The sequence below is a fragment of the Canis lupus genome, chromosome 21 (genome assembly GCF_048164855.1).
Source record: "Canis lupus baileyi chromosome 21, mCanLup2.hap1, whole genome shotgun sequence".
Taxonomy (NCBI): domain Eukaryota; kingdom Metazoa; phylum Chordata; class Mammalia; order Carnivora; family Canidae; genus Canis; species Canis lupus.
In genome coordinates this window covers 5,508,506-5,791,105 of record NC_132858.1, presented here as the reverse complement: position 1 = coordinate 5,791,105, position 282,600 = coordinate 5,508,506, and the positions used below count along the sequence as shown (strand labels likewise).

Below are 282,600 nucleotides of genomic sequence, written 5' to 3'. Positions count from 1 at the left end.
GTCGGAGGAGTAAAGGACCGGGCGGCTCACTCCCCCGCTCCAGGACTCTGCCGACCGACCGATGCCCTCCCCGCCCCCTCCCCCAGGAGGCCCAGGGTGGTACCGCCGCAGCCTCGCCTCACCTCACCCCCCCTCGGTGTTGTGGGAGGGAGAGGAGCCCCAGAAGCCCTCCCTTCCCTCCTCCCCCCTCCTCCCCCCACCCCGGGGAGGGCCGCTACAATTTGTGGTTACAGCTTTACACGTCAGAAAAAAAAAAAAAAAAAAAAAAAAGTTTGCAGAATGTCCCACACCGAAAAAAAAAAAAAAATCCGAAACCGAGCGAAAAAAACCTGCGAGTGGGCCTGGCGGATGGGATTATTAAAGCTTCGCCGGAGCCGCGGCTCGCCCTCCCACTCCGCCAGCCTCCGGGAGAGCAGCCGCGCCCGGCCGGCCCGGCCCCCGGCCCCATGGACCTCCGAGCAGGTAGGAGCCCGGCGTCCGAGGCCCCGGCCCCCGCCTCCGCCCGGGAGCCGCGAGATCCGGTCCCCGTGCTCCCCCCACCCCCCGGGAGCCCCGAGCCGGGCCGGGCCGGGAGCCGGCAGCTACCCCGCCAGCGGGGCTCGGGCCGGGGGGGGCCCGGCGGGCGCCCTCGAGAGGGGCCGGGCGGGGACGCGGCGTTCCTCCAGCCGGCGCCGGGGGCCGGAGCGCGACCCGCCGACCCGGGGACCCGCGACCTGGAGCCCCCGCCAGGCGGGGTCCCGGGGATCCCGGCGGAAGCAGTCCCGCGCGAAAGTTGGGAAGAGCGAGTCCGCGGCGGGCGCGGGGCGCGGGGCGCGGGGCGCGGGGAGCCGGGCGCGGGGCGCGGGGCGCGGGAGGCGGCGGGAGGAGGGAGGAGGAGGGAGGAGGCGGGGAGCCCGAGGCCGCGCCGGCGGCAGGCGCGGGGAGGCCGACACCTCGGGCCGCCGCGCTCCCTCCGCGGCCCGCCGGGAGGGAGGGGAGGGCGGGAAGGAGGGCGGGCGGGCGGGGAGGAGGGCGGAGGGCAGAGCCGGGCCGGGCCGGGCCGGGCTGCGGGACTCGCGGCTTCCTCGGGGCGCGCCGCGGCCGGAGCCCACCATGCTGCCCGCGGCCGGCGAGCTGGCGGCAGGTAGGGGCCGGCGGCGGGGGCGGCGGGGGCGAGCCCGGGTCCGGCCCACCGCGGCCTGGGAGTGACTAGTGCGGGGGACGCGCGCAGCCCGGCCGGACCCGGCGGGAGAACGTCGGTCGCCGGCCCGGGAGCGGGGCAGCGGCCGCTCGGCCCCGGCGGCCCGCGGGAGGGCGGGAGGGCGGGCGGGGAATTGACGCGCGGGAAAGGGCAGCGGCGGAGCCCGGAGCCCGGAGCCCGGAGCCCGGCGCCCCGGACCCCGCCCCCGCCCCCGCCGCCGGGAAGGGAGCGACCGGGCGGGAGCGGGCCGGGGGCGGGGCCGGGGGCGCCGAGGCCACACAGGGGGAAGGCGCCGCCGCCGCGGGGAGGGGGCCGGGAGCGAGAGGTCACCGCCGTGGGGGAGGGCCAGCGAGAGCCGAGCCCCTCGAGGGAAACCCCCGGCGCCCGGGCCTCGCCGGAGTCCCCTGGTCTCTGCCCTCCCCACCGTCCTTCCCAGTGACTCCACACTGCGCCCCAGAAGTCCTCACCCCACACGCCCCGTCCCTGAGGACCCCGTCCCAGTTTCCTCCAGCGCCCGGCCCGGCCCTCCCGGCAGGGGCAGGAGGGGAGGGGCGCCGGGGGTCCCCAGCCTTGGAGAGAGGCTGTGGGTGACGCTGCTGGACACACATCTGTGTCAGGCACTCTCTGACCCTGACCCTGACCCAGAGGGGCTGACATCTCCGGGCTTTCACAACCCCCACAGACCCCGTTTCCGGCTCTGAGCACACACTGCCCCTCCCTCGGGACCCAGGGACACATTCCTCTGACAGACCAGACCCTGCCCCCACCCTTTCGCAGTTTGGCTCTGCCACCCTCACTGCCCTGGAGACACCCACTCAACCAGGGGAGAAAACAGGCACCAGGCAGATGGCAACAAGTGTCACCTAGCAGCCCTCCCTTCCCCAGTCTCTCTTGCAGACTGGTGTAATGGCTCCCTCTGCCCTCCACAGAGCCCTGCACTCCTGCCCTGTTCACACTTGTGCACACCACCCGGCCACACCAGCTACTCTATTACTGACACTTCACATTCCTCCCCGCAATCCAATCCCACCTGCCTATTCACACCCTGGCTCCTGCCCGCTCCCTCCCGGCCCCTCCCACACCTCTGAATACCAACACCCTTTCAAACTCACCCACACACTTGCCCAGACTATTTCCTTTTCTTGGTCCCCTTGTCTGGCTCTCAGCTGGCTGCTCAGCACCCCCACCCCCCATCCTGCACCCCTTGGGAACACCCAGGGTCCTCTTGCAGCACAATCCGGAACTCTCTCTCCCTGACAGCTCAACTATATCCATATTGACTCCACAAGGCAGGGCAGCCGGCCCACCTGTCTGCTTCCTTCCCTGGGCCTCAGTTTCTCCTATCATTTAGGCTGGAAGAGAAAGAGGGGGGGGAGCTGTTGCCGATGACAGCAGAGATGTGGCCCCACACGGTTCTGCTTTCACGGGTGCGCAGTGCAGTCCTCACACAAGCCCAGTCACCTGATGGGTTGGTGGCCAAGCTCAGGCTCCTGACTTCTGGGCCGCTGTGTACTCACTCACTAAGCACTTCTAGGAGACCTGGGACATAGGAAACCCAGGAGAGGATGGAACGGGGATGGGAGAGGAGACGGGAGAGGAGACGAGGGGAAGGCAGCCAGCCCAGTCTGGGACAAGGAAACATGGGCTGTTTCTGTGGGCTTTTCCCTGAGGAGGCAGGTCAGGAGGAGCCCCCAAGGGCCACTTCCTATAGTCTCAGTGCCTGGATCTCACACTACAGTGGACACACGGCCCCAGAATCCACTTCCTTACCCCAGTTCCCCTCAGTAGATCCCTCCAAGGTCACCGGGATGCTGGTCGGTATGCTGGTCGTGGGCAGGCTCCCACATTTTTCAGCACCTCTGGAGCTTTGTGATGCCTCCTTGGCTTCTATGTTTTTTGACTGATGGCTCCTATGCACCAATCCCAGGTGCAGTCTCCTGGCTGATTCGTCCTACCCATCCTGACTGCTCTGGCACAGCTGCCCCACTGAGCCCCCCACCCTCACTGAATGAGGTCAGCCTGGGCAGATCAGGGATCAAGGGGCAGCAGGCTGAAGACATGCAGATGAGGGTCTGCCCGCCTGTGCAGCCTGTGCAGTCGTGTCAGGGTGGCCATGCGCTTGCATGGGCTGAGTGTGTGTGTGTGTGTGTGTGTGTGTGTGTGTGTGTGTGTTCATGAGGGGAGCCTAGGTTCCCAGGGCCCAGGGATCTGGATGGAATTAGGGGCCGCCCGGGTGGGGGCCAGGATGGGGGGTGGGGGGCTCCAGCAGGAAACGTGAGCTGTGCTCATTAGCTCCTCACGTGCTCAGCCGGATTTATAAACACAAGGGAAGACGGGATGTAAACAATCAGTGGGCAGCAGCCAGAGGCAGAACTGGGGTGGGGGCTGGGCTAGGGGCCAGGACTGGGGGGAGGGGGCCCAGGACGCAGCCCCCAGGGGCCAGGTCCACCTGCACACACACAAGGATGGAAGAGGGCTCCAGGATGCCCACCCAATCCTCCCTCCTAGTGATGCAGGCAAGCTGCAGGCGGCTCAGAGTTGCACTACTTACAAGTAAGCCACAGGTGTTCTTTGCCCCAGATGGCTATCAGTTTGCTGTCTGAGATATGGGGACATCTTGCCCAGCGTGGAAGCTGTTGTAGTAGAGAGCAGAGCCCAGTCCCCTTTCTCCTGTTCTAGCCTCTTCTCCCTCTAGACACCTGAGACTCCTTCCTCTTTCCATGGGAGGGTCAGTCGGATCCTTCTGCTCCTTCCCCTGCCCCCCACCCCACCCCCTGCCTGCAGTGACACAGTTACCTCAGAACTGAAATATTCCTGGAAACACCGGCCTCGTCTGGTCTGGTTAATTTCATGAGCCGTTTTTCTGCCCAGATGACTTAGCTCTTGTTTATCCAAAGGCTTCTCCCCCTGTTGTCCCTGCGTAGGGAGCCAGTTCTCCCCAGGGATGTCCCACAGACCCAGAAGGGGAGACGAAACAAGACCAGAGTTGGGTTCCTGACCCTGTGCTCCCCCTCTCCCATGGCGAGGGCAAAACCCAGTCTCAGGAGTCTGGCCAATAGGGCTGCCCAAAGCAGGGTGGGGGAAAGAGGTGAGCCCAGCTCCCAATCTGAGTTTCAGCTGGGACCCTCAGCACTGCTGCTAACTCAAGGCTGGAAGGGCCACTGCCCACCTCGGCAGGTCTCCAACCTCCAAAACCAACCCCATGTTGTACCCTTAGGATCTTGGGAGTGACTCTACCAGATACGCAGACTGAGGGCAGCCCAAGGCTTGGTGCAGAGGAGCAAGGCCTGGAATCTTCTTGGGATGTGAGGAACAGTGGATGGAAGGGAAAGCAGTCAGCAGAAGCTAGGTGTGGAGAGGCAGAATGAGGAAAGGGGTGAAGCCCCGGGCTGCAGATGGAGATGAGGACAAGAGGGTCAGTCACGTGCCTGATCCTGATTTCTGACTTAACACGCAGCCACCTATGGTCTCAAACCAAGAGCCCCTCACCCCCAGGGGCAGGGTCTCTGAGCCTGGTGCACTCCCCCACCCTGCCCGAGCCCAGACACCATCAATAATGTAGCCAAGCCTCTGAAAGGGTCAAGACTGATGGATTGGGCCACTGCAGAAGTCCCCACCTGACTCCTCTGCCCTGTAATAGACATTCTATACAGTTCGAGTCTTCAACCCTCTCTAAAACCCTGACCCAGCATTACGACTAGCTCCAATCTTCCCCTCACTCTAAGTGCGGTCAATTTGTCAAACCCCGTGTCCAAGTCATTTCTAACTATCACGGCAACAAATGTCATTATAAAACTTTGAAAGTAGAAAATAGAAAGCAGAAGAAACTACTCGTGATCTCACACCTACTGGAGCTTAAAACCCAAATGAGCCCTACTCTTAGTGACGTACTGTGTGTTACCCCATCTGACATCTAAATCAACACATTCACAAACCTTGGCCCCAGCGAACCCTGTGCCTGTCCAAACCTAACCACATCCCCCAGCTGGACTCAAACCTCAACCACACTCAATCAGCCAAATCCCAATAAACTAACCTGAAACTTTAAAAGTAACCCAGTCCTTAAACCTAACCTAACCCAATGCCCATTATAGCCTCACCCCAACCTAACCCTGATTGCCTTTACCCAGCCCCGGTGCCCACTGAATCCTAGCCTTGTTCTCTTCACCTTGGACCTCACCTAAAAGCCGGGAAAATCATGTTTCCCAACAACTTATGTCTGTCGTCACGGCACTGACGCCTGGGCTCTGGTATCCCAAGATGTCCAAACTCTCCAGCACCGTTGGCTGACAAGCCAAACCCAACCCATACATCATATTCCCTCCCCTCTCTCACTTACCCCATCTCCACCCTCTGTCTCCACTGCAAGCTGATCAAAGGACCTTATTCAGGGGAGTGTTTAGGTGGCTCAGTTGGTTTCTCATTCGACTCTCGATTTCTGCTCAGGTCATGATCTCAGGGTCCCCCTCATGGTCCCCCAGTCCGGCTCCATGCTCAGCAGGGAGTCTGTTTCTGCCCCCGCCCCTCCCCCACTCATGCAATCTCTCTCTCTCTCTCTCTCTCTCTCTGAAATAAATAAATTTTTCAAAAAACCAAACCAACCAACCAAACAACACTCATTCAGGTCACTTTTCCCCATCCAACCTCCTAGATAAGAATGGGGCAAATCTCCACCCTACCAGTCCATGCCCAGGAATCCTATGCTAGAATGTACCCACCACTGACTATGGGAGCCAGCCCTGTGTCCTTCAGCCGGACCCTGGGGATCTAACCCTAGCCCTTGCCTCCTGTGGCTCGGCTTGGACTTGTCTTGGGGCAGCCTCTCCCGTGCCCTTCCCAGGGCTGCCTGCTCTCAGCTGGCAGCGGGGACATATGCTGTTTCCCACCCCTTGGCTCCAGTGGGACTGGGAGGCTGGGAGAGGAGGCTGATCCCAGGAATACTGATTCACAGACCCTAGGCCTGGCCCCATCCCTCCACGTACGCACACATACATGTTGGCATACATATGGTGACTCTTTATTAGCTGACACATTAATATACTCTCCAATATATACTGGTAGATGCACACACAGAGGCCAAGTCCTCATCCACACATACATGCCTCTATACTCACACACCCAGGCCAGACATGCTCCCCTCCTCCATCCCCCCTGCCTCCCATCTGGCGGCCCCCCACCCCCCTACCCGGCCCAAGGTGGGGACAGACACCCAAGGGGCGGCCAGCTGCATTGTTGTCCACTGGGCCTGGGCCTGCTCTCATGGCTTCTTGCCCGTCCTGTCCATAGGGGACTCGTGGGGGATGCTAGCTTGCCTGTGTGCTGTGCTTTGGCACCTCCCTGCAGTGCCAGCCCTCAATCGCACTGGGGACCCAGGGCCTGGCCCCTCCATCCAGAAAACCTACGACCTCACCCGCTACCTGGAGCACCAACTCCGCAGTTTGGCTGGGACCTACGTGAGTACCCGGGGCAGCGGCAAGGTCTGGGAGCTGGGCAAGGGAGAGAAGAAGTTGGTGGGAGAGAGACAGGATGGTGGAGGGGTCCTGGTGGGCAACAGTGGACCAGGGGGGCCCTTTGGTTCCAAACGGTCCCCATGTCTGGCCTATTGCCTGCCCTTCCCTCTTAGGTGCCCCCCTCCTCCCCATCCCTGGCCCCAGGACTAGGCATGTGGGCAGGCCTCGCACCCGCCTTGGCCCATTGCCCCACTGGCTGCCGGCCCAGCCGCCCGCCTCCCCCTGGGGGCTGGGGAAGTCTCTTCTGTTTACACCGTGTTGTGGTGTCTCTTGCACGGGCGGGGCTGGGTGGGGATGGAGGGGCCCCACCTCCCATGCCTGTGTTCCAGCTCGCCTCTGCCCCAGACCTGGGGCCCTGCTGCTCTGGACCCATGGGCCTCCCTTCTGTCTGCCTCTCCCATCCTAGCTGGGCCTCCTAGGGGGGACTTGGGGGGAAGGGGGCTGCAGGAAAGCCAGGCCAGCAGTGGCAGGAGGTTCAGGGTATGGATGGAAGTTGTGCCATAAGGATCTGGGGTCAATCCAGAGGTGTTCAGAGAGCCCAGGAGAGAAGAAAAGGGGGTCAGAGTTGCCGAGGACCATGGGGAACTGGCCCCCTCTTCCCGTGTTCCTCTTCCACATCCCAGACCCTACTCTGGAGCCAGGGAAAGAAAGGGGAGGAGGGTGGCGGGGGAGCTGGCTCCAGCCCCAGGATACACCGAGGAAATTAGTTTGTCTCTGTGCTTGTCAGCGTGTGAACCTCCCCCTGGGCCTTTGCCTATCCCAGGCCTCGCCCCACACTGCTCCCTTTCTCTCCAGCTGAAACGTCCCCCTCAGCCCTCTCCCTGGGCCCCAGGCCTCTCCCTTGAGGGTTGGCAAATCTCTGTCCACTTCCCCAGACTGCCTCCTATACCCTTCCTCCAGCCCAGTGCTAGAGACTGCCTCAGTTTCTTCCTTCTGCAGCCCCTGCTCCCATGAGCCCTGACTTGGGGTCTTAGTGTTTAGTGAGTACCGTCTATTCCCTGCCCTTCTGCGGGTGGGACCAGGCATGTCGGGAGGCCAATGGAGCTCTGATTCCCACGGGCCGCTCTGCCTTCCCACTCGCTTTTCCCTTCCCTGGCCAAAAACCTTTGCTTGACTCTGCTACCCCCTCTAGCTCCCGACCCTTTCTCTCTCCTGGCTTTCCCTGCCAAATTTCTCGAAGGAGTGGTCTACACCCTCTGCCTCCGCTTCCTCTCCACCCACTCACTCCTTAACCCCCTGCAATCTGGCCTCTAGGCCACTGAAACAGCTCTTTCCAAGGTTGTCAGGCACCTCCTCCCTGCCAAACCCAACAGAATTTTCTAAGGCTCATTCTCCTTGATCTCTGTTTTGCAGCCATACTGCTGAGCACTGCTGCCTTCTGAACTCCTCTTCTTGGCTCTGCACTCTTCTGGCCCACCTTCCACCTCTGCAGCCTGGCCTCCTGGGTCCTCCTGGCTTCTCTTCCTCTCTGCCCTGCCCCACAGTGGGCACATCCCTCGGCGGGCACGTCCCTCGGCTTATACACACAGCCAATCAGCACGTCCTCCCTGAGCATCTCCTGTGTGTTTTTCTCTTTCCACACCTCTCCATAGGAGAGTTCATCACCCCCACTGCCCCAGCTGTCACCTCCATACAAATGACATCCCTGGAGAAACTTAGGGGAGACCCTGGAACAGAGAGGGGCCCAGTGTCAGGGGACAGGGGACATAGAAGCTCTGGGGGCAGGTATCTCCTGGTGGCCGCTGGCTCTCGGCCCTCCCCCTTCCCCATCGCCCTCTCCTTTTCACAGCTGAACTACCTGGGCCCCCCTTTCAACGAGCCTGACTTCAACCCACCTCGGCTGGGGGCAGAGACTCTGCCCAGGGCCACGGTCAACTTGGATGTGTGGCGAAGCCTCAACGACAAACTGCGGCTGACCCAGAACTATGAGGCCTACAGCCACCTGCTGTGCTACTTGCGCGGCCTCAACCGCCAGGCCGCCACGGCTGAGCTGCGCCGCAGCCTGGCCCACTTCTGCACCAGCCTCCAGGGCCTGCTGGGCAGCATCGCGGGCGTCATGGCGGCTCTGGGCTACCCGCTGCCCCAGCCCCTGCCAGGAACTGAGCCCACCTGGGCCCCCGGCCCTGCCCACAGCGACTTCCTCCAGAAGATGGATGACTTCTGGCTGCTGAAGGAGCTGCAGACCTGGCTGTGGCGCTCAGCCAAGGACTTCAACCGGCTCAAGAAGAAGATGCAGCCCCCTGCGGCTGCAGTGACCCTGCATCTGGAGGCCCACGGCTTCTGATCTCTGACCTTTACCACCTCCACCCTCCCTTCCTCCTTCAAACCCTGCTCCCACTCTGGTGGGGGGGAGGGTGGGGAGAAAGCTGTGTGCCAACACCTGTTGAGCCAGGAGACAGAAGCCATGAGCCTCTGGCTCTCTCTAGTCTTGGAAGAGGGTGTGATGCAATAAGGCCTGTCCCTTCCCTGCTTCCCAGAGTCCTGCAGGTCTGGGGAAGAGGTGCAATAGGCCTGGTCCCATTTCCACAGGAAGGAGTGCTTCAGGGAGCTCTAAGTGGTTCAGGTTGGTGCAAAGACTCTCTTGGCTTCCTGCTTCCTGCCCAGCACTCACCAGTGCCACACAGCCCCTCCTGTAGCACTTCCAGGAAGCATGCTTGGGCAGGGAGGGGGGCCACTACAGCACATGCCTTTCTGGGGTGAAACCCTTTGGCTGCCCCACTCTTCCTAGATGGGGGTTGCTCCCCTACCCCCCAAATAACTCAGTACACCCAATTCAGGAAACAGACACAATGGCAAGTCCAAACAGGAAGAGATGGGCTTTGAAAGTAGGAGAGGTAGGGTCTGCATTGGAGGTCATACCAAAAACATAGGGGCAGGGACAGATGGGACCCAGGGCCGTCGGTGGCACAGGATGACAGCCAAAAGGACCTTGCCTTGCATCTTGTCATTGGCATCACGGTGCCTCCTCCCCATCCCCTTTCCAGGCTGTCTGAGGGTTGCCCAGGCTGGGGAGGGCAACCAGAGCCACAGCCACAGGGTTCCCTGAAAGTTTACATTGCAGTAGCATTGCGGGGTGCGGGGGGCAGCTCCCCCAGGCCCTGCCCCCCAGCCTCACCCACTCATGACTCTAAGTTTGTTGTATTAATATTTATTTATTTGGAGATGTTATTTATTAGATTATATTTATTGCAGAATTTCTATTCTTGTATTAACAAATAAAATGCTTGCCCCAGGACTCCACTGTGGCCTTGCCCCTCCTCCTGGCCCTTCCCCTCCTGGGCTCCTGCGCGCCCAACTGGCTTGGAACCTGACAGTCCGGGGGATAGCTCAAGAGGCAAAGAGCTGGGGGAAGAGGCTCTGCTCTGTCCACAGGGAGGGTGTGCACAGCACACTCTGCTCCTCCACCCACGGCCTGTTCTTTTAGTCCTTCCAACATCTTGTCTTCCCCCTCGCAGCCTTTGCTCAGTGCGCCTCACCTCTCAAGATTACTTTAAGGGTCTCGTAGGTCTGTCCCCGTGCAGAGCTGTTCACCTGCCCTTTGGGTGGGCTATGCGCATGTCAGCCCTCAGCCTTACCAGGACCCCTACCTGTGGCCGCCCACTGGGGCCCCCAGCAGTGACCCTCACCTCAATCCCCTTGGTCTGCTGGGGAACATGATGACGGTGGCCAAGTCACAAGTCTCAGCTGTGACTGCTTCCTTTCCAGTGTAAGACAGCAGGTTAGGAGGCAAAAGAAAACCTCAGATTGGTCTGCAAGCCAGTGGGGTACATGCTATTCAAAGGATGACCTTAGCTCCAGGCCCAGCCTTGTAGCCTCCTGGAGTGACTTTGGAAAAATTACTTAAAGCTCTCTATTCTCCAGCTTCCTCATCTATAAAATGGGCATAATTAGATAGACTTCTAAGACTTTTTGAAGGATGAGAGAAACGATAAAGGTGAGGTGCCTGGCCGCAGCAGCAGTGATTGGTAATCATAGGTTACTTGGGACAGATCAGCCTGCCATGACCCTCTAGTGAAGAGCCACTGGGTTAGTTAAGGGGCTGACTGCTCCCAGGTAACAGAAGTATTTTCCCAGGGCCTCCAGGAGATGTGCCCTAAGCAAAGCAAGTAACAAATGAAGCAAGTAACAAATGATGCCAAGCAATTGATAAATACTTTAAAGACCTGCCCACCATTATGCTAATGAGTAGGAAATCCAGGAGAAGTCTGAGACCTAACTTAGCTTCTGCCCTTGCGGAGCCTGCAATCCATCTGGGGAGAGAAGACCTGCTCACCTGAAATCACCGACAAGTGCATGAGTGCAGGTGCAGGAACTACTGGACTTGCTTGTGGGTGAGCTGGGTTCTGCTGGATGTCCCAGAGTGGGAGGGAATATGCCCCGTAGAGGGGTGCAGGCTATTCCAGCAGGGATATCTGCCCAGGCTCTGTCTAGATATCCTGCCGGCCTGCTTCCTGCCTAACGAGATAGGAAGGAGGTGGCATCTGGGCTGTCTCCACACTGGGGCAAAATGAGTAGCAGCCTGTAATGTGTAAGGCACCAAGCAAGCTATACAGAGTACAGGGAGGAGGAAGGCATATCCCGCGCTCCTGTACTGCAAGCTTCTTGCAGGGCACACTCTGAGTTTTCCCCATTTCTCCATCCCAGTTTAGGCGCAAGCTTAAAGAAGGTGTTGAATTAGTTCGTTGAACAAAACAGCCTAGAAAAGGGATCCCTCATTCTAAATGCTAAAATCTAAGGCAGGATTTGATTAACTACAGAAAGACCCAGGCGAAAACCCTGGGAGTCAGGGAAGGGGTGATGGTGTCCCTCTGGGGAGGGTGCTGGTCTGTAAGCCCTCTAGGGGAGGCAGTGGTGTCTTCGGTCACCAGTGCCCTTCCAGTGCCTAACACGGTCGGTCAGTCAGTGCTTCTGCATGGCCTCTCCAGGTAGGATTTGGACAAGGGCAGGACAAGGGTCAGTTCAGTATGTCTGTCTCCCTTTTAAGCTGACAGTGTCTCCAGGGCGGGTTCCATGATTTACTCATTTTAGTGTCCCTATGGCATTTTAGCACAATGCCTGCACCCCACTAAAGTATTTGATCATTTAATGTAAGCTGATTTAGAGAGTGTCAAGACAATGGTGTATGAGAAGTTAAGAGAAGAGAGGTGCCTCAGAAGCGCTGAGGGAAGAACTCTGGGGAAACCCACTGGGAGATCAGGAAGTCACAGGTGACCTTTGCAAGAGCAGTTGGGCGGCAGACACCAAATTCTGAGCTTAAACGAGGTGGTAAGAAAGAGGAAGGGGTTTGGTGGCAAAGGGAATACCGAGGCAGGTAGCAGGGTCAGGGAAGGTTTTTTTTTTGTTGTTGTTGTTGTTGTTGTTTTTAAATTTTATTTATTCATGAGAGAGAGAGAGAGGCAGAGACACAGGCAGAGGGAGAAGCAGGCTCCATGCAGGGAGCCTGACGTGGGACTCGATCCCGGGTCTCCAGGATCACACCCTGGGCTGAAAGCGACGCTAAACTGCTGAGCCACTCGGGCTGCCCTGGGGAAGGTTTTTTGTGTGTGGTTGGCTGGTTTGCTGTTGTTTTTAAACAGGAGATCTAAACATGAAATTGCTGCAGGAGCTCTGGCAGCTGGAGAAGCATGTAGAGCCTTAGAGAATGGAACCAGGGATGAGCAGAGAAGGGGAATCAAAAGCATTGCTGGGCTGCCATGTGGAGCCAGGTGACATCAGCACACACACCTCTGTCATGGACTGTGACATTCCCTAGCAAGCCAGAGATGACCAGAGGCAAGGACAGAGAGAAGACAGGGTGCTTTCCAAGGCTGAGGACTGACAAAACAGGAATGGCAGAGAATCAAGGTTCGAGACTCCAGAGGGCTGGAAATGGTGCTTTTGAGTGTCTGAGAGTCATAGGGCACACAGGACTGGCAGCAGAGGGGAACAAGGGAGGAGAGTGGCCGGAAAGGATGGGCCAGCACTCGAACTCAGTCCTGAGGAAGATGCAAAGGAGATGCCCTAGGCAGCAAGCTGGGGGAGGTGGACATGGGAGGGCCAAGTCAGAAACCGAAGCATTACAGAGCTTGAGTTCATGAACTCTCCCCCAAATAGCTCCCTACTGATGGTGGTGTGGGGGTGTGAGTCCTTTCTTTGGGTTTTGGAGCCGTGGACTATGAGGCAGGTAGCTCTTGGTCAACAACAAGCCAGGTGCCACGTTTTACATACAGCCTTAGAGTCAGGGGCCCACCCATGCAGAGGTCAGCCTAAGAACCTGGAATGCCTGGGGCCCTGCAGTGCCACGGGGAGGAGGACACCTCTAGAAGTCCTTCAGCTCCAAGAAAGCTGGGAAGGGTGTGAGAGAGCGAGGGAGGGAGGGAAGCCTCTCTTCCCCATCACCTCCATCCAGATAGCACAGAGTGGATTAGAAATCCCAGCATCACCTTGGGTATCTGGAAACTGGGTATGACAAGATGTGCAGAAGATAGAGAACTGTCACTTGGGGGAAGCAACTTTGGAGGCAGGGGTAGGAATGGGTATAGAGAGGTGGAGGGTGGCAAAAGGGTAGTTAATGCCTTGCCAGCTTCTTGCTTTTGCAAAGACTGGCCCAACACCCAAGGACTTAGGGCCCTCTCAGGACATGAACAGACTCATTCAAGCACTCAACTTATGGACCCTGTGCATGCATTCACCCACTGGCCACAGCCAACCCCAGATGGGGAAGGGCCAAGGGAAGCCCTTGTTCCCCTTAACCTACGGGGTAAGGGCCAGTGATCCAGGCCCCTGGCCGAGTGCTCTGATGGATGGCTGCCTCTCAGCTCCCCCTTCTTCTCTGGAGCCACAACTGTCCCTGCCTTTGTCCCTTCTATTCTTGAGCTCCCTGACTCAGCCTGGTTCCCCAATTCCCAGCAGTGGACAAAGCCCTTGTCAGTGAGGTGGGGGTGGGGACAATGAGGGAGTAGCTTAGAACTGTAGGACCAGACTTCCAGCCCTTTCTTTCCCTCAACCTTCAAGGTCTTTCAGCCTCCTGAGTTCAGAGATCTCCTCTAGGCCCCTTCCCAGCTTGCCCAATCTCTAGGGCCCGGTGGATAGGGTGGAAACTAACTAGATCTCCCACCCAGCTAGGCAAAGTCTGACACCTGGTGGCCAAGGTGAGAAATGGCCAGAAGGATCACTGCAAATCTCCCCAGTTTCTAAGGAGCCAGGCTGGCCAAGGTGAAAGGGGAGGTAATGGGAGCTTTGGAGGGGATGGTTAGCTGAAAAGACAGGCAGTGGCAGAAAACCCCAGGTGCACGGGAACCTGTGTCTTCTACCGGGTTCCTGCCCCTTAAGCCCACTAGGCTAGAGATCCTGGAACAGGGAGAGGTGAGGTGTCTGGGAGGGTCAGGATGGACTAGGAGGAGCTGCCTGAAGGAATTTTGGCCCACAGGGTGGGGAATGGGGCCCAGGGAGTGTGAATATGTGGGGGCTGGGGATATGAGTCTGGCTGCCCAGAATCTCCAGCTCAGGGTGGGTGGCAGGGCCTGAAGGCCTGAAGAAAGGGGGGTGCTGGGAAGAAGGAGGACAGCAGGCTACGCCCCATAGCCTGTTGGGCCCCAGGCAGCTGCTTCCTTCCCTCTACCTGCCCCCACCTTCCTAGCTGGAGCTGGCTCTCTCCACAAGCCCTATTCTGAGCAGGGGGAGGGGGAAGGGGCTCCCAGGGCGCCTGCGCCTGCGCAATGCTGAGGCCCCCCCACCCTGCCACATTGAGCTAAGCCAGGCCTAATCCCCCTTCCCCTTGGAGCAGTAGGCAGTGGGCCTCAGCCTTCAGGAAGGTGCTGGGCTCCTGTTCCAATTCTTTGCTCTGTTTTTCTCCTGGGTTCTCCGGAGATGTTGGCAGGCAAGCCCTTTGAGTGTTCCCAGGCCCAGGTGCAAAGGTCACTCCTGCCAGTCCCATCACCAGCCTCTGGGGGTCAGAGCTGACACAGAAACAGGCTCCTGGGTCTCAGGAAACTCCCTGACCCAGGGAGAAGGTAGCTCCCAACTCAGACCTCTGGCCTGGCCCTCCAGCCTGAAGCCTGACTTGTGATAGTCCCCATGTGACAGCAGTTTTGGGGACAGGCCAGGAGGCTGCCTGAGTAGGGAAAGGGGTTCCAGGAAGAAAGGTGAGAGGAGGCAGACGGGGTTGGACGAGTGGAGAAGGAAAAGACCTGAGGATGGGCAGGCCCAGGTTCTAGTGGCCGGCACACCCCAGGGATCAACTTGGTGAGATACGGAGTTGGGGAAGGATGTCTATTTGACAGGGGTGGCTCCAAAGCTCCCAGGGGGCACTCAGTCTCACTATTGTCTGACTAGGACAGGAGGGCAATGCTGCCTGTGGAGAGTTCTCTGGACTCCAGGGGAGAAACCCAGCCTTCGGGCGCCTGCACTTGAGTTGACAACCCTGATTCTTCCCCGGGACTGGGGGGACATCTTCCAGGCCAGGTGGGAGAGGCTAGCCTGGCCCGGACCAGGCAGAGCTGGGGGCAGCTGGCAGGATGCCCAGGCAGTGCCCACAGAGCAGGTCAGGGTGCCAGAGGAGAGAGGGAATGAGCTCGGGCGGCAGTAGGAGCCACTGTGGCCGCCCAGCGGCACACCCCATTTCACGCTCCCTGGGCGGTGGCAGGGCCCCACGGCTATCAGCTTTCAGGGGTGGGAAGGATCAGGAATGAGGAGGGGTCTGCCCCACCCATGGCTTCCTACTCCCTCAGGGCTCTGTGGACTCGGGAGTGAGGTGCCACACACCTCTGGGAACACCCTCTGGGGAGAGGAGCCTGGGCACCGTCCCTCTGTAGAGTGTTCAGTGCCTGACTGGACACTGCACCTCAGCCCTTCCTGGGCCTGGTAGAGAGGCCTCCTGTGTTCCTCCCCAGTGCACCAGGCCCCTGTCTCCCTCCATATGGGCCCCACTTAGTCCATGAGGCAGATGGGGGATTAGGCCAGGCCCAGCCCAGAAAATAAAGCAGGGAAGGGCCCTCCAGCTCTGTGCAGTACATTCATGAGCTCTGACTCCCACTCAGCCCTCCTCAAGGAAGTGGATAGGGAGAGCCAGGCAGGAGGAGGCCGTTGAAGACATGGCTGCTCTTGCTCCTTCCCTTTGGTGGTCTCCTCTCCAGAGCTTTTCCTCTCTTACGCCCACCTTACTTGTATCTTAGAGCACCCAGAGCCCAGAGCAGTTGGACGAGGTTGTAGACAGAAACTTCTGAGTGGACCCTTGTACTCCTGGAAGAACCAGATAGGATCTCTAAAGGGCAGTTAGAGCTGGGCTGGTCCCTGTGCTGATTCCCAGACTCCCACTGACCAGCACTTTTGCCTGCTGCCAGGAAGTTGGTGAGGGGGAGGCGGGTGCAGGGGTGACTCAGCGATGACAGGAGCCCAAGGGACAAAGGTCATGGGTGGAGAATTGAGAGACACTGTTTACAGCAGCCCGCCTCCTCCAGGAGGTCTTCCAGTGTTAAGCTAACGCTGTGGTCCAAGTCCTCTCTGACCCACCCTTCTCCCCTTTCCTGTTTCTTAGTAATTTTGTCCTTGCATTGACAACTTGTGTGTCCCATCTGCCTACCCTGTTAGCCTCTGAGCTCCTCTGTGGAGAGGGCACAGAGGGCCCGTGATTTAACTGGGGCCCCACAATGCCTGTGATGATCAGCACTTCCTACTTTCAAAAACCATTTTATGGGGCCCCTGGCTGTCTCGTCTGTGGAGCACCCAACTCTTGATCTCGGGTCATGAGCTCAAGCCCCACGTTGAGGGGTAAAGATTACTTAAAAAAAAAAAAAAGAACTTTTTTTTTTTTTTTTTTTTTAAGGAACCATTCATTTTACATCTATTTTAGTTGAGTGAGTATGTGGGAAAGTGCTGAGAACAGTACTTGGCACACCGTAAGTGCCATGTAAGTGTTTAGTTTATGGTTGGTATTTTCTGCTCTTACTGTCACATTGGTGAGACAGGGCAGATTTTACTGATAAAAAAAAAAAAAAAAAAGTGGGGCTACAAACACGCTGGCCTCCTGCTCAGTGTGGAATCTTCCTGACTAGCAGGGTGGGCATGGGCGCGTACTGACCCCAGGAGAGTCGACGAGGCCAACGCTTGCCTGGACTGAGAGTGGGCAGGGTCTTTGGGCACAGACTGTGAGAAAGGAGCTTTGGAACCCAAGGGCTTCTCCAGCCGGGTCTCCTGGGGCCGGTGGGGGTGGGGTGGGAGCTGGGAAGGAAGGGGCTGGATCAGCCCAACGCTCCGCGGACCTCCAGACCTGCCCCCACAAGGCTCTGCGGGACGGGGGGTGGGAGTGGAGGCTCCAGCTGGACTCTAGGGAGTTAGCGAGCGGCCACGGGGATTACTGAGGCTGAAAAGAACATTTGCCTAGGAAGGGAAAACGGGAAGTGAGAGGCCGAGGATAACGCTCTATTAGTCCCCCGAGGCCCGCTGCGGCCCGACGGGGGGGCAGCAGGAGGAGGCGCAGTCTGGGGCGTCCCGACAGGTCCCCCACCCAGCCTCACCCCTTCTCCCGGAGCACAGCTGCGGCCGGCGCCCCGCCCCCTCGGCCTCCGCCGCCTGCCATTGGCTGGCGTCGGGCCCCGCCCCGCAGAGGCGGCCAACCATTGGCTTGGGTCTCTGCTGTTTGTGCGCCTGCGGGGGTGGGGGCCGCGCGTCATTCCCTGGAACCGGCGAACTTCCTCTCGGCTTGTCTGGGTCGCCCTGTCTGCCGGCCGCTGGCCCCGGGCTCGCCCGCTGGCCCCAGCCCTCTCCTCTCCTCTCTCCCTCTCTCTCTCAGCAGCTGTCTCTCTCGTGCCCGCTGGCCTCTCCTTCCCGCAGCCGCCTCCTTCTCCGCCTGCTTGGGTGGCCGCCATGGGCCGGAAGCGGCTCATCACTGACTCCTACCCCGTAGTGAAGAGGGGGGAGGGCCCCGCTGGGCACAGCAAGGGGGAGCTGGCACCGGAGCTAGGTCTCTTCCGCGTGCGGGGGGCGGGAGCACTGGACACCAGCGAGGGGCTTGCGAGGACGCGGGCGGACGGGGGTGCTGCGAGGGGAAGTGAAACATGTCCTCTACTTCCTACTGCAGGCCTGGCAGTGGCCGGCAGAGGCAAAGGGCTGGTGAGGGCCGGGGAGCAGTGGGGCAGCTGCGAGGCCGGGGGCAGGCCTGAGGAGCCGCGTGTCATTGCAGGGGAAGAGCCCCAGCCCCTGAGCGTGGATGAAGCAGAGCTGGAGCTGCTGAGGCAGTTTGATCTCGCCTGGCAGTATGGGCCCTGCACAGGTGAGAACCCTCTCAGGCCCCAGGAACACATCCTGGAGACAGTCCTGTCACCTGCAGGTCCCTGAAGCAACCCACGCCCCTGCCTGACCCTCTCGGGCACTGTCTCCCGAGACTAGGGGGTGTGGAGGCCCTGACACACCCCTCCATACACATTCTCCAGCCTGAACTCCTCCCCACCCCCCATGAGGTGCCAGTGTCGTCTTCTCACCCCGGCAGGGATCACACGGTTGCAGCGCTGGCATCGGGCGGAGCAGATGGGCTTGGAGCCTCCCCCAGAAGTGCGTCAGGTGCTACAGACCCACCCTGGAGATCCCCGCTTCCAGTGCAGGTCAGAGACAGGCCAGGAGGGCTTTCAGGGGAGCCAGGGGTTTCATCAGGCACCACCAGCCTGCTGGCCCGCAGGGTGGGGACTGCCCTGACCTGAGGAAGAAATGAATGTGGGCTTTGGGGCTTTGCTGAACAGGCAAGAAGGTGATCTCCAAGGTGCTTGGCTCAGAAAAGCAGAACATTGCTTTAATAATCCTTATCTCTGAGCTAATGGTGGGGTAAGAGTGCACCCAGGACCCAAGGGACTATCTATTTAGTACAGAGGGGTTGGCCAGGGACAATAAGCCATGGCCAAGAATTGGGGCTGGTGAAATCAGATCAAGGACTTAATTGTCTCTCTCTGGTTTCTCTGCCCCCACCCCTTCCTTTGCACAGCCTCTGGCATCTCTATCCCCTGTGAGGTACCACTTAAGACTTCCTGCCCACTATCCCAGGACCTCAAGACACAAGTGAGAGCCAGTTGCTGCCCCCTTGGCTCAGTTCTGCCGTGAAGAACCTTTAGCAGGAAAAGAATCTTATAGAGAAAAGAGGCTGAATCTGGAGGTCTCTGAGGCTCAGCCCTCCATCTAACCAGCAGGCTCCTGGAGCTCCCTCTGAGAGCCAACACAGCTGAAGCTTATACTTCCTACATGGAAAGTTGTCTCTGAGGATAAAGACTTGGCCATGACCCTCGGATGCCTGCTACACACCTCTTCAACCATAAAAACTGTGGTCCTGGGAACAGTGTGGCAAATAGGCACAGCCTTGGACACAGCTAGACTCAGGCAGATGTCTAAGAGGCAAAGATGCACTCCCTACTCAAAGCTGGGAATCTAAGGGCAGAACTGGCAAGGGGTTCCTAATGCTTATCAATAAAGAACACTGAGTCTGGAAGCCTAACCTCCAGTCCCTTAATGTGGCCCTGAGTGGGCTGCCAGCAACCAGCAAGCCGAAGCTGACAGGTGGGAGAGAACCAGAACTATGCTTTCCCTTTGCTGCCCAGGCCTAGACCTTGGCCAGAAGAAAGACACCTTAAAAGACCATGGGACAAGTCCACATTAGAGCTGATCAGCCTCTGGCGCCCCCTGGTGGTGGACAGGGAAACAACTCTAGTCACCTTCGAAGACCAGCCAGAGAAAACGGACCTGACCGGCTACCTAGCCTGCCCAGTGTGGCCCACCTCACAAAAATGGGTCCTTTGTCAGAGGAGAATCCATAGGGTTCACACCTCATAAGGTCCAAACCTACACATTCCCGCCAAGCACCTCTGCTTCCCACACTGGGGCCACCTGGATCCAAAGCAGGGTTGAGGAGGTTCTCAACCTGCAGGTCCTGCTCAGAGATGGCCATCATCTGGTGGGCTTTGGTGGGGGAACTGGGTAGAGCAGAAACAATGTTTAGGGGCCCCTGGGATGGTATCATATGGAGAATGGAGTCCGTGTTCCTCACTCTGTGTTTATCTTTACTGGCTGTCCAGCTCTGCATCCTGGGCAGAGACAGCACTGCTATTAACTCCTTGGGGACAGGCCTATAGAGCAGCCAAGTGGCCTCTCTAGCCCCCACTGTACTCGCCACTACCTGTGCCTCAAGGATCTTAAATGAATCATCTCTAACGTTCCTAAAGGGCTGTTAAGGTAGATTTTATAGAGAAGGAGCCTGAAGCTCAGAAAAGCTGTGTGGGGTTGCTCGGCAGCACTGGCAGGCTGGTGGTGGTGCAGAGATGAGAGGCCATGTGCACCAGGCTCTTCATGTCTACAGCCATGCCCCTGCCCATCTGCTGGGTACTTGCTGTATGCCGGGCTCTAGAGGTCCTCCTGGGTGTTGTTAGTGGTGAGGAGACAAAAGAAGACATACAGGTAAATATTACCTGTATGTGGTAATCAGCCATGTGGTGGTCAGTGGTAGGCAAAATTAGGGATAGAGATCAAAGAATGCCGGGGCTGCTTGGAGAGGTTGATCAGGGAAGCTCTCTGACAGGGTGGGATCTCAGCAGAGATCTGAATGAAATATAGGAATGGGACTGGCACCTATGGGAGAGCTCTGGACAGAGGAATACCAAGCATACTTCCCAAGATAGGAGTGTTTACACCCTGGTCCAGGAACAGCGTGCAGGCCAGTGCACCCACGGCAGAGGGAGCAAGAGGAGTATGCTGGGAAATGAGGCCAGAGAGGTAACAGGTCGATCCCACAGGCCTTTCAGGCTGAGATAAGGAATCTGGATTTTAATCGGAGTGAGACAGAAGACATTGGTGAGTTGTAAGCCAATGAATGACATAATCAAGCTTCTGTGTTGAAAACATCACTCTGGCTGTTGGTGGAGAACAGTTCCTGGGGTGAGGGAAAGAAGAGGCAGCAAAACCACTCAGGAGGCTTTTGGGGTTGGCCTCGAGAGAGGCGATGGTGATTTGGACCAGGGTTGGGAGATCAGTCGGCTGTGGGTCTGAGAGGTGCCAAGGAGAGAACTCCAAAGGTTTTGGCCTGAGCAGCTGGAAAGCCAAAGCTCCCATGACTAAGGTGGGAAAGACCATGTGAGGGGCAGGGGATGCTGGGGAATCAGGAGTTCACACTTGACACCCAAGCAGAGCTGGGGAGTAGGTGGTGGATACTCAAGCCTAGAATTCTCGCGAGCTCGGAATTTGAGAATGTAAACATCGGCATTTTTTGATGATGTTTAGAGCCCAGAATGTGACTGAGGTTACCTGAGGGGTCCAAGGATGAGCCTACACTTTCTATGCTTAGAGGAGAGGGAGAAGGCGACGGAGAAGGAAGGTGGTGGGGCTGGAGGAAAATCTGGAGGCATGGGCCTGGGAGGCCTGGGCAGGAGGTACTCCAGGGTCTCAGATGCTTTGGAGAGGCTTGTAAAATGAAGCCTGAGGGCAGAATGCTGGACTTGGCAATGCAGAGGTCACTGGGGACAAGAAGTTTCCATGAGTGCCAGTATAAGAGTGTGCCAGAGGGGGTAGCCCCAGTGGCGCAGCGGTTTGGTGCCGCCTGCAGCCCAGGGTGTGATCCTGGAGACCCAGGATCGAGTCCCATGTCGGGCTCCCTGCATGCAGCCTGCTTCTCCCTCTACCTGTGTCTGTGTCTCCGCCTCTGTGTGTGTGTGTGAGTGTCTCATGAATAAATAAATAAAATCTTTTAAAAAAAAGAGTTTGTCCCTTAACTGACTGGGTCACCCAGGCGCCCCTCAAGGGAGGGGTTTTGATGTGTCATTTTGTCTTTTGTTTTGGATAGAGTGACACTACAGCATGATCACACAGTGAGAGAGTGAGCCAACAGGGAGGGGACCGTTGCCACAGGAGACAAAGGTGGGTGTTATGAGTGAGGCCTTTGTGAGAGAGACAAGGGCTGGGCCCAGGGCCCAGGGAGAGGGTGGCCTCAGGTAGGAGCATCCAGCGTGACAGGAAGGGAGGCCAAGGATGTGGGAGTAGATGCGGGTGGGAAGGTATGGTATCAGTGGGAACATTTGAGAATCTGTTTGCTGAGAGCCTCGTGCAGCTGGGAGGGGTCTGATGTTTACTAAGGGCCCTCCATGCCATCTGCTGGGCTGCTGTTTGACCAGAGTGACTCAGAGCACTGTCATTAGGTAAGTATTCAGCCATGGTTCACAGATAAGGAAACTGAGGCTGAGACTTGCTCAGTCAGGAAACCCTAGGGCAGGACTCTCAGCCAGGGTTGCCTTCCCTACTGCATCGCCCTGCACCTGCACCACCATCCCCAGCCCCAGGTGGCTCAGGGTGCTGCTAAACAGAGATCTAACTGCAGGGAAAGTTAAAAACAAACCAATGTAATACACAGGCTATGTTGGGGCAACTAGGTGTGGTATGGATACTGAGTCCTCAGGAAGGAGAGGGCAGCACGTGTTAGAGAGACCCTGACTGTGGGGACCCTGAGCACAGGACAACTGCCTCCCACTGCCATGGTTCTCCCTGATTTCAGGACCTCACCCCTTCCACTCACCACACCCTTCCTCCTCAGACCCTCCCGCTGCAGAATGAGTGCAGACCCCCCCCCCCCCCAGGGCAGCTGGAGGCTGACCCAAGACACCTCTACCCTAAATACTCTTACTACTTGTATCTTTTATCTTCAGCATCTCTGGCCAGTTTTGTATTCTGCTCTGTGATATGTCTGAGTAGTTGCCACAACATTAAAAATGGATGAACTTACTTACCAAGTAAAATGACCCCTCCAGAGTTGATCTACCCCCATGCACCCACCACCACCCAGCCAGCTGGAGTAGCACTGCAGGAAGTGGCAAACAAGTGTTTATCAGAAGCAAAATGGGAGGTCAGTGGCCCATGAAGGGCGAGTACGATCAGGTGGGCAGAGAAGAGTGTTCTAGATTGAGGGACTGGGCTGAGCAAAGATAATGAGGAGAGACAGATGTGTGCGCCCAGGGGAGAGGTGTGCAGCTGCAGCACTTGCTTTATGAAAATCAGGGCAATGAAAAGCTAGCGTTGCAGTGCTCACTACATATCCAGCAGTGTTCTAATTGCCTTCTCTCCTCACAGCAGTCCTAGAAATGATGATACACTTTGTATAAAGAGATTTTAAAGAGGAGATTCAGGCATAGCGAGGTTGAATACCTGCCCAGGGTCACACAGCACGTAAGTGCCAGAATAGAATCTGATGCCTGTGGGCATGTCATGTGAGATAAAGCCGGTAAGAGGGGCTGGGACTAAACATAGGGCCCAGAGTTTGAGGCCAAGGAGTCTGGACTCATCCATGGTGATGACAGTGCCAGAAGGCTGTTGAGCCGGAGGCAAATAGGATAAAAAGAATCATTCTCGAGAATCTGGCTGGCCAGATAGAAAGAAGGCTACACGAGAATGAACTGCAGGCAGGGAGACCACGGGGGAAGCTATTAAATATTCAGGACATGTGGCATCTGGATGGCTCAGTCAGTTAAGCATCTGACTTTGGCTCAGGTTGTGATCTCCAGCTCCTGGAATGGAGCCCCACATCGGTGGGAGTCTGCTTGTCCCTCTGCCCCTCCCTCCACTCCTACTTGCTCTCTCTCATAAATGAATAAATAAAATCTTAAAAAAAAAATATCCAGGACATGGGCACTGAGGCCTGGATTAGCAGACAGAATGCAAAGGATATTGAGCTACAAGAGATGTTGCAAAGACAAGTGGCAAGGCTTGCATTTGGGACGGGAGGACTGGGGAGGAGGTGTCAAAGATGACTCAAGATGTGAGCTTGGGTGGGTGAGAGAAGGCTGATGCCATGGGCAGAAAAATGGAAACTGGGAGGAAAGGCAAGCTCGATCTCACACGTGTGCAGTTTGAGATGATGACAGGACTCCCAATAGGAAACATCCAGGAAGCAGTGGCAGCCTAGAGGGAGAGACCAGCAGCGAGGTCAGGGAGAGGTGGCATCCAGGGCACAGGGGGATCACCTGCATAGAACCGACACTTGAGCCCATGAGCATGGATGAGTTCTCAGGGGGTGAAGAGAAACAGGGAAAGGGCGTGAAGACAGGACCAAAGATGGCACTCGTGAAATCCTCTCTAGAAGGTGGAAGACCAGCAAAGGAGAAGGGAGAGTGGCCGCATGGCAGGAGAGCCAAGGTAGCGCAGAGTCTAGGAGGTTCCTGGGAACTTGGAGAGTGGCTGGTGGCATGCGGCCAGGTATCAAGGGAGAGATCACAAGGAGATGGAAAGGAAGATGGCCTGCCCCAACTGTTCTCACATTTCCTGCGTCCCTCTGTCCCCATTCTGTAGTTCTCTCTGGTATCCCCAGCGGCCACAGTGACTACCAGTGCCACATCCACCAACAAAGGTCACACAATTCCTTCTCTATTTTTTTTTTTAAGATTTTATTTATTTGACAGAGAGAGAGAACATGAGCAGGCAGGAGAGGGAGAAGCAGTCTCTCTGTTGAGCAGGAAGCCCGACATGGGACTTGATCCCAGGACCCCAGGATCATGACCTGAGCCAAAGGTTGACACTTAACCAACTCAGCCACCCAGGGACCCCCAATTCCTTCTCTACTGATTCAGGTGTGGCAGCATTTATCTGCCCTCAAACTCAGACAAATGCACTAGTAACGAGAAGGCTTCAGGAGCTAATTTGCCAAGAAACTCAAGTAAACAAGGGAAAGGAACATGTTTCTGAGCTGCTTTAGAAGTAGAGCGAAGCCACAGCAGTGGCAGCTTGAGGTGGATTTGGGTTAACACGACCTCTAGGACTTATGTGATCCTCAACATGACTGCTAGTTTTCTCCGTAGGTAGATCTCCAGTGCATTCACCCGAGTCCTAAACTAGAAAACAACTGTACCAGTTGTGGCATGTGTGATGGTCAGAACCCGGTGCCAAAGCTCTGAGAGCTTCCCAGGGATGGGGGTGGGGGTAGGGGGCGGGAAAGGACCTGCAAGCAAACTTTAAACATGGCCATGAGATAGGTGTGAACGTGACACTGTGGGGACTCAAGCTTCCCGAAGACAGCACTGTAGCTAAGGATTTTATACGAGTGGGGTGGGCACAAGGTGGGTGAGGGTACCCTTGACTACATGCTGTTTCTCTCTGTGCAGCCTCCCTAGGAAGAGTGAAGGATTTCTCCTCTGCTTTCTGCAGTAATGTTTCTATTTTTATGAGAGCACATTGCTTTGCTACATTTCATTGTCTCCTCTGCTAGACTGTTCCATCCTGGAGGTGTGTGCCTAGCACAGGGTTGGCTACATAGCAGGCACCCAAAGCTGTTAGAACCTTCCCACTTCACTCATACCTCCTGTTTGGTCCTGTCCAGCTTGTGAGAATCACTTATGCGTCAGCTGCGTGAAATCTCCTCCACTTCTGGGGGTTGAGTGGCCTTGATGGCAGGAGCCATCTGTTCCGAGAGCCTTCTCAGCAAGGGACGCATCAGAGCTGTCAACTTCACAAGTGGGCTCCTTTTCACTCCCTTGTTTGAAGCCTCTGGCTTCACTGGGCCAGGCCACAGAGAGCTCATCTAAGGTCCTCTCAGGCACAGAGTAGAGAAGATCATCACATCCAGAGTACACAGGGCCATCCAGCCCTACTCCTCTACACACTCTTGGGAGGATGGCTGCCCAGGACCCTCCCATACAGTCAGTCCCCACAGTGCAGGGGTGTGAACTGGTACAACTCTGAGGATGTCTATTTGGCATTATTTGTCAAAATTACAAACGCACATATCCTTTTCAGTCCATAGCTAGAAATTTCTCTTACAGACACACTTGTATGTGTATTGTATGTTATTTTATAACAGATAGAAGGTTATTTATTATCTTACCATTTGTAATAGCAAAGACTACAAACAGCCTACATGTCTATCAGTAAGATACCGGTAAAGGAAGTCACAGCACGCAATGGATACAACACTGAAAAAGTTCAAGCAAGCTCTGCATGTACTGGTATGGAATAGAATGAACTCTAAAATATATGGGAAAAAGGTGAGGTGGGGGAAAAAGGATTTATAGAACAGTGTGTATAATATGCTACTATTTGGGTAAAAATGTGTGCATTTACTTATAGTGGGAATAAATATCTCTGAAAGGACACTCAAGAAATTGACACCATGGGATCCCTGGGTGGCGCAGCGGTTTGGCGCCTGCCTTTGGCCCAGGGCGCGATCCTGGAGACCCGGGATCAAATCCCATGTCGGGCTCCAGGTGCATGGAGCCTGCTTCTCCCTCTGCCTGTGTCTCTGCCTCTCTCTCTCTCTCTGTGTGACTATCATAAATAAATAAAAATTAAAAAAAAAAAGAAATTGACACCATTAGTTGCCTTTGGGAGGAAGTAACTTGGGTTGGAAACAGGGAATGAGGGCATATTTTCTAACAGGGCTTTTGAATTTCCAACTACATGACTATATTACCTATTTAATCAATCAAGAAAAACGGTCTGACCATGTTCATGTTGATGTATTTAACAAGTATTAACAGTACTAGGGACAATTCAAATAGGGTAAAACAGCACTCTGCTGTGTATTGCAATGGCTTTGTGGATGTCTCTGGACTCACAATGCTGCACTCTTTATACTACATTCCACTGGGAGAGACGGTCTTCTACCTGTCTTTGGGGGTGGGGGCGCCGGCAGGAGGAAGGCCCATCTCCTCTTGCCCTAGACCTGTGCTGGGCACTTGGCACTGCCCACACTGGGACAAGAGCCAGCTGTCTTGGCGATGGGTTTCACGATAGTCCAAACACGATGAGTCTAGCAGAAGTCCAACCAGTTTGTTTCTTTACTCATTCGACAAATACGAGGCACCTATTAGTATGAGCAGTATGTGGAATAGGCAGCTTGGGTCTCCAGCCTCAAAGAGTTTCCAGTTCACCCTTAAGCATAGGACAAGATGCCCACCTCTAAATAAGATTAGCAAAAGCTAAAAACCTTAGGCAGTATACTCTGTTGGCAAGGCTGGGGGGAAACATGTAGGAGCATAACATTGGCACAGCCTCCCAGGGAGAGGAATTTGGTAGTGCTAATAAGACGACATAACATTTACCCTCTGACGCAGCAATGCTATTTCTAGGAATTTATCCCGAAGATTCACTTCCACAGACATATAGCAACATATGCACAAGCTTACTCACTGTGGTATTTGTAATAGAACGTTGGAAACTACCTAAATTCCCGTCCATGGAAGCTAATTAAATAAACCCACCAGTGCAATACTGAGTAGCTATTAAAAAGAGAGAGAGATTTCCATTATCTGATACAAAGTGATTTCCAGGATAAATTGCTAAATATGTAGTGTGCTACCTTTGTAGAAGAAAAAAGGGAAAAGAAGATACAAATCTGAAAGAAACATAGAAAGAGTAAAAACTAGAATAAAATGGCTACTTTTGGGAATAGGTAAAAATGTGATGGAAGAGAAGATGGGAGTGAGATTTGTCTAAGTTTTTTTATTTATTTATTCATAAGAGACACAGAGAGAGAGAAATAGAGACATAGGCAGAGAGAGAAACAGGCTCCATGCAGGGAGCCCGACGTGGGACTCGATCCGGAACTCCAGGATCACGCCCTGAGCCAAAGGCAGATGCTCAACTGCTGAGCCACCCAGGTGTCCCTAAGTTTTTTTTATACAGTCTCAGCTCCTGAATCATCTGAATATTTTACAAATTAAAAAATACATCAGGAGGGTTTTTTTTTGAATCCTAAAATTGAATACAAATAGTAACAACTGAACCTAACTGTATACCAAATTGATATAATCATACAGAAAAAAAAATACAAAAATACAAATAAATTTTCAATATGGTTCATGGACTTCCTAAGGACTACCAAAAAAAAAAAAAAAAAAGCTTGAATTTTACTTAAAAGGTTTGTTGTTGATAATGGTATTGGTGTAAGAATTCTGTTGCTGTTTTTGTATTAGGGGTAAAAAAATGAATAAATATATAGATGTTGGAAGTCAGAGATTACACTGTGGAAAAAGGAAGATAAAACATGGAAGAAAAGTGAGGAAAAATCCTCAAATGTCATATTTGAATTGGAGATAACAGTACAGAGATTTTTTTTTCTTTTTTTTTATAAGGAAGCTCTATGACCAACATGGGGCTTGAACTCATGACCAGAGGATCAAGAGTTGCATGCTCTACCAACTGAGCCAGTCAGGTGCCACTAGAATTTTTAAATTTTTTCATTTTATTGAAATATAATTTATTGGGATGCCTGGGTCGCTCAATGGTTAGTGTCTATATTTAACAAAAATAAAAATAAAAATGACAAAATAACAAAAGATACCACAGAAAAAGAAAACTACAGATCAATATCACTTAAAAAAATTTTTTTTAAAGAAATATAGGGACGCCTGGGTGGCTCAGTGGTTAAGTGTCTGCCTTCAGACCAAGTCATGATCCTGGAGTCCCAGGATCGAGTCCCACGTTGGGCTTCCGGCATGGAGCCTGCTTCTCCCTCTGCCTCTGTCTCTGCCCCTCTCTGTCTCTCATGAATAAGTGAAATCTTAAAAAAAAAAAAAAAAAAGAAGTATAATTTATCCATAACAAACTTACAGATTTTTAAAAAAGATTTATTTATTTATTCATGATATAGAGAGAGAGGGGCAGAGAGGGGCAGAGACACAGGCAGAGGGAGAAGCAGGTTCCATGCCGGGAGCCCGATGTGGGACTCGATCCCGGGACTCGATCCCGGGACTCCAGGATCGCGCCCTGGGCCAAAGGCAGGCGTGAAACAGCTGCGCCACCCAGGGATCCCCCAAAATTACAGATTTTAAGCATATATAGTTTTGGTAAATATATACATTGGTGTAACCATCAACCCAATTAAGATCTAGAACATCCAATCAGTCCAAAAGTTTCCTTGCTCTCCTTTGCCCCTTTTCGCCTTTTTGTTCTCAATAATTGGTAATTTGCATTTTCCCTCCTTTTTTTTCTTAGTCTTGGTAGGGGTTTGTCAATTTTATTGATTTCTTTCCCAAAGAACCAACTTTTTGTTTTGCTTTCTCTGTCCTTTGTGTATTTCCATTTCACTAATTTCTCCTCTCATTATTTCACTTCTTGGGGTTTAACTTGTTCTTTTTTTTTTTTTTTTAGCTTGTTTTATTTTAATCTTTGAGATATAGCATAATACATAAAATTCAGGGGATCTCTGGGTGGCTCAGCGGTTTAGCACCCGCCTTCGGCCCAGGATGTGATCCTGGAGTCCGGGGATCAAGTCCCACATCAGGCTCCCTGCATGGAGCCTGCTTCTCCCTCTGCCTGTGTCTCTGCCTCTCTCTCTCTCATGAATAAATAAAATCTTTAAAAAAAATACATAAAATTCATCATTTAAAAGTATACAAATCAGGGGATCAAGTCCCACATCAGGCTCCCTGCATGGAGCCTGCTTCTCCCTCTGCCTGTGTCTCTGCCTCTCTCTCTCTCTCTCATGAATAAATAAAATCTTTAAAAAAATACATAAAATTCATCATTTAAAAGTATACAAATCAGGGGATCCCTGGGTGGCGCAGCGGTTTGGCGCCTGCCTTTGGCCCGGGGCGCGATCCTGGAGGCCTGGGATCGAATCCCACGTCGGGCTCCCTGCATGGAGCCTGCTTCTCCCTCTGCCTATGTCTCTGCCTCTCTGTCTCTCTCTGTGTAACTATCATGAATAAATAAATAAAATCTTAAAAAAAAAAAAAGTATACAAATCAGGGTGGTGGGGCACCTGACTGGCTCAGCTGATAGAGCATGCAACTCTTGATCTCGGGCTCATGAGTTCAAGCCCTATGTTAGGTGTAGAGATTACTTAAAAAATAAAGTAAAAGGGTACAAATCAGTGGGTTTTGGTATATTCATTACATTGTACAACCATTGTCACTAATTCCAGAACATTTCCATCACTCTGGGAAGAAGCCTTTTTTACCAGTTGGCCCAATCCCCCCTGCCAATCACTATTCTACTTTCTATCTCTCTGGATCTGCCTATTCTGAACATTTCAAACAAGTGGAATCACATAACATGTGGTCTTTTGTATCCAGCTTCTTTCACTTAGCATAAGGTTTCAAGGTTCACCCATGTTGTTACATGTAACTACTTCATTCCACTTTGGGCTAAATAGTATCCCTTTGTGTGTATAGACTGTTTATCCATCAGCGGGTGGACATTCAGGTTGTTTCAACTTTTTGGCAATATGACTAATACTTTTACAAATATTTGTGTACCAGTTTTGTATGAATATATGTTTTCAGTTCTCTTGGGTATTATATGTTTAGGAGTAGAATTACTGGGTCATATGGTAAAAATGTTTAACTTTCTGAAAAACTGCCAACCTTTTTCTAATCTTTTAGGGCAGAATCATAGAATATTGATGTTAAATGTCTCTTTTTCTTGATATAGGCATTTAAAGTTATCAGTTTTCCTCTAAGCACATCTTCAGCTGTACTACACAAATTTTCTGTGCTTTCATTTTTGTTCAGTTTGAAGTATTTTTCCTTTTTTTGAAAGATTTATTTTTATTTTTTAAAAGATTTTATTTATTTATTCATGAGAAACAGAGAGAGAGAGAGAGAGAGAGGCAGAGACACAGGCAGAGACACAGGCAGAGGGAGAAGCAGGCTCCATGCAAGAAGCTCAATGCGGGACTCAATCCCAGATCCAGGGATCATGCTCTGAGCTGGAGGCAGATGCCCAACCGTTGAGTCCCATCTTTTTTTGAAAGATTTATTTATTTGAGAAAAAGAGAATGCAAGAGGGGAAAGGGGGAGAGGGGAGAGGAAGAACAGAAAATCGCAAGCAGACTCCCCGCTGAGTATAGAGCCTGACACGGGGCTGGATCTCACAACCCAGAGATCAGGACCCGAGCCAAAATCATGAGTTGGACACTTAACTGACTGAGCCACCCAAGCACCCCCAGTTTGAAGTATTTTCTAACTTCACTGTGTTTTCTTCCTTGACTCATTAACTATATAGAAATATATTCTTGGGGCACCTGAGTGGCTCAGTGGTTGAGTATCTACCTTTCATTCAGGTTGTGATCCAGGGGTCCTGGGATTGAATTCTGAAGGGAGCCTAATGCAGGACTTGATAGCAGGACGCTGAGATCACAGCTTGAGCCAAAGGCAGATGCTCAACCACTGGGCACCCAGGTGCCCTTATTTATTCATTTCTAATTTAATTCCATTGTGATCAGTAAACATGTTCTGTGAGACTTTAATCTTTTTTTAAAAAAGATTTTATTTATTTATTCATGAGAGACACACACAGAGAGAAGTGCAGAGACACAGGCAGAGGGAGAAGCAGGCTCCATGCAGGGAGCCTGACATGGGACTCGATCCTGGAACTCCAGGATCAGGCCCTGGGCTGAAGGCGGTGTTAAACCGCTGAGCCACCAAGGCTGCCCAGATTTTAATCTTTTGAAATTGATTGGAATTTACTTTTTGCCTAGGATATAATCTACCTTAGGGAATTTCCCGTGTGTGCTTGAAAACACTGTGCATTCTGCAATGATGGGATAGAGTTCCTTTAATGACAATTGTGTCTGGTTGGTTGGTTGTAGTGCTCAGATTTTCTATATCCTATTGCTTTTTTGTCTAGTTTTTCTATCAGTTATCGATGAGGAGTTTGCCAAGTTCTGATTATGCATTCGTCTGTTTCTCCCTTTAGTTCTGGCAGTTTTTACTTCATTACTTTGTAGCTCTGTTATTAGGTGCATATACATTGAGGGTTATAGTTTCCTGTTCAGTTGGTCCTTTTCTGATTATGAAACGTATCTCTTTATCTCTGCTAATTCTCCTTGTCTGGACATTTACTTGGTCTGATATTAATGTAGTTGTACCAGCTTTCTTGTGCTTTCTATGTGCCTAGTATACCTTTTCTCATCCTTTCAATTTTCTGTGTCTGTAGAAAAATTATATTTCTGTTCCATCTTATGTCGTGGAGTCTTGATAAGCTCTGTGTTTTAATTGGGATGTTTACATTTTAATGGAATTATTCACATGGTTAGGTTTAAGTCTGTGTTAGTTTGCTAAGGTCGCCATAACAAAATATCACAGACTGGGTGGCTTAAACAGCAGAAATTTATTTTCTCACAGTTTTGGAAGCTAGAAGTTTGAGATCAAGGTGTTGACAGAATTGCTTCTTTCTGATGGCTGGGAGAGGATCTATTCCAGGCTTCTCTCCTTGGCTTGTAGATGGCCAACTTCTCCTGGTGTCTTCATGTTGTTTTCCTTCCATACATGTCTGTATCCATATCTCTTCTTTTTTTCTTTTTTTTAAGATTTTATTCATCTATTCATGAACACACACAGAGAGAGAGAGAGAGAGAGAGAGAGAGAGAGAGAGAGAGGCAGAGACATAGGCCGAAGGAGAAACAGGTTTCATGCAGGAAGCCCAATGTGGGACTTGATCCTGGGACTCCAGGATCACACCCTGAGCTGAAGGCAGACACTTAACCACTGAGCCACTCAGGAGTCCCATATCTCTTCTTCTTTTTTTGTTTTAATTTTATTTATTTATTCATGAGAGATACAGAGAGAGGAGAGGCAGAGACATAGGCAGAGGGAGAAGTAGGCTCCCCACAGGGAGCCCAATGTGGGACTCCATCCCTGAACGGGGATCATACCCTGAGCCAAAGGCAGACGCTCAACCACTGAGCCACCCAGCATCTCTCCCTTTCTTTCTTTCTTTCTTTCTTTCTTTCTTTCTTTCTTTCTTTCTTTCTTTCTCTCTTTCTTTCTCTTTCTTTCTTTCTTTCTTTCTTTCTTTCTTTCTTTCTTTCTTTCTTTCTTTCTTTCTCTTTCTTTCTTTCCTCCTCCTCCTCCTCCTCCTCCTCCTCCTTCTTCTTCTTCTTCTTTTCTTCTAGATTTAGCGTGAGGAGGGGAGAGGGAGAAGCAGACTCCCTGCTGAGCAGGGAGCTTGACTTGGGGCTCAATCCCAGGAACCTGGGATCATGACCTGAGCCAAAGACAGATGCCTAACCAACTGAGTCACCCAGGTGCCCCCAAATCTCTTCTTGTAAGGACACCAGTCATACTGGATTAGGATCCAACCTAATGACCTCCTTTTAACTTAGTACCTCCATAAGCGCTCTAGCTGTAAGAACAATCATCACATTCTGAGGTGCTAGGGGGTGAGGATTTCATTTTTTAAAAATATTTTTTTATTTATTCATGAGAGACACAGAGAGAGAGAGAGGCAGAGACACAGGCAGAGGGAGAAGCAGGCCCCATGCAGGGAGCCTGACGTGGCACTGGATCCTAGGTCTCCAGGATCGTACCCTGGGCTGAAGGTGGAGCTAAAGTGGCGCATAGCCACCTAGGCTGCCCTCCAGGGGCTCCAAGGTGGCCTATTCAGTTAAGTGTCTGCCTTCAGCTCAGGCCATGATCTTGGGGTCCTGAGATTAAGCCCCATATTGGGCTCTTTGTTCAGCCAGGGAGTCTGCTTCTCCTCCTTCCCCTGGAGGTGCCTTCCCTTCCTCTCCTGCTCATGTGCTCTCTCTCTCTCTCTCCCTCAAATAAATAAATAAAATGTTTTAAAAAAAAGAAGGAAAGAAAGAAAAGAAAGAAAGAAAAAAAGAAAGAAAGAAAGAAAGAAGAAAGAAAGAAAAGAAAGAAAGAAGAATGAAGAGACATGAAAATAAAAGCAGTCTGTGATCCCTGACTGGGCCTTGAATCTTTTTTTTTTTTCAAGATTTTATTCATTTATTCATGAGAGAAATAGAGAGAGAGGCAGAGACACAAACAGAGGGAGAAGCAGGCTCCTCACAGGGAGCCTGATGCGGGACCCAATCCCTGAACCAGGATCACACTCTGAGCTGAAGGCAGACTCGCTCAACCGCTGAGCCACCCAGGCATTCCTTGAATCTTTTTTTTTTTTTAAAGTTGTAATGGAAAATTTGGGGATATTTGGAGAAATGTAATTATGGTAGGCAATCTAGATAATGATATTGCATCACTATGAAGTCTCTCGGTCACTATGAAAACAGTTTGGCAAATGCTCAGAAAGTTAAATATAGACTTGCCATATGTTCCAGCAGTTCTGCGTTTAGGTATATGCCCTAGAGAATGGAAGCAGGGACCCAAACAGACACTTGTACACCCATATTCACAGCAGCATCCACAGTCACCAAAAGATGTAAACAATACATGTGTCCCTCAGTAAATGAACAGCTAAACAAAATGTGGTCTATCCATGTGGTAGAATGTTATTCTGCCTTCAATTCTGGCACACGCTAGAAGCATAGGTGAATCTTGAAGATATTATGCTAAGTGGTGTGAGCCAGATACAAAATGACAAATATTGAATGATTCCACTGACGTGAGGTATGTAGGATAAGCAAATTTATGAAGATAGAAAGTAGAATGGAGGGGTGCCTGGGTGGCTTAGTTGGTTGAGCATCCAACTTTTGACTTTGGTTCCGAGCCCCATGTTGGCTCTGCACTCAGTGGGGAGTCTGCTTCTCTCTCTCTCTCTCTCTCTCTCTCCTCTCCTCTTCCCCTCTCCCCACTCTCATTCTCTATCCATTCTAAAAATGGACAGTGGTTATAGTGCACAACATTATGAATATAGTTCATGCCACAAGCTATAGAGAAGGTCTCCTAGGCCTTTGGTAGATGGGAGTCAATCCACCAAACCAAGAAATGAACTGCACAGCTGTATGTGCTTCCGGGGTAGACAGGCAGCTACTGCCCTGAGCATGCCCACTCAGTTCCAAGCCTTCTCAGGCCACATAAATTTTGTGGGATACATATAATCAGCTCTGTCTCCCTGGCCTTTTGGGACATCTTCCTTCACCCAACCTGTCCCCCACCCCCACAAGTAAGTCTGACTTGAGTTAGGCCAGCAAATGGTGCCTTGCTTGCATCCAGGTTTGTTCCATGTGCCCCTTCCTGCCACACCTACCTACCCATCTTTACCTCTGAGGCTCACTGAGCTGCTGCCAGGTGTGCCAATGGAGTGGAGTGTGGCATTTTTACTGAGGCCAGGGAATCTCACTGGACAAACTTTGCTGACTTGCCTCCCCACCCAATGGGAGAATATCTTTGTATTCTTAGTCCTCCAACCAGATACAGAATCCCCTATGGTGTCCCAGTGATCCAAGGTGGCTACCTAGGAGCAGGCCAATCTGGCAGAGTAGGGGGAGGAGCACTAGCCTGGTGTGACATGCTGCCATGGGAGCAAGTCAGTGTCTAGTGAGGGCATGAGAGTGAGAGACTCTGGCCAAATACATCTAATAACAGAGAGCAGCTGGGCCAGGCTGGAAAACTCAGGAAAATGGGTAGGGAACTCTGGTTGAAATGGGAAGAAAGGGGAGTACAGGTCTACTTTCAGGTTAGTTTAGGACCATGGCCTTACCAGGAGGCAGATGGCACCCCCTTTAGTTATAGCCAAGACAGTGGGAAGATCACTGCTCTCAATGCCACCATTTGGCTCTTTGGTCTATAACCTAAAAAACTCAGATCCCTCAGATGGGAAAGGGAAAGTCATAAAATAAGACTTTCTGGCTGCTGTAAACTGTAAAGGACCAGCATGTCCCTGAAGCAGGCTGATGTAGGCCCCCAAGGCAGGCACTGAACTGTGGTAACCTCCTCTCAAGGGCCAGGTCTGGAGTGAGTAAAGCTTCACGTGGCCCTTAGTTACACAGGAATCCTGACACACCCAGCAGACACTTACCTGCATCCAGTGGGGTGGCAAACTGGAGGGACAGGACAGAGAGGAAGAACGGGACTCTAGGATGGGAGCACAGGCTGCCAGGAAGATGATGTAACTGCTCACTATGGGTCTCCTGTTTGAGAAGAGGAGCATCTGTAGCCTCCAGAATTCCTGCACCATCCCACATCTAGGGACAAATAGGCAGTCAGTTGTGCTCCATCCCTTCTTTAGTTGAACCCACTTAAACTTTCCCCAGCTTTCTCATTCTGAGGATGACTTCACCCTTTGTGAGCAACAGAGGATCTCAGAGGGGAGTCTATTTTTTTTAAAGATTTTTTTTAAAGATGTATTTATTTATTCATGAGAGACAGAGAGAGAGAGAGAGAGAGGGAGAGACTGAGAGAGAGAAGCAGTCTCCATGCAAGGAGGCTAATGTGGGACTCAATCCCAGGACTCCAGGATCACGCTCTGGGCATGAAGGCAGACGCTCAACCGTTGAGTCACCCGGGCTGCCCTCAGAGGGGACTCTAAACAGGACTTGGGAAGGTTTGCCCTGTCCTCAAGCCATTCTCCTCTAGATATTCTCTGCTTTGCCCTCCTCAAGTGATTCCTCTATCCTGGGTCCTAAGGTTGTTCTCAGCTCCCAGGGTCACTGGACAGCTGTTCTGAGTGGTCTGTTTCAGTGCCAGCTCCTGGCACAGGGTCAGCCCTGGGCAGGACTAGAAGGATGGGGCCCAGAAGTCAGCCTCAAGATAGCACTGCTGAAACCAACTTCATTCCTTTGCAGCTGCTATAGGCCTTGGCGTGGTGGACACGGTTTCCATTCCCAGGTGGGTCATAGATGGGAGAGAAATTTGTTTGCAGGGGGAGTGGGCCACAGACAAAGAAGAGCCAAGAACATATAGCACTAGACAGACCCAAAGGGTATCCATCACTGGACCTCAAGACCTCTTCATAATCCTGTGCTGAGGATTCTTCCCCTTGTGGTTGTTCAGCTCAAGTCCAGGGAAGGAGACTCACAAACCTTCCTACCCATTCATGAGACCCTATTCACTTGGCTCCCAGTTACCGTACTAAATTTGCCAACAATATGGTCCTTGCCCCATAATCACCTGCCTATTCACATCGCCCTGCAACCCTCGTCACCAGAATGGTGTCTGTAAGACAGCATGTAAACTTAATAAAAGGGTCTCAGGATAATGCAAAGACCATATCTTGGCTCATCCCTGCAGGAAACTCATAGCTCTTGCTCCTTCACTAATATCTCCCACAAGCTACCCACATGCCATGTTAGGAGTAAAACTGACCAAACCACCGTTGCTGCCTTCTCAGAGCTCACATCTAGTTAGGGCCATTGACATTTCTCTGCTGGGTCTCAGGGCTGCCAGGAGGGGGCCCACGATAACTTTGCCCTGTTTATTGGCATATCCACATTGTCCACATCCCAGGCCTGCCTGAAATGCTGTCTGTTCCTTGCTGCTCTCATGACAGCCACTTGGCAATGGTTTCTCCTGCCTCTTAAATGTGCACAGCAGATACCTGTACCTCTCTCACGACACATCACTTTCCTCTTGCATTATGTGTTTTGTATGCATAACTGATCTTCTCTATTCACTGTTTGTTTTTTTTCCTAAGTAGGCTCCATGCCCAGTGTGGAGCTTAATGAGGGACTTGAACTCACCACTCTGAAATTCAGACTCAGACACCTAATCACTGAGCCATCCAGGTACTCCTACAGACTGTTTTCTTGAGGGCACAGATCATTTCATACATCTTTCTATCCCCCAGACTACCCTACACAGTACCACGTATATAATAGGTAGTCATGAACTACTCATAGCACATGGCTTCCACATAAAGATGCCTGTTGGATGGGTGAAGACTTGTTTGTGAAGGCACTGGGAGTTCCCAGACTTAACAAATAAAACATTTTATCATTAATTAAAAATTATAAGGGTTTTCCCAATACAAAGTTTGAACTCAATGCAAGTAGCACAGGATTCTCATGTATTCCTTATAACTGTGTGTGTATCCAGTTCTATGTAAATGTTACATAAATATAATTCAATATTCAGCTGTTTCTGTATCATAACATGTAAGTGCTCACATCCTCTGTGAATCTTAAGGAAGGAAAAGTATCTTCTGCACTGCCTGGTGTTGGGCTTTGGACCCTCCTAGATGCTGTGTGGTACTGATATAACCCAGACTACAGCTGAAAGGAGGAGATATGCAGCTTACGCATCCAGTTGTGGATAAGACTTCAGGCTTCCCTATTGGAATCAGCCTATAAAACCCTCCTGTCTAGGAAAATGGATTTGCCCAACAATAGGTCTCACAGTAGCTAAGGAAGGTTTCTTCAAGTATCAGAAATGGGGGCATCTGGGTGGCTCAGTGGGTTAAGCATCTGCCTTCAGCTCAGGTCATGATCCCAGGGTCCTCTGATCAAGCCCTGCCTCCATCTCTTTGCTCAGTGGGGAGCCAGCTTCTCCCTCTGCCTGCAGCTCCCCCTGCTTGTGCTGTCAAATAAATAAATAAAATCTTAAAAAAAGAAAAAAAAAAAAAAGGCATCCGAAATGATGGCTGGGACTTGGGAGAACACTCACTAGGTGCAGGCCTGGGCTTAAAAACTTCCATGCATTGGGCAGCCTGGGAGGCTCAGTGGTTTAGTGCCTGCTTTCAGCTCAGGGTGGGATCCTGGATCCTGGATCCAGATGGAGTCCCATGACGGGCTCCCTGCATGGAGCCTGCTTCTCCCTCTGCCTGTGTCTCTGCCTCTCTCTCTCTCTCTCTCTCTCTCTCTCTCTGTGTGTGTGTGTGTATCTCATGAATAGATGAAGTATTAAAAAAAAAAAAAAAAAAAAACTTCCATGCATTATCTCACTTAATCTTCAAACACCTGAGCTGGCACTATCATTAACCCTTAAGAGATGTGATAACTTTGCCCAAAGTCACAAACCCAAGTTGCTCTGACTCCAGATCCTGAGCTGAGATTGTCGTTCAGACCATGCAGTTCCCTTTCTTTCTTCTTGCACATGGTGTGCAATGAGGGGGTAATGACCCCATATCCTCTAGAAGAGACCATAAAGATCATCTGTTGCAAACTCTCTACAGAGGAGGAAACGGGCTCAGAGAGATAAAGGGACTTGTTCCCGGGGTCGCAGAGAGCCAGAGGCTGCCCCTGCAACGGGATCGTAAGGTGCCCTAGAATTCCGGCCCAAGCCGCACAGACAGCGGGGGACTGAAGCCCGGAGCGGTGAGCCCCGGTCCCACCCCGGGCGCGCTCCCTGCCCTGCCCGGCGAGCCCTTGTCCACGTGCATCGGTGACGCCGACCATCCCCAGAAGTACCTGTCGGCGGCGCGCAGGCTCGGCCGGACACTGGCCCCGCCAACCCGGGCCTCCCGGGGCCACCTCGCCTCAGAACGCCGAGGCCCCGGGAGCGCGCGGACGGCTGGACGCCAGGGATTTGGGAGTGCTGGTCCCGGGTGCCCCCTCTCCTCCAGCCCCCTACTCTGCCCCTCAACTCTCTGCAGACTCCGTCCCAGCTGGAGGGCACCGGACGGGGAGCGCGGCCACGCGGTCCTCCAAGTTAAGGAGCTAGTGCCCTGGGACAGCTGCGTGGCTCCGCGGTAGAGCGCCTGCCTTCAACTCAAGGCGCGATCCTGGAGTCCCGGGATCGAGTCCCGCGTCGGGCTCCCTGCATGGAGCCTGCTTCTCCCTCTGCCTGTGTCTCTGCCTCTCTCTCTCTCTCTCTCTCTCTCTCTGTGTGTGTCTCTCATGAATAAATAAATAAAATCTTTAAAAAAAAAAAAAGCTAGGTTCCCATGGAAACGAGGGGCCTCCTCGCGCCTGCGAGGCATTGTGGGAAACGTAGTTCCCGGTCCGCCACCCGGCGGCCAAGAGAACGGACACAAGGTGGCGCCCGAGCGTCGTGGTGTGTCCCGCACCGCATCCCCGCCCCCCGCCCCCCGCCCCGCTCGCCCCCGCCTGGGCGCTCGCGGTGTCGTGGCTTCCCGTTCCAGCCGCGGCCCGAGGCGTCCGGGGTGCGGGCTGAAGCGGCGGGAGCACGCTCTCTTCGGCGTGAAACCTAGTCGTGACCAGGGGCCGCCCGCGACGGTGGGAGCTGGCCTGGAGGCACCTGCGTCCGAGGGCCGCACGCGGGTTCACGTCTGGGCTGGGCGACTGCCCCGCGCCGAGAGGCTGCGGACCTGGGATCGCGCCCGTCTTAGGTCTTCGGCAGCGCGGGTGACCCGGGGCGAGGCTGCCTGGAGCTGCCCGGCCCGGCCGTCCGAGTTAAGGCTCCGACCTGAGAGCCAGAAAAACGTAGCCTCTGTGTCAGGGCCTGTCAGACATTCAGTGACTTCTCGGGCCCAAAACGGTGGTAGCTGTGATGCCTTGGACTTGATGCTCTTGGACTCCAGGAGTGTTGCAGGGTTCGCTGGAAGGGACATCGCCGTGTTGTCGGCCCGACAGTCCGCTAAGGACATACGCAGGCATTCCCATTTGCTGTGCATTGGTACAACCTCTTGGAAGGAAATTAGGCAGAGCTTTTCAAAATTAAATGCATATGGGCTGTGCTTCGGCAGTTCTAGAAATACGTCCTCCAGGTTTCACGGTCTGTGTGCCCAAGGAAGTATATCGAGAGGACTCTTTTTTTTTTTTTTTATGATAGTCACAGAGAGAGAGAGAGAGGCAGAGGGAGAAGCAGGCTCCATGCACCGGGAGCCTGATGTGGGATCCGATCCCGGGTCTCCAGGATCGCGCCCTGGGCCAAAGGCAGGCGCCAAACCGCTGTGCCACCCAGGGATCCCAATATATCGAGAGGACTTAAACATTATTTGGAATGAAAAAAATTTCATGAACAACCTAAATGTTCACCGGTAGATGACCACTTAAATAAATAGTGGAATCCATAGAACAGAATATGTATTGGGGCATCTGGGTGGCTCAGTGGGTTAAGCATCTGACTTAAGATCAGGTCACGATCTCAGGGTCCTGGGTTCTAACCCCGCATCAGGCTCTCTCTGCTTCTCCCTTTCACTCTCTTTGTGCTCCTCCCCCCTCTCAAAGAAATAAATAAAAATAATTTTAAAAAAAGAACATATATGATTATTTTAGAAACTAGGTGGTCCTGAACTGATATCCAACTCTCTCTGCTATGAAAAAGGTTTTCAAAGTGCAGAATGTTAATAGGCTGTAATTTATGTTTTTAAAAGAATAGATAAATATATTTTATGACATAAGCATTGGAGTGTCTTTGGAGGGACTGCCTCAGCAAGAAGCTTTAACAGTGGTTGCCTGTGAAGGATTGGAAAATAAAATCAAAGGGATACATACTTTTTTTTTTTTTTTTTTTTTTTTTTTTTTTGCCTCTTTAGCAATTTGTGTGAGATCTCTGTGTGTTTCTAAGTCATTTGCATTCTTCCAAAGTAATCTCTACACCTGGGATCCCTGGGTGGCGCAGCGGTTTGGCGCCTGCCTTTGGCCCAGGGCGCGATCCTGGAGACCCGGGATCGGATCCCACATCAGGCTCCCGGTGCATGGAGCCTGCTTCTCCCTCTGCCTGTGTCTCTGCCTCTCTCTCTCTCTCTGTGACTATCATAAATAAATAAAAATTTATAAAAAAAAAAAAAATCTCTACACCTAATGTAGGGCTTGAACTCACCACCCTGAGATCAAGAGTCAGATACTCTCCAGACTGAGCTAGCCAGATGCCCCTGTCTGCATTTTTTTTTAAAGGTTTTATTTATTTATTCATGTGAGATGCAGACAGAGAGAGGCAGAAGCCAGCTCCTCACAGGGAGCCTGATACAGGACTCAATCCCTGGACCCAGATCATGCCCTGAGCCAAAGGCAGATGCTCAACCACTGAGCCACCCTAGTATCCCCATCTGCATTTTTGATGCAAAGTTTCCCCTTCAGTTTTTGTTTCCCTCTGTGCTGAATTCTTATTTCTCAGAGTTCTCCACAGATTCTGGTCAGCCCAGGAGCTCTGGGTTCATGAGAGGACCCTCCCTCTCAGTGGCAGAGGCTGCAGGAGGGCAGGGCCCTGCCTCGGCTTCCTCCTGACACTGTTGCCCTACCTGCCCCTAACCCCAGCTTAGGACTACTGAAAAGGCAGTCTGGATGGGGCTCATGGCTGGCTGTAGGATGGCAGGTAGCCCTCACTGTTTGCTCAGAAGAGTGGACCAGCCAAGTGGTTCAAGGTTTCTCTGGACCCTACCTGTGACCCTAGGCATGTCACCCACAGATAGATACAAATTGTTTCTCCTCTAGAGAACATGTTGAGGGGGAATTCTATCAATATATAGATGACATATATTGTTAAAATACCAAAGTGGGGGACACTGAGGGATTTCCTGGTCTAATCCCTTTGCTTTATAGAAAGAAGCAGAGACTTGAGGTGGAGTAACTTCTGAGTGGCAAAGACAGGGCTAGAACCCAGGCTCCCTGCCCCTTGGTACTCTAGGGTTAGAGCAGTGCTAGGGTCCTACCAGGGCCTGGATGAGATATGCCCTTAAAATGGGGCATGAGTTCTCAATCAGTGAGAACATTTGGTGCTAACTCCTACCTCTGAGTCGGCTTTGAAGGAAGGAGTTGCATACCCACCCCCAATTCCAACCGAAGTAGTGTCACAGGGCAGAGAATATGATCTTGGGAAGACAGGATAGAAGTGACCAAGATGGAACCACTTACTCTTCTCAAACACTAAACCTGACCAAAAAGAACCCCTACGTAGAAGGCGAGGGCCCATCGACGGGCCTTCTTCCTCAGCAGTGATGGGCTGGTTTGGAAAATCAGGCTCTGTTCCATGTTAGCAGGAGGAAGATTCTTGGGACCCAAAATGTGCTCGAGAACCATCATCAAGTATCCAAAAGGAGCCTTAGTGTCTCAAACAGTTATGGTCCTGTCCAGATAAGTGTTGGCAGCTCCCACTTTCTCATGGGTAACTCCCTTCAGCTGTCTCTGTTGAGCACTTGCTGCCCAGTGTAGACGTGCCCCTCCTGCCCCTTGCCAACCTGCCTGAGGGGTACATGGGCAGCTAACATTTACCCAGGCCCTGCCCTCAGAGATGAGGGAGACAGCACCGGTCTCCCCTCTTCTCTTCCTCATTTTTCCTCTCCCTCCTCCCCAAACCCACCACTCCCCCAAACAGGCCTGTCACAAGACACCTGGGAGCTGTGAGCAGACCCGGCGGGCTAGGAGAAACCAAATTCCTTGTGTAACCAGAGAAGGATCAGACTAACAGGCAGATAGTTTTATCATAAAAGTGAAAATAGTATGAAAATGTTTATTTCTAAGTACAAAGCCCAATACTATGAAGAAGACTGTGAAGGACAAAAAGAAGACTCTCTTTGGCCCGGTGTCCTGTGACCCAGTGCAGTGCTGCGGGGGAGTAGTGATAAGTTTGGGGCAGCAGCAAAAGATCAGCTGGTGTGGAGTGTGGGAAGGAGGCCCACCCGCCAGCCCCATCTGTGGGCCAGCTCTCCACTCCTCAGCGCCACCAGGACTGGGGACTGAGGTCACTCTCGGCCTTTATGCGCTGCTGGTTCTCTGGCTTAGTGGACCCCAGGAAGGAAGAGGACGGGTGAGGCAGGTGGGAATGGGTGAGGGAGTGAGCATGAGCCTTTCTGCACTGGGAAACTCAGTTTTTTTTAATTCTGTGGCTGCAAGTGGATGTTTCGGGCAGCAATGGAGAATGAAAACAAGGCGCTCTTGCCCTCAAAGGTATTGTCAGCGTCGTCTCTGTCACATCCCCATTATCGACAGAGAAGGTCTTGAGCCCTTGGAAAGATGGACATGTCTGAGACTTAAGGCTGTAGCAGCTGAGGCTGTAGTGATGGAGTCTTGGGGTCACCTGGGGAGGAGCTAAAAGGAATGTGGACAGGCGGGCAGGAGTGAAGGGTGCTCCTCCCAGGAGCTGTGTGCCGGCCCCTCTATTTGTGTCTAGGGGGCCATGGGCATGTGTGAGGGCTCAGGCCTCACCCTCCTCCCCACTGCCATCCACGCTGGCCTGCCTCACCACCTTCCCTCGGAGCCTGGGTGTGGAGGAACCACCAGCCTCCCCCTGCTCCTGGAAGGCCTGGGTCCGGCTGGCCACCAGGGCGGCGCTGTTGAGGGCAACCACAGACTGGCGGGATTTCAGGGCAGGCCAAGGCCCCTTGCCACAATGCCGGCCTCCCTTGGCCTTTGAGAGCTGAGGGAGAGGCTCTGGAGGGTCTTCCTCTGAAGATTCATTTGAAAACACCTGGCAGGGTCAGAGTAGAAGAATCATGAGAAGTCTTTCCAGGGCAGAGGCATTGAGCACAAAGCCTGGAAAGGGGCAAGGGCGGAATGTTACGTGAATGCAGAAAACCTGAGCTTACTCATGGGTCACATTTCCACGGGAAAGAAGACAGCACCCCAGCCCCACTGTCCCTGCTCCTCAGCCTTCACCTGTCTACAGCCTTTTGGCCCCAGAAGCCCTCCTGAGCTTTCCTTGCACCTGCCATATCCTTGGCGCCCCTCTCTGCCTTTGTACCATCATTCCTGAGAGCCTTCCAGGTGCTGGGCTCTGAGCCAGGTGCCAAGTGAAGACACTCTGACTTTAGGAACACCCACACTCATCCACAACCATCCATACCCAGTGCCACCTCCTCCAGGAAGCCTCTCCCAAATGTTCCCATGTTCCTGCCCTCTGTGACGAGCTCCTTCCTCCAGGTCAGCCACCTTGCCTTGAATCATGGGGTGGGGATGGGGGTGGGGATGGGGGTGGGTTCTGGCTTCCTAAGGCAAAGGCCCACCTCTGGTCTTCTACTTGTGCCCTGCAGCATGTAGCACAGAGATGATGCTCAACTGTGCAGCCAGTACTTGGTTGTGTGGATGCCATGACCCCTCTGCACCCATCCTCTGATAGGTTGCCCCTCAGATTTGGGAGGGGCTGCAGAGATCATCTCATCCACCTTGTCTAGGTCAAATGTTGGTTGTTCAGCTCCTGGCCTGGGGGAGGATGGCTGGGGGGGTGGGCCCTGGCCCTTAGGAAGCAAGTCTGTTCCTCAGGCTGAGAGTGCCTGCAGCTTCCAGCCCAGGGCTGGCTCGGCCCGGAAGCCCATGCGGATGCCCCCGGCCCCATGATGCTCTCCCTTTCCCACAGAGGGCAGCGCTCACTGGCCTCCACTGGGTCTCCCTGGCTGCTCTGAGGGGACGAATCAGAGCTGCCTGGGGAGTGATCCCCATGGGAAATGAAGCACCAGTCCTGGTCTGTCTCCTTCCTCCAGCCATCTTCCCCCTCTACTCTTGCTCCCCACGTGCCCCAGCCTCACCTCTGGCAGGTCACTGTCCCCTGAGGTGCCTTCCAGCTCGGGGGGAGGCTCCAGGAGGCTGATGGACCTCATGACCCCCCGGAGGTTGATACGGGGCCGTGGCCCAGGCTCTTCTTTCAGGGCTGCCTGGCTCTCCTCCAGACCCACAGCCTTCACCTCCCCACTGCCCCCTGGTTCTGGTGGAAGAGGTGGGAATGGTATGGAGACATCGGGGGCCAGGGGCTCCTCTGGGGAGGCCCCACCCACTTTCTGCTCCCAGACGTGGCTCTGCCGGCTGTAGGGAGGTAGCCCTGAGTCAGCTTTGAGTGACCCAGCGGCCACCCCAGCTCCCACACCCACCTACTGCCTTCCCCCTGTCTCCCACAAGTACCTGGCAGTCAGGATGCCCTGGTAGGTCTGCAGCTGGCGCAGAAAGCCCGGGTTGGGGCGGGCAATGGGCCGGAGCTCCTGCACGTGGCGCAGGGCCTGCTCCAGGCTCCAGCCGTACTGCTTCATGGCATAAGCGATCACCGTGGCAGCTGAGCGGCTGACGCCCATCTTGCAGTGGACAAGCACCCGAGTGCCCTGCGCTCTGTGGAGGCAGAACACGGTCAGCTCCCTGGTCCCTGCCCCTGTCAGGTGCCTTGCATCATGGGAGAAGGCCAGGCAGTGGTCCACCCAGGGCAGAGCAGGAGGGGGAGGCCCTGCCGGCCAGAAGGGGTCCTAGAGCTGAGAGCAAAGCCAGCAGAATGAGGGCATGGGGACACATGAAGCTGGGGAGCCCACCTTGCAGCCTCCACGAAGCGGTGTGTCTCCTTCCAGTGGGGGAGCAGCTGGGCTGACTCCTCATCCCAGAGGCGCACGTTGTGGTAGATGAAGCGCTCGGGGTAGAAGTTGTCAATCTCTCGGGCCATGTTCAAGATGTGGCTGACCCTTGAGCAGAGGGCAGGAGGCCCACTGACCAACAGCCTGCCCAGCAGCCCTTGGCTGGTTCTGAGAGTCAGGCGGGGGCGGGGGGGGGGTGGCGGGGGGGCGGGGGGAGGTGGCAGCTGTGACCCTGAGCATCCTGTTGCCCTGCCCTGCCGGGGTTGAGATTTCCCCTCTGGCCTGACTAGCTGCTGGGCTGACGGCAGCACTCAGCCTTCTATTATTCTCAAAGGTCAGTCAGAGAAGAGCTTGGAGCAAAGCTGAGACTGGGTGGGTCTGCGGCAGCAGGGTGGCAGCAGGGTGACGGGGCCACAGTGAGTTTCCCGGAAGCCCACGGTGGGCAAAGGGCAGGAACCTGTGAGAGCAGGCAACCGGGTCCCCCGGGGAGAGTGCCACGGGCTTCTCCCTCTAGGGGAGGTCAGGTGGAGAGGAGCTTTCCCACTGCCGCCCCTCTGCTCTGCAGGCTGAGCCCCTCCATCCGGGCCTTGTCTGGTGCTTGCTTCACAGCGTGGGGGGCCAGTGGACCCAAGGGAGCCGCCAGCAGGCCTGTCTTCTCTCTGCCTGAGGCCTCACAGGGGGAGCAGCCCCGGGCAGGGGCAGGGCGGGCAGTGGAACTAGCAGCTCCTGGGGGCCTGGGGGCGGTTCTGGCCAAGTTGCCCCTTGGAAGGAGGCCAAGTGAAGCGGGGAGACAGAAGGTGGCCAGTCCTGGGGGAGCTTGGGGCCCTACCTGTTTCTCTGTAGCTCCTCCAGGTTGGCTGCATTCCACTCCGAGCCCTGCAGAGGGAGAGAAGCATCCTCCTCCGTTCCCCAGAGGTGGGCCCTCCCACCCTGCCCTCCTGCACCCCGCTGCTCACCAGGTAGAGGTGGGGGAAGATGCGGGAGGCGCGGTCTTGCTGGGCCATGAGAAGCAGCATCTGGTTATCAATGAAGTCTCGGTACTGCTGGAGCGGGCGGCCCAGGCGCAACTCCAGGGCCTGGCGGATCTGCAGGCAGAGCCCAGCAGGTGGCGCTCAGGGGGGCACCCTGCAGGCGCCCCGAGGCCCCACCCTTCCCTCTGGGGCCTCAGAGGACAGTACCTGTCCCATCTAGACAGAAGGCTGAGGCCAGGCGTGGGGGACTGGCTCAGGAGCGTAGGAAAGCAAGATGGGAAGGAAGAGAGGAAAGCTCTGGCCCAGTTGGAGGACCACCACCCCCCACCAGACCCCCGCCCTGCCAGGGACCGCTCCCTCCTCACCCCTGCTCCTTCCCAGCACCAGCCCACCTCTTTGGGTTTTTGGGATTTGTTCTTTTATTTAACATAGGCTCTATACTCAGAGTAGGGCTTGAACTCATGACCCCAAGATCAGGAGTCCCATGCTATAGGCCTGAGCCAGCCAGGCGTCCCCCAGCCCACCTCTTTGGAAGTGACGCTCTCCAGGTCACTGGTGTCCAGCACCTCCCACAGCTCAGCCCGGATCGCCTGCTCCATCTGCTCCTGTTCCGAGGGCCTGGGAGCCGAGCCCATCAGTCCACAGACCCTTTCCCCAGGAACTCGGCCACGGCACCCTCCCTCTCCACCCCTCCCCGCACTGACCGGCCAGGCCCGGGACTAGGAGGCCGCAGAGACTCCAGGTCGGCCATGGCCATCCACTCGTTGAGGCAGCTCTGGTCAGAGCTCAGTTTCTCCTGGTAGTGTGCAGCCCAGGTCAGGGCATTGCCCCCTGGCACGAGACCACTGCCGAGAGCCGCCTCACAGGCTTGGTGCAACACCTGGAGCGTGGCCCTGGGACAGAGGAGACTCTGGGTCCCACTGACCTCCCTGCTGCCCCGCTCCGCCCCTGCAGCCCGCTCTGAGGAAGCGTGTGAACCCTTACCACATGGTCTGGATGGAGATCGGCTTGAAGATCCGGCTTTGCCCACCAGACGTCACACTGAAGCCCCTGAGGGAGATCAGGTGGGGGTGGAACCCAACTCCAGGCTCTGGGACAGAGCCCCTGGGAGGCCCACCAAAAAGCTGCCTTAGGAGGCTGGTCCTCAGAATATGTGCACATCCTGGGCTTCAGGATAAGCCCCATTTACCAGATAAGGGGCAGCTGAGGCCCAGAGAAGCTAGGCAACTTGCCTAGGATCGCACAGCAAATCTGAGGCAGAGCTGAGTGGGCCCAGGCCCAGGTACTAGCCTGGAGTTCACCTCCTGCTCCCTAGCGTCTAGACGTCCCATCACATGCATCACCCTGCTGGCCCCACCGCTACCCGTCCTCCTCCCTCTGGCTGCCACCTCTTACCCGTCTCCATCTAGGTACACCTGGGTGTCACTCCAGAGTGGCAAGACCAGGCCTAGGGTGCAGCTGGAGGAACTGGCAGGGGACAGAAGAAAAGCCACTGTCTCCTCAGCATCTCCCTTCCTCGCCCCCCCTCCCCTGCTTTCCCTGCTCCCACCTGCTGTCGGGGAAGTCTACCCCCAGAAGGACTGTCTCATCCTGGCTCAGGTGTTCCCTTGTGGAGACTACCAACAGGTAGCGGAGCCGGGGGGGCCGTGCTGCCTCCAGCTGGGCTGCCTGGGGAAGACAAGGTGGGGGAAGCCCAGGGTGACAGTGGCCCAAGAAGACCCTCCACCCCTGCCCCCACTGGACACACACCTAGGCCTAGAACAGACCTGCTGCCTGCCCTTCTCAGACACCAGACTATGCTTATAATCCAGGGGTTCCCAACTTTTGGATTTCATGGTCCAACAAAATGTTTAAGAAGATTTTTCTTGGGATCCCTGGGTGGCGCAGCGGTTTGGCGCCTGCCTTTGGCCCAGGGCACGATCCTGGAGACCCAGGATCGAATCCCACGTCGGGCTCCCGGTGCATGGAGCCTGCTTCTCCCTCTGCCTGTGTCTCTGCCTCTCTCTCTCTCTCTCTCTGTGACTATCATAAATAAATAAAAATTAAAAAAAAAAAAAAGAAGATTTTTTTTAAAGGGGGTATATGTGGGAAAAAGGAGAGAATGGGCCTGACACAGATAGCCCGAGTTTAGCTTCTGCCTAGGAAGGAGGTTTAGAAACAGCCTTTTTACTCAGTCATTACTATCATTCAATTCCAGAAAGGTTTCTCACCCCAGAAATACTAAGGACATGATCCCACAATGAAGGACGGTGCTTCTGTGGAATAAATTCAGCTTTATGAATGGCTGCCTGCATTTTGTTTTGCCCATCTTGTTGCAGACAGTGCGATGCCCCAGAGGCATCTGGGAACTGGTCCTCAATCCTCAAGCTCCCACCTATGCCCCACCCCACCCCCGTGGTGCCTGGCCCTCCTCCAGCTCAGCAGGACCTCCAGAGCAACAGGCCAGGCCTTCAGTATGGGAATGGACAACTCACGGTGTCAGGAAGGGCTTGCACTCGCCTCTCTATAATTACCAGCTCTTGGCCCTAATCTGTCCTACAGGCTCAAGCAGGACGGACCTCCCCTTGTAGTTTCCCACACCTCCGGAGATCTGAAGATATGACTGTGCCCTGCTGAAACGGCGATTCATTGGGATTTGGGGGTTCCTATTACCTAGCCCCCACACCACTGTTTCCCAGGCAAGCACACACGTTAGCTCCCTTCCACCCTCTCCCTGCAACCCCCAGCTCTCTCCTCTCTCCCCTTCTCAGAGGGCTCTGGGTCACTGCTCACCAGGCGCATGTCGTCCTGTGGCCTCAGGAGCTCCACCATGAGATGCAGATGCTGACTCTGCTCCTGCTTCCTGGGACTCTGGAGCCCTTGCCCATCATCTGTCTGGTCCCCGTGGGGCTGTTTTTCACCCAAGGGTCTCTCCACTGCCTCCGGGCCGGCCTCAGCTGCTTCTCCATTGTCTTCTCCATCCTGCAGTCCCAGGACAGCCCCACGGAGCACTGCAAAGCTCTGCCTGGCAGGGCAGCAGGGAAGGCATTATGATCCGCCGTACCCCTCAAGGCAGGTGCACCAGAATCACCCACCAGGCTTGTAAAAACAGGTGTTCGGCGCCATCCTTGGAGAGTCAGTAGGTCTGGACTGGAGCCTAAGAATGTGCATTTCTAACCAGTTCCCAAGTGCTGAGGCCATGACCACATTTTGGGAACCACTGTCTCAGAGGCTCTCAAGCCTTCAACCCACTTGTCTAAGGGGGGCAGGGGCCAAGGGTTGCTCCCTTTCCCTTCCCACCCGCATAACTCAGGAGATGCTGTTAATCTGGTGGTGACTCAGGAGTCTTTGGGCCCTGTTGTCTCACCCTGCCCTTTGGCTTGTGACTACTGGCCTGAGCCAGGGTCCATGATGGTGGTGAAGGAGGAGGGTGATGAAAGCTAAGGGTAGCCAGGTCAGTGCTACAAGGCAACTGTGCTCACTGGCCATGCCCTCTGGCAACACTGCCCCGCACATTCAGCAGCTACTTTGGCTGTGAGTCCTGCAGGATGGCAGCAGCCAGGCCTGGCGGCTGGATGTAGGCGTCTGTGTTGGGGAGAGGTGCTCACCTTCGCTGGAGCCGGCTTCTCCGCTTGGATGCCTGGCCCTGCTGAGAAAGCGCCCCCCAGGGCAGAGTCAAGTAGGCAGAGGCAAGGACTTTCCTCTCTGTTCTCAGGGTTTGGGGGTGTAGAGGGGGGGGATCTCCCCCCGACCACCACCAGGGACTGGAACCAGGAAAGGTGTCAGGTCCCTTCCCAAACTAGTCCGCTCCCCACCCGGAGGACCTGGGGGAGCCCGGGCCCAGGTCCAGGTAGGGCAGCTGGGGTGAGAGTGGGTGGGGGTGCGAGAGGTGTCCAAGAGTTTGGCCCAGTTCTGGGCCTGGAAGTGGGTAGGGCCTCCGCAGTCTGGGCTGGAGCTTCAGGCTCCAGATCTTCAGTCTGAGTTCCTGGGAGCAAGACCCCCTCACAATCCCCTCCGGCGTGATACTTGGGGTCTGCCTCCCCACACCCCCAGGCTCAAGGGGAGGCCGGCAGCGGGCAGGGCGCGCTCCCCTGGGCCCCGCTGGCAGCCAACTGCGTGGGCCGGACCACCGCAAAGCCAGACTTACCGTGGGCCCCACGGGCGTGGAGTGGCCGCTGGCCGGGGGGGAGCGGCTCACTGTGACCAGGGCCATGGGGCCAGGCCGGGGACACCTGGGCCGGTCAGGGCACCGTGCCCTCCCACGGCTCTACAGACAGTCCCTGCCCCGCAGGACCAGGAAGGAGAGACCGGAGCAGCCAAGGCCTGGCACCTCCTCGGGGGCGGCCCTTAAAGGGCCAGGCGCCCGTCCAGCCCGGCCTGCGGAGCCAGCGCCGAGCGGCCGCCGCCCCTCCCTTCGCGTTGCCAGGGTTCGGCCGCCTCGCCCCCGCCCCCCCACCGCGTTGGGGGCGGGCCCGGGGCGGGGCGCAGGTGCGGAGCCCGGCTCCGAGGGAAGTGGCCAGAGGTCCTGCAACTTGCAGTCTTTGTTCCGGGGTTCCGGCGTCCCTGCCCCTGCCCCCGCCCACTTAGGTCAACCGTGCTACTTACTACCTAGCGGAGATGAGACCTAGGGAGGGAGGCCTGGGGACAAGGTCTTGGAAAGGATCAGACACAGTGAGCGCTAAATTGGGGGACACTCCAAAATTACTTCTTGCTGATTGGCCCTCATGCTTCCACTGTCTGCACGAATCATTGGGAGGCATGAAGAGCTTCAGGGGAAATAAAGCTGGATTTAGAACTAACCCTTGAGGCTCACAGTGGATCCTCAGGGCCACCTTGGAGGTGAGCAGGGCAGAGCTGCAGCAGAGGGAAGTGACTTGTCCAGAATCACCGGATAGAAAGGGACCCAGGCCTGGGGTGCAGTGGCTGCTCCCTGCTGGCTGGGAGTCATCTGGAGGCCCAGCCTCTCCATCTCTTGGACAGGTGCACAGGTGGGTTCTGGGAAAGCCCAGTGAGTGGCAGGAGGGACCTGGGTCTCCAACAGGTGGATCTGGCTCCAGGAAATTGATGTTTCCGGAGCAGCTACTCTGTAAGGGACCTGACCTAGGTTGGTTCACTTCACCCTCCTGACAGCCCTGGGGAGTGGGAGGCGGTCTCATTTTACAGCTGAGGAAACCTCAGCCCTGGGGGTGTGGGGAGGCAGACCCCAAGTATCACGCCGGGGCTCAGAGAAACTAAAGGGGCACAGCCAGGATTCAAACCCAGGTCTGAGGCCATTGCCCACTGCGTCTCCCATCAATGTCGCCTCCCCAGCTCATCTCCCCAGTGAGCAGAGTAAGCCTGCTGCTGAGTCTCTTTATTTTCACCTGGTCTCCAATGCAAGCCCACCTCCAGGGCTCCAGGCCCCAAGCTTGGCAGCAGACAGTTTATAAATAAATAAGTTACAAAAGCACATGGGGGAGCAGCATAGACCGCCCTCCCAGAGCTGGGTGCTGGGTGCTCAGTGCTCCGTGAGCGAGAGTTGCAGGATCCTCTGTAAGTCTTCCTCCTCCTGCTGCCCCCGTCGTTCCTGCTCCTCCTGCTCCCTCGAAGACAACTCCAGGGCCAGGCGAAGCTGTTCCTCAAAGCTTGGGGGGGCCCGGGCCAGGGGTGTCCTGTGAGGGGATTCTGGGCCATTGGGCTCTGTGGACATCTGCAGGCTTTCTTGGAGGGCCCTTTCAGACAAGGTGTGACAGGGAGGACAGACCAGTGAGTGCTGAGACTGGGGAAGAAGGCTAAGGGCTGGGACATGGCTGTGGAGGACATGGACAAGGAGAGAGTGGCTGGGAACCCAGGAGAACCAGAGAGAAGAGGCAAGGCAGGGGGCCCCATTCCCCCCATTCTCATGCTGCCTCTGGTATAGGCAGCGTTGCTGATGAGGATGGCCTTGGAGAGGGCCTGGGATCCTGGGACCAGCACCTCCCCACTACCCACCACCAGCAGCCAAGGACCCCCTGGCTGGGAGGGTCCTTGGGGCAGGACAGGCTGAGACATTGTCCTAGTAGGTTCTAGAGGGTCTCACCGCTCCAGCTGAAGCTGCTCCTCGTAAGCGGTGGCTTGGGGAGGAGGGTGGGCACCAGGCCGGGTGTTGGTCAGGGCTTCCCAGACAGTTACCTGTGGCAGATGAAGCCCCGAGCTGTCACGTCTGCCACCCCTGCCAGCACGCAGGGGCCGGGCCTGCCTGTGTCCCACCTGCTCAGCCTCTGCGCCTGCCTCCAGCAGGCTCTGGCGGATGGCAAACTGTAGCAGGTCATCATCTTCATCACGAAGGGGCTCGCTGCGCTCCGTGCCCAGCACACTGTACCCCTCGGGCACCTCAAACACGGCGGGGTCCACCTCACATGGGAAAGGGCTCCCTACGCAGGAAAAGAGCTGCACTCAGCCCCAGGGCCTAGGGCTGGGGAGCAGCACGGGCCCCCTCTGTCCTGTGGAGTACCTGATGTGGTGCCACCAGAGCCTGAGCTGGAGGTTGGCACCCACACCGAGTTCAGGGGCTCATCACAGCCACACAGGTTGCTGAAGGTGATGCGGGCATTGAGCACGTGGAAAAGGGGAATCTCTGTGGGGAAACAGTGAGGCTGAGCCACCCAGGGCCAGAGGCCAGCCCCCACCCTATCCCACCTCCCTGGTACCCCCTACCACCCCTCACCAATCTTGACTGGGAAGCCAGGGGGAAGGCGCAGGGTGATGAAGTCGCGCAGCTTGGCAAAGTGAGCGTTGCTGATAGCCATCAGGTCAATGATAGGTGTCACCTGGTCACCCAGGGAGAGCGGGTGCTCCTCACTCAGCCACAGTGTTGCCTTGAACCTACAGGGTATGTGAGTCAGGGAAGCTCTGGTGGCCCCCTGCTAAGACCCACCCACCGTGGACACCTGCCTCTGCTCCTGCCCTCTGCCAGGCCTGAACTGCCCTCTTCTCTGCTCAGCTGCCCTCACCTGCCCTCACCTGCCTCCCCCAGGAGCTTATGTCTTTTGGCTCTGGAGGGGCCCAGGCTGGGGCCTATGGTAACCTGTGCCAGCTCAACTCATCTGGATGCGGAGGGCGGGCTGGGCTGCTGGCTTCAATCAGGATCTCATCCATGGCTCCATCCTCCTCCATACCCCATACCTGCCAGTGCCTCTCACTTTGCCATATCTTGGGGTCCAACAAAGCCCAGAGGTCAGGACTACTGGGGTCCGAATCCCTGCTCCACCGCTCCGTGCTGAGTCTACCTGCAGTCCCTGGGACAGTGCTGGGCCCATCGTGAGCTCATCAGAGCCTCCTAGCATCCTTGTGAGCAGGTGGCTGAGTGTGACTGTTATTTAACTGATGAGAATAGACTCTCAGAGGGGAAAACATTTCCTTGGACCACAAAGTCAGATGATTGAGCTGTGAGCCCTCCTCTGCCACAAGCTGGCCTCTAGTAGGTGCTCGCTCATTCAATGGAATAGAAAACCATAAATGGGCGGTGGTGCTCATCACTCATTCATTCATCAAAGAAGAATAACCAGTCTTCTGGGCCAAGCCCTGAGCTGGGTGCCAACAACCACAGATAAGACGGACCTGGCTCCTGACCCCAAGGACAAGAGTCTAGCAGGAAGCCAGCTGGCTGAGTGGGTCCCCCACCCTGAGAGGGGTCCCCCACCCTGAGGGAATTCCCCAAACCAGCTCCAAGACCTCACCTCTGCACTTTGCTGGACATCTCAATGGGGCGGCCAATGTTCCTCGACTCCAAGCTGAAGTTGGGGTCGAAGTACTCACTGGGGGATATGGCTGTGGGGTTGGTGGGGCTGGCGGCCTGCTGCACAGGAGCCTGGGAGGACCCCAGGACCGCGCTGAGTGTTTAGGAAGGTGCCTGCCAGGCTCTGCCCGGCAGCCCCCTGCCCATGGCCCCCCACCCTGGGCGTGGCTCACCCCGCTGTGGGAGGAGTGCTGCTGGGCCATCCCGAGGAAGGACTGGAATGGAGTTTTCCCTCCTAAGAAGAAAAGGTGGGAGCTCATTAGGAGACTTTGGGCCACTGCTCCAAGACGGCCCCCACCACCATCCACCCTGGGAGTCTCTTATTGGGTGGGAGACAGAGCATGTGGGAATGGGGAAGGCTTCCCAGCTTAGCCCAGACCCCAGACCAGGGTGACCCCAGCAGATGGTGTGACTGGACAGCAGGCAGGCGCACCTGGGTTTACCTTTGCTCTTCGACTTGTCCTGATCAGAGAGGTGCTCCGTGCGAGTGCGTGTCACCAGCTCCACATTGGTGGCACTGTATACCTGGGGAGCAGGGAGACACAGGGGGAGCTGAGGGCTCAGAGCCTGTTGCCCACACTCAGCCTCACCAGTAAAGGACCAAAGTCCTCCTCTCTGTAGGGACAGATAGGATCTTGCCCCCCCCCCCCCCAAAGTGGAAGAGGTGGCAGGGTCTGAACCACAAGGGGTTCAGTAACGAGGGGAAAATGCTCCCCGTTTCATCTCGGTAACCTGGGTTGGGGCCCGTGCTGGGGTGATCCCTATGTGCTTGGCAGGGCCTGGGCACTAGGGCCCCACTGAGTTCCCATGGCCACAAAGGGCTTATGAGTCCACAGGCTATTCTGTCTCTCCTCCACATGAGTGGACGTGGAGAAGTGGTGGAGTTCCTGGGCCTTGTCTCCTACCCCAGCCCCCACCACTAGCCTCTCCTGCCTTGGCCTCGTAGCCGCTAACGGTTTCCATCTTCTCAGACCGCCAGCCCCAGATACCACATTTGTTCCTGAAACAGACCAAACAGGAGCTCATGAGGACCCGTACCCCTCAACTCTAGCCAGAACCTTCCCTTCCAGAGACCCCTTCCAATTAGCCTTCCCACTGTGAAACACACACGCAAGGGCCTTGAGAGGTTGCCTGGACAGCCAGGGACAATCCAACAAGGACTGGGGATACAACAGTACTAGGGAATCATCATTAATTTTGTTAGGTGTGACAACGGCGTTGGGGCTGGCTTTATAAACAGCCTCATCTGGCAGAGTCAGGGACAGAAGCATTTACTGTTAAAGCGATATGACATCTGGGATGTGCTTTAAAATAGTCCAGGGAAGGGGCACCCCTCATGGCTCAGTTGGTTAAGCATCTGACTTCAGCTCATGTCATGATGCCAGGGTCCTGGGATCGAGCCCCTTGTCAGGCTCCCTGCTCAGCAGAATTTGCTTCTCCCTCACCCTTTTCCCCTCCCCCTGCTTGTGCTTGTTCTCATTCTCTTTCTCAAATAAATAAAATCTTTTTTTTTAAGATTTTATTTGTTTATTCATAGAGACACAGGCAGAGGGAGAAGCAGGCCCCACACAGGGAGCCCGACATGGGACTCGATACAGGGTCTCCAGGATCCCACCTTGGGCTGCAGGCGGTGTTAAACCACTGTGCCACCAGGGCTGTCCCTCAAATAAATAAAATCTTAAAAAAAAAAAAAAAAGTCCAGGGACAGGGTGCCTGGTGGGGCTCAGTGGGTTGAACATCTGATTCTTGATTTCTGCTCAGGTCATGATCTTGGGGTCATGAGATAGAGCCCCATGTTGGGCTCTGCAGTGGGCATGAAGCCTGCTTAAGATTCTCGCTCTCCGTCCCTCCCCCCCACCTCTCTCTCCCTCTGAAAAAATAAAATAGTCTGAGGAGGGACGCCTGGGTGGCTCAGGGGTTAAGTGTCTGCCTTTGGCTCAGGGCGTGATCCCAGAGTCCCACATCGGGCTCCCTGTATGGTGCCTCCTTCTCCCTCTGCCTGTGTCTCTGCCTCTCTCTCTGTGTCCCTCATGAATAAATAAATAAAATCTTAAAAAAAAATAGTCTGAGGAAAAAAGAAAAGAAGGAAGGATAGATTCAACAAAATTAACAGAATGTTGGTAAGTGTTGGGCACTGGGCGATGAGGACATTCTAACTATTCTCTCTTCTTTAGTACATGTTTAAAATTTTACGGACTAAAAAGTGAAAAATAAAAGTATGTCTGACTCAACAATAATAGTTTCATGACATCAATACCCCACTTTTGACAATGGATAGGACAAGGAGACAAAAGATCAACAAGGAAATGTAAGACTTGAACAACCCTATAAACCAGACTGAACAGACTTTCTTAGAACACTCCACCCAACAACAACAGAATACACATTCTTCTCAGGTGCACATGGAACATTTCTCAGAACGGAGCATATGCTAGGCCATAAAGGAAGATTCAATAAAACTGAAAGGAAAAAAGTGATACAAAGTATGTTCTCCAACCACAAGGAAATGAGAAAAGAAGTCGATAACAATATAAAGATTTGGGAAACTCACAAATGTGTGGAAAGTAAACACGCTCCTAAATGACAATATTAAGAAAAAATGAATAAATAAAAAAAATCTTAAAAAAAAAAATTAAAGGGGATCCCTGGGTGGCTCAGCGGTTTACCATCTGCCTTCCGCCCAGGGCGTGACCCTGGAGACCCGGGATCGAGTCCCGCATCGGGCTCCCTGCATGGAGCCTGCTTCTCCCTCTGCCTGTGTCTCTGCCTCTCTCTCTCTCTCTCTCTCTCTGTGTCTCTCATGAATAAATAAAATCTTTAAAAAAAAAAAAATTAAAGACCTAAGTAAGTGGGAACTGATCTTATGTTCATGGTAGAGGACACTGAACACTGTTATGATGACAGTATGCTCCAAGCTGAGGTCCAAATTCAATGCAAACCCTATCAGAATCCCACCTGATGACTTCTTTGTAGAAACTGACAAACTGAATCTGGCATCCTGTGAAATCTCAAAGGACCCAGAACACCCAAAATAATCCTGAGCAAGAAGAACAAAGTCAAAAGACTCACACTTTCCAATTTCAAAACTTACCACAAGGCAACACTTACTAAGATAGTGTGGTATTGGCACAAAGATCAACATATAGGTCAATGAAATAGAACTGAGAATCCAGAAAGAAACCCATGCATCTATAGTCAACTGATTTTCCACAAGTGTGCCAAGACCATTCCATGGGAAAAGAACAGTCTTTTCCAGAAATGGTGCTGGGACAAGTGGGTCACACATGTGAAACTAGTGAAGGTGGATCCTTTCCTCACACCATATACAAATATTAATTCAATGGATCAGAGACCTGAACGTAAGAGCTAAAACTATAAAACTTTCAGAAGTCAATACAGGGAAAAATCTTTGTGCCTTTGGATTTGACAAAATGTTGTTCGATATGACGCTAGAAGCACAGGTGACAAGAAAAAAAATACATAAATTGTGATTCATGAAAATTAAAAACATGTGCTTCAAAGGACACGGTTGAGAGAGTGAAGAGTCAAATATTCTCCACAAAACGGGAGAATATTTGCAAATCGTATACCCAAGAAGGGACTTCTATCTAGAATACATAAAGAACTGCAACTCAATAGTAAAAAGACAACCCAATTTTTTTTTTACAACCCAATTTTTTAAATGCACAAAGGATCTAAATAGACACTTTTCCAAAAAAGAGATACAAGTGGCCAATGAGCACAAGAAAAGGTGTTCCACGTCATCATTAAGGGAACGCAAATCACAACCACAACGAAATACTACTTTTCACACCCGCTAGGGTGATTATAATCCAAAAATAAATAAATGAACGTCAATGTTGGTGAGTACAGGAAGAAACTGGAGTCCTCATACACTGCTGGGGGGTGGGGGGGATGTAAAATGCCTCAGGCACCTTGGTAAATGGTCCGGTGGTTCAATCAAATGTCCGGTTACCATGTGACCTAGGAATCATACCCCCAGGTGTCCACCTTAGAGAAACGAAAACTTTAGTCCACACAAGACCTTGTACACTAACGTTTACAGAAACGTTATTCATAACAGGCAAAAGGTGAAAACAATCCTAACATCCGTCAGTAGGTGAGTGAAGAAACAAAATGTGAGCTGGTCATACAATGGAGCCACGACAGGAATGAAGCAGTTATATGTTACAACCTGGATAAAATTTGAAAACATTCTGAACAGTGAAAGAAGTAACAAGAAAGCATGTACCATATGATCCCATGCACATAAGAGTCCAGAATGGGGAAATCTATAGAGAAAGTAAATGAGTGGTTGCCTAGGCTGGGGAAGGGGGTGAGGTCATGGGAGCTGATAGCTCCTGGATTTCTTTTTGGGGTGATGACAATGTTCGAAAGTTGACTGTGGTGATTGTCACATTTCTGTGAACAGACTAAAAACCACCAAACTGTACGCTTTAAGTGGGTGATCTGTAAGGTATACAAAATTATATTCCAATAAAGCTGTTTGTTTGTTTTTTCAAAAAGGTATCTCTGAAGTCTGTTCTGGGAACTGGGACATATGTTGTCAGAGAGAACAGCCTGGCCGGTAGGGTCAGATTCCTAGACTACCCACAAAGGGCTCTGGCCCAGAAACAGCCATACTACTGAGAAACCCACACTGGGCCAAAGAGCTGCCCCGAACACAGCCTAAATCCTTGTTAGGGGAAAACACATGAAAGCAGGAGTCAGGCCCCTGGGGCCCCTGACCTAGCTTCCTCCCCAGGGAGACAGCTGCCCAAGGACAGGCACGCAGGGGCCTGAAGGTTGCCATGGGACCTGCAAGCAGTCTGGGTGAGACACGGGGCCCGCAGGGACCCCTGCCCCCATCTGAGTGGCCTCTGTGGGTGGTTCACCCTCCCAGAGGCTTGGACCATGACCCACAGTGTGGCCAGGTCCCAACTGACCTCTCAAAGGCCACATTGCGAGTGTCCAGGTGGGTGGAGACGATAGGAGAGGTGAGGCGACTGGCCACGTGCTCTTCACTGGGCCGCATGGCGGCCAGCAGCGCTTCTGGCTCATGCAGGGCAAGCCCCAGTGTCTCGGTGTGCACCACCTGCCGGTCGTGGTCCACTTCCATCACCAAGGCGCCTGCCTCTGCCAGCCGGTATGGGTGTGTGAGGGGCACAAATCAGTGCTGGGCTCCAGCCGGTGGGGAAAAAGCCACCACGGTGCCCGCAGCCACCTGCTGCTAAGTGGGTGAGGCCCCAGCCCCTTGGTCCCCTCCACCCTCAACCTCAGTTTCCATATCTGGAAAGCAGAGAAAAAGAACTGCACTGTCCTCACAAGCCAGAGGAGGGTCTGGGAGGGTCCGGCCTGCTCATGCCCACAGGGAGTCCCCCCCAGCTCACCCTGGCCCTTGAAGATAAAGCTTCTCCTGCCGCGCTGCCAGGTCATGTGCTCGAAGCCCAGAAGACTGGTGTCCACCCGCAGGCTCTCACCCCGCTTCCACACTCGGTACACGTCACTGGGGCACATCTTGGACACGAGGGGCACTGCAGGAGTGTGGAGGTCACCGTGGTTCTTTCCCAAGGATCCCACCCACACCCCTAGAAGCCAAGCGGTCCTCACTCACCCCAGCTGGTGAATTCCCACTTCATCTCCACGTAGAAATCGGGGGCCTGAGACAGACCAGAGCACCTGTCAAGGCCTGCCTGGTACCAAGGATCAGTGTGCCTAGGGGGCTCCTTTTCTGTAGCCCCGCTCTGGGAGTCCAACCCATCAGCAAGTCTTAAAGTGCTATATCCCAGGTATACCCCCACTACAACCAACCGCCCCCCAGAAAGGGTGAGCGAAGTGGGGTCCTGAAAAGGCCTTGGAATAATCAGATTACAAGTATCTGAAGCCTGGAGGTCAGTCTCTACCTGGCCACTAGCCTGCTGAGAGGCCCTGGGGGAACTCCTTGCTTCCCCAGAGTCCCAGAGTCCTCATCTGTAAAGAGGGTACAATGACCCCCTCTGGGCCTGGTGGGGGGAGGGGCACAGGGACAGACAGGTATTCCAGGGCACCAGGCCACACCCACTGAGTCAGGAAAAACTCTCCCCCTAGGAAATATGCATTTGCCAGGAGACCCACATCCAAAGCCCCGTTTAGATTTCTGTATGAGGGACCCCTGATGTGGGCAATGGCTTTTCTCCTAAAGGGCTCAGTTTCACCCACCTGGGTCTGGACTCCTCTCTTTCCTACATGACCCTGGGGTGGGGTCAAGAGAGAGGATGTTGTCGACAGTGTTGGGAGAGCATGCTGCACAGACTGAGTGGGTGGTGGGTGACCAGAGTGACCCCATGCGGCCTGTCAGGGCCACTTGACGTGGCTCTCCACCCCTCCTTACTGGCCATACCTCTGTACCCTGCTGTACCTGACGGAGTTTGTTGAGCAATTCTGGAATGCCAGCCAGCCTCTGTGTGGCCCTCTGGTAGTCCCGATACTGGAGCACCAGCTGTACCATCTCTGGGTCCCCAGTGCTGACTGCCTCCTGCAGGACTAGGGGCACCAGGCCGCTGAGGGGAGCTCTGTCAATGGCCCCTGGCCTGGCCTTTCATTGCCGCGCACCAACCCCACTGCCAGCCTCAGGGGAGCCCCTCTGCCCCCTGCAGTACCTGCCCAGCCCTGGCAGCTCTCTTTGCCCACATTGGCATTGTGTCGAAGGAGGACTCTCACGGACTCCAGGTTCCCCAGGGACACAGCCAGCTCCAGGGGAGTGCGCCCCCGGGGGTCCTCCTGTTCAATGTCGTGCTGGGGGAGATGGGACATTCAGCACAGGGCAAGTAAAGAGAAGCAAGAAGGCCACTAGGCTGAACGTGGTTGGGAGTCATTGCGGGGAATAAGGACAGCACACAGGCCATGGACATGGTTGAGGGTGGCCTGTGGGTCCTCGTGGGAGGGGGGAGGGAGCAGGTGGGAAGGGCCTTCTGCCAGGAATAGAACTGGGGGTCCCGCAGAGGGGCCTGGTCAGGCAGAGGTGCAGCTGCAGATGTCTAGAACTGGAGGGACCTGGGGACCAGAACCAGGTGGCTTGTCCTCAGCCTGGCTCAGGGGTGGGGTGGCGCGAATTCGGGGACTGGACGCAGCGTGAAGCGGGGACACTGGCTGGGCAAGGCCCAGCGCTGGAAGCCGCGGCCGGAGGCTCAAGCGAGAGGGGCGGGTGACCCGGGCTTCGCATCAGGCGGGGCACAGCCCACGGCTCTGGGTGGGCTGCGCGGAGGAGAGCCCGGTGCCCCGCGGTCTCACCTGGCGGCTGTGCAGCGCGGCCTCCAGTTCGCGGTGCCGATTCGCCCAGACGAGCCGGTGCAGCGGGAAGGTGGGGCCCGGGCCGGCCATGCTGGGCCTCAGCGCCGCATCCCCGTTGGGAGGGCGGGCTCGGCGGGGGCGGCCCGGCCTCGCCTCGGCTTCGGGTCTGGCGCGGCCGCCTCGCCTCCGGGCCGCGCCGTGCCAAGGTGCGCCCACCGCAGCCCCGAGCCCGGCGACAGTGGCAGTGGCGGCGGCGGCGGCGGCGGCGGCGGCGCAGGCGGCGTGGAGGGCGGGCCGGGCGGGCCGGGCGGGCGGGGCGTGCCCGGGCGGGGCGGGGCGTCGGGCCGCGCGCCCCCTTGCCTTCCGCAGCCATGGCAACCGTGGCCGGGCCCGCGCGTGCTGGGGGCCGGACGAGGGGGGCCGGGCGACGGGCGCCGCTTAGTCGCCTTGGGAACTACGCGCGCCGGGGAAGGAGCGGGGGACCGCGTCCCGGGGACCCCGGCTGCAGCCGCGCTTGGGTCGGCCGGGGGGCGGTCTGCTGGGCGGGTCCTGGCTCCGGATCCTCTCGCAGCCTGCAGGGGGCGCCCCAGGCCCAGCGCATACCCCTGCTGGCGGGTCCGGAAAAGGAAGGAGGGAGTCCGGGGGCGGGGCGGGGTTCAGCCAGGGGCGGAGCCTGGGCCCCTGGGACGAGCGCGCGGGTGCGCGTGCGTGCTCCGAGGGCCACGGTCCGGCTTCCCTCGGGTTATCCGCGTTTCCCCCGCAGCCAGGCTCCTGTGCCCCGGACTTCCTGTCCCAGGCGTGCCCCAGGCCTCGCGGCTGCCGACCATCCTCTGAGAGCAGATGAGGCGGGACCCTGGCTCCCCTTCCCAGCACTTCTAAGACGTCCCTAAATGTTGGCCAAGCTTAGCATAAAGCACCTTCCCCAGCGACCTGGGCCGGTGTCTGGCGGTCGCCTCGGCACGAGCTGGGCCCAGCGCTGAGGAGACGGCTCTGCCCGGTCCCTGGAGTCGGATGGGAGCATTGGGGGCGGGGCCCCGCGCCCGGCTGGAGGCAGACGTCTCCCAGCGGACCTGCCGCCGGCAACGGCTGCCTGCACCCACCGCACAGATCCCTTTTGCAGAGGCCGCACTTTGCTGCCAGTGTCGGGAGAGGAAGGAGTTTCGAAATCCGGGCCAGCCCCTCCACCCACACCGGAACTAGGGTGCAGGCCTCAGGCGCCTGAGCTCTGTGGTCCTTGTTACTCTGGCCTCAGCCTGGGGTCTGGTGGTGCTGGGTGGTGAGGCAGCCGCGAGGCTGGGCCAAGGTTGGCCCTCTACCTGGGTCTCCCTATTTGTAGAATGACTAACTGTATTTTGATCTAGAAGTTTGAGCCGAATCTCTGGGCAAGCATTTTCACCCTGCCCTCTCACTGTGGCCAGGTGGGGTGTCTGGGGTTACTGTGCCACTTCTACCTGCGGTGTCCTCAGGTCACTGTGATGTCCTTGGCTCTATTGCAGCTCGAAGGCCTCCTAATGTCCAGAGCTGGACACCCGGCCACCCTAGCCCACTGCAGCCTTCGCAAGCCTCCACCTTCCTTGAAAAGGGCTCTCCCCTCCTCCAGCTCCTTCAACCCAAATCTAAGGACACTTTCTCAGGCCCCACCCCTCTTGACTTCTGCAGTCTTGAACACAACTCTCCACCAGGGTGAATCCTAATTCCCTTGTCTTCTCAACCCTCTTCCAGAACCCCATCTCCCTCTCCAGCCCCAAAGTAGGGCTCCCCGCACCCCCTGCCTAAAAGCCTGTTGTGCCACCCCCAGGACTGCATTTTAGCTGCCTCTGGGACATCTGTGTGCCTGGTATCCCATGCTATCCCATTAGCATTACCTACAATCAGATTTGGTCACATTCACCCTTTCCCCCAGGCTGCACTCCCTGGCTGTCCCGATTCTGAATGTGCTATAGAACTCGCTGTGCGCCCTCTTGGGACTCCTACCTCTTTCTTGTCTCCAGGTGTGGCCCATTCTTGGTGGACTGTGTTCTTCCCAGCTGGCCTCTCTTTGCATTTCTTCCCTGGACAGAAGCAGTGGCCCCTAACCTGTCTCCCTGCCTCCTATCCTTTGCCTTCCTCCATGCATCAGCATGTTTATCGGCGACTTGTTCTATAGCCGGCCCCATCACCCAGCCTGTCCAGAGCCTTCAGGCACTTCCCAGAGCCTATCCAAGTACAGACCCCATGTCCATTTTCATCTTTGTCACTGAGTACGCCCTGGGCTCTGCGCCAGGTTCAGCCTGGTGTCCAGGGCCTCCCAGGCTGGCTCCTTCCCACAGAGCTCCTAACTGAGCCACTCCTGACTGCCTGGCCATTCCCTGCATGAGGAACATCTACTGCAACTCCCCACCCCAGTGCTGTGGGCCCAGCTCAAAGGGCTTTCCTTCCCAAGACTCAGCCACTACCCCCAGAGCATCCCACCCTCAGCAGCCTTCCTTTTCCCCCTGCCATGCTGTGCTCTGCATGTAGAGGCCCCTCCTGCATGGAATGGACAGCAACAGACATCACCCACAGAGGGCCTGAAGGGCAAGGACATAGGGGAAATGAAGTTGATCAGAGCCTCCAGGTAGCGGCCCAATGCTGGGGCATCCCTCAGGCCCTCCGGACCCTTCCTGGGGATGGTGCAGCAAGGCAAGAGAGGAGGCTAAAACCAGAGAGGTCCAAGAGCTCAGAGGCTGCTGTGTGACCCCAAGGGCAGAGGTGGTTGTCTGACTGCCTGGAGGGTGTCCTCAGCACAGTGCCTGGTGAGCCGGGGTGCTTGCTCAGTCAGTCCAAATGCAACACCAGGCACTGAACTGCAGGCACCTCTCTCTGCTTCCCTGGACAGTGGGCAGAAGACCCCTTCTGCTCCCTGAGGGTGGGAGGATGAGCTGGTGGGGTGGGAGGAGAGTGGAGCCCCTTGCCCCACCCCAGAGAGGGAATGGGCCAGGGCAGGCTGGCCCCGGATGCCTGCTGTGGCAATGGAAGGGAGCTGGTGCCACCAAGACCCTCTTTCCTAGGGGCCCCAGCCCAGTGGTAGCTGAAAATGGTCACTGGGCACAAAAGAATCGGACACAGCCAAGTCAGGCACCATTTTTTATAAAAACGCATAGTCTCATTTTCCACTCTTTAAAATCACATTCAAAAATCGGCAAAGGAACACCCCAGGGGGTGAGTAGATGGGAGGGGAGGGTGTGCCAACCCAGCCCCAGGGGGAGAGGGCGCGACACCACACACGGCAGCGCGACTGGCACAAGGGGGCATGCGGCGGGCAGGATGGCACCCTGTGGGCAGTGGCATGAACGGGACGTGGGGCTATGGGGCTGGACAGCCCGGGAGGCACACTGACCAGCCAGGGGTGGCGAGAGCTGGCCCCACCTGGCTCCTCTCGCTGTGCTGCCCGGCCTGTCCAGGCTGGTCCCCCATGGTCCCAGGCATACAAGGCCTGGCCTGGCCCAGGGGGCAGGGGACCTTGGGGCCAGGCAAGGCCAGTGTAACACAATCCACAGCTGCCTTTCTGTGGTCCCTGAGCCCGGGCGCTTGGGGTGGAGGAAAGGGGTACTGCAGGGAAGGCAGCGGGACTTGCTGCCAATGCCACCCTCCTGGCCGAGCCCCTCAGCGTCCAGGGAACTGTGGGAACGGAGGCAGCCAGTGACACAGGGGTTCTTCCCGAGCAAGGGCACCAGAGCTCAAGTCACTGCTGCTTGGCCCTGGGGTCGGGGAGATACTGGGCCCCTCCTTCACCAAGTGGCTGGAGGACACGACAGTGCAAGACTATGCCCCTGTCGCAGGAGGGGCTGCGGTGGGAAAATTCAAGTACTATCCCTGTGCTGCAGCCTCCCCTGGAGTAGGGGGCACCAGGCCACCCTCAGAGCACGGCCCAGGGCCTGAGGGGGCACAGCTCAGTGTGGCATCATCCCTGGGGAAGGGCCAGGAGGGCTGCCGGGCGGCCGGTCTCCTCTCCACACGAAGACACCAGGAGGGGAGGCCCCTGGAGGGGCAGGGCTAAGGGCAGCTGGACAGTGGCTGGGTTGGTGGCGGCAGGAGCCAAGGCAAGCGGGCCCCCCCTGGGGGCTGGGCCAGGCTGGGGCCACAGGAAATCACAATAATTACAAAATAAAACCTTTTCCGCTTTGCGGGAAAACAAATAATAAAAATTCGACAAAATAAATTAGAGGTTTATAAAAGGCGGGTGGGCGGGTCAGAGGCCATTGGCACTGCCACGCTGGACGAGCGGCACCTTGCTCAGCTCCACGACGGGTGAGCGTGGCTTGTTCTTCATCTTGGGCACGCGCTGCACGAGCTGCTGGGCCTCGCGGTAGGCATCGCGCAGCTCCTTCTTCCACTGCACCAGCTCGGGGTCGCTCTGCAGGGCACCCAGGGGCAGGGGGCTGGGTGTCAGGCCGGAGTGCTCCCCAGGGCACCCTGAGGCTCTGGTCCCAGTCTGCCCCCACCGACTGGCCCCTGGCCCCACTCACATCGCACTGCAGCACGAATTGTTTTCCGCCTCGGATCTTGAGAAGGAGGCACTTGCGCTCCTTGATCTGAGTCTCCTCCACGGACTGGATCTCCTCCATGGTCAGCAGGCTCTGCTGCGGGGTGGGAGGGGCCGGGCGGGGCAGGGCGGGGCGGTGAGGGCACAGGACAGGCCAGCCAGCCCCCCTCCCTGCCATCCTCTCTTGCGCTCCCCAACCCCAGCCTTCTTCTTACCGGGGCCTCGCCCTCGCCCCGCCACTCCAGCCGGTTGGGGAACAGGTAGAAGTACCGCCGCTGCCACTGAGTCAGAAAGGGGTTGCCCATCTTGGACATGTAGCCGTGCATGATGCAGTCCTTGCCCAGGGCATAGTCTGACACGAGACAGGGAGAGGTGGACTCAGCCAGGCCGGCCGGGTCGGAATCCTGGTTCGGCCACTCTGGCCGTGAGCTCCAGTGGCTTCCTGAAATTGGAGCCTATTTCTCCACTCTAAAGCGAGCAGCGGGCAACCTCACCTTCCTCATGGCCCAACTGCTTATTTTTGGTTTTCTTGCGGGCCTCCATTCGGTCCGTCTCAGCATTGATGGTGTCAAAGACTGTCTCTGCCACTTCCTGCTGCCACCGCTCGGAGATGGTGAGGGGAAAGTTGCGGTAGAGTTCCTGGTCACTGTCCAGCAACTTCGGGGAGCAGACAGGACCATCCATCAGCCATAGGCCTGCCCACCCCGAGCCAAGGCATGTTTGGGCAGGGGCCTGAGGCCCAGCAGCCAACAAGAGCCCTGCAGGCCAGGATCAGGGCTCAGGTGGGAGAGGCCGGGGCACCCCTGTACCTTGATTCCTTTTGTGTCCTCCTCATCAAAGGAACCAATGTCGAAGGCATCAGCAGCATTCACCTCCCCTCGAGGGGGGATCAGCGGGGGAGGGTACTGCAGCAAAACAAAGGCTGGGCATCAGCACCGGGCAGGGGCTCCAGGGTGCCCACCTGGCCCCGACCCAGGCCGGTACCTTCTGTAAGAAGACCATCTGCCAGTCCAGGGAGCGGAAGAATGGGCTCTCCTTCACCTCCTGAGCCCTGTGGGAAGACGCGGGTCAGGAAGCTGGGGCTAAGTCTGGGTGCTGGAGCAGGGGGCCCAGGCTAACTCCCAGGGCGACCATTCTCTTGCTGTCACCTTGGGCAAGTTCCTTAAACCTCGGCCTGTTTCCTCATCTCTAAGATGAGGAGACCAACAGTTCCCACATCATAGGGCTCTTGTGAGTTTTCATATTTGTAAATCTTACAACATCATGCCCAGCACTTAGTAAATGTTTAATAAACATAAAAGGTTCTTGTCAGCATCATTATCATCACCATCTTTGTTGCAGGGGCTTTTCTGGAAGCTGGTCCCAGCCAGCTCCAGCAGCTGCAACCCCAGGCAGCCATCCCCCTGAGAACACTGGAAGGGGCTGGTTATGTCCCACCCTGTGAGCCCCTGGAAGGCAGCTGGCACCAGGAGGGGGCTCCAGCAACAGGACATGGCCCTCATCCTCAGGCTGGCCTAGCAGCATGCCCACATGACCCTAGCAGGGAGGAAGAGCCTGGGACTGTGGCCCTGGTTCTGGGCACTCACCCTCGGCCCAGGCAGCCTAGTCTCCGGTTGACATCCCTCTGCAGCAACCCCTCCAGCAAGGAACGGAGTTCAGGGGAGAAGGAGTCAGGCAGCTCCACAGCCTGCAGGGAGGAGCAGACGTTGGCAGGGGCCCAAGAGGAGTCTTGGCCCCCAGCACAGAAAGAGACAGGGCATAGCTTCCTCACTCACCCCAGCAGGCATGTTTGTTCTGACAACACAGGGATGGGGAGCCTCTGGGGCAGGAGGCCAGAGTAAGGATGAGTGGCCCGAATTTGTTGTTAGTTGGTAAGAACCAAGAGTCCACAACCCTAACACACACAGGAGACCCCAGCCCCACCACAGCCCCCCAAGGACTCCACCCAGCCTCCCTACACTCACCATTGTCAACGTCATGCGATCGATCTCATGCTTATCTTTGGTCTTGTGCTGCCGGAAGGGGCTGTGCCTGGGAAGACACATGCAGTCAGAGGACAGGAATGGGGAAATTGAGGCAGGCAGCCACAATGATCTTCACTGAAACCCAGGGATGGTGCCACCCTAATACTCAGGCCACTGTATGCTCCCCTCCCCTAGGCCTCTAACCTGGACAAGGAAAGAACTCCTCTCCATTCCCTCCCACCCACCTGCCTGGGAAGGCCCACTTACCCCCGCAGCAACTTGAAAAGCATGCAGCCCAGGGAAAACCAGTCAGCACTGCTATCGTAAGCCACACCCTTCTGTAGGACCTCGGGGGCCATGTACCCGTGGGTGCCCCTATGGAAGTAAGGAGGCGAGGCCGTGAGTGGGCCTGGTGGATTGTGTGTATTTGTGTGTGTGTGTGTGTGTGTGTGAGTGTAGGAGGGAGGGGGCTGGGCACTCACACGCTGGCGTGGGGCTTCTTCTTGGAGAAGTCACAGGCCAGGCCCAGGTCTGAGATGCGCACGTGGCCATGCTCGTCCAGAAGGATGTTGGCTGGCTGTGGAGGAAGCCTAGTGAGCTGCCTCTGGGGTGGCTCAGGATAGGGTCTGGACAGGCAAGATGCTGCCTGGGTTACCATCCTCATTCTTGAGAGTTAGGGGGTCCAGGGGCAAAGCCCCGGGAGTGGGGGGTCTTTTCCTCCTTCCCCCAATGACAATGTGAATCTAGAAAATGGCTTGGTGGTAGGGAGGGAAGGAAGGCAGCAGCTGGCCAGGTCCCCGAATGCCCCCTGCCAGGTGTGCTGAGGGGCTGATGGGGCCAGAGCCTTACCTTCAGGTCCCGATAGACCACGAAGCGGTTATGCATGTGCTCCAGGCCCAGGATGATCTCGGCAGCATAGAAGCGCATATCGGCCTCAGAGAAAACCCCGTGCTGGGACAGGTGGTAGTGCAGGTCCCCACCTGAAGAAGACAGCCCCGCAGGGTGGCACTCAGCTCCTGGGCCCAGCCCCCAGCCCCATGGTCCAACTGGGGCCAGGCCACACACTCACCGTTCATGAGATCGAGAATGAAGCTGAGCTTGTCCGGCGTGTGGAATGCGTAGGACATGCAGACAATGAACGGGCAGTCCTAGGAGGACATAGGAGGGGAGGTCAGCAGAGGCTGCACCTGGTTCCGGAACCAAAGGCTGCAGCAAGTAACCAGCCTGAGCCCTCCTGGCTCACCCCAGTGCTGACAAGGGATAGCATGATGCGCTCGTTCAAGGCCAGGGTCTCCCCCTGCTTCATCTTGATGCGTTTCTTATCCAGACACTTCATGGCATACCTGGTGGGGAAGGGGGAGGGTGCTGGTCAGTTAATCAGCCCAGCCGGACCTTCAGAGCCCAGGGCTGCATTTGGGGGGGCAGCAGAGGTGGGGGGGCAGGCCTCAGGGCTCCTGTAGTGAAGACTAGACACTGCGTGACAAGCATAAGACACATCAGAGTCAAGAGGGAGAGAGGGCAGGAGCAGGTGCTGGGGAGTCAGGGGCTCTGGGGGCCTGCGGGATGCGTAGCAGCACAAAGACAGGATGGAAGGGAACAGTCACCCTCTGCAGAGGTCTGCTCACTCAGTACCTGGGGGCCCCCGGTCCCCATTGACATCCCAGGGGGCCCTCCCCTCCCTCAGGCATCCCACTCGACACTGTGAGCCGGTGCTCACATCTTGCCCGTGTCGGCCTTCCGGCACCCATAGACCTCGCCGAAGCCCCCTCGCCCGATGATGCGGTGCACGCTAAAGTCGTTCATGGTCAGCTGTGGGGGTGGCAACAATAGGCGTCACTGTGGGCTGCCCGGGCCCTGCCACTGGGCAGAGACACCCAGGCAGCAGGGGGCCAGTCCCATGCTGGGGGGCAGGAGTCCCCATATGCAGGGTCATCCACCCCATGCACTTACCTGCCCTGAGCCACCCCCCTCTAGGATTCTGGCACTGACCCCACAGCCACTGTCTTAGGGGCTGAAGGGCAGACTCCCTGGACCTCCCCGGCCCCAACCGAGCCTTGGCGCCTGGCCCTCTAGGGAGGGCAGCAGGGAGGGAGCACAGTCCTTCATGCCCACCGGCCCACTCACATGGATGTTGAGCTCCACATTCTTCCACTGGCAAAATCGTGTGAATTTATCACTGTAAGAGCAGAACACCAGACTCCAATGAGACTCAGGAATCAGGCAAAATGATGCTAGGTGCAAGCCTACTCCATATCATTCTATCGCCTGGGGTCCCGAGCCTCAGTGTCCTCTCTGGGACTACACGGGAAGAGTGCTTGCCCAAGTGGGGCCTGGCCACCTGCCTCTGGGTTTCAGATAAGCTTAAAGAAGAGGTCCTCCAGTCTGTTCCAGACTTCTGGCTACCCCATCTCTAACAATGCCCATCCCACCCCTGCTTGCATGCCTCCAGTGGCACAGCACTCACTCGCCTGAAGCTCTCACTCCACGGCTGGGCAGCTGGGACTCTAAGAAAGCTGTTCTTGACATCAAGCTGAAATCGGCCTACAACTCCCACCCACCAGGCCAGCTCTGGCCATGAGGGCCATAGCAGAGAACAGTGTGCCCCTTTGTGTCCACCTCAACCGTCACCCTGATGCTTCTCATCCTAGGTGGGCCCAGCAAGGTGCTAAACAGTCCACGAGAAGGAAGGTGGACTAGGTGGTCCCTCACTCCCTGGAGAATCGCCTGGGACAGGCTCGGAGATGCCTGGTGCTAAAAAAGGCAGGGCAGGAGTGTGGAGAAGGTGATGGCTGGGAGCCTGTCTGACCTGAGGAATGTTGCACAGGGCCGTGAGTGGGCCAGGTACCCGAGTGCCCCTGGCTGAAGCAGGCTGGCTTCTCTCCCACACACCATCCACACCCCTCTCACAGTAGCCTCCTCCTCCCCTTCCCCTCTTACACGTGTCCCGCTCTCACCTCTCAATGAATTTCTGGAATACATCCCCTCGGAGGTTCTGACAAATTTCTTCGATGTATGGCTGAGGGAAGAAGCTGGGGTTTGGTAACTGAGCCAGACTAAAAGCTGACCAGACTCTGTGACCTCAGCTGCCCAAGGATGCCCCTGGCTGGGCCAGGAAGTAGTAGGGAATAAGCCCAGTACACACCTGGAAGAGATCTGGAGGCACCTGTTTCTTTACCAGGTGGCCCTGGACGTGCTCGGTGGCACTTTTGGAGAAGGGCTGGAAAAGACAGAGGTGGTTGTGAATTCTCTGCAGGGTCCTTTCTTTCCACCCCAACACCCAGGCCAGTCTGGGCCAGCACCTGGGTCTACGCCTAAGGACACTCACATGTGAGCAGGCCAGCAGCTCCTTCATGATATAGGTGTCGAAGACCTCCCGGCTGCGAGCCAAGCGTTCTTCTTCTGTCTCCAGCTTCTCATATTTCTTGATCTAGAGGACAACATCCCCACAGGTGGCATGAAGGCTCCAACGCCAGGCATCTTGCAGATTCAATGAAAACAGCCCAACCTCCTCCCCTCTCTCCAGGCAGCTGGGCCTTACCTCCTCGTAGAACTCCACCAAGGGCTTGGCCTCCTCGAGGTGTTTCAGGCAGAAGTCTCGGAAGAGCATGTACCCTGAAAGCCGGGGTGTCAGGTCACACAGAGGCCCACCCCCTGAGGCCTTCCATCATGGTGGGCAGCATGGGCTTGGGCCCTCCTGAGCCCGAAGGAGGAGGTAGAGGTGGTTTCTGCCCCAGGCAGGGACTGGGCAAGGCGGCCTTAAAAGCTGCCACCAACTGAAGATTCTCAACTCTGGGGTAAGGAGTGCCCGTGTCTCTAGCCATCCCAGAATCTACTTTGTCAGGCGGTGGCTGGAATGTGATGGGCACGCAAGTGAAGCAAAGGCTTGGGGCTGACTGGCTCCAGGGCCTGGACCTGCTGCTTGAGGGCAGCACCCGCACTGGGGCAGGCCGAGTGGCTTCCCAGGGGGCACACGCCCCTCTTCCTGGACCCCCTCCCATATCATGCCCCCTCCACATCTGGCTGCTTTTCACAGCAGCCCTGAGAAAAAGTTATAGAAACAGACTTTAGGGAGGCCTGACAGGTGGGCCTGAGTAGAACCTGGGGCTCTTCTGTGATGGCAGGTCCTGGGAAAGACAGGCCGGGGGTGGCACCTTGAAGGGCATAAGGCCACTGGTGATGGTAAGAGGTAGGACGAGCTGGGGGAAGGGCTCCCAGGAATAAGACCCCCACCACCCCGGGCAGGCCAGGCCTCACCCCTTCCAGGTAATGGGGGCCTGAGGCCTGGCCCCAGAGCAGCCCTGGAGGTTCAAAACAGAGGTAAGAGCAGTTCCCACTCCCTCCAGCCTGACATGGGTGACCAGGCTTATGTTGGGTGGCTTCCATGCCTCTTTGGGGGCACTGTCTGGGCACCTCTACCAGAGCACACAGCCATCACCTCTGGTAAAGGTGGCCTGGCCTTTGAGTAACTTGTGACCTGGGTTTCCCAGTGGGCAAGGGGCTTTCACTGAGGTCATCTCATCTAGCCTTCCAACAGACCTGAGCAGCAGGGCATCTGATTCCTAATTCCCAGGTAAGGACACCAACAAGCTCAGAGATGTGAAGTGATGTGCCCAAGGTCACACAGCACAAGCCAGGGACCCAAACTATGTTTCATGATATACTGACTCCCCAAGACTGATCTCCAGTGCCTGATCTGGCCAGGCCAGGCCAGGCCAGGCCACTCCCATTTCAGAGCTGAGATCCTGCTCTCTAGAAGGCCAGATCAGAGCCCTGTGTGTCTGAAGGCTGCTTCCCTGGGATCCACCCCAACCCAATCCTGCCCTGTGGGCCAGGTCCGCAGTCCAGATACTAGTAAAACAAGGGCACTGGAGGAGGAGGATCGGAGGGGCCGGCCAAAGCAGGTTGCTCACAAAGAGGGCCCATGGGGGAGGGGGTGGCGACCACAGCTCTGGCAGGCGCCACAGGAAGGGCCCCGCCCCTTCCTGTCAGTTCTACCAACGGCCCAGAGCAGCTGTGCCTGGGCCAAGGGGAAGCTGCAACTCTCAAAAACAAAAACCCCAAGGAGGAACTTCCCCGGCAGCCCTGGAAGACTGCTGGGCCCCCACCCCCCTTCACAGGGCTCCCAGGGCCGGCAGCCAGGGGCTGGGAGGCCCAAAGGGTCACGGCCCTAGCAGCCTTGCTGCCATCCTGGGAGGTGGGGTGCTCGCTGGTGCCCTGCCCCATCGGCTCGGGAGGCCAGACCTCCAGGGAGAGAGGACGGGAGGCCAGCCAGCTGGGGTGGGGTCAGGAAAGCAGCCCCTGCCTCCCAGGGCCCAGGAAGCTGGACAGTGGTGGGAAGCCCTTGAGGCTGGCAGAGCTCCTCATGGACTCACCCAGCTTCTGGGAGAAGATCTTCTCAAAGGTCACCTCGCCCCGGTCCTCCAGGTACTTCTGCATGACACTGCGGATGCTGAAAATGGGGGGGCCTTGGTGAGCCAGAGCCCCCATGGCTCCTGCCAGGCCTGCTGGCCCCGCTGCCCTGGATGCCCGCTGCTTCCTCTCCCGGAATCCAGAGTGTCACTGCTCCCTCTGGGAAGGCAACCACCAGCCAGGGCCTTCCCACTCAGGCTCTGTCCCTAAAAGCTTGGGTGGCCAGCAGGTGGCTGCTCAGGAGTTTGGTCCCGGTACTGCCTCATGCTGGCTTCAGAAACCTGGCCAAGCCTCAAAAGCTAGGCCTCACCATTAGCAGATGATGGGTAACCAAAATGGGCCTATCTTTACCATATACTACTGCTTGGCCATAAAGTGGGATGAAGCACTGATACATGGAAATGCTACCACACAGATGAGCCTGAGCAGGCTAAGTGGAAAAAAAAAAAAAAAAAAAGAGTTACAAGAGGCCCCAAGTTCTATGACTCCACTTAATCGCGTGACCAGACCAGGCAAATCTACAGACACAGAGAGCAGATTAGTGGAGGCCAGGGGCCAGGGGAGAGAAGAGGAGTGATAGGTATGGGGTTTCTATTTAGGATGATGGAAATGTTCTAGAATGAGGTAGGGCACAGGTGGCACAACACAGAGAACATACAAAAGCCCCCTGGATTGGACACTTTAAAATGATGTTTTATGTTTTATGTTATGTGAATCTTAGCTCAAGTTTTTTACCTAGTAAAAACAAAATAAAAGCCAAGCCTCAGTTCCTGTGTCCCTAACATCTGATTTAAAAATGTGCCCCCTACCCCTGGGTTACTTGGGAGGGCAGCAGGGGAGCGGCTGGCCAACATGACCACCCAGCACTCCCCACCAGAAGAGCTCACCCTCAACACTAAGCTATCTGGGCAAGTAGCATGGGGCTATCCTTCATGCCTCAGACACACCTTGCTGCCCCCTCCTACACCTTCCTGGGCCACTGTGGTCCAGCCCCACCAGTGCCTGTCATGATGGCTAGCTGTAATCATTCTGGCCTTCATGAGCCCGGGCTCCTGACAAACACTCCCAGCCCTATACTGAGGACCATGCTGGGCAGGCACACCTGAGCCTGTGCAATGCTCACACGGCCTGTAGGATATGTGGGGCCGCTGATAAAAGACACTGCAACTGGCGAGGACCAGTATAAGAAAGTCTGGGCTCTGCACCCCCGCCTCACTGCATCCCTCTGGAGCCCAACGCGGATCCACCAAGGCCTGCTGGACATCATTGACTAGAAGGTTCCATGGACCCCTGCCCTCCAGGCAGTCCCTCTCAGGGCCCAATTTCTACATCTGTGGTTCTAAGACATCAGACAGTGTGTGTCAAAGCCTGATGGGAGCCATGCAGGAAGGGAAGAATATTCTGGACTGTCAGGAGAGGCTGTGTGGAGGAGGAACTTCACTGGGTTCCTCAGTGCAAACCAGATGTCAACAGGTGGCAAAGCCCAGGGCAGATGGGTGGATGTGGGGACAAGCAGGGGAAGACCAAGCCAAGGGTGAGCAAGAGGCTGTCAGGCAGGAGGGAACTCGGCAGAGGACATTTGAGGAGCTTGGTCCAGGGCAGACAGTCTACTAGAGGCACCAGAGGAGGAAGCCCAGGTGATGACAACACACGGGGGATGACCAATAAAGAGGGAAAGAAACAGGGTGGGTGGGAGCAGGCTCAAGCCATCAAGTAAGCAGAACTGACTGGGCCAGCCGATGGCAGGCCAGGCCGGCCTAAGTTCTGCCCATGAAGAGGTGCCCGAGGTGAGAGGGCTCCTAGCAGGGGCAGGGCCAGTGCTGTCAATGAATGCTGCCCAGCCTCTGGGGGACCCCTGCCCTTTCTGCTCAGCACTCTCCTTCTACGATGGTTTGGGTGGAAGCCCAGGCTCCAGCTCTCCCAAGCCGCTGTTCCAGTTTGAGCCACACAATGTAACGGGAACATTCAGAGCTATTGTAAGCAAGGTCCTTAAACAGTGACTCCCTCCCCTGCACCCCCACCCTTGAAAGCTGGAAGATGCCATGACCTCCTCCAAAACCTGTCGCTAACAGGAAGACAGGTGCTAATGACCAGGACTGCTGTCCTATGTCCCCATCCTCTGACTCCAGCCAATGAGAGTAGAGTTCCTGGCTGAGGGCCAGTGGCTCAGTGGCCCCTTGCTGCCACTTCAGAGCTGGTTCCCCTGGGGAAAGCAAAGATGGCTCCAGGCAATATGCAGAGCCTCCAAGGACAGCATGTGGCCCTCACCAATGCCCGATGCTGGCACACACTGGCTCACACCCACCAGCCTCCAGCAAGAACATCTCTGCAGTCCCCTGGGACTCACAGGCACTCAAGAAGCAAGGCTGGATTCCAAGGCCCGCTCTGTGCTTCACACACGGCAGAAGCTTGAAAAACCTGCCCTGGGGCCTCCAGATCAGAGACTGGAGCCCTACAGTTCCTCTCCCTGCGAGGGAGCATGCAAGACCTCCGTTTTGGAGGGCAGTGGTACCAGGCAGGGGTGGGCCAGGGTGCGGCACAAGAGCAAGGGCCCAGTGCAAGGCAGCAAAGGCCCAGCAGCCAAGAGTTAGGGCCTCGGGGCCTTGGGAACCCTGGAAGGGCCAAATGGCTGAATTTCCCTGGGAAGTGGACCAGGAAGGCTGGATCCTCACCACCCCTTGGTTCAGCTATTGGCACTCCATGCCTGCACCCAATTCTGTGCTTTGGGACAATTCTGGACAAAGTAATAAAGTGGGAAAAGATATCACAAACATCAATCCTCCATGGAGGCGAATGGTCAGATCGTGGTCAGTTGCGGTAAGGAGGGATGCCCAGATAGGTGGGTGACAGGCAAAGTGACTGCAGCCTGTGAAGGGTGACCCCCAGTAGCCAGCTGGGCATGACCCGTGCGATAGGCACCGGGAAGCCCTCCTGAGCCCCAAACTGGCTTCCTGGGAACCAGTGAGACTGGCACCAGCTTAGTAAAGGCAATACAACGGGAATGCCCACCACTTCCCACCATGGGCCTTGGCGGCCCCAACAACAGCTATGAACTAGAGTCGCTAGGGAACTACACTCTTGACCAGGGACTGCAGACGAGGGAGCCAGGATGGGTGCTTCTTGGGGAGCCGGCCTGCGGCACAGCCTTCTCCCATCCCGGTGGCTCTGCTGTGGGCTCAGCCCAGGAAAGAGCAGAAAGTGGGGCCCAGGTGGCCAGACCTTGCCTCCCCTCTGAAGCTGTATGGGATGGTAACAGCTCTCTTCCCAGCCCACAGCACTTCACTGTCTTCCTTGAAAAGAAAAAATGTTTTCTAAATAAAATAAACACCCCCCCCCCCAAACACGAGATCAGACTGAGCAGAGCCGTTGAATGGAAGGCCCCCAAAGCGACAACATTAGGGTTTCCTGTCTGTTCTCGTGGGGCTGGCAGCCGAGGGAGCTGGCAGGTCAGAAAAATGTGTTACGGACATACTCTCACCAGGGTGGCAAGTACAGGCTGGCATGGGAGGCGGCGGCAGCCTCCTGGGCTGGGTCACCTTGGTCTCCAACACCCGCTCCCAGATACTGGTGGAGTCTAGAGTGGCGACCAGCCCAGAGCAGCATTCCTGCCCCCACCCAGGCCAACAACGCCGATATCTCAGAGCACATGGCTGCCAGATCAACTCCGGGTTGTCAGGAGAACCAAATGCCTGCATCTTTCCCGCCAGAAGGACCCTAAGGCTCCCAGCCTCTCCGGAGAAGGGCCTCAGCCCCAAATTCCAAATGGCTCTCCTCAACCTCCCTCCCTCGAGGCCACGCCTGGTCACAAACTTTTAAATGCCCAGTTTCCTCATTTGTGAAATGAGGATGTCGACAAAATGCTGAATTGCCACCACCACGCTGGCCATTTAAAAAGCCTGAGGACACAGCAGGACTGTCCCAAGATGTCAGCCTTGCTGCGAGTGCTGTCAGCTCAAGACCCCTCCTGGGGGCAGCCCTCTTCCTGGGTTTCCACTACCTGTGCCTCTTCTAGAACACCATCCCAAGCTACTGGGTCTTGTGCAGGACTCTGTTCCACACTTCCCAAGCATGGAGAGAGTGCGGCCTACATATGGCCAGGGGGCCTCCTGAGTCAGGTGAATGGGCTGCAAGGCGACCCTTCTCACAGACCAGCCTCACACACTCACGCTGATCAGGTGCAGGGGCCCGGGCGGGGGGGGCGGGGGGGCAGGTGGCAGAGCCTGATACCTGCCCCAAGAGAGTAGCAAGGGCCCCTTGGCAGGAGGACCTGCCCTGCCATGACAGGGAGCTGCCAGACCCTGCTGCCTACAGCCAGGGCTGTTCTCTCCAGCACCAGCTGCTCTGAGGAGCAGGCCAAGCCTGACACTGAGGTAAAGGGCACATCCTCCCTCCCAGCCCGGAGTGCGGGTAGGGGTGACAGGAAGGCAGTGAGGGCTGTGGGGGAGAAGTTCCGGTGGCTTCTGGAACCACGTGTTTCAGAAGAAAAGCAAGGTCCCTTGCTGTGTGGCATAGAGGCCTGATGAGCTGACCTGGGCCCTCACAGGTGACTCCCACAGAAGGTCAAAGACAGTAGCTTGTGTGTAGACTGGGAGAGAAAGCAGGGGTCAGAAGCAAACACACTTGTTTTGATGGTGAAGAAATCTAGGCTAGAAGCTGAGCAGCTTGCACAGCATCCCACCCTGCATTAGTGGCCAGAAAACAAGAAAGCGTCCAACTCTCTCTGAGAAAAGTTGTCCCACCAGGCAGGGGCCTCCCTTCAGCCTCTTCAGGCGTTGGATGCAGGGTCTCAGGGGACCCCAGACTCGTGCCCCGGCTGCCTTTCCCTCCATCCCCTGCCAGTGCTGTGGGCAGCGGGCAGCATCGCTTCCGGGAGCCTCGCAGGCTACGGGCAGCTTTGGCCAGCACCTGCCAGGCTAGGGCCCTGGATCCTATGCTCCTGTGTGACAGGGATGCCAGAGTCATGAAACCCCAGGATGGAGTGAGCTGGCATGGGGGCCACAGGCCTGGCGGGTCTGGTGCGGCCACACCTCGAACAGCCACGCTCCGGGAAAGGCCAATTAACAAGCCAGTGGAGCAGAGGCTGTGGCTGTGGCTGCAGCTCCTCTGTGGCATTTCCAGGAAACCTGGCACGGAGGTGGCAGCAGTAGGAGGAAGTCCCCTGGGGCTTCTTATTAATATTTCTCAATGACTCTCCCTGGGGCTCACAGTGTCCTTAGAGCTCAAGAACAGGGGAAAGCCGGAGCCCTGGGCCTGGGAAGAAAAGATGACACCCACCAGGCAGCACACGCACATAGCCCCCTACACGCATCTGAAGGAACAAGCCAGGCTTCCAACGCTGCGGCAGCCACAAAGTGGCTCCTTGCGGGATGTGCGGAAGGGGGCACACTGGCAGCCTTGTCACATGTCACCGATTCTATACTAGCACAACATGAGGACCACACCCTGCAATTTACTGCTATTATGCTAAAATGCACCAAGAACAAAGTTCTAGGGCTCCTTGGCCCATGGTTCCCAGGAAGACGCTGTCCCCCACCCTGGCCTGGATGGCCTCCAGGGTCCGAGAAAGCCCCACTCAGAGATGGAGCTGCTAGCACTTCAACACCAGAAAACGCACTTCTGCAACCCTGCTCCTCTGCCCACATAGATGCTACTCTTTGAGGCGGCAGTGATGCAGAGAAGGAATGTTATTGTTTTGGAAGAAAGCTGCAGCCAAATGGGTCGTTTTTAGGGTCTCTTGTTTGAAACAGATTAGCGATAACTAGAACACAAGTCTGTCTTATATAACCAGCAGAGGACAGTGGTCCCTCGGGGCCTCAGGAAGAAGGGGGCAGGTGTGATGGAGGCTGCGCGTTCCTCAAAGATTCTCACATATTCCTGGCTTTTGCTGTTTGTTCCAAGGCAGGAGCATAATATCCTGGAAGCACCCGCCGTGCGCACGCAGCCCCTGGGTGCCCGGGGCGGGGAGGAAACGCCGGCTGCAGAGTGCCTACACCTGACGTCACCGGGAATTTACTACTAGGAATTGATCGTGCATTAATAGGACACATTATTCCTGGTTTGACAGAGCCCAGATTCCCCTGCACAGATTCCAACCTGTAATGCTCACGCTCCCTTCAAATCCATTTACTGAGGGAATGGCGGGAGGGCGAGCAAGCGACTTAATGACAAAAATGTGAAACCGTGCGCTCTGGAAAGGAGAACGAATGGGAAGAGACGTCCCAGAGACCCATTCCTGGGAAGAGCAGGGGCTTCAAAGGCCCAGAGGGAACGACTAACTGCTGACTGCAGAAAGGATCACCTTGTTTGGGGGCTGGGAGCTGAGGAGAAGAGCTGCTACTGGGGTGGAAAGTTCTGGGTAAGGGAAGACTGGGAACAACAGGGCTTTGCTGGTGATGGAGAAGTGGAGGAGGAAGGGAGGAAACCTTCCCCTGTACCCCTTCTCCCCCCCACCCCAAATCAAGGACAGGAAGTCCTGGAGGCAAAGAGTTAACAGGAATGAAGAAGAAGCAGAGGAAGAGTGGCCGGGTCTGGGAGACAGGCAAGCCAGAAAAGGACAGGAAGGAGGAAATCCATGGTGGGGGAGGGACCAGGAAAGAGCCAAGAAAATCAGAGGCTGCAAGAGGCACCCGGCTCCGGCAATCTGCTGCTGGGGCTGCCACTGTCCCCAGGGAGGGCAGGGGTATCTCCTGGGGCCGCCCAAGCTAGGCTCCTCAGCCAAGAGCCCAGAGATTAATTACACTCGGCCTCCGTGGTCATATTAAGCAAATGACAGTAATTACAGGACCGCTGCTGGTGAAGGGAGACAGCAGCTCCTTCAGGGAGGCACAGACCACAGGCCCGAGAGCCGGGGGAGCACTGAGAGGGCATCTGGGAGCAGCCGGCCCCTGGCTTCACCCCACTGGGAAGGGAGGCGGGCACAGTCAGGAAAAGAGCCGTGCTGGTGTCCCAGCGGGATCCAAAGCCGGGTCCTCTGGCTTCCGGCTACACGACTCTGCCTCGCTCCATGAGAAAGCAGAGAAATGGGTGTGTTTCCTCAGATTCTATAGGGTGACAGAAGGGGAGGACCTTGTGCCAACTCGAAGTGGCACTGTGCCTACCTGCCAGCTCTTGTTCCTAGCTCTGAAAAGTCAGAGCTGATGCCAGCCCCCAGCTCTGGGCCAAGCCACAGCCTGGGCGCCAGCTGCAGAGAGGCTGCCAAGATGGACCACCCCGAGGCAGGAACAACTCCAAATGGCACCTTGTCGTGGATAGACCACGACCTTTCTACCTGACCCCGACCTCACAGGTGAGGGGAAGACATAACCCCAGGCAGGAGCTGCCTCCTCTAGGCACCAGGTTTGCCAGAGCAACTCTGTTCTGTCCCAGATGGCAGGGGCCAGGGTGCTGAGCCTCGTGAACCAGGGCAGCTGACAGCAGAGGGGGCTGAGGTCACGGAGCCCAGATAGTGGTTCCCTGGACACGGGATGCCGGAGGGGGGGTAGACACGTATGGGGGCATGTGGGGTCCGGAGACCTGAGTTCAAATTCCAGCCTGCTTCTAGGACTCAGCCTCCTCCCCTTCCCCAGCCTCGGTTGCTTCAAATATTAAATGGGAGAATACCACCTGCTGTGCCTGCTTTCCCACAGTTGCAAGAGGAATAAAATGGAGTGAAAACCGCTTTGCAAACTGGGAAGCAGAAGGCAAACCTGAGAAACAGTCATTGTGACCTTCCAGAGCAGGAGGCATCTAGCCCACCGGGTATGTGAAGCACAAAGTAAAAGGTGGCATGTCCTCTGAAGTAGAAGAGGCCTGGCCTTAGCTCACTGACAGGCACTGCCAGAACTTCTATCCATCTCTTAGATGTGGGCAATCTATCCAATGTTGTGCTGCTGGATGGTAACTCTGTTTGAGAACCCATGGCACCTGGCTCTGGGTCTCCTGCTGTTCCCCAAAAACTGACTCACAGGCTCGTTTCAGGCATCATATAGTCCTGACGTTTCTTGAGCAACTATTACATGCAACGCATGGCCCTGTCAAGCTCACAGGTTGGTTTTTGGATCAATTGAGATGACAGATGTCATAATAAATAATAAATTATTATCACTTCTACCATCATTCCTATCAGCACCATCACTACCACAGATGGTAAAAGGGACAGGAAAAGAGGAACAGCTCGTTTCTCAGGGTTCTAACACCTGCAGAGCCAACCCAAGGCGGGGCCCCATCAGGAGCAATGCATTCTGGGGAGAGATTACCCAAACACAGAGAGTTCCAGAAAACGCTCTGCCTGACACTTTGTAGAAGTCCAACCTGCAGGAGGGTCTCAAGGCCACAGCCACCAAAGAGAGCCGCTGTGAGTCCCAGAGGTTGACTCTCCGTGCTTCCTCCCTCGTGGCTTTGTCATTTCTGAACTCATTTTTTGTTCTAACTGTCACTGCTCCCTGGACAGCCCCCAGCTGACAGCCTGGTTCCTGTTTTGAGAAATCTGATTGCAAATGTCTTAGAAAAAAAAAAGGGGGGGGGGGGCCTCAACGGCCTTTTCAAAATGCAGACCAATTTTCCTCTCCCAGGGTTGGTGTTCAGTCAATCCGAAACCCAGTGAACAGGGGCACAGAGAAGGGGGCCAGGGAGGTAGGCATGGCACTCCTTGCAGCTTTGGGCTCTGCCTCAAATACTTAGGGCACCAGAGGGTCCCAACCCCCATTTCATGCTATCCACATTTCACAGATGAGAAAACTGAGGCTCAGAAACAGGAAGGGACTTGCCCGAAGTCACATGACACGACCACGGCAGTGAGGACAGGCCCAGGTTCCCAGGCCAGCCAGGGTTCCAGCATGCCAACTCTCGGGTATGAGCTATCACAGTGGGCACACAGCTCTCACCCATGCAGAATGGTCGGGCGCCGGCTCAGGCCTGAGTGGTAGACATGATGTGGAAGTGGAAGCCAGAAGCCCTGACCTGGTGACTGGGCACCATCCTGGATTACCTGGGACACTGGGCAAGCCACATCTGGGGCTTCGGCTTCCCCACCTGTTCCAAGGAGACAAAACCGCACCTGTCCTATCTGTTCACAGGCTGCCAAGGGGCTCAAACAATGAGAAAATACTCTAGAAGCCATAAAATGCTGGACAAGCCTCAGCAGTGGTCCATATCCTGAACAGAACGTGCCTACATCCTGAACAGTTTAAACTTTGATACCAGGTGCAGTGACATCAGTTGTCTCAGAGAGAGGTGGCAGCCGTGGTCCAGCTGCTGCAGAGGTGCAGGGATGTCCCCTGGCAAACAGCACCCACAGGGCACCACATACAGGGCCCCCAGGGGAGGAATTCGACGACAGAGGGGTAGTGGGTGCCTCCCCGCCCCCCCCCCCCCCCCGCACCGGGCTGGGGCACACACCACACCCTGCTCCCCACCACCACCAACCTGGCCCCCAAGGCACTCTCAAACCCTACTCCAGCCGGTGACCCACCAGAAGGGTGGGGGAGACCGAGAAGACTTGCTGTGAGGGGGCTAGGGGTGGGGGCAGCGGCGCCCAAGGCAGGGTGCTGGGAGTCGGGAGAGCAAAGGGATGGTGATGTAGTCAGGCCAGGTAGCCGGCGGCGGGCGGAGGAGGGGGCCCTGCGGGGACGGCAGGGGCGCGGGGCCGAGGAGGCACCGCACGGCTCGGGGGCCGGGGGCCGGGGGCCGGGCGGCGGGCGGCGGGCGCTCGGGGTTCAGGTGCAGCGGGTCTGGGGCTCCGGGGTCCGTCGGGGCTGCCCACCCCCGAGCGGAGGCTGGACACGGGGCACGGGGTGGAGCGGGGGCGGGGGTCCTGGGCCGCGGGCTCGGGGAGGGGGAGCGGGCGCGGGCCCGGCCGGCGGCCGCCTCACCTGGGCTCGGGCAGCAGGATCTTCTTGCTGGCGCGCGCGGCCGGCGTGGCCTTGCTCTTCTCCATGGCCATCAGGTAGCTCACGTCGGCCAGCACCGCCTCCAGGTCCGCCATCTTGGCGGCGGCGGCGGCCTCTCCCGCCGCTCCGCTCCGCTCCGCTCCGCTCGGCGCGCTCGGCCCGGCCCGGCCGCTCCGTCGGCCTCGGGCGCCGCCGCCCGCCTGGCCCCGCTCGGCGCCCGCGGCTCCGCTCGCCGCGGCTCACAGGCGGCGCCGCCCCATGGCGCCGGCTCGGGCCCGGCCCCGGCTCGCTCCGCTCCCGCCGGGACTGCAGTCGGGCCGCCGCCGCCGCCGCCGCCGCCGCCGCCGCCACCGCCGCCCGCGCCCCGGAGCCGCCGCCGCCTCCGGCCCCGCCTGCCGCGCACAGCGCCGCGAGCCCGCAAGGGGCCAGGCGGGCAGGCGGGCGGCGGCGCCCCCTGGAGGCCGCGCGGGCTGGCCCGAGCCTGACCCCGCGGCCGCGCGAGACCCTTCCCTGGGCCCGCCCGGCCCGACCGCCCCGGCCCGACCCGACCCGACCCGACCCCGACCCGGACTTGGACCGTGACGCTGACCCCAGACCTGGAATCCGCCGGAGTAGACCCTGGGCCCAGACCTCGGCCACAATGCGGATCCCAGCTCGGATCCCACGCTCCACGGTAGACCACGGCCCTCAACCCCAGACTGCGGCTTCAGAACACGCTCTTCGGAACTTGGCCCTCAGGCCCCGGACGTAACCCCTGACTTCTAGACCGTGGCCGAAGTCCACGACCCGACATTAGACCTGGATAACATTCCTGACCCGGGCCTCCAAACAGGACCCCAATCCCAGACCTTGGGCCACTGTCTTATTAGACTCTGTGACACGAGATCACAACCCTATGTCCTGTCCCCCTACCACCCACACGCTGAGCTCAGACCCCCCAACAGGACCCCAGATCTAGTTTTTGGACCATGACCTCAAACACTGATCCCAGCCTGGTTACTAACCCCAACTTTGAGTCCAACACCAGACCCAGACCGTGATCATGACCCTAAACCCTGGACTTAGGAATGAGGACCAGACCATCTACCTCAGACCAGAGCTCCAGACCCAACATCAGGAACTCTGAACACAGACCCAGGACTGGGATATCCAACCAGGGACCCAGTCTGGACCTAGAACACCTAACAGGTCACCATGAATTTGGGGCTTGAACAATTGCAGTCACGCTCCAGGCCCTACCCCAGCCCCATTCCCCACCCCTCCTGCTTTTGACCCAGCTCTTGCCTCAGGATTCCTATGCAGGACGAGGGAGTCTGCGCCAACTCCCACTCTCTGTGGACCAGCTTGTAGACCCAAGTCCCTGGCCTGCACCCCCACCCATCCATGAAATCTTTATGGACTCATCATGATTCCACAACATGGAATCAAACCTCTCTCAGCCTGGGAGGACATAGGAGTGTCAGTGCTGCCTGGTAAGGGAAACTCACTGTACCAAGAAGACTCTGGGGGTGGGGGTAGGAAGTTCCATGTGTCTCAAAGCAGCACCCCCTATCTCATCTCAACAGATGACAAGATCTCTTCCCAGCCCTGGGCACATGGGGCTCAAGCCTCATGCTGTTCATAGGCCAGGATCCAGGAGCCTTTTGCAAAGCAGAGTTCCCTCCTCTTCACGTTTCTCAGGCCACCTTCTGAGATCAGAACCAGAGCACATCAGAAATAACAAGGTCCCTTCTCAGTGGACAACACTACCATCCTCCCAGATACTCAGGTCAGAACTCCAGGCATCATCCTTAATACTTCCTTCGCCCCTGGCCTAATCTCTCACTACACCCTCTAGTCTGGCCTGAGAATCTTCTTAAACCTGCCCACTTCTCAGGATCCCCTAGTTGCTGCCCTGATGCAGACCCTGACCAGAGACACCTCTCCCAAATCTAGACCGGATGGAGTTACCAAGCATTTGGGGAGCTGCTGAGAGTGGGGAGGGGGGGTAGAGAGTCCTAGGCTCTGTGTGCCTTCTTCCCTGGCTAATGACTGCTCATCCACCTCCCACCAGGTAGCCTCCCCCAACTGCCTGACCCCAAACTATGCACATCTCCAGTTATTTTTTTTTAAGATTTTATTTATTTAGTCATGAGAGACACTGAGAGGAAGAGACATAGGCAGAGGGAGAAGCAGGACTCCATCCGAGGACCCCGGGATCACGCCCTGAGCCAAAGGCAGACGTTCAACCACTGAGCCACTCAGGCATCCCTGTACATCTCCAGTTCTGCACTTAGCACCTACTTTCTTGATTTGAAAACATCATTATTTGCAAAATGTATCATTTCAAGTGTTTGATGGGGTGGGGGTGAAGGGGTGATTGAAGTTTTCTTAAATGTTTATATCAATTGGAGAATGGATCCTGATATTGGAAACGCTGATGTAAAAAAGCAAAAAGAAGGTAATACAGTCTCCAATTGTAACTGATGCTCCCAGTTCACTCTTGCCCCACTGCCCACAACAGGACCAGACACAGAAAGGCAAAGCCCGTGTTTGATGAATGAATGAGTGACTGATTGAAAGAGCTCCAGGGCCCAAGATGGCACACTGAGTTTGGGGCAAAATGGAGCTGGAGGCACACAAGGATGCCACAACAGGAGGCCTCTAACCTCCCCTCTGCCCACCCCATCCCGACTCTTGAATTCTTAGGGACTGACTACAGCCACATACTGGCTTGGGTTTCCTGGAGCAGACCCTATTTTAAAAATTCTTCCTGAGAGCACCTGGTGGGCTCAGTTGGTAGAACATGGGACTCTTGATCTCAGGGTTGTAAATTCAAGCCCCAAGTTGGCTGTAGAGATTACCTAAAAAATAATAATAAGGGGCACCTGGGTGGCATAGTTGGTTAAGTGTCTGACTCTTGGTTTCAGCTCAGGTCATTACCTCAAGGTAATAAGATTGAGCATTGCATTGGGCTCCACACTCAGAGGGGAGTCTGCTTAAGACTTTCTCTCCTCTCCCCTCTCCCCCACACCCCAGAACACAAGCTCGCTCTCTCTCTCTCTCTCTCTCTCGCTCTTACTCTCAAATAAATAAATATTTTTAAATTTAATTAATTAATCAGTTGATTAATTAAATTCTTCTTGATGAACTTGCCGCTGTGGGCAGCTATCCTAATCCAGGAGATGGATCTACCTTCCCCCCACACCTGAAAACCCCATCCCCACTTCTGCCTGGGGCTCCAACCACAACCCCAGCAGACCTGAAGCTGAGATCCTTTGAGAGAGAGCCGGTCTTCTCCAGGGCAGCCCTCAATGGTTACCGGAGCCCCAGAGAGCAGCGCTGGAGCCTTGGGCGGGAAGAAGTTGAGGGGAGTCCCTGGCCTTAGGGAGGCTGGTTTGGGGGATGATGCTGCCCCCTGGTGGTTGAGGGAAAGCTGATTGTAAATTTGTCTCTTAGGGCTAGCTTCAGTCGTTTCTCCTCTTAACCAACTTTGTCAGGTCCCCAGACCTTGTCAGCCTCTGGCTGGGATTGCTGGGAGTGAAAGAGAAGTGGAACCCCATCTTTGCCCAACTGGCAGACCCATGGACACACCATTACCTGGCATCTCTCCCAGATGACTAATAGGTGTTGCAAACTTAATGCATCCCACACAGAGCTCCGGCTCCTACACTCAGCCTGTCCAAACTGCTCCTCTCTCCCACCTACCCATACCAGTCATGGTTCCTCCTTCTTCCAAAAACCTGGGAGTCACCCTTGATTCCTCACTTCCCTTACCTGCCCCTGCCCCCACTCACACTCACACTGTCATGCAGCCTGTCCTGTTGACTACCTAATGTGTCTGCTCCCAAAGTATGCCCTGAATCCTTCCACTGTGCCCTGCCAAGCTTGATTCAAGCCCCACCACCTCCTGCCTGGTGCTGATACCTGCACCAGCCTCCTCACTGGGCAGTTTTTACAAGCCGGAATCAAACCCCACCACTAATGACTACCTTTGCACTAAGGAAAGATATACCCCATCCTCCATGGCCTATAAGACTTACACTGTCTGGGGCACCTGGGTGATTTAGTTGGTGAAGCATCTGCCTTTGGCTCAGGTGATAATCCCAGGGTCCTGCGGGAGCAGGGAGCCTGCTTCTCGCTCTCCCTCTGCCTGTTGCTCTTCCTGCTTGTGCTATCTCTGTTAATAAATAAATAAATAAATAAATAAATAAATAAATAAATAATCTTTTTTTAAAAAAAAGATTTATTATAAATAAATATAAAAATCCTTTAAAAATTTTTATTTATTTATTTATTTATTTATTTATTTATTTATTTATTTATTTATGATAGGCGTAGAGAGAAAGAGAGGGAGAGACACAGGAGGAGGGAGAAGCAGGCTCCATGCAGGGAGCCCGACGTGGGACTCAATCCCAGGACCCCAGGATCGTGCCCAGGGCCAAAGGCAGGTGCTAAACCGCTGAGCCACCCAGGAATCCCCCCATAAATAAATAATCTTAAAAAAAAAAAAAAAAAGATGTACATGGTCTGGCTCCTGCCTTTCTTCTTCTTTTTTCTTTTCTTTTCTTTTTTTTAAAGATTGTATCTATTTACTTATGAGAGAGAGAAAGGCAGAGACATAGGCAGAGGGAGAAGCAGGCTCCATGCAGGGAGCCTGACGTGGGACTGATCAGTGGGACTGATCAGTGGGACTGGATCCTGGGTCTCCAGGATCACGCCCTGGGCTGAAGGTGGCGCTAAACTGCTGAGCCACCGGGGCTGCCCCTTGCCTGCCTTTCTAACTTAACTCTATCTTCCCTTCCCCTAACCCCTTAGTCTCTGATCTATCTGGTCTTTCCTCTGTTACTACAACGAGCCAAATTCATTTCCACCTCTGGGGTTTTGACTTTATAATCCCCTTGCCTGGAATGACTTTTATTTTCCTCCTTTCTGGCAAGGAAAGCTCCTGTTCATTCCCTATCTCTGATGAGATTGGGCACATTCAGGGTGGTATGGCCGTAGACTCACTCCCTATCTCTTGAGCTGAGAGGTTCCTGCTCAGGGGGCTCTCTCGTGGTGCCCCTGTTTGCTGTGGTCACAGCCAGGTCACGCTGTCCTCACATCCAACATGGTGCCTGGCACAAAGTTAGGATTGCAAAGAGAAACAGGATTTAGTGGTGGCCCAGTCCTGTAGAGACAAAGATCTTTAAATCTATACCTCCAGTTAAGCTGGCAGAGCTATAATGTAAGGAGGGGGTTGTTCAGAAGAAGAGAGTTAGGGGAAGTGTTGGAGAAGGGTCAGGGAGGGCAGGGAAGAGATGGGGAAAGTCTTGAACTTTTGACATTGTGTGCATGAAGCATGAGTGAGGTTGGAGTGAGGACTGACCTGTGCCAAGACTCAGGAGTACCAGTTACCTCCTGCTGGGGCCTCCTAGGCTTTGAAGCTTGGGGTGGGGGCCCTTCCCTGACCTCACCAGGTTGTTGGGATTGATGGGGAGAAACTCCTGCCTCACATGGACAGCCACCTCTCTGATATCTGGGGCTTAGTGCCAGGCTCTGGCTGGGATGCCCGGAGCTCACTTCACTCACTCACTCACTCATCCAACAATGTTTGTTGAGCTCCTACTACATGCTGGGCACTGATGCTTGGCCTTGGGGACCCAACACAGGGAGAGACAAACAGTGAACCGCGGAGCCACCCAGGAGTCCCAATAAATAAGTCAGGGAAACCTCCAAGGAAGGGCGGTTTTGCCGGAGCCAGAAGGATGGGAGGGAAACAGCTTTGTTCCCGGGCAGGGAAAGGGCTTTTCAGGCGCGCGCGGAACAGTAAGTAGGTGCGAAGGCCCTGAGGGAGGAACCGGCTCTAGGTCTCACGAGGCTCCGCTCTCCAGGACGACGGTCCAAGGCGCTGCATGGCCCGCTCGGCCCCGGGCACCTGGCCACGATCCCGGATCCGCCGGACCCGCTTTCTGGAGCAGCGCCTCTCCTGGAACCCTCCAAAAGGCCACACAGGCCCCGCACTGCCCCGGTCCCTGCCTCCCTTCCCGCCTCAGGAAGAGCCTTAGCCCGGACTTGGGCTCCGCCTGTGGCCCCAGACTACCCTGGCCATGGCTCCGCCCCCGCCCCGGCGGCGCCCCGCCCCCAGCCTCCGGGGCGCCTTGGCCCCGCCCTGGCCCACCCACCTCCGCAGCGCCCCGCCCCCGGCCCCGCCCCCGGCCCGGCCTCCGCGGCTCCCCGCCCCGGCTCTCCCTAGCGCGCGTGCGCTCCGCCGCCCGGGGTCGGCCTGGCGCCGGAACCCGCTGGGTGCGCGCAGAGGGTGTGTGTTCTTGGCCCTTCTGGCTCGTCTGTTTGAAGCGTGGTCTCATAGTCCCCACGGGCCTCACGGTGTGGCCAGTGGTACCTGCTGTATCGAGGAGAGGGAGGATGAGTGTGGAAAAGACCTGGAGTCAAATCCTAGTGTGACCTCCTACTGCCCAGGCTGCTTGCCCCAGCCAAGTTACTTAACCTTTCTGAGCCTTGCCTTTCTCATCCTTGCCCGCGAGCCTGACTTCACGGATTGCTTTGAGGATTAACGGAGGGGACGCCTGGGTGGCTCAGCGGTTAAGTGTGTCTGCCTTCCGGCTCAGGGCGTGATCCTGGAGTCTCGGGATTCCTGGAGTCTCAGGATCGAATCCCACATGAGACTCCCTGCATGGAGCCTGCTTCTCTCTCTGCGTATGTCTCTGCCTCTCTCTTTCTGTGTCTCTCATGAATAAATAAAATCTTTTTTTTTTTTTGAATAAATAAAATCTTAAAAAAAAAAAGGATCAACGGAGGTGCTGTGTGTGTGCAGTGGTGGGCTGGAGAGATGGCTTGCTGCGTGGCCATTGTCACACGTGGAGTATGGGGGCCACACTTGTATCTCCCTCTAGGCGTCCTCTGTGGCCTCTTATCTCTCCTTTCTCCCCTCTCCCTCTTTCTCTACTTTTTCTGGATCTTTTGGGGTGTTCTCTCTCTGCATCTGTCTTTTTCTGCTTCTGTCCTTGTGTCTTACCATCCTAGCACTCTCATGACACACTCTGGGGGGACAGGGCAGCTGGACCTTCCTGCTCTCTGTAACTCTCTGGAATGGGCAGATGGCAGAAGCAGAAGCTAGCTGAGTGCTAGGCTGAGAGCAAACCCAGGTGCTCCCGACCTCAGGTGCCTGCTCGCACTATTTCCTGCCCACTTGGGTGTCATTGCTGAGCTTTCCTTCTGGGCCCGGGGAACGTGGAAGGGTGGAGGTAGAATGGGTTTCTCCAACCAACAAGTGCCAGGCCTGCTCTGCTGTGGGCCTCTCAGATGGCACTTAGCACAGAGCTGGTCTGGGAGGGAGGGAGAGATCAATTGTTCCTCCCCTCCAAGGCTAGCTACATGTACATATACTGCAAATGAAATGCAGGGATTCCTGGTTCAAAGATTAAGAATTCATGATAAGAAAAAAAAAATCCAAGATGGCAATAGAAATTAAGCTGAGCGTGGGGTCCTTCTGAACACAGGGCGCTGTAACAGAATGGATCGCTTACCTATGAGGTAGGTTCTGCCTCCCTTTCCCATAACACCCACCTTTCATTATGCCCTGTAAATGTCCTTAGCCTACTACTCCTGGAACAGATGAGCAGGGAGGTTGAGCTAGCTAAGGCTAGCCCCACCCTCGAGGAGTTGGAGCCATGGGAGAGGGGTGGGTGCTAAGCAGGCCTTGAGAGCTAGGGTAAAGTCTGTAATCCCTGGCCTAGTGTTCACATATATCCCAGCTCTGCCACTGACCCTAGAGCCTTTGCTTCACCTCTCTGAGCCTTGGTCATCATCTGTAGAATGAGGGCACCTGCCCCCTGGGCTGGGGTGTGAATGAAATGTTATCACATATACACAGAGAGGCTAGGGAGGCAGGTTGATAGGACTGACTCTAGGGCTAGCCTTAAGGTTGGTTTTATTAGCCAAGACACTTCAGCTAAGATGTTCAATATCTATAACTCAGTTCCTCACATTTATTTATTTTTAAAGATTTTCTTTATTGCTTCATGAGAGAGAGAGAGAGAGAGAGAGAGAGGGAGAGAAGCAGAGACACAGGCAGAAGGAGAAGCAGGCTCCATGCAGGGAGCCCGATGTGGGACTCCATTCCGAGGCTCCAGGATCATGCCCTGGGCTTAAGGTGGCACTAAACTGCTGAGCCACTGGGGGTGCCCCATTTATTTAAAAAAAAAATTTGTTTTATTTGAGAGTGAGAGAGTGTGTGTGTGCCAGCTCATGAATCCGGGGAGGGGCAAAGGGTTAAGCAGACTCCCTGCTCAGTGGGGAGCCCACTATGGGGCTTGATCCCAGAACCCTGATATCATGACCTGAGAGGTCAGACACTTAACCAACTGAGCCACCCAGGTGCCCCTCAATTCTTCACCTTTATTTTTTTTAAGATTTTATTTGTTTATTTATGAGACACAGAGAGGCAGAGACATAGACAGAGAGAGAAGTAGGCTCCATGCAGGAAGCCCAATGTGGGACTTGACTTCAGAATCCCGGGATCACACCCTGAGCCAAAGGCAAACACCCAATCATAGAGCCACCCAGGTGTCCCAGTTCTTCACCTTTATATTGAGAACACCAATGGTTGGGTTGCTGTGAGGATTATATATTACTACATGTAAGTGCTTATAGCAGTAACCAACACTTAGTAAGGCCCATTAGGTGCCAGCTACTTTTATTACACTGTTGTTGCCTACAAGAGGCACCGAATGTCCAGGTTAGTCCGTTTCGGGGGTAGTGGAAATGAGAAGGGCTTCTGGAGGAAGAGGTTTGAAGGAAGAAATTTTTTAATATTTTATTTATTCATGAGAGACAGAGAGAGAGAGAGAGAGGCAGAGAGGGAGAAGCAGGCTCCATGCAGGGCGCCGGATGCGGGACTCGATCCCGGGACTCCAGGATCATACCCTGGGCCAAAGGCAGATGCTTAACCACTGAGCCACCCAGGCATCCCTGAAGGAAAATTTTCATCTTTTTTTTTTTAATTTTTTATTTATGTATGATAGTCACAGAGAGAGAGAGAGAGAGAGGCAGAGACATAGGCAGAGGGAGAAGCAGGCTCCATGCACCGGGAGCCCGACGTGGGATTCGATTCCGGGTCTCCAGGATCACGCCCCGGGCAAAAGGCAGGCACTAAACCGCTGCGCCACCCAGGGATCCCAAATTTTCATCTTAAAATACAAGCCTGAGCACCACAAATGGGTCATTCAAGTCCTCTTAGAGGCACTTATCATGTGCCATTTTACAGATGCCAGTGGCAGGATGAGTTTACCAAGTTTAGATGTGTACCTAAAGGATTATTTTTAAGATTTTTGTGTGCGTTTTAGGAAGACTAATTCATAGCTGGATGTTGGTTAGATTGGATAGAGTCCCGCTCCTCCCCAAACGAAGAGGCTGGTAGCATTAGTACAAGAAAGAAGTGTAAAGTTGTAGGAGGTCGGGGATCCCTGGGTGGCTCTGTGGTTTAGTGCCTGCCTTTGGCCCAGGGTGTGATCCTGGAGTCCCGGGATCGAGTCCCACATCAGGTTCCTTGCATGGAGCCTGCTTCTCCCTCTGCCTGTGTCCCTGCCTCCCTCTCTCTCTCTCTCACGAATAAATAAAATCTTAAAAAAAAATTATAAATATATAAATAAAGTTGTAGGAGGTAATGGGAAAAGTGAATTTTGAGAAGGTGGCAACAGACTGCACTGGGAGGGCTGGTCCCTGGGGGTCCCAGCTACTGGGAACATCACTTATTAGTAGCAAGCTCTGCACCAGCTGCCGTGGTTGATATGGTGAGTAGCATGACTGACCTCTCCTCTTGTAGCTTCCTGGCTGGCTGGGGAGACGACTTGGGCATCCTAAAAGCTAATAGGATACTGTGGGAGCATAGGACTAGTTTTTAATAGGGTTGGAGATGGCTGTCCGGAAGAAAGTAATGGTAAGTTGAGGCAGGTGAGCCAGAAGAGAAAATAGCAAAGGTCCAGAGAGGGTAGGACTGAAAAAATGTAGGTATGGGTGGAGAGGATGATGAGGGGCAAATGGGGATGAGGAAGCTTGAGGCTTTTGTCCTAAGAAACACACTGATGGGTTTTAAGCCAAGTCAAAGCTGTCTTGTAAGAAAAATGTTCTGGCTCCCAACATGGAAGACAGGGGTTGGTCTGGAGGCTGGGAGGCAGTCAGGGCCTCTTGCTATGGTCAAGGTTCCAGACAATGGTGGCTTTGAGTGGAGTGGCAGAGATGAGGTAACCCAAGAGGCAGATGGGTTTCTGAGATACGATGCAAAACAGACACTCTTCCTTCTTTCCCTGGCAACATCCAAACATGACCACATCCATATCCATCCTCAAAGAAACCAGTATGAAAGCAACTCCTCGTCCAAGACCCTGTCCTTTTCTAGAATGTGCAGGTCCTTCACGGTCAGCTTGGGGAGTAGGGTGGTCAGGGATTTCCCACTCCCATGAAGGTAGTGGTGGAAGCCTACTCGGGACCTCCCAGATGGGAGTTCAGCTGAGGTGCTGCCATCAGGGGTGAGGTGGTGGTCGACTGGCAGCACCTAGTACACCCATCTAAAGGCTAAAAGCTTGTACTCACCAAGCCAAACAAGCAGCAGCAACATGTGGTGGAACAAATGCTGACTACAGCCTGTCTGGTCCAGACCTGGCCCAGTGACCTTGAGCAGGCACCGCTGAAGTGCCAGTGCTGCAGCTTTGGCAGAGGGAGTTTGGCCTTGAATCTCCAGGAGATGGCAAGATTAGAAATCCCCAGGTCTTCTCAGGACAGCACTATGGAAGGGGCTTGGGGACTATGGTGATTCAGGCAATCGCATTTGCACATCCATTAAAAGGTTCACCTTGATAAAGTAAAATAGTATGGTGTTTCTAGAAACAAGTCATGCTTTTTGATATAAAAGGAAAAAAAAAAAAAAAGGAAAGGGAAGTAGTACAGGGACATAGCACTTCTGCTGCTTCTGCTCAGAGAAGAATGAAACACGTAAATCTTGGCCTTGGCCCCCAGCACCAGAGCCTGAATGACCTCCTGACACTTTCACACACTCACACCAAGGCAGAAAAGGTTTTTAGTTTTAGTTTTTAAAACCTTTTTATTTAAAAGAGAGAGAGAGAAAGAGAGTGAGAGAGAGAGAAAGAGAGAGAGAAGCAAGGAAGGAAGGAAAGGAAGGAAGGAAGGAAAAAAAGCAACCCAGAACCCCAAACCCAAAACACCCAAATCAAAATATTTCCCACTGGAGGCTATTTCTTTTTTGTCTTTTAAAAATTTTATTACACAAATATCTCCCATTCCCATGTGTCAGAGGAAAGATGTCCTTGCTCTTTCTAAAACCAATAGTGGAGAACGTTTAGAAAACAAAAGTCCAACTAGCTTCCCTCCTTCCCTGGCCCAAAATAACCCCAATGTCTCAACTGAGATAGCAGGACTTGTCCCCTTAATGCTTACATTTAATTTAAATTTTTTAGCACAACATTGGAGATTGACTCTAAATCAGCAACAAAAAATATATATTTACAATATTTCTCCGAAAAACAAAAAAACACAACCAAACCCTTTAAACATAGTGACTTTAGGAGTTTTATTTATGGAGCAGTTATTTTTTAATCACCAAGTGATTTTATATTATATATATATAAATTTTCTTCCTTTCCTTTGTGGTTTTTCGCCCCGGTGCTTGGAAAGATGGAGGCGGGGTGTCTGGCCCTGCGTTCTGAGGGCAGGCTCTCCTGGCAAGGCCACATCTCAGAGCAGATTACAGGAAATGCGATGGGATTCCCGGGATCCTCTGTCCCCAGAGACATTTCTTTCCTCCACAGGGACTAATAACCCTCACCTCTAAAAACCATTTCCCCCCACTCACAGTCCTAGAGAAAAAGGAAACCCAGCAAGGGCATCATAGGTCCATCTGCTACCACTCCTGGGCTCCCTTTCCTGCTGACCAATTTACGTGCGTGGTAAAAATGCTTGTTTTCCCAAACCAGAAACAAACAAAAATAAAAACTGTCCCCCACCCCCCCCAACCATCAGCTTGGAAATTTCTGTGGATGAAATGTCCCAAAGTCAGAGGCACTCTCCCGGCACAATCCCTGCTCTGAAGGGGTCTCTCCACCTCCCCTTTTATAAAAAGACAACAAAACGAAACAATCTTTTCAGTACTTTCCACAGGAGCAACCAAAAAAAGGCAGGAAGCTTCCAATTATAGGTCATTAACAATAATATTAATAAGGTTTTTGCTCAATACCCAGGGTTCTTTACAGAGAAGTTCCCCTAACTGAGGCACTCTGGAATAAGTCACTGGCATTTCCTCAAAGTTTCAGCCCCAGCTCACTGGGGCCTGGAGACCAATGGAAGGGGCAGAGGGTCATGGGAGCAGACTGCTGCTTTTAAAGGTGCAGCCAAGACAATCAGCAGATTGGAAGAAACAGACACAATGCCATCCCTTACCAGGACCCAGTTTTCTCTTAGGAGGCCAGTCAATGCCAGGCTCAAAGCTGGGCTAGGTGGCAAAGAGGGGGTCCCTCTGCCTCTATTGCTTTGGAAGTGGCAAGTGTGCAGTTGGCGTCTCTCCTCAGGGTGGCTCACACTTCAGACCCCTGGTGCCTGGGCTCCTTCCCCTCCCCTGGAGGGTTTCAGGAGGAGGAGAGCCTGAGACTGGGCTGCAGGAAAGGGGCGAGGAAGGGAGGGGGTTGGAGGATGAGAAGGCGGGGCTCGGTTGTGCTATCGCTATCCTCACAGATGGGGAGCAGAGTGCAAATCCGCATCTATCATTTATAAGCTCTTGCCACAGGCTGCTGCTATTGAGCATCTCCTCACACACTTAAATATTGACCCAAAAGAAATTCCGACCGACCTTTCTTTTTTTTTCTTTTTCTTTTTTTTTTTTTTTTTAAAGTGCAAAAAGCTCTCTGCTGCCCTAGAGAGAGGATCTTTGGACAGGCCGTTCAATGCAAAGTAAAAGGGGGCAGCTGATGGGGCTTGACACAGGGCGGTGGAGCGGGAGACACCATGCTCCCCTCCCTCCCTCCCTCCACACACACGTGTAATACACTCAGCCACACACACAGAGGCACATGCACACCCCCTTCCACGGCTACAGGCAGAGAGGGCAGGTGACTGGCTTCAAAGCAGGACCCCCCACCCTGCCACAAGGTGCCAGATCAGTGAGCCACTGGGCTAAACACAGGCCTGGGCTCTGGGGGCTACACCACACTGGACGCCCAGAGCCTGCTGGGAGGCAGGTGGGGACCTAGCCAAGTTCTCTGCTCTCCCCAGCTCGGGGAGATAGGCTGTTCCCTCTGAGGACATGCATCCTGGGAAAGCCCTGTCCAGGCAGGAAGGAGGAACATGTGGAAAGGGCAGTGGGAGGCTGAAGAGGGAGAACAAGGAAATGGTGCCTGTCTCAGAATCTGCCTAGGAAGCAATAAAATGGGGGTGTCCCTGGGGTACACAGTTCCAGCTCCTCTAAAGAGCTTCAACCCCAATAAGTGCAATAAGGACCTCATAGAGACTAGCGGGCAAGTCTGGGGTGGGGTAACCTCTTTACGTGAACTACCACGGGCATCAGACAGGATCAAGCTAAAGGAAGGGGGAGAGCATGGACACGGATGAGAGGTTTTAGACACCTCAACAGCACCAGTATGATCGGCACGGGTCTGGCCTTTCTGGGGCTGCTGGCCCCTCCTGCAGAAGCCGGGAGAGTGTGGTGGAGGAGAGACACACACTGGACACCACAAGGAGAACCTGGCCACGGAGACAGGGCCGCTTTCTTCCCTGGAAATTTGCTCAGAACCAGGCACAGCTGGGGACCATGGATGGGGAGAAGGGCCCCAGGACCCGGCACAGATGACGGTTGCACAGACACCCCGAACTGAGAGCCCGGCCTCCTGGCCAATGAGCGAGCAGGCGGGCGGGCAGGGGAGCAAGCGAGCAGGCACCATGACTGCACACAGCCTGTGCTTTCCCCTCAGATTCGGATCAATTTGCTACTCCTTTCTCCTTGGGAGGGAGAGGAGCAGGCAGGTAAGCCTGGTGTCTACCACCCTCTCTGCCCCGCCTGTAGGGGAAGGGCTCAAGGGACAGGAGAGCAGAGAGGGAGTGTGACGCTGGCCTCAGAGCCCGTGCAGGGTCGGGGAGAGAGGCTCTCCTGGCTGGGGAGTCAGGGGAAGATCGGTTTCCTGTTCAGTCTGGGCTGCGTGTATTTTAGCTGATCTTCTGTATCAGCTTCTCGTCAGACAGGCAGTAGAGACTGTTGATGGACAAGTCTGAGATGAAGTGCTCGCAGGCTTTTCGAGTGATCTGCTTGCATCCTCGAAGGTCGATCAAGGTGACATTGGCGATGCGCCGTAGGTAGATCAGGGTCTGATCTGTCAATTTATTGCAACCTGTGGGGAAGTGACCACAAGGACAATGCTGTGTACACACAGCCACAGGAGCCTGCATCTGCTGCTCAGTTCCCAAGCTCTTTCCCCCTTAAAATGCTAAAGCAAAAGCCCCCTTAGTTTCATAACTACTCGGCTCAAAGACCAGAAGGATCTCATGAAGACTCCCTCACTCCCTGCAACACAAGGCTGGCCAAACCACAGCCGATGATGGCCACCTAACCCTTGGGCACCAGACAACTATTTGAGGTTTCCATCCCCTAATCAGTTAAAAGAGAGAGAAATCCATGTCCTTGTCCAGATATGAGGAAATGACATAATTTAGTTCAATCAACAGACCAGGTTCTCTGTTTTACTGGTCAAACTCCAGGCAGAGCTGGGCATGGTCTGTCATGAAACATCACAGTAGCGTACCTGCCATGTTGAGCTCTGTGAGGGAGTAGCGAGTGGAAGACCCGACAGCGGTGAGCAGATTAGAGGACTGATCTGTCAGGTGGCTGCAGTGACTGAGGTCGAGTCGAGAAAGGAGGGGCATGTGGCGAATGATGAGGCGAAGTGTGGCGTCCGTGATGTCAAGGCCTGCCAGCCGGAAGTCGGTCATGTTCCGGAGTTTACTGCGATTGTCCTGACCTGCACAAGCAAGGAGAGAACCTAAGTCAAAACTTTTCCCTCTAGTCCGGCTCCAAAATTGCAGACAGCTCAGCTCCTTCCTAGCCAGGCCTCCTTGCAGAGGTTAAGCAGAACTGCCCACACCCAGCCCTGCCTGCAGGGAGTGAGCGGTGTGTGGGGGCAGTTTCTAGGAAACCAGACACGTTTTCTTTCTTCTCAGCTGCTAGATTATGCCTCACTTACACAGTGAAAGGGTATGTGTGCAACGCTCCACCCCTCTCCATACTCCCACACTTTTTTAGACCACTTTTAATGTCCTACCTCAGCCATGAAGCTTTCCTGGACTTCCTCAGGATTATACTATCTGGGTCCCAAACTCTAGTACCTCCTAAGATGTATTCCCTCCTTTGTCTGTAGGCAAGTAGATGGATGTAAACAGTAACCTGCACTTATACACTCTGTTCTCCATTTGCACATACCCACAACATCATTTCTGACACTTCTTTAGTTTCTGAGGACAAAGTCTGTTGAAAGACAAAGCTACCGTAAGATGAATGCAGAGAAGTCAAGCCCAGAGCTTACCTGGTTTATCAGCCGGTGGAGTCAGCAAGTCCCGAATTTGAGGGTCCTTGATTCCTACTGCCCACCGAAGATCAAGGGTCCTGAGAAGGGGGCAGCTGGAGGTGCTGAGGGCAGAGACTGCAGACCAGGAACAGCCTGCTAGGAGGAGGTCTTTCAGTCCTGCAACAGGAAGAGATATAGACATGCAACCGTATACTCTATTACACTGTCTTGCTTTGGTGGTAAAACCAATTACTCAGTTCCTACCAGAGCAATGTGGTAAGTGTGAGAACTTCCTATCTTCCTAAGACCTCAAAATGCTGAGGGGAACAAGGCATTCTATGGGCCCGACCATGGCAGTATCTTACTCAAATCTCTTCAGTGGTTGTGCCCACTCTCTTCATTGTCTGGGGTGATAATCGTCTAGTCCAGCTAGTCTGGAGTGGTGCTTTGGGGACTGGCAGTTAGGAGGCCCTGGGTGAAGCCCCTGCTAAGCAGGAAGAGGACAATGGCATGGGACTGCTGCCTGAAATTGCCCTAAAGCAATTTTAGGCAGCAATGCCTACAGCCAGCTTGCTCACCTGGCAGCCTGTTGACAAGCCACGTCAACTGTTTCTTGGAGATGTTGGTCCAACTGAGGTCAAGGCTGACTGGCTGCCTCTTGATGATGCCACTGAGAGCCTGGGGTACAATAGCCTTACACCTACTCAAGTCAATTTTTGTCCAAAGTCTCTTGTCGCAGCACCTGTGACAGAAAGAGAACTGGCCGTCAATAACCCAGTACCCCTTATTGGAGGAGCTCCCATCAAAGGGTGCTGCAGGCTTTTGGATAAAGAAGAGCGCCTAGAGAGCTACCCTGCCTATGCTCTTCTACAAGCAGACAAGGACCATTCCCTATTTTTTTTTTTTTTTTTTTTTTTGCCTCAGAGAAAAGGGCTTGCCCTCTACGGCAACCCTCTAGGTTAAATAGTAGATAATGACCAGTTAACCAATTTACTCTGGAAGGGTTAAGAACACAATTGTTAGGAATACACAGCAACCAATATACTATAACCCCTCATTTGCAGTAAAATGGTATGGCTCCCACCAAAGCTTGTGGAAGTTAAATACTAAAAAAAATGATTTACTGCCTGAAGTCTTAGGCTGGCTTCCATTTTCTCCCTTGTCAGTCATAGCCAGCTGCCTGGGATGCAGGGCATTCCTCGGCACAGCTACAATCCATCCTGCCTTAAGCTCTACAAAGAGCCCATTACTGTATCAGGCCAAGAGAGGCTCTTTATTATCAGGCCAGGAGAGTCTTCTCCCTGTCTTGGGTTTCTGCTTCAGTGCTGTCCTTTTTATTTTCTGGTCCCATCCAGGACAGAACTAGAAGGGAAAGGCCTGCCTTTCCACTGCAATCTACAGTCCGTAGGCCACAAATAGCACTGCAATATGCAGGCTTCTGTTTAATATTTTACAGCCCTTGCCCCCAAGGCCAGCTCAGAGTCTGGTCAGCAGGGGAAGGGGAGACAGCATATAGTACAAGTCTTATATGGCTTGGCCTGGAAACTGAGGGATAGAGCCAGGCAGACCCATTGGCCCTACAAAGAGAAAATATTAGGAGAATTAGGTAGGTCATATATTAATTCAGTTTTGGGAAGTAAACTTGTGTTTGCAGAGAATGATGTCTTTATTTAAAGACTGAAAATATTTCACCAGTGGCACATGAGACTTGTATGGCAAAAACAAGCTACTAATGATAGAGTAGTGAAGCTCAGAGTTTAACACCTATCAGAAGCCCCTGGAAAACATACAGATTGCCTGGCCCCACCCCCAAAGGTTCTGACTCAGGAGTACTGAAACAGGCCCCCAGAATCTGCATTTCTAACATGATCCCAGTAAGGAACGTGGTGTACCAGTTGTCTAAGAATTACTTACGCTCTAAGAATTACTGTAATTGGGTTCGACCCAGACACAAGGTATGGGTTATGTCCTAGGGTCTAGGAGCTAAAGGGAAAATAAGGCCCTATGGAAACGTCTGTTTATCATCTTGAGGGACTTTTCCCCCTAAATGTTTTACTGTTTAACTTGAGAAAAAATGGTAGGTCTCGTTAGGAAGGATGAGTTAAGTCTTAAGTTTCAAAACTGGACCCTGCTTCCTGGAAAGGAATTCTGGGCCAGACTTGGGGGATAAGAACAAAACCTGGAAAACTGTGAAAACATTCACATTTTTTGGAAAGCATGTCCACCTCTTTCACGAGACAGAGAGGTAACTGAGGCAGGGGCTTAAAAGCAGTCATCAGTGTCACCAGCAAAAGAAGTGACTGGCACAGAGTCACACTCTCAACAAATGTGTGATGAGTATTTGAGAGGGGGAAACTGATGACTGAAGTTTTAGCAAAACTGTAAAAAATCCATCCCCCAAATCAGTTTCAAGTATCCAGTGAAGAGAAATGGGAAAGTATGGAGCAGGGAGAGAAAGCAAAGGGCCAAATTTTCCTGAGGATATCTGTAGGCACAATGGCCACATCTTTAATAGGACCCACTGTCTAGATGGATTGACTCAATCCTTTGGGACCCAGCAAGCCTCCAGATGCCAAGGCACATGCAGTTCTCATATGGAAAACCTGCCACCTACTCCCGTACCCCTACTCCTGATCCCTGTATCCCTGCTCACCATTTATACCACGTCTTGCACACTCGCATACATTCACAAAGTTCTCTGCGGCTGAGGTAGCGGAAGACAGACATCCAGACCTCCCGCTGCATCCAGCTTTCGTCTCCATCCTGAGCCCAACTGCCCCGGCCATTCAGCCTGGCTGCACCCCCCTCCTCTGCACTGTCATCTTCCTCCTCCTCCTCCTCCTCTTCCTCCTCCTCTCCCCCCAGCCCCTCCTCGTCCCCACGCTGGGGGGTTCGGGCTGGGCAGTGCTGCACTAGCACACGGGGGGAATGGCGAAGGTTGGCAGATGAGGCCGTGATGGCCTGCAGCTTGGGCACAATGGATGTCCCGTGGAGCTCTTTGGTGGGCCTCTGTAGCGTGACAGTGAGGTACGATCCCCGGATCTTGGCTTTCTCAACTTCAGACAGCTCCTTTTTGCCGCTGGGATTGTTCTCCTTTTCCCGTACCATGGTGCGCTCTGTGGCCTGCAGCCGCAGCAACTGCCGCCGTTTGAAGCGCTCATCGCGGCTGGCACTGTGGTGGTCGCTGGGGCCAGCCCCAGGGGATGACCGAGTCACCATACCCCGGGGGGAGACTGGGTCATGGATGAGCTGCAGCATAGAAGTGGGTGAGTGAGGCGGGGGTGTGAGGGGCTCATCGCAGCTCCGCAGGGGCCGCAGGACTTTGGCTTGCACGGCTTCTTCATCACTCTCTTCAATTTTCCGCTTCTGCAAAACAAGTCCCCCAAAGCCCCATCAGTGCGTTACTCCAAAACCCTCTAGATTTACAGTGAGCCTCACTGTTGTTCTGAGGAGACTAGATGACAGACTAGACTGCTTCTCTTCTATGGGGAAAGGGGTACCTGCATGCTAGAGGGTGGTCACCTCCTTGGAGTCTGCAATATGCCTGGATCAACAACTGTGCTCAAGTCTGTGCCGGAGAGAGCTGATTACAGAATAAACCCTTCAAATAAGTCACTTGGGAATCTACCTGTGACAGAAAGGTTTGTGTCCAAGTACAGAGGAGTGAGATCTAAATTTGGGCTGCATGATTCCACAGCCCACTTTATTCATCTCTTGCCCCAATTTTTGGATTATAATTCCCTGGATAAAGATATCCTTTAAAGAGGCCACAACTTTACCCCTATGCAACTGACCATTTTAAATTCTGTCTCTAATTTAGCTCCTTCACCCAGGAGATGCTTCTGATTGTAGATGCTTGTGGTAGAGGAAAAGCATCCTACATATACCGTTTGAACTAGGACACAGAATCTGACAGCAGTAAACACCACTTTCAGCTCCACCAGCATCTGAGCCAGGCTGCTGCTTCTACTCAGCACCCCACCCTATCCCTAGAGACCAACTGCAAGTAAGATAAAGCAGAGAATGAGAACCTCTGTGAGGAACTGTGATGCTCCAGAGGAATCTGTGCTGGATGAAGAAGAGGAATTTGGGTTCAGTGAAGCCAACATTCCATAAAGGCCTACAACCTCATCCTATGACACCTGTCTTGTCCTGGAGCCCACCGTGACTGATGTGATAATGCGGAACCAGTGTTCCACTAGGGATCAGCGAACAGTGGTTCACATTTTCCTCAAGGAGACAGTTTCTGTCCCTCAGCAACAAGCCCGCTCCCTTTCCTCTGTACCTTCTTAGAGCATTATGGTTGGAAGAGAATTGATCATCTTTTGGGTGCTGGCTTTTACAATGCAAGAAGGTTAACACTAAAACACAGCATCCATCAACCCACCTGCTGCAGGAGGGAGGCATACGCCCACCACTGGTGTTGCTGCCAATGAAAAGAGATATAAAAGCTCCCAGTGTAAGGAGCAGGGGTAAGGAGAACTTCAGCACTGGTCAGCTCTAGAAATCTCTGCACTCCAAGAGAGACTGAAAATTCAACTACCTCAGCGCCCAAGTGGGAAGAAATAGAAGACAGGAAACTTGTCCCTACTCCTGTGCAATGCACCTGGAGGAGACCACCAGGGCCTGGATGGCTGCCACTAGGCCAGCTGCCTCCTCCATATATGCCCTCAACAGGTCTCGTTCTTGCTGGCCTGAGTAACTAGAGTCCTTTTGGCCCTCTGACATTATCCATCAGGCCAGCAACCTCAGCTACAGAGGGCCAAGGTTATGGCACTGGTCCCCTTGCAGGGAGGGGCTGCCTCCGTAGGACATGTTTGGGCACATGGGTGGAGCTTTCTGCAAGGCCACAAAGGTGAAGAGGACAAAAATGCTGGGCCTGCTTAACTGGAAACTCCAGCACACGACTGTACCTACCAGCTGCCTCAGGTTACTGCCTTCCCTCTAGTTTCACTCCTCAGGAACAACTGTTCTTGCCTCACTGCTCTCTTCACACAACTCAGCTGTGCTACCTCTTTTTCTAGGGTCCCAGAGTGTAAAAAGACCTCAGCAATTTGCAGACCCCAAGTAGAACAGTATTCAGTACTACAAAAAAGACAAACACTAAAAACTCAAAATAAAAGAAAAATAACCAAAGGAGGGAAGAAGATGTCAAACACAATACAAAATAATCTGTGGGTCAGAAAAACCATATGAATAAAGTTGCAAAAGCAAATGTATTCTAGCCATCCCTAAGCTTGAGGTTTCCTTTTTTCTCCAGTGGAAATCTAGAAAAAGCTCCCTTACCTGGGCTTTCTCCGAGCTGTCCTCCTGGTAGCACTTTGGACACTCCCAGCAATTTGGCAATTCCTCATTAAGCAGCCCCTCTCCATCCATCTGAAAGAAGACAGAGATGTTAAATTAAAAAACAAAACAAAACAAAACGAAAAAAACAAATGCCCTTGTTTAAGTCTCCTTTATCAGACAATAACAGCCACATGGTTGAGAAAAATCTGGAAGTTACTCATTCATAAATGCATTGGCCCACCGGAGGAAAAACCCAGCCACAGGGAGAATGGCCACCCTCTGTCTTGGTTACTTGATCAACTTAGATTCCATGAGGAGATTCCCAAGAGTTTGGGTCAATCTGGAGTCTCTCCTGACATACAGATATATATATATCTCATTATATATATATATATGGGGGTGCCTGGGTGGCTCAGTAATTGAGCATCTACCTTTGGCTCGGGTCGTGAAACCGGGGTCCTGGGATTGAGTCCCGCATCGGGCTCCTGCATGGAGCCTGCTTCTCTCTCTGCCTGTGTCTCTCATGAATAAATAAATAAATAAAGTCTTAAAAACATTTATTTTCCTGAGAGTCTCATGCCACTTTGCAAAAGGAACTGATCACACAATTTGGAAGGTGCCAGACCTCATCTTGATAGTGGGGCATAGTAATTATGACTGCTTGGGTTCAGACACTAGTGGCTTAGTCTCTGTGACTCTATGTTCTCATCTGTAAAGTGGGGGGTAAATAACAATTCCTATCTTATGGGATTGTGGTGAGCATTAAATGAATTACCTGTTAAGTGTTTAGGAAAATGCTTGGCATATAGTAAACACTTTTTTTTTTTTTTTAAACACTTTTTTTTAATCAACATGGAGATGATATCCTATTTTATTGATCCTAAAATGCATATTTTTTCACACCTTGGGATCCTTGGGTGGCGCAGCGGTTTAGTGCCTGCCTTTGGCCCAGGGCGCGATCCTGGAGACCCGGGACGAATCCCACATCGGGCTCTCGGTGCATGGAGTCTGCTTCTCCCTCTGCCTACGTTTCTGCCTCTCTCTCTCTCTCTCTCTCTCTCTCTCTCTGTGACTATCATAAATAAAAATTTTTAAAAATATTTATTTATTTATTCATTCAGAGAGAGCGAAGAGAGAGGCAGAGACACAGGCAGAGGGAGAAGTAGGCTCCACGCAGGAAGCCCGATGTGGGACTCGATCCTGGGTCTCCAGGATCACACCCCGGGCTGCAGGCAGCACTAAACCGCTGCGCCACCAGGGCTGCCCATAAATAAATAAAAATTTTAAAAAAATGTTTTCACACCTGAATATTTCTAAAATTGGGCTGCTTCTCACAATTAACAGTATCTTACAATCACTGTCAGCCAGGTGGCAGTCATGATATAGTTGTCCCCTTTGGAAAAATCAACAAAATATCAGCAACCAATGTTCTTTAAATTGAAAGAAATATGAAGAAACAGGGTAGACCTAACTTCACAGGGCTGTCTTAAAGATGTAAACAAGAGAGGTGCCTGGGTAGCTTAGTCATTAAGCTTCCGACTCTTGATTTTGGCTCAGGCCATTATCTCAGAATCGTGGGATTGAACCCTGTATCGGGCTCCATGCTCAGTGAAGTTGCTACTTGAGATTCTCTCTCCCTCTCTCTCTGCCCCTGCTCATGCACTCTCTCTCTCAAATAAATAATCTTTATTTTTTTAAAGATTTTATTTATTTATTCATGAGAGACAGAGAGAGAGAGAGAGAGGCAGAGACAGCGGGAGAAGCAGCCTCCATTAAGGGAGCCTGATGTGGGACTGGATCCTGGGGTCTCGGGATCACGGCCTGAGCCAAAGACAGATGCTCAACGGCTGAGCCACCCAGGCATCCCTCTCACATAAATAATCTTTAAAAAACCAAAAAACCAAAACAACAACAACAACAAAAAAAGGGTATAAACAACAGAATGCATGTAAAACAGAGGTTCCCTGGGGGCCCTGAGTGGCTCAGTTGGTTAAGTATCAACTCTTAATTTTGGGCTTGGGTCACGATTGCAGGGTTTGAGATAGAGCCCTGCACTGGGCTCCGAGCTGGTAGGGGAAGCCTGCTTAAGATTCTCTTTCAATTAATCAACCAATCAATCATGGTTCTCCACCCCAACTACATCTTAGTATCACTTAAGGAGCTTCCTTGCTTTTTTTATTTTTTATTTTTTTTTTATTTTTTTTATTCATTTATGATAGTCACAGAGAGAGAGAGAGAGAGAGAGAGAGGCAGAGAGAGAAGCAGGCTCCATGTACCGGGAGCCTGACGTGGGATTCGATCCCGGATCTCCAGGATCGCGCCCTGGGCCAAAGGAAGGCGCCAAACCGCTGCACCACCCAGGGATCCCGGGTCCTTGCTTTAAGAGTTGATTGTGACCTCTTAGAGATTACGTCAACTTCCCTATTACTTTTTCTTAGAGGTCTTCAAGTGCATACCAAGACTGCTACAGAATAAGCACTTATTAAGTGTTAGCTGATACTATTCCTCTCATCATCTTTCAGGAACTAATATCCAGAGATACAGAGAAGTACGTAGTGGAGATGATTAAAGGCATGAGGCATTCCAAAACAGACCTGGCAGTTCCACAATGGCCTGGAGACTCCAAATACATTCTTTGGAAGCCAGACTGCAAGCTCCATGAGGACAGGAACAGGGACTACTATTTTGTGTCCTGAGCTATCCTCAGGGTCTAGCACAGTGGCTGACACACAGTCTAGACATCTGAATCAAGGCCAGATGTTAGACCATGACATGACCCATAGCTGACAGTCCAAATTAGGGATGCTGGTAGCCTCTTATGACAGATTCTCACACTCCTCTGTTCTACTCAGTGCCTTCAGACATTCTACCAGCTAAGGCCTCAGAGGCCCCTTAGGCCTCTACTCACCTGGAGGCAGCCAGGATGAACAATCTCATTGCAGATACAGCATTCCATGAGTTTCTTCTCGAAGTCCTGTGTCTCTTCATTTTGATCCACCTCTCCACAGAGGGAACACGTGACAGAGTGAGGCAGTCTGGGCTACAAGAAGACGAAGATAGAAACCAAAAAAGAGCAGACTTAGATCCTTATCGGTCCAGCTTCCCTTTAACTCAAGATGGGTTCTTCGTTTCCTGTAATTCTCTTGGGAGCACTCAGGGAACATGGAAACCAGTGGAGGAAGAAGACAGGGAGAACGAGAAACCTATAGAGACCAGTTTATTCTCCCCAGTCTGTCATAGGCCTCATAGGTCCCTCCACTTGAAGAGGGATGGACAGCAGTGATGTGCTCCTGGAATACTGTGTTCTCATCTGAAAACTGGGTGAGCAAGGATGAAAGATTAAATAGGATCATTTTTAGTATTAGGTTATCTTCCTTCTGAACCCTGAGAGAAAAGGGACAAAACAAAGCAAGCCAAAGAGAATAACTTCTCCTTTCCATCTCTGGAGTCTCTCAAAGTCTCACTACCTATACCTCAGCCCCTTTGGTACCACCCCTCCAGGTTTGGATGCGAAATGTGCATTTATTCACCAGAATGGATCTATTCTTATCCTTCTGGCCCATCCTTACACTTCTGGCCCATCCCCCCTCCAGCTCTCCCCCAAGGTCTTTACTCAGCATGCCACTTACTGCCAAGCACTGCCGAAGGACACAGGACTGCTTCATGCGGCCAGGTCCCCCAAACTTCTTCATGTCCCTGCAGTAGTGGCAGACACCACACTCTCCTTGCACACATGCCTTGCATTTCCGACAGCGTACTCGTCTCCGCCTGGCTCCCGACACTATAGGGGAGGCGGCAGCTGGCCTCACAGGTGTTAACCGAGGAGCTGGCTTCATAGTGTGAGGCTTTGTGATGGGGATGGTAGGAACCCGCACCTTTGGTCGGGCGGGGAATTTAAGCTGGAAAGAGAAAGCAGTGAGGTCAAATATATCAAGTTGCTTTAAGGACTGGAGAGGGTAGAAGATTACACAGCCTGGCAAACTATGGCCCATGGGCAAATCTGCCCACTGCCTGTTTTTGTAAATGAAATTTAACTGGAACAGAGTGATGCTCAGCATGGTCTGTGGCTGCTTTCACATGCAGTGGCAGAGTTGAGAAACTGCCACAGAGATTGGATGGCCTGCAAAACCGAAAGTATTTATTATATTTACCTTTACAGAAAATGTTTGCCAATCCCTTCAGGCTATTTATTTCAGCTACATCCCTCTCACTCTGTTGAGCTGTGACACTTGCCCCTCCTTGAAGCTTTCTATGTGCCAAAGTCACTCCAAGGGCCCTCCATTATTTCCTTATCCTGAATATTATTACTCAGAAGATACTCATAAAGAAGACTATAAACTACTTCAGGGTGAGATGGATCTTGCTTATTTATTATTCTGAATCTGGTACATAACAGACACTCCAGTAGACCTTTAAGTTTAGAATACATCTCTCAGCTATATGTTTATAATTTTATTACTTGTATTTGTCATGGTGATCTTTTCGAGAACAAGGACTGGATCTTTTAGGTCTTTAATTTTCCATGGTGCCTTAAACATGTTTTTTTCTTTTCTTTTTTTTTTTTTTTAAGATTTTTATTTATGAGAGAGAGAGAGAGAGACAGAGAAAGAGAGAGAAGGAGGCAGAGACACAGGCAGAGGGAGAAGCAGGCTCAATGCAGGGAACCTGACGTGGGACTTGATCCCGGGTCTCTAGGATCACGCCCTGGGCTGAAGGTGGTGCTAAACTGCTGAGCCACCCGGGCTGCCCCATCATCTTTTTAAAAAGATTTTATTTACTTATTTGAGATTGAGCGCTCAGGAGCAGGAGGGACAGAGACACAGGCAGAGGGAGAAGCAGGCTCCATGCAGGAGCCTGATGTGGGACTCGATCCTGAGTCTCCAGGATCACGCCCTGGGCTGCAGGCGGCACTAGGGCTGCAGGCGGCACTAAACCGCTGCGCCGCTGGGGCTGCCCCCTTAAACATGTTTCTTACACAAAATATTCAACAGCCAGAAATGACTAAACTGTATAAAGGCCAGTCTCATGCAGTCAAGCATAGGCTAACTGGGACTCCTCTACCTAGGATGTGGTTCTTTAATTTGTCTTTTAGAGCGATACACCTTAACACTCCTGGAATGGGATGGCTCTGCAAATTTCAACTGGGAAACACCGAAGAAGGACCTACGTATTTGCCAGACTCATGGACAGGATCAGAATTCTTACTTTTATTTAATAACCTTGACAAAGGACAATACGGGAAAGAATTATATGGGACCTAACTGAAGAGGCATGAAAATTCATAACTGGCAATTTATTAGCTAACAGGTAATTCCTTCTTTTTTCCATTTGATACTGAAAAATCCAAATTAAAGGTTTTTTTTTTAGTGTGCATTCATTCCATCATAGAAACACTCCCATCACTTAAATATATATGATTACTTTAACTAGTTAAAAAAAATATCTGTGAAATAACTGAATCACAGGGCCAAAACGATAAGAATAGATCCATTCTGGTGAATAAACGCACACTTTCGCATCCAAACCTGGAGGCAAGTTCCTAGTTTGATAGTTAAGAGAGTCATTTCCAAAGATAGCCAATTACCCTGACCCAAGAGTTAAAACAGAACCGAAAAATGATTTCCTGTCAGTTTATATTAATGCACCAAAAGCTGTCTGCCTCTAGTGCTTTTTCTTTCTGGAATGGTGATGGTCAGCCAGCAACATGCTTCAGCACCCTGAAGATCAAAAAGAATCATTTCTTACCTTATCCCTTTTTGGCCACTGTACTATAGGGACTCCAGTGAGGGCTAACTTGGGATCGCTGTTGGCAAGCTCCTCCAGCAAAATCTAAGGGTAGGATAGGACAGAAGAGGGGGAAGAAAGCAGGAACAGTGAACAAAGAGCCAACCACTCCCAGCAGCATTCAGACTTAGTCTCAGTCCCCAAGAGCAACATGGGAAGGGCAGGCTGGCAACTGTGTTTTCCTTTCATTTAGAGACTCACTGCAAAACAAATAAATTGAAGATGAAAGAGAAAACTCAAACTAGTGTGGTACTATCAAGACTTGTAATTTACCTTTGCTCCCAATCCCACACTTGTGATACTCACTGTACTGTTAGTATGTATGCTGAAGTAACTAGCTACATGGCGACAAGTGTTACTTGTCACCCAGTTCTATATATGGCAGTAAAACTTAATATTGCCCCTTTACTTTTCAGTATCAATGAATATTATCCAGGAGTACTGCCTTCATTTTGCAGATCTCAGCAAAGTGGCAAAAAAGGACTGGCTAATACTGGATTAATAGTATGAAAGGCAGAGTCTTAATGTCTCGATTCAACCCAGAGTTATATTCTTCTAAGGCTGGTTACGGAAATCTCAACTTCAAATCAACCAATCAATCAATCAATTTCTCACACACACATAAAGTAATTATTTGGCTTTATTCTTATAAATGGAACAGGAACAATCTTAGGGGCAACAGTTTTGATGGCTTTAACCAATCTAGTTTGAATGACTTGAGGACAATGCTACAGTAAGAAACTGCCACTTAAGTGAATCATACTAGTTGAGTGTTTTTTGGAAGACAGTCTTTATGTTTTAGACAGAAATTTCTGAGTCCCAAACCTTCTAGCAGATTGAAATCCCTTTTCCTTTAACCTCATGAGACCTAATGCAAAGGTAAAAGCAAAAGAACACAAATCCAGAAGACAAGTTACAAGATTCCTTTCAGGCTGCCCTAGTATATTAACTGTTTCAACAAAAACTAAACTTTGATCCTGGACAGTGAGCATGCCTGAGCCATTTTTAATAATCATTTCCATAATCCTATAGGCTCTATGCCTAGAGACCAGGACTTTCTGAAGCATGAAGCCCTTTTCTCCAAGCATTTTCATTCTTAACCAAAGGATCGTAACCTAAATCCCAGAGTTGGAACTCAGAAAGACCCTTTAAAACTCACACCCAGGAAGCTCCTCCACGAAGATCCCTTTTGCCAAGGCTCCAGATGCCTCTCACCCTCCCCCAAACTGATTTCATTTGCAGACGTTTTATTTACTTCAAGTTGCTATGGCATCCTATTCTGAAGCCTCCTGTTTAACACCCCACAGTGTGGGGGTGAAGAGGCGAGGTGCGGTGCCACGTGGGACTAGGCTCCAGTAGGGGCTCCTAATCTCCCTAGGGTGAAAAATTCAGGTCCATTCAAAATGTGTGCTAGGGAGTGTACAGTTCCCCTCCCCCATGTCGTACAGCCGAGGAGTAGGACTCTGCCCATTTCCTCTGCCGGAGAGCACTGAGCTGTCCACAAACAGGGACTTTCCACTTTCAGCAAAACAGACCGCACAGAAAGATCTGCGATTGTTTAAGAGTAGGAAAGGAACCTAACTGTTCACCAGAAGCAGTCTAATTCTACCTGCAAGATTTTTTGTGGGGGACAGGGAAAGGTAGGTGGAGAAACTGTGTCTGCGTGGGGGTGGGGGGCAGCTGTTCACACATAGACGACATAGTTACTGGGGTCTGTGTGGGTGTGGAGGGAAATGCAGATTTCCTTCCAAGCCTTATTTTGTTGGGGCCATACAACCAAGCTCACCCAGCTTCATCAAAAAAGGCAGACTCCAGATGAGGCCCTCCAAGAAACCATATAAAGAAGCCACCACCCTTCACCAGAGGGGGTTTGGGACGGGGAGCAGAGAGCGGGGGTGGAGTGCGGAAAGGCTGACGCCTATCTAGGCTCCTGGCATTCGGGAGAACATTCAAACACAAGCCCACACCCCACACATCACAGGAAGGGGAAGAGAACAGTGGGCGTCTGGACAGAGAAGGGAAAAGGATTCCCAAAAGCCAAGCGACCCAATTCTGAAGCACATCCCACCAGGAGAGGGAACAAGTGCAATGACGGCTCAAACAACACTAAGTAACCTGAGCATTGTCCTGGACTTGCCCGGTAGGCTGTTCTTCTGCCTCTTTGCTGAGACAAAGTCCCTACAGTTACACATACCCCAAGCCAGAAAGGGTTTGCCGCCCGCCCGCCTGACCTTGTGTTTCTCGTCGCTCTGGAGCTGCCGAGGCTCTCGGTTGAAGTTTCCCCAGCGTCTTTGTTTTGTTTTCTGTATTGGAAGTTGTGCTGAAGGAGTTAGGTTTTCTCCCTCTAGGAAAATCCCAATTTACTTGAAAATTCTGGAATCTCCCAAAGTACATCAGGCAGGGCAGTCCGGCTACAACCCCTCAGGCTACCCAGAGGGAGCAGCGTGTCGTGCTCTGAGCTCCTTCTCGAGCCCTTCAGCTCAGCCGCGGCTTCCTGTGCCTGCGAACAATGCTGCTGCGTCACCCACATGCAGCTCCCAGAAATGCTTTGCAACGGAAGATGGCAGGAGGGGGAGCTGAGCTCGAGTGAGCGAGCCAGGCAGAGGGCCCAGCCGTCCTGCTGCAGAGTCGGGAGGGGTGTGCTTGGCGAGGGCTGTCGGGCCTGTGATTGGAGGAAAGGCTGCCCGGGAGGCGAGTTGGGCCGCGCCCCCCCGCCTCCTCCCTCCAACCACCACTGCAATAGGAGAACCAAGGCCGGCCCCGGAGGGCTCCCTCTGGCCGACTTCGGAAGGCGCCAGCAAAAGGAAAGGCTTTAACCCATTCGGCATCTGGGCCCGAGAGTGTCCTTGTCTCCGTCCACACCCTTCCCCTCAGGGTCACCTCTTGTTGTTACAGCCAGCACTCTTTCCCGCTGACCACACACACACACACACACACACACACACACACACACACGCATGCACGCACACACACTTCTCCCCCCTGCTCTTCAGGCAAACGGCAAGTCGCCCGAAGTTCAGCCTGTGCAAGAGCCAGGCAACCAAGCTGAGCTCCTCTGAGTTTCCTTTCTGCTGGCACGCCCGCCTGCTTCACCTGCCCTCACTCTCCCAAACCCAGAATCCAGAATGAGCATACGTGTTTCCAGAAAAACCTTCAGGAACGACACATTTCAACCAATATTGACATATTCAATACATATGTCTGTTTAACAACTACTTCTACAACAGATGCCTGCCTCTGGTTGGGATTGGGCACTCCACCACCGTTAACAGAAATGCCTAGGCAGCTCTTCTAGCAGCTCCATCATGACCAAGTCAAGCTAGCTGAGGCTAAATCTCAGGTTAAGGTGCTTTATTTTCCTGCCTTGGCAACAGCTCAAGAAACCACTGAATTTGTGTCCGCCAGTCTCCTGGGACCCTGCCCCTGAGACTGCCCCCACTCCAGCACTCCTGCACCTTTCCAGTTCATTTTCTATTCTGGTAGTTTTGCCTGCTCCATTCTTTTTTTTTTTTTTTTTTTTGGATTTAATTTATTTGAGAGAGAGAGAGAGAAAGAGCACAAGGGAGGGGGGCAGCATAGGGAGAGGGAGAAACAGACTTTCCGCTGAGCAGGGAGACCAGGATCTGAGATCCCAGGACTCCTGGGTCATGACCTGAACAGAAAGCAGACGCATAACTGATTGAGGCACCCAAGCGCCCCTGCCTGCCCTATTCTTGACGTTCCCTGAATGAAACAGCAGACCCTGCATCTTGTCAGACATCTTGATGCCACTTCTGACAGTCCCTCAAGTGATATGTGTCACAAACTCTCCATACACTGATTGAATCAGGGTGAAGCTCAGACTGAACAAGCAGTCTCAGGCTACAGTGCACTGTATTTTGGAGCCAAATTTCTGTAATATTTAGATTCTCATAAATGTATGTGGCTTTTCCAGAAATTACAGAAGTTGCTTTGAAATAAACATCTCAGGCCACTAAGAACCTAGCTAGGAAACATTCTTATTTCCAGGACAGTTGTTTCAGTGAGTTTCTGGTGTAGAGTCAGTGGCTAATAGGCTTTATGAGGCCTAGGCTTTGCCTGGAGAGACTACATATTTTAATTTTTACAGTAGTTTACCAAGGAAAGGAGGGAGGTTTTGTGCTTTTTGACCAAGCTCTTCCTGAAAGTTTCTATGACCATTCTAATCCTAAACCTCTCGTCTGGACTTATCTTAAGACTCAAAGACCAAGTGCAATCAGCCTATTAATGTCTGAAAAGTTTTCCTTCCTTAATAGTGTGAAAGGTCTTCTTGGAAAATCCTTGTTTTCCTTTTAGATCTATCTAACCTGGAGGGATGATAAAGAACGAATACTTAGGACAAACATGTTATCAAGTTGTAGCAAGTGAAAACCCTAAAGGCTACCAGGAAAGAACAAAAAACAGAAAGGGTACTAGGGAACTTACTCCCACTAAATTTCCAAATCATAAATTAAACAAGATCAATTTTTTTCTACTAATTTAGAATAAAAGATAGGCAACAAAGATCAGAATTAGTAAGCATTACATTATGTAATATAAAAATAAAAACTTTGAGGGATCCCTGGGTGGCGCAGCGGTTTGGCGCCTGCCTTTGGCCCAGGGCGTGATCCTGGAGACCCGGGATCGAATCCCACATCGGGCTCCCGGTGCATGGAGCCTGCTTCTCCCTCTGCCTGTGTCTCTGCCTCTCTCTCTCTCTGTGTGTGACTATCATAAATAAATAAAAAATTAAAAAAAAAAAACTTTGAAGAATTATGTGTATTTTAACCTAACCTGATATGCCTTGTAGCCATTAAATTATTTAAAATTTTCTATTTAGGGGCCCCTGGCTGCTCAGTCAGTGGAGCACATAACTCAGTACTGGGGTGGTGAGTTCGAGCCCCACATGGGTTGGAGAGTTTACTTTAAAAAAATAAGTAAACAAAAACAAAACTTTCTACTTAGTAAGAATGTGTGAATTATTACAAATAACAGTAAAGACTGAAAATGGAGTGCCTGGGAGGCTCAGTCAGTTAAGCATCTGCCTTTGGCTCAGGTCATGCATGATCTTGGAGTTCTTGGACTGAGCCCCCTGCTTTGGGCTCCCTGCTTAGCAGGGAGTCTGCTTCTCCCTCTGCCCCTCACCCCACTTATGCTCACTCTACAAACCACTGTGCCACCCAGGGATCCCTGTTTATTTCTTTTTTAAAGTAGGCTCCATGCCCAGCATGGAGCCCAACATGGGACCTGAACTTACAACCCTGAGATCAAGACCTGAGCTGAGATCAAGAGTTGAGACCCTAACTGACTGAACCACGCAGGTACTCAAGTTTATTAACTTATTAAAAGCTTGTTTAGGGATGGCTCAGTGACGGAGCGCCTGCCTTCGGCCCAGGGTGTGATCCTGGACTTCCAGGATCGAGTCCCACATCGGGCTCCCTGCATGGAGCCTGCTTCTCTCTCTGCCTGTGTCTCTGCCTCTCTCTCTGTATCTCTCATGAATAAATAAATAAAATATTTTTTAAAAAGCTTGTTTAGTTATTTTAAAGCCTTTATTTATTTATTTGAGAGGTAGAGAGAGCATGCGGCAGCGGGTAGGGAGAGGGACAAGCAAGCTCCATGCCCAGCACAGAGCACAATGCAGGGCTCGATCTCACCACCCTGAGATTATGACCTGAGCCAAAATCAAGAGTTGGATGCTTAACTGAGCTACCCAGGCGCCCTTTATTATTTTTATGTAATCTCTACAGCCAACATGGGGTGAAAACTCATGACCCCAAGATCAAGAGTCATATGCTCTTTCGACTGAGCCAGCCAGGTGCCCTTTAATTTTTGAATTAAGACTTCCCTTAAGGCAGAATTCAGCCATCTATACTCAGTGTTCACTCAGCACTTTATGTCATGCATGGTACCTGTAAACCTAGAGTGTACTTATTTTCTCAGTCCATTTACTTTTTATTTTTTTAAAGATTTTATTTGTTTATTTATTTATTTATTTGAGACAGACACACACAGAGAGAGAGAGAGGCAGAAACACAGGCAGAGGGAGAAGCAGGCTCCATGCAGGGAGCCTGATGTGGGACTCGATCCTGGGTCTCCAGGATCACACCCTGGGCTGAAGGCAGGCACTAAACCGCTGAGCCACCAGGGCTGCCCTCTCAGTCCATTTAAATGCCTGCTTCACCAATGAATAGTAAGCCCCTTGAGGGCTTGATCCATAACATGTTTGCATATTTACACTCAGTTTGGTTCCTGGCACAGAGTAGGCTAGGCAGGCATGATTCAGAGTAGTGGAATAAATTAACTCATACATTTGTAACATGTATTTTGTTTTTTTGCAATAGTGATATGGCTTATTAAGTACTCTACTAACATTACCATTAATTTTCAGAATAGCTCCATTGAGGTAGATGTTATTTTACAGAAGAGAAAATAGGCTTTCATACATCTAGTACCTTGACCAAAAATCACATGTTTGCCAAGCTTATCAAAATAGCTTAGAGGGACACCTGAGTGGCTCAGGGTATAATCCCTGGTGCAGAGATCGAGTCCCACATCGGGCTCCCTGTGAGGAGCCTGCTTCTCCCTCTATGTCTCTGCCACTCTCTCTATGTCTCTCATGAATATATAAATAAAATCTTAAAAAAAAAAAGTTTAGAGAGGGACACCTGAGTGGCTTAGTGCTTGAGCATTTGCCTTCAGCTCAGGGCTTCATCCTTGGTCCCAGGATTGAGTTCCACCTTGGGCTCCCTGCAGGGAGCCTGCTTCTCCCTCTGCCTGTGTCTCTGTCTCTCTCTCTGTGTCTCTTGTGAATAAATAAAATCTTAAAAAAAAAAAAAAGCTTTGAGAAACCAAGAAAATAAATATATAACACTGAATTTGTTTCACTAAGTTGGGCAGCCAAATACATTGATATATTAAAAACTTTTTATCTATGTACATATATTAAGAGTGACTTTATGACCTAAATAAATACAAACAAGAAAATAAGGTCTAATTAAAAACTCAAGTCTTCCAACTGACTGCTACCACACTGCTGTGACCCACTGTCAGCAGTTGGGATGTCCCTCTCTCCAGCACCCCTGCAATGCACATACAAAGAGACTTTTTCTCACATTAATGGGATTGTACTATACACACTGCTCTAGATTCTCTTTATTCACCATCTATCAAGCACAAGACTTCTCTATTTCAGAGATTCAAGAGTATCTCACAGTGGGAGAGAATTCCATTCTACCTTTAGTACACTTTTAAGAGTCAAAGTTACCATACATTCCCAAACTTACATACTGATTACTTTCCCCTGATTTTTATCAATAAATCAAGGGGATCCCTGGGTGGCTCAGCGGTTCAGTGCCTGCCTTCAGACCAGGGCGTGATCCTGGAGTCCTGGGATCGAGTCCCACATCAGGCTTCCTGCATGGAGCCTGCTTCTCCCTCTGACTGTGTCTCTCCCTCTCTCTCTCTCTTTCTCTCTGTGTATCTCATGAATAAATAAAATCTTTAAAAAAAAAAAGACAACACTTTTTTTTTCAACACTTTTTAATATCCCCCTTTTTATCTAATCCCTTCCAACTTTATATTCTATGATCTTTCTTCAACAATGCAGAATTTCACATTTTAGAATCTTCAAAGCCTTTTCCTACCATTACTAAAATGGCTTTTTCTTTCAGGGATACGGAATCATGGATCTTTCATCTCACCACTTTTGCTCTCATCTCTTCTGCTAGTTCTTCATGAGAGCCATACAGGCTGCAACAAGGAACAAGAAACAATTCCTCTCTCTGAAGGAAGAGTAAACTCTGGGCTTGCTGTTATCCTCTACTGCAGTGCAGGCTCCTATGCTACACGCACCAAGTTCTCTAGCACTGCAGTCTCCAGCTGTGCAGTACTGGCACCTACCCAATCCAAAACTTCTCTTTTGGGTGATGTTCAGATTCTCAAAGTATTGAAGCTCTAAACTCACTATTGTCTGAAGCTCAGATTAAACACAAATTGTCAAGTATAGGAATAATTTAATCTATTTGATCTTAAGTGAAAGTACCTGCAGAGTGGGGATCTAAATCTGCTGTCTTTGGTATCAGCTGTGTTTTAACTATGTTCTTGGGTAAATAAGACAAGGTGTGGACAAGCCCTTGCAGGAATAATCAAACACTGCCAGCCTACTAGTCATTCTGGTGGCCGTTCCTTCCTCATGCTCTGGTCTCTATGCAACTCTATCTTAGACTGTGGTGGCTGCCATGTTTTTCATGATTCCTGACAAATAAAAGGAAGCTCTCTCTAGATACTTTTCATAATGCTAAGAGCCCTCTTTAGAGATCTTTTTAACTCATTCCCTTTCTTGCTGCCTTCTTTTATTCTGCTTAGTATTTGACACAAATTTTTCTACATTTTCCATCACTCTGCCTCCTTAAATATCTTAACTACTTTAGTAAGGGAGTTTATGTACTTCTATCAGGATACTTGACCTTGTACAACTGACTAGTGGATTATAATATGGCTTCCTACAACTGGATTCAATGGAGTCAAATCCATTAATCTTTTTTTTTAAGATTTTATTTATTTATTCAGGAGGGAGAGAGAGGCAGAGACACAGGCAGAGGGAGAAGCAGGCTCCATGCAGGGAGGCCAATGAGGGACTCGATCCTGGGACTCCATGATCACGCCCTGGTCTGAAGGCAGGCGCTAAACCACTGAGCCACTCAGGGATCCCCTAAATCCCTTAATCTTTTTAATGAAATATAGATATCCGGACCAAAGGAATGTCAGTGAGATATAAACTTAGAAATCTTTCTTCTTATGGATTCTAAAGGCAAGTTAATTAATGTTTCCTACATGTACCTATGATGGAATAGCTACATAAAAAAGAAACTTCTGAGGAAAAAAAGGAAAGATGCTGGAGTCAAACTCTCAGGAAAGTAAAAATACGTATGTCCTATTATCACAATAGAAAAGAAAAAACTTAAATGTTCTTTGCTCATTCAAGGGTGGAAAGTGAATTTGGAATCTAGTTTATGAGTCTGGAAATGTATGGCTAAGTTTATTTTGCTGCACATCAATCATTATAGAACTATCTGGAACTTTATCATCTCCTCCCCTAAATACAAGCTACAATGATAACACCTGTCTCTTTTATATTTTATTTTATTATTTTAATTTAATTTAATTTAATTTAATTTTTTAAGATTTTATTTATTCCTGAGAATCACAGAGAGAAGCAGAGACATAGACAGAGGGAGAAGCAGGCTCCCCACAGGGAGCCTGATGTGGGACTTGATCCCGGACCAGGATCACAAACTGAGCCAAAGGCAGACACTCAAATGCTGGGCCATCCAGGCGTCTCAACACCTGTCTTTTTTAGAACAAACTTTATAAAACCAAACTATAAAACCAACTGTCCCATTTCTATCACTACTAGAGAGGACCAACCTCACCAGATACCACTCTTTTTTAGCCTCTTTAGTTTTTTACCCTTTCACTGATGCATAAATGATAAGATACAATTAAACAGTTTACCACAAAAAGAAAAAGCAGAAAAAAAAAAACTTCAGGTCCTATCCCGGAGATCAGAATTCTTTCCTGAGGTGGATGGCAGAAGTGGCCAAGGAAAAATGTGAATAAGGAGTCAGGGATGGAACAGACATACTGAAATATTTAGCCCATCTTTCTTAGGGCACATAAAATTATTCAATATAAATTCTTCTGTGGCTTAAAATAATCCGTATGATAGGTTTTGAAAATAAACACATATTACCAATTGCAAACCAGTTTTCTAATTCACATGCCCTGTACCCAAAATGTAGTTCCAAGTGATGATTTAAAGAGAAAATTAATATTCCCAGCTTTATACTTTTTGGTATTCATGGTAATGGTTATTTGTGAGGAAAAACTTAAAAGACCTCCAATTTAGACAGCTGAAATCTGGATTCCTGAAAAATAAGTTCATTCCTTTGAGATCAATACATGAAGGTTGGAATAGGCTCTGAAAATAACTAATACTGGGAGAGCTCTTGAAAAAGTAGAAAAAAATATAACGTGAAGAAACCTAATAAAGCAATAGGATAGGTTGTTATGTTTGTCTTTTCTTAAAATCTCTATGCCCAATGTGGGGATTGAACTCTCTACCCTGAGATCAAGAGCCGCATGTTCCACTGACTGAGGCAGCCAGGCGCTCCAGGACAGATTATATTTATAAAGATACTTCTCAAGCTGTCTTGATGTATTTAAGTCTTTTTTTAATTTAAATCTTAGTAGTAGATAAATTTGAAACTAAATATGTGAAACCTATTCAACAACACCCAGCATAAAAAAAGCTTCTTGTCTGTTTGGGGTGAGACTGCTAGAGATGGCTATTGGCCACTTTTATTCTGAAACAAGCCTCTATCTGAGGATAACTTATTTAAATTTAGTATTTCCTAATACTGATACTTTCTTAGGTTCGCCTTTATTTTTAGGATGTATCTGAAATCTGCATTTTTAGGACTAAATTTAAGTCCTAACTGAACATACAAGTGTCAGTATTTTCATAGCAGGGACTTAATCTCATTCTAGGAAATCAAACACTGTACAACACACACACTCACACGTACATATTAACTTCTTTCTGAATGAACCAGGGATTAACCAGAATTCCTATACTTTCTAAGAATTGAGAAAATGCCTGCCCCAGCCAGATCAGTGGCTGTTATACAACATAACCAACCCTTACCTTCACGTCAGCAATAAGAGCATCTTCATCTTCTATTCCTGTGGGGACACATTTCTTGTGCAGTGGCAGAGACTCCAACTTATCTACAAGACAGCGAAGGCCTTCAAGCTCAAAATGGGTCAGATGCACCTGTCTGTCCTTTCGGGGACTACACTGAGGATCCCACACTTGGCCATTGTGGGAGCCCCGGCTAGAGTCAGAGGATGAGTCCCCTGACAAGGTTTTCTTCAGACTTGGAAGACTTCGGCAGGTTTTGCCCAGTCCGTCATAATCCAGGTTGACCCCATTGGCTACAGGGCTAGTGAGGACAGAACGCCTATTGCTCAGGCGCCTTGGTTCTCGATCCACTGCTTCCTCATCCCCATTTCCAGATTCCAACCCATTTAACTCCAAATCTGCCAGTAGGAAGAAAAAATATAGTAAGAACATGACACTTGACCATGTGAACAACAAGAGAAAACAGCAGCATGGGAGGGACCCTGAGGTTATAAATGATGAAGCTGTGACATTTTAAAATGGTCTCTCCTTATCTCAACCCATTTGCTCACTGCTGAAAATCATAGTTACAGGTAAGAATATGTTCCTGAGTCAGAAGGACAACTATGTGAATGATCAATTGATTTTTCAAAAGGTTGGGGAAGGGTCCGTCAACTGTGTGCTAGAAATAAGTCAGCTGAAAATGGCTGTGAATTAGTTTCAAGTCCAAACTGAAATTTGAGGTTATGATTTCATAACTTTTTAAAAAGCAGATAGTATGAAGCACATTACTCATAGTTTTGTTAAAAGTTCTGGTCATAAAATTACAAACTTCAGAATTGAAATCCTATCAATATGGCTAACAAAATAAAGCAAGTATTTTTTTAAAAGGAAGATTCTGATAGTCAAGTTTTAACAAAAGAAAAATTGTTAAATGTTCACTGATTCTTTATTATGAAAGTAATACAAGAAACAGACTCTTAACCATACAAACAAACTGATGGTTACCAGAGGGGTGGTGGGTGGAGGTATGGGTGAAATAAGTGATGGGATTAAGAAGGGTAATTGTGATGAGCACCAGGTGCTGTATGAAGAGACGAATCATTATACTGCCCATTGAAACTAATATTACACTGCACTAACTGGAATTTGAATGAACTGGAAATTGAATAAAAACTTAAAAAAAAAGAAAACTACAAAAGTTAACCAATCCAAATGGGAAAAAAGATAATCTATATTTACTATTAATTTTGAAAATATAGGATGGTGCAAAGAAGTAAATAAGTCACCCCTTATCCCTCCATCCTTGGATAAAAAGTCAACAGCTGATCTATTTTCTTTCCATCTTTTTCTTTCTCTCTTTTTAAAAAATTTATTTATTTATTTGACAGGGAGAGAAAGAGAGAGAGAGAGCAAGAGCGAGCATGCACAAGCAGGGGGAGCAGCAGGCAGAGGGAGAGACAAAAGCAGGCTTCCCACTGAACAGGGAGCCTGATGCAGGGCTCCATCCCAGGACCGAGATCATGACCTGATCTGAAGGCACTTAACTGACTGAGCCACGCAGGTGCCCCTCCATCTTTTTCTAAGCATATGTGCGTGATTACGATTGCACTGGGATTATGCTTCATATACAATTCTGTATCCTGCTTTCATGTACTGGGTGGTCATTTTTTATTTTCAAACAAGAATATAAACTATCTTCAAAGGAAAATGCTGAAGCAAAAAAATATCTGGCTTAGACTGAAGATTCCATGGAAGATGTGACCACAGGATATTTCAGTCTTGGCTCCTCTGCACCTTAGGGCATGTAACAGCCTAAAAATGTATAACTGAAAGTATCTTGCCATCCGATAAAATACTTCTCTTGATATAAATTGGGGAAACATTAAAGCATACAGGTTAAGGATATAGACTTTAGAGTCTTACCAACTTGATTCAAACTATAGCTTTCTCACTTATTAACTAGAAGATCATGAACAAGTTTTTTAATCTCCTTGAAACTTAATGTCACCATTTGTAAAATGAAGATTACAGTACCTACCTCACAGGTAATAATCAGAATTTAATGTATGTAAATGCTTAGTAAAGTGCCTGGAATATAGTAAAAGTTAGCATGAGGACATGTTCTTAGTGTTTATTGTGCCAAAGGCCATTCTTTTTTTTTTTTGCCATTCTTTAAACAATAACACATAGTAGACAAATGATTATCTTTCTTACAGAGCTAAATATTAACAATTCAGACAAAGGAGAGATCCAGATATTTCATTTTGCCTAGTAATTCATGTCTGGGTAGGAGATCAATTGTAAACAGCATTGAACTCCAATGAATGAATTTGGTAGTTCCAAGCAGGTAAATTCATGTTTATGCAGAACACTTACCCATACTGAGGGACTCTTTTTGAAATTCCTTAGTTAGGTGGGAGCGGTTTGTTATGCAGTACACATAGCGCTCCAACACGTACCAACACATCTCATAGTAAAATGGATAACGGAACTTATTTGGAACCTATGTGGGAACAAAATAATGAGAAAAACAAGCTGATAACAATTTACAAGATAAAAGAGTAAGACAAATTGAATCACTGCAAAAATAAACCTAGGGAAGATACTCTAGTCAACAGGTAGGGTGGCATTTGGAACAAGAACCTAACTGGATCTGTCAACCTAAAAATTGCTGGTCTTGGGAAACAATCACTAAAATTAAAAGGTATTTAAGAACCACCAAAAAGGTGTCTTGGGAAAGTATCAAAAAGTAAGTTCTGGGACAGAGTAAAGTGTTAGAGTAAGACACAATATACCTTTTTTTCTTTTTTTTAAGATTTTATTTATTTATTCATGAGAGACACAGAAAGAGAGGCAGAGACACAGGCAGAGGGAGAAGCAGACTCCATGCAAGGAGCCTGATATGGGACTCCATCCTGGATCTGGGATCAGGCCCTGAGCCAAGGCAGACGCTCAACCGCTGAGCCACCCAGGCGTCCCTAAGACACAATATACTTAGTTGAGAAAACCGTTTCAGGGTTCTTAGGATACAAAGGCCTGCCAAGCAGTCATGCCTTTACTACAAGTTTTAACCCAGAAGGCCATGGGACAAAGATCTAATGGATCTAATGGATAACAGGTTATGAGATGAAGTTATATGCTTTAATTATGTTCTTACCTATAGAAAAGTATGATTAGAGACTCATTCTCAAGCTATGTCTAGTTTAGGACATACAAGACTGCATATTTTCCCACCATCAGCTCTCAGCTGATCTGTACAGTATTTTGCAGTCTGCCCCAATGGCAGGTCCACAAATTAGATTGCTGCTCCACAAGGCCTAATCAGCCACTGCCTTTAGTTCCTTTCATTCTCTCCAGAAGCAGCATGAAATCATTCCAGCTGAATAATAATAAAAAGAACTGCCCTTCAGATCAAGCATAGTTGAAACAAAGGCAAATCAGCATTGATTAATCAGTGAGGAAGACTAACAATGGGGACTACCCTATATATATTTTGCCAACTTCTTTTAGAGAGGACAACTTTCAAAAGGAGAACCCAACAATACGTTTAAGATTGTTTTGAATATGCAACTGAGAACATTCTCATCTTCTTTTCAAAGCTCCAGATCAGGTAGTATTCCTAAATCATGGAGATCTGGATGCAAGACCCTTTTCAAAACCCTTCACCAGGTCACAGAGCATGCCTGGAATGAGGAGATTACTTTCCTTATTACAAGGCAAGAGAAGCATGTACTTTTCACTAGGTTTCCAATTTAGAGGAACTAGGCTCTGAAACTATCTTAAGTGGCTACAGTTTTAACAACCAGAAGACATTTTTCCTCCTTTATTTTAAAGTCAAATTAGGGGCACCTGGGTGGCTTAGTAGTAGAGCATGTAACTTGATCTCAGGGTCTTGAGTTCAAGCCCCACATCAGGCCTAGAGGCTACTTAAAAATATATAAATAAAAGTTTATTTTTAAGAAGGTCAAGTTAATTTACTTTGGTAAGGTGTGTGTGTGGGGGAACCACATAATTTATTTTTTTTTTTAAAGATTTTACTTATTTATTCATGAGAGACACAGAGAGAGAGGCAGAGACACACAGGCAGAAGGAGAAGCAGGCTCCATGCAGGGAGCCGGACATGGGACTCGATCCAGGGTCTCCAGGATCACATCCTGGACCAAAGGTGGTGCCAAAACGCTGAGCCACCTGAGCTGCCCAGGAACCACATAATTAATAGATATTAGGTACCCCCAAATTATAATACACAGGTCTCTCTGTTCATCTTTTACACATATTAACACTTTTCTGGAAGGGTTTTTATTAAAAGTTCAGGACAACCCAAAATTCTGAAGCCCTCTAGGATTCTGTTGAGAGCTAAGTAAAATACTGACAGTTAAAAAAAAAAAAAAAATAGGGCACTAAACCTTTTATTTTTTACTTGGAACTCATCGGAATGCATTAACAACAGCCAAGAGATCACACACCCAACCTACCTTATTATATTTTATCTATGTTGCCAAACACTACAGAGTATATAAATTCCAAGACTGGGTTAGAATTTTTGGGGGGAGGGGATTTTTTTTAATCCTCCTTATGGAAAAAAAAAAAAAAATCCTCCTTATGAATTATTAAGCTTTTAAGTGCTATTAGTAGAATAATCACCAACACTCCAGTTTAAATAGTATGGTATTTCCACACTGGCATGGCAAAAGAAACCAAAAATATTGTCTTAAATTCACAACACACTTTATTTTTGTAAATTAACATATTAAATGGATGCCAGATTGCTATTGGCACATAAAAGGTTGGTGTAAAAAGCAATAATAATAATAATTAAAAAAAAACACTGTGTACATTATGCAGGTGACTCAGTGAAATTTTTATAGAAACACAGAGGAGTTCCTTATTTAGAATGAAAGAATTAAGCTATAGAGAAAATGGAATAATATGGTGGTTAGACTGAAATTTGACATTTCTTGATACACAAAGTCTAGGAATATTAATCAAGATCAGTTATTAGAAGTTTAACAGTCTGCAAGAAACTTCATGCACAGTAACTCATTTCACCTATGTCAATGAATATACATTTTCCCTTTCTTCCTCAGTGAGCAACTCAGCAATTACATCAGTAACTCATGGGCATAATATAGTTTTTAGCCAAAAAAGGGGAATACTTTCTAAAACCTCATTTTCAGATTAAGTAAATAGGTAGTATCATCTCTGAGAACCATGGAGTTAAGTAAGAGTACTTTATTATGAAATTATGTAATTTCTCTCTTTTGAAACATTTTACCTATTATCATTATTACAATTTCAAACTTATTACTTTCTTATAGTTTCATTACTCAACAAACAAACAGAAATACACTTCTTAAAAAAAGATTTTATGTATTTGAGAGAGCATGTGTGCGAGAGGAAACATGAGAGGGGGGTGCGCGGAGGGGGGCGGCAGAGGGAGAAGGAGAAGCAGATTCACTGCAGGGGCTTGATCCCAGAACACCAAGACCATGACCTGAGCTGAGCTGAAGACACTCAACCAACTGAGCCACCCAGATGCCCCTATAAAATTTATTTTAAAAACACTGCATCAGCTTTTTTTTTTTTTTTTAAGATTTTATTTATTTATTCGAGAGAGAGAGAGAGAGAGAGAGAGAGAAGGAGGCAGAGACACAGGCAGAGGGAGAAGCAGGCTCAATGCAGGGAACCTGACGTGGGACTTGATCCCGGGTCTCTAGGATCACGCCCTGGGCTGAAGGTGGTGCTAAACTGCTGAGCCACCCGGGCTGCCCCATCATCTTTTTAAAAAGATTTTATTTATTTATTTGAGATTGAGCGCTCAGGAGCAGGAGGGACAGAGAGAGAAGGACAAATGGCTAGCTGCTCAGCAGGGAGGGGAGCTTGATGCAGGGCTTGATCCCAGGCCCCTGGGATCATGACCTAAGTTGAAGGCAGACACTTCACTGAATGAACCACTCAGGCACCCCATTTTTTTAAAGATTTATTTATATATTTGAGCACAGGAGCCCCATTTAAAAAAACATTTATTTATTCATTAGAGAGACAGAAAGAGAGAAGCAGAGACACAGGCAGAGGGAGAAGCAGGCTCCATGCGGGGAGCCCAACATGGAACTCGATCCAGGGTCTCCAGGATCAGGCCCTGGGCTGAAAGGTGGCACCAAACCGCTGAGCCACCCGGGTTGCCCAGGAGCCCCATTTTTTTAGGAGCCCCATTTTTTAAAAAGACTTATTTATATATCTGAGAAAGAAAGTGCATGAGCAGGGGAAGGGACATAGGAGGAGACAGAATCCGGAAGCAGACTCCCCACTGAGCATGGAGCTGGATTCCAGGACCCTGAGATCCTGACCTGAGCCAAAATGAAGAGTTGGCTCCTTAAATGACTAAGTCACCCAGGGGTCCCAGAACTGCATCTTCTTATTTCGAATAGGGTAATCCCTATAACTCCAACAATAGTACTCCTGTGTGTAAGATAATAGGTAGCTCCTAACCAAAATACAGGTTTCAAAACAGGCACTAAAATGGCTAAGTGACCATGTTCACAGTAAGTCAATGATCATTCTTTCTAAAAATTGTAAATTCTTCACTACTTGCAATTTTTTAAATTTAACTTTGAAAAATTTCAAATTCATCAAAAAGTTTTAAGAACAGTATCATGAACAGTGCCTAAAGCATTATTCGAGATTCACCAGCTATTAACACTTCCCCACATTTGCTAATCTCTATTCATATATTCATATATACTCATTATTATTCTGCTGAACTACTTGAGAGCAAATTGGGAACAGCACTGCCCTCTAAAGACTCTATACTCTAATTGCTGTTTAAGGTCAATACCATCTATCTATACCATTCATTTATTTTAAGATTTTATTTATTTATTCATGAGAGACACCGAGAGAGAGAGGCAGAGACACAGGCAGAGGGAGAAGCAGGCTCCATTCAGGGAGCCCGATGTGCGACTTGATCCCAGGTCTCCAGGATCACACCCTGATCCAAAGGCAGACGCTCAACTGCTGAGCCACCCAGGCATCCCTATACCTTAATCATCTGTAATTCAGCCCTTACCAGCTTGGGTTCTGCTAAAGAATTAAGTCCTGTTTCCTTATGACATGGGTTGACCAGCAAACAGCAGCTAGTGGATCTGATCTATTTTTGTAAGGCCTGTGAGGTAACAGTGTTTTCACATTCTTAAATGACTAAAAAACCCCAAACAAACAAACAAACAAACACCCACTAAACTAAAATTAGAGCATTTTGTGATATGGGAAACCTATATGAAATTCAATTTCCCTGTCCATAAATAAAATTTTGTTTCATTTGAGCCATGCTCATTTATTTAAGTATTTCATTCTACAAGGCAGTGAAGTACTTGCAGCAGATATTGTATGGCCCACAAAACCAAAAACATTCACTATCTGATTCTTTATGGAAAAAGTTTGCCAACTCTTGCCAGGGCATCCACTGCATTGTAAGGAATTAACTTTTTTCATATATATCTAGAATGGTATCGGCTATGTACCCTCCCACAGAAAACTAAGAGAGTAAGATGCACAAATCATTTTCTAAAGGACTTCACTCTCTCAAGGAACCCCAGCTGGGAAAAGCAGTATCACATTGATTTATTCAAGTACAACAGTTTGGGTGCTGGACAGTAATTGGAGTAAAGAAAGATACATGAATTCAAAGTCGTGAAACCTAAATTGATAAATCCCATTATATCTAATTATTCTAAGAGCATATACAAAATAAAAACATGGCTCAAGAGATTCCCCAATGTTCACTTGGCCCTATAAAAATCCAAGATACCAAGAACCTCAAAGAATCAGAGTCCCCCAAACCAAGCAACATAGACCTCATTAAAGCCTTCTTCTCAGCGCCCCTGAAATGTCAACACTGCATTTTAACTCACAGAAAAATCGAAGTTTTGAGATAACTACCAATGAATCTCTTATAACATCTGTCTTAAATGGACACAATCTTTTTCACATCCAGTTGCTACACAGAATTACTTACCCGTGTCCGATCTTCAATGTTGTATATTTTTAATTGCATGGGGATATTGAAACTATGCAAAAAATTGCCTCCAAAGACTAATGTGTCTGTAGGAGTATACACAGCATGAATCCAGCCTAGAAGAAAGGGAGTGGAGGGCAGTGGCTTAAGCACATGTTATAATACGGGTCTCTCAGAAAACTAGACTCCTAGATCACACATTTTACTCTGATTCTGCCATTTAGTGGTTGGTCAAGTTATTAAATCTCTTGCAGCCTCAATATCCTCTATAAAACTAATGTTCTCTATAAAAATTAAACTTTATATGGTTGTTAGCATTAAATCAGAAAATGCACGTAAAGTGTTTGGCATACAGCAAGCTTAACAAATGTTGCTTCTATTTATGAGAGCACCTATTGTGAAGACACAGTACAAGAGAGTTTACATGTATTTCCATTTACCCCTCAAAACAAAATGTGACAGAGATTTAAGTATTTGACCAACATGGTATCAGCAGGTAAACTAATAGTCAGAATTCTAATACATGTCTGTGACTCCAAAATCTGTGCTCCCAACTACTTATTTTGTAACTAGCGACCCGATAAAAAATATCACTAATTTCTGCACTCTAGCACTTGTAGCCATCCCTTAAGAGAATGGGGAACAATCAGAATAGTGGCTAAACAACCCATTTTTCCCACCTTGCTTACCTGAAGGAATGACGAAGGTATAGCCCTGCTTGAGCTCAATGCGCTGGCAATCTGACACCCGGTCACCCAGAAAGATGTCTCCCTGTTTCCCTGACAGCAGCCAATTCTCGTACAGCTCCAGGTTGTGGGCTGTAGGGGGGATGAGCCAGAAGACCTGTGAGTTAAAAAACTTCAGTCTGTTAACAGCCATTGACATGACCCAGTCGTCTCCCTCAACAGGTACAACATTAAGGCCAACAGATAGAAGAGCAGAAAGCAATTCTCCTAGCATATAGAACCTGAACTTTTGGGAAATTCTAAAGGCCCTAATGAAGTAGATCTTTTTTGTCCTTCACTTGTGGAAATGGCATTAGAGCTTTCCTGGGGTTTGATTATGGAGTCTAGAACACACCCAGGACTGAGAGAGAAGAGGGGCATTCAGTTTGCTACCTAGGAAATCCCTTACTTGCCCCTAGTTGTCTGCCTCTATAGTCCTAAGAAATACAGTTAGGTTCAATATCTTCAAGAGATAGGCCTAGGTTGCTTTGTTCCAGGATAGCAACCAAGACCAAAAGGACAAAACTTTTTTTTTTTTTTTAAAGATTTTATCTATTTATTCTTTTTTTTTTTTTTTTAAATCTATTTATTCATGAGAGACACACAGAGAAGGCAGAGACACAGGCAGAGGGAGAAGCAGGCTCCATGCAGGGAGCCCAATGTGGGACTCAATCCCGGAACTCTGGGATCATGCCCTGAACCAAAGGCAGATGCTCAATTGCTGAGCCACCCAGGCATCCCAAAAGGAAAAAACTTAAGAAATCACTGAAATGGATCCAAAATATACAAAATACTTTTGGATCTGGAGGAGGTATAGTTGTTCTAAATTAGGACCTCACATTTTATTTATTTTTATTTATTTATTTGTTTATTTATTTGAAGGTTTTATTTATTCATGATAGACACAGAGAGGGGCGGGGCAGAGACACAGGCAGAGGGAGAAGCAGGCTCCATGCCTGGAGCCCAACGCAGGACTCGATCCTGGAACTCCAGGATCACACCCTGGGCCAAAGGCACATGTTTGCTAAACTGCTGAGCCACCCAGGGATCCCCAGGACCTCACATTTAAAAGCATTATGTTTTCAATCCAGTTCTACTTTTTCTTTCACAAATGTATCCACTTCTAGCAAAGGGGAAAAAGGATAACAATAAGAGTATAATAGTATGAACCTCTGACATTAATCCTAGATTCTATTCTCACATAGCATTTAGAAACAATCTGACAAGCTTGTTTGAACATAATTCTTTATGAATAAGAATAATCTTTCAAAATCTATTCATATCCTTCCTTGGAAAGGAATTAAAGGCTTCCTTTGGCCACAGTTCAGATCAATGCCTTCATAATTTGTTGGTATCATTGTGAATCCATACAAAATTTGTACTGCTTTCTATTACATTATTACATTTCCATGTAAAGAAATTAACTTGTCTTCCTAAAACCACTTCCTTGCTTCATGTGCAGAATTCTGCCCTGGGAATCTAAAAATAGAGAACTGTTGAGGTTTACTAAGTATTGTGCCAATATTGGTGTAATGACAGACTAGAAGAGTATCAATTCCTACTGAAGTCTAGCCAAGAAGGTCAACTTAATCTACAATTCTCTCTAGAATAGAGGACAATTCCCTAATAGATTAATTTCCAGGGTATATTAAACATGCATGAACTGAAGCAGAATCATAAAACCAGCTTCAGATTCCAACCCCCATCATAACTATGACCGTACCTTTCCCCCTTGATGGATATGATACCAAACAGAGGTACCACCGAAGTCCACATGGAAGTCAGTATAGCAGCCTCGAACACTCATTAGACAGTACCTGACCCCAAAAAAAGCAGTATTAGTGCACTGATGAAAAAAAGAGAACCTGCTTTACCACAATGCCACATTCTCCCCCTTTGCACCCATTTTCTACCTAATCAATTCCAAGTGCAAGGAACACAATTTCAATGTACCAGAGAATACATTTTCTTTAAACTATGTAATCATGGTTATGACATTGTTATACACACTCTTCCCTTGGGAACTGTAAAGCCTACTGTTTAAAGAATTAATTCATCTTTTTGATCATTCAGGACACAGAGCAAGGCTCCGAAGGCAGGAACCAGTCTTTGCTATCACTTGGGTTTCCCAATGCACCTGAGGATATGCAGGGAAAGCCACTTACTTTTGTACTTTGGGGTACTGCATCTCCAAGATGGCATTTGTTGATTCAGTCTGACTTTCCTTCAAGTGCCTTGGCCACATGTTGTCTACCCAGTCAATGAAATCCACCTTGAAAAAGAAAGAAGAAACATTTAGGATTCAATGGAAGGATGGAGATTAAAGAGAACTTTAAAGTCAAGAAAAATAGAATTTCTCAAAATACACACTGAAAGACTATGACTTCTTTATTTAATTTACTTTTTAAAGTAGGCTCCACATCCAGCATGGAGCTCAATACAAGGCCTGAACTCATGACCCTGAGATCAAAACCTGAGCTGAGATCAAGAGCCCAATGCTTAACCGACCGAGCCACCCAGGAGCCCCTGACAAACTATAATTTAATTATAGACAATCTGCTGGTGAATCAAAGGGTCAGTAGGCAAACATAATTATTCGGTGAAAAAAAAAAGACTAATGGTTCTATGAATATGATCATAAAGGTAGCACTAATCAAAATGATGCCATTAAAAACACAGTGGTATCTCTTCTGTGTCAATACTGGTATAATCAGCTGTCCTTTTCTGATTCAATAAAAGGCTTAGTCTGGAAAGTACCAATAAACTTACCAAAAGATGTAACTCTGTTAGAGCAGCTAAGATACTTAAATAAAAACTTAAAACTAAACTTAAAAGAAAAAAAAAAAAGAACAAGAAAAAGGAAAGAAATCCAATGGAGATTTGTAGACTTGCACAACAATGTGCTATAGAATCTACTAGGTTAGGAATCAGAAGTTCCAGGCCTGTCATGTTCTCTCACATGCAAGTCTCTGGATCTCATTTGTAAAAGAAGGATGATTAACTCAAAATGATATTGTGAGGACTACATGTAAATAGATGTTAAAACTTCTTAATATTACTAGAATTTAGTAATCTATTTTATTTTTTTAAAGACTTTATTTATTTATTCATGAGAAAGAGACAGAGGCAGAGACACAGGCAGACAGAGAAGCAGGCTCCCCACAGGGAGCCCGATGTGGGACTTGATCCCAGGTCTCCAGGATTACACCCTGGGCCGAAGGCAGGCGCTCAACCGCTGAGCCACCCAAGCGTCCCTAGGAATCTATTTTAAATAATATGTGCTCAAAGAAAGTTACAGCAGTATGAACTTATCTGCACTTTATAATGAATTGTAGCATGTCCTGTACCTTCAAATGTGTGTACCATCCAACCACTGACCTCCAAGAAAGTCTCAGGGAGATAAAAATGTGAGCCAAACCATGTTTCCAGTACAGTACTGACATTACAAATACCTAACTTAAGGCTATAAACACATGTATTTGGTAAGTTTTAAAACAAAATCTGTATTTGATTATTTATTTCCTATATAGACCTAGATAAATACATACAAGCTGTGTATAATGTTACAAGGCAGGTGGCTAGGGAACACTCAGATGTAAACTGTATGATGAAGGGATCACCAATGACATGCAAGTCATTGTCAAGAGCAATTATGAAGCTTAACTTGCGGCTCTACTTTAAAGGATTTCTGTTCAGAAAGCCAACAGTTTTAACCAAGCATCCACTGGGCCTAGAACACTCAATGAACTCCACCTTCCTTTCTTTCCCACAAAGTCTACTTTCTGTTTTCTTCACGTAGTGGTCAGCATCTCCCATCTCCTGGTATTCTCTTTTGGAAAGCCTTTAACAAAATAATGAGTATCTTACTTGTTCAAGACACTATAAGCTCTTATGTCTGGATGGGGAAAGGAAGGGTTAGGAACACATGGATTTTTTTTTTTTCCCTTAAGATTTTTATTTGTTCATGAGAGAGAGAGAGAGGCAGAGACCTAGGCAGAGGGAGAAGCAGGCTCTAGGACCCTGGGATCACAACCTGAGCCAAAGGTAAATGCTCAACCACTGAGCCACCCAGGTACCCCTTGGCACCTCTTTTTTTTTTTTTTTTTTAAAGATTTTATTTATTTATTCATGATAGTCACACAGAGAGAGACAGAGAGGCAGAGACACAGGCAGAGGGAGAAGCAGGCTCCATGCAGGGAGCCCGACGTGGGATTCGATCCCAGGCCTCTAGGATCGCGCCCTGGGCCAAAGGAAGCCAAACCGCTGCGCCACCCAGGGATCCCTGGCACCTCTTTTTAATTGGTATTATTAGGTATCATCTGACTACCAAGAGAATATTGTTAAGGTATTCATATTTTTCTCCTTAGGTTAATCTTTAAGCTCTGGATAGGCCTTTTGCTAAATGGCCTGATCCATGAGAGAGCAAGTCTCCAGTAGAGGTAATCACCAGTTTCTACCTGTTCTGCATCAATACTAGGGCCAAAATGGTAAGAAGTCCAATACCTAGGACCTAATCTATTCATATGCTGAACAAAAAACCACCCATGCCTTCCATGAATTAACTTTCCCATTACCAAGCAAATTTGCACATTGTTTATGTTGTTTTTCAACTATCTCTCAGGTACTGAAAGAATGACAGCAGAAAATAATCTCTCCTCACCACAGAATCCCTCTTTATGCTAATAACCTATAAAAGGCACTTAAAGGTTGCCCACTTTCCTTTCCTTGCTCCTACTTTTTACACAGACTACTCCTGCCTGGAATTCTGGTTTTCTTTCCCTTTGCCTCCTTGTTTCCTTTATGTCAAGCTTAGCTATCACTTCCTCCAAAGAGCTTCCCCTCCTTAATTCTCCAGTTATGTTAGAGGGGTCCTTCCTATTGCTCCCACAGTACTCTATTCACATTTAAGGCACTCACCATTATTGTAGTTTGCAGAAATGTCTATCCTCTGGTCTTTCTTCCCTGTGAGACTCTAAGCACTTTGAGAATGAGAAGGACTTTATTTTCCATAGGTCATCTAGCACCTAGCATAGTGTTCAGCATGTGGCAGGCACTTGAACAAATAATAAGCTAATTCCGAAGGTGTGAATGTCATAGAGAACAAAAGATTATGTAGTTTATGTGAAAGATTGTTACATGAATAATTGTATTTGTTCAAACTCATTGAAACGTACACTTAAAATGGGTATACTTTATTGTATGTCAATTGTACCTCAATAAAGTTGGTTTTCGAAAAAGCATTATTGAGATATATTGGAAAAGAGGGATACGCTTCAGGGAAAAATACTCCAGTAAATAAATAAATAATGCCTCAGCAGAATAAGCATACTGCTGCTTACATAGCAAGGTCATTAAAAGTTTTCCTGCTTTCAGGTGACCTTGGTAATAGCTCAATCTTTCCAGCCATGTTTTAGGTCCCTAAAAAAATACTGGTTCATTGTTCTCTGCCCACTAGAAAATTTTTTCTTTTCTTTAAGATTTTATTTGATAGAAAGAGAGCATGCGCACACAAGCAGGTGGAGCAGCAAGCAGAGGGAAAGGGAGAAGCAGACTCCCCCATTGAGCAGGGAGCCCAGGACTCTGGGATCATGACCTGAGCTGAAGGCAGATGCTTAACTGACTGAGCCACCTAGGTGCCCCATCTAGAAAATGTTCTATTTTCTGAGCCCTTCCATAGTTCTACTCCTCCATTTAATGGTCCATTATTTTTCTGTTATAGAATGATGCAGCATTTTTTATCATTAAAAGAACAAAATGAATAAATTAAGATGTTACAAATAAGGCTTCATGTGTGAACGACACATTTCTAAATTTTAAGAATGGAAAAGTATGAATAAGTTTTACTTTTTAAAAGATTTTATTTATAAACCTTAGAGGGACAGACAGAGCAAGAGTGCACCCATGCAAGTATGGGAAGGAGCAGAGGGACAGGGACTTGCCAACTCCCTTGCCAAGCAGAGAGCCCCATGGGGGGCCCCATCCTATAACCCAAGATCACCATCAAGCTGAAACCAAGAGTTGAAAACTTTACCAACTGAGCCACCAGGTGCCCTGTAAGTTTTACTTTTGTAGCTATAATCATTTTATTTTTAAATTGAAATTCTAAAAATATTAACAATGTTAATCTATAAATATTATAATGTTTCCGTGATTCTTACATCTCTTATCCTTTTTTTTTTTTTTTTAAAGATTTTATTTATCAATTCATGAGAGACACAGAGAGAGAGGCCGAGACACAAGCAGAGGGAGAAGCAGGCTCCTTGCAGGGAGCCTGATGCGGGACTTGATCCCAGGATCATGCCCTGAGCTGAGGGCAGATGCTCAAACCGCTGAGCCACCCAGGCATCCCTTATTCTTTCTTTTAAACCACTGAACTGTACATTAAAAAGAAAAAACAACAGTAAAAACACAATTTTTAAAGTAAGCTCTATGCTCAATGTGGGCCTTGAACTCAAGACCCTGAGATCAAGAGTTGCATGCTCTATCTACTGAGCCAGTCAGGTGCCCTTTATTATTTATTTATTAAGTGAATCGTATTTGACTAATGACAAGACTAAATTCTTTTTTTAAAAAAAGACTGACTGATTTATTTGAGAGAGAGAGTGTTGAGGGGAGAGGGAAAGAGAATCTTTTAAGTAGACTCTGTGCATGAGCCCCTTGGCTGGATCTCATGACCCTGATATCCCAACCTGAGCCAAAACCAAGAGGTGGATGCTTCACCAACTGTATCACCGAGGTGCCCCTGACAAGACTAAATTCTAACCACCTATCTTCCTGTGTTTCTGACAAGACTAAATTCTAACCACCTATCTTCCTGTATTTCCACATGACCAAACAAATGATAATATAAAAAGAATTTTTATCATTCTAGGGAGTTAAAGCTTTCTTAATGAGAAATTCTGTATTTTTTTTCATTTAATTAATTATTTTTGAGAGAATGAGAGCGCAAGCAGGGAGGGGCAGAGGGAGAGACAGAATCTTAAGCAGGCTCTGCTCAGTGTGGGACCCAACACTTGGGCTTGATCTTATGACCCTGAGATCATGACCCAAGATGAAATCAAGACTCAGATACTTAACCAATAGAGCCACCCAGGTGCCCCATATTTTTTATTTATTTTATTATTTTTTAAAAATATGGGACCAGGTGTAGAGCCCAATGCAGACTCAACACAGGGCTTGAACTCATAACCCCGAGGTCAAGACCTGAGCTGAGATCAAGAGTAGGAGGACACTTAAGTGACTGAGCCATTCAAGCACCCTGAGAAATTCTGTATTTAATTGTAGCATCTTCAGTAATAAGTAGTGACAAAAAATTATACTGTCTCTTCAGATAATAGTGAAATACTGAGAACATTTTCTTGCTGGTCTGTACATAACAATTCTTAGTGATGATAACAATGCAACTTACCAGTAAGCTAAATGTAGGTGTATATATAAAATAACAAAATAAAAGCAATCATATTTTAACTTTGAAAGTAAAAAGGTATAATTAGGATAATTTAAATGAAGATAGAATAAAACACTGAGATCTTGACTTTTTTTTTTTAAGATTTATTTATTTATTCATGAGAGACACAGGCTGAGAGGAGAGAGGCAGAGACATACAGGCAGAGGGAAAAGCAGGCTCCTTGCAGGGAGCCCAATGCAGGACTCGATCTCGGATCCCAGGACCACGGCCCAAGCCAAAGGAAGGCGCCCAACTGCTGAGCCACCCAGGCGTCCCTGAGATCTTGACTTTAAAGGAAATGATTAGAATATTACAAGTTCTGCTGTTGTAGTTGAAATATGTAACTCAAGTGAGTTCTGAGACAGGAATTAAATGACTAGGCATATTTCAAAAGCAAAATAAGTGTTTCAACAGTCTGTAGACAGCCACTACTTTGCAAAGAGATGAGCTAAATCAGTATCTTCAGGAGAGCTAAGGATCAAAAACAACTTTTTCTTAGGATGGCTTGTCAGTTTATTGATACTAGTCATCCAGTGGAATCTGCTCAAGAAACCATCTCATAAAATTGATCACTTGTCTCTAAACTAGTTTTCCCTCAAGCTTTTCAGCAAGTGTAAACCCACAAGATAAAATTAGTCAAACTTCATACTGACAGTTCTTTTAAGAGTGAATTCAAGACACTTTTCCATTACATGCAAAGACCAATGTTCTTAAATTAAGTTACTGGTAAGCATAAATAAATTGCCCATCTCTATATAAAATTAAGTGATTTTAGAAAATGGTGAACTTCCTAAAAATGAGTTATTATCAAACTATTTCATCAATTTCATCTTGGTATGTATAAAAAGTTATAAATTCTCCCCATTATATATAAACAATCCTTTGGATGACAATGATAATGTGGAAAAAATAATTAGATAATTAGACTAACCGTGGAGGGCCTCTGCACCATGTTCTCCAGCCTGGTGTGGCTGAACTCGAGGCTGATGACATTATAGAGTTTTTCTCGCTCCTCCTCTGGGGTTTCATAATAGCGTGTCCACTGAGCCATGGTCATTTCAATGCCTTTTTGTGTATTCACATCCATGACATCCACCATGCGACGACTCCCTGCCATGAAAGACGTATCAATCATCTCTACTGAGCCACTACTATCCTTAAATATATTAAGAATATAAAATACAAGTGGAAGGAAACAAACTATCCTCTATTTAAGATATTCAAGTAAAAAACAAAGACAGAGTTGTCACTTAAGAGGATAATCAACAGAAAATCAAACCACAGAGAATTGGAAAGACAACAGGTAATATTAAAAGCAATTTCCTATGGCATATTTCATTATGGTCAGGCAAAGAATCTTCTATTCAATATCTCACTCAATTCCAACAACACTAAATGTTAAGTACTAATCTCCATTTCATAGATGAGAAAACAGGTGTTATGTAACTTGCAGGACAAAATCCTGGAACTCTAGACCAACTCTAGAATCAATGCTCTTCTCTACTGAGCAACACTGTTTTTTGTTTTTTTTTTTTAATTTTTATTTATTTATGATAGTCACACAGAGAGAAAGAGAGAGAGAGAGAGGCAGAGACACAGGCAGAGGGAGAAGCAGGCTCCATGCACCGGGAGCCCGACGTGGGATTTGATCCCGGGTCTCCAGGATCGCGCCCTGGGCCAAAGGCAGGCGCTAAACCGCTGCGCCACCCAGGGATCCCTAAGCAACACTGTTTTGAAGCAGTTTTCAGGACCTAGATCTATCCCTCATAATTTGAATAAAGGGTCCACTATACAGTGATACATTTTTTTTAAAGATTTTATTTATTTATTTATTTGACAGAGTAAGAGAGAAAGCACAAGCAGGGGGAATGGTGGGCAAAGGGAAAGGGAGAAGCAGACTCCCTGCTGAGCAGGGAGCCCTATGTGGGGCTCAATCCTAGGACCCTGGGGATCATGACCTGAGTTGAAGGCAGACGCTTAACTGACTAAGCCACCCAGGTACCCCAATTCTTTTGTTTAAAAGGGTTATTTCCCAAACCTGTTAAGCATTTCTTTTCTTTCTCTTTCTTTTTTTTTTTAATTCATGAGAGATATATATAGAGAGAGGCAGAGACACAGGCAGAGGGAGAAGCAGGATCCCCGCAAGGAGGCTGATGTGGGACTTGATCCCAGATCCTGTGATCACGCCCGGAGCCCAAGGCAGACGCTCAACCACTGAGCCACCCAGGTGTCCCATGCATTTTTAATATAAATCCGCTTTTTCATTAATACAACAAATATTTACTTAATGATAAAGATACTATGATGGGCACAAAGATCTATATCAGATTTTCAACCAGCTGCAACAACTACAACACAAGGCAAAATGCATAAAATAGCATGGGGGAATAACAATAGCTTTAAAGCCAAAGATACCCTAAATTTAAATATTAGCTCTAATAATAGTTGGGAAAGTTATTTAACTTTTCTGAACCTTATTATCTTCTATAATTTGGGAATAATATCACCTTGTAGGCTGCTATGTGGATATAGTCAATGAAGTAAAATGTTCAGGATGAAGTAGGTGTCAATTAAATAGTAGTAATAAATGGAAAGTATCTTAAAAAATATATATATATATTAGACTGGCTGGAGAAGATTTTTTAGAAAAAAGGAGGAAGAAGAGACATTTAAGTTGGGACTTGAAGAATAAACAGAATCTCAACAAGAAATACTCAACAGAAAATTACAAGCATAGGTAGGATAGCTAAAAAGTTAGGATATAGTGATCAAGAAACGGGGAGAAAGAATAAAAACCTGCTGGTGAAATACTAAGAATACTATTCAATTTGTAAGAAACTAACAATAACACCTACTATATAACTGGTCTTCATGGTTATAACCAGTGGTATATATAACCTGGTCCCGGGATACCTGGGTGGCTCAGTGGTTGAGCACCTGCCTTCGACTCAGGGCCTGATCCTGGAGCGTGGGATTGAGTCCCACATTGGGCTCCCTGCATGGAGCCTGCTTCCCTCTGCCTGTGTCTCTGCCCCTCTCATGAATAAATAAAATCTTTAAAAAGGAAAAAAAAAAGACCTGGTCCCTGCCTCTAAGAAGTTTAAAGTCTAGTCACAGATAAGAGATAATAGTCAGGAGGACAAGAATATGGCCACAATAAAGTAGACATGGCAGAATACAATAAATATAGCTGATAATACAAAATAATAAACCACACCCACCCTTCATATTTTGGGAAAAAATGTGAATGCTAAATCAAAATTGCCTTGAAATACCATTTTATATCCTCCACTGTGATGGCCGTAAGTCAAAAAAAAAAAAAAAAGAAGGGGAAATTAGTAAGTGATGGCAAGGAAAACTGGAACCCTCAAGACTTTGCTGGTAACAATGTAAAGCGGTGCAGCTACTATGGAAAATAGGGTGGTGGTTCCTCAGTAAGTTAAACAGCAAATGACCATATGATCCAGCAATTTCCACTCCTAGATATGCATCTAAAGAGTCAAAATCAGATGTTCAAAAAAGAACTTGTACATGAATGTTCATAGCAGCTCTAGTCACGATGGTTAAAGGATGGAAACAGGAGTGTCTGGGTGGCTCAGTTGGTTAGGGTCTGCCTTTGGCTCAGGTCATGATCTCAAGGCCTTGGGATAGAGCCATGTATTTGTGTGTGTGTGGGGGGGGTGTCTCTGATCAGCGGGGAGCCTGCTTCTCTCTCTCTCCCTTTGCTCTCTCAAAATCTTTATATATATAAATATAAATATAAATATAAATATAAATATAAATGAATAAACAAATATATATATATAAAGGATGGAAAGCCAAATGTCCACTAATAAGTGAATGGATTAACAAAATGTAGTATACTCACGATGGAGTATTATTCAACACTAAAAAGGAATGAAGTGCTGTTACATGCTAACATGATACATATATAACAGACACAAAAAGCTACATATTTTATGATTCTATTTATATGAAATGTCCACAACAGGAAATCCATAGAAAGTACAACAGTGGTTGCTAGGACTGTGAGTAGCAGGTAATGGGGAGTGACTACTTAATAGATATGGAATTTCCATTTCAGGTGATGAAAAAGTTCTAGAACTAGATACTGCTGATGACTGCACATTGTGAACATACTTAATGGCACTGAGTTGTATACTTTAAAATTATTATAATGGTAAATTTTATGCTATTTGTATTTTACCACAATTTAAAAAAGTGAATGCTTTTCTTCAAGAATGCAGATCAAAGCAAAAGCAATTCCATTCTGCCAATGGTACCAGAGCATCTAATACTCTGTATGTACCAGAGCATTTAGATAAAATAATGAATTGTAATAACAGCTAACATTTACTAAGCATGTACTATGCGTCAGACACTAATCTGAGCACTTCATATTTAAGTAACTTGTCCAAGATTATACAGCTAGTACTTAGTAGAGCTGAAATCTGAAACCAGACAGTTTTGCTTGATTCCATACTCTCAACCAATATATCCCATCACCTAAAGTGTACATGATAGATTGGTTTTATTCTTTATGGGACATGAACTGACACTGGAAATGTAGCATTTTACGTTAGGTAGAAGTGTGGATTAGCCAAAGTACATATAGTGATAATGGATTATTGCAATCACCAATATTTTGTTCACTACATTTTGACAATCATTAGTTATCCAAGAAAAAAAATCTGGACTTCAAACAACTTGGATGGGTATAAAGTCAGGCATCAGCTGAAATTTATAGTAAGTCTATTAGGTTAGATACAATCACTGCTCTGTTTAAAAGATTTACTTTAGACAGTCAGAGTGCGCACACACGCATGCGAGAGTAAGTAGGTAGAGGGGCAAAGGAGGAGAATTCTTTGAGTAGACACGCCACTAAGGATGGAGCCTGATGCGGGGCTTGATCTCATCATGGCCCACAAGATCATGGGCTGAGCCAAATCCAAGAGACAGATACTTAACCAACTGAGCCACCCAGGTGCCCCCACTGCTGCATTTTAAATCATGGCAAAGATATCTATGATCACTCAAAGGTCTATTTGTTAAAAATAAGGTTATGAAGGGCTTCCAAAGATCATTATTAGCAGTGAACATCTTACTGAGGAAATAGGGAAGTAGGGAAAAATTTAAAAGGAGACTAGTGAGTGAATAAGTGACTAAGTCCTTCTATTTGTGTAACTCAGAAATGTGGATACTCTAAGTCTATGATGGGATCCAGAAGACTTTATTTTTAACAAGTACCACAGATAATTCTGAGGCAAAGCATTTGTGGATCACAAACCATAAGAATGCCTGACCAATAGAGAAAAGCTATGGTAGCCCATTAACTTATTACTACCCTGGAACTCTGTTAGGAAAAGAAGTCCAGTGATGGACCTGTAAGTACTCAAGACTTTCTGAGGTCCCCTGAATGAGCCCTGCTTTGTGAAAAGTGGGAAAGCATTTTAATTACTCAACAGATTTACTGAATACTGAATACTCCAGAGATCGTGTAGATAGTAGGAAATACACAGTGACAGGTAGATAGCTGCAATCTAACAAAGAATTAGTGTGGAAGTAAAAAATACAGGGAATTAGAGAACTTTTCTCTACCTGAGCTATATGTAGGACTTTCACCTCTTGGATAAACAAGTTATCCAGATCCCTAAAAAGGGCCCTCAAGTGGCTAAGAGACAGTACTGCAAATACTTAATTTCCAAAGCCGAAGGTTGCACTGGAACTTCAACATAGAGGACAAAACTTAATAGAAGTTGTAATGTTGGAAGGAAAACATCAGAAAAAACCTCCTTTTGTTTCATGACTTGCTGGAAACATTTCTAAGAGGTTTAGATCCACCTTATTGTTTTAATGTGTATAGGAGAGTGACCATATCTGAATTCCTAAGGATCCTGATGGGTCTCAGGACTACACGGAACACCAAATGGTCTGTAGAAAATTGATCTGAATCTTTACTGACACCAGAAAGCTTTCTTCTTTAATTAAATTCATCTAATTTGCTTTCCTTTCCTAAATTTTGAATAAAATATAAATCATAAAATATAAAGACTCAAATTAACCAGTCACTGATAGAGATTTTAATATATCTATTTCTTGGCTTACACAGATTTAAAGTAATCTCTCCACCCAACATGAGGCTCGAACCTACAACCCCAAGATCAAGAGTTGCATGCTTCAGCTTACAAAGTTTTAAATGTTAGCCAAATTACCAAATGTAGCATTGGTGAAAATTTCCTGGAAATTTCTCTACTGCTTGTCAGGAAAGAATCACAGATAAGAAGTTTTATTCTTGATTCAGAGATATAAAATGTTCTGGAATAGGCTCTTCGTGGAAAGAAGGAGGGATGCACAGTGATAAAACAGTAGGTGTGAAAGAAATAGAGTTCTACGCCTAATGAGTACTCAATGAAGCTACTGTGTAACTCCCTTTGAGAAAATTCTCAGTTGCTAATAGTTTTTATTAAGGAACTACTTCATGTAGTATACTTCAATCAAATATGTACTTCCATAGTCCTAAGCCTTAAATCTTAGTCAGAAATTTAGAACTCAGTTTCAAGTCTTAAATCTTTGACTCAATGACACAAAGGCCACAAGTTTAATACTTACCCACACACATTTTGACATCATTCACAGTGAAGTCTGGATCTGGCATCCTATGAAACAAACATCAGTAAGTATAAATGGGAAGCACACCTTCTCTAGTCAGTGTGAGTTTTTTCTTAGAGTACTAAAAACTTTTTTTTTTAAAGGTTATATTTATTTATTCATAGAGACAGAGAGAGAGAGAGGGGCAGAGACACAGGCAGAGGAAGAAGCAGGCATCATACAGAGAGCATGACGTGGGACTCGATCCAGGGTCTCCAGGATCACGCCCTGGGCTGCAGGCGGCGCTAAACCGCTGCGCCACTGGGGCTGCCCAGTACTAAAAACTCTTAAGTTGAGACATATAAAGACTATATTTAGGTTTAACAATATATTTTAAATATATATAAAACTATATTTTAAATATAAATATAAAAAATAATATCAACAAAATGCTAACAAGTGGTTATCTCAGGGTAATAGATTTTTTAAATTTTTTAAGATTTTTATTTATTTATTCATGACACAGATTTTAAGAGATTTAAATTTATTTTTTAGCTCACCAGTATTTTCTCATTTAACTAACAACCACGAATTGTTTTTGTAACCATATAAGAAAAATACATCCTTTTAAAATCTAAATGGGGGGATTATTTTCAACTATGGCTTTGCATTATCAATACTGCATTGTCTATAGCTCTGCTGTAACATAGTCATTCACAATCACATCCAATTAGGCTGAGAATACTTACTTTATTCCAAGTCCATCAGAATTCTTGAAAATCAGAGGGTCTCTTAAGCCACCTCGCTGGATATATTCTACATTAAAATCTGTCACCATAGGAAAACAGTTGTTAGAAAGGCAAGAGGTATCACTGGAAAAAGATACAAGGACCATAAAAAAGATCCTAAGTAAGATGGTGGAAATAGTGTCTGTTGTTTCTGTGTGTATACAGTTTTGCTCTGTTAGACAATACACGCTTGTTATTAAGAAGCATGTCTCAGAATACAGGAAAAGCACACTGAGAGGCAGGGTTCAAAGAGTTTGCTAAGTCTGTATTTCCACAGTAAATTCAGAGTTTAACCAACAGGAAGTCGTACTATTAATGAGTCATCTTATAAATCCTAGGCTGAAATTATCATCACCATGTCTCTTAATAGCCAAAAAATGTAATTCTGTCCACTACAATACATACTGGGACATCCTTGTCAGTTTGCCAAGGAGCAAAGCTACATGGTACACATGGAATCCCACTTCTGGTTTTGTTTGGGGGAAGAGGGTACATGCATAAAATAATTTTTACTGTATTATTCTTAATTACATCTAAAACAAAGGATAGGAGAAGAAGGAAAAGGTTTTCAGGGAAAAACCCCTGGCCCTGCTTGTTTCTTCTCATATAGCAGAGAATGACTCACAGGGTGGGAGGATTAGGGAAGGGTGGGATGTGTGTATGGTATTGTATTGTGTAATAAGAGAAAATGGCATCACAGAATCAACAGGCATTATTTTAGTTGTACAGATGCTGAGCCTAGTTCCCAGAATCTACAACCTCTGACCTTTCCCCTCCATAAAAGTAACAAAATTTGCTACTGATACTGACCTTTTCCCTCCATAAAAGTAACAAAATTTGCATTATATTTGTTGGTGTGGAGCTTCTCTTCCAAGTCAAAAGTTCTTTTCCCTTCAATTTCATCATCTGAAATGCCATCATCTTCATAGCGTCGTCGCATGGTACCACGCTGGGGAGAGAGGGACATAAGGATCAATCTTGTACTTTTTCATGCCTCTCTAAAAGCTCATAAAGCACACTTCAACTTCACATACTTCCAACTTCAGTTATTATGTCAAACATCAATTTTCCTTGCCTTATATATCTTTCTCTCAACTAAAGGTCAGCTAATATTCTCAAGATGTACAGAATATAACATAATTTTGATAAGTCACTGGTTCCCTACTTGTGAATTTTACCTATGCTGACTCTTTGAGTCTAGAGATACAAACTTAAAATAGAAATAGGTCAAACAGGGTCCACTAAAGATTAGGGACAAACTGACTTTTTAGATATTTCAGGCCAGAATACAAAATACACCATTTTCATAGGGGAAAAAGCTAGACCTACATTAGCTAGCTTTCTTTCTTTCTTTCTTTCTTTCTTTCTTTCTTTCTTTCTTTCTTTCTTTCTTTAATATTTTATTTATTTATTCATGAGAGAGAGAGACAGAGAGAGAGAGAGAGAGAAAGGCAGAGACAGAGGCAGAGGGAGAAGCAGGGTCCATGTAGGGAGCCTGATGTGGGACTCGATCCTGGGACTCCAAGATCATGCCCTGGGCCGAAGGCAGGTGCTAAACCGCTGAGCCACCCAGGGTTCGCCTACATTAGCTTTCTAAGATAATCTTTATTTTTTATTTAATTTTTAAAAAGATAGATTTATTTATTTATTTATTTATTTATTTATTTATTTATTTATTTATGATAGACATAGAGAGAGAGAGAGAGAGAGGCAAAGACACAGGAGGAGGGAGAAGCAGGCTCCATGCCGGGAGTCCGACGTGGGACTCAATCCCGGGACTCCAGGATCGTGCCCTGGGCCAAAGGCAGGCGCTAAACCTCTGAGCCACCCAGGGATCCCCTAAGATAATCTTTAAAAAGAGAATAAAACATTTTAATTAATGAAGCCAAAAATCCTTTACATCAGATAAAAGAAGAAAAGTTAAACAATAGCATTTCAAATAGCAAACCATCAGTATTCAGCTTTGAAGATACCTCCCTAAAGAAAATACACACAGGTGCTAGGCTGGCTCAGTCAGAAGAGCATGTGACTCTTGATATTAGGGTCATGAGTTCATGATGTTGGGTGTAAGGATTACCTAAATAAAACTTAAAAAAAAAAAAAAGAAAGAAAGAAAGAAAATACACAAATGGCCAATGAGCACATGAAAAGATAGCATCATAGGCATTAGGGGATATGAAAATTAAAACCACATGAGACACCACTTCACATCCACTAGGATGGCTATTATCAAAAGGTAGACAATAACAAGTGACAGTGAGAATGTAGAGAAAATAAACTCCTTGTATATGCTTGTGGGAATGTAAAATGGTGCAGCCACTCTGGAAAAGTTTAGTGGGCAGCCCGGGTGGCTCAGAGGTTTAATGCTGCTTTCAGCCCAGGGCATGATCCTGGAGACCCGGGATGGAGTCCCATGTCGGGTTCCCTGCATGGAGCCTGCTTCTCCCTTTGCCTGTGCCTCTGCCTTTCTCTCTCTCTGTGTGTCTCTCATGAATAAATGAATAAAATCTTAAAAAAAAAAAAAAGTTTAGCAGTTCCTCAAAAAATTAAACATAGAGTTATCTCATGTCCAGTAATTCTACTTCTAGGTACATATCTGTATCTGGATATGTTAAAAATTAAAAACCTATGTCCACACAAAAACTGGTACAGAGATGTTCATAGCAGCATTAACCCAAATGTCAATTGACTGATGAATAGCTTAAAAAATGTGGTATATTTACACAGTGGAATATTATTTGGCCATAAAAAGGAATGAATTCTGATATGTAACTATAACACAGAAGAATCTTTTTTTTTTTTTTAAGATTTATTTATTTATTCATTCAGAGAGAGCGAAGAGAGAGGCAGAGACACAGGCAGAGGGAGAAGCAGGCTCCACGCAGGGAGTCCGATGTGGGACTCGATCCTGGGTCTCCAGGATCACACCCCGGGCTGCAGGCGGTGCTAAACCGCTGCGCCACCAGGGCTACCCAACACAGAAGAATCTTGAAAACATTATGCTGAGTGAAAGAAGCCAAATGCAACAGAACACATATCACAGATTATATAATTTTATTTATATGGTAAATCCAGAATAGGCAAATTCACAGAGCATAGAGACAGAAAGATTAGTAGCTGCTAGGGGCTGGGAAGGAAAAGGAAGTGACTGTTAATGGTATGGGTTTCTTTCAGGAGTGATGAAAATATTCTGTAATTAGAGAATGGTACAACTCTGTGTATATACTAAAAAGCCAATTAATTATATACATTTAAATGTGTGAATTTTACAGTATATAAATATTTCGCAAGCCATTTTTTTTAAAGATAACATATTGCTTCTGCTGCAAATTTACTTTCTAGTGTATTTACTACTTTAGCCAGTGTCAAATTCTGCTGAAATTTCTTGCATACCTACATACAGAACAACCAGTGTGGGAGTGGTAGAGCCAAGGATAAATACAGTAGCCCTACCCTAGGATGTGTTAAGAACAATCAAACCTGGAATTTAACGTTAGATACTGGGAAAAGGTCTTTGGGGACTGGGGGGTAGGGATGGGGCAGAAATGAGGCCTAAGAAATAAAAATGACCATTACATACCAGAGGACAGCTAGATTCAACACACCAAGATATGTTTGGGTAGAAACACCGAGGTATATCTGATATCTTTTCCAGATTTGGCAAAAACTTCCTAACACTCTTACCTAGCACCTTTGCTACCCTAAGTCCCAGTTCAAAAACCAAAAGAAGACCTAATTTTGGTAGACTTTTTCACTTATTTCAATAATGCCATCACTGCTCAAAATACTTTCAGATACCCTTATGGAGGGCAGTATTTTCATTGACAATTTCTAACATTAGTTTGTTTTTTAACAAGCTTTAATTCACTTTATTTTTCTTATATAAAACTATGTGGTAGCCACATCTAGAGCCTGGATCCTCTGCATGGAAACTCTCATGTGGGTCTTTACAAGACAGTCAGTGCATTCCTGACAGGGAGACTTGGGTGAACATAGTCTCTTTCCAGAGGTCAAGGGTGAAATAGCTTGTAAGTCTTGGAAATGGCATCAAAAGCGGCCTCAGCAACGTTGCCCAGCATGGCAGTACTGCCCCTGGTGGAGGTATAGCAGTCACCAATAGCGGCCACTATCAGAAGCCTCCGAGGCATAGGGGCTGAATGAATCTGTTTTTGTAAAAGATATTCTCGGGGAGCCTGTTAAGCATCTGCCTTCAGCTCAAGTCATGATCCAAGGTCCTGGGAACAAGCTCTGCTTTACGACTCACTGCTGAACTGAGAGTCTGCTTTTCCCTCTCTCTCTGCCTCTGCCCCTCCCCATCTTTCATGCTCTTTCTCTCAAATAAATAAATAAAATCTTAAAAAAAAAAAAAAAAGATATCCTTAGTTCCTCACCTTACCATACTTCATTTATGTGTCTTTGAAGAGAGCTCCAAAAGATGAATTCCAAGTTATCACAGAGCAAGGACAATACTGTCGGAATAAATGCAGATGTCCCCTCCCGAAATTAGAAAGTACCCATTTGTGCTGTAAGTTCTTATATGCTTGTCAAAAAAATTCCAGTCATGTTTTCAAACTTCAACTTTTCCTAGGTCTACCATTACCATTCTTCAGTAAGGAGGACGACGTGATCATCCTGATTATTCCAATATTTCTAACATGGTAGACAGAAGTTCCCCCAACCTTCTTTTCTCTTTATATGCTTTTTCCCATACTCAAGAGATTCCTTTTTTTTTCTTTTTTTAAAGATTTATTTATTTATTTATTTATTTATTTATTTATTTATTTATTTATTTATTTATTTATTTATTCAGAGAGAGCGAGAGAGAGGCAAAGACACAGGCAGAGGGAGAAGCAAGCCCCATGCAGGAAGCCTGATGCGGGACTCGATCCCAGGTCTCCAGGATCACACCCCAGGCTGCAGGCGGCACTAAACCGCTGCGCCACCAGGGCTGCCCAAGAGATTCCTTCTTCCATTTACACTTCCAATATAGAGAGTATAAGGATATAGGGATGGGCAGCCCAGGTGGCTCAGCAGTTTAGTGCCGCCTTCGGCCCTAAACTAAGAACTAAGAACCCAGAAATAACCCTTTATATTTATAGTCAATTGATTTTCAACAAGGAGGCCTAAACAAAGCAACAAGAAAAGGAGCCTAACACGTCGCTCAAACTCACAATCTTGAGATCAAGACTTGAGGTGAGGTCAAGAGCTGGACACTTAGAACCCACTGAGCCACTCAGGCACCACCAGAATAGAGTCCTTTTAAGAAATTGTGCTGGGAGGTGCCTGGGTGGCTCAGTCAGTCAAGCGTCTGCCTTCGGCTCAGAGGCCTGGGATGAAGCCCCACATGCTTTTCACTCTTTTCTCAAATAAATAAAATATTTTTTAAAAAAGCAAATCTTGGTAATACCAGAATAGGGTCTGATGCAGACTAATTCAAGACACACTGCTTAATAATGTTTTTGATAAAGCACAGTTTTTTTTTCCCTAAACAATTGTCATAACCACTTTAGTTGATTTTATATGAATAGACAAATGAAGGATCCCTGGGTGGCGCGGCAGCTTAGCGCCTGCATTTGGCCCAGGGCGCGATCCTGGAGACCCGGGATCGAATCCCACGTCGGGCTCCCGGTGCATGGAGCCTGCTTCTCCCTCTGCCTATGTCTCTGCCTCTCTCTCTCTCTCTCTCTCTCTCTCTCTGTGTGACTATCATAAATAAATAAAAATTAAATTAATTAATTAATTAGGATTAAATACATTTTCCACAAATGATGCAAGGAAAACTGGATATCTGCATACAAAAGAATAAAGCTAGGCCCTTACCTTATACCATATATAAAAATTAACTCAAAATGAATCAAAGACCTAACCAAAAGAGTTAAAAATCTAACATTTTTAAAAAGAAAACAAAGAGGGCAGCCCGGGTGGCTCAGCGGTTTAGCGCAGCCTTTGGCCCAGGGCGTGATCCTGGAGACCCGGGATCGAGTCCCACATCGGGCTCCCTGCATGGAGCCTGCTTCTCCCTCTGCCTGTGTCTCTGCCTCTCTCTCTCTCTCTGTGTCTCTCATGAATAAATAAATAAAAATCTTAAAAAAAAAAAAAAAGAAAACAGAAAATCTTCACAACATCAGATTTCTTAGAACACCAAAAGAAAAAGAAAAAGAAAAAAACATACTGTAAATTAAAATTAAAAACTTTTGTGTAAAAGATATTTTCAGCAAAGTGAAAAGACAAACTACAGAAACTACAGAATGGGAGAAAATATTTGCAAATCATATATCTGATGATAAAGGATTAACATCTAGAATATATAAAGAGTTCTTAAAACTTAACGAAAAAACCCAATTCTAAAATGGACAAAGGACTTAAATAGACATTTCACCAAAGAAGATAAACAAATGGCCAAAACAGGGGGCCTAGGTGGCTCAGTCAGTTGAGCATTCAACTGTTGGTTTCAGCTCAAGGTTATGACATCAGGGTTGTGAGATCAAGGCCCCTGTCAGGCTCTGTGCTCAGGGTGCAGTCTGCTTGAGATTCTCTCTCTCCCTTTCCTTTTGCCCCTTCCCTGGCTGTGCATGCACTTATGTGCTTTCTCTCTCTAAAATAAATAAATCTTAAAAAACAAAAACAAATGGCCAATACACACAAAAAGATGCCCAGCAAATGCAAATCAAAACCACAATGAGATATACTTCACATCCATTAGGATGTCTATTATTAAAAACAAAACAAAACAAAATGACAAGTGTTAGCAAGGAAAGAGAGAAATTGAACCCTTTGCATTGCTGGTGGGAACATAATACAGTACAGCCTGTATGGACAATAGTAAGGCAGTTCCTCAAAAAATTAAACATAAAATTACTGCATGATCCAGTAATTCCACTTTTAGATATACCCAAAAGATTGAAAGCAGGGACTCAACAGCTACTTTTACACTAGTAGTCATAACAGCATTATTCACAATAGTCAAAAGGTAGAAATCAAAATGTCCACTGACAGATGAATGGATAAAGAGAATGTGGGATATTGATACAATGGAATATTATTCAGCAATAAAAAGGAATGGAGTTCTGATACATGTTGCACCTTGGATGAACCTTGAAGACATTATGCTAAGTTAAAGAGGCCAGATTCAAAAGGATATTGTATGACTCCACTTACATGAAGAACCTAGAACAGGTAAATTCATGGAGACAGAAAGTAGATTAAAGGTTATTAGGAGCTGGGGGGAGAAGAAATGGGGAGTCACTGCTTTATGTTTAGAGTTTCTATTTGGGGTAATGAAAAGGTTTTGGAAATAAATAGTGGTGATGGTTACACAAGGCTGTGAATGCAATTAATGCCACTGAACTGTACACTTAAAAACAATTAAAATGGCAAATTTTATGTTGTATATATTTTGCCACAATGTTTTTAAAAATCACACAACAGGGCAGCCCGGGTGGCTCAGCGGTTTAGTGCTGCCTTCAGTCCAGGGCCTGATTTTGGAGAACCAGGATCGAGTCCCACGTTGGGCTCCCTGCATGGAGCCTGCTTCTCCCTCTGCCTGTGTCTCTGCCTCTCTCTCTCTCTGTCTCTCAAATAAATAAATAAAATCTTAAAAAAAAAAAAAATCACACAACATACCCAAAACCACCCCTAGAGAACCAATGTACAATCTTTATCATTTTAAATTCTGTATCAAATAGTTTTTCTTGCCTAAGATAATCACTCTATGAAAGGAAATAGGATGGTGTTATTTTACAAATGAAGAAGAAGAAAGGTAAAATTGACCTAAGTTTTTTTGGATGATAGAAAAACAAGAAAGCAAAAGTGTCTAAAGGGAGACCTTATCTGTGTCAATTCTATTACTACTTTGCCATGCGATTTTAGGTAGTTAAGTAAATATTTAACTTCTTTAGATCCTAGTTTTTTCTTGGATGTAAGTAATTTAAGGTTCCTTTGTGTTCTCTACAATCTGGTTGTAGATCTTAGCCTTGCTCCCATATAAACTATACAATGTGGAAAATTTGCTACATACCAAGCCCCCAGGTTGTCTCTCTTTATTCAAAGAATATCTAATTTCAGAATCAGCTCCCTGTGTCCTGACCAGGGAGACCTGGCAGAGTTTGGCTTCTAGGGACTTCCACATCTTCCTCATATTCTCCACAACCCATGCCTGCTCCCATATTAAACAAACCTTCGCATATCTCAATCTATCAGATGTCAGAAGTAGTTCTTTTTGGGGAGCGTAGGCAATTCCCATCCCCAAAGGCACAAAGAAATCAGAGAGAAGGAATGAGTTGCATAAACTAGGAAAAGGCTGTTACTATTAATGACACCCAGATAGGCTACTGCTCTAAAAGCAAACAACATCCCTATAAGATTACTCTCTCAGGGTGCCTGGGTGGCTCAGTTGGCTAAGTGTCTTTGGCTCAGGTCATGATCTTGGGGTCCTGGGATCAAGCCCCACATTGGGCTCCCTGCTCAGTGGGGAGTCTACTTCTCCCTCTCCTCACCCCACCCCTCATGCTCTTTCTCTCTCTCTAATAAATAAAACTTTAAAAAAGAAGAAGAAAAAGAAGAGTATCATCCTCCCTACTTTACAAAAAAATGAAGGACAGAAATAACTTGCCCAAGTTACAAAGCTAGTAAAATTAGTGTGAATGGGATTTGAACCATGACACTTTGGTTCTAGAACCAATGGTCTTAACTGTTAACTCTATGCTGACATTTGTTTGGAATGAAAACTTCAGCCACACCAATAACTTGAGGCAGCTGGAACAAACTGGCAAAGGAAGGAGACTCCAGACAGCTGAAATAGCTCTGGCAGAGAGAGGTGAAATGGTGGGACCTGTCGGAAACAAATGAGACTGTTCTATAAATTAGAAAATTGCTCTGTATGTATATAGGAGGTTAACAAAGGATCTTCCCCAGGGTGGGAGATTTCTGGTGTTTGCTAAGGGACACTATATTTCTAGCTCTGCCACTGTTTATTCTACCATTCTTGATTGATTGATTGATTTTAACACTTTTATAATTTTTAAGCAATCTCTACACCCAACGTGGGGCTTGAACCTACAACCCCAAGATCAAAAGTCACAGGTTCCAGCGACTGAATCAGCCAGGTGTCCCTTACCATTTTAATTCTAGTTTTTACTTGACAAATTATGTTACTGGTCATTCACCTATTCTGGCTGAAAAATATTACTATTCCTAATCAGAAACCATTTTATATCAGAGTGCTTTGAACTTAGTGTATTTATTGTGTATGCTATTAAAATTTGTTCTTATTCTCTAAATTTGTAATCAAAGTGACATTTATTACACACCTTCTGTAAAGATGAAATTGCCAAAAAAAAATTGCCAGTATTTTTTTTTTTTTACCAAGATTAATTCTTTGTCTCCTATTTTCTCTAGGATTCTGATCTTACTCCACTGCCTGAGGAAAAAATTTTAATTACAGAATCTCTGCTGGTGATGGTCTAAGAAGTCAAGAAACAACTAGATTTTCCATGTCCCACATCATGATACTGTTATTAAAAAAAGGTTTGAGGGTGTATTTTTATAAATGTATATAGATTAAATCTGAATTTTTGCAACATATACCAAATCCCCACTTAATTAGCCTTAATACACATTTATATACACTTTAAAAGAAGAAACATGGGGATCTCTGGGTGGTTTAGCAGTTTAGCGCCTGCCTTTGGCCCAGGGTGTGATCCTGGAGTCCCAGGATCAAGTCCCGCGTCGGGCTCCCGGCATGGAGCCTGCCTCTCCCTCCGCCTGTGACTCTGCCTCTCTCTCTCTCTCTATCATAAATAAATTTAAAAAATCTTGAAAAAAAAATAAAAGAAACATACTCAAGCTCTCATCCTCCCCTACCCTTCACAAACATATGATTCACATATCCCCAAAATCAAGTGAACTTTAAAAGTGTTGTTCTCATTCTCTTTATTCCAGGTTTTTGAAAAATCAACATTACCTATAGCAAAGTCTCACACACACACACACACACACACACACTCCGACAGAATGCTGTCTATACCCCCCGCCCCAACTGTCTGGGTGTGTGTACTAATTATTATTTGAACATTTATTCATTCATAAAACAGGACAGACTGAATATGGAATAATAGCCAGATGCACCCCAAAGAAAAAAGCACAGTTCTAGCCCTCAGGAAGATTGCTGGCCAGTAGGGGGAGACAGACGTGTAAATGAATTGTAGTATTACAATTCAATGTGATAAGTAAGACAAGTAGATACAAATGTTATTAAATGTTATTAAAGCTCAGGAGGAAGAACAAGCACACAGGAGTTGACTAAGGCTCCACTTAAGAACTGATATAAGAGAAATTAATTAAGTATAACTTTACTACATACCTACTAAGTTACAAAGAATACAGATTCTATGTTGTTCCTCTATCCAGGTGACCTCTTCAAACTTTTTTAGGCCTCCCCCTCACCCTAATGGATTTCTCAGTATCTCATTAATAAGATACAGGTAGATAGGGCCAAAAGCATTTTTCAAAAATAAAAGGTTACAATCTTGGGAGACCTAGGTGGCTCAGTCAGTTAAGTGTCCAACTTCGACTCAGATCATTATCTCGGGGTTCTGGGATCAAGTCCCCACGTCAGGCTCCACCCTAAGTGCAGAGTCTGCTTCTCCCTCTCCCTCTACCCCTCTTCCCATTCTCTCTCAAATAAAATATTTTTTTTAAAAAAAAGGTTATAATTTTTTAGAAAATCTGAGTAATTTCATTATTTCTTAATGGGGGATTTTAATGGGAACATCCTAAGGTAGTACAAAAATAGGGGCAATCACTGCCTTATACGTTGTTTTTTTTTTTAAGATTTTATTTATTTATTCATGAGAGACACAGAAAGAGGCAGAGATATAGGCAGAGAGAAAAACAGGCTCCCTGTGGGGAGCCTGATGCGGGACTTGATCCCAGGATCCCAACTTGAGCAGAAGTCAGATGCTCAACCATTGAGACACCCAGAAGCCCCCCTTTACAGTTTTTATCTTTTCATCTATGTAACACTTACTGTCCCCAAAATAATAAGAGACCTGAACACAAGGATTAGAGAACACACATTTAGTTTCTTTTTCTTTTTCTTTTTTTTTAAAGATTTTATTTATTTATTCATGAGAGGCACGGAGAGAGAGAGAGGCACAGACACAGGCAGAGGGAGAAGCAGGCTCCATGCAGGGAGCCCGACGTGGGACTCAATCCAGGGTCTCCAGGATCACGCCCTGGGCTGAAGGCGGCGCTAAACCACTGAGCCACCTGGCTGCCCCACATTTAGTTTCTTTAAAACAGAACTGCTTAAATACATTACAAAGAATATGTACTGAACAATTGGCGTGGCTGAAAAAGCTTGCATTTCTTTCATTCATCAGCTATGTCAGCCTTCAAGTATTTTCTGGGCTGACTTAGATCAACTTCTGCAGAGATCAACAGTACATGTAACACTTTCTATATATGAAAAAATTTAGGAGACCACACTTAATCCCAACAAAAAGACAAAGTAATCCATAAAAGGAAGATATTATCTACAGAATTTGGCAAGAAGCTTATTCACAGCTAAGTCTCTTGATTAAGGGGGGGGGGGGAGGGGAGACAACTGAGAAGGCAGAATGCTCAAAAGAAGAGGGATGTACAACACAAAGTGAACTTTCTCCTAAAAGTTCCCTCAGAACTAGTGTCAAATGCCTACTATATATAAAGAATGATCCTAAAATTCTCTGAAAGAGTCAGCATACACTTACCCTGACCACAAATATGCCCTCCACAAAACCAATTGGCTGAGAAACGAGTTAAAGTGCTGGATCCCTTCCATCAACATTGCCTGCTTTTCTACATACCATTTAGTATAATCAACTGTTCAGTGTGTTTGCTGCAAATTTAACCATGATATCACCACAATTCTGCAAAGGAAAAAACTGTGGCTACAAGTAGCAAAATCATCTTCTGAAATGCAGGATGAAGATAAGGCATCTCAAAAAAATCCTGAAGAAAAATAATCTGAGTTCAGATGTTATACCAAAAGCACATTTTTGTTCCCTCAAAGGAACAAAAAGTTGAATATACATACTCTTTTCCTTGGATCCTGGTAAAGAAGTATCAGCAGCATTACACTTTCTACCAACATGCAAATGTTTAATTAGTTTATCCACAAGTAGCCTGGCAGAGATGTGTAATTCCTCACTCTACCTTTTGTCTCATTCTTTTATATCTTCGCTTCCTTTTCGTAGCCCCAGAACAATTTTTAAACTTACACTTTCACTATCTGACGTTTAAAAATTAGTCTAGGGATCCCTGGGTGGCGCAGCGGTTTGGCGCCTGCCTTTGGCCCGGGGCGCGATCCTGGAGACCCGGGATCGAATCCCGCATCGGGCTTCCGGTGCATGGAGCCTGCTTCTCCCTCTGCCTGTGTCTCTGCCTCTCTCTCTTTCTCTCTCTGTGACTATCATAAATAAATAAACATTTAAAAAATAAAATAAAAAAAAATAAAAATTAGTCTAAGTGAAATCATAACTCCTTCCAAAACATAAAAGGTTTGCCTTTTCTAATTATTTACCTCCTAGAGCAAAAAGGAATTTTAGAAAGCTTAATTACTGGGAAATAATCTTTAAATTACTCACACACAACAAAAAATATCACCTACCAAAATGGAAACAATAATGAACTCAGAAATAGTTTCTTCCTCAACAAATTTCTTAACTTTACTTTTTTTTTTTTTTTTTTTAAGATTTTTATTTATTCATGAGAGGCAGAGATGCAGGCACAGGAAGGAGAAGCAGGCTCCATGAAAGGAGCCCGATGTGGGACTCGATCCTGAGAATCTGGGATCACACCCCAAGCCAAAGGCAGACGCTCAACCACTAAGCCACCCAGGCATCCCTCTTAACTTTATTTTCAATAGCCAATGAACATCCACTGAGATTCAAATACTCCCTGAACACTTCTGTTTACTGATTTGTTTCTATAGCAACAGACACCCAGAACACAGAAACAAAGATAATGCCTAGTTTTTTCACCATCTTCTGTAACTGATGGAACTGATGCAACTGTAGGTCATTAGTATAATACATGGTGCAAGCCATGCCATTGCAGCTCCCAGAAGGTAAAGATTAGTATAGCTGCTAGGCAAGAACAATTTATAGAAAAAGAAAAAAAAAAAAAAAACCCTAGAAGTTTATCTTAAATCTAAAGGAGAAGTAAATGATCTTTCTGTCTGTCACTGAGAAAGGTGCTGCAGACCTTAGAGGACAGCTTGAAAAACACTGACTTGAGACATTTGCTCAGTATATAACACAAACAATGAAATGTGCTACACATGCATCTTCTTCTAAGTCTTTCAGTGAGTTTAGAGAGATAGCAAGTAGTCCCTGGAAGCCAGATTATATAAGTGCACCTATTTCCAGCCTTGCTACATTGTTCTCATCAGGATGCTTTCCTCTATGTCCCTTTTCTTTAGAGCTATATGTTTGTTTGTTTGTTTGTTTAGAGCTATATGTTTTGATTCACAAAGGTCAATCTCTTAAGCAACATATGACCTTTTTCCCAAACTGTCAAACTTGAGATTTAAAGGGGTCATGAAATTTCATGTCTAGAAGTAGAAGCTCCAGAAGGAATTGGCAAAAGATCAGGAGCTGATATTTTAAATTGTCCCCCACACATACACTCCTCCCTCTCCCATTCTCATGACTATATTATAATCCTGGCAAGACCTCTTTCCTCCTGAGCTTTCAGTCACCCATCTGTGCCAACTGAAGTTAAAGCAGAGAAAACTATGTCTTCACTCCTGTAACTACCTAAGAACATTAGTATAAGACTGGGAAACTGACCCTAAGCATTAAAAAGTCCAACAAGAGGGATCCCTGGGTGGCGCAGCGGTTTGGCGCCTGCCTTTGGCCCAGGGCGCGATCCTGGAGACCCGGGATCGAATCCCACATCGGGCTCCCGGTGCATGGAGCCTGCTTCTCCCTCTGCCTGTGTCTCTGCCTCTCTCTCTTTCTCTCTGTGACTATCATGAATAAATAAATAAAATCTTTAAAAAAATAAAAAAAAAAAATAAAAAGTCCAAGAAAATATTTAATAAAGCAGTTATACTCAAGCTATCAAGAAAAACCAATAGTGCAAGTTAATGATCACATCTATACTAAACTTTTCTAGACTTAAGCATCACATCTAGAATATTACCAATTACCTTCCACCAACTTCAATTTCTTAGAAAATTCACTTTCAGGGGGTGCCTGGGTAGCTCAGTTGTTAAGTGTCCAACTCTGATTTGGGTTTAGGTCATGATCTCAAGGTTGTGAGACAGAGCCTCATGTTGGGCTCCATGGTGGGTGTGGAACCTGCTTAAGATTCTCCCTCTCCCTCTGCCCCTCCCCACAACCCTCTCTCTCTCAAAAAAATTCACCTTCAGATATGACTCCTACGTAATGAGAACAAAGGAACTGGAGTAAGAAGTATGGGCCTGGGTCTAAGTACCACATTGATGAGCTTCAAATTCCCTATGATGCCTTTCTCTTGGATGAAAATGTCAAGAACTTCACCTAATGCACAGGATTGTTGTGATGTTTAAATGAGAACATATGGAATGCCTGGGTGGCTCAGTTGGTTAAGTATCTGCCTTTGGCTGGAGTCATGGTCCTGGGGTTAAGCCCAGAGTCTGGCTTTCTGCTCAGTGGGGAGTTGGCTTCCCTCTCTTCACCCTCTCCCCTCTGTCCCTCCTACTCATGCTTTCTCTAATAAAAAAAAATATTTATTTTTATTTTTATTTATTTATGATAGTCACAGAGAGAGAGAGAGAGGGGCAGAGACACAGGCAGAGGGAGAAGCAGGCTCCATGCACTGGGAGCCTGATGTGGGATTCGATCCCGGGTCTCCAGGATCGCGCCCTGGGCCAAAGGCAGGCGCCAAACCGCTGCGCCACCCAGGGATCCCCCCAAAAAAATTTTTTTAAATGAAAACGTATGTACAAATATTCTGCAAACTAAGAAGTGCCCTATATATAAAAAGAGAGACTGTATAGAATAGTGGCAGGGTCTGGGATCAGGTTTCCAGGGTTCAAATCCTGGTTCAGCCTCTCACTATACATGAGCTACTTAACTAATAGAAGCCATCACCCAGGACTCTATGAGGATTAAATGAAATAAAAAACAAGGTAGCCAACACACGCTCAAAAAATTAGCAACTGTGGTTTTGAACAAGAATCAAAATTGGGGGAAGCCTGGGTGGCTCAGCCTTTGGTTGAGCACCTGCCTTCGGCCCAGGGCATGATCCTGGAGTCCCGAGATTGAGTCCCACATTGAGCTCCCTACGTGGAGCCTGCCTCTCTATCCACCTGCGCCTCTGCCTCTCTGTCTCTCTCTCATGAATAAATAAATAAATAATCTTAAAAAAAAAAAAAGAATCAAAATTGCACTGGGAAACCAACTATCTTCCCCAAAAAGAATGGTCTAAGTGACTAGAGGCAAAATCATACCTCACACGCCTCTTCTAAAATAGCATTAAACATCAGGTAAGAGTTTCTTCTTTATCAACCCAAGTAGGCTTCTAAAAAGTTTTTCGGGTAGCCCAGTTGGCTCAGTGGCTTAGTGCCGCCTTCAGCCCAGGGCATGATCCTGGAGACCCGGGATTGAGTCTCACATCAGGTTCCCTGCGTGGAGCCTGCTTCTCCCTTTGCCTGTGTCTCTGCCTCTCTCTCTCTCTCTCTCTCTCTCTGTGTCTCTCTCATGAATAAATAAATAAAATCTTTAAAAAAATAAAAATAATAAAAATAAAAAGTTTTCCAAGTCTACCCCTTTTAGAAGCTCTTTTTGATGACATCATCTCTAAATCTCCTCACAACAAATGTCTAATCCTAGGGATGAAATTTTATGAAATCCAACAACTGCACTGTCTCCACCCCCCCTTCATTGCCAGTGGTTTAATATGAAGCGGTCATTTCTGGAAGGTGTTATCTGGGAGAAGGCCTTGCTCTAACTAAGAGAATTGGTTCTGTTCTTGATTTCTGGGTAAACGGAACTTGAAGGAATGGTCAAATGTGAATAGCAGAGTGTTGAGCCGGAAGACAGAGTAGCAATGAATTTATACTAGAACAAGTTTCTGGACATCAAGACAGGTTAGAGCAGAAGGCTGAAAGCAGCCTCAATGAAAGAAGAGGAATGACCAATAAAAATAAAAGGCTTAAACAAAATTCACACCTGTTTGCCTGTGTTGCTCTAAATCTCAGAAGGTGCTTTAGAAATAATCATTATGTAAAAAAAAAAAATAATAATAATAATCATTATGTACACTTACAATCAAATTTAAATCATCCTAATCTGAATTATTTGGGATCTATTGTTATGATTGTCTTCTATTGTTGGAAAGTAATAAGAGAAACCCTGGTGAAAATTCTAGGTTAGAATTTCATATTGCAAAGAGGTACGAGATTAACCAAAGAAACTGATATTATTTAATAAATTATAATTTATCCTTCACTGTACTTTTTTTTTTTAAGATTTTATTTATTCATTCATGAGAAACAGACAGAGAGAGAGAGAGGCAGAGACACAGGCAGAGGGAGAGAGAGAAGCAGGCTCCACGCAGGGAGCCCAATGTGGGACTCGATCCTGGGTCTCCAGGATCACGCCCTGGGCCCAAAGGTGGCGCTAAACCACTGAGCCACCCAGGCTGCCCTCACTATACTTCTTAGGAAGTCTATTCAGTAGTGGAAGAAAGTTCCTAAGACAGACTAAATAATAGAAGAGGGTCCTAAAAGCTCTTTCCCACCACCATCTTCATGGGAAGTGTAAGCCTGTGTGTCCCATGACCTTTGTATGAGGACTTACACGTCCTGAGTACTTACTACAGGCTGAGTAGTGTCTAAGACACAATACAACAGAAAGAAATAGAAGAGAGCTGCTATTTTCAAGAAGCCCACAATTTGTTTTGAAAACAAAACCCATGGGGTACCTGGGTGCAGTTGGTCATACATTAGGTCTGCCTTCGGCTCAGCTGGGATCAAGCCCTGCATCAAGCCCTGCATCCTGCTCACTGCTCAGTGGGGAGCCTGCTTCTCCCTCTCTCTGCCCCTCTCCCTGCTTGTGCTCACTCTTTCAAATAAATAAATAAAAATCTTTAAAATAAAAAAAGGAAAACAAAACGCAGATAAATTATGAATTAAGTCTAGAGGCAGAGGCAAGAGCAGAATGAGAACAAGAACTTGGAGGATGTTTAAACAATCCAGTTTCACACAGGTGACTGTGGCCAAGAAATGCAACATCTAAATATCAATGTGGCTAGATGTTGCTACATATTCAATAATAGTAATAGCTAACATATGAATGCTTCCTAGGTGCTAAGTATTTTCAAGGCCATTTTTCCAGCTCATTTAATCCTTATAACAGCCCTATGTAATAAGACAGTAAAATTATCAATTTTAGTTATGAAAAAAGTAAGAATCAGAAAGGTTCTTAAGGTAACTTAAGCCAGGATAATTTAAGTAGTGGCCAAATTGGGATTTCAATCTAGGTCCAACAGTTACAAAAAAGTCTACATTCTAGTCAAATTCAAAGAAGCAGAAAGTAAAATTGCCAGGGACTGGGAGGGAGGGGGAAATGGGGAGGTGCTGTTTAATGTTCGGATGTTCAGATGCTGTTCAAGATGAAAAATTTCTAGATTTACTGTACAACACTGTGTTTACAGTGAACAATAAGGCACATTTAACAACTTGTTATGGGTAGAGATCTCATGCCATATATATATATTTTTTTCTTCTTTTTAAAAATATTTTATTTATTTATTCATGAGAAAGAGAGAGGCAGAGACATAGGCAGAGGGAGAAACAAGCTCCCTGTAGGGGAGCGTAATGCGGGGACTCTATCCAGACTGAGAATCATGCCCTGAGCTGAAGGCAGACGCTCAATTTTCTTTTTTATTTTTTTTTAATTTATTTATTCATGAGAGACAAGAGAGAGAGAGAGAAGCAGAGACACAGGCAGAGGGAAAAGCAGGCTCCATGCAGGGAGCCCGACATGGGACTGTGATCCTGGATCTCCAGGATCACACCCTGGACTGCAGGTGGCGCTAAACCTCTGCACCACAGGGGCTGCCCTATATTTTCTTTTTTAAACACACACACACACACACACACACACACACACCCCCACCAAGTGTGACATCCTTCCGTCTCCCCCCAAGTCGACATTCTTAACCCTGAAACTTCTTAGTCTCAAGAACTTACATTCTTTTTTTTTTTTTTTAAGATTTTATTTATTCATGAGAGACACACAGAGAGAGGCAGAGACATAGGCAGAGGGAGAAGCAGGCTCCTTGCAGAGAGCCTGATACAGAACTCGATCCCAGGACCAGGGATCAGGCCCTGAGCTGAAGGCAAAAGCTCAACAACTGAGCCACCCAGGCACCGGAACCCCTTACATTCTTAAAAATTACTGAGGATCCCAAACAGCTTTTGTTTATACAGGGTATTTATGTTAATATTTACTGATCACAAATGAAAAATATTTAGAATTCTCTAAATATAAAATTTTATATAAATATAAAATTGCCTTGTCTAGGCCCTGTAAGGAGCCTGCTTCTCCCTCTGCCTGTGTCTCTCTCTGTGTGTCTCTCATGAATAAACAAATAAAATCTTTAAAAATAAATTGCAAGACAAAACAACAAACTGTACTTGTATTTCCACATAGACTCAAGGAAACTTCACTGGAACTCAATGAGGTTATAGAGATTACAGCATGTAGGTATAAATCAAAAGTAAGAACACATAGGAGTACTAAAAATGGAGTTTAATCTCTGAAAAAGCACATTTATAGCCTACTACCTTAGGAAATTATAGAAAATGCAAGAACACACAAATACACATGCCATTACTCCTGCAAATAATGTCATCACTCATCATGGAGTTCTGGAAAACTCTGTTTCTGGAAAATCCCCAATTTGAGAATGAGAGAGAAAAAGACAAACAACATCGTAATTATGACTATGGAAATAGTTTTGACTTTGCAGATCCCTATAAAAGAATCCTGAGTATATACCATACTTCGAGCCACTGTTCCACACCAATCATCTTTAAACCATGAGTTACAAAAATCGATTTAGGTCTTTGGGGTGCCTAGCTAACTCATTTGGGAGATCATGTAACTTCTGATCTTGGGGTCATGAGTTTGAGCTCCACCCTGGGTGAGGAGATTACTTAAATAAAAATAAAAAAACTTAAAAGAAATCAATTTAGGTCATAAATGCATTTTTGAAAAATGAAATAATAAAACAATAAAATGGAAAATATCAGAAAACACAGTATGGGTAAGTTCCATTTCCTGAAACTTTTGTTACTTATGTATACCCAGTTGTATGCAAAGTACTAGGTGGTACTACAGAATATATTTCCTACTGCAGGTCAGTCAACAATTGTGGAAAACACTGCACAACAACATAATTTTCCTACTCTGCCAAAGCAACGGCCATATACATAACCTACAATTTGAGACTGAAAACTGAGAATTTGTGATAAACTAGATATTCTCCAATAAGAAGGCAATTAAAGGTCACTTCACTGATGGTTAAAATTTCTTTAGACCTAAGAAAGTCACAGTTCAGGGACACCTGGGTGGCTCAGCATTTGAGTGCCTGCCTTCAGCCCAGGGCGTGATCCTGGAGTCCCAGGATTGAGTCCCACATCCGGCTCCCTGCATGGAGTCTGCTTCTTTCTCTATGTCTGTACCTCTCTGTGTCTCTCATGAATAAATAAATAAAATTTCTAAAAAAAGTCACAGTTCACCTTACCATATCATCCTATTGCCACAGCCATCAATAAAGCTTCTCCTACCACCTTCTCTTCCACAGCCAATTCAGGGGAAAAAGACAAGAGAGGTTATCCAAGTTCATCAGCCCCAAATAAAGGTGTTCTTTCCTTCCCTCTAAACAGAGCTCTTGCTCTTAATCACAGGATTTACTTCCTAAATGAAGGGCCTGCCTTCACAGCAAACGGGTCAACAATAACTTTGCAACTGGTATTATGTTCTCATCCAGAATCTAGAGGATTTTTGGGGTCAAAACTGCAGCATTCAGACCAGACAATGGTTCAAGTTGTAGATTTCCCTTGATATCATGGCAAAATAAAAAATAAAAATAAATAAAAATAAAATAAAAATTAAAAAAAGGCCTGCACCTGGTGAACTGCAACAAATGGAAACAGCACAGAGTAGAAGGCAAAGCCAATCTGCACCAACAGCTGAAGCTCCACCCACAGCCTGAGCACAATCCAGACACCTAGAGGTCTCAATGGTTTCCCTGAAAAGCCACAAAGATAAACTCTACTGGAGGCAGTGGGTGAAATATAAAATCATGGCCTCTTCCTATCAGAGCTGAACTACAGAATTTTATTTTAGAATTTTATTTCTCTCCCAACTAGTCCAAACAGACCAATAGGAAGCCTGATAAAAATTATCAAAGACTGAAGCAGGGCTAAATTTAGTGATGTATCATAATGGCATATACTTTTTAAAAAGTGTGGAAACATGCATTTAACATATGATTTATCTTTTAAACTATTTTTGAGTGTACATTCAAGGATATTAAGTCTATTCATATTGTTATGCAACCATCATACTATCTATTCTCCAGAACTTTTATATGTCATCCCATACTGAAACTCTGTATGTACTGACATATACTTTTCAGTGATCTAATTATTCTGCCATCAACATACCCTAAGATGCAAATGCATCCCCTATCTAAGGATAGACACAATCCCACTATCTTCTTGAAGCATAGAAAGATAAAGACAAATTCTCTCAGTAGAAGTCTTTCCTTTTACTGCTACCTACCACAGAACCTACCTACCACATGCCTGACAAATATAGATTCAAATATTCATTTGTTACATGGCCCATGTTATGACTCCACAAATTATTCACTTAATGTAAACGGAAAAATACACTTTTACAATGGAAAGATCTGCCGGTTACCACTTTATAACCAATCTTAACCATCATCACTACCAGTGGGACATTCTAGTACTGGGTACCTCCTTGGCTTGATGATTTGAAGTGCTCAATCACTCAGAAAGCATTATTGCCAAAATGTCTAATATGAATCTAATCCTCTAGATCCAAGTTGCAGTTTACAAGCAATATGTTTTAGGAAAACAAACTATACAATGAAGAAATAAATTTATTTTAAATGATAATGTTACTCATACAAGTATAGTCAACTAATCTTTGACAAAGGACCAAAGATGATTCAACATTTCAATGTGGAAAAAAGGGTCTTTTCAAAAAGCAATTGGTGCTCGAACAACCAGATATTCATATCCTTCCCCCAAATTCAAATACTGACCATCTATGTTTCACAAAAACTAATGAAAATGGATCAGAGACTTAACATAAAACCCAACTATAAAATTTCTAGAAGAGGGGCGCCTGGGTGGCACAGTAGGTTAAGCATCTGACTCTTGGTTTCAGTTCAGGGCATGATCTCAGGGTTGTAAGATAGAGCCCCACACTCGGCTCCACGCTCCACACTCAATGAGAAGTCAGCTTGGATTCTCTCTCCCTCTGCCAAACCCCTCTCCCATGTGCAAGTGTGTACGTGCTGTCTCCCTCTCTCTCTCTCTCTCTCTCTCAAATAAATATTAAAAAAATAAAAATAAAACTTCTAGAAGATAACAGAAAACTTCAGTTTGGCAATGAGTTTTTAGCTGTAAGACCAAAAGCACAATCCATAAATGACAAAATGGTTAAGTTGTACTTCATTAAAATTAAAAACTGCTCCAAATAGAAAAGTCTAATTTAATTAGAAAATTTAAAACTGCTCTGTGTAAGACACTGTTAGGAGAATGAAAAGATAAACCATGGACTGGAAAAAAAATATTTGCAAAAGGCTTTGGAAACATGTCTACACAAAAACCTGCACACAAATGTTTACAGCAGTTTTATTTATAACTGACAAAATGTGGAAGCAACCAAGGATGTTCTTCAGTAAATAAATGGATAAATAAACTGTGGTACATCCAGATAATGGAATATTAGTCAGCTCTAAAAAGAAATGAGCTATTAAGCCATAAAAAGACATGGGACAAACTTAAAACATGTATTACTAAGTGAAAGAAGCCAATCTGAAAAGACCATATATACATACTGTATGATTCCATTTATGACATTTTGGAAAAGGCAAAACTATGAACAGTAAAAGGGTAAATGGTTGCCAGAGGATATGGAGAGGAGGAATGTAGGTAGGGCATAGGTTTTCAAGACAGTGAAAACTATTATGTGTAAATAACTATAATGATGGACACATATCATTAAACATTTGTCAAAACATATACAGTGTACAACACCAAAATGTAAACTATAGACTTCGGGAGTAATGTCAATACAGCTTCATTAAGTGTTAATAAATATACCATTCTAGTGTGAGATTCTGATAGTGGAGGAAACTATGTGCACATAGTGGGGCAAGGGATATATGAGAAATCTCTGTACCTTCCACTCAATTTTGCTATGAATCCAAGACAGATCTAATGAATCCAAGACAGATCTAAAAAACAGCCTATTTTTTTTTAAAGAACGTCCATACAAAACCCACACACAAACATTTACAGGAGTTTTATTCATAACTGCCAAAAGTTGGAAGCAACCACGATGTCCTTCAGTAGCTGAATAAACTGTGGTACAGCCATACAATGAAATATGCATCAATAAAAAAAAAAAATCAAGACACAGAAACATGGAGCAACCTTAAACGCATACAACTAAATGAAAGAAGCCAGCCTGAAAAGGCTACATACTATATTTGGATTCCAACTATATGACATGCTAGAAAAGGCAAAACTACAGAGACAATAAAAACATCACTAGCTACTGGTGTGAGGGCAAGAGGAAAGAGAGATGGGGAGGCATACGTAGATGGAACACAGATTTTTAGGGCAGTGAACTATTCTATACGATATTGTAATGGCAGATGCATGATGACATACATCTGTCAAAACCCATAAAATTATAAACACAGAGCAAACTCTAATGTAAACTATGGACTCTGGGTGATAATAATACCATGTCAATGTAGGTTCATCAATTCTAACAAATGTACCACACTAATCCAAGATATTAACAGGAGGAAAAACTGGGGGGCAGAAGGGTTATGTGGGAACTCTACTTACTGCTTATTTTTTCTGCAAACCTAAAACTACTTTAAAAATAAATTGTTGGACCCACACCACAGAGTCTCCGTGCAGAGGACCCAGGCTCCAGCTGTGGCTACCACATAGTTTTATACAAGAAAAATAAAAGTGAATTAAAGCTTGTCAAAAAAATAATAAATAAATAAATTAATTAATTAATTAAATTAAATTAAATTAAATTAAATTTAAAAAAATAAAATAAATTGTTGGGGTGCCTGGGTAGCTCAGTTGGTTGAGTGTCCGATTCTTTTTTTTTTTTTTTAATTTTTATTTATTTATGATAGTCACAGAGAGAGAGAGAGAGGCAGAGACACAGGCAGAGGGAGAAGCAGGCTCCATGCACTGGGAGCCCGATGTGGGATTCGATCCCGGGTCTCCAGGATCGCGCCCTGGGCCAAAGGCAGGCGCCAAACCGTTGCGCCACCCAGGGATCCCTGAGTGTCCGATTCTTGATTTTGGCTTAGGTCATGATCTCAAGGTCATGGGATCATGCCCCATGTTGGTTTTCTACACAGAGTCTGCTTAGGATTCTCTCTCTTCCTCTCCCTCTGCCCCCTCCCCCTGCTCATATGCTCTCACTAAAATAAGTGAAATATTTAAAAAATAAAGTCTCATTAATTAAAAAAAAAAAAACACTAGTCAATGTCACAAAAACAAAAAGATAGAGGAACTGTTCAGAGTCAGCAAACTTTCACTACAAAGGGCCAGAGAGTAAATATTTTAAGCTTTGTGGGACATATGGTCTCCATCACAACTACTCTACTCTGCCACTGCAGCATGAAAGCAGCCATAGACAACACATAAATGAATAAGCATGGCTTTATTTATGGACACTGAAATTTGAATTTCATATAGTTTTCATATGTCATGGAATTCTATTCCTCTTTTGATTTTTTTCCAACTATTTAAAAATGTTAAAACCAAAGAACTGGAAACAGGTACCTAAACAAATATTTACACAGATGTTCATAGCAACACTATTCAAAATAGCTAAAAGGTAGAAACAATGCCAACATCCATTGACGGATGAATGGATAAACAAAATATGGTATACCTACATCAATGGATTACTATTCAGTCATTAAAAGGAATGAAATACTGATACATGCTACAATGTGAATGAAACTCAAAAACACACTAAGTGGAAGAAGCTGGACATAAAAAGTCACATATGGTACAATTCCATTTATGAGATATTCAGAATAGGTTAATCCATAGACACAGAAAGTCAACTAGTGTTTACCAGAAGCTGTAGGGAGAGGGAATGCAGACACTACTTAATGATACAGGGTTTCTTTTTTGAGTGCTTAAAATATCTTGGAACTAGATACAGGTGACAGTTACACCACCAACTAAATATATTAAATGCCAATGAATTATACAGTTCAAAATGGCTAATGGTTTATTTTATGTTATGTGAATTTTACCTTAAAATTTTTAATGATATAGGAAAAAATGTAAAACTATTCTTGTCTGGTGAGCTGTACAAAAACAGGTGGCTAGCAAGACTTGGCACATGGATTATAGTATGTCGACCTCTGTTCTAGATAAAAAGAGACTAGAGAATCATAATTAAATTCAATGTCTAAACTTGGATTGACTCAAGAATTGAAAAAAGTCAGAAAAAGGCTATTTGGGACATTTAGGTAAAAATTAATATTAGATACCAGGGAATTATTCTAATTTTCTAAGGTATGACAAAAGATTTGTGGTAAGGTCATTCCTTATTCTTAGGAGAGGTATGCTGAAATATTTAGGGGTAACATGATGATGTGCAAATTATTTTAAATAATTCAGCTCCAAAATATACATGTAAAACTACAGAAATGTGGCAATTTTATAAAACAACTGGGGACTCTGAAGGATAGATAAATGTTCATCATACTATTCTCTCAACTTTTTCAAAATAAAAGAGTTTCGGGAAAAATCTATTTCATGAATGTAGAAAACTGGCTTGAGATGGCCCAATACAAAATCTGATAACATGTTAAAACTAATGTTCCACATTCCTCAGGAATAAGGGCTGATAAGAGCTGGGCTGAGGAATATACCTTGTGCCGAATACTTCTGAAAACCTCATGCTTTTCTATGGATAGGCTTAATCAGGTAGGAAGACTGGTAGGACCTGTGGTTGTGAACATGGGTATAAGATGCATCATGATCACTACAACAGGGAATTCCTGAAAAATAATATGCATGCATATAATCAAAACACATGTAATTTGGCACTGTAATCCTATATCCCCACTGATTTATAAAATTAAATAAAAAAAAAAAATCCCCCCCAGGCAGGGACGGGTTAAATGGGAAATAGGTATTGAGGGCACTTGTTTTGATGAGCACCAAATGTTGTTAAGTGATGAATCACTAAATTCTACACCAACTGATATTACACTGTATGTTAACTAACTGGAATTTAAATAAAAACAAGGGCACCTGGATGGCTCCGTTGGTTAGGTATCTGCCTTCAGCTTGGGTCATGATCCTGGGGTCCTGGGACTGAGTCCTGTATCAAGTTCCCTGGCTGGCAGGGGGTCTGCTTCTCTCTCTCTCTCTCCTTCTGACCCTTCCCCCTGCTCATGCTCTCCCGTGCTCACGTACTCTCTCAAAAAAAAAAAAAAAAAAAAAAAAAAAAAAACCTGAAAAATTTCCCAAGAGGGGGAAAAAATCTGGCCATATGGTGATTAAACGAGTGACGAGAGCTTAAACATTTTTATTGAACTAAAATTACTCAACATCTGGGTGGGGAGATGGGGTAACTAGGTGACAATCATTAAGAAGAGTGCATAAGGAGATGAGCACTGGGTGTTATACTATATATTGGCAAACTGAATTTAAGTAAGAGATAAAAATTTTAAGACATTATTCAACATCTCTAGAATAACCCATATGAAATTTTACAGGAAGTAAAAAGTTATTTATCCCTAGTGCAGGTTGTTCTAGACAAGGCTCGAAAAGAAAGATAATGTCAGCTACATGCATCATTTTTTCTAAGAGCTGTATTTTTTAAGGTGAAATTAATTTTAAATATATTTTATTTAACTTAATAAATCTATTCATATGTAATCAATAATATTATTTCAATATGTTATCATTATAAAAACATTTTGGAATAACTTACATTCTTTTTCCATACTAAGTCTTCAAGATTCACTATGTGTTTTATACTCTCATCTCAATTTAGATAAGCCATATTTCACATGCTCAATAGCCAAATGTGACTAGTGGCTTAGTATACTGAACAGGACAATCTAGCTCTTGGAAAAAGCAACAGAAACAAAGCTTACAAAATAAGCTACAAGAAAGCAATTTAATGGACATATATGAATCTCCCAAGGCAACATATGCTGGAATTGCTCTATATTTTTGTATGATAATCGGGTAAACAACCATTTACCAAGGCACAGCCTACAAACTAATGTCAATGCCTGCTCTGGGAATCCCTGGGTGGCGCAGCGGTTTAGCGCCTGCCTTTGGCCCAGGGCGTGATCCTGGAGACCGGGGATCGAATCCCACATCGGGCTCTCGGTGCATGGAGCCTGCTTCTCCCTCTGCCTGTGTCTCTGCCTCTCTCTCTCTCTCTCTGTGTGACTATCATAAATAAATAAAAATTAAAAAATAAATCTTAAAAAAAAAAATCCCTGCTCTGGAACCCTCCATGATACCCTCCAAGCAAAGAAGTTATCACATATCTCCATTCTAGGTAAGAGAAACTTTACTACACAGCCCCCCCCACACACATATACTGGATCAGGAGTTCTGTCCTTTGGCTTTCATCACCAGGTTAGTCCTGAAGATTAAAATGAAAGCTGAGTCTTTTGCTCTCTCTCCACCATCACTCTTCCAAAGTGATCAGAAATAACACCATTTTGGGGCACCTGGGTAGCTCAGTGGTTGAGCATCTGCCTTTGGCTCAGGGCATGATCCTGGGGTCCTGGGATCAAGTCTTTCATCGGGCTCCCCACAGGGAGCCTGCTTCTCCCTCTGCCTAGGACTCTGCCTCTCTCTCTCTCATAAATAAATAAAATCTTAAAAAACAAACAAACACCATTTTAGGTTGGTATTTTCCTTTTTCCACTAACCCCTCTCCATATTAATTTTGTCTAATTGACTTCTAATTCCCCAGAGAAGACGGATCACGTCAAATCCATACTCTCTAACTCAGATCCCTGCTCCCAAATTAACTGTGGCCTCTTTCTCCTGACAATCCCTTACTTAGAAAACTCAGGCAGCCCAGGTGGCTCAGCAGTTTAGCGCCGCCTTCAGCCCAGGGTGTGATCCTGGAGACCCTGGACTGAGTCCCATGTCGGGCTCCCTGCATGGAGCCTGCTTCTCCCTCTGCCTGTGTCTCTGCCTCTCTCTCTGTGTCTCTCATGAATGAATGAATGAACGAATGAATGAATGAACGAACAAACATAAATAAATAAAATCTTAAAAAAAAGAAAACTATCAGAACAAGTGGCTTTAGGAGAACTAACATCACTTCAAGAAAAAGGAAGTGGCAAAATTTTCACATTTTTGAGAAAAAGAAATATTTCTTACATGTCAGACCAACAAACAGTATCTTTGACCCGGAGCTGTGGAATTTAAGATAAAATGAGAGACAGCAAATTTCATAAGTTTTGATCTATTTAGTGCCCAAAAGAGCAAATGTACATTTTTCAGCTAAGCGGCTGAAGCTATGTTTATTTCTCCTGTCTTCTTCCCTTTCATTAAACCTTTCTAGGGTTATAAAACAATCCCATAATTTGGCTCAAGATCTGATACTACATAACAAATTGTTGAATTCTGCTATCGTTTGGTTACTGAGCCTATAAAATATAGATTTTAATAACTAGTAATTGTAAATATTAAAAATTACTAATTCACTTTTTCTTTTTTTTAATAAAGATTTTATTTATTCATGAGATACACAGAGTGAAGCAAAGACATACACAGAGGGAGAAGCAAGCTTCCTGCAGGGAGCCTGATGCAGGACTCGATCCCAGGACCTGGGATTACGCCGAGCCAAAGCACTCAGCCACTGAGCCACCCAGGTGCTCCTATCTTTTTAATTCTTGATTTATAAAGAAAAATTGTGTGTATGTAAAGAAAAAGACATGAAGATACATGAACTGATAAAATGGTTACTCCTGGGGAAGGGATTAGTATTGGAGAGTTCGAGGACCTCCTTAACCTTATCCGTAAAACTTTAATTTTCTGCAATAATACATTCATATTTTATTTGCATAATTGAAAAGCAGTCAGATTTGAAATATGTACAACTAGTTGGTTATATAACTTATGCAATTTTGAAAATTACGATACCATTTATTGAAAGTTCATTGTTTACAAAGCAGTGTGCATGAATTATCCCCTTAAATATTCAACCCTAAAAAGATTGCATTATTGCCCCACTCCCCATTTAGAATGAGTAAATTAGGCTCAGAGAGATTAGGAAGTGCCCTGTTCAAGGTCATACAAATGTTGGGACCCAGAAGGAACTTCAAAACTACACTAAGGCAAACTCACAGGGAATTTAATGCATTGGTTATAATCCTGGAAAGGGAATACTGAGTTAATTCACGAGTAAAGAGAAAACACTTTTTAACTTTTGCCCTTGTTAAAGAGCTCCAAGAGAAAATCTGCCGATTTATCTGTCAGCCTCAGTAAAGGAAGCAGTACGAACATTCTGAGGTATTTGACTGACTTGTTAACCATGCTGAACATGGTTGTAACATCCTGAATCAATTGAAAGTTTTAAGAGATTTAAGTAGCACTGGGTACTACAGGCCTATACCTCAACAATAAACAATTCAGCTGGACTAGACTCTACTGTATGGATTATTTGTTTTTAATAAAGAAAAACTACAATTTGAGTTTTATCTACCAAGAAACCCCATAATTTTCTTTACACCAACTATAAATGATCTAGTAAAGACTAATACATTCAATCAATATGTATGTACCAAGTTAATTTACATCATCACTAGATCAGTTACGAGTCTTGCTAAAAGAATCTCTAATGTAAGGTACCTACTCAGTCCCTGGGGAAGCCCTTGATACCTGAAATTCTCTTTCCTCCTTACTTAGTAAGGTTTAGCTATGTTCAATGACTCCTGAAATCCAGTAAATGGCCTATCTTTTAACCTGATCTTTCCCAGGACGGCACAAGAGATATGGTTAAGCCTGGATGAAATACACACAAGGCTTATTTCTCCTCTAGATTTGTACACCAAATTTTCATAATAGCATTGTTTTTAAGTGGATTATATACTCTGGACTTACATGACAGACATTTTAATAAATCATAGCTCTGTTTCAACTTCCATCTTGCATAGTTTTTCGGGCTATTTATATCTAGTTCAGGAAATCTTTACTGTTAGTGCTACAAATTAACTTTAGCACTCAGCCAGGTTCTGACAGAGTTTCAAACATTACCATGATCCTAAATGAGATCCAGAAAGCTATTACCTTTGAAAACGTTTATAATAAAAGTTATCCTCCAATTAAGGAATAAGTACATAAAAACACACTAAAATGGGGCAGCTAGGTGGTAGTCGGTTAAGGGGCTGCTTTCGGATCAGGTCAGGATCCTGAGGTCCTGGGATTGAGCCCTACATCAGGCTCCCTGCTCAGAGAGGAGTTTGCATTTCCCTCTGCTCCTCCCCCACTGTATGCGCTCTCTGTCTAATAAAGTCTTTTTTTAAAACCTCACTAAAATGATAGGGAAAACATGGTATTACAATTTATAACAAATAATAAACTGAAGAGTTTTCTATGGCAAAAAATAATAAGAGTAAATGGTTATTTTCCATCCACGGTTTTGGTATTGTTCATTTTATTACCAGTGGCATCAGTTCATACAGTACATATGCTGTTTCAAGTTCCTTTCCCAAACTCTATTCCCTGATCTACCATCTTTCCTTACAAATGATAACCTCACGACTTACTTTTTATTTTTTTTTTTTTGTTTTTTTTTTTTTTTTGTTTTGTTTTTTTTTACGACTTACTTTTTAAAGAACATCAAAACCTCAAAAGCTAGCAATTATAGTTTTGCTTTCCTACCATGTTGAGGCAATTCCTCCCTCTTTCATCCTGCCCCCAACATTAAGGTACCTCATCACCCTCTCACTAGGTCTCAGTAAGTTCACTCAGATGTTAAACAAATAATTTTTATTTTAAGATTTTATTTAAACTTTATTCACTTTATATATTTAACAGTTCTAAAGTATTTATTTTTTGCCTTGACAAAAAATGAAAACTATAGGAGCACTGACTCCTCTTTAGGAGAAAAGGGTTATATGTACAGTTACAGAAAGTTAAGGTTTCTCCTTTACATACAAAAAAAAAAGTTAATAAAAAAGTGCTTCATTGATTGAAAAGGGCTAAGAGCTGCAAGCATTTATTCACACTGTACATCAGACCCAAGAAACCTGTATCATAACCCCTTGCTTGGCACCTGTCACTAGGAAGGGCACAATCTTTAATTAGACTGACTTCTTCCTACCTGCACGGCCAGACCACACAGAATGAGGAGAACTACACTCTGTTTCACTAAATTCAAACTCTGAGCAATCTGCTGCCACTAGGAAGTCACAGACATGCTCTTGGCTTTGCCTGGACTGAGCTCCAGGGGAGGTTCTGGGACATGTCTATTTTCTTTTTTTCGTGTTATATTACTGTTTATTTTTCATCATCATTTTAAATTCCTGGTTTTCAGTTTATTTAAAACTATCTGCTTCGGGACACCTGGGTGGCTCAGCAGTTGAGCATCTGCCTTTGGCACAGGGTGGGATCCCGGGGTCCAGGATCGCGTCCCAAGTCGGGGCTCCTTGTGAGGAACCTGCTTCTCCCTCTGCTTCTCCCTCTGCATATGTCTCTGCCTGTCCCTATGTCTCTCATGAATAAATAAAATCTTTTAAAAAAACAAACAACATTTGCTTCTTGAAGGACCACAAAGATTTACCCCAGGGAACCCTATCAGCACAAGTCATATTATGAGACAGAGAGAGCAAGAGCAAGAGAGGCAGAGGGAGAAGCAGATTCTCTGCTGAGCAAGGAGCCCAATGCAGGGCTTGAACCCAGTACCGTGACCAGAACTGAAAGCTGAGGCTCAACTGACAGCCACCCAGGCACTCCAAGATAACTAAATTCTCTATATTGTGTTTTTCCACCTTCCTTTCTAAGATTATGATTTCTTTTCTCTCACCAGTTCAAGACTTACCATTCCCAGAGAAGCCATTATTTAATCCTGATCCCTGACTTCCTATCACTACAATCCATCCAGTTCTATCTACTTATAACCATGAAATAACTCTTCTTTTTTCTTTGCCACTACAACTAGACCAACAAAGTAAAGCTCAAATTCTGTCTTCTCTTTAAAGTTTCTACAACTGATTGCTGTATTTTGTTTACCGATAACAACAAAAAACCCTCAAAAATTTTTAACAGGCCAAATGTATGTATGTATGTCTGTGTATGCTGTGCTGTGTTCTACTAGACTATAATAACTAAAATACAGAATAGTGCTTTATACTTTATAGAATATACAACTCTAAAATAATTTAAGAATTACTGAGGCACCTGGGTGGCTCAATTATTTGAAATTCAACTCTTAATTTCAGCTTAGATAAGGATTTCAGGGTTGTGAGATCAAGCCCCACGTTGGGCTCTGGTGCTGGGTGTGGAGATTGCTTAAGATTCTCTCTCTCTCAGGATGCCTGGGTGGCTTAGCTGTTGAGCGTCTGCCTTTAGCTCAGGGCGTGATCCTGGAATTCCAGGACAGGGTCCCACAGGCTCCCTGCATGGGGCCTGCTTCTCCCTCTACCTATCTCTCTGCCTCTCTCTTTGTCCCTCATGAATAAATAAATAAAATCTTAAAAAATAAAAATAAAAAAGATTCTCTCTCTCTCCTTCAGGGAGCTTGGGTGGCTCAGTTGATTAACCATCTGCCTTTGGTTCAGGTCATGATCCCAGGGTCCTAGGATCCGGCCCCATGTCAGCATCCTGCTCAGCAAGTAGGCTGCTCCCTCCATCTCTCCCCCACTCATGTGCACATCTATGTGCACTTTCTCTCTTTAATAAATAAAATCTTAAAAAAAAAAAATTCTCTCTCCTTCTGTCCCTCCCCTCCTCTTTAAAAATTTTTTTTAAAAATTTAAAATAGGGGATCCCTGGGTGGCTCAGAGGTTTAACGCCTGCCTTTGGCCCAGGGCAAGATTCTGGAGTCCTGGGATCAAGTCCCACGTTGGGTTCCCTGCATGGAGCCTGCTTCTCCCTCTGCCTGTGTCTCTACCCCTCTCTCTCTCTCTCATGAATAAATAAAATCTTAAAAAAAAATTTTTCAATAAAAATTTAAAATAGAAAAAAAAAAATAAAAAACAAAACAAAACAAAACAAAGAAGGGATCCCTGCGTGGCTCAGTGGTTTGGCGCTTGCCTTCAGCCCAGGGTGTGATCCTGAGGTCCCCAGATCGAGTTCCATGTCAGGCTCCCTGCATGGAGCCCACTTCTCCCTCTGCCTGTGTCTCTGCCTCTCTCTCTCTGTCTCCCATGAATAAATACAATCTTTAAAAAATAATAATAAAAAAGAATAAAATAATAAACTAATTTAAGAATTACAAAGTTTAAAAAAAAGAATTATAAAGTTATAAAAAAATAAAAGTTCAATGGTGCCTTTGGACCTTTTCTTTTCTCTTGAGATCTAGTCCTCTTTCCTACAATAAAAATACATTATTTAATTTTAAAATTTATGGGGTTCCTGGCTGGCTCAGTTGGTAGAGCATAAACTCTTGATCTTGGGGTTGTGAGTTTAAGCCCCACACTGGCTGCAGACTATTTAAAAATAAAATAAAAAAAAATTTGGTGGTGGGGCTGCCTGGGTGGCTCAGTGGTTAATAGTCTGCCTTTGGCTCAGGTCATGATCCCAGGGTCTTGGGATCAAGTCCTGCAACAGGCTCCCTGTAGGGAGCCTGCTTCTCCCTCTGCCTATGGCTCTGCCTCTCTCTCTCTGTGTTTCTCGTGAATAAATAAAATCTTTAAACCATAAAAGAAAAATAGGTATAGGTTTAAAAAAATTTTTTTGCCTAACTTTTAAAGATTAAAGTATATCAGAGCAAGGAAAATAAATAGATGCTCAAGGAAATGTCGTTGGGAGAATCTCAAGTACCATCCCACAAATTACTTCCTAATTTCAAAGACAAAATACATTTTTACAGGAAAGATCTGACAGTCATACCTGCAACAAAGTGATCAAATCTAGCACCACCATGAGTAAGGCAATCTGACACTGTGTCTCATGGTAGGATGCAATACACAGTGGCAAAATATTTTTGCCAAAATATTTAACCTGAATCTAACCACCTAAAGCTTCATAAACTTAAACATAACTAAAATGCTCCTCTCCTGTTTTAGTCTCAATTTTGCCACTATCAAAAGGTCTCTGGGAGGACGCTCAACAACCCCCATAAAAAATGGAGTTGTAGGGCAGCCCGGTGACTCAGCGGTTTAGTGCCGCCTTCAGCCCAGGGTGTGATCCTGGAGACCCGGGATGGAGTCCCACGTTGGGCTCCCTGCATGGAGCCTGCTTCTTCCTCTGCATGTGTCTCTGTGTCTCTCATGAATGAATGAATGAATGAATAAATGAATGAATAAATGAATGAATAAATAAATAAATAAATAAATAAATAAATAAATAAATAAATCTTAAAAAAAAAAAAAAAGGAGTTGTAGAAACATATGGATTTGGAGTCAGAGAGACCTAATCCTGAATCTTGGATAGGCCACCAACTAAACTTATGTAAGCAGCCCTGGGCCTCAGTTTCCTCATCTATAAAATGAAATTATATAATATACTGCCAACTTCAGAGCTGCCATAAAAATCAAATAACATATCTAACACATGTAAAATCTCTAAAATATTGCCTGGCATATTAGAGCTATTCAGTATATTTCAGTTGTAACCATAACAGACATTTGTTCTTTATGATGTGTCATGGTTAACAAACGATTTTTATATGCATACAGTCTCATCATCTGATCCTCCCTGTAAACCATAGCTACAAGTCAGTAAAAATGAATACAATAACATAAATCTTCCTGCAAGGAATTAATCTAACATTATAAAAATCAAAGCATTTGTGTTCATTTGTACATACTCTTTATACCTGTAGTACTTGTTTTGCATACTCCCAATATGCACAAATTTCAGTTACCACACTTTAGTTAGGTAACATCAGTCCTTCAGCAACATACTCCAAATTTTAATTACCATGGTATATGAACTGTTGGGTAGTTGCATAAACTAGAAACCTTACTGTGGGTTCCTCAGTCCATAAATCACTATATAAACAACAGATGTGCACCATGATCAGTAACCAATCTCATCACTTCCTTCAAAGTCTCTTAGTGATGAGTCACTGGGCATGCTTTTCAGTTCATACACAAAAAGCAAAGTGTGTAGTAGTGTTGCCTCCGAGTCTACTAGGGATAAACCCATTTACAAAAATGGACAATCAAGAGAGGGAATTGGCCTACAAAGGTGAAAATGAAGCAAAAAAAAAATGAGTGGCGCCTGGGTGGCTCAGTCAGTTGATCATCTGACTCTTGATCTCAGCTCAGGTCTTGATCTCAAGGTCTTGAATTCAAGCCCTGCATTGGGCTCCACGCTGGGCATGGAGCCTACTTCAAAAAGAAAAAGTGAAAAGTGATAATAATGGAAGTAAAATTTGAATAGAAAATAAATGGAGTTACATGCATCAGAGGAACTTAATATAGGCAAACTTTACAACATAAATGATTGTGACAAGCATGAAGATATCTCAGAGGAAGTGACACCAGCAAAAAAACTTAAAAACTCTCAAAAATATTATGTGACACTGAAAATGCAAAGGATATATATATGATAGAAGCCATGGCATCCAGAAGATATTTGTTCCACATCATAAGTCATATAAGAAGTAGGAGACAAGTACTACTTAAACTACTCAGTAAGTTTTTAAAATGTCTTTTTTTATTTTTATTTTTTTGAGAGAGGGAAAGAGTATGTGTGTGCTCATGCCAGTGCAGGGTAGGGGGCAGGAAAGGGAGAGACAGAATCTTAAGCAGGCTCCATGCCAGTGCACCCAACTCGAGGCTCAATCTCATGACCCTGTGATCATGACCTGAGCTGAAATCAAGAGTTAGACGTTTAAATGAAAGAGTCACTCAGGTGCCCCTAACTACTCAGTAAGGTTTATTTTTTATTTTATTTGTTTTTATTTACTCATGAGAGACACAAAGAGAAGCAGAGACCTAGGCAGAGAGAGAAGCAGGCTCCCTGTGGGGAGCCCAACACAGGACTCGATCCCAGGACTCCAGGATCACGACCTGAGCTGAAGGCAGACACTCAGCCATTGAGCCACCCAAGCACCCCTAGCCAGTAAGTTTTTAAACTAAGAAATAAAACACTTTATTTTTTTAAAGATTTTAAGTAATCTGTACACCCAATGTGGGGCTCACAACCCCAAGATTAAGAGATGCAACTGAGCCAGCCAGGTACCTCATGAAATAAAACACTTTATTATTGATTGATTGGTTTTTAAGATTTTATTTATTTATTCATGAGAGACACAGAGAGAAGGAAGAGACAGAGGGAGAGGGAGAGGGAGAAGCAAGCTCCTCACAGGGAGCCAGAACTCTGGGATCACATCCTGAGCCAAAGGCAGATGCTCAACCACTGAGCCACCAAGGAATCCCTGATTGATTGATTTTTAAGTAGGCTCCACACCCAACTCGGAGCTTCAACTCAAGACTCTGAGATTAAGAGTTGCATGCTCTACTGACCAGGTGCCCCTAAAATACTTTAATATTCCATATTTCTAATGCTTTAAATTAGTGTACCTAAATAAATCAAATAAGTATACCAAATATTGGCTTTATTACTTTTCCACTTCCTCATACATTTATAACCAACAATGAAATTGGTTTTTTTAAGTTTTAACAAAAAATTTAAAAAGTCACTTCATAATTTTTCCCATTGATTAATCATCTTGCATGGTTTCGGCTTACATGGTCATTTTAATAGTTTCACACTACCATGCAAAGTGAAGACTGTACATATGTATGGGGGCAGGGAGAGTTATAGATTTTTTCCTTTTTTTAAAAATTTTTATTTATTTATGATATTTTTTCTTAGTATCAAACCATCTAAGAGTAGTAAATTGCATAAATCATTTTACCCCTAAAATACTTAAGTGTATATTGCCTAAGAATAAGAGTATTTTTTAATCTAACCACAGAACAGTAGTCAATTTAAGTTACTTTTCAAGAATCTATCTATTCTTCAGGGATGAAAGATGCAATCAATGCCTGCTGTTCAAAGACAAAGACAGCAGCTATGAAATTTATAAATTAGTTTTTCAGATGTAATATAGTTCAGGCAATTATATAGTTTAACTTTGAAGTTTAAGACAATGTTAGTAGTAGAAGTAAATGGATAAAAATAAAGAAAATGCCGGGGGAAGGAGAACCGGGGTGGCTCAGTTGCTAAGCGTCAGATGGAGCCCCACATCAGGCTCCATGCTCAGATTCTCTCCCTCTAATAAAAAAAAAAGACCGTCCCTCTCCCCCTGCCCTGCTTACTCTCCCTTGCTCTCTCCTAAAAAAAAAAGAAAGTAAACAGGGATGCTTGGGTGGTTCAGTGGTTGAGCATCTGCCTTTGACTCAGGATGTGATCCTGGGGTCCTGAGATTGAGTCCCGCATTGGGCTCCCCACAGAGAGCCTGCTTCTCCCTCTGTCTATGTTTCTGCCTCTCTTTCTGTGTCTCTCATGAATAAAGAAAATCTTAAAAAAAAAAAAAAGAAAAAGAAAAAAAGAAAATGGGTAAATAAAACTTCCTAAAGCTAGTCAAATATTCAATTCAATAATCTTAAACACTTCCTAGGTATATGGGGAATAAAAATCAATTTTTGTAAACCTTACTTTAAAACATATTACAAAAAAAAAAAAAAATATTACAATCCTGGGACGCCCAGGTGGCTCACTGGGTTAAGCAGCTGCCATCAGCTCAGGTCATGACCCCAGGGTCCTGGAATTGAGCCCCACATTGGGTTCCATGCTGAGCAGGTAGCCTGCTTCTCCCTCTCCCTGCCATTTGCCCTGTTTGAGCTGTCAAATATTTTTTTTTAATTAAAAAAAAAAAAGTTACAATCCTTTCAGGGATTCCATAATCACAAATGGAACCTCATGATGCTACACAAAAATGCTAAGTTAAATACACAATAGGGTTTAAGTATACAGTACAAAAAAATTAAATACATAATAGGGTTTAAATACACAGTACACAGTACTTGTCACAAGTAGTTAGAGAAATTTATTCATGTATTTATGTATGTATGTATTTCAAAGTAGTTTATTATTCTTATTTTAAGTAATCTCTACCCCAACACAGGGCTTGAACTCAGGACCCTGAGGATCAAGAGTCCCATGCTCCACCAACTGAGCCAGCCATGTGCCCCAAGAGAGAATTATATTTAATTGAATTCATGGCATTTTTTACCATCTGCCATGTGCCAGACATTGTCAATATGCTGGCTACTAAGTGTGGCAGGGCTCCTGCCCTCAGAACCTACAGAGAATATATGGAAAGACAATCAGGGTATTACCTGCTATCTGCAGAAAAACCTGATGTTAGGAGAATTGGAGAAGACGCACCTTATCTAGCAGGAAAGGAGAGAAATGCCAAAAATTTCCTAAAAAATATAATTAACATCTAGCTGAAGCTTGAAAGATAAACAGAATTAAAGAGAGAGGAAAAGTGCTCAACTCAGAAAGAACTGCATATGCAAAAGCCCAAAGTAAAAGAGGGCACAGAACTCTTAAGAAAAAATAGCTGAGCACAGTATCATTTTCAGTTAAAGGGAAAAGAGAAAGGGAGAATATGGTGTAATGGAAAGAAATTCAACCTGAAAAGACCTGGTTTCCAGGCTTTGCTCTACAACTTATTAGTTGTTAAGACAAGTCTCTTTACTTCTCTGGGCCTATTTCATAATGAGCAAAATGGGGACACTACCACATTCCCCCTTAAAAGGTTGCCTCCAGGATCAAGTTTTTTTTTTTTTTAAGATTTATTTTTATTTATTTATTTATGATAGACATAGAGAGAGAGAGAGAGAGAGAGGCAGAGACACAGGCAGAGGGAGAAACAGGCTCCATGCCGGGAGCCTGACGCGGGACTCAATCCCGGGACTCCAGGATCACGCCCTGGGCCAAAGGCAGGCGCGAAACCGCTGAGCCACCCAGGGATCCCCCCCCCCTTTTTTTTTAAAGATTAATTTATTCATTTGAGAGAGCAAGCCAGCGAGAGCACAAGCAGGGGGGAGAGTCAGAGGGAGAAGCAGACAACTCACTGAGCAGGGAGTCTGACATGGGGCCTGATCCCAGGACCCTGGGATCATGACCTGAGACAAAGGCAGATGTTTAACCGATTGAGCCATCCTGATACCCCCAGGATCAAATTTTAAAAGCATGTAACAAGCCATAAAAGCAAAAGAACGATAAAAAAAAGAATTTTGCTCACCAAAATATACCATTAAAAATATGTAATGTGGTAAATCACAGGCTGGAAAAAGTATTTTTGGTTCATACATCTAGAAAGGACTTCTACTCAAATATATGAAGAATCTACAAATCAACAATTAAAAAATGAGCCAATAAAAAGGGTGCAAAAGATCTAAACAGACATTTCATCAAAAAGATATACAAATAACCGATTTGCACATGGAAAGGCATTCAACATCATTAGCCATCAGACAAATTTTTTTTTAAAGATTTTAAAAATTTATCTATTCATAAGAGACGGAGAGAGGCAGAGACATAAGCAGAGGGAGAAGCAGGCTTCCTGCAGAGAGCACAATGAGAGATTCAATCCCAGGATCATCACCTGAGCCAAAGGCAGGCGCTCAGCCACCCAGGTGCCCAAGAAATACAAATTAAAATGAGATACTATTTCATAATCGCCAGAATGACCAATATCAAAAACCAAATGCTAGCAGGTATACAGAGCAAGGACAGCTCTCATACACGGTTGGTGGGGAAGAGTATAAAATCAAACAGCACTTTAAGAGTTTAGCAATCTCGGGGATCCCTGGGTGGCTCAGCGGTTTGGTGCCTGCCTTCAGCCCAGGGTGTGATCCTGGAGTTCCGGGATTGGGTCCCGCGTCGGGCTCCCTGAATGGAGCCTGCTTCTACCTCTGCCTGTGTCTCTGCCTCTCTCTCTCTCTGTGTCTGTCATGAATAAATAAATAAAATCTTAACAAAAAAAAAAAGAGTTTAGCAATCTCAGGGAACCCTGGATGGCTCAGCAGTTTAGCGCCTGCCTTCGGCCCAGGGTGTGATCCTGAAGTCCCGGTATCAAGTCCCACATCGGGCTCCCTGTGTGGAGCCTGCTTCTGCCTCTGCCCTCCCCGCTCCCTGTCTCTCGTGAATAAATAAATAAAATCTTAAAAAAAGAGAGAGAGTTTAGTAATCTCTAAAGTTACACATATATTTTTCATATTGACCTAGCAATTACACTTTTGTCTATGAATACATGTCCATACCAACTTGCATAAGAATATTTACCACAAAAAAAAGAATATTTACCACAGCCTTATTCATAATACCCCAAACAGAAAACCTATCAAAAGGAGACTAAAGAAATTTGATACACATAGACAACAGAATATATTCAGCAATAAAAGGAACAAACTATGGAAACACATAGACAAGTCTCAAAAACATAATGGAACGTGAAAGAAGCCCCTTAAAAAGAGCATATGCTGTAATTCCATATATATATATACACACATGGACATGGTGTCCATATATACTTTACTTTGGGATATATATTATATATATATATAATACATATATAATACATGTATTATATATGTATTATATATATGAACACCAAATGGAAAACCTATTATGGTGATACAAGTCAGATACAGGGATAGAGAGAGACGCTAACTGCAAATAGGCACAAAGAACTTTCCATTGAGATGGAATTGTTCTCTGGGGGTGACTGGATGGCTCAGTTGGTTACGTGGTTAAGCAGGTTAAGCGGCTGCCTTGGGCTCAGGTCATGATCCTGAGATCCTGGGATCAAGCCCTAGATGGGGCTCCCTGTTTAGTGGGGAACCTGCTTTTCCCTCTCCTCTGTCCCGATTCCTGTTTTCTCGGTCTCAAATAGAGTCTTTTTTTTTTTTTTTTAAGATTTTATTTATTTATTCATGAGAGACACACACACACACAGAGAGAAAGAGAGAGAGAGAGAGAGAGAGAGAGAGAGAGGCAGAGACACAGGCAGAGGGAGAAGTAGGCTCCATGCAGGGAGCCCGAAGTGGGACTCGATCCCAGGCCTCCAGAATCACCCCTGGGCCAAAGGCAGACGCCAAACTGCTGAGCCACCCAGGGATCCCCTCAAATAAATAGAATAGAATAGAATCTTAAAAAAAAAAAGAAAAAAAAGGGAAATGTTCTCTGTATGCTGTTTTGAATAGCACTATACTGTCAAAACTCACCAAACTGAACACAAGACTTGTGCACTCTAATGTATGTTACATATATCTCAATTTTTAAAAAATGACACCACAAATATACAATCAGTAAAATCCAGAGAGTGGGAAATTCTGTAAGACAAGTAACCACATTTTTCCACCAGAAAAGAAAAATGGGGAGAAGTGACCTATAGGTTAAGAGAGACTTCAGAGACATAGTAACTTTACAAAACATGTGAATAATCTTAAAAAAAAAGGCGGGGGGTGGGATCCCTGGGTGGCTCAGCGGTTTGGCGCCTGCCTTTGGCCCAGAGCGCAATCCTGGAGTCCCAGGATCGAGTCCCAGGATCGAGTTCCGCATCAGGCTCCTGGCATGGAGCCTGCTTCTCCCTCTGCCTGTGTCTCTGCCTCTCTCTCTCTCTCTCTATGTCGATCATGAATAAATAAATAAAATCTTAAAAACAAACAAACAAACATGTGAATGAACTTTGTCTGAAAAAGAAGACAACCAACCACTTAAAAAAAAAGATTAGGGAAATCTGAATAAAAATATTAAGAAATTATTCAGGGGCACCTGGCTGGCTCAGTCGGCAGAGCATGTGGCTCTTGATCTTGGGGTTTTAAGTTCAAACCGCACATTGAGTGTACAGGTAACTTAAAAATAAAATCTTAACAAAAAAATTTGTTTTACTGTGATACTGGTAATGTGGCTATGCTTTTGAAGTCTTTATATTACAGAGCAACATGATGAACCTCATAATATCAGGTAAAACAAACCAGAAAAAAAAGAATACATACTATACTATTCCATTTCTTCAAACCTCAAAATCAAAATTAAATTACAATGTTAGAAGTCCTTACTGGGTAAAAAAAACAAACTAGTGATTGGGAGAGGCATGAGGAAGCTTCTGAGGTGGTGGCAATTCCAATCTTGACTGCGTGATAGTTATAAGGATGTTCATTTTCTGATCACTCACTGAATTATAATAAATTTATATTTTGGGGCACGTGGATGGCTCGGTGGTTGAGCATCTGCCTTTGGTTGCCCAGGTTGTGATCCTGGGGTCCTGGGATCAAGTCCTGCATCAGGCTCCCTACAGGGAGCCTGCTTCTCCCTCTGCCTCTCTCTCTCTTTCTCTCTCTCTCATGAATAAATAAATAAATTATCTCTTTAAAAATTTATGTTTTATGTTCTTTTCTGTATTTGCATTATTCCTATTCACAAACAGTAATTTTTGCTTTTACTATTTACTAAAAACTTAAGATATATAGAACTAAAGTGTTTACAGATGAAATAAATAAATAACCCCATCTGGGATTTTTCTAAAAGATTTTATTTGAGAGAGAAAGAGAGAGAGAGAGCATGTGCATGAGTGGGGTAGGGGGAGAAGCAGACTCCATGCTGAGCAGACAGCCAAACTTGGGGCTCGATCCCAGGACCCAAGATCATAACCTAAGCCAAAAGCAGATGCTTAACCAACTGAGCCATCCAGGTGCCCTCCCCATCTGGGATTTAATTTAAAATAACGGAGAGAGAGTGGAGGATACAGATGAAAGAAGAGTTCCTCATGTTAATAATTTCTGCAGTTGGTGAGAAGTACACAGTTCATCATACTATTGCTTACTTTGTGCATGTTTAAACATTTTCATAAGTTTTTTAATGTATATAACCTCAATTACTATACTTCTAAGGAATGATAAGGATATACTGAGAGACAGAAAAACAGGGACACCTGGGTGGCTCAGTGGTTGAGCATCTGCCTTCGGCTCAAGTCGTGATCCCAGGATCTGGGATCTGGGAGTCCCGCATCCGGCTCCCTGTGAGGAGCCTGCTTCTCCCTCTGCCTGTGTCTCTGCCTCTCTCTCTCTCTCTGTCTCTCATGAATAAATAAATCTTAAAAAAAAGAAAAAAGAAACATAGAAAAACAAATATATGATTAAGTTCACTTTGTTTTTATTTTGAATGCCCCCCCTCAAAATGAATATAACCCAAAGCCCAATAACAGAAAAATGAGCAAATAAACTAGAGGCGGCCATGGTCTTTCACAAGACTTTTTAGTGACATGGAAATGATAGTGATAAACTTAGATATAAAATTAGGGATGCCAGGGTGGCTCAGCGGTTTGGCGCCTGCCTTTGGCCCAGGGCATAATCCTGGAGGCCCGGGATCGAGTCCCACATCAGGCTCCCTGCATGGAGCCTGCTTTTCTCTCTCTGCCTGTTTATCTGCCTCTCTCTCTGTATCTATCTCTCATGAATAAATAAAGTCTTTAAAAAAAATAAAAAATAAAATAAAATATCAAGCATAATCTTAGCTACATAAAAATACTTTTATGTATGGGAACAACTAGAAGATATGCTGGTTCAGTGTGGGATCATGAGTGTCTTTCTAATGTATTTTTCACAACTAGCATATATAATTTCTATCACTAGAGTGGGGGGAATCCTCTTAAAAACATTCTATCAGGGGAATCCCTGGGTGGCTCAGCAGTTTGGTGCCTGCCTTTGGCCCAGGGCACGATCCTGGAGTCCCGGGATCGAGTTCCGATCGGGCTTCCGGCATGGAGCCTGCTTCTCCCTCCACCTGTGTCTCTGCCTCTCTCTCTGTCTATCATAAATAAATAAATCTTAAAAAAAAAAAAAAACACACACACACACATTCTATCAAAGTTGAGGGAAGAAAGCAAAAACATTAATAAATAATGGGAGAGTCATCACTTTTACATTCCAAAAGACTGATCAGTATGGAAAAAGGTAAAATTTTACCCATGTGAAAATCCTATCTGAATTTTTCTCAAGTCCTTTGTATTATCCCTGTATTTAATTACAATTCTAGGAGCCCTTTTAATATCAATTAATCCCTTAGTACAATTAGCCAATAAAGTATTTTTAGAATTTAATAGCATATAAAAAAGCATTTATACCCAAAGGAACGTCTTTTCAGAAACTGAATAGAAATAGAAACTATTTCACAGCTAAGCCAGTGCTTCTGGTTTAAAGTCCTGTGGCAATGAACTTATCAGATGCTTGTGAAACGAAAAGACAGATTTTGGTTCAAATGGACATGTGTCTGCTTGCCATTCTAGTCCCATTAGAGATTTAGCAGAAGCCAATGAATTTTATTAATATGAGCAGGTATACACATTCAAGTAATTATTACGTAGAACAAGACTGAGAAATTTTAGCCAATAGGTTTCAGTTTTCAGATGAGTCCACCAAATGAAGAGATATAGCTAGGTGATTAGAAAACTCTAAACCTCTGAAAAATGAGAAAAGGCTGTTCTTACACAGGGCAGGCTGAGAGGCATAGAGATGTGCTACCTTCCTTCATCTAAAACCACTATGTACATTTGACCATGGCATTAGAAATTCCTATTCTACTTTTACCCAGTGGAGTTCTCTGGCTCTTTGTACCCAGTGGTACAAAATTCCAACTTGACTTAAGATGGCACAAGTACCAAGTGGGGCTTTCTTGAATGTGCTATTATAATGGCCACATGGACTCCATAAAGGGAGAAACTAAAAAAATAATAATAATGTATTTAGAATTACAAAAACATTTAACAAGGCTCTGTATAAAATTTTTACAAAAAATAAATAAATAAAATAAAATTTTTACAATGATTTTATAAAATTAAACTCTACGCCCAATCTGGGGCTCAAGGTCATAATCCTGAGATCAAAAGTTACATGGTCTACCAACTGAACAAACCAGGTGACCCCCCAAATTTTTAAAATATAGAATCTGGAACAATTTTGTGTCACATATGAAGAATTGGTTAAAAAAAAAATTTAATAAAGTACAAAAGAAAATGGATCTCCCCAAATGTTTGTGTCCTCCATAACATAATGTTTGGGGCAGTTCCTAATATCTTTATAAATGACATAGAGGACAACTTGGTGTAACACTGTGAACAAAGGGAGATAAATTGAGAAAGCTCACAAGCCAAGTGAATGAATGTTATATGATTAGCCTCAGACTTGGACAAGTGTCAGGTAAAAAGGCCTAGAAAAAATTAAGTAATTCATATAGTAATTAAAATAAAATGGTTTCTCAACTAATTTTGCCCCAAAAAAGTCACCCAAATCTATTATGCTACCTCATGACATTAGCCAAGAATCTCTGGGTAGAGTTTTTCATAAAGTACACTCAATAATTGGTGAATAAAATATACTACACCATAGACATAAAGATTAACATTAAAAAAAAAATCAAAATTATGCACCTGCGTAGCTCAGTTGGTGAAGAGGCTGACTCTGTAGCTCAGTTGGTTAAGGGGCTGACTTAGTTTTGGCTCAGGCCACGATCTCAGGGTCCTGGGATCAAGATCTGAGTTGGGCTCCTCACTCAGTGAGAAGTCTGCTGGAGGATTTGCTCTCTCCCTCTCCCCTTATGTACTCTTTCTCAAACAAATCTTAAAAAAAAAAAAAAAAAATCAACATTGCAGGCATCTAAAGTTGACCCTCCAACTCTTGGTTTCAGCTTGGGTCATGATCTTAGGATCATGAGACTGAGCCCCACACTGGGCTCCATGCTCAGTGTAGAGGCTGCTTGGGACTCTCTCTCTCTCAAATAAATAAATTTTTTTTAAAAATCAAAATATATATATATATTTTAAGATTTTATTCATTCATTCATTGAGAGACACACAGAAAGAGAGGCAGAGACAGGCAGAGAGAGAAGCAGGCTCTATGCAGGGAGCCTTACTGGACTCGATCCCAGGACCCCAGGATCATGCCCTGGGCTGACGGCAGGCACTAAACCACTGAGCCACCCAGAGATCCCCACCCAAATTATATTCTTACCTTTGTATAAAACCATGGTATTCTCTCTTAGCCAATGGCACTACCTATCAACCTAGGACTCAAAACAAGAACCTGCGAGTTATCCTCCTCCTCCAGAACATCTGATGAGATCACCAAGTCCTATCAACTCTTTGCCAAAAAACTTGATTCAGTCTAGCCTCCACCTCTACTCTTGGTACCAAACCTCTAGTTATCATTTCTTTCCGAACTATTAGATTCTTATTTCATTCCCTTACCTCTGCAATTCTTCCTTCACCAGTCTATCCTCCACAACACCCTCCAACAGTGAAGTTTCTAAAACAGAAATATGATCGGGGGGCTTGGGTGGTACAGTTAAGTGTCTGACCCTTGGTTTCAGCTCAGATCATAATCTCAGAGTCATGAGACTGAGCCCTACATCAGGCTCCACACTCAAAGTCTGCATTAGACTCTCTCTCCGTCTCCTTTTGCCCTTCCTCACGACTCACTCACTTGTTCTGTCTCTAAAAAATAAGAAATATGATCAAGCCTCCCCCATGTTTACACTTCTTTTAATGTCTCCCCATTACCAACTGCACAAAGTATATACAACTTTACATGACTGACTCTTCACCTCTCCGATTCCCTACCATTCTTATGTTCCAGTAACATTCAACTTCTGGCAATGCTGTTTTGAACTTGTAACGCTTGTTTCAAACATATTTGCCTCTGGACTTGCTGGTTCCTCTTCTTTGAATTTCTTCCTCAGTCATTCCCTCCTTTCTCTTGCTTCTGTACTTTGTACCTTCTAAATTTCATTTATCAGAGTATAGCATAATTATTTGTTTATATGGCTCTTATCAGTCTATGAGAACAGGGTACAAGACAACTCATTTCTGTATACCCAGTACATTCTTTAAACACTGAAAGTACGCCTGAGAAGGTTTGTTGAATAAATAAATGAGCACAAAACCAAAAGAACAAAACTTCTGAGCTTATGATAATTCTTACAGTTTTGACAACCACACTAAGAAATAGTTAAAAGATAGAAAAAATGTGGAGAAAGGCAATTATAATAATTAAAAAAAAAAGAAGTAACTTCCATTTAAGGAAAGACTAAAAAAAATAGGCTTCTTCAATTTACAAAGTCTGAGATGTGTTATAACTAATGGTACAGAAATTGTAAATGGAACAAATGATACTGTTTACTAAATCCTGCAAGCATTCAACCAGGCAGCAACACTGTATCTTAAAAGGAGTTCTTTTCAGAAATTCCATTTCTAAAAGATTCCCTCTATTTAACAAAGTAAATTTAGACTCAAGGTATTAAGCCAAAACAACAATGGTCTAAGTGGGCCACATCTGAAGCACTTAGCATGGTGCCAAGCACAAAATATACATCTGAGATAAGCTATTATATGGATCCTATCAGTAAAGTATACAACTCCCTTTACAGGAAGTCAAGGAATACCAACAATAAGCACTTTTCAGTCCACAATAACTTGTTGCAGGTAACACTGAGGCAAACATTTACTGCTAAGAAAGCTTCTTGGTAATCACTATATTATATACCTGAAACTAATTTAATGCTGTATGTTAGCTTTGCAAGAACTAAAGTAAATAAAATTAGGGCAGCCCGGGTGGCTTAGCGGTTTAGCGCTGCCTTCAGCCCAGGGCCTGATCCTGGAGACCCGGGATCGAGTCCATGTCGGGCTCCCTGCATGGAGCCTGCTTCTCCCTCTGCCTGTGCCTCTGCCTCCCACCCCCACCGCCCCCCCACCCCCCGGGTCTCTCATGAATAAATAAAATATTTTTTAAAAATAAATAAATAAGCTCCTTGGGGGATCCCTGGGTGGCGCAGCGGTTTGGCGCCTGCCTTTGGCCCGGGGCGCGATCCTGGAGACCCGGGATCGAATCCCACGTCGGGCTCCCTGCATGGAGCCTGCTTCTCCCTCTGCCTGTGTCTCTGCCTCTCTCTCTCTGTGTGACTATCATGAATAAATAAATAAAATCTTTAAAAAAAAAAAAAAAAAAAAATAAGCTCCTTGGCAAAGGAGGTAAAAAAAAAAAAAAGTATGTATACCTGCTACTGCAAAAAAGCAACCTCTACTTTTTGATATGTCTAATTCTGCCATACCATTCTTTCAAGTCTGTCTCATAAAAGCCTGTACTTTACCATTCCCTTCCTTTAACCACTCATCATGGAGAAGTTTCCACGGAAAATGAAGAAAAAAAAGCAGGTGTGTGTGTGTGTTAGGTGCACACATACAGATATAAATAAACACACATGTACATATTTTGTTTTGTGCAAGTGGCATTAAGCAGCAGTCTTCAAATACTTCTGAACTGACTGCCTCTGATTCAAACACTTTGGCTATACAGCTATGATCAGTAGTTTAGAAAAATGTCCACACGTTCAACTAGAAGGAAACACATGAAGAAAAGCTTTAAAAATAATTTTAAGGCAGCCCCGGTGGTGCAGCGGTTTGGTGCCGCCTTCAGCCCGGGGTGTGATCCTGGAGACCCAGGATCGAGTCCCACATCGGGCTCCTTGCATGGAGCCTGCTTCTCCCTCTGCCTGTGTCTCTGCCTCTCTCTCTCTCTCTCTGAATAAATAAATTTAACAAATCTTAAAAAAAAAAAAATAACTTTAAGCTCTGAAGTTTAAATTAAGGTAGTTAACTTAATTTTTTTTTTTGAACACACAGAAAATAGACTGCTAAAATAATTCCAGTGGTTCCCAAACTTTATCATCTACCAGAATCACCTGGTGGGCTTGTTGAGCTCAGATTCCTAGGTTCACTCCCAGTTTCTGATTCAGTAAGTTTGGAGCTGGACCTGAGACTATGCAATGCTAACAAGCTCCCAGATGATGTGGTCATCTTTGAAAACAACTAGTTTAGGGACGTCTGGGTGGCTCAGTGGTTGAGCATCTGCATTAGGCTCAGGACATGATCCTGGAGTTCCCGGATTGAGTCCCCCCATATCGGGTTCCCTGCAGGGAGCCTGCTTCTCCCTCGGCCTGTGTCTCTGCCTCTCTCTCTCTGTATCTCTCATGAATAAGTAAAAAAAAAAATCTTAAAAAAAAAAAAAAAAGAAGAAAAGAAAAAGAAAAAGAAAAAGAAAACAACCAGTTTAAACTATTAGAATTGAGAAAGACCTGCAGATGAATAAAATAAAGCTTGGAGAGTCTTTCTGATTACCAATCTAAGGTTCTTTCCATTGTTAGCGTTCAATTTTTATGTTCTACAAATTTATGTATTTTAGAAAGTGCACAACACATTTTGTTCAATTCAACACTTTTCTGAACACTTAAATTAAGACATGATCCTTGTCTTAAAGATGTCTACTCCAGCTGGATGGAAAGAGACTCATGGTCAAATAATTTTAACACATGACTGGTCCTACAACAGAAATGCATACAAAGTGCCTCAGGAATGTAACTGAGGAGAACTCAAGAGAAGAATATCTATGGGCTTGAAGAACAATTAGGAGCTTACTGAGAAGACAGAATGGGGTTGGAGGGAGAGCATTTTAGAGATGCACATTCACAGAAAAAAAAAAAAAATTCATCTGTACCTACTATGGGCCAGACACTATACCAAGCATGGGGATAAAACAGTGAGAAAAGGCATCGTAGCAGCCTATAATGATACTTACAATCTGAAAGGGAAACAGACAATCAAACAATTCAAGTAAATATAGAGTTGCAATTTTGACAGGTGTTATGCATAAGAAATATTTTATACTACAGAGAATTTATAACTGGAAGATCCGGTCAAGAAAATGCTTCCCTAAGAAAAGGGTCTGGAAAATGGTACCTTACCATTCTATATACCATGTTCAAACCTTTGCACATAGAGTGTTTGTAGACACTATTCTGTTAAGTGGACATTTTGTCTCCTGAAGGTTCAAAGGAGGAATCTTGGTAGGCTACTACTCAACCTGGCAAAAGGACTTTCAATTAACTTCCTCACAATGCCTAGCAGCAACAAATACTCATGCCTATTATCCAGGAAACCCATTTCCCAATATCAACAGGGGAACCAAACTAATTATGAAAGTAGCCCAGTGAACATAGTATAAGAGACACAGACACTTGGGTGGCTCAGTGGCTGAGCATCTGCCTTTGGCTCAGGTTGTGATCCCAGGGTCCTGGGATCAAGTCCCACAGTGGGATCCCTATGGGGAGGCTGCTTCTCCCTCTGCCTATGTCTCTGCTTCTCTCATAAATAAATAAATAAATAAATAAATAAATAAATAAATAAATAAAATATTAAAAAAAAAAAAAAAGCAAGGGTAACTAGATGGTCTCAAGAAATAAGTAGCTTGTTTCTCCTTTCTCTAATGACCAGAACAACATATGGCAAATTTTTGTTCCTTGGCTTCCCTTCTCTTTGGTTCTATTCTAGACATTCTTCTAATAACTGTCAGCACTCAACCTCAGAATATAGTAGATTAATTTTACTATACTTTGTCTTCATGAAAAGTTAACCAACCAGCAATGTGAGTCTCAATGACGTAAACAATATTATGCTATGTGTGTGCCAGGGAAGTCCTGCCTTGTCCTCATGGAGCATATAATATAGACATAATTAAACTTTCTATCTGTATCCAGTTAGACACCGTAAGAGGTAAGGAAGAAAAATTATGAGGATTTAGGAAAGAAGTTTCCTTCAATACACAGGACTAAGGAAAAAATATTGCAAATAGGGTTTAGAAGATGAGAACTATGGTAGGGACAAGGAGACAACACAAGTGTGTGGAAAAAAACAAGAAGGTAGCTTGGTTTGGCTGGAACATACATGAATTAAGAGTACCTAATAAGACTGTAGTAGTCAATTGGGGCCTGAATATCAGGCTAAGAAGTTTGTGCCTACAATGGCAAAACCCTTCAATTTAACCAAGCACTTATAAACAATTTCCAAAAATTAAGTTTTATTTTCACTAATCCACACATGAAAAATTAAAGTTCATAGAAGACCTGGCTGGCTCAGTCAATAAAACATACAGGACTCCTGATCTCCAGGTTTTAAGTTCGAGCCCCATGTTAGGGGTAAAGTTAAGGTAATAAAATTTTTTAAAGTGTCAAAAAAAATTAAGTTCATCAAAGTTAAGCTTAATAAACTGAAATTCAAAGCCAGGTACCATGAACCAAAGTCCAGTGTCCATTCCACACCACTGACTTTACAGAATTTACAGAGGATAAGAACATGATCAGAACCTGAGAAACATGGGGATCCCTCGGTGGCTCAGTGGTTTAGCGCCTGCCTTCGGCCCAGGGCATGATCCTGGGGTCCAGGTCCCAGGATCAAGTCTCGCATCGGGTCCCTGCGTGGAGCCTGCTTCTCTCTCTGCCTCGTGTGTGTGTGTGTGTGTGTGTGTGTGTGTGTGTGTGTGTGTCTGTGTGTATATCTATCTCTCATGAATAAATAAAATCTTAAAAAAAAAAAAAAAAGAACCTGAGAAACACAACATTAAGAAACAATGGTAAAGATACCCACCCTCCCCCCAAAAAAATCCAAGGAAGAGGTGACTACAATAGTCTAGACTAAGAGTCCAAACTGTTGGAGTGGCAGTGTAAACTACATAAAGATGAATATGAGAAATCCATCAGATAATAGCTACTGGTTAAATATGAAGAATAACATAGGAAAGAATAATAGATGATAGCACCATTAACAAAAAAATACAGTGGTCTCTTCCATCTTAAAATATAACAAAAACATGAGAGAACCTTCTCTGGATCCAGCACTTTAACTTGTAACTATGACCTGCTCCCCTTCTCTCTTCACAGCCAAACTTCTCTACACTTCTCTTCATTCACTGTCTCTATTTAACCTCACATTTATTTTGAAGAATGTCTTCTGCTCCAAATTGCCACCGAAACTCCAGTTTAAAATCACCTCTATGTTGCCAAATCCAATGAAAATCTCCATCTTCAATATACTCAGCCTCTGGGTAGCATCCGTATCAGCTGACTATACCCTTCCTCTTTTTTTAACACCATCAGTATGAAATGTTTAAGAATACCACCTGGAACTGGACAAACCTGGGCTCAAAAACCAATAACCAAAAAAATAAAATAAAATAAAATAACCAACCAACCAACCAAACAAAAAAAACCAATAACCTCTCCAGTTGTTATCTGATGGTCTTGGACAAATTATATAGCTCCATCTTATGGAGCTTTCCTGATCTATAAAACTGAGATAATAAAAGCACCTACTTCATAGTTACAAGCATTAAATGAGTAAAAATGTATTAACACTTAACACAGTGCTTGATAAAGAGTAAGCATCACAATCCTCTGGCTTCTAAGATACCACTACTCTCCTGATTTTCCTCATACCCCCTGGCCCTCCTTCACTCCCTTTGTAAGCTACTGTATGTCTACCCAACTTTATTTATGCACATGTATGCCAACAAGACACAGGTGTATGCCAAAAAGCCATTCCTGTGGCCCAGAACCATAGCCCGTTACCTATTCAACAGTTCTAGAGATACCTCACATCCAATCTGACCAAACCTGCTCAAAAGTGAGCTTTATGCTCATCCCCTCAATCTCCAGACCTGCTTTTCCTCAGTGTGCCCTATCTCAATAAAAGGACATCACAAGTCATTCACATGAGAAAACCTTGAGAGTCATGCTTACATGAACCCCCTTAAAGTCACCCTCCCACACATCCAAGGAACCAATCCTGTGATTCTGTTTTCTAAATACTTTTCAAACCCTCCCTAATACCACTATCTGTATTCTCAACCATATTTCCTTTGTATCTTACCTAAACCACTGCGATAGCCTCCTAATTGGCATCACCAAATCCATTCTCTCTCCCTCCCTGATCCTTTCTTTATACTGCAGCTGTTATTAGTCCACGCATATTACTCCTCTGCTAAACATGTGCCTTCCCACTGTCTTCAGAATAAAGCCCTACTTGACCTGACTCCTGACTACCTTGTCAAGATTTTAACTCTCTCCTGTACTTATTTCTCAGCAGTTTCACTAGCCTTTTTGGTGGTTGGTAGATTCTTCCAATAGGTCAGATTCCTTCCAACCACATATGCTAATCATTTCCTTTTTGCCTCGTTATCTCTTACTCATTCTTTAGGTCTTAGTTTTAAAAACTTTCTCAGAGAAAATGTTCTCTGATGCCTCCTCCCCACTCCTGAAGTTTAGATTAGGTCACTCTATCATATATTCTCACTGCAGCCTATATTTACTTTTGTAGTCCTTTGCGTAACTATAATTGACATTACTAAAAGAACTATTTAATTACTAACTTCCCCACCAAACTGGAAGGTTCACAACAGAGGGACCATGCCTGCCTTGCTCATTACTGTATCCCAAGATCTTTGCATGGTGTCTGACACTAAATTAAGTACTTATAATATTTTCTCATTCATATCACAGGGCTTTGCATTTGCTGGTCCCTCTACCTAGAGCTCTGCTGACCTAGATCTGGTCCCCTAAGCATTCAAACTTTACAAGAATGACTCCTCATCACTCAGGTCTCAGTCACAAAATGCCATCTTCTTAGGGAGCCTTTAGTGACCATCCAATCTCAAAGAGTGATCCTCAACCTAAGTAGAGATGACTCTTGAACAACATCGATTTGAATTGCATGGGCTATCTTACATGCAGATATTTTTCAATAAATACAGTACTATAAATGTATTTTCTTTTCCTTATGGTTTTCTCAACATTTTTTCTCTAATTTACTTCATTATAAGAATATATAATTTATATAATATACAAAATATATGTTTGTTGACTTTGTAGTGTTATGGAATGCTTCTAGTCAAAATAGGCTATTAGTACTTAAGGTTGTGGGGAGTCAAAAGTTACATGTGGATTTTCAACTGTGCAGAGAAGGTCAAGGCCCCTAGCCCCTGCTTATTCAAGGGTCAATTGTATATCATCGCCCTCTTAATTTCTTTCAGCACTACTTGAAACCACAGTATTTGGAAATTCTGAAAAAGTAAGGCCCAAGCAAAGTAGCTGCCACAGTGTAAGCACTGAACAAACATTTATGCGAATGAATCTCCTGAATGAGAAAAGATTACCTGGGGAACACCAAAGTTCATCAGTAAAACATATACAAACTGTCCTCCAACAAAGTTGAAAAAGAGGCAATATAGCTTAGAAGCCTTGGGAGCCAGACTGCCTGCTTTGAATTCTGACTCTTCTTAACTGGATAACCTCAGACAAGTTACTTAATTGCACTATGCCTCAGTTTCCAAACTAGAAAATGGGAATCATAGGACCTATGTCAAAGGGTTGCTGAGGTTAGTCAATATGTATAAAGTGCAAGTACGAGGCACATGGTATACATTCAGTTAATGTTTGCTATTATCCATCAGAGTAGGCTTTTTCCTACCTTGTTTCAAATATACAGTGTGTGTTGGGCAGCCCTGGTGGCTCAGAGGTTTAGTGCCGCCTTCAGCCCAGGGTGGGATCCTGGAGACCCGGGATCCCATGTCAGCTCCCTGCATGGAGCCTGCTTCTCCCTCTGCCTGTGCCTTTGCCTCTCTCTGTCTCTCTCATGAATAAGTAAATAAAATCTTAATACACACACACACACACACACACACACATATATATATACAGGGTGACTTTTTTTTTATCTTATTCACCCAAAAAGGCTCACCATTTTTTTGTTAATTCACCACATGACTCCAAGGGCATCTTTCAGACAGATTAAGATATGTGGATGCCACATCTGGAGTTGTAGCACCATCCTCAAGTTCTGGTAACCCTCCGGAATTATGATGATCAGAAGATATAATCAACAGAGAAGTACACTGGAAACTATAAAAGTACTATAAATCATCACTATATTTATGAATCTACATTCTCTTGAGGTCACTGTCAGAAGCAAGAGTGTGTTAGCTAGATTACTGCCCTGAGAGGACAGAGTTCCTAACTTCTGTGATCCAAGGATATAAAGAGATGGATTAAAGTTGAGGCTACATTAAATTCACAGAGGGCCACAACCAGCTCATGAAGCGCTCTCTTAAGAATAATCATAGGAGGGGCACCTGGGTGGCTCAGTGGTTGAGCATCTGCCTTTGGCTCAGGTCGTGTTCCCAGCGTCCTGGGATTGAGTCCCCACATCAGGCTCCCTGAAAGGAGCCTGCTTCTGCCTATGCCTCTGCCTCTCTCCCTAAGTCTCTCATTAATAAATAAAACCTTAAAAAAAAAAAAAAAAAAAAAGAGAATGATCATAGGACAGGGGTACCTGGGTGGCTCAGTAGGTTAAGTGTCTGCCTTCAGGTCAGGTTATGCATGATCTCAGTGTTCTGGGCTCCTGTTTAGTGGTGAGTCTGCTTCTCTCTCTCCCTCTGTGAGCTCTCTCTCTCTCTCTCTCAAATAAATAAATAAAAATATTTTAAAAACATGATCATAGGGTATCGAGCTACAGGGCAATTCATTATATTCCAATATTTGCTCACATCAATACCACAACTTTTATCTCATTTTTCTATCTGTGAGAGAGAGTATCAAAAGGAAGTTTCTTGTTCTAACTTAATTATTGATCTCAATACAGTGAATACTTACTTTGGTTATCCAAGTAAGTTGACCTTAGGATAAGTTAAAAGGAGTAATAAATCTGCACTTGGGTTGAGGATTTTCCATAACCATTTAGTTTTGTGAAAATTTGACAGCAACAAAAAACCCTTTATGCTTACTTTGGGCAAAGCCCTGGGAAATGGAATCTGAGAGCACATTTGAGATGTTCTGTATTAGACTTAAAACTCTAAAATTAAAAACAAACAAAAAACTTTAAGATTAACAGCAGAAAATCAGGATGGAAACATACACAGAACCTATCTACGGAGTCTATCTACCTATCTTCTTTTAAGATTTTACCCATTTATTTGACACAGAGAGAGCACAAGCAGGGGGAGCAGCAGAGTAAGAGGGAGAAGCAGACTTCCCACTGAGCAGAGAGCCTGATACAGGGCTCCATCCCAGGGCCCTGGGATCATGACCTAAGCCAAAGGCAGAAGCTTAACCAACTGAGCCACTCAGCACCTCTGGGTATTTCTTTTTAAACAGGGATTTTTGGGACAGCTGAGTAGTTCAGTGGTTAAGTGTCTATGCCTTTGGCTCAGGGCGTGATCCTGGAGTCCAAGGATCAAGTCCCACATCAGGCTCCCTGCATGGAGCCTGCTTCTCCTCTGCCCATGTCTCTGCCTCTCTCTCTGTGTCTCTCATGAATGAATAAATAAAATCTTTTTTTTTTTTAATAAATAAACAGGGATTTTCAATCTCATACAGTGGACTTTTTTTTCCCCCAGTGGACATTTTTGACTCAGTAACTCCCGGCTAGGGGATCCCTGGATGGTTCAGTGGTTTGGTGCCTGCCTGCCTTCGGCCCAGGGCATGGTCCTGGAGTCCTGGGATCGAGTCCCATGTCGGGCTCCCTGCATGGAACCTACTTCTCTCTCTGCCTATGTCTCTGCCTGTCTCGGTCTCTCATGAATAAATAAATAAATAATCTTTTTAAAAATAAATAAATAAATAATTCTTGGCTTTGGGGGGTTGACCTGTTTGGTATTCTAATTAGGATACCTTCAGTAGCATCCTTAGCCTCTACTCACTAGAATACCAGTAGTACTCTCCTACTCTGACAATCAAACATGTCTCCATATATTGCCAAATATCCCAAGGGGGTCCCTGCTGAGAACCCCTGCTTTAAGAATCTGTTCCACTTTCTTAAAACATCCACCCGATGTTCTCTCCACTCCCTTTCAAAAATCCCTCCTGATCTTTCTGATAATCCAGACTTAATCCTAAAGTCCACCTTAATTCTTCATTTGCCTCCAAAATCCTCAGAAATCACTAAGTAGAACTCCTTCCATGACAGGTCAGTTCTCTTGTTCAAAACAGCTGGTGATAAAGTGGATACTGGACTCAACACTCATGATCCTCAATAGAGCACTCTTTTCCATCATAACATGCTGCTATCCATCAGTCACCAAGTTCTGTCAGTCCTGCACTTTTCCTTCCTTTCCATTTCAACTAACTATACCCCAGAACAGTGGCTCTCAAACTTCTGCATGTATCGAAATCACCTGGCTTGTTGCAACGCAGATTGCTGGGCCCAACTTCCAGAGTTTCTGATTTAGTAAATACAGGGCAGGGTCCCCCAAATGTGCATTTCTAACATGTTCCCAGGTACCCAGATAATACTAACACTGCTGGAGAGGGAACCACACTTCAAGAACCACTGCCCTAGAGATCAGGTACCTAATTACCTTAAGAGATAACTTATTTCAGTATTCTTTGAGCACATGCCTGACCTGAAGCTGTAAAAATATTACTCCTAAAACACCGATTGGATCAAATTACTATTTGATTAAAAACAAACCATAATTTCCAATGGCTATTTTCAATACCTGACCTTCATAATTGTTTAAAATGTGTTCCCAACATTATCAACAGTGCCTCCCAAAATAAATCTTCTACTTTAGTCCTATGAATCTAACGGTCATCCTCAGAATAGGCCTTATAAGCATCCCATTCCATAATAAAACTTATGCTGTCTTTACCTCCTACAAGGCCACCCTCTTCCCTCCTCTTCTCTACCTACCTGAAGGAGGCCTTCACCACTGTATTTGCCAAAACCACTCGCTTGGTCACTATCTGCTGCCTTTTATCTTTATGGTTTAAGTTTTTACCAAGTACTCACAGATAGAGAAAACCCCCAAGAACCTAAAATTTAAAACAGAAAACAATGATATGAGTGACATGCATAAATAAAAAGCTTGACATATACACAAACTGCACAAATACTGCTGTTTTACTAGATCAAGTGATAAGTTCAAAGTTCACAAAAAGAATGTGCCACCTTTTTCTAAACATGATGAAACACTGGCTGTCAGATATTTGTAGCTATATCATTTAGGATGTTAAGCAGACATCCATAAGGGAAGAAATTTTAGAAGTAGCAAAAAAAGCCTCAAAAAAAGAGAAAGGACTCAGCCTGCAAATTCCTACAACAGGAGTGAGTATCATTTGTTTTCTGTATGAAATAACACAAGAAACACGGGGTTAAAGGTCTGGTTCCACTCCTTAACAACTCTGTGATTTCCGGCAAGTCACAGGCTAAAAGTTCCGTTTCCATAATAAAAAAAAATTAAAGTTTAAAATTATACCATCTAATTTATAGGCCAGTTTTGGGCATTAAATAAAGTAATGTGTATTAAAGAACCTACCCTAGTACCTGGCACATAAATACTTACTGAATTCTAACATTTGTTGATGCAAAAGCACAATGCAACAACATAGCATCATTTCAAAAATGAAATTACACAGAGTAAATTAATGAGACCTAGTCAAGAATGTCCATTTATCAAGAAGAAAAAAATTTTTTTTTAAGATTTTGTTTATTTATTTTAGCGAGTGGGGACGGACAGACTGGGGGGGGGGGGGCAAGCCAATTCCGTGCTGATGTCACAACCCAGAGCTGAAACCAGGAGTCAGCCACTTAACCAACGGAGCCACTCAGGCACCCCAAGAAAAATATTTTAAAGGACATAAAATAATGGCATGTCTCTCTATATGGTATACAGTAAATACATCAATTCTTTGGCTTACTGGCCAAAACTAGGGCTTGAGAATAACACAAACACCATCACTTTCAACTTTACAACTTTAAGATTGTCTAAAAGGCACCAAAAATCTTGAAACAGAAGATTTAGGACAGGATTAGAAGTAGAACTTAAAATTCAGACTGAGTTTTTGAAGTTAACTAGACTTTTTTTCATTTGTTTTAATGGCCCAGATAATGTGTTCATCTGGCATGTGTGCTAAGCATACTTTTTTTTTTTTTTTTTTTTTGTCATAGCTTAAAGCTTCTGGTTTTGTCTATACTGTAAAACCTAATACCCAGATATTTTGCTCATCCCTAGATACCATACTCTTCTCCATTCCAGTGGCTTATTGCTAACTCTCAAGAAAACTGGTAGCAAAGAAAAGTATTTATCAGGGCTTTCAACAATATCAACAGATACTTGTCATGCACTTTGTGTTGTAGACTGAATACTTTCTCTTTTTTTGAGGCTACTGAGCACTTTCTATGTGTCAGACACTATTTGAAGCATCCAGCCATATACCATAAACAAAACGAAGTCCCAACTCTCAAGGAGCTTACACTCCAATGGAGAGATACATACAAACAAAACAAACAAGTATGATAATAATTAGTGCTCAGCAAAATAAAACAAGAGAGAATAATAGGACTTAAATACAGATCTCATTATGGGCCCCCAAAATGTAGCTTATTGTGAAAGATTTATGCATAATAAAGAATTAGCTCCCTCATTATCTGCATTTTGAATCACCCAAAAACGGGCAACAAGTTTTTCCTACATCATCAGGAAGGAGGCTACAACACTCAGAACAGTGTAACTCCTCCTATCACAGATTGAAGGTTAAGTCTCATGAAATAATTATAAATAAGCAAATTCAACAATTTAGACCATTTATACTTTTTTCCCAGTTGTTAACAATATGACACTTTCATGCTAGGGGAAAAATGGCTTAAAATAGGATTTTATTTTGCCTAGTCCATTCCTGGTCAGAAAGACCTTATTGAGAGTGAGGTCATTCAGAGTGGGACTGTCTGTAAAAGGAATAATCTGGTAATTGCTGAATCTGCGAAGACAATTTTTAAGGGTAACCCCAAAGAATGGTAAGAACATCATTAGGGCTTCAGTGCACCTAGTTTCTTACAAAAGATAAATGACTTAGCTATTTCAAAGAAAATCATATGTAAGGAATATTAACAATATTGAACATCCAGTAGTGTAACAACATCCTTTAGAAAATCTCTTAATCTCATCATCAAGATTGACAAGCAAACTGAATTCTCAAGAAAATCAACATCTCTTCCTTCAGAGAACACTACTAGACTTAGGTGAATTCAAAAGAAAAAGTACTCAAGTTATATAAATTCTTTTACCCTGAAGTATATTGTCTTCATTTTCTTTTACATTGATTTAGTTGTCCATTTGTTTCTACAATTGCCTTTGGCAGGAGCTAATAAATTTTTTCCATACTAAATGTAATGATATGTACAATATGTTATACACACAAGTTGAGGGACATATCATAACGTATCATGTTAAAATATATAACAAAGGTCATCTTTTCCAATAAAAATTTTTTTTAAATCCCAGGTTAAAACAATATTACATAGCATAGAAATGTTTATGTAAGCATTTAGATACATGTTATTTTGTCCTTGATTTCTATGCAATAAGGATTACTCAGGATTGGTATGATTTCAAAAACCTAAAAGATTATCAATTATAACTGCTAAGGATTTAACATTTTAGATGAAGAAACTGTAAGCTATTGTGAACATTCCCTACAAATAAACACAAATGGACAGAAATAAACATCTAAAACTACTCTAATTGTCTAACTCCTGAAATCAAATGAAGAAAAAAAGAAGATCTATCTTTAGTATTTGTCAACATTTCTCAATAAGGTCCTCCATCTAAATTTACTAGAAAGACTGAAATAAATCATCTTTACCTCAGGACAACCAAATAACACCCATCACTGAAACTGAAGCTTCTATCCCTCTTATGTAAATACCCTTTTTAGGTATATCAACTTGCCTTAGAGATCTGCCCTTGTTCTAGGAACCTATACATAAAACTACGAACCTTTGCATTAAAAAATAAAACAAAACTATGTCTTGCTTAAGAATAGTCAAACATTGTTCATTTCACATGCTGCAAAACAAGCATTCTAATTCCATAAAGCAGAGCTTACATCCCAAATCTCCATATATACACCATCTTCAAAGGTACAATTCTCTTCTCTATGTAATAGTAAATGGGTTAGCACAAGGCAAGCCAATTTTTTTAACTAGCTATTTCTGACTTTAAAAAATGACTTGTCACAAAGATGATATAAACATAACAAAATTTACCAAATTTAGCCTGTGCACTTGAAATAGCTATGTCAGTAAGAAGCATTAAAATGACTTAATCAATTTTAATAGTATTCTTACTAGTAAGAATACAACTTTTTTTTTCTTAAAATTAGTAAAATGTCATGAATACAAAAAACTTCATTCCAAAATAAGTCTGGACTCAGGCTTTTAATACTGGTACTGTTCTATCTCGGGAGGTAATTTTGGAGGTATATCAAAGAGAGATGACCATTTCGGTATTGTCCCCTAAAACAACATGAAAGTAACATTTAATAATGCTACAATCAATATACTACATAATTAATTCAATTTGACAAATATATATTGCATGAAACCACACAAATTTTAATCACTAAGCCAAGTAAGTAAACCTGTCATTTGTGTTTTTCAAACTTTAAATTCTATGGCCAATAACTACAAAAGTAAATTCTACACTTTGACCTACTTTAAAGACAAACACAGTGTTAAAAAAAGTAGTTAACTACTATAAAAATTAGCCATTATGGTAGTCTTAAAATTCCTCAAATGACATCTAACTTAATCAATGAAATATGAAGACTCACTACAGAGACATTAAAAGTTTGGTAGGCAAACTTGTCACTCAAATGAGCTGCCAATATGCTCTCATATCAAAAGTTATGTTATAGAAGAAATTTACACTTCAGATTTGATTTTGTCATGTAATCTTAGAGAGGAAAACAAACATCACTCGCCCTAAATTTCAGAATTATTACCCAAAATTCTAAGTTACGGAAAGATCCCTCCAAATATCTAATGCACTTTCTAATACAACACTGCCAAAACAGCACATGAACCAAAAGAAAAAAATATGCTAGATATGCAAAGGATTAATATGTGCAACAGGCAGGACTTTACAAAAAAAGAAAAATCTTACCAGGATAAAAGTTACAGATTCTTTGGATCTCCTTACCACTATCTCCCTACCTTGTTAAAAAATGTGAACTTCTAGCTGACTGAAAGGCTCTTCCTTTGAAAGACTGGATCCCAAGATCCAAGATCCCTCAGGTATCTATGTAACAGCTCAACAATTCTACAAGCCTGACATGATAAAAATGATTCCCCACATAGCTGGGAATAACCACCTGGGAAGAGAATTTTGCAGCATCCTCTTTCTTCTATGTTCCCAAAGTTTATTTTATTTTTATTTTTATATTTTTTTTTAAGATTTTATTTATTCATGAGAGACACCGAGAGAGAGAGAGAGAGAGAGAGAGAGAGAGAGAGAGGCAGAGACACAGGCAGAGGGAGAAGCAGGCTCCACGCAGCCTGACATGGGACTCGATCCCAAGTCTCCAGGATCACACCCCGGGGGCCAAAGGCAGTGCTAAACTGCTGAGCCACTTGGGCTGCCCTATGTTCCCAAAGTTTAATTTAACAAATGTCAAAACAAAAATAAATCCTAAGCATACAAAATTTCACTACTGACATACATAGTTTCTTAAAGTTAAAGAACTGTAGTTTATTTCTCAAAGAACTATATCCTCAATACATACATTGGGAGATGAGGCAAATCTCTGAAATAAGGCTTGCCAGAACATATGCCTACTGGATATACTTGCCAATGCACTCCACACCTTTCTAACAGTCATGTTTTCAAAAAGTAGCCTTTTCTCAAAAAGAGCAGAGATCATCAGAAAATGATTACAGAATCACTCATTTTTCTCCAAACTCAGTCTTAAATACAAAGCCAAAGAAAACCATCATAAATTCCTCTCAATCCACCAAATTTCAAATAATACAGACAATTCTTTGGCTTTCCTTATACCTTACTCTACAGACACAAATTCAAATTTCTGAAATGAATATATGGTGAGAATATTAATAAACTTATCTTTGACTAGGGAAAACAAAAATCAAATTCTTAAACTTCAATAGGGAAACACTGAGAGGAAAGCAGGGCTTAAAGGAGCAAGTATTCATATGCACATATAAGCAAATTCCCTCCAAATCATTACTAAGTAAAAATTTCTTTCAACAAGATGTATCTCATACTTCCTTCCCAACATATAAAATACAGAACTTTCAGTAGTCTACCTTTTCTCAATCAATCCCCACCAACTCTCTAAACCTATCAGTGTTACTTGTGTTAAAAATTTTTAAAAAAATCCACAGCTCTACTCTCCAGCTCAAAGCCACAAATTCTGACACACCATAATCTACAAAAATGACACAGAACTATCCTTCCTCAGTTTTGCCCCTAAAATTTACATTCTAATCTAAATTAATCAGATTTATTACAATGTCAGTATTGCAAAATTAGTAATCCCTGCCATTTTGTAATCCACAAAATCCTTTAATTTACAATGGTTTCTATAGAAATTAAGGCTACATATAAGTCTATTTCCAAACAGGATAAACATTAAGGCCCTAAGTGCTTGGCCTAAAAACCAAATGAGATATTAATACACTTTCTATCCTCTGGTATACAGAAAAGCCACCTGAAAAGTTTTAATCACAGTAGGTTCACAAATGGAAACAAAATAGTTACTGTGCTTCAAAATTGAAAAAAAAAAAAAAGAGAGAGAGAGAGAGAGAAAGAGAAAGAGAGAAAGAGAATAAAATACTAACCAATCTCTGGCTGTAACGAATCCTTTCTTCTTCGGGTTCCATCTCTCACTCTTGTTTAAATTACTGTAAAGAAACCACTCCAGGGCTGCCTTCCTCTTCCTCCTTAGGAACCAGGTTGCAACACTAAAGAATAATGATACAAGCAGAGATGAGAACTCAGCCCCAAACTCAAGCTTTCTTTTCACAGAAAGATTTAAGAAATATTTAAGTTAAAGGCTCTCTGACAAATCAGTTTCCTCTTCATCAGTCTGGGACCCCTCTGCTCTGGGGCAAGTGGTTCCATGCCATGACAAACGTTAATCACATTACAACAGTCAGAGGCCTAGGCAAAAGGAGATGATGTTGGTTTCAGTTCCTTGTGGATGGGCCACACCACTGTTTCTCCCCACAGGATTACAATAAGCCCCCCCCACCCCACCCTTGATGGCAGCAGTAGCAAAAAAAAAAAAAAAAAAAAAAAAGGAAGGGGAAGGATTTTTATCTGTAGAGAGCTGACCAGGTGAAGCAGGCACTAAACAAATCCGGATCCCAATCAAACGCATTCTTGCTCACTGATATTAGAAACTAAAGAAAAAGGGGGCAGACTGTATTTAAAAAAGACAAGAAGTCTGGATTTAAAGAAAGATTCCAAAACAATTTCCCATACCCCTCTAATAAAGCCGTACACAATCGCCACTTTCCTTCCTAGACTCCCTGGATCTTTTCATTCCCAAACCAACACTCCACCCCAACAAGATGTGTACAACTCTTGAACAAATTCAAGAGAGTTGCAAATCAGGGACAAAATTCCATTAGATCTTTTTGGATAAAGTAATCAACTAAACGAACCCATCTATACAGAAATAAGTAAAAGACATCTTTTCTAAAAATTAAGACTGGTTTGCGCGACAGTCGATCCATAATACCAAGAAAGGTTTTCCTTTTTTTCTAAATATTCTCAAGAATAATGGCTTCCATAGGGAATGCAGGGTGTTTTTTTTTTTTTTTCTTTTTTGCAACTACATTACAGCCACGTTATTAGCATCCTTTCAAAACTGCTACAAGACCAGAGGACCCAATGACACAGTTTGCAAGAGCAGTTCGTGGCAGAGCCCTCCTAGAGGAAGCCCTAGTCCCAAGTCGGGAGGGAAAGAAGCCGTGTTTGCACCCCCTGGGCGAGGACCGCCGGGGACCGAATGCAGCCAGGGCCGAAGAGGAAAAATAGCAAATCTCGCCGGGCTCCCCCAAGGAAAGGCGCTTCAATGGTTCATCCATCGGAAAAAGAAATAGAAACTTTACATTAAGACTTTAGATAACACGGTGAACCAAACTTCCAGGGGGGGGGGGTAGGAGGGGGAATCTCACCGGGGATTTTGCTCGTGAGTTCTTGTCCAAGTGAGAAGTAAAAGATTCCAAAAACTGAGAGGAAAAATTAAATCCCAAACGTCGTCTTCGTTTTTTTTTTTTTTTTTTCCGTGGATCAACCCAGTATCCAGAGAGGGTCACAGCGACCCGGAAAAGAGGAAACAGTTGCTGAATCAAACCTCCTCTTCAGGCTTCGGAGACCGGGAGTCGGAGGCGTCAGGAGAGGGGAGCGCGACCCCTCGGCGCCTCCCCCGGGGCGCCCCCGCCTCCCCCGGGCCAGCGGTCAGCAGCCCGAGTCCGAGCCCCGGGCCAGCCTCGGACGCGGGGAGCGCCCTCTTCGCCGTGCCCTCCGCGAGCAGCCGCCCGGCCGCCTCTGGAGCCCAGGAGCGGCGGCCGATCAGCTGAGACCGGCCGGCCCGAGGCTCCCCGCGCCGCCCCGGCCCCCCGGAACGCGGGCCCTGGCCCCGGGGGGCGGAGAGGGCGGGAGCGGCGCGGCGCGCCGGGCTGGGGGCCCGGGCTCCCCTCGCGTCTCCCCCTCAGCCCGAGCTCCGCGCTGCAGGACGAGCCCCCGGCTACTCCCCAGTCGCAGAGAAGGGATTCCGGGGGATGGGCCCCCTGGCGTTGCCCCTCCTCCCGGAGCGCCCCCTGCCCAGGATAGACGGAGCGGCGACAGGCCCAGCCGCTGGGAAGGTGCTCTGCGAGCCGCAGCCGCCGCCGCCGCCGCCGCTGCCGCCGGGGAGGGGTGTTGTTTCCCTCACACAGGAGGAGCCGCTGAAGCAGCCGCCGCCATTTTGAACCCGTCAGACTCTCACATACACACAGCTCTCCGCGGCGCACTGCGCAGGCGCCGCCCCCCCACCCCTCCTCCGGCTCGCCTCCACCCCCACCCCCCTTCAAGCCTCCCTTAGTTTCTTACCGCTCTCCCGGGCGCACGTGAACGCGCACGCGTCACTCCTCTCTAACGCGGACACTCCGCGGCGCGCGCACGCGCGGATGCGTCGGCCTCGAATCGCCCGCGCCCAGCGACGCCGACGCGGCTCCCCGCCCCCCTTCACGTCAGCCTGCCCGCCCTCCCGCCGGCCCACCGCCCCCGCTCCCCCCAGGGCCTTCTTCCTGGGCTGGGGACCGACCCGCCGCTCGCGCCTGCGCGCTGGCTAGGATCCTCCTCCGCGCGCCCTCCCTTCCCACACGCCCTCGCTCGCACACACACATTTCGCCTCCGTGACCCCGCCCCTCGCCGGCCAGCTGCGCGGCGGCCCTCCCCCACCTCTCCCGGGAGGGTGGTGACCCCCCCGCGGTCCCCCACAAAGCACAACAACCCCCCCAAGCAGTAAGGAGAAGCGCCCCGTTCCCCTTCAACCGCCCTTTGCCCCAGTTGGCGCGTCACGGTCACACAACCTGAAGGCCGGGTGGCCTGGGCCAGAGCAGCCGTTGCCCGCCTCAAAGCGGGGTCTCCCGGGGTCAGGCTGCTGGGCCGGGCCGGGCCGACCTCTGCGCCGTGTTCGGGCCTGCCCAGGGCGAGGGGCCGCACGGAAGGGGCGCCTTCCCCCGAGCTGCCCTCCCCTTGCCCGCCAGCCGGTGGGCCGAGGGCGGCCTGCCCGCCATCCCCAGGCAGGCCCCAGCGCCCCCGCCGCGGGGCCGGTTCGCCCACGACTCGGGGGGCTCCTCGGTGTAGCGGCTCGGCCCCGCCTCACCCACTCCTCGCCGCTCCGAAGGGGCAGGAAACGGGAGTAGCATGTCTGTCCTGGGCTTGGCTCCCCCGGGGGAGCTCCGGGCGCTTGACAAGGGCGTCCACAGGTACCAGGCACGGGAGTGGTCTCCGCGACGGCCCGGGGGCGGCGGCGGCTGGCGCGCCCACTGCGGGCCCGAGGCCCCCGGGGAGGTGGCCCTGCAAGCCCCCGCTCCTCGTCCACGCTCAGGTTTCCGCAGCGCCGGTGCCCCCGGCGCCCTGGGTGGGACGTGACCCCGCCCCCGGCGAGTCGGGGCGCCCCCCACGGAGGGGTGTGCGGGTCGCCACCACTCCCCGGGCCGCCCCCGCCGCCCCGGGCTGCGGCGGGCGCGGGAGGCCCGGCTGGGAAGATGTCTCCTCTCGGTGCGCGCAGCTTCGCGCGAGGGTCAGCGACGGGGCAGCGGCCGCCCGAGCCGCGCCGGCCCTGCCCACGAACGGGCTCCCGCGGCTCGACAGCTGCCCGACGGGCTACCCGGCTGGGGACGTCGACGGAGCCGGGCCAGAGGTATCTGAGCAATGCCATGCGAGCAGCTCAGCCGCGATCAGGGCATCTCCCCAGCCAATCTCGTGCTTTGGGGCCCGTTTAAATTATAAATCCCATAAAGGACCGTGGCTTGGGCGTTAGGCATCCGGGTGGACGCTTGGCTCCGCTACACTCTTACTGAGAAGTGTCACACAGATCTTTTTCCCCTGCCTTCCTACTCTTTAACCTCTGGGATGGGGGAATTCCGGGGGGGGGGGGGTAGAACATGGAGTGAATCATGTAACTTCTATCCACAACCTTCAACTCTTTTAGGAAGACGATCGAGAAGGACAGTTGAAATAACGACAGCTCCTGTTTCCATCAAGGTTTGAACTCTTGGGTAAAGGCATTATGGACACCCAAGGTATTATTTATTACTATGGGATGTTTTTCTACATGAATACGTGGGGAATTTTCAAGTCCTTCTCTGCTTTGTTTGAGAGCATCCTTGGGAGTCAAGCTAATGTTTCTGGTAGTATTGTATTCATTTTAAAGATAACTTAAGTATAGAAAGGTTAAACAGCTTGCCTGATTACTTGAACAGAGAGGAGTCCAGCTCTCTGCAATAGCGGACTGCAACACTCCCAACCACAAAAAAGGTTCATTAATGCACTTGTGATGAGCCCCTGGTGGTGTATGGAACTGTAGAATCACTGTTATGTACACCTGAAACGCATTTCCACTGTATGTAAGCTGGAATTAAAATAAAAACTTTTAAAAAATGATTTGTTATTATGGTCTGACCCTCTTGCATTCCGGTCACTGGGAAATATTCTTTGTTCTGATACTAGTTTTGTTCAGACTTCTTAGATTTTCAGGAACACTGATGTGAAGATCTTCATCAAAACCTTATCAGAACTACAGCCTTTTTAAGTCTTTCAGACTACAGTAAAATATATTTTTAAAAAAGCAGTCTTTCACACCAGCTTTACCAGATATGGTCCTAGAGGCAACTGGCTATCTGTAGGTACAGAAAAAGGCAGCAGCTTGTTTTAAGTGGAAGAGAAAGACTTTTGCCATTGTCAGTCAGATTAAGCAAGTGTTAGGCCTCATTGCTATTTGCAAAATACATGCCTTTATTTACTTCCCACCTGTCTTAATAATCCGTGGGATACTTGGGGGCAAAGAAAAGGAGGAGTTCTCGAAGTAGCTCGATGTGTCTTGCCCTTTATCTTAATATCCCGAACCCCTTAAGTAACTAATCCTCAACTCTGAGTGAGTTGCTCATCTTCAGCAGATGCCACCTACAGATTTAACCCAGGTAGGTACCCTGGATGGAAACACAAGAAGGCTCTAAGAACAATAACAGTAAGACTTTGAACAGAACTGCAAGTAAGTAAAGGTTTGTCAAATTGCAACCACCTTTTTTCCAGTTGAAAACTAGTCTGCATGGAGGAGGTGGCATGAAAATAGCGTTTAAACAGATATACACAATGCATTTTCCACAAGCAATCTTTGTTAATATTTGAAAGCAGATGTACATGGAAAGATGAGAGATAGATGGCAGTGATGCCCCCAAAATCACAATTGGAAGAGTGTATTTTGAGGCTCACTGCTAAAAGAGACATTTTCAATAATAAAGCTTGGTGATTCCCCAAGACGGGCACTAGAACTATGAACTGTATGACTTCAACTATAGCTGCAGGGAGATGGTGGATGCAGAGTGGTAAATGAGAAGAAAGAAAGGTGCCTTCTAGAAACATTGAGGGTAAGATCCCTGGCTGGAATAAGCTGGCACCTTAATAAGATATTAACAAATTCTGCTTTTTAAAAAAGTTTATTTATTTATTAGAGCACAAGCAAGGGGAGTGGCAGGCAGAGGGAGAGGGAGAAGCAGGCTTCCCACTAAGCAGGGAGCCCAATGTGAGTTCCATCATGAACTGAGCCAAAGGCAGACACAACCAACTGAGCCATCCGGGCACCCTAAATCTCTGTCTTCTTGAGCAAAGCTGAGACCCAACAAATTCTAAGAGTCAAAATCCAGATCACTCACTTCTTTTGGGAGATTTTACTGGGTGGAAGAACTGCAGAGTCTCGCCAACCAAGTTAAACTATTTCTAATTTCTCTGCACCCCTTAAATGTTAAGGAGAAAATAGGGCTGTCCCAAACAGTGGAAGTCTAAATCAAAATAGAGAAGTTCCTTTCCTATGCTAGCCTGTGAGGTAGCATAACCAGTGGTTAAAAAGCTTTGACATCAGAAACTACAGGTCTACTCTGCTACTATTTATTTGATCCTAATGAACTCCTCAAAGCCTCCATTTTTCATCTAATGAAGTGAAAGAATGCCTGACTCTCGAATAATGTCTTAAAGCTCAATGTCTGGCACATAATAGCCTCCAATTATGAGCATTTACTATGTCTCTGACCTCTAGTTTTAAGGAAAGTTTTAAAGATGCTTCATTATTTAGGCAAATTGATGTGGAGTGTAAGTAGTCACTTAGAGCTTCTTCTCCTCTTTCCCTTTCTGGCGCCTAGCCTTTCTCTCCTCCCCGCCCCTGATGTTTCTAATCTCTATTTTCCTCTTTTCTGAATTCTATCTACCTCTCTCTCATCATCACCCCACTCCTGAGGTTTCTTTCTTTCCATCACCCTGCCAACTCCTTACCTGTTGTGTCCGTTCCTCTCTCCCAGCTCTGTTGTCACCTACTGTATCCTCAGCAGAGCAGAACTTGCTTGCCCACTTCCCCTTACCCATCCATTTGGGGCAGTTAATCACATGCTCTCTCTTTTTATTATCTCCTAAACATCTCCCTCCACCTCCTTCCACTAGGCTATAAGTTCCTTCAAGGCAGGAGCCAGGTCACATTTGTATGCATCAGAAAACCTTCCAAAATCAGTATCCCATACTCACTGTGTCAACCTTAGGAGAGAAAAAACTGAGTGCTGGGTGATTTTGAGTTTTAAGGGATAAAAGTTTTCTTTTGAGTATGGAAGTAAAATCTGAATTGATCAGGAGAAAAAAAGGAAGCCAGAAATGCCCTGAAGATTGTCATATCATTGAACATGAATAGCATGAGAGTCTTGTAAGTTTCATGGAACATGGTTGATCCCTTCTGTAGGACTACCAGACCACAGCCCTCCCTGGCTCACTGCCTCCTTGCTGCCATTTTTTTCTGGGCATATAGCCTGCCTTTGTGTGGACCTGCCTCTCTTGACTCGCGGGGTTGACTTTGGATTTTGGGGCAGCTAGAGCAGCATCTGGGATCCACCTGCTCTTTTCTAGCCACACTTTAGCAGCCTTGCTTTGCCCCGGGGCCAGGCCACCCTCACTTCCACTTCTAAAAGGGAGAACTGACTCCCTGCCTTTTTCAAGAGTGGATCTTGAAAGATGCCAAGCCCTGTGCCTCACTACACCTGTGCTTTGTTGGGGGCTGTTTCTGGCACCCCAAGGTTTCCGGGTCTATTTACAACCTTATGCTTGTTCACTGGCTAAACTCCTGACAGTTGACAGTGCTGCAGCCACATCCCCAAGGGGCTAGTTGCCTAAACACTTAGGCTTGTCCCTGGATCTGCCCAGTGGGTCTGATCTTTGTCCATCTTCTTCTTCAAGATGGGCCCAGGCCCTTAACCTAATAGAAACCCTGTTCTCTCCTTAATAAAACAGAGAGGGACACCTGGGTGGCTCAGAAGTTGAGCGTCTGCCTTCTGCCCAGGGCGTAATCCCAGAGCCCCGGGATCAAGTCCCACATCGGGCTCCCTGCATGGAGCCTGCTTCTCCCTCTGCCTGTGTCTCTCTTCCTCTCTCTCTGTGTGTGTCTTTCATGAATAAGTAAATTTTAAAAATCTTAAAAAAAAAAAAACAGAGAAAATGACTCCTGCCCTGTTTCCTGCTGAGATTATTGTAGAATCAAATGGACTAATGCACATGAACACCCTATGGAAGCTAGAAGACAACACATTTAGACAGGATTGCTGGTTCTCCTATTTTTTCTCATTTCTTTTTTTTTTTTCTTACACGAAAGATTTGTCATGTTACTGAGTACCTTGTGCCCAACTCTACATTTAATGCTTAGATGGAGACAAGAGATTTGAAAATTTAAAAAGCTTGGCTTTTTACTTTTGAAGACTTCACATCATAGAGGACATATCATGAAGATGTGACATGGTGGGGGATCCCTGGGGGATCAGAGGTTTAGCGCCTGCCTTCGGCCCACAGCGTGATCCTGGAGTCCTGGGATTGAGTCCCACGTTAGGCTCCCTGCATGCAGCCTGCTTCTCCCTCTGCCTGTGTCTCTGCCTCTCTCTCTCTCTTTCTCTGTATCTCTCATGAATAAATAAATAAAATCTTAAAAAAAAAAAAAGTTGTGACATGGCTTACAGAACAATCATCATCACAGTCAATCACCAGAAGATCATGTAGACAACAGAATCTGGAAAGAGAATTTCACTTGGATGTGGGCCCTGGGGGATAGGAAACTTTGCACATTTTGTTCATTTTCATTGCTGCACCCCCAGTTCCTAAAATAGCACCAGGCATAGCAGGCACTCGTTCGTCCGGGTTTATTGACGCAACAATAAAGCAGTGTAGCAACGCTTTCGAGAGACAGGAGTTGGAAGACTAGAAGGCTCTGAACCCTTGCAGGTAGTTTTAAATTTTGATAGAGTAAGAGAGGCACATGGCTTCTGGAGCAGAGGGTTGATGTGACAGCAGTTGTTGCAGGTGAACTATTCCTGCGCTGTCACTTCAGATGGAATAGAACTCATGGAACCTAGAGCCCCTACTACTGCAAGCCCAGCCAAGAGGTAAGGATGCAATTCTTGGGCCATGTGCTTCACCATCTTTATTCCAGTCTCTCTTATGATCCAGTCTTCCTGCTCCATTTATCGCTACCACCTCCAGTCCCTGGGAGTATAGCTTTTGATGTGATATTATAAACTTAATATCTCTAGTCATTTTTTTTTCCAAAATGCCTCTTTAATTATATTGTAATATTTGAAGTGTATAATTCTAAAATGACAATCTTTTTTTTCCCCCAAAATGCTTGCTAAATATTTAAACTCTGAAATGTATTCAGTTGTCTTTTTCTTTCTGGCTAAATCTATTTTTGCATTCGCTGGGGGAACCACAAGAAAATATTGACTGCATTTAAGGTGAGATTTTCATGTTGTACTTTTTGCAATTATACTTGATTTGCCACACAGCTTGGGGGCCATGTTTTGATTTTGTCACAATTACTAGTTCTTCTTCTACCATTGATCTAATTATCTTCTTGTTGGTGAGTTGCATATTCTTAGTAAACTTTCTATTCCTGTATAATTTTATTGGTATGAGAAAAGTGGGAGACACTCTATGTGTATGCCTTAGCCTTTATTATTGAAACTGATGGAAGATTTACCAATGCCTATGTTTTTAATGAATATGTTTGTATTGGTGAAGGCTTATGCTTTGCAAAAATGTTGGTATTTTCTATAATATATTTAAGCAATTTCTGTTTCATTTCAGTATTTAGTACGCATTTACTATTTCCTATATTTTATGCATTTTTATAGTCAACCAATTCAGAAAGTTGGGCAAATCAAATTCACAAATCCAGCTTACTAGAAGATAAATATAGAATCTGCAAGGTCTTCCTTTTTCTGAATCCACATTATTCCTCCTGAAGGGACCATATTTCTTTCTATATGCATTTAAGTTGCTCCTTAATACACCGGCATATAATTTGGCTGCTATTGATAAGAGAACAATGCCCCTAATTCCCAATACTGTCTCTTCATTCTCTAATGTGCTTCTGATGAAACCTGCCACCCACTGTCTCACGTTTGACTGGATCTCTGTATGACCATTAGCATCATCTACCACAAAATACATGCCAGTTTTTAACTACCTGCTGGGTCCTCAAGATTTAAAATATAAAACTTGGACCTTGACCTCAAGGAGCTTACAGTTTAAAGAGAAAAGAAAAAAAACCCAGCTACTTCAAAACTGTCATCCTGCATAGACGGACAACAGTATGGCGGGGCTGGAAGCAGAAGTAGAAGCACTTCCCACATACTTGAGGAGCTGCAGCAATACTTTTCTCTCTCCCAGAACTTCCTGATGCATTTACTTGGTGCTGCGTTAACTTCTTCCTAATAATCTGTGAGGCCCTCATCTATTAGGGAACATTAGCATTGAATCACAGAAATTTAGAGCTGGCATGGAGCTTGGAGGTCATTTAATCCAACCCGCTCATTTTAAAAACTGGCAGTCTGAAACCCAAAGATGTTAAACAGCTTAGCCAAGGTCATGCGGCTAGTTTAGTCATGAAATTGGAACTATAAACCATGTCTTCTGATAGCTGATTTTTCTACTACTACTCAAATTGATGGCATTTTTAATCATCAGATCAAACATCATTCATGTGTTCCCTCCCCAGAAAGAGCACCAGCCTGTGCAGGACACCGTACTTGGCACTGGGGTTGATTGCAACATGAATGTGCACAAGACCACGTTGTGTTGGGGGGGGGGTTGTCAAATGACCATATAAATTATCCTCTAAACTGAGACCTTTTTAAAGAGTGAAAGGCTCTAATAATAACTATATGTACCTCAGGTATTAACTAGGACAGTGCCATCATGAACATCAAGTCTGTGCAGGATACATACATGGTCTGTACATGATACTGTGAGGGCACAAAAGTGGGAGGGGCCAATTCTGCTGTGGGGGGAGGGGTGCCCAGTCAGGGAGTCTTTTTGGAGGAGGTGATACTTGAAAGTTACTGGGGTTTGGGGACACCTGGGTGGCTCAGCGGTTGAGCATCTGCCTTTGGCCCAGGGCATGATCCTGGAATCCCTGGATCAAGTCCTACATCGGGCTCCTTGCATGGGGCCTGCTTCTCTCTATGCCTATGTCTCTGCCCCCCTCTCTCTCTCTGTGTCCTTCATGAGTAAATAAATAAAATCTTAAAAAAAAAAAAAAAAGCAAATGGGGTTTTGATGTTAACCAAGAAGACAATGGAGGAAGGACGTAGCAGGACAGCTAACAAAAGCTGAACCAAAAAAACAAAAAAAATTTTAAAAAAATGCTGAACCAGCAAAGTGGGGAAATTCTATCCTAGAGGACCTCTCCTACCATATTCAGCAAGCAGATGGGGCACAGTGACCCGCAGTCTCCCTTGGATCCCAGCAGGTGTTTGGTCATCGAGGCAGCAGATATTTACTGAGTATCTACTAGGTAGCAGGCACTGCTATAGGCCCTGGGAATACCATGGACATGACAGGCAAGTGGCTGACCCAAGAGACAATGTGTTGTGTAGTCCTGCAGGGACCCTGGAAACGCACTGTCTGCATTCCCAGTCCAGCTGCATCGTGCAGCGAATATGTCACTTTGCTCAAGCCACAGAGCTCTTAGAGTTTCAATTTCCTCATCTGTAAAATTGGGTGGGGTCCCTCCTCACAAGTGGCTAGAACACAGTAAGTGCTATACAAGTTTGTGAAATAAAACTGAGCTTACAGTTAATCAGTAGAACCACGGCAAATTATATATTAGGAAAACTCTATAAAGAAATTAGGAAGGCTTCTCTGAGGAGGTGACATTGGATTTAAGATCGCATAATCAAAAGGAACATTCCCGGGAAAGGTAACTGCTTGAGCAAAGGCCCTCGGTGGGAATAGGCATTCATGTACTCAGCAGCAGACCAGAGCGGCTGAGATGAAGAGTGGTATGAGTGGCCAGGCTGGGTCACACAGAGCTTGCCACAAGCTGGGAATATACTCTCGGGGCAGGGGCAGCCCATGGTGGTCATGGACGCAAGAACTCTCATGCAAAAGCAGAATGCTGGAGAGAGAAATTCAGGTGTTCTATCAGTTTGAAAGAATTTGAGGCTATGGCCTCAAGCAATAAATCTGGTATGGAGAGGAGAAAGGAGAGGTAGAAGGCAACTCCACAGGATCTGGTGACACAGACTGAGTGGGAAGTGAGTCAGAGGGAGGGGTTACTGCTGTGCTTCTACCTCTGTTGTATTTGCTCTGCCACTCCCACCTGAAGTGGGGAATCCAGGAGAAGCAGGGGCAGGGCCAAGAGGATGGGGTGAGACTGGAGCTCAACCAGGGCTGGAATGGAGACGACTCTGCACCCAGACCATGGGCGGAAGAAGATGGCCCACAAAGTGGAGGAGACCAGAACTGAAGGGATAGGTCTAGGAGGACTGTGTCTGGCTCTTTGAAGTTGCTCGGTTATTGCTTCAAGAGAGAATCACTGTAGAAGTATCCAGCAAAGGAAGAGGAGCCCATGAAAACAGCTGAGAAGGAAAGACCAGAGAGGGAGAACCCAAAGAAGGAAAGTGGCGTGGAAGAGAATGTCAAGCAGGAGGGAGGGATAAAGGGGAAAGATGCAGCTGGAAGCTGGCCCCTGGATGGGGAACCATTATGACATCACCTTTGACAATAGTGTTTGTGCAGATGGGGGTGGAGTCAGAATATGATGAGCCCAGCACAAATGGGAAGAAAAGGTGGCAAGGGTATACTCTTCCCTCTTGTGACTTGGCTGTGAAGACAAGAGAAAAGGAAGACAGGATTGGGGAGGCAAAGAGGGAGAAGTTGTGATGGGAAGGAAACAAGCTTGTGTGTGGCCTGCAAGGGGACAGTAGAGAGAGAGCTTTGAGATGGAACCTGGAAGTAAAGAAGGAATAGAGAAGGAGGTTCTTTGTGTGGAACAGCCAGCCAGGATGGCCTGGCCCTGAGATTAGGTCTAGCTGAGACAAGACACCTTCCTCTGACCCTGGAAAGGCTGCACAGAGATTATTTGGAGGATGTGGGGGCAAGAAATTGATGCAGGTTACACCTGGAAACCCCTGGAATTGTCTTGGGAATGGAGAAGGCGGTGTGGTAGGTGTTAGAACTCCAATTCCTTTCTTTCTGACAGAAGCCATGTCTCACCACTCTTAACTGCCTTAGAGGCAGAAGGGGGTGGATCTGGGAAGCGGTAGGGTGCTTGCAGGAGGCCTATCTCCTGTGACCACTAGTCATGCCAGAGGTTGGTGAGGAAGGAGAGTTTGGGAGAGTCCAAAGCAGACCACGATGGCCTAGCAAACCAATAAACAGGTGTTTTTGCCTCCCTTGGGCTCAGCTCTCCTCTCCCACCATTGCCCTTGGACTTTTTTGCAAGGCATGGCTCTCAGCCCTTAGCTCTTCCTTCCCTCCCAGTCTTCATTTGGTCTCCTAACTTCAAGTATCATCTAGAGGGGATTGACTCCTATGGCTCCTACAACCCTGACCTTCCTGGACTGCTTGGCTGGCAGCTTCACTGTTGGCACTTCCCCTGCACGCTCTCATGAGGAAAGAGGTCTCCTGCATGATCCTCCCCTCCAAACTGGCTCCCTCCTCCCTGAGCTCTCCTCTGCCCCTGGACATGCACACCAGGCCTTCCCTGCTGCCCCCTGTGGATTCCCAAAGCGCTGTAAACCACTCACCTGGTTTGGCATTTACTGCATAATCTTTTGGGTTTTAAAAATCTCCATTGAGTATGTCTCATTCTCTTTCCTGGGGATAAGCCCCCTGAAGACTGGAGCTTACGTATGCTGGTTTCCTCCACTGTGTCCAGAATCAGTCTCGAAAACAGCCATCTCCTTATTGATGCTGGTGAAGGTAATGAATGTGAGAGTAGGACGCTGTATAGGGGCAGACAGCACAGGTACCAACTAGAGGGCTTGCCAGGGAAGAGGTGGAATTTGTAAAATAACTGTCAGAGGAGAACATCACAGACACCAAATATTGGCATCAGAGTGAAGACTCAAACGGGATGAAATGATGGAAGAGGCCTTCGAGTGACTTTGTCAGGAAGGCCCAGCCAGCAGGGCAGGGGGTGGCGATGGAAGAGAAACAGGAGGCAAGGGTCCTGAGGAGGAGCTGCTGGTGAGTTTAGCCCAGGGTGGATGCTGGCAGCCACAAGAAGCACTAGAAAGGGTGGTGTCCTATACTCAAGGCAAGAGATAGGGCAAGCATCAGGCACCAGCGCTGGGCACCAGGTCAGCAGTCGCCAGAGGCTGATAATGGGGAGGGTTGGCGGCCACGCAGTAGACTGAGGCAGTGATGGAGGAATGAGAAGAGGAGTGGAAACTAGGCAGAGAAAGACCAGTATGTGGCAGAGGGCATGGAATGAGGAGGGTGGCAGTGACTAATATAGTCTAAGCTTCACCCTGAGAGTGGGAGTAAAAGCATGAAGAGAGGCTGATGAATACTGCATTTTTTGGTGGTCCTCATCCAACTCTACTCAAAAGGGTTCGAGAGGGGATGCCTGGGTGGCTCAGCAGTTTAAGCGCCTGCCTTCGGCCCAGCGTGTGATCCTGGAGACCTGGGATGGAGTCCCACATCGGGCTCCCTGCGTGGAGCCTGCTTCTCCCTCTGCCTGTGTCTCCGCCTCTCTCTCTGTGTCTCTCATGAATAAATAAAATCTTAAAAAAAAAAAAAAAGGGATCCCTGGGTGGCGCAGCGGTTTGGCGCCTGCCTTTGGCCCAGGGCGCGATCCTGGAGATCCGGGATCGAATCCCACGTCGGGCTCCCGGTGCATGGAGCCTGCTTCTCCCTCTGCCTGTGTCTCTGCCTCTCTCTCTCACTGTGTGCCTATCATGAATAAATAAAAATTAAAAAAAAAAAAAGAAAAATATTTAAAAAAAAAAAAAAAAAAAAAAAAAAAGGGTTCGAGAGGCCTCATGTGTGGTCTCAAGGGAGAGTATGGTGTCTTCCTTCTGTGGAAGTTGAAGGGGCCAGCCCTCCTCCACCTCATCTGATGCAGTCTTGGCGGATGGTGTGTGTGCGTGTGCGTGTGCGTGTGTGTGTGTGTGTGTGGCTTGTGACTTAGGTTTGACCCAGCAGATTCTTTCAGGATGTTGCTCCTGAGCCAGGCGAAGCTCCCTGGCTTCCCACCAACCCATACGTGTTTCTTCAGCCCCCAGTGAGTTCTGAGAGCCACCTCCACCAGCATACGCGCACACACACACACACACACACACACACACTGCAATTACATTACTCTCTGCTTTGGTTAGCTGGAGTTTGTATCTCTTGCTTGTGACCAAGAACTCCGACTAAATCTGAGAGTCCAATCCTGTTGACTAAAGGTTGATAATGTTGTCAGATTCCTCTGTGGATGTGGAGTCCAAAGCATAATTCAGAAAAACCACAGGTTGGTTCACCGTTTTAGTTTCCTATGTGCCAGATACTGTGTGCTAGGTTAGGTACGGGGGATAGAAGGACAAGTGTGACAGGTTTCTGGTCTTAAGGGTAATTAAGTGAGCATTTCCTAGTCTGAGTTTATCTGGAAGCAAAACCCAAACCAAGGATTCAAATGTAAGTAGTTTATGTGGGTAGTGGTCCTAGAAGTCCTGATAGGAAAGTCAGAACATAAGACAAGGAAGAGAAGGCGGCTAGCCAAAGGTGCATCATCAAGCAAGATATGACAGTGGGTCACAGGAGCCTGGCTGGGGCCTCTGAGACACAGCAGAGAACAGGCCTCAAAGCTTCATTGACCCACCAGCAGCCGTCTGTCATTGGTTGACATGGCCTCCAGAGACCATGAGCTCCCCAGCACTTTCATATCTTCCGTATGTGCAGAGTTAGCAGCTGAAGTAGCCCTCGGGCAGAGACAGAATGTGGGCAGCTGAGGAGCCATGGGCAGGCTAACGCAGAACCTTCTGGCCTCGGGGCCGTGGATTGCAGTGGAGGGAGAGTTCTCTGGGTTCTCTGAGAGAGCTGTGACAGGGACGGCGGGCATCAGAGGAGAGCAGTCAGTTTCTGAGAGAGAAAACATCCTTAGACTTGCATGATGTTCTTCACTCAGGCTTTTTAGGCATGATGGGTTTTGAATTTGAACTGGTAGCTGTGGTAAAGGAAGTCCATCTGGAAAAAGAACCTGCTATGCCATGGTCCCCACCCCAGGAGGAGCCAGCCTGAGCGTGGACAGCCTGGTTGGCTTAGAAAGCAGGGAGGAATGAGGCAAGGAGAGTGGAGGCCTGCCAGGTAGCAGCATCTCACAGGCCTCCCCAGCCTTCAGTGGCTGCCAGAGATGCCCTAAGAACTTTTATTGGGGTGCCTGGCTGGCTCTGTTGGTAGAGCATGTGACTTTTGATCTCCGGGTCATGAGTTCAAGCCCCACACTGGGTGTAGAGATTGCTTAGATAAATAGGTTGAAAAACAATACAGGTGAAGTCGTGTTCCTGCTCTTTTTTTTTTTTTTTTTAGATTTTATTTATTTGAACAATTTTTTTTAATTTTTATTTATTTATGATAGTCACAGAGAGAGAGAGAGAGAGAGAGAGAGAGAGAGGCAGAGACACAGGCAGAGGGAGAAGCAGGCTCCATGCACCGGGAGCCCGACGTGGGATTCTATCCCGGGTCTCCAGGATCGCGCCCTGGGCCAAAGACAGGCGCCAAACCACTGCGCCACCCAGGGATCCCAAGATTTTATTTATTTGAGAGAGAGTGAGTGAGAGAGAGAATACAAGCAGGGGGAGCAGCAAAGGGAGAAGCAGGCTCCCCACTGAGCAGGGAGCCAGATGTGGCTAGATCCCAGGACCTGGGAAACTCTCAGAGGGCTGCTGGCTGCTCAGATGGCTGCAGAGGGCTTCTCCCAGGAAAGTGAACTTGATGGCCAGGCCTGGGTGAGTGCATGAACATAGTGGGGAAGAAATTTCCCTGCACAGCAGACGGGGGGGGGGGGGCACTGCAAGGTAGAAGAAGGACTGGCCCTGCTGCCTGCCAAGATGGGAGTCACTGTGTCAGGTGCTGGAGAGCACTAGGTTTACAAAGGGTGAGGAAGACTTGGCCCTTTCTCTCAAACAGTATCACAGTCCAGTGGAGGTGATCAAAGAGCCACAATAAATGATGGAGGGAGATGACAGCTGCTGTGGCTGGGCGTGACAGCAGCCTGGGAATGGAGGAGGACATGGGAAGCATGTCATGGCCTGATCCTGCCATGGAAAGGATCCTCCCGTATCCTTACCGCCCGTATCCACACACACCTCCCTCCTGCCTGCTGGCTCCAACTCACTCAGCACCCAGGCCCAGGCCACTTGCCTCCTCCATGGCCAGCAGTCAGGCCTGCCCATGACTCATGCCCCTTCCTCTCTCCTTGCAAGGTTCAGCAGGTTCTGGTTAACACAAATGAGCTGCAGTGCTAGAATCATCAGCCAGAAAATACCCCATGTCCATTGTCCTCTTTGACCTATGTTTGCATAAGGACATTGAGTTTCAGGCAGCAGCTGGCAGCGATGTGTTCTCAGGGGCCCAGATGGGGCCTGGGGGCTCATAGTCTTGTGACAAGTCTGAAGACAGCGATCCTCTTGGACGAAGCCCTGAGCCATCACAGCTCAGCTGTGCCTGGGTGACGCTGTGGCTCTTCGGGTACTGTGGTGATGCACCAGATAAAGAGCTGCTCCTCTCAGGGTGCCTGCCCTTCTGGAGGTACTTTGGAGTGCACAATTCAAGCTTTATTTCGTCTTGAGGTTCCCAAAGGTGGGCTTGTCAAGTGTGTTAAATTGAAGTTCTGTTCACTTCTGAGAGTCCAAGCCAGAGGCTAAGGTGCCTTTTCTTTCTTTCTTTCTTTCTTTCTTTCTTTCTTTCTTTCTTTCTTTCTTTCTTTCTTTCTTTCTTTCTTTCTTTCTTTCTTTCTTTCTTTCTTTCTTTCTTTCTTTCTTTCTTTCTTTCTTCTTTCTTTCTTTCTTTCTTTCTTTCTTTCTTTCTTTCTTTCTTTCTTCTTTTTCTTTCTTCTTTTTCTTTCTTTCTTTCTGATTTTTTTTTTTGTTTTTAAGAAATCTCTATACCCAAAGTGAGGCTTGAACTCACAAGCCCAAGATCAAGAGTCACGTGCTCCACATACTGAGCCAGCCAGGCACCCCTAAGGTGCCTTTTCTGTATTCCCCTCGGCAGTTGTGGCCAGGTGGGCTGGGTTTGTGCAGGGGCTGCAGCCAAGGGCAGACAGCAGAGGGAGGCCCTGCTTCAGGAAGGCTACTACATGCTCAGAGGTACAGCAATGCCCAGTCTCCCTTGGGTCCCAGTAGGCTCTCACTTGGAGATCCTACTGGGGCAGAAGCTGGCCTCCCAGGGCAAGAGAGGAGGGAGTTGTGGCAGGCAGGGTGGCCAAGTCTGCAGGAGTCAGGGCAGCCTGTGGGACTAGGACAGAACCTCTCGTAAAAAATGGATACATGACTGTGGGGCCAGGGTTCCTTCCCAAGGGGAGATCTGTCCTGGGGCTTGCCCACAGCTCAGAGTGATGCTGACGTCCTAGGTGTCAGGTGTGTACTTGGTGGGAGCTGACAGAGCAACTTTAGGGGAAGGGAGCCAGGCTGGGGGCACGAGCTGGGCCTTTCTTTGCTCCTTAGGTGAAGAGTCTCAATCCTGACCCTGACTAGTTTTCAACCTGAATATACACTTGGGCATCCTCCATCCTGCCTGTGGTTCTTGTTCTGCCCTGCTCTACTCTCAGCCCAGATGCCAAAATTCTCCAGGGTCCCCCTGCCTGGCTCAGCTCAACCTGAAATTCTTCCCTTACCACCGCAACCCTCCATTCCAGGGCCCCGTCCCATGCACAGGTGACCACAGGCTACTGCCCTTGTGAGGCTGCACCGAGTAAAACTGCGACCAAAGGCTTAGAGGGGCTCGGGCCTACTGAGTGCAGGCGTTTAGGGCCCCTGCTGACCAGTGGACAGCTGTGCTTTGTGCCCCAGCTGCTCAGCCTCCCTGACACAGGCCCTGCAGTCTCCACCCCTCCCGACAGGCTTTTATTTTAAGATTTTATTTATTTCTGAGAGACACAGAGAGAGTCAGAGACACAGGCAGAGGAAGAGAAGTAGGCTCCATGCAGGAAGCCTGATGTGGGACTCAATCCCGGGGCTCCAGGATCACACCCTGGGCCAAAGGTGGTGCTAAACCGCTGACCCACCCAGACATCCCCAGGCAGGGTTTTATTATTTTTTTATTCTTTTAAAAGGGTTTTATTTATTCATAAGAGACACACAGAAAGAGAGGGGCAGAGACACAGGCAGAGGGAGAAGCAGGCTCTATGCAGGGAGCCCAATGTGGGACTCGATCCTGGGTCTCCAGGATCACACCCTGGGCTGAAGGCGGCGCTAAACCACTGAACCACCAGGGCTGCCCCCCAAGCAGGGTTTTTTTTTTTAAATTTTTATTTATTTATTTATGATAGTCACAGAGAGAGAGAGAGAGAGAGGCAGAGACACAGGCAGAGGGAGAAGCAGGCTCCATGCACCGGGAGCCCGACGTGGGACTCAATCCTGGGTCTCCAGGATCGCGCCCTGGGCCAAAGGCAGGCGCCAAACCGCTGCGCCACCCAGGGATCCCCAGGCAGGATTTTAATACCTGCCCTAATCCTTTCTGCTGACGGGGCCAGCAGAGGGGTGGAAAGAGGAGCCAGTGAGCTTGGACGGGCCCTGGGAGCTGTTCTGCCCACAGCCCAAAGACCTTAGGAGGGCTGTCCTGGGTCCTGACAACTAGGGGTCTTTAGGGCTGGCTGTCAGCTCAGGGGTGGGATCAGGCCCTGGGGCTCCGAATTGAGTTTGTCTGGGACAAAGTACTTAGATCTGGTTTGAAACGGAATGATTGACTGCTGTGTCCTGGCTTCCCCAGACTCCTGGGGTCAGGGAACTTGGGCTTGGGCAGATACGTCTGGTCTGAGAGTGAAACCGTGTGAGCAAGCCCATTAGGGGCTGTTTACATTTCTATTGTCAGCAGCCAGCTTCTGTTTGTTTAACCCTCAGGAGGTCTCCCCTGGCTCTTTCAGGTCTCGGCTTCAGTTTGGAACTTGAATTTCACAAGTCAGCGTGAATTGCACCCATTTATCTGTCCTGGCCTGGAGGTGGGACACTTCAAGCTTAGATAGCCCACCAGCATTTAATGAGCATTAAAGGCCTCAGAGGGAGGCCCTGGGGGGATGTCGCTAAACCCCTGCGACTTTGTCATCTAGACACCAGTCGTGGCACAGAGGGTTCCAGCTCTGACAGCGTCTTTAGAGGCTCTCAGCTGAAAGACCATGAGGCCCTCACCCCAGCACCCATAATAGGATGTCCAATCAATACAAGATTTCTGGGGATCCCTGGGTGGCTCAATGGTTTAGTGCCCGCCTTTGGCCCAAGGCGTGATCCTGGAGACCTGGGATCGAGTCCCATGTCGGGCTCCCTGCATGGAGCCTGCTTCTTCCTCTGCTTGTGTTTCTTCCTCTCTCTGTGTGTCTCTCATGAATGATTAAATAAAATCTTTAAAAAAAAAATACAAGATTTCTCCTGGTGACTACTTGGATTAATTTTGTAAATGTTTTCTTTTTCCTAAAAGATTTTATTTATTTGAGAGAGAGAATGAGAGAGAGAGAGAGAGAGAGACAGAGAGAGAATGAGTGGGGCGGGGGGGGGGGGGAGGAACAAAGGGAGAGGAACAAGCATATTCCCCGCTGAGCAGGGAGCAGGGAGCCCGATGTGGGACTCGGTGGGACTTGATCCCAGGACCACAAGATCATGCCCTGAGCCAAAGGCAGATGCTCAACTGCTGGCCACCAGGCATCCCAGCCTGGTACATTTGTTACAATGTAATGAACCAATGTTTTGTTTTAGTTTGTTTTTTTTTAAGTAGGCTTCATACCCAACATGGGGCATGAACTCATGACCTTGAGAGTCCCTCTCTACTGACTGAGCCAACCAGACAATCCTAGTAATGAATGAATATTGATACGTTATTATTTTTTTAGATTTTGTTTATTCATGAGAGACGCAGAGAGAGAGAGAGAGAGGCAAAGACATAGGCAGACAGAGAAGCAGGCTCCCTGCAGGAAGCCCGATGTGGGACTCAATCATGGGACTCCAGGATCACACCCTGGGCTGGAAGGCAGATGCTTAGGTGTCCCTGAATATTGATACATTATTTTTAAAAAGATTTATTTATTTTTATTTATGATAGACACATAGCGAGAGAGAAAGAGGCAGAGACACAGGCAGAGGGAGAAGCAGGCTCCATGCAGGGAGCCCGATGTGGGACTCGATCCCGGGACTCCAGGATCGAGCCCTGGGCCAAAGGCAGGCGCCAAACCACTGAGCCACCCAGGGATCCCCATTGATACATTATTAATTGAAGTCCATACCTTATGTAGATTTCCTTACTTTTTACCTAATGACCTTTTCTGTGCCAGGATCCCATCCAGGACACGACATTGCATTTGGCAGTCACGTCTCATTAGGCTCCTCTGGGCTGTGATAGTTTCTTAGATTTCACTTGTTTTTGATGACCTTGTCAGTTTTGAGGAGGACCTGACAGGTAGTTCATAGAATGTCCCTCAGGTGGAGTTTGTCCAATGTTTTTCTCCTAATTAAATAGGGGCTCAGTTGGTGAAACATGTGGACTCAATCTTGGGGTTGTGGGTTTGAGTCCCACATTGGGTGTAGAGATTACTTTAAAAATATATTTTTTGGGGGATCCCTGTGTCTCTGTGTCTATCATAAATAAAAATAAATAAATAAATCCTAAAAAAATAAAAAAATATTTTTTAATTTAAAAAATTTTTTAAAAAAGATTTATTTATTCATGAGAAAGACAGACTGAGAAAGAGGCAGAGACACAGGCAGAGGGAGAAGCAGGCTCCCCGCAGGGAGCCTGATGCAGGTCTCGAATCCGGGACTCCAGGATAATGACCTGAGCTGAAGGCAGGCGCCCAACCGCTGAGCCACCCAGGCGTCCCTATTTTTTAAAAAATAAAATAAAAGGGGTGCCTGGGTGGCTCAGTTGGTTTTCTGCCTTTGGCTCAGGTCATGATTCCAGGATCCTGGGATGGAGCCGTGTGTCAGGTTCCCTGGTCAGCGCAGATTCTGCTTCTCCCTCTACCTCTGACCCTCCCTGCTGCTTGTGCTCTCACTTTGTCAATTAAGTAAATAAAATCTTTAAAAAGGAGGGGGGATGCCTGGGTGGCTCAGCGGTTGAGTATCTGCCTTCGGCTCAGGGTGTGATCTCAGGTTCTGGGGATCGAGTTCCACGTCGGGCTCCTCGCAGGAAGCCTGCTTCTCCTTCTGCTTGTGTCTCTGTCTCTCTGTGTCTCTTACGAATAAATATATAACCTCTTAAAAAAAAACAAAATAAAAAATAAATGAGGGCTATGGGTATAGAGGAGGAAGATCTCAAAGGTAAAGCACTTTGATTAATTTCTAATATAAAAATCAAATTATTCCAAAATTGTTCTTTTTTTTCTCCCCTCTCTCTGTCTCTGCCTTCTCTCCTATCTTCACCTTTTCTTTTTCTTCTGTGGTACACCTGCCTTGCCTGCCTCAAACACTTCCTCCATCTCTTTGCTGGGTGGTGAACTGGATGTGGCCATCTGAACTGAGGAGTTGAGGGGCGGGCAGGGTGCTCAGCGGGAGCATGCTCCACCCTGTGTGTGGAGGGAACACCTGGAAGGTCTTTGGGGGCAGGAAGGGCCAGTGAGGTGTAGCGATTGAGACATGGATTTCCTGGGTTCAAATCTCAGGGGGTCTTATCCTTTCTGCATCTGTGTTAAGAGCACCCACCTTGATAGGGTCATTGGGAATATTAATTGAGCTGGTAGTGAATAGATCCACTAAAGCAGGTGCTTGAGGTGAGTCCTAAGAGGTTCCGCCTGACTGGAGTGGTGGGAGGTGAGGAACAACACTCCCTTCCATCTCCTCCCCTGCCCCCAAAGGCCCTTTAGCAGCCCCTGCAAGGTCTGCAGCAGAAGTGCCCTCCAGGCTGGCTCTTTGCTTCAGGGCCATCACTAAGGACAGAGTGGCCTCCCTAGAACACCCACTACGCTCCCATCTGCGGGGCACTCATGAGGTGCTGTGTTAAGTCCTCCCATACAAGATCTATTGCAACCATCAAGGTGGAGCGCCAAGGGAGGTACTATCACCACTTTACAGAGCAGGAAGCCGAGACCCCACTCACTGATCTTAATCTGATAATAAATCAATGTGTCTGAAACCAAAAATGTCAGGGAGAAAGCCAGAATTTTTCCTTCTCTAAAACCTTTCTTCTCTAGTTTACTGATTCCTAGACTCCCTTTAACAATTCCAAATAAGGGGCACCTGGGCCATTGGGTGGTCCAGCTTCCAGAGAGGAAGGAGTGCTGTCTCCCCGTAAAGCTGCACACAGAATCAAGAAACCGGGTGTGTGTGTGGGGGCAGTCCAGGGACTGGGCTGGGTGGTGCTCAGGAAAGGATGGTAGAGTGCATGAATGAATACGCAAGCAAAACAAACAAATACAACAACTTCAGGAAACAGAAAAACTAGTTAGGGAGGAGATCCCAGGAAGCAGGAGGAGGAAGTGGGGACAGCGAGACCAGAAAGAGAAGCTTTTCATGATGTGTCCCGCAAATCACCACTGGGACCACGGGGGCATTTACATCCTCCCCTGCACCCAGTGGTCAGGGTGGTCCCGGGCCCGGGCTAGGGGCAGAAATAAAGGTGAGGTGAATGGGAAGTTGCGCACCATGAATCCAGGCACAAGGTCCGGGACAACAGTGTCTAACACTCTTTTCTATTTAGGGGTGGGGAATTGAAAAGAGTTGGAGAGCCCTGGGTGTCTGAGGTTGAGGGATGGGCCAGCGGGGAGCCCTGCCCTGTGGAGGCAGCCCTTTGTCACATGATAAAGTGCTTTCATCAGGTGGGTGGGAGCATTGGAAGAAGACAGCCTCCACTCCACTGACCTTTCCCAGCACCCTCCCACCTCCATCACAGGGTCTGGGGCTCCACCTGGGGTCATTCTCCAGCAGGAAGGATGCCAAGGCCCGCCAGATACTCCCCTTCCTCCCTTCCCTCCTCCCACCAGACCCCCCAGGATACTCTGGTCACGTGGGGCACGCCCCCCCCAGTGCCAGCCCAGAGTGCCTTCCTTTCTGGGAGCGCTCCCTTGGGGTTCCTTGAAGTTCTGAAGTATTTTGATCATTTCCGACAACTATGTTATAAATTCTAGGGTAGGGTCAAGGGAGAGGAAGTCAGGGGCCGAGACCCCGTCTGCTTCCCCAGGTGTAGCACAGAGGAAATTAAGCAAGCCTGGGCTACGTGGCCCCATAAAAAATGCTTCGGTGGATGGCCTTCTTTGATCTCACTCCAGCCCACACGCTTGACCGTAATCCTGTGAAGCATAAGTGCTGGGCTGGGAGCCTAAGCCTAGATTCTGACGCTAGAACCCTAGCATGATTTTCACTTTAAGTCCACCCAGATTTACTGAATGGTCAAGTCACCTGGCCACTCTGAGCCTACTTTTTCTTCCATAAAATGTTGGAATGGGCATAGTTAGTGGGTGGTGGCTGCTGGGAGTAAGGTGGTGCCCCACAGTGCCCCAGGTGGGGGCGATGGGACAGGTGTCCACTCCTGGGCCTCCCGCCAGCCTCCCCTGTCCAGGGGAAAGGCATCTCTTCTTGGACCCTGCTGCCCTCTGCTGGTCGAGGTCCAGCCTCCTGCCCAATGCCCAGGGGAGCTAAGGAGCCTGGGCTGGGAGTCCCTCCCTGTGTCCAGGAGCCCTGCTCTAATATTCACTGCTTTTTAAAAAAATATTTTATTTATTTATTTGAGAGAGAGAAAGAATACAAACCAGGGGTAGAGCCAGAGAGAGAAGCAGGCTCTCCACTGAGTAGGGGGCCCGATGTGGGACTTGGTCGTAGGACCATGATATCATGACCTGAGCCAAGGGCAGATAGATGCTCAACAAACTGAGCCACCCAGGCGCCCCAAACATTCACTGCTTTTGGTGCAACTCTTTAGCTTTCTGCAACTGTTTCCTCTTCTCTGAAGTGAGGATGTGCAGAATGTCACCTATGGTACCTGGCCAGACAGCACTCTGTGATGCTTTTCTGGTGGGCAGATAGGAGCACGCATCCTAGAACAACTGTTTCAGATTTGTGGGTGGGAAGGAGAACTCTTTGTGTGTGTCTGTCATTCAACAACATCCCCACCCCAACCCCAGCTCCCCTCCTGTTTATCTCAATGGCAGAAGCAGGCTGCAAGTGAATGTCAGATGTTCCCTCCCCCACTGGTTGTGTCCACACTGGAACTCCCAAGGAGGATGGAGTATGGTGGCTTGGAAGGCAAGGACCAAATTCTGCTCATTCCCACCCCCAGACCCCACTTGGTGTTCAGTATCTAGAACAGGGACACCACAGGGTAGACAGCCAATATGTATTTCCTAATCAAACACATTGAGTGTCTGCCCTGTGATCGGCACTGGACCAGGCTTGGTGTCTCCACTGCTGAGCCCCTCAGGAAATTCCAGCCCATCCTCCTGCCTTCCCTTGGAGGATGGCCAAATCCAATCTGCTAAGGGAAGCATTTTGTTGGAGATCAAGCCCTAGAACGTGGGGTGGCCAGTCAGCTGTCCCACTCCTTGTGGGTCTCGCTACCCCTCTGCTCTCAGGCTTCGTTGCTTCCCTCTCCAGTGGCTTGGAGATGACTTCCTGGGGGCCATGAATTCTCATCCTCCAAAGGAAAGGCCCCCAGGAGCCGAAGGAGGCCAGAGAAAACCAAGAAAGTGGCCCAGAGTCGGGTGATCTGGCCACCCTCCTCCCCTCCCGCCCCCCCCCCCCCCCCCCGCCCCAGCACCCAGACGTGGGACTCAGGGCACCGCACAGGCGGAGCGAGAGAGGGAAGCTTCGTGACTCACTGAGTGTGCCGCACCCTCCCGCCCAAGGATGCCAGGGAGTGGCCTGTTCTGGAGGAGGTGACTCGGGGTCCCCACCCCCCTTGCCTTCCCAGCAGACAACCCCAAGGCTGATGGAGGCGGTATGGAGAAATGAAGACACTGTGGTCTGTGGTTTCTGGCCCCTGCTGGCCTCTGGGCTGTGTCTTCCCCTGGCTCCCACTAGTCTGGCCCCCGCCCTGCCCGGAGAGAGTGTAGGGAATTGAAAGAGGGGGGCTTAGCAGCTGAGGAGGAGGAGAACAGCCCATAATAACAACCCTGTCTTCAGCCAGGCATCTGCAAGGGCTGCCACTCACTGTGTCCTCCTGGGACACCTGGGATGGCCGTGCCTTCTCCCAGGGTCACCACCCACGGGGGAAGGGGCTCGCCTTCTCCAAGTTTCTCACGCAGGGGTGGGGCCTGCATTCTTCCCTCACCTTCAGCATCCCCACCCTTCCCTCGGTCAGTCCACCATGCCACCGCCTGGGCTTCGCGGCCAGAAGTCACCCAGCCTTGACCTGTGCGGGCTTGTTTCTCTGTCGTGTCTGGATGCCTGCAGCAGCCGAACTGGTCTCCGACTCCCACCCCTGCTCTTCCAGCCATCCATCCTGCCTGGCCCACCACCAGACTGTCGTCTTAAGGAGCCCAATCCAGCTGTTTGCACAGCAGGGAAGCAAAGCCCAGTTCCTTGGCCAAGGGGCTGTGCAAAGACAACGGACCCTATGGGGTGCTTGCTTGATGGGGTCCACAGACTTCCTGGGCAATGAACGAATGTGGCGTCCAAGCTGGATTCTGAAGGATCTAGGGATGGAGGAGGATTTGAACTGGCAGTGATGGGGAGGAAGGGCATGACGAGGTGGGCCAAGAGCCTGAGCAAAGGATTGGAGGCTAGGACTGGTCTGCGGTACTCCCCGGTGTGGCTGGGCATCAGGGGTCCGGGTGTAAGACAGGGCAGGGCAGGGTGGCTGCCAGGTACAGGAGAGCCCAAGTCCCCAGCTGGGGAAGCTGGACGACCTTCCCTGGGTTGAGAGGCGGCAGGAGGCTCAAGGTGATGTAATGAGACTGGATCAGTGCTTTGGAGCACGGCTGTGCCTGCGGGGATGAGGAGGAGGAAGGCGGGGAGTTGACGTGGTAACCCAGGCAGGACCTGGTGTGAACCTCAACTCATGCAATGTGTATCTCTCTAGTGCTTTCTATATGCTGGGCACTGTCTGAGTTACAGGGGATTTCAACAAACCTGGTCTGTGCTTTGGGGAGCTGGCAGTCCAGTGGGGAGACCCACAGGACCGTGCCACACGGTGACAAGCTCTTAAAGAAAGTAAAAGAGGGCAGCCACAGGCAGCGTGGGGCAGAGAGAAAGCACACGTGTATTCCTGACTCAGCTGCTCCCCTGCGGGGCACCATGAGGATGGGCATGTGCCCACTTCCCCCCTATTCAGTGGCCCCAGAAGCCCCTTCCCTGCACACCACTGTATCTTCCATCTTCCTAACCCCCATCTTGCTTCCCCTCAGCTCAGAGAGCAGTTCTTCTCTGACTTTGACCTCCTTGCATGCATCCTGGGTGAGATTCAGGGAGAGTTGAGTCAAACTTCAGTCCTCCTCTGGCCACGTGACCAGGAATCCTGTCCTTTAAGGCCTTCCACTGATTGGATGAGGCCCACCCACATGACACAGGGTCACCTGCTCCACTCAAAGCCTACTGATTCAAATGTCAATTACATTTATAAAATGCCTTTGAGGCAGCATCTAGGCTAGTGTTTGGCCAAACCACTGGGAAACATGACCTAATCAAGTTGACACACAAATTTAATCATTAAACCTGTTTATCTAATCTTCTCATTCCCGATAGAACACTCATAAGAAATAAAAGGCAAGGACTGGAACTTATTCCTCCCATTTGTCAGGTGAGAAGACAGAGACCCTCCCAGGACCAAGCACATCACTCCTCCTACCCTCTTGTTCATTCTGTCAGCCCCCTTGGCCCCACATCCCTTTGTCCTGCCTGCCTTGCAAGACTTGACACAGCATCTTGGGCTCTCAGGTCACCATGATGGGGCATATCATCCCCCATACTCACCCATGATCCTCTTCTATCCAGATACCTTGAAGCACAGGGGATTCCAGCAAACCCAGTCTGTGCTCTTGGGGAGCTGGTGATCCAGTGGGGAGATACACAGGACCATGACACACGGTGACAAGTGGTTGGGACCCCTCCTCTGTGCTTCTTCCAGGGTATTGCAAACACACCTGGCTTTGAGGGGCACAGACCATGGTTCCCTGTGTAATATCCCTAGCCCTTGTCATAGTGTGCGGCACACCAGAGAACTCCTGAGACACCAGGCTAAAGGAATAGATGACTCAGTCCCTGGTTATCTCAGGGAAGGAGCCCATGCCAGCACCTGTGTCTCCTGATCTCTTGTTCAGCATCTCACCCTCAAGTATAGGACATTCTGTCCAGCCCAGCTATTCTTCTTGCAAATCTGTCCCATGGTTCTTGCATCCTTCTTTCTGGCTGGCACTATACTAGGCACCTGACAAGTTTTTTGTCACTTCCTTCCTACAGCAGCCCTGTAGGATGGATATGATTGTCCCCATGTGCCAGATGGGATATTGAAGTTCGAAGACTGTAACTCTTAAAAAATCACATAGCTAAGGAAAATGGCAGCACTGACATCTGAACCCAGATCTGCTACTGACTCCAGAGATGCAACACTCAGTGCCAACAAGGCCAAGCCACATCCTCAATTAGGGGCCAGGGACAAAGAGATGAAGCAAACAAGGATCCTGAGTTCACGGAAGTTGAGATCTTGTGCAAGGAGTCACTGTGAAAAGCATCATAGCAACATTACTCTCAGGGCTCAAGGAATATATATTTGGGGAAATTAGCTGTCTGAGCTGGGCTTGGGGAGGGCAGAAAGGGAAGAATAGGGAACATCCTGGGCACAGTGTATGCTTGACAGGGAGGAGCAATCAGGCTAGAAATCTAGGCCAGGAAAAGTTATTTCCCATTCCTGAGCAGTTTATAGTAAAACCCTGGAGTGGAGCCTGTAACCCACACGGGGTTTCTGGAGCAGGCCAATAACATCATTTCACCTGTCTCAGTTCAGCTCTGTAACCCAAGGCATGAGCCCTCACCTGGCACAAGCAGTCTCTTCTTTGTGCTGTTTATCTTTGTCTTCTTTTCTTTAAATTTTTATTAAAGGTTTATTTTTAAGAAATCTCTACACTCAACATGGTGCTTAAACTCACAACCCTGAGATCAAAAGTCCCATGCTCTACCAATTGAGCCAGCCACGTGGCCTATGAAGTGGTCCCTCCCTTGAGCTGTTTTAACTTTAAGAGAGGGAGAGAGAGTGTGAGTGCATCTGCCAGTGAGTGGGAGCGGGGGAGGAGCAGAGGAGGAGGAGAGGGAGAGAATTTCCAGCAGATTCCGTGCTGAACATGGAGCCCGGTGCAGGGCTCAATCCCACCACCCTGAGACCATGGCTGGAGCCAAAACCAAGACTTGGATTTAACTGGCTGAGCCACCCAAGCATCCCTCCTTTGAGCTGTTTTTCTTTTCTTTTCTTGTTTTTAAGATTTTATTTATTTGAGAGAGATAAAGAGAGAGAGAGAGCATGAGTATGGGGAGGGGCAGATGGAGAGGGAGAGAATCTCAAGCAGACTTTCCACTTTCCTGACATGGGGCTCGATACCACAACCCTGAGATCATGACCTGAGCTGTAATCAAGAGTCAGATGCTCAACCAACTTAGCCACCCAGGTACCCTCTTACTTTTTTAAGACTTTATTTATTTGAGAGAGAGAGAGAGCACGAGAGAGCACAAGTATGAGTTGAGGGCAGGGGCAGAGGGAGAGGGAGAAGCAGACTCCTCCACTGAGCAGGGAGCCCTATGTGGGGCTCGATCCCAGGACCCTGGGATCATGACCTGAGCTGAAGGCAAATGCTTAACTGACTGAGCCAAAGATTTATTTATTTATTTGAGAGAGAAAGAGCATGTGTGCATGGGGGGGGGGGGGCGGGGAGGAGGAGAAAAGGAGGGAGAGAAGCAGACTCCTCCATTGAGCCCAGAGCCCAATGTGGGCCCCGATCTCATCAGCCTGAGATCATGACCTGAGCCAAAATCAAGAGTTGGTCACTCAACTGACTGAGCCACTCAGGTGTCACCCTGGAACTTTTTTTTTCCTTTTCTTCTTTCTTTCTTTCCCCTTCCTTCCTTCCTTCGTCTTCTTTCTTCTTTCTTTCTTTCTTTCTTTCTTTCTTTCTTTCTTTCTTTCTTTCTTTCTTTCTTTCTTTCTTTCTTTCTTTCTTTCTTTCTTTTAGGTATTTATTCATGAGAGATAGAGAGGGAGGCAGAGACACAGGCAGAGGGAGAAGCAGGCGCCCTGTGGGAAGCCGATGCAGGACTTGATCCCAGGACCCTGGGATCGACCTGAGCTGAAGGTAGACACTCAGCCACTGAGTCACCCAGGTGCCCCTGAACTGTTTTTTTTTCTTCCCTGAACTGTTTTTAATGAAACTGAAGGAGTATGTTTTTGTGGCTGGTTCTTTGTGGGTGGGCCTTATCCAATCAGTTGAAGACCTTAAGAGAAATGACAGGTTTCTTGACGAAGGAATTCTGGCTCAAGTCAGCAGCACAGAAAGCCTGAGTATCCAGCCTGCTGCCCTGCAGAACTCAGATTCAAGACTGCGACATCAACTGACCTGAATCTCCAGCCTGCCCTACAGGTTTTAGACTTGCCAGCCCCTGTGCTCCTGTGAGCCAATTCCTCACAATTTCTCTCTCTCTCTACACACATCCTATTGGCTCTACATGGTTCTGTTTCTCTGGAAAACCCTAATATAATATTATTCAGTATATTACATCTATGCAATATTATATATTTATCATACATAAAAATAACACTTGTGAACCTTTTGTGAGCACTTACTGTGGGCCAGGCACCTGCTAAGCAGTTTGCATGTGTCTCATGATGTTCTTACTCATTAAAGGCTCCATGACATCATCTATGATTGGTCCCATTTCACAGATGGGGATACCAAGGCACAGAGGGTTCAAGTAATTTGCCCGAGGTCCTAAAGTGATAAAGCCAGGCTTGGATCCAGGTAGTCCCACTCCAGTGCCTACATGTGGTGGACTCTCATCTGCTGTGGAACATGTGTGTAAAGCAAAGCGCATGACATAACTGACAAGTGATGTTTTAGTTGTTACGGTCACTATTGGATGGGCGGGGGGGGAGAGAGGAGGGGCAGGGTGTGTGTTCTGGCCCTGGTCCTAGGACTGCCTGTTCCTGAACATGCAGCCCTGTGACAGCAGCGAGGTGGCGCCAGGCTTGAACAGGCTCTTCTGGATGTGTGGTCCAGGCTGGGAGCGGGGAGTCTGGTAGTCATTGTAAAGGACTCCAGGATGAGCCCTCCACAGGGCTGACAGGCTCTGGAACCCCCTTCCTCAGGCCTCAGGGGGGTTATGCTCTAGTCCAGGGATCGAAGCCCCAGGGTTGGGGACCCGGCCTTGGTGGTGTCCATCTGTTTGAGGTGTAGTACGGTGATCACGGTCTGGGGACTGGGTCCAGCCCGGCCGAGTGGGCAGCTCAATGCCCAGCTCTTTCCTGTGCTGCTGGGGTGGTTGGGACAGAGAGGGCCTCAGGATGTCAGATCACCACACAAAAGGTCTGGGTAAGCCTCCTCCAGAAGTTGCGACTGCGGCTACTGAGGGCTACCTTGGCTGCCTCCTGGAAGACCGCGTGGACGTTTTCTTGGAGCAGGGCCGAGCACTCGAGGTAGGCCACTGCACCCACAGACCTCGCCATCTCCTGGCCCTAACAGAGAGAGTAGATAGGGCTATGTTGAGGCGGAGACCTCTGCGTGGCCTCACATCCTGCCTCCCCACAGCTCTCCTGGCTGTCCTAGGGAGTCTCCAGGACCAAACTGGAAGGCAAGTTTTTCTAGGACACCCACATCTCCTGCCCCCTGGCTTGACCAAGCAGTCTCATGGCTTCACTGGATTTCCTGCCTCAGTTCCAGGATGGGTCCCTGCCTCTCAAGGCACCAACTAACCTACTTCCTAGGCATGTAGCACAGAGGGGCCTGTAGACTAAAGAACTAGGGTTCTTCTCCAGGCCTCAGGGTCCCTATCTGTGAAGCAGGTGGGTAGGATTATCTGAATGAGCACATTACTTACTCTGCCTTTCATAGGCAGAACCTTTGAGAGTATTCTAGGTGCCACTTCTAAGCCCAACCATTCCAAGATGACCCCTACCCTGACCCACCCCTCTGAGTGTGCTGGATGCCTTGAGCTGCTCAGAGGCTGGACGGGATCAGCATACCCAGAAGCTCCCCCTCTCAGGACCTACCCTCACCCCTGGGCTGGGTTTCCTACCCTGTGGTAGGTCACAGGCTCCAACCTATTTTTCCGTAGCTTCTTCAGCAGTGACTTGTCCTTGCGCAGGTCAGTCTTGCAGCCCACAACAATGATGGGCACCTCCTTGCAGAAGTGGTTCACCTCTGGATACCACTGTGGGGAGGGTGGCAGTGTGGGGCTGTGTTAGCCATCTGGATGCTGTCCCTTTCTGCAGATGGGGAGAAAGGGCCACCCTCTTGCTCCCCAGGCAGACTCCAGCAAAGATAATCAGCGCAGCCAACATTTAGGGAGAATTACTACTCTGTGCTGGGCTCTAAGACTTTACATTATGAACTAACTCATCAATTCCCCCAAGTCTCTACGAAGCAAGTTCTATCGTCAATCCCATTGCACAGATGCAGTGACTGAGGCTCAGAGAGTCTATATAACCTGGCCTTGATCATACAACTGGAAGTGGCAAGATTTGAGCCCAGCGTTGGGGCCCAGAGCCCTGCACCCACATAGGCTAGAATCCTGCCACTCTGCAAGGTAAGGGCCCCCAAGACTGCCTCCCAACTGGGTGAAATATATAAAGAAATAAGTCACCCTTTAAAAATAAAGCAGTTTGCAAAATGGTTGGAGCAGCTGTTTGCCTGGTGGAGGGACCACTCCTATTCTGTGTCAGCTGCTCTTTGGAATGTGAGGCTCCAGGGCCTGGTTACTTCAGCCTGGACAACAACTGGAGAGTCTAGAATCTGGAGACAGGGAATTTGTATTTCCAGAATGCATGCCTACTGAGTTGGTCTGCTCAGAAAAAACCAGCATCAAACCGCCTGGCTTCTGGAGCCAGATGAGGCCCAAGTGGGATCCTGGGCTGACTCCCCATACTCTAACCCCTCCAGAAAACTGTGCTTGAGAATGGTCTTCACTGTGATTTCACTTTGTTTGATCTAACAGTGAATACTCGGCCTTTATCCTGCCTGAGTCCTGGCACCAGGCAAGGATCTCTCCCTCTTCTATAACCTAGTTGGCACTTTGCCCTAGGACTCTGCTCTCTTGGTTCTCTCCAGGTGACTTTCTCAAGTTCAAGGCTCTTCCCCACCAGCAGTTCCTAAATGGATCTGCCCAGCCGGGCCTGGCCCTCTCCTGGAAGCTGCACTCAGACTTCCATGCCTACCTGGCCTTCCCCTGAGATGTCTAACAGGCCTTCATTTCTCACCTCATCCCCCACTTGCTCCTTCTCATCTTGGAAGGTGGCAAGTCCACATTCTACTTGCTCTGGTCAAAACGTTTCTTCCACTCCCAGTCTGGGGATAATACTACTATTGGCTCCATCAGGTTACCAGGAATAGATGAGTAAATGTGTCTAAGTGCCCAGAACAGTGTTTGGTACAAGGTAAGTTCTCAATAAATATTACTATCATTGCTGTGATTAATGTTGCTAATCCTGTCACCAGTTGCACTCTGAGGAATCCTGGTGCACAGTTTGCATGCCACTCACAGGGAGGCCCTGGAGCAGTGGTGTAGGAGCAGAACAACTCAAGGGACTATGTCCATGACACCTGTGAGCAGTGAGCAGCCTTGGGAATCCCTGACATACCGGGGGGGTGGGGGTGGGGAGGGCATCTTGGGAGGCTGCTGAAAGATAGCAGTCACACAGAGCTGCCAGAAGCTGACCATGCATGCAACCTCAGGCAGGCCCAGCCTGAGGAGATGCTGGGGCCTCTGGGTCACCCAGCATCCTCAGGTAGGTGTCACGATGGAAAGAGCCATGGCATTTTGAGTCCAAACTCTGCCACTGAATCTCTATGGAACCTCTGGCAAGTTGCTGCCCCTGCTCTGGTCTTCTGTTTCCCCATATACACACCAAAGTTGCTGGACTTGATATCATCCAGGCCTGGCTATAAGGGCTGTACCTCCCCAATCCCCCAGTACCTACCCGGTTAAAGATGTTGTCAAAGCTGGGTGGGCTGGTGACATCGAAGCAGAGGAGCAGGACACTGGCATCAGGGTAGAACAGGGGCCGCAGGCGATCATAGTCAACTTGCCCTGGGTAGAGTGGGGGTGATCACTCCCTTCAGATCTCCCCCAAGATCAGGGAGGTCATCTGAGCCTGGGTCAGGGCCTGCTTGTGTGCCTCATGGTGTTTAGGTGGCCATTCCACGTGAACACTTCCCCCTGGCTTGCCCGTGGGATGTGTTAGCCCTGGTCTGGGTGAGACTACTTGCTGAGATAGCCCTGTTCTGGAAGGAGTAGGGGACAAGGAAGGCAGAGGCCCAGCCTACAGGGACTGGGGCCATTGGTGAGAAGCCTGCTTTGACCTGGGCTTGGGTGGTGAGGAGTTAGAAGCAGGTAGGGCCCTGGACAAAGGCATCTTAACCCAGTAAGGGGGCTGCTAGGATACCCTGGGGTTACCTTTCAGCTCTGGGGTGGATTTGACTGAACCCTATGTAGGTAAGGTCAGGAAGCTGGAGGGCAGAGGTCAAGTCAAGGTCAGGTAGATCCTACAGAAGCCAAAGCCAGGGGCAGCCCCGGTGGCAGTGGTGCAGCGGTTTAGCGCCACCTGCGGCTCAGGGTGTGATCCTGGAGACCTGGGATCGAGTCCCACATTGGGTTCCTTGCAGGGAATCTGCTTCTCCCTCTGCCTGTGTCTCTGCCTCTCTCTCTCTCTCTCTCTCTCTCTCTCTCTCGTCTCTCATGAATAAATAAATAAAATCTTAAAAAAAAAAAAAAGAAGCCAAAGCCAGGGTAGAATGCCTAGGAGACCAGGAATAGTTCACCCCTCGAAAGAAGAGAGCTCTGGATCCCCCCTTGTCTCCAGGGCATTGCTTGCTACCCTCTGTTGGTTGAAGGAGGCAGCAGACAGACAAAGGCGCAGAAGCAAAGAAGCTTCAGGTTCCCAGGGACCCTAATCCTGGCCAACACCTGTCCCTTGGAGATTGGTTGACCATGGTTCAGAAGGGAGTAGGGCTTGGCTCCTGGGCACGTGGGGCTCCTCCTCCTGCCCAGCCCCTCCTGTGGCCCCGCACACCCACCTGCTGTGTCCCAGATCTGGAGGTTCAAGGGTTTGCCTTTCATTTCCAGATTCACGGTGAGCCGCTCAAACACAGTGGGGGTGTAGCTCTGAGGAAGAAGAGGGCGAGGTGCAGGCTGTGAGGACAGCTTCTGAAGCAGGGTGGGCCCCAGTGCCCAGGCCAGAGCCCTCAGACGCCTGCAGCACCGCCCCTCTTCGGGAGTCTGACAGCTAAGGGAGTTTCTGGGAAGTAGGTAGCCAGTGGGGTTGAAGGAGGCCTAGAGCTGCCGCCTCCTGCCTCCTAGCTCTCTGCCCCAGCATGGCACTGCATCTCCCTGGCCTTCTCAACTGTAAAGTGGGAATATTAAAAGTACCTACTGCAGTGTGTTGCTGTAAGGATTCAGTGAGAGCTCTGTGCAGAGCCTGGCACAAAATAAGCACTCTACACATGACGGCTACTGTTATTTTTATCTTTGTCCCCCTGGATGGGGGACTGTTCCATTTCTGAGCCTTCCTTCATGCTGTCCCCTCCTCCTGGCATGACATTAACCTACATTTGTTTGTTTGATTGTTCATTCATTCATTCATTCATTCATTCATTCATTATTTATTCAGTAAACAGCACTTTCTCTGGTCCTGGATACTGGAGAGCAAGTAATAAACAAGACTTGCTATCTGCTCTGGGGAGCCTGTAGCTTTTGGGGGTCCCTGGGCCTCCCAACCTCTCATAATCCAACCAAGACCCCTGCCCCGTGCCACCTTCCCCAGGATGCCTTGCTGGATCCCTTCCCACATCCTCTCCATTTCTGCCTTTCTCATTTTCCCTCTTTGGTATCAGGAGGAAGTCACTCAGGCCACAAGCCCCTCCACTCCAGGCCAAGAGCCTGAGTGTACTCCGTCTTCATAAAGGCTGAATGAATGGAAACAGGATGGGTTTTGTATGAGACAAAATGCAGGAATGAGAAGGGGGAACTTGTACACATAGGGTCTGAGCAACAAGTGAGAAGGTTTTCAAAACTCTATCACAAACAAAAGCCCTTTGCTGGAGTGGCATGCTGGACCAGCTACAGCCTGGTCCCCAGGGCTCGCTGACTTGCTCAGGGTTGGTCAGTGGGGTGGCAGCATGGGGAGCCCTTGTCCTCCCCATTTCCTATACCAGATGGGGCCCACACCTGCCCTGACTCAGGAGGATTTCAAGCCTGTCTGCCTGCCGGCCTGCCCACTGGCACTCACAGTCAGCCCCTGGGCTCCTGGTGTGTCAGTGTGGTCCTCTAAGCCACTGTGGAAGGTACAGGGGGAGGTACAGGGGGAGGGTACAGAAAAGGTGAGTCCTGGAGTGGGCAGATAGAGAAGTTGAGGATGGCCCTGGGATAGGGGCTCAATCCGCCCTGGACTCTAGCCAGCTGTCACTCTCTCTATTAGTAGGTACAGACAAGGGTTCCATCTACCTCCCCAGCACCTGCCTGCCCAGGCCTCTCCTCTCAGGTCCTTTGCCTGGCGGGAGACATAGTGGCTAGAATACTGGCTTTGGGATCAGATGTTCCTGGCTTAGAACTGGCTCTGGCCCTCACCAGCTGTGTAACCTTGGGCCTGTCCCCTCACTGGTTAAAGGAGAAGAGTGGCCCTTTACAGTGTGATAGGAGAGACTGGCTGGCAGGTGAGGCCCAGCACAGATGCTCACTGCTTAGAAAGCTGGTCACCAGGGGCAGTGTACATGCCAACTGCCGTCCATCCCTACAGGTGGTGTGCCCTGCCCTAGCCTGTCACCGTGGAAGGGACTGACACCTGCTGAGCTTCCACTTACCCACTCCCCTTTGGCAGGACCCCTCCTGATCTGAGGTGGAGGGCAGCTTGCCACGAAGCTCTTGGGAGACATGTGTCAGTATTTTGCAAACATCTGTGGAGATGACACTGTCATCCACATTTTCTAGGGATCTACTGTGCATAGCCCTCTACCTGTACTGTGTCTGATCCCTGTAACCTTGGGAAGTTAGCACTATCTCCATTCTCCTGATGGAGAGGGTTAGGGTTAGGGTTAGGGATGAAGACAGAGCAGGGAAATGACTTTCCCAGGGTGACACACTGGACAGCTGGCTAAGAATGGAGGCCAGTCTTCCTGGCTCAAGAGGCCTGGCTCTGTTCCAAGCCATTTGCTCTCCTGAGGTCACCAACTCTCTTAGCCACTGGTATCAGGAGTGGGCAGGAAAGCCCTATTCCAGACTAAGGGGCTGGGTTGCTCCTATGACTCCCTGCTCACAACCCTCCCTGCCATAGACTTTGTCTATACATTCTGTTGTGTTCTTTGAACCACTAGGCAGGGTCACTCTGACCAGTAAGTGCCTAATCTTATCTGTTGAGCTATCCTTAGCCAGAAAGGCAGGGCAGGTCTGACCTAGACCAAGGCAGAGGTGACTCAGGCTTGTGTCTGGCCTCATGGGGCTCACAGACAGATCATTAAAGGATAGGAGAACATAGTTCAAGAAAGGAGAGTCAGGGGTTTCACACCCTTAGTTCCTATATGACCAGGAGGAACTGAGCTGGTTTTGGAAGGTAGGGCTGGTATTCCCTGCCTGCTCCTGTTCCCACCCTTCTGTGGGACCCCTGGACTTTGGAATGGTTGCGGACCCAAATGTCAGCAAGGACCAAGCAGAGGCTGGTGTCCCGCTTGGACTTCCCTCTACCTTAGGAGCTCTCTCTACTCTGCTCCCCTGCTCTGAACTGAGGCTGGGCCACAGCCAGATAAGGGTCACTCAGAACCCTTCAATCCCAGCTCTTTGGGGGGACTCTGTATTCTAGCTGCTGGTTCTCTGAGCTTGGAGGCCTGCCAGGAGGAGGAGTATAGGAGTAGGAGCAGAAGGTTGGTCTGGCAGGTAGAGTACTAGGGATCATAGAGAGTGTCCTGGTCAAGGGTGGGGAGATCTGGGCTCTTGACCTACACTGCCACTCCTGGTCCCTGCATCCCAGGGCAAGGCTGTTTCTCAAGCTTCAGTTTTCCCTCCTGTAAAATGAGGCCTTTCTGCAGCCTGGACTTTGTGATTCTTTTAAAAGAAGAGCTCTTTCTTGTACCTGGAGGTAGAGGGGTCCCCAAAAAGATGAAGAGCCCATACAAAGTCAAGTCCATCTCCCTGGTAATAAGCATGCCCTCCCTTCCCCTGGCCAGCCCCAGCTTGTCCTTCAAAACACACATTCCATCAACTTCCAGATGCCCGTTTCCATGTTCCAGCCTCTCTGGAATCAGGATGAGCCTTGCCATCCCAGGACACCTCTCCCAGCCGGTCTCCTGGACCCTGGCTGGCCTGGTCCCTCTGTGGCACTCTTCCCACCATGCCATAATTGTCAGGTTCCCATGTGCAGCATCTGAGGGCCCAGAAACTTGGCCTATCCAACTTAAGAAAAAATGTGACTGGCCAGAGGAGGTGATGTCAGCTTCATAAACCACAAAGCAAGAGTTGGCTGGATGCTGCCACAGTGGAGAGGGAGGTCTCACACTGTTACCAGGCCTGGTCTCTCCTGTCTCCCCATCGGACTCCCCAGGGTCTGCACAAGCTCAGGGGTTTGGAGGATGATGTGACAGGCATGAAGGAGAAGAGACCCTGGAAGCAACCCACAGACTCCCAAAACTAGGCTGAGAGGTGGCAGGGTAAGGGGCCCAGCCCCTATCGTGGTGCCTGTGAGCCCGCCTGGGCAGTTTGAGCACACCAGCCAAGGACTGACAGGTAATGTGCCCAGGGCGTCCAGGACATGCCAGGTAAACACATGCTGTCTCTTAGCCTTACCTAATTCCACCTCACTACCACTCTCAGGTCTCCCGCCCTCTGACGTTGTGTGAGGAAATGGGAGGCTCAGAGAGGTTAAGCAAGGTACGGAGGGACACACAGTTTGTTAGAGGAGAGCTGAGCTGCCAACCAAGCTATCTGACTTGACTCTGGTGTGCTCTGACCCTCCAAGACAGAGCCCACCACATGGCTGCTGTATGCACAACAGCTGGTGAAAAGATGTTTGCGAAACTTCAGTGAGTCCTTCCTGCTGTAAGCTCAGAGCTGAGCCCGTGACCTGTATTAACTCTTCACAATGACTCTGGAAGGTGGGCACCATCCTTATTCCTATTATGTGGTTGAGAAAACAGGCACGGAGGGACACCTGAGTGGCTCAGTGGTGAGCACTGCCTTCCGCTCAGGGATGATCCCAGGGTTTGAGATGGAGTTCTGCATCGGGCTCCTTGCCTGGAGCCGGCTTCTCCTCTGCTTGTGTCTCTCATGAATAAATAAGATCTTAAAAAAGAAAAGCAAAGAAAAAAGAGGCATAGAGAGGGTAGGGGATTTGTCCAAGGCACAGCAACAGCCCAGGCGAGTCTGGCTCCGGTGTCCTCAGTCCCTCCTAGCCATGCTCATGCTGTACCACCACCACGCGCTCTCAGGATCTGCGGGGTCCCCAGGTTACTAAGTCAGTCCCCGTGATAACGATTCCAGGTAGGTGCCATTCTTGTCACTTTACAAATCTCGCTCCCGCCTACGGAGCAAGAACCGCCTCTGGATCCACGCTGCGCTGGGGGACCCCTTGGGAGGCCGGCTGGGCGCCCCGCCGCGCGTCCGGGGCGGCGAGGCAGGGTCGGGAGCGCGGGGCCGGAGGGGGCTGGCACTCACCTCGGGGAAGGCGCCCTGGGCGAAGACCATCAGCAGCGACGTCTTCCCGCAGCCGCCGTCGCCCACCAGGACCACCTTGACGGACCGCGCGCCCGACGGCGCCTCGGCGCCCTCGGCCTGGGCCGCCCTCATCGCGCGCGGGCGGCTCGGCGGCGGCTCCGCGGGCAGGAATGTGGAAGGGGCGGGGCGGCGGGAGGAAGTGCGCGCGGCGGGGGGCGGGGGGCGGGGGCGGGGGCGGGGTCCGGGGCCAGGTGAGAGCCCGGGGCCCGGCGAGCGGCCCGGCTGGCCAGTCCGTCCGCGTCCCGCTCGGCCACTCGGGGGACCCGTCTCGGGCCCCTACCGAGTGCGGGCGCCGGGGGCACGCGAGGGGGTCCCACACGCGGCCTGCGTCCTCGGGAGGGCACCGGGTCCGATGGGGAGATGACCGGGAGCCGGACGATGACAGTGTGACAGTGTGTAGGGGGAGGGTGGACAGGGAAAGGGGAGGACCTGGGCCACTTCCTCTGGGAAGAAGGAGGAGGTGGGGGTCGGCCAGGGGCGCCTGCCAGCTCTGTAGGGATAAGAACTGGGATCCTGGTGCCCAGCACAGGTGGGCCCTAAAAAAGCCAGTGACTTTGGATGAATGAATGAATGCGTGAAGGAATGAATGTGCACCCCCCCCCCAAAAAAAACCCCACAATCCTCCCTCCAGATGTTTCAGGCCAGGTGGGAACGGGGTGACCAGGGCATGCCCTTATGGGTCAGTTGCTGGCCCTGCCAGTCTGGCCTGCCCTGCCCCAGCCAGCACCAGGAAGTTTCAACGCAGGTGGGTGGGTGACCACCAGTCTCACCTTTGGCTGGGGCATAATCTAAGGAATATGAGGGAACCTTCCACCTATAAAGTGCTCAGAGCAGGGGCATCTGGGTGGCTCAGTGGTTCAGGGTCTGCCTTTGGCTCTGAGCATGATCCTGGGGTCCTGGGATGGAGTCCCGCAGCAGACTCCCCACAGGGAGCCTGCTTCTCCCTCTGCCTATGTCTCTGACCCTCTCTCTGTGTCTCTCATGAATAAATGGATAAAATCTTTTTTAAAAAATGTGCTAAAAAAAATGTGCTCAGAGCAGGGTCTGGTGCACTGTTGGTGACACTGTTAGTGATCCTTACTATTTAACCAACACCAATGCCTGAGGGCCTGGGGACCCTGAACCATTCCAGATGAGGTCCCTATCTTGAGAAGCCCACACCAAGAATGGGGGACAGGCAGGACATTGGTGTGGTAAGAGCTACAACAGAGGTGGGGACAAGGAGTGGGACAGGAGTAGGGAAGAAGGGCTCCTTACCTGGGGTGAGGGGTAGGGGTCAGGAAACCCTTCTGAAGAGAGGAACAGACCTTGAAGAAAAAGTGAAACAGTCAAATGGAGGAGGGAGCAAGATGCTCCAAACTGAGGGAGCAGCACATGCAAAGTATGGAGGTGAGGGGGGGTACTTTGCTGGGGTGCTGTGGTCCTTCTCTGTGATGGAAAGTGAGGGAGGGCAGGTCGGGAAGCTGGTGCTAGGAGAGGCTGAGGTTCAAACAGGGCCTGGATTGTGGAGCACTTTGGTGCTGGGAATAAATACAGAACTGAACTGAATTGAAATCTTTCGAAAATGGGCACAAGGCTCTTCCCAGATCCTTGACTGAGCGTTTTTAGTGAAGCTCCAAGGAACAGAAGGTAGTCTTTGGGTTTCACACACCCTCCCATGTCATGACATCATCCCTTGTGGAGTTCAAAGCTGGGCAGGTGGAAAAACACCTCAACCCGTGTTGAACTTCACTGTGGACCAAAGAGGCAGCTGGGGCAGGAGTCACTGTCCCCATTGCAAAGAGGCAGAGCCTAGACCCCTGACTCCTATTCTAAGCACAGCTGGGGCACAGTTGGCAAGAGGAATGGAGCCTCATCTGGATGCCTCGAGGGAATATCTCATGACATCCCCACCCTTTAGGTGCTCTTTCCTCCCCGAAACTGCCAAAGGGCTGAGCAATGACTTGGCACTGAATTGGGTGTATAGCCACGGAGTAGGGCTCCCCGCCCCAAGGAGTGGTGGGGAGGGGCCCTGTCCCCCAACAATCAGCTGTCAGCCTTGTCATCCTCTCTTCTCCCCACTGCTGCTGTCATCAGGCTTTGGGTGACAAGGCTAGGAGGCAGGTGGGGCCAGACTGGAGGTGGAGGGAGCTGAAAGTCAGGCAGAGGCGTTTGGCCTTGGTTGCTATAGGGATAATCATTATAATGACATCCTTGAGGTATGTCATGCCTTACAGTTTCACTGAACATTTCCTAAGAATAACAGTGCCCATTAATGGGTGGCTAACTGTGCCGGCACTGTCCCCTAGCAGGTGGATGAGGAGCATAAGGGGCAGAGAGGTTAAGTTCTTATCTAAGATCTATAGATTGTAAGAGGCAGAACTTGAATTTGAACCCAGGTCTAGCCACACAGCAGGGCTGTCTTCTGATATCACACGTCATATGCATTATTCCATTCAGCCGTCAGACTGACAGACTGCCTGTGACACAGGCAGAGCAAGTGATCTGCTTCATTCTACAGGTTTGGGAACTGAGGCTCAGAGAAAGGCAGTGGCTTGTCTCAGACTAGTTACACTTAGAGTCGGGATTTGGCCCCAGATCTCCTGATATTAAATCCCAGCAGACATCGGGTGAGGGGAGTCTCCTCTGGTTGGCAGAGGATTTTCCTGAATGTCAGACATAGGCAGGCCCTGGATAGCAGTTTTTCTGGGGTTTATTTTGGAGGTGACCCAGGTCGCAGTCTGCCTGGCCCAGGTACCATTTACTGTTTTACTGTTTTCCGTGGGGGTCTATCCCTGAAGGCTTGTGGGTGACTCTGTCCCTTGAGGCCCCACTGGTGCAAAGCCCAGAGTTCTCTTGCCACCTCGCACAGTGGGCAACTGCTTTGCAGACCCCAGAACTCAGAAGTGGCCAGGCCAGCCCCTGGCCTGATGTGGAATCCTCAACTCAGGATGCAGGTGGCCAGGCAGGATCTTTTAGCCCCCAGCCAAGCCCAGAGCACTTAAAGGGCAGGGAGCAAGGCCGACCTCTACGCCCCCAGATAGAAGTGCCTACCCCAGGCTGGCATCCAGCTGGGCTCAGGGTGTTATGTCCAATTGACTGCCTGGTTGGACAAAGAGGAGAGAGGAAGGAACATGGAGCAGAGGAGAGAGGAAGGAAGATTCAAGAGAATAAACAAGCTGGAGACACAAAAAAGGAACAAAAGACCGCATTGGTGAAAATACAGCACACGATGTGATGGTAGGGGCAGCAGGCAGGTGACCATTCTCTAGCCTCCATCGACTCCATCCTCCATCGTCTCCTGGCCTTGGTCCCCTTGCTGCATTTTTGACCCTCAGACCCCATCCTCCTGGAGGCCCGGAGGCCCGGAGGCCCCTGTGGCCCCAGCCGAGTCTCTGCTGCCGCCATGTGGCTGCTCTGCTCCCTGCGCCATCCTCTTGAGGGCTAGGGCTGAGACAGGAGAGGAAGTGAAGGTCTGAGGGGCAGTGGGCTGTGGGCGCTACAGTGGCTCACCTTGCCCCATACACGCAGGTGTGGCCCAGTGTGGGCAGATAGGCCTCCATATCTGTCCTCTGGGGTGGGGCTCAGCCTATCCCTGAAGCCTCCCTGATGAAGGGGGCCTGGAACCCTCGAGGCAGGCCCATGGGCCTTGGGCTGGGAGGGGACATTGGGGGACGGGGACTAGGCAGAAAGAGATGGCAGTAGGGCCATTTGGACTATGCTCAATGAACCTGAAGCCTAAGGGCAACTTACACTGCTCCTCACTAACCAAGAGCGGCGCTGGCTGGTGTCCCTCCTCATCACTTCTAAAGCTGCTCAGAAGGTCCCCTTCCTCCCTCCCTCTGACCTGCTCCTCTGACCAGGCCCAGGACCCCTCCATGGCTCCTTACCACCAGCAGGACCAGGACATTTGGCTTCATCTTAGACATGAAGCCTCCCCAGCTCAGCCCCACGTGGCCTCTCCAGCCTCAGCTGAAGATGCACACATTCCCCAGACACGTATGACACCAAGTTGTCCCCCTGCCTGGGGGCCCGTCTCCCTCCTCTGTGTGTACAGTCCTCTCTGCACTGCAAGGCTAGTGCTCAGGCTTCCACCTCCTCCAGAAGCCCTTCCCTGGTGTTCACTTTTTTGTGATTCCTATCTTACTGGTTCCCTCTCTGTCCAGTATTGGTGGGGTACATGGGGGAGTCTTCACAGTCAGGCCCTGTGGTAGGCAGGCCTCCTAGGGGCTGCTGGTAATTCCCACTAGATCATCCTCCTACACTTACTGTGATCTTCCAGGGCAGGGGAGGGAGAAACTAGAGTAGCCTGGGATCCAGAGGGGCTTCTAGGCTGCCCCTCAGCCCCACCTGGAGGAGTTGGGGAAGGGGGCAGTGTAGCCTTATGGTTAAGAGCATGACCTTTGGAGCCACACAGCTGGTCTGAGGCTTCCTGGCTGTGTGATCTTTGGTGAGTTATCTAACCTCTCTGAGCTTCAGTTTTCATATCTGCCAAATAGGGGGATGACAACAGTAGGTAGGTAGGGTTTCAGGGTTGCAGGCTGGCATCAAGCACTCACTGAACCCTTCTCTCCTCTTGGCCTTTCTTTTGGCTCCCTTCTTCTCAGCCTCCCCCAAATTCGCTCTAGAGAAGTTGACAAATTGGCTAACTTTATGCCCACTCCTGCCCTTTTGTGTATTGTTTCCTCTTCCAAGAATGCTATTTTTGGCCTTATCCATCTTTTTCAATTTTATGGTTCTTTTTGCCCTGAAGCCAGCTCAGCGACACCATCAGGGAGCCCTCCATGGTTTCTCCTACTGCCATCCTCTCCACCAGGCCTGGCTCAGGGCCCCTTCTTAGAGCTTCCCAAGCTGTCTGATGGCATTGGTCCATGTGATGGTTTCCCCAGCCAGACAGTGGCTTCCTTTTCTTCTGGGTACCCAGAAGCAGGGCAATCCACTCAGAGCAACCCACACAGAGACCCAAGTCCGTGATTCCTGCAGAAGAGATGAAAGTGATTTGGGGCTGAGCAAGGCTCCCCAGAAGCTCCCTCCTTCCTGCCCCAGCTTTATTTTGGTTCTAGAATAATTCCAGTCAGCAGTCTCGGTCCCTACCACGCCCATCCCGAGTACACAGTCCACATTTCATGCAGTTAGAGGGAGGGAAAGAGGGGGAAGAGAAGGTGGGTATAAATGGCCTGTACTGCATAGCCACTAGGGTGGAAAGAGTTTGTGGTCTCCTGGGATGCAGAGGCTCACCAGCTGTGCCCATGGACTCTGTGCTGGGGCAGGCAGACCTCCTCATGCTGGCCACAAGGCTGGGCCACAGCTGTGTCAGGTGGGGAGACACCTCCAGTCTGCCTCCAGGTCCATGACCACCCTGGGCTCTCCCAGCATCACTGGGGGTAACTGGTTGGGCCTGGGTCTCCAGAGCTCACTGGGGTCAGAAGCAGCCCGCCTGAGAGGCCATGCTCTGACCTGTGGGTGGTGGCCCCAGGAAGCAGAGGCTTCTGCATGCCCTCCCCCGCATGAACTGGCACCCACTCCCCAGCTGCCTGCTTCTCTGGGGCTGCTTTTGGCAGATGGGAGCTGCCTTAGCCAGTGACAACTGGAAGATATGCTTGCTCTTCCTCCAGCTGGGGTTGGGTGGTAGCCAAAGCCCTGTAGAGGTGAAACAGTCCAGCTCCTTTGCTCCTGGGCAGGGCCCCTCTGGGATGCTCCTCAGGCCACCAGGCTAGAGCTAGACACTCCGGAAGCCACAGCTTGCTTAGCTTCGGCCCCTGCTCCATGGCTTCCCTCTCTCTCTGACAGTTTTCTCCAGAGGGCTCCCGGGCCCCTTCCCCATCAGCCTCTTGCCTGAGAACCTCAGGGTCTGCTTCTGGAATTCGACCTAGGACACCCAATGCCACCTCCTTCCCAGTCCGGCATTCAAACCTGCCCCTCTACCCTGCCCTCAATCTGGATGCCCCTTGCCTTCCCTCACTGCCCCTGCTCTGGCTGGGCCCTTCCTCCAAGGCCCACAAAGGCCTCCCCGACAGACCCCCTGCAGTCTGTGTTCTGGCTGTCCTGCTGCCCACCAGCTGTCCCTAGACTGAGGCCCCTCTCTTTCCAATGGAGTCTGGCCTGGAGTTACCCCAACAAACACCACAGAGCCAATGCCTAATTCAGTTGGGACTGAACACAAGGACCTGGCTTTGAGCCTCTTTGGACCTCTGGGCCTTGCAAGGTTATTGTTCAAGGGAGTAGATTTCATAGAGTGTGACTCTGAAGCCAGTGTCTTTGCCTAGTCTCCTGGTCACTTCTGCCCAGAGAAAGGCCCTCGTGTCCACTGCAGTAGGCTGAGGACAGTCTGTGACAGGGTACTTCATGTCCCTGCCTTGCTTAGGCTGGCTGGCTGGCTGGGACACCTCAGGGCATGGCTCTCATCTTGTCCTCATGGCCCCCAGAGCTCTCCCAAGTCCGCATTCAGCACAAAGCAGATCCCCAGGGCAGGGGGCGGGGGGTCTTGTCTTCCAGACATCCTAAGGGTTGCATTCCATTCATGTCATGTCTGCTGGTGTCTAGCACAGTGTCTGGCCCCAATACTCACTCAGTTCCGGTATATGACCCAGCTTAGCACTGGCATCCCAGCAGGGGTAGGGTGTGGAGAGCTCTAAGAGACCAAGCCCCAATGCCCCAGGCCCAGAGACAGGCCTACTGGGGATCTCAAAATGGGAACACAGTGGGCCAGTGCCAGGGCCTTTCCTGGAGCGTGGCCCAGCCACAGCTGGTCCTCAGTGGGAGGAAGCCCTGGGTCCCTAGACACTTGGCCAGGCCCACTCCTCCACTGCAGTCTGGACAGAAGGACCAAGATGGCTCGTGGGGGCTCCAGTGGGGGACCCCAGCATTCATGGCTCCCGCTGGACTATGAAGGGGCATCAGAGCTGAGCTTGTGCCAGGCCCCAAGGCAGCTCTGTGCCCACCCCGGCCCGTTTTGCCAGCTGCTAGTTTCGCCGAACGGGGTGCCACATGGACACAGGCCTGCGCAGTGTGGCCAGCATCTGGTTCCAGTGTGTGGTGCCCATGCCACTGGCTGATGGCCCAATGATGACATGGCCCACGTTGTCCCCTCGGCCGTCGCTGCTGCTCTCAGCCACTGTCACACGGAGAGACAGGTCCTGGGGAGGAAATAACATGGGTACTGGGGACCACACGGGGTGTGCCAGGGGTCATCCAGGCTGCTGTGTACAAGTGCCAGGCCCCCAGAGGTAGCCGGGTGTGGCCCCTGAATCCTTATCCCCGCAGGCTTCTGCTGCTGTCTCCCTACAGAGTGACAGCACTGGATTGTCAATTGCAAACACTGGCCTCACCACCTGCCTTGCTATGTGACCTGGGGCAGTGACTTGGGCTGAACTTCCTACCTTAGCTCCCTATCCGTGACTTGGTAATTTAGTTCCTACCTGTTCTGGGAACAAAAGGAGTTAAAATGTGTCAAGTGCTTAGAACAGTGCTTGCACACGGAGCATTTTAGACATCTCATTATTCCTAATATAATCACATGTTAGACTCATGGATGAGGAAGGGAAAGAATGTGCTTGAGATCAAAGTGATTGCACTTCAACTAAAACTCAGCTTGACTTCCCTCTTCCTCCTCCTCCTCCTTTCACCTCCTCGACATTCTCCCTGGTCCCAAGAGGTCTCCCGCCCTTGGAGGCTGTGGAGTGGTAGCACTATGACCACCCAGGGGAAAGAGGGGACGGATGGACAGTCTGTCCCACAAGGGTGGCAGGACAGGGCAACAACACCCAGAGCCAATCAGAGATGCTGGGATGTTTGTCTGTACTGGAAACTCTCAGAGTGAGGCAGTTCTGGGCTTTCAAATTCAGATAGGGTATCAGATTAGGTGGGTTCTGGATAGCCCCATGATTCAGGGGCAGATTTCAGCTCAAGGCACGAAAGGGCTTTCTCACTGTCAGGAATGCCCAAGGATGGAAGGAGGTAGTGAGGGGAGGTGGTAAGCTCCCCATCCTCTGAGACATGCCAGCGGGGCCACTGGTGTGGTACAGGCCACATCCTCTGTTACCCCCCATGCTTGGTCTGTGATATCTGTGCCAGGAAGGGGGGTTTGCCTGGGGCCCATGACTTTTGGAAAGCCATGCAAGTGTGGGGAGCTCAACAGAGCCTCTGCAGGTAGTCTCGGAGATTTAGGGCCAGAACTATGGGTCCTTGGGTTAGCCCTGGCTCACCTCCCGGCCTTTGTAGCTCCTTCTAGTGGGAACTGTCTTCTCCCAGATCTTGGCTTAGCTCAGCCCTCCTGCAAAAGCCTCTGCTGACCGCCAAAGTCAGGCATGCTCTTGGTGGATCAGGATTGCCTGGGGACTTTCTACCTGTCCCTTGTGAGCATCACGGAAGCAGCACTCACCCTATGGCTGGTACCTAGTGGGTGCTCCATAAATACCTCTCCACTAGGAAAGTCAGGGCTTGAGGCAAACCATTGCCACCTGTGGGAGCCCTGAGAAGTGAGGCCAGAGTGGCTCCAGGCCCCTGAGCCATGTCTCCCTCACCTGGAGCACGATGGCTGGGACAGAGAAGATCATGGCCTCATTGAACACCGGGTTGGGGTCATCCCTCTTCACGGCTGTCTTCTTTTTGCTCATCTTCCTCCCATCCTGAAGCAGGTACACCTTGACGAAGGGGTCTGTGGGCCGGCGAGAGGTGGGGGTCAGGGCCAGTGCCACCCTCCCTTGCCATAGCCCTGCCCAGCCCTAGTGGCCTGCCAGCTTCAAATGCCTCCCACCTTCACCACTGCTGTCATCCTCCGCCATCCTGCCATGGGGCCTTTATTTCTCTCCTATTTTATAGATGAGAAAACTGAGGCTCACATACGAGTCAGGAGAAGAGGTGGGCTTTGGGCTTGGGCAGCCTGCCTCCTGGCCCACACACGCAGTCCCCTCCTGTGGTGCTTGTCGGTGCCGGCAGACCCATCACTTCTCATTCTATAATGAGCACAGACGTCAGCCCTGAGTCACCCCCTGCACCCGCTCAATGGAGCATGACTCTGAAATAACAAGTCCCTCTCTGCTTGTCATCCTCCGCCCACTGGGTGTCCTTGCTATACCTGCCTGGACCCTGGGTGCCCCCCAGGCTCCCAGTAGGCCAGGTTCCCTGGCACTCTGTTTTCAGGTCTGCTCCTGTTAGACTGGGGGCATCAGGTCCTGCCTGGCACCCACGCCATTCTGGTCACCCTGTTTGGGATCTGGGATGCAGTCCAACTCCTGGGAATAGAGCCTCCGCCATGAATTCTAGTTCTGGGAAGTGGGTGTCCACCTTGGTTTCTTCCCAGTGCCTCAGCCTTCTGCTCTCAGACATCGTCTGTCCCTCACAGGGGTTCCCTGCCACCCTCTGCTGCTCTCAGCTTCCCCACTGTGCATGGCTCCTGAGCTCAGCCAAGGCTGGGGGTGAAGGGGCCTAGTGCCATGCTTCCAGATGCCCCCGGCTTTAGCGACTGGGCCACAGCTCCCAGCAACCACGTGAAGGAGCCAGGCCTCCAGCAGGGCCTTACCTGCTGTGGTCTTGTCATTGGTCCAGATGAGATTCTTGGCTTTCACCACCACCACAGTGAGGCGCTCAGCTGTAGGGAGGTAGCTAAGGGAGAGCAGGATCTCGCCCACAGCGTCGGCAGCCTGGAGGACATGTGAGCAGCTCAGAGGGCTTCTGCTCCCTGGACTTGAGGGGCCCAGGTAAAGGCAGAAGCTTCCTTCTCCACCCAGAAGCTGTATCTCTTGCCCTGACACCAGCACCAGGCTGGTGGGATTGAGAAAGGAACGCTACTCCCCCATTCCATGAGGTGTGCACCATCCCTCCCTCCTACCAGGTGTGGGTCCTTGGAAGGAGGATCTGAGGTGGCCTGTCAAATGTAGCAACAAAATCCTGTTAGGGTCCCTTACTCCAGTCCAGGGAAAACATCCATGGTAGCAGCACATCGAGGTCCAAGTGGACTAGGACTGGTAAATCATTTGCTTAATTAACAGTGATGCTCCCCAAGCCCTGCTATACTTAGAAAGGTGAGCTGCAGCTCGGCCTCTGAGATAACTCCCTTTACTGCCAGAGTACTTCCCCAACAGAAACCCTCTAGGAGCAGAGCTTCTGAAGTTTTGGTGGTGGGAGCAGTAGAGGAGCAGTGAACAGTAGTTGGAACATTTTTATTTCCTGTGGTAAACTGAGTTCCCTTGACTGTGGCTCAGGCCATGCTGTGGAGGACAGTGGAGTCCCCTCACCCCTGAGAGGTATGTATGTGACCCTGTCCTCATGGGTGCACTGACCTTGTTCTGGTCTTGTAAGTACAGCCAGCCGCCAAAGGGCTGCAGCGGGAGGTCCAGCACAGAAAGTTTCAGCTCCACCACCCCTGTGCTGACGTTCCGCTCATCCTCATCAATGCCAAACACAGAGAACCGCAGGCTCTTCTCCTCCAGGGCCACAGGGTCCAGGGGGATGGAGAACTTCTCATCAAAGAAGATGGAATACGCATTCCTCTGGATCTGCAGAGAGAGAGGGACGTGGTGTGCCACCCTCCCTGGGGTGGCAGCCAGGGACTCATGGGGCCATGGTGGGGAGAGAGCGCTGTCCAGTCTGGAGGCCTGGCTGAGAGTCCTGGCTCTGCTGCCCCCACAACCTCAATGCCAATTCTTCCTTTGCTGGCTCAGCCCTGAGGACTTTTTAAAAAAAATTTTTTTAAGTAGGCTCCATGCCCACCGTGGGGCTTGAACTTGAGACCCTGAAATCAAGAGTCATGTACTCTACCGACTGAGCCAGCTTCCTCTCAGTGGTGGCCAATCTGGTGGCCTGGCATTTGAAACTTCTATAATCTGATACCAATTCCCACCCTCAGTGCTCCGTAGAACTTTTGTGATGTCCTGGCTGAACCGATCTCCTCCTTCTTGTGTGTGTTCACGTCCAGCTGTCAGCCAGGCATGAAGCAAGTACAGGTAATCATAGGGTTGGGAGCTGCTGATGCCCCAGCCCCCGCAGAGCCTGGCCCAGGATGGTCTGAATGCTGTGGGGTGGACAGACTGATGGAGTGACGAGGCAAGGCTGGGCAGACTCTGCTTCCAAGTCCAGTCCTGCCTGGTGGGCGCCTCTGGCCTCTTCCCAGGAAGCTGTGGGCAGGCCCCCTGGAAAGGTGCACTGGCGGGCACGCCCCCCCCTTCCGTTGGGGGCTGCTTTAGTCACTGCCTGGCAATATTTAGACAGGAGCTCTCCGTCCCTGGCACCTTGCCTGAAGCCGGGAGAGGTGCGGGGGGATGCCCAGCCTGGGGCAGCCACCTACTTGCTGGGACTAGCTGGGCAGTGATGCTAAGATGCCTGCTTTCTTGGGAATAAATCCAACACCTCCAGGCTCATTGAAGCACACTCTTTGGTCACTGCCTGATTGTGGCAAGGCTTCTCTTCCACAGCTCCCTGGGAGACACGTTCCCCACCCAGTTCCCTGCTTCAAGGGCTCCTTCTCCTGTGGGATAAAGTCTACCCCCTGATCTTGACCTTGGCATTCAGGGTTCTCATGATCCTCCAGGCCCATCTCTCCCTCCACTTTGCTGTCCCTTGCCCACAGGGGCTTGGGCTCCCTGACCATCCACACTCTCTGTATGTTGTGCTTTATGAGCACATGGATGGAGGAAAATGGGAACCCAGGACCAAGTCCTGGATCTCCTGCTCACTTGCTTGGATTGTGTTGGGCAAAGCACCTTCCTGAGCCTCTTCATCTGTAAGATGCCCTCGGTCCATCCCACTGGGGCTAATGAGAGGATCACAGATGTATGGACTCTGTGAACCAGGTTCTCAGCATACATAAGGTTGTTGTGGTTCCTGTCTATAATGTCCCTCCTCAAGGAAGGTGTCCAGAACCACCCAGGATCTTCTAGGCAGTCCAGGCCATAGGCAGTGTGGATCCAGGCTCAATAGGGACACTTCATGGTCCAGAGATACAACCTAATTGAGTGCTTACCAGGGATGGGGCTGAGGACTTTGCATATATATTTTTAAGATTTTATTTATTTATCTGAGCAAGATAAAGAGAGACAGCATGAGTGGGGGGGGTAGGTCGGGAGAACCAGACCCCCCGCTGAACAGGGAGACTAATATGGGGCCCCATCCCAGGACGCTGGGATCATGAACTGAGCTGAAGGCAGATGCTTGACTGATAGAGCCACCCAGGCGCCCCAGGACTTTGCATATATTAGTATATCCCCTCCTCAAGGATTATGGTGCCCATTTGACAGATGGGGAAACCCTCTCCCGACAGAGAGCTTACATGACTTATCCAAGGTCATGCTGCTAGGAAGTGGGAAACTGATATTTGAATCCAGACAGTGAGGTTTTAGGGTCCTGAGCCTCATCCCCCACTGGACTGCTTCTCTTGGGCCCACATGCACCAGTCTATGGTCAGTTGCTGACCATCCTAGAGTAAGGGGGACTGAGGGGGTCAGAGAGGGATGACAGTGTCCACCACTGAGGGTCAGCCAATTTCAGCATGGTTAGAGTGATTCGACACAGGTGGGTTTCTGAGGAGTCAGAAACTACTTGGTCCTGCAGGCCCTCAGGCTCCTCCTGCTCCAGTAAGAGGCCACAGGGTGTCAAACTTGCCTGCTTCAGAGAACCCCCAGTTATGGCATCTGGACCCCTTTCCCCCCTAATCCAGCCTGGAGGAAAGTGTGTCTCTTGAAGGTTCTGTTCCCTCTTGGCAAGCTAGAGGGACCTGCAAGGAATAGCTTGATGTGGGAGGGTGCTAGGTGTCTCCCCCCACCCTACTCTTGACCCCAGGGGCTGACCTCCATTGGCTGACTAACAGGCTCCCTTGGCCTCTGGCTTCTGGTAGAGTCAGACTTGTGGGTCACTCAAGAGAAACCAGAGGTAGAGGGAGCTGGGGTGCTTATTCCATAGGTCCTTTCCTGCAGTACTGCTGTAGTCTGACTACATCGTGTCCTTTGACCAAAAGGCACAGCATTTATTAAGGTGGCCTCTCCACATGCCTCTCTCCTTTTAGGTCCAGTAGCCTCCTCTTCCCCTTATCCCTTCAGAAGAGGGTGCCACTCCATCTCTGAGGTCGCCCTACATCCCGCCATTGTTTTCTTTTTTAAAAAAATATTTATTTTAGAGAGAGAGAGAGAGGGTGAAAGTGGGGGGAGAGGCAGAGAGAGATAGAGAATCTCAAGCAGACTCTTCCCTGAGCATGGAGCCCAACATGGTCTCGATCCCAGGACCCCAAGATCATGACCTGAGTCAAAATCAAGAGTCAGATGCTTAACTACCTGAGCCACTCAGGCGACCCTTACCCACACCATTGTCAACAGTCCTGTTATTAAGATCTTCCCAAATTAACCAACCTGAATGTGTCATCCCCTTCTTGCCAGGACCCTCAGTTGACCCAGAGGATAGGTGGAAATGGACAATTACCCCACCCTGGGTTCACATTGTAGGGTTGCCCAGAACTTCGCATGATGTGGCTCCTTGGGTTGGTGGCACCTTCTCCTCTGGGATTAGCATCCAAAGCTGCCCTGAAGCACCCTCCTCACATCCAGCCTGGCCCTGCAGACCCACTCGCCTGCCTGGGGAGGACTCCTGAGAGCCCAGAGCACACCCCTGCCCCGGCCCCCACTTACCCGGGAGATGCCCACGATCTGCTCATCCGGCAGCAGGCTAACACGCATGAAGCAGGACTCAAAGCCGGCTTCTTCCCGCTCCAGGAGGTCCTTGCCCTGCAGCACGGCCACGTGGAGGGTGTGGGAGGCCGCATCGTAGTCCATGCTCACCTCCACCTGGCCCAGCGTGAAGTCCTGCCCGAAGGTGTTGCTCACAGAGGAGATGGAGTTCAGGGAGTCCGCCGACTGGGACTTGCGGAGGGTCCCAAAGGGGGCCAGGTCCAGCTCCCGACCCATCAGCTCCAGGGGCCCCAGCTCACTGATGCTCTCAAAGGTGTCCTCAATGCTGAGGCTGCCTTTGCGACTGTGTGGTCCCCGCGTGCTGGCCCGCTGGGTGTTCCAGGCAGGCACCCTCTGGGGGTGAGAGAAAGGGACACGAGAGCATCGCAAGTGCATGGCCTTGTGAGTCCTGTTCATTCAAGGCACCTCTAGTTCCTCTTTCACAGAAACAATGCATGCCTTAGTCAGGAAGTTCCTTATTTTGTTTGTTTTTGTCTTTTTAAAAGATTTATTTATATTCTTGAGAGAGAGGAGGAGAGAGAGGAGAGCACAAGTAGGGGGAGGAGCAGAGGGAGGGAACATCTAAGCAGACTCCCAGTGAATGTGGAGCCCACTGCGGACCTCCATCTCTTGACCCATGGGACCAGGACCTGGGCCAAAACCAAGAGTCCAATGCGCAACCGACTGAGCCACCCAGGAGCCCTAGGAAAGTCCTTGTTTATTTTTATTTTTTTAAAAAGATTTTATTTATTTATTCATGAAAGACACATACAGAGAGAGAGAGGCAGAGACACAGGCAGAGGGAGAAGCAGGCTCCCTGTAGGGAGCCCGATGTGGGACTCGATCCCAGGACCCAGGGATCATGCCCTGAGCTGAAGGCAGACGCTCAACCACTGAGCCACCCAGGGACCCCAGGAAGGTCCTTGCTTAATGCTATTTTATGTCACTCCGTTTTCTCTCCCTAACCACGAGGGAAGAATGTCTCAAACATTGTCTCAAAGTGTTTAGTGACATGGACTGAATTCCATACATAAAGATGTTCACTACAGTGATGTCTATTAAAAGGGAAAGTAGGGCAGCCCTGGTGGCTTAGCGGTTTAGTGCCACCTTCGGCCTGGGGCATGATCCTGGGGACCTGAGATTGGGTCCTGCGTCAGGCTCCTTGCATGGAGCCTGCTTCTCCCTCTGCCTGTGTCTCTGCCTCCCGCCCCCCCCCCCCGTGTCTCTAATAAATAAATAAAATCTTTTTAAAAAGGGGGGGGAGTAGTTAACAATCTAAGTTTCCAGCAGAAGGGGAACGGGTAAGAACACTTGAGTAGAGCTCCTCGACAGAGGACTGAGCAGCCTCGAGGGATGTTTACCAAAATATTTACACAAGTAGAAGTTTTCCATGCTGGGTAACATGTGCCCTAATATTCAAAATTTTCTCCAAATTGACCTCAGGATTTGAGAAAACAAAAGCCTTTGTACCAGAAGCATCTATCATGCTGCTGCACTGTCTTCATTACCATACTTTTTAAGGGGGCCCCAATCTGTCATCAAGTGGATTGGGGTGATTTACTTTACTATCCCCCTCCACTGTTGGACATTTATGTTGTTTCTTACTTTTCATAAATATAAATAACACAACATCAAATAGCTTTCTTAAAATCCTAGCTCTGAGAATATGGTCCTTTTGAAAGCTGTTGACACACGTTGCCAAAATGCTCTTTGGAAAAGTTATGCCTATTTACAGTCCCCCCAACAGAATGGGAGATAGTCCCCCCTACACCCCAAATGAGTGAGCGTGTGGGGCCCCTACTGGTAACTGATTCTGGCTGTGCTCTCTGGAATGCTAAATGATGTTAGAAAAATTCTCTGCCAAGTGTCTAACGATGAAACATTCAGTATTATATATTTAGAGCCCTAAAAATGTTCGTACTCCCTGATATAGTAATTCCACATCTGGGCATCCACTCAAAGTATATAATCCCAAATGAAGACAAAGTTTTACATATAAAACATTCACTGCATTATTTATAATGGCATTTAGTAAATCATGGCGCATACATAAAAAGGAATCTGTCACAGCCATTTAAAATGATGTTTCTGGGGCACCTGGGTGGCTCAGTCAATTAAGCGTCTGACTCTTGGTTTTGGCTCAGGTCATGATCTCAGGGTCGTGAGATCAAGCTCTGAATCAGGCTCTGTGCTCACCACAGAGTCTGCTTAAGATTCTCCCTCCCTGAGGTGCCTGGGTGGTTCAGTTGGTTAAGCGTCTGCCTTCAGCTCAGGTCATAATCCCAGCATCCTGGGATCGAGAGGGAGTCTGCTTCTCCCTCTCCCTCTGCCTCTTTTCTGCTTGTGTTCTCTCTCTCTCTCTCTCTCTCAAATGAATAAAATCTTTTTAAAAATTTTTTTATTTATTCATGAGAGACATACAAAGAGAGGCAGAGACAGGCAGAGGGAGAAGCCGACTCCTCGTGGAGAGCCTGATGCAGGACTTGATGCCAGGACCCGGGGAGCATGACTTGAGCTGAAGGCAGATACTCAACCACTGAGCCACCCAGGTGCCCCTCAAATGAATAAAATCTTTAAAAAATATATTAGATATTAAAACACATCATGCCAAGTAAGTGAGAGAAGCCAGACTTTCCCTCTCCCTCTACCTCCCCCCCCCACTCCCTGTACCACCCCAAAGTAAATGAATAAATCTTAGAAAAAATGATGTTTTATGATGGGGGCTCAACAATATGGGAAAATGCTTTAGCTGTGAGATAAAAAGAGCAGGGTATAAAATTTTACGTAGAAATGACACTCATAAAAAAACTACGCATGGAGAAAGGACTGGAAGGTAGATTAAAAGCATTGGAAAGAAATCGATCAAAATGTTAGTAGTTAAAATACAGTTAACAGTATTAATACAGCCTCTGGGTAGTGGCATCTGAGGAGAGGATTCTCTTATTTGTATTTTCCTGTATTTTTCACAGGATGGTTTTTAAAACTGAAAACCTTCATTTTCTCACCAAGTATTCACCTATTTCACAGCACTGGGCTATGTTGGAGACATGGAGGAGCACAAGGGTCCTGTTCACAGCAAGAAGTTAACCAGGAGAGAGCAAGGGAATATGGAGGGTTGGTCGAGGAGAGGTTATCTCCAAAGAGTGGAAGCCTCACCTTCTGCTTGGCCTCTGCGTAGGTCTCCCCATATTTCTGCTGGAGGTATCTGTAGTCGTAGTTTGGGAACGGGGATGGGCTGGGGAAGTTCCCCGATGTCCAGAGCTTCCACAGGCTCACAGCTGCAATTCCCAGCAGTGCCAGGGCCCCAGCAGTGTAGACACCCACCTCCCAGCCAGGAGGGCTCTTGATTACTGCAAGGCAAGGGCAGCCTGTCATTAGTAGGCTCTGAGGTCCCTCAGTAGTTATAGACTCCCACCTAAGAAGCAGGTAGTTCAGCACTGACTTATTTATTCATGAACAAATATTTACTGAGTAGCTATTAGGCGCCAGGCTCAGTGCTAGGTGCTAGGGGATCCAGCATTGAATACGACATGTGTACCCTGGGATTTCTGTTTCTATCCCCTTTTCTACAAAAGCATACATTTCTACCAGAATAGGATGGTGGTGGGGACACTTGGCTAGATCAGATGAAGAGCTGTGAAAATGCTTAAACAAATAGGGTTATGCTTCCCTCTTTTGAATTCTCTGACATTATACCTTCAAAAGATCTCTTCCTTCCAGATAAACAAAGCAACTTTTTGAGGTCTGGGGGAGAAAAAGGAAGGGAGTTTGGGGAGAAAAAGAAATGACATCGTTTTTGCCTCAACCTGATCTAGAACAAACCAATGTCCATCAACTGATGGGTGGATAAATAAAATGTAGACCATTCATACAATGTAATATAATTTGGCAACATAAAGATACTGGTACATGTTACATGGTACACAGATGAACTTGAACACATCATGCCAAGTAAGTAAGAGAAGCCAGACACTAAAACCCACATCATATGATTCTATTTATATGAAACATCTAGAATAGGCAAATCTATACAGATAGAAAGTTGATTAGCGATTGTCTGGGGCTGGGGGGCAGTTAGGGGGCAATGCAGAATACAGGTTGCTTTGGAGGATAATGAATATATATATATTCTTAACGTCAATAATGTTGATGGGTACAAAGTATGTTAAATCCACTGAACTGTATGCCTTAAGTGGGTAAATTGTATGGTATGTGAATTTTATCTCAATAAAGTTGCTACCACACACACAAAAAGAAGTCTGAGCCAGAGATAAGAGGTAGTTTTTACACTGTGCAGGGCTTGGGGACAAATCCAGATGCTCACATGCTTTCTCTCCAATGATAAGTAAAGAACTTTCCCTATCTGAGCCTCACTGTCCCTAGACATGTTAATTAACTGTCCCCTCAACTGTGTTGGGTGAGCTCTCACCTAGCAGAAATGACCTTCTGTTGGTAAATATAATTCTCTAGACCTTTCTCAGTGCTGCCTCTATACCCAATTCAAATGGGAAAACTGAGATACACAAAGGATAAAGACCTTGTCCAAGGTCACAGAGCCAGGAAGGGGTGATACTGGGTTTCCAACTCTGGCAGCCAGACCTCAGACCAAGCCAGAGTAACCACTGCCCCACCCAGCCTCCACTCAGTACAGTTCCACAGAAGCTGGATGGAAAGGGGTGAGGAAGGTATTTTAGGGGTAGAGATTTATCACTGCACATCCGCTGAACACCTACTATGTACATGCACCCTGGTGAGGGAGTCAGGCCCAGGCCCGGTCCCTATCCTTAAGTAGCTCACAGTCTAGGGATGAAGTGAGTAGGCAAATAGGTAGGTAAAACAGAGTGATGAGAACAGTCCAGGAGGGTTTCCTGGAGGAGAGACATCTGAACTGAGATACAAAGGAGGAGCAAAACATGTGCCAGGACAAGGAACCAAGGACAAGGAGTCTAGAGCAAGAAGAGGAAGGGGTGTACAAAGCCCGGAGCACTCAGAATGTCCAGTGGGAGAGATGGAGTGGGGCATTTGGGTCTGGGGAGCTCCTTGCCACCACTCCCCCAAAGCGGGGTTGCAAAGGTATCATGAAGCAGTGGCAACCCCTCTGGCAATGGGAGACCTCAACCTGCCCCAGCTCTCCTGAGCCCAGACAACTCTAGCCAGAATCCACAACACTAACTCACTCCAGAGAAGGGCAGGGCTCAGCCCATAGCCCTGGCATTTAGCCAGCACTAAGTACCCTATGAGGTCCCTACCTCCATTTGTTAGAGGAGGAGAGCTGAGGCTGGGAGAGGCTAGAGAGCATGCCCAGCCATTGGCCCAAGGCCACAGGGTAAGAAATGCAGAGCCTGGCTGCCATCTAGCCAGTCTGAGCTTGAGCCTCCTCATCAGGAGAATGGAGATGACCACACATCCCCCACCAGCAGTCCCGCCCTGGAGAATTTATCTTGCGGAAAAAATTCCAGGAAGTTTTATATCTGGTGTGAGTCACTGAGGCTGTATTTATAACAGCAGAAATCTGGAAACAGCCTGAAGGGGTCAGTGGGTGCAGGTGGTGCTGATTCGGAAGGGAATATCACTAGCCTTTGATAATTGAGGTCATTAGGATGTCACTGTGGCAAAGCAGGAAAACGTTTTGGGCATTGTTAAAAGGAAAAAAAAAAAAGAAAGAATCCACAGCATGGTATAACCACACAACTTTAACATAAAAATCACACAGCCTCTGGACAAGGGCTGGGCGGGACCAGGGATGAATGGGAAATCCGGATGGAGGGGCTGTGAGCAAACCCTGTTTTCTCCTGACCTCTGTTGACAGAATGTAATTTGTGAGTTAAACCAAAACCACAACAGAGATCTACAGAGGGCCCCAGGCAAGCCCTGCGGAGGCAGGAAAGTTCTGAGAGTCTGGTGGCCTGGGAATTAAGGGGTGGCCTGGGAATGGGCCTGGTAAACTGCAGTGTGAGTTGCACATATGAGGGGCCCCGGCCAGGATGAATCTCTGTTGGCTCCCAGCGGGGCTTGCCTGGGTGGTCACAGGGGTGGGCCAGTGGGTGGGCATGGGGTCTGAGGTCCCAGCAGATGATGGGCAAGGCAACAGGGCACAGCAGAGTCAGGCTCTCTGAAGAGTGAGGATCCCAGGGGGTGCTGAGGCACTGAAGCCAGAGTCCTGGCTGGCAGAAAAAAAGGGGGCACGAGAGGAAAAGCCTCAGGAAAGTGACACAAAATGATGACTATTAATGCTCATTCATTTATTCATTTTATTGACTACCAGACTCAGGTGGTATGGGAAGAATTCCCAAGGGAAGTGAAGTCTCAGCTGGGACCAGAAATGAGAAGGAGGAGGAGGAGGAGGCGGTGGAGTGGCAGGTAATAAAAGCTTCCTTTACTGTTTACGATTTGCCAGGCCCCATTCCAGCACTTGACTGTGTATTAACCACTGAGCCCTCGGAAGCTGAGGGACAGAGGAGATACTCGCTGTCTGACAGTCTAGCTCCAGATCTACGCCTGGGACTTCCACACCAGTCTCAAGGGCTTAGCCACGCAGAGGCAGGGAAGGACTCTGGGCAAAGGAAAGGAAGGGCATGCACAACGGCTTGAGTTGGCACTTTTTGGAAGTTCCGTCACTCAATCTTCCCAGAGATTCCACCGCCCCTGTTTCGCAGATGAGTAAGTGGAAGCTCAGAGAGGTTTCATCACTTGTCCAAGGCCATTTCATAGATCCTGGACCAAGGCCTGTGGGCCTGTGGGTGAAAAGTGAGACTCCCTGGCTGGGGGCTGGGAAAGGTGGTCCCTGGCCCACCCTTCAGCTCAGTCCTGGGCTGGTGGGGGGCTGTGCTAGGGGAGCAGCTGGAATGATGGGGAGCACTGGCCTGGGAGTTGGGAGACCTGGGTTCACGTCCTGTGCTGAGCCCCCCTTCTCCCATCTGTAATTGGGGAGGGGAACCTATGAGACAAGAGGGCAAGTATATTTCAGATCCGACAACACCCACCATTAGGTTGAGAGTGGTTAGTCTGGCGGCAGTTCCCAAGCTCAGCGCCCCCCAGGGCACACATGGGGAAGGTCAGAGCTGCTTCCCAGGTATTTGCCATCTGGGGACTGGGCCATCTCTGAGCTTATTGTCCCGTGGCTCTGACATCAACTTTCCTGGGGCTTTTCTCACTTGGCTACTTGACAAGCTCCAGGAATGGCCTCTTGTAAAGTGGATTCCATTCATGGTTCCTCCTTAGGGGGCAGTCAGACATGAGCCTCCTGGGGGACCCCTTCAGTCAAATGTAGGGAGGTGGTTCCACAGGAAAGAGCCACTGGAGCAGAAGGATGAAGAGACCTCAGACTGGTCCCAGCCTGGTGTCTCCAAGGCTGTGTGGCCTTGGGCAAGCCACTTTCCTTACTGGTAAAATAGGGTGCTTACTGGCATCCTACTGATGCCCCCCACCCCAGGCCTGGTGGGAGGGTCTGTGAGATGACACACTTCTGCTGGGACTCACCGCTTAGCTGGTATTCTGACACGTCCATGGCCATGATGCCCGCTGCAGCAGCTGGCCCTGGAACGGAGAAGAGAGTCAGCAGAGAGGGCTCTGGAGGGCCACCAACCCTCATCCTACTCCTTGACCTTCCTGATGCCCAGGAGCCAGTCTAGAGCTCACATTTACCTGTGAGGAGAGCTCAGCTAAAGGTAGGTAGCTTTTAAATTACTTTTAAAGAAATTTTGTTTATTTGAGAGAGAGAGAGAGAGCACAAGAAGGGGGAGGGTCAGAGGGAGAAGCAGACTTCCCACTGAGTGGGGGGGGCCTGATGTAGGACGCAGTCCTGGGACCCCAGGATTATGACCTGAGCAGAAGGCAGACACTAAACTAACTGAGCCACCCAGGCACCCTTTAAATGGCATTTTTAAAAAAATGGTGAAAAAAAAAAAGGTGTTTAAAGCTCTTTTCAACCACCCTAGGACCACCTTAATTTCTATGGTGCTAGATAAAACACAGGATGCCCAGTGACATTTGAATTTGATTCGTTTTTAGTATAAGTATGTCCTAAATAGTGTATGGGACATGTTTATACTAAAAAAAAAATCATTGTTTATCTGAAACTCGAAAGTTCCTGGGCATCCTGCATTTATATTTGCTAAATCTGGCACCCCTACCTCATTTCCATCCTACCAACATCCTACAGACAAGAATTCTTTGATTCTTTGCGATTCATTACCATGGGACCTTGGGGTGTTTGCTAAGCCTCACTTCATGAGCTTTTGTTCTAATTGCAAAGGAAAGGCTGCATTTCTGCAATATCCTATTACCAGGCCTTTCACTGCTCAGGATGGTTTCCTTCTCACCCCACCCTCCAATTCCAAGTTTTATGAATGCTGAAGGTCTGATTCAGTTTTTCTAGAAAGGTCTGGGAGTCATACAAGCCATTACCTGAACCCAGGTGACTACTCAGTTTTATTGTTGCTGAGAAGTAAATTTGTCTCACAGACATGCGCTAAGGGAATGGAAAAGGGAGGCTGGGATAACCCTATCTGCCTCAGCTCCAGGGACACAGGAGGACAGGATAGCCAGCGCCCCCACAGGGGTGGGTGCAAATAGATCAGGGTGTAAACTGCAGAGTGCTTGCCCACCCAAGGGTTGCTGCTTTTCTGTTCCCGAAGGAATGCCAACCTAGCATTGCTGGATCTTCTGGTTTTAAGATTTTATTTTTAAAATATTTAAACAACCTCTATACCCAATGAGGGGCTCAAACCTACAACCCTGAGATCAGGAGCTGCATGTTCTAGGGACTGAGCCAGCCAGGTGCCCCAATCTTCTGGCAGTTTATTTTATCTGTCTATTTACATATCTTCTAGCTTTTTATTTTTTAAAAGATTTTATTTATTTATTCATGAGAGATACACACAGAGAGAGAGAGAGAGAGAGAGGCAGAGACACAGGCAGAGGGAGAAGCAGGCTCCATGCAGGGAGCCCGACGTGGGACTCGATCCCAGGTCTCCAGGATCAGGCCCTGGGCTGAAGGTGGCGCTAAACTGCTGAGCCACCTGGGCTGCCCTCTTCTAGCTTTTTAAAGAAAAGCCAGATACCTGGATTTTTTAATGTACAATTTCTTGATTTTTATTTATTTTTAAAAATATATGTACATATATTTTAAATATTTTATTTATTCATGAGAGGCAGAGATACAGGCAGAGGGAGAAGCAGTCTCTCCATGGGGAGCCTGATGTGGGACTTGATCCCAGGACCCGGGATCATGCCCTGAGCCAAAGGCAGATTCTCAATCACTGAGCCATCCAGGTGCCCAGTTTCTTGATTTTTTTTTTTAAAATATTTTATTTATTTATTCATGAGGGACACACAGAGAGAGAGGCAGAGACACAGGCAGAGGGAAAAGCAGGCTCCCTGCAGGGAGCCCGACGTGGGACTCAATCCCAGGACTCCGGGATCATGCCCTGAGCCAAAGGCAGATGCTCAACCACTGAGCCACCCAGGTTTCCCCAGTTTCTTGATTTTTAAATGTTGTAACCAATTCACAAAAAATGTAAACACTGTTTAGGCACAGGGTAAAAAGCTCCTGGACTGTGGCTTGGCTAACTTGTTCACAACCCTTGAAGTATTCTGTGGGCTCCCTTGGGGACTGGGGTCAAATCAGAGGGTAAACATTTTCCTGAATCCTGGGGTTCTCTCCAATCTGTGGCTCTAGAGCTGAGGAGTTAGGGCAGGAGACCTTGAGAAATGGCAGGTCAGAGCCCTGGGGCAAAGCTGTCGGTGGTCAGCTATCCTGATGATGATCCTCTAAGATGTTGGTCTTTCATGGTGATGGAAGGGAGATGCTAACTAGGGAGGCTTCACCTATGCGGACTCGGATGGGAAGCTCATTCCTGGGACCCTGGGCTGCAGATCTTTTATGACAGTTAGCTTTGCTGAGCACTCCTTATGCCTGAGAGTGTGAGTCTAAGCATTCTGCATATATATTACCTCATTTAATCCTCTAACGACCCCAGGAGGTAGGTACTATTATCATTTTTGGCTTGCAGAGGAGAGTCTTGAGGCCCAAAGGTAAAATCATGTGCCCCAGGCCACACAGCTAAGAAACCAGTCCACTCAGGCCATCTGGCTCCACACTCCTAACTTCTGTGCTTTACTGCAGACGGGCATATGGTTTCAAAACTTTCCTAAGATCATGTAGGCCAAATTGGTCCCTGTGGACAAGTCCAAGGTGGCCCTAGTTCCTGGCAGAACAGGGTCTGGACACACTAACACACACGTTAAGGTGAACACAAATGTCACAGCCTACCTCCACCTTGCTGGGAATCCAATAATGCCATCAGCTTTCTTTCCTGCTCACTTGGCACAAGCTGGCTTCCAGAATGAGGCTGCACTGGGACAGCCAGTGCCAACAGCACACTGGTGTGGGCTGGGTACACCCCTATGACAAGCATACATGGTATAGGATGGAACCCAATGTCTGCCATATCAGACCTAGAGCCTTTGAGGGGCCCCCAGCCCTCCGAGGCTGGTCCAGCTCAGACCCCAGACTATCACACTGCACACTTTCCCCACACCCCTCATTATAATCCCCCTAGGAGCTGTGACTTCTGTGAGCCTGTGAATGACTCTAGGCACACCCAAGCTCCAAGTTCTGGGAGTGGTCCCCAGAGAAGTGGCAGAAACCAGACCACGTCTGTCTGAATGGAGGGAGGAGAAAACTGGGGCAGGGAAGGGGAAAGGTAGCCTAAGCACAGCTCTGAATCCCAGATCTGCCCCCTCACTAGTTCTGAGCCTCAGTTACCCATCTGTAAAATGGGGCTCATGACTGCCTTAGCAGGGCTCCAGGAGGGTAGATTAAGAAGTAAGTGCAGCCTGACTTGGTAAATATTAGCTGCTGTGGTTACTGGCCTGACAGTCAGCCCAAGGGCCCCCTAACTAACCCCTAGGTTGAGCAGAATTGTGTGGGCAGCACTGCCAGCCTGCAGATATGTTTTGACTTAAATTAAAGGGAGTTGCCAACAGTTAAAAATTGGGAAATTTCCCATTAAAAATAGATTTCTTAAAAAAACAAAAGACAAAAAAGCCGTATTTACAGCTTTGCTTTAAAAGTTAGAATATCTGGGGGATAGTGGGTCTGTCTTCCCACACCCCTGCAAAAATAGCCAAATCTGGAAACTGAAGAGGTTCTGTCCCTTTGGACAGGGCATTTGTTCTTCAGGCCTGGTACCTCCCATCCCTCCATTCACTTTCAGAACCTCCTGGTCCCTGGAGCATCTCCATTCATAAGCCTGGTAAGCAGGCTTTGGGATGAGCTATGAGAGGTTCAGAAAGGTAAAGTCACACAGCCAACAGTGGTAGAGCTGGTCCTAGCAGCCATGCCTCCTGCCTGGTCCAGTGTCTTCCATTCATAGCCACAGCCCCCGAGAATTTCATGGGCGTCTTCTCCATCACCTTCCCCAAGACTACAATGGGGGCACATTCTATTATTAATCTCACTCCACAGAGGAAGAGAATGAGGCTCAGAGAAAGGCAGTGAAGTTGTCCAAGGTTATCCAACCAGTAAGGAAGGAGCTGAGACTGAGCTAGAGCTGGCTCTGCAGCAAGTGCCCTTCTTAATGGCTTTACTCACTATCCCTGAGACCCCCTGACTCCATCTCGTTGACTACAATTCAGCAGGCTCCCACTGCCAGCCTGGAGGTCCACCAGGGAGAGGGGCCGTGGCTTCAGTTCGCAACCGGATGCTGACAAGGCACATTGGGAGGCCAGCGCAGCCTATGAGTAGAGGTTCCCTGAGCTTCTGACACACAGGAACGAGCCAGAGCTGCCGCAAACTCACACTCCTCAATCCATGTCCCCTTCTCTGGCATCCTTTCCCATCCAGTCTATTCATTCTGGCCCCAAACCCCAGAACCTGAAACTGCATGGAGCTTGCTCATTTGAAACAGCTCTAGGTTCAAATCCAGGCTTAATTATACCCACCTGGCAATACCTACCTACTGTTGTAAGCATTACACACAATATATGCTAAATGCTCAGCATGGTGCCAAGCTTGGACTAGGCACACAATACAGACATGATGCTTGACTGGATAAATGGGTCCCCATTTTATAGATGAGGGAGCCAGAGCCCCAGGTCACTCAGTATTTGAGTAGCAAACTGGGATTGGCGCCAGGGTATGATGGATCTGGGCCTGGGCTCTTGGCCATGATGCCACCTCCTGACCAGGCCTTTCGGGGGTGGAGGTGGGTGGGAAGAACTGTCACTGGCCTTGCTGGAATCTGACCACAGTGGAGGCCCCCTCCTGAGCTAATCAGATAAATGGCTTTCCAGGAATTTTGTCCCTCTTCAGGGGAAAGGGGCCCTGTGTCTCTGCTCCCCCGACCCCATTTCCTTGCTCAGTGTCCCCATATCACATCTGTGGCCAGCAAGGTGTCCACTGTCCACCCCCCTCACCCTGCGGTCATCAGGTGATAGGAAGGATTAGGGTGTGGGTACAGGGCAGTCCCTGACCTCCCAGGCTGTGAACCTCTTTAGGATTTTTAGGTTTGGAATCTTTTTCAAGTGCTCTCCTCCAATCCCTGAAATTACCATATCCTGCTACCATCCCCCTAAAGCCACAGAAACCACAGTACAGGCTAGCTAGGGTGGTGGCGGCTGGTGTTTACTGAGCATCTACTGGGATCCCTGGGTGGCGCAGTGGTTTGGCGCCTGTCTTTGGCCCAGGGCACGATCCTGGAGACCCGGGATCGAATCCCACATCGGGCTTCCGGTGCATGGAGCCTGCTTCTCCATCTGCCTATGTCTCTGCCTCTCTCTCCTCTCTCTCTCTGTGACTATCATAAATAAATAAAAATTAAAAAAAATAAAATAAAATACTGGGCATCTACCATACGCCAGGCACTGTACCAAGGACTCATCATCTTTTATTTCAGCAGGTTCTCCCTGCTGCTCTCTGAGGGGGGGCTGCTACTCTGCCTATTGTATTGGTAAACAAACAAACAAACAAACAAACTGATGTGCAGGAAATGACTTGCCCAGGGTCACCAGAGCTGACAAGAGGCAGAGTCCAAGCTTGCACCCTGGACTGGGAACCTCTGTTCTCCCAAGCCAGGGGAAGGTTTTGGATTTTAGAATGGGGAGGTGGGGGGCTTGGGTACTTGTCTTGGGTACCCTTCTCCCGACTGGCTGGGTTTACTTGGCTAGAACTCTTGTTGGTTCTGAGCCTCAGTTTCTCCATTTCTAGTAAGAAGCACAACTGCTACTGCTCTCCAAACCTGTCTCCCCCACCATCCGTCCAGCTTGGAGAAGGGACTGACATTCCTGGATGAAGGTTTCCAAGTCACTCTGGGGTGGCCTCACTGGCTGAGGAGGGGGGCACACAGATGTTCTGCAGCCCTGGAAGAGGGGTCACTAGGATGGCTGGTTCAGGGCTCTTCCACCCACAGGCCTGGCTCCAAATCCCCATGTTCCCCATTCCCACCCCCCCTTGTCAGCCCAAGTCTACAGTCCGAGGCTGAGACCGGGCAAGCTTCCTCTTCCAAAGAGCAGAGGTATCAAAGGTTCCCAGGAGCCCCTGGAAAGCCCCACGCCCAGGCCGGTGACACTGGACGGGGCTGAGGATCCTCTCCCCGAGCTCCCGGGGCCTCCCAGCGATGGGGTGCGACATGCCTCTCCGGATTGGATCAGATTGGAGCGTTTCCTGAAGACCCAGCGCCCCTGCCGCGGGAACCCTCAGGGTATATGGGGACTAGAGTGTGGGGGGACTGACCTGGAAGGGTCGGGCAAGGGTGTGAGGTGGGGCAGGGGCAGTGGGGACAGTCGGGATGCTGAGTGTGAAAGTGAGGGGCGCTCGTGTAGCGCGGGCGCCGGGGAGGCGTGTAAATGGCCGGGTGAGTCGCGAGTGTGCACACGCGGGACGGGCGTTGGGGCGCGAGGCGATGCGCAGTGCGCGGAGTGGCCGGGCCGGGGAAGGGCGTCCGGCGTGTTGTGCCCGGCGTACGCGTGCAAACCAGGCGCGGGTGTGCAGAGTGCGCGGAGGCCGGGGTCCGGGGAGCTGGGAGGGGGCGCTACGTGCGCCTGTGCGCGGGACCGGTTCCCGGGGCTGCGCGGGGGCGGCCGGGTGCTACTCACCCAGGCTCCGCGGAGGGGCCGCCTCTCCGCTCCGGCTCGGGCTCCCGGCTCCCGGCTCGCGGCTCCCGGCTCGCGGCTCGCGGCTCGCGGCTCCCGGCCGGCCTCCTGCAGCGCGCACGCACCGGCGCCCAGCCCTGCCGTCGCCAGCAACGCCACCTCTGCAGTGTCGCCCGGCGGCCGCCTCGGAGAAGCGCGGCGCGGGCCGGGGGCTCGGCCGGGCCGGGGCGGCGGAGGAGCTGCGCCGCAGTCCGGGCACGCTCCCAGGAGCCCGCCGCGCGCTCCCTCGCGCTCGCCCGCCCCCCTCCCGCTCTCTCTCTAATTTAAAGGGACAACCCCGAGCGCTCTCTCCGCTCCCGGGAGCCACGCGCCGCTTCCGCTGCCTGAGCCCAAGAGCCGAAGCGCACCCCGCAGTCCCAGGTCGCGGGACGAGGGTCGGGTGGGGATGGGCTCCTCAGGGTCCTGGGAGGCGGGCGGAGTACTGGACGCAGAGTCCGCAGGCCCGTGTTCAGCTTCAGCCTGCAGCACCCCGGGTTACCCTCTTCCCTTCTGGGCTTCAGTTTCTTTTCCGTAAAACGGGCCTGATACTGCGAACCTCCTGGAAACCGGTGAGAAAGCAGGTGGAACAGCGGGAGGTTTCCCCTTCTCTGAATGAATAATTACGTCTCCCACCATAATTGGGCTTTTGGCCAGGCCAACATTATCTCAATAAATCCTCACAACGACCCAGTGGGGTCGTGGTCACACCATTTTTTGCATAGAGAAACAAGCCTCAGTGAGGTGCAGTGACCTTCCCAAGGTCACAGAGCCAAAGGTCAGAGCCCAGACTTGAACCTACGTCTGTGCAACTTCAAAGCCCATGCTCTTAACCTCTTAGAGGTCGTGCTTTCTCTCCCCAAGGGATGAATGAATCATTCAGGAGATATTTATGACGCCCCCGCTGGACTCTAGGCAGAGTGCCAGGTGTGGGCGATCCTCCATGTTCCCGGAACAGGGGGACAGGTCCCACCCTAGCCTCACAGTCTGGCAGGGAGGCACACACGCTTCAGGAGGGGCTGGTGTGTGTGGGGGAAGATACCACCTGCCGTGGGCACAGCGATCACGAGAACAGGCCTGCTGTGAACCTGGGAAGTCCTTTCGGAGGACTTGGAGAATCTGGGATGAGGTGAAGAGGGGAGAGGATCGCAAGTGGCGGAGAAGTGTGTAAAGGCAGCAGCGGGGAACCCTGGGTGGTGCAGCGGTTTGGCGCCTGCCTTTGGCCCAGGGCGCGATCCTGGAGACTCGGGATCGAATCCCACGTCGGGCTCCCGGTGCATGGAGCCTGCTTCTCCTTCTGCCTGTGTCTCTGCCTCTCTCTCTCTCTCTCTCTCTGTGACTATCATAAATAAATAAAAAATTTAAAAAATAATTTTAGAAAAAGGCAGCAGCGGTTCTTGGGTCATCTACCCTCTGGGCCTTCGGAACTGAGAGCAACCCGTGGGCACTGCCTTCTCAGTAGGAGCTGGGTCTGTGCTAGCCTTGTGGGGAGGGTACTTCCTTAGCCTAGAAGGCCTGACCCTAGGGAGCCAGGGGTGCAGTTTCACTCGCACCCAGAGGGGGCGCCCTCGCTTTCCACTTGTTTTCTGGCTCTGTAAGAAAACGGAGGAAGGGAATTCATTATGAGCCTTGGAGGTAGGGCCTGGGCACTGGGCTGTGGGCTCTCACTGCCATTTCTCATTTAACTGGATCTTCACAGCCACCTGCAGCTTTGGAATGATTGAGCCCATTTTCCATGCGAGGACACCAAAGCCAGAAGAATGGCAGGGAGTGGTGAGTTAAGATACAGCATCAGCACATAAAAGGGCAACTTTGATGTGGGCTTCTATGGGAGCTGCAGAAAGCTGAAGTCAGGGCTCATCTAGTTCTGGTGTCACCGCCCCAGGCTGATGCAGGAACTGGAATGAGCTTGAAAGGAGATCTTGTAGATTTCATGTAAAAAAAACCCCTATGTGAACAGAAAAACGGGAGCCTGGTGCTCCAGTGTCAGGAACTGCAACAGTCAGGTATGTAAATGCATCAGGCATGATGCATGGCATCGTGTCACATGGCAGATGCACAGCAAAGGGAGAGAAAAAAGTACTACCCGCAACAAGGGGGATGAATAAATACCACCAGGGTATTAGTGTTGAGTGAAAGAAGCCAGACCAGAAGAACACGTGCTGTATGATTCCATGTATAGAAAGTTCAAAAAAACAGGCAAAACTCTCTGTTGTTATCAGTCAGAATGGTACTTACCATGGGGGTGGTTGGGGGAGGGGAGGGATTCTGGGGTGCTGCTCATGTCCTGGTTTTAATCTCAGCATTGGCTCCTAGGTGTGTTCACTTTATGAAAATTCCCAGCATCTTACAATTTGTATGAGTTTCTGCACACACGACCTGCTTCTGTATACAAAAACAGAGGCTGCCCACCATACTGGAATAAAAGCCAAACTCCTTTCTGTGGTCCATACGGCCCTGCTGGCTGCTCTAACCTGCCATGCCATCCTCCTCCTCACCCCCCCATCTCCCACCTCATAGGCCTTCTGGCGTTCCTGACACCTGCCAAGTCATTTTCCACCTCAGGGATTCTGACTTGCTGGTTCCTCTGCCTGGAAAGCACTTTTCCTGCTCTTGCCAAGGCTGCTTCCTCTATTCCCCTAAACATCACCCTGAAGCAGTCACCGAGAGGCCCTTCTGACTACCCCACAGAGAGTCCTCCACCCACAGCATGTCGTTTATTTCCTTAAAACACCAGCTATAATCTGCAATTATTTTATTTATTTGTTTACAGTTAATTTTCTGCGTCCCCCACTAGATTAATAATCACAAACACATGGCACACTTACTATTTGCCAAGTGCTCTTCTAACATTATATTAAGGCACTGAGTCCCGACCCTAACCCCATGGGGTTATATTATTCTTAGGCCTATTTTACAGTTGAGGCAACTGGGGCTCAGAGAGGTTATGTAATTTGCTCATGGTCACACAGCTGGAAAGCGGCAAAGCCGGGGTTTGAACCCAGGCAACCTGGCTCCAGAGTCTCTGCTTTAATTCTACACCTTGACAATTTTGCCTGTCTTCTTCCTTACAGCCTATCTGTGACAGTGCCTGGCACACAGCAGGTACTCAATAAATGTTTGTTATGTAAATAAATCACAGCTCTTCAGACTCCCTCCCACCCCTACCCCAGAAGCCAAGGGCACCTCAGAAGAAACTTCCAGTTCTACCTGTGAGTTCTGGAAAGTTCTCTGTGCTTGGTCTCAGTTATCCCACCCCCTTCCATAACCTGGGATCATCAGCCCCAAAATGACCAACTGTTGTGAGGATTACGTGGTGTAACAGCCAAGAAAGAACTTTGCACAAAGTCAAGCATTATATGAATTCCAGTTCTGTATTATTACTTCAAAGAAAATGTGGGTGGCAGGCAGGTAATAGTAGCAGTTCCTACCTGCTGAGGGCTTGCTGTATGCAAGCATGTACATGTGATCATTTAATGCCCCCCCAGCCTTGTGGGGTTCATCCCCATTTTATAGATGAAGGCATTGAGCTCAGGAGGGAAGCCACCTGCCCATAGTGGGAATTTAAGTTCATATCTGCCTGGCCTTAGAGCTCAGGCCCAGGGGCGATAGGGCTGAGCCTCTCCGAAGATGAAGGAATCAGGCCATCAGAGATAACAGGTCTCAAGATGAAGCGCACAGAGCAGCCCACCAGGGCATGGACAATGTAGAGGTGCTGGGATCCCTGCCAGAGCCCCCCAGATTGGTTGGCTGGATTCATGCCTCTTCTTTTCTTTCTTTTCTTTTTTTTCTTTTCTTTTCTTTTCTTTTCTTTTCTTTTCTTTTCTTTTCTTTTCTTTATTTTCTTTTTCTTTTCTTTTCTTTTTTAGGTAAAGATTTTATTTATTCATTCATGAGAGACAGAGAGAGAGAGAGGCATAGACATAGGCAGAGGCAGAGGGAGAAGCAGGCTCCATGCAGGAAGCCCGATGCTGGACTCGATCCCGGATCTCCAGGATCATGCCCTGGGCTGAAGGCAGACACCCAACCACTTAGCTACCCAGGCGTGCCAAAGCTTCTTCTTTTCTCACTCATTCTGTAACACTCCAGGGCAGATAGGGGAACTGAGGCTCAGAGAGCAGGAGAGGAGTCATGCCATGAGTTAACAGCAAGTGGGGTGTGTGGTACACTCTGTCCCCACCCCACCCCCAAAACCTAGGTCCTTTAGGGTACGTGGCACCTCCCCACCCCATTCCCAGGCTACCCACCCCTGGTGCCCACTCTCCACTCCTTTCATGGCCTCTCCAACCTCAATCTCATTTTTGTCATGATAAACTATGGTGCTGGTCTGAGGTGTGAGGGCAGCCTGGGGAGACCAGCAGGGACCCCAGAGGCCCCTGGGTCTCGGTGGGTGCAGTAGCCTGGATATTGGAGGGTGGGAGATGTGCAGAGTAAGCAGCTGAGAAGAGGGCAGAGCTGGCAGAGGGGAGGGATTCTCGACAGCAGGGACACCAGGCCACTGAAGTAGGAGGGTTAATCTTTAGGCTCTCACAGTCACTTGAGTGTTTTTCAAACGTTATGCCTCAAACCCTTTCTTTATGAAACAAATCAAAGGGATCTGTTCCTGTTGAAACCTGAGCTTCCTTCGCCCCATTCCTGGGGTTCTGGGGAAATAGTTTGAGATTCAAACCATTGAGGTCTGTTTTTTGGGGTGCCCAGATTGTAGTTGAGAAATGGCTCTCCAAAGATGTTTACTTCCTCGTCCCTCAAACCATGAATGTTACCTCATATTGTAAAAGGGAATTGCAGGACACCTGAGTGGCTCGGTGGTTGAGCATCTGCCTTCAGATCTGGGTGTGGTCCTGGGGTCCTGGGATTGAGTCCCACATCAAGCTCCCTATGGGGAGCCCGCTTCTCCCTCTGCCTGTGTCTCTGCCTCTCTCTGTGTCTCTCATGAATGAATGAATGAATTAATTAATTAATTAAACCTTTAAAAAAAGGGGGGGATTGCATGTTGCATGCGTGATTAAGTGAAGGGTCTTGAGATGAGTGTCCTGGATGATCACCATGAGCCCAGTGTAATTGCAAGGGTCTTCATGGGAGGGAGGCAGGAGGGCCAGGATCAGAGAATAGGGAAGGGACAAAAGGCCACGTGATGCGGGGCCGCGAGCCAAGGAATGAGGACAGCCTCTAGACATAGGACAAAAACAAGGAAATGGATTCTCCCCTCAAGCTTCCAGAAGGAACTAACTCTGATGAGATCTTGATTCTAGGCCTGTAAGACCCATCTCAGATTCCTGACCTTGAGCACTGTAAGAGAATGCATTTCAGCCATGATTCTGTGTTAATTTGTTATAGCAGCAATAGGAAGATAATGCACTCAGGTGGGTCTTGAGTAGCCAGTTTTGGGAAGGCCAGCAGCAGGAGTGAGGAGTGGGGGGGCAGAATGCCTTCTGGGGACGGGTCTGGGAGGAGGGCTGGCTTGAGTGTGAATTGGTCCCAAGATTCTGTTGGCTGCCCCTCCAGCACATACTTTTCTGGGGGACTGGGACTCCAGACCTGGCCTTTTCTCTCTACCTCCTCATCAGCTTGCAGCTCTTAGAGATCTTGGAGCAGGAAGATGGAAACCTCACTTTCCCATACTTTGCCATCCTGGGATCATGTTACTCAGCATAGCAAGTGATGAGTATGGCTTGTGCTCTGCCCAGGGGCTCCCTGCCTTCTCCTCTACTTGCCTCCATCCTGGACCCAGGAAAGAGAGAGCCAGCCAAGGGTCTTCCTGTCCTGCAAGGTGGACATAACCATGGAGGAGGCAGACATGGCCCTGCCCCCTGGGACTTATACTCTTGTGGGCAAGATAGAGGTAAATGAGCAAACCAATAAGGAAACAAGATGCTTCCAGATTTTGATAACTGTAATGAAGACAATAAGGCAGGGTAACATGACAGAGAGTGGCTAATTGGTCAAGGAAGGCTTCTTCGAAGGTGACATTTGAGTTAGACCAACCATGATAGGACAGGACAGGCAGAGGAAACAGCCAATGTCAAGGCTCTGAAGCAACAGGGAGCCTGGTGAACAGGGCAAACAGAGGACCCGGTGGCTTTAGGCGGTGGAGAGGAGAGATGAGTCAGCAAGATGGGCCATGGCAGATCTGGGGTGATAGGAGCACAGGCCACCATGATCTGATGTCAGTTTTCATGACTCCTTTTCTGGCTTCCCTGTAGGATGGGGATGGAGGGGCAAGAGTTTGGAAGCTTGCGGGATTTGAGCAGAGAGGATGAGAGCATGGAACAGAGTTTTATCAGGAAGAGGAATAGACAGATTTAGGGTCTATCTTGGGGGCACAACAAGCAGTTAGGAAGAAAAGATGCTATCATTCCTGCTCTGCCATCCATGAGGCTCATAAAATAGAGTGTAGTTCCAGAACAAGCTTGCCTTGGGGAGATTGTGTGATGCTCTTTTTTGATAATATATGCTACTTGGAGACTCTGACTTACGCATTTCAAGAAACACTAGTCTAGCATCTGAAATGGTTGAAAAGTTATTTATGTTTTTCCAGAAGTCTCTCTAAAAAATGCCAAAGAAGTGCATTCATAATGCTCAGCAAAAAACTCATTCCTCCTACCTTCTCTTACCCATGCCTGCTGCTCCCCAGATTTCTCTCTACCTGGCTTTCTGCTTGGGCTCTCCCACTCTCTACCCTCATGCTGCCCCTTTGTGCAGAGGGTATTTCTCTCCAACTACGAGCTCCCCAGCTTCCCAGGGAGATCCGGCCTGGCCTTCCCTGACTTCTCCGATCCCCCTTTCCCCCTTGAGATCCAGCAAGGGAGGAAAGAGCAACTGGATGCTCTTGTGTTCATAGTTTTTCTGGTCACGTATAGGGAGGAACTTTATAAGAATCCAAACATGAAGGGATTCCAGTAGTGAAAGCCACAACAGCTGGGATCTGTCAGACCTGTTTCAAACCCTCTTTATATTCATTACCTCATTTAATTCCACCAGGCTGATGCTGTAATTGACTCTTTTTGTTGGCAGAGAACCCAAGTCCAGGAAAACCAAAAGCACTGTCCACATAGAGCCCTAGAGCCTAGGCCTCAAATCCTGAACCCCCTCTCTCCAAGGAGCCCCTTTGCTTCCCTTTGCTCCCAGTTGGGGATCCCATGGTACCATCACCTGAGGGCACCCACTGTGCCCAATCCTGCATGCCTCCCTCCTCCACAGCAGGATAAGGCAGTGGCTACCCGAGCAGCTGTATCCAGCACGGCTCCTTGGAGAGTTGCCCACTGGGATGCAGAGAGTATGAAGCCAAGGGGCTGGGACTCACACTAGGGAGGGCCTGGAGATGCAAGTGTCTTTTGGGAGGCAGGACTTGTTCTCCTAGTTTCTCTGTTGTAACCCTCCATGCCAAGGACTATTTGTGTCTGCACCCACAAGACACCCAGACTGCCTCAAGCTCAGAACCCCTTGGTCTAGGGGCGGGGGGTGCTGCCACTGGCATTAGGGCAGAGGAAATTCAAGTGAAAACTGCAGCTCTGGATGTAAGGCAAGGTGGGCACACCCAGGATGTGCCCAGGGAGGCCTGTCTCACAGTCCTCCTGAAGAATGTCTCTCTGTCCACTTGCCTTTGTGGCTCAGAGGCCCAGTTTGCTGTGACTCCCCCTTTACCCCCCATGCCCATCAGCTCTTAGGGCCTACATTCACCAGGCTGGGATTGTCCTCATATTACCTCTGCTCACATCTTTGGCATTCCCAGCTGCCAGAAAAACACCAGTGTGGGAGGTGGGAGGCCACAAGGGCCCCAGATACCTGTGGAGGGCAGGACAGGACACCTGGGTCTATCTGTGTCCTCAGCCAAACCTTGTTGCTGCCTCCATTCAGGTAAAAAGAGTGGTGCGACCAGCCTGGCATCCACCACCACCACCTCCCCCCACCCCACAATCCCTCATCCTTTATTTTCCAGCCCGGGTCTCACCCACAAGGCCCCAGATTCCCACTATGTCCCAGTTTCTGGGGACATGCTGTTGTTCATAGCTCAGCTTCAGTAGAACCAGAGGGCAGGCTGGCAGGGGCCCCTTCTCTAGCCAGAGAAGCTGGGGCTGCGGAGGCAAGGAAGCTATACCATGGTGTCTGTGGCCCCCCCATTCCATCCGCTTACCCTTTAGCACCCCCCAGGCACCTGCTCTAGGCACACTGGATTCCCAGTCACTGAGTCAGTCAATAATGCTCTACCAACAAGCATTTTCCACAGGGATGGAGAGGCAAAGGAGATACTGTTCCTGATCCCTGATGCTCCTAGGCTGGTGGCATGGCGTAGCTGGACAAATTGTGTTCCCCCTCGCTCTCAAAGATATATCTGAGTCCTAGCTCCCAATACCTGTGAATGTAACCTTATTTAGAAATCAGGTCTTTGCTGAGGTAATTAAGGATCTCAGGATGAGATCACCGTGGATATTGAGTGAGCACTAAATCCAATGGCTAGGGGCCTTCTAAGAAGAGAGAGAGGAAGATTACAGATGCAGAGACACAGGTGTGTGAAGATGGTGCAGAGGCTGGACATAGAAGCCCAAGCCTGGGCTGTTGGTGGCCACCAAAACCTGGAGAGAGGCTTGGAAAACATTTTCCCTCAAGCTTTGAGGCTTGCTTTATTCT

At 48.3% G+C, this 282,600-nt stretch overlaps 8 protein-coding genes and 3 long non-coding RNA genes across 32 annotated transcripts; 4 read left to right on the top strand and 7 right to left on the bottom strand.

Annotated features, from left to right (window-relative positions):
- The first annotated feature begins 297 nt into the window (after nucleotides 1–297).
- CLCF1 (cardiotrophin like cytokine factor 1) lies at nucleotides 298–9,925 on the top strand. 3 transcript variants are annotated; one of them, XM_072790107.1, is made up of 4 exons: nucleotides 317–462; nucleotides 4,398–4,595; nucleotides 6,467–6,633; nucleotides 8,480–9,925. In XM_072790107.1, exons 3-4 carry the CDS (start codon nucleotides 6,481–6,483, stop codon nucleotides 8,972–8,974), a joined length of 648 nt encoding a protein of 215 aa, XP_072646208.1. In that variant the 5' UTR covers nucleotides 317–462; nucleotides 4,398–4,595; nucleotides 6,467–6,480; the 3' UTR covers nucleotides 8,975–9,925. The 3 variants fall into 3 exon arrangements, with proteins under 3 accessions (XP_072646207.1, XP_072646208.1, XP_072646206.1); XM_072790106.1 differs by lacking the exon at nucleotides 4,398–4,595 and having other exon boundaries at nucleotides 298–462; XM_072790105.1 differs by lacking the exons at nucleotides 317–462; nucleotides 4,398–4,595 and adding an exon at nucleotides 1,035–1,123.
- Nucleotides 9,926–17,310: 7,385 nt separating this feature from the next.
- POLD4 (DNA polymerase delta 4, accessory subunit) lies at nucleotides 17,311–21,392 on the top strand. Its single transcript, XM_072790108.1, has 4 exons — nucleotides 17,311–17,629; nucleotides 17,849–17,938; nucleotides 18,155–18,266; nucleotides 18,641–21,392. Exons 1-4 carry the CDS (start codon nucleotides 17,533–17,535, stop codon nucleotides 18,663–18,665), a joined length of 324 nt encoding a protein of 107 aa, XP_072646209.1. The 5' UTR covers nucleotides 17,311–17,532; the 3' UTR covers nucleotides 18,666–21,392.
- Nucleotides 21,393–21,593: 201 nt separating this feature from the next.
- LOC140612516 (uncharacterized) lies at nucleotides 21,594–25,960 on the top strand. Its single transcript, XR_012013691.1, has 3 exons — nucleotides 21,594–21,830; nucleotides 25,511–25,619; nucleotides 25,741–25,960. It is a non-coding gene; the product is annotated as an uncharacterized lncRNA (long non-coding RNA).
- Nucleotides 25,961–31,709: 5,749 nt separating this feature from the next.
- On the bottom strand, nucleotides 31,710–39,060 carry LOC140612517 (uncharacterized). The gene is made up of 3 exons (XR_012013692.1): nucleotides 38,648–39,060; nucleotides 35,323–35,488; nucleotides 31,710–31,938 (listed from the first exon to the last, which is right to left on the bottom strand). It is a non-coding gene; the product is annotated as an uncharacterized lncRNA (long non-coding RNA).
- Nucleotides 39,061–42,556: 3,496 nt separating this feature from the next.
- SSH3 (slingshot protein phosphatase 3) lies at nucleotides 42,557–50,712 on the bottom strand. Of its 2 annotated transcripts, none has more exons than XM_072790095.1 (14): nucleotides 50,503–50,712; nucleotides 49,964–50,001; nucleotides 49,149–49,380; nucleotides 47,926–48,044; nucleotides 47,772–47,843; nucleotides 47,361–47,426; nucleotides 47,081–47,269; nucleotides 46,901–46,994; nucleotides 46,362–46,490; nucleotides 46,235–46,281; nucleotides 45,367–45,513; nucleotides 44,972–45,172; nucleotides 44,602–44,875; nucleotides 42,557–43,547 (listed from the first exon to the last, which is right to left on the bottom strand). In XM_072790095.1, exons 1-14 carry the CDS (start codon nucleotides 50,566–50,568, stop codon nucleotides 43,275–43,277), a joined length of 1,947 nt encoding a protein of 648 aa, XP_072646196.1. In that variant the 5' UTR covers nucleotides 50,569–50,712; the 3' UTR covers nucleotides 42,557–43,274. The 2 variants fall into 2 exon arrangements, with proteins under 2 accessions (XP_072646196.1, XP_072646195.1); XM_072790094.1 differs by having other exon boundaries at nucleotides 49,964–50,004; nucleotides 50,503–50,711.
- A 981-nt stretch (nucleotides 50,713–51,693) lies between these two features.
- ANKRD13D (ankyrin repeat domain 13D) lies at nucleotides 51,694–61,576 on the bottom strand. 8 transcript variants are annotated; one of them, XM_072790104.1, is made up of 15 exons: nucleotides 61,381–61,576; nucleotides 60,750–60,885; nucleotides 60,491–60,633; nucleotides 59,726–59,771; nucleotides 59,502–59,645; nucleotides 59,058–59,247; nucleotides 55,036–55,111; nucleotides 54,555–54,636; nucleotides 54,285–54,346; nucleotides 54,053–54,183; nucleotides 53,041–53,198; nucleotides 52,828–52,950; nucleotides 52,584–52,747; nucleotides 52,414–52,505; nucleotides 51,694–52,066 (listed from the first exon to the last, which is right to left on the bottom strand). In XM_072790104.1, the coding sequence occupies exons 1-15, from the start codon at nucleotides 61,468–61,470 to the stop codon at nucleotides 51,853–51,855; spliced, it is 1,851 nt and encodes a 616-aa protein (XP_072646205.1). In that variant the 5' UTR covers nucleotides 61,471–61,576; the 3' UTR covers nucleotides 51,694–51,852. The 8 variants fall into 8 exon arrangements, with proteins under 8 accessions (XP_072646205.1, XP_072646197.1, XP_072646199.1 ...); XM_072790096.1 differs by having other exon boundaries at nucleotides 55,045–55,111; nucleotides 61,381–61,572; XM_072790098.1 differs by having other exon boundaries at nucleotides 60,509–60,633; nucleotides 61,381–61,572.
- Nucleotides 61,577–64,472: 2,896 nt separating this feature from the next.
- Nucleotides 64,473–83,293, bottom strand: GRK2 (G protein-coupled receptor kinase 2). Of its 2 annotated transcripts, XM_072790093.1 has the most exons (21): nucleotides 83,106–83,293; nucleotides 73,221–73,297; nucleotides 71,387–71,460; nucleotides 71,174–71,275; nucleotides 70,991–71,065; nucleotides 70,803–70,864; nucleotides 69,973–70,024; nucleotides 69,566–69,657; nucleotides 69,092–69,191; nucleotides 68,918–68,996; nucleotides 68,698–68,828; nucleotides 68,331–68,425; nucleotides 68,116–68,223; nucleotides 67,849–67,915; nucleotides 67,471–67,571; nucleotides 66,869–66,935; nucleotides 66,694–66,789; nucleotides 66,379–66,541; nucleotides 66,100–66,236; nucleotides 65,868–65,981; nucleotides 64,473–65,755 (listed from the first exon to the last, which is right to left on the bottom strand). In XM_072790093.1, the coding sequence occupies exons 1-21, from the start codon at nucleotides 83,216–83,218 to the stop codon at nucleotides 65,591–65,593; spliced, it is 2,070 nt and encodes a 689-aa protein (XP_072646194.1). In that variant the 5' UTR covers nucleotides 83,219–83,293; the 3' UTR covers nucleotides 64,473–65,590. The 2 variants fall into 2 exon arrangements, with proteins under 2 accessions (XP_072646194.1, XP_072646193.1); XM_072790092.1 differs by lacking the exon at nucleotides 83,106–83,293 and having other exon boundaries at nucleotides 65,868–65,978.
- An 11,368-nt stretch (nucleotides 83,294–94,661) lies between these two features.
- On the bottom strand, nucleotides 94,662–246,290 carry KDM2A (lysine demethylase 2A). 11 transcript variants are annotated; one of them, XM_072790081.1, is made up of 21 exons: nucleotides 246,152–246,290; nucleotides 206,963–207,085; nucleotides 144,786–144,924; nucleotides 143,937–144,015; nucleotides 143,209–143,255; nucleotides 137,531–137,709; nucleotides 131,318–131,424; nucleotides 130,876–130,969; nucleotides 129,117–129,270; nucleotides 128,428–128,543; nucleotides 122,790–122,916; nucleotides 120,435–120,829; nucleotides 109,691–109,774; nucleotides 107,575–107,844; nucleotides 106,854–106,985; nucleotides 103,946–104,035; nucleotides 101,313–102,025; nucleotides 99,238–99,401; nucleotides 98,678–98,836; nucleotides 97,901–98,116; nucleotides 94,662–97,489 (listed from the first exon to the last, which is right to left on the bottom strand). In XM_072790081.1, exons 2-21 carry the CDS (start codon nucleotides 207,002–207,004, stop codon nucleotides 97,308–97,310), a joined length of 3,489 nt encoding a protein of 1,162 aa, XP_072646182.1. In that variant the 5' UTR covers nucleotides 207,005–207,085; nucleotides 246,152–246,290; the 3' UTR covers nucleotides 94,662–97,307. The 11 variants fall into 11 exon arrangements, with proteins under 11 accessions (XP_072646182.1, XP_072646183.1, XP_072646184.1 ...); XM_072790082.1 differs by lacking the exon at nucleotides 246,152–246,290 and adding an exon at nucleotides 210,001–210,164; XM_072790083.1 differs by lacking the exon at nucleotides 246,152–246,290 and adding an exon at nucleotides 209,705–209,726.
- LOC140612509 (uncharacterized) lies at nucleotides 217,887–220,000 on the top strand. The gene is made up of 2 exons (XR_012013690.1): nucleotides 217,887–219,365; nucleotides 219,720–220,000. It is a non-coding gene; the product is annotated as an uncharacterized lncRNA (long non-coding RNA).
- Nucleotides 236,641–246,317, bottom strand: RHOD (ras homolog family member D). Its single transcript, XM_072790091.1, has 5 exons — nucleotides 246,152–246,317; nucleotides 241,531–241,618; nucleotides 240,435–240,544; nucleotides 238,535–238,669; nucleotides 236,641–237,974 (listed from the first exon to the last, which is right to left on the bottom strand). Exons 1-5 carry the CDS (start codon nucleotides 246,281–246,283, stop codon nucleotides 237,807–237,809), a joined length of 633 nt encoding a protein of 210 aa, XP_072646192.1. The 5' UTR covers nucleotides 246,284–246,317; the 3' UTR covers nucleotides 236,641–237,806.
- A 4,862-nt stretch (nucleotides 246,318–251,179) lies between these two features.
- On the bottom strand, nucleotides 251,180–274,085 carry SYT12 (synaptotagmin 12). Its single transcript, XM_072790077.1, has 8 exons — nucleotides 273,940–274,085; nucleotides 267,322–267,378; nucleotides 262,999–263,192; nucleotides 259,804–260,196; nucleotides 256,471–256,686; nucleotides 255,711–255,831; nucleotides 254,713–254,846; nucleotides 251,180–253,326 (listed from the first exon to the last, which is right to left on the bottom strand). Exons 2-8 carry the CDS (start codon nucleotides 267,353–267,355, stop codon nucleotides 253,153–253,155), a joined length of 1,266 nt encoding a protein of 421 aa, XP_072646178.1. The 5' UTR covers nucleotides 267,356–267,378; nucleotides 273,940–274,085; the 3' UTR covers nucleotides 251,180–253,152.
- Nucleotides 274,086–282,600: the final 8,515 nt, after the last annotated feature.

Coding starts and splice junctions, on each gene's coding strand:
- SSH3 (XM_072790094.1), bottom strand. CDS start 50,568: ATGGCCCTGGTCACAGTGAGCCGCTCCCCCCCGGCCAGCGGCCACTCC. Junction 47,427..47,771: donor GTGTACCTAGATGGAGACGG/GTAAGAGGTGGC, acceptor GATCTCCCTCAG/GGGCTTCAGTGTGACGTCTG. Junction 44,876..44,971: donor CAGGGCATCCTGACTGCCAG/GTACTTGTGGGA, acceptor ACCTCCCTACAG/CCGGCAGAGCCACGTCTGGG.
- GRK2 (XM_072790093.1), bottom strand. CDS start 83,218: ATGGCGGACCTGGAGGCGGTGCTGGCCGACGTGAGCTACCTGATGGCC. Junction 66,936..67,470: donor CTAGGCTGCCTGGGCCGAGG/GTGAGTGCCCAG, acceptor GTCTTCCCACAG/GGCTCAGGAGGTGAAGGAGA. Junction 65,756..65,867: donor AATTCGTGCTGCAGTGCGAT/GTGAGTGGGGCC, acceptor GGTGCCCTGCAG/AGCGACCCCGAGCTGGTGCA.
- POLD4 (XM_072790108.1), top strand. CDS start 17,533: ATGGGCCGGAAGCGGCTCATCACTGACTCCTACCCCGTAGTGAAGAGG. Junction 17,630..17,848: donor GGAGCTGGCACCGGAGCTAG/GTCTCTTCCGCG, acceptor GTGTCATTGCAG/GGGAAGAGCCCCAGCCCCTG. Junction 17,939..18,154: donor GCAGTATGGGCCCTGCACAG/GTGAGAACCCTC, acceptor TCACCCCGGCAG/GGATCACACGGTTGCAGCGC.
- SYT12 (XM_072790077.1), bottom strand. CDS start 267,355: ATGGCCATGGACGTGTCAGAATACCAGCTAAGCG. Junction 263,193..267,321: donor GTCAGAATACCAGCTAAGCG/GTGAGTCCCAGC, acceptor CTTGCCTTGCAG/TAATCAAGAGCCCTCCTGGC. Junction 260,197..262,998: donor ACGCAGAGGCCAAGCAGAAG/GTGAGGCTTCCA, acceptor TCTCACCCCCAG/AGGGTGCCTGCCTGGAACAC.
- CLCF1 (XM_072790105.1), top strand. CDS start 1,093: ATGCTGCCCGCGGCCGGCGAGCTGGCGGCAG. Junction 1,124..6,466: donor GGCCGGCGAGCTGGCGGCAG/GTAGGGGCCGGC, acceptor TCCTGTCCATAG/GGGACTCGTGGGGGATGCTA. Junction 6,634..8,479: donor GCAGTTTGGCTGGGACCTAC/GTGAGTACCCGG, acceptor TCCTTTTCACAG/CTGAACTACCTGGGCCCCCC.
- KDM2A (XM_072790081.1), bottom strand. CDS start 207,004: ATGGAACCCGAAGAAGAAAGGATTCGTTACAGCCAGAGATTG. Junction 129,271..130,875: donor ATATCCATCAAGGGGGAAAG/GTACGGTCATAG, acceptor TTTAACTCACAG/GTCTTCTGGCTCATCCCCCC. Junction 98,837..99,237: donor GCTTGTCAACAGGCTGCCAG/GTGAGCAAGCTG, acceptor TTCCTGTTGCAG/GACTGAAAGACCTCCTCCTA.
- RHOD (XM_072790091.1), bottom strand. CDS start 246,283: ATGAGGGCGGCCCAGGCCGAGGGCGCCGAGGCGCCGTCGGGCGCGCGG. Junction 238,670..240,434: donor TTGACAACATCTTTAACCGG/GTAGGTACTGGG, acceptor CCCTCCCCACAG/TGGTATCCAGAGGTGAACCA. Junction 237,975..238,534: donor AGCCTGTGACCTACCACAGG/GTAGGAAACCCA, acceptor TCTCTCTGTTAG/GGCCAGGAGATGGCGAGGTC.
- ANKRD13D (XM_072790104.1), bottom strand. CDS start 61,470: ATGGCCGGCCCGGGCCCCACCTTCCCGCTGCACCGGCTCGTCTGGGCG. Junction 55,112..59,057: donor CGCAATGTGGCCTTTGAGAG/GTCAGTTGGGAC, acceptor GGTCTGTTTCAG/GAACAAATGTGGTATCTGGG. Junction 52,748..52,827: donor CTCTGGTGGCACCACATCAG/GTACTCCACAGG, acceptor TTTCCTGCGTAG/GGAGCCCTTTCCCATGTGAG.